General features: G+C 37.3%; 4 protein-coding genes and 1 pseudogene across 4 annotated transcripts; 2 read left to right on the plus strand and 3 right to left on the minus strand.

Annotated features, from left to right (window-relative positions):
* Window positions 1-3,712: 3,712 nt before the first annotated feature.
* Window positions 3,713-33,132, plus strand: LIPM (lipase family member M). The gene is made up of 9 exons (XM_049764567.1): window positions 3,713-3,856; window positions 14,553-14,670; window positions 22,842-23,040; window positions 24,077-24,186; window positions 26,855-26,991; window positions 27,128-27,274; window positions 28,957-29,028; window positions 30,613-30,684; window positions 32,863-33,132. Exons 1-9 carry the CDS (start codon window positions 3,713-3,715, stop codon window positions 33,130-33,132), a joined length of 1,269 nt encoding a protein of 422 aa, XP_049620524.1.
* A 3,769-nt stretch (window positions 33,133-36,901) lies between these two features.
* Window positions 36,902-142,805, minus strand: ANKRD22 (ankyrin repeat domain 22). The gene is made up of 7 exons (XM_049764568.1): window positions 142,796-142,805; window positions 117,493-118,130; window positions 46,151-46,342; window positions 41,949-42,056; window positions 38,471-38,548; window positions 37,416-37,514; window positions 36,902-37,022 (listed from the first exon to the last, which is right to left on the minus strand). The coding sequence occupies exons 1-7, from the start codon at window positions 142,803-142,805 to the stop codon at window positions 36,945-36,947; spliced, it is 1,203 nt and encodes a 400-aa protein (XP_049620525.1). The 3' UTR covers window positions 36,902-36,944.
* Window positions 117,861-177,276, plus strand: STAMBPL1 (STAM binding protein like 1). Its single transcript, XM_049764634.1, is given in 12 exon segments — window positions 117,861-118,040; window positions 149,839-149,921; window positions 155,531-155,748; window positions 158,135-158,210; window positions 159,447-159,542; window positions 161,872-162,229; window positions 163,848-163,972; window positions 166,762-166,899; window positions 174,595-174,633; window positions 174,636-174,709; window positions 176,220-176,319; window positions 176,956-177,276. Coding segments are annotated over 11 exon segments (1,311 nt in total). The 5' UTR covers window positions 117,861-118,040; window positions 149,839-149,891; the 3' UTR covers window positions 177,013-177,276.
* LOC125995191 (uncharacterized) lies at window positions 146,531-146,621 on the minus strand (annotated as a pseudogene).
* A 15,472-nt stretch (window positions 177,277-192,748) lies between the features above and the next one.
* Window positions 192,749-207,341, minus strand: ACTA2 (actin alpha 2, smooth muscle). Its single transcript, XM_049764674.1, is given in 12 exon segments — window positions 192,749-192,911; window positions 192,914-192,974; window positions 193,658-193,839; window positions 194,530-194,599; window positions 194,601-194,645; window positions 194,647-194,723; window positions 196,185-196,346; window positions 197,021-197,105; window positions 198,829-198,941; window positions 200,590-200,716; window positions 202,477-202,631; window positions 207,316-207,341. Coding segments are annotated over 11 exon segments (1,131 nt in total). The 5' UTR covers window positions 202,606-202,631; window positions 207,316-207,341; the 3' UTR covers window positions 192,749-192,831.
* Between the last annotated feature and the right edge of the window lie 81,017 nt (window positions 207,342-288,358).

Consider the following 288,358-nt stretch of genomic DNA (forward strand, 5'->3'; position numbering starts at 1 on the left):
TTTTTAAGTATTCATGAAGAGATCACTGCATTGGCCAGTTCCATAGACTCACTCTACTCCCAAAGAGATGTAAATAAAAAATCATGAGTATACCACCTTACAGTTGAAAACAGCTAATTCTGGGAGAAGAAGTGAGTCATGTACCTGCCCTGCTACACCTACCACTACCACCAAACCTCAGAGCTGTACCCATCACCCACAAATGCTTTCTTTGCCAATGGCTCAACCTCACTGCTTAACCACTGATTTCGGCGGAGACTCCTAACTGAACCAAACTCTAGGTATTTAGATCGACATCACCAGCATTTTGTTGGAGTGAGTCTGAGAATGCTCTGCTCCCTCACCCCAAATTTCTCATACTTCCAGAAGGTCTGACACTTAAACCAGGCCCCACAAATACCACAATATTAATTCCTTATTAATATTAATAATATTATTCCTTATTAACCACAGAGTTTGGAATTCCTGGACCTTGTGGTTTCATATGCTTGATAATTCCAAATTTTTCAAAACTGTCTTTCTAGTAGGAACACACCAATTTAGAGGTGAATATAGAATATAAGCCACTTTCATAGGCCCGGAGCAGTGTCTCAGTGATAGGGTGTTAGTTAGCCTTGCATGCTGCTGACCTAGAATTGACCATGGTTCAATCCCCTGGCATCCCATATGGTCTCCAAGCCAGTAAAGCCAGTAGAGATTTCTGAGAGCAGAGCCAAAGGTAATCCCTGACCATCACCGGGTGTGGCCCTAAGACAAAAAAAAAAAAAAGAATCTAAACCATCTTCATATTCAGAAACAAACAAAAATTAACAGAAAGATAGTTACAAATATAGTTTAGTACACTTTGATTTTAATGACCTCATTTTGAGAAACAATAATATTCAAAATTTTTCTTTTTGCTGTTCTTTAAAAAATAATTTCGTTACTACTTACCTCTAAACAATAAAAATACCATTTTGTGCTGCCAAGGAGGAGGCTTAGGAATGGGTGGTATTCAGGAACAATAGTGGAGAGAATTTTACTTTGGTGGTGGGACTGGTATTGGGACATGGAGTGGCAGAAACATTGTATTCTGGGAAACTATGTAAATAATGATCTTTAAATAATTTCAAGTAGATTTAAAATTACAAACTTATAAAATAATTTATAAATAAATAAGTATTGCAATACATTCAACAAAATAATTCATGGAGGAAGTTCAAGATAAAAACAAAAGAACTATAAAATCTAAATTAAATCGCAACAATTTCTTATCTATCAATAATTACTCTAAATATAAGTTTCTTTTTTTTTCTTTTTTTTTTTTTTTTTTTTTGGTTTTTGGGCCACACCCGGCGGTGCTCAGGGTCACTCCTGGCTGTCTGCTCAGAAATAGCTCCTGGCAGGCACGGGGGACCATATGGGACACCGGGATTCGAACCAACCACCTTTGGTCCTGGATCGGCTGCTTGCAAGGCAAACGTCACTGTGCTATCTCTCCGGGCCCAAATATAAGTTTCTTAAGCAAATACATAGTTTTTTATTTCAATCTAAAATCTAAAATCAAAATATATAGAGTTGCTGTATTAAATAGAAAGTTCCAGTCATAGAGCCAGAGAGGTATACAATGTTAATGTATTTTCTTTGTAGCAGTCTGTATAATAGCTAGGTCCTCTGAGTACTACAAAAATGATCAACTGAGCAGCACCAGCTGTGGTCCAAAACTCCCATAGAAGTTTTCAGTATAGGGGCTGGAAAGAGAGCACAGAAGTAGGGCGTTTTCCTTGCACACAGCTGATTCGAACAGATGGTGATTAGAATTTTGGTATTCCATATGGTCCTCATACCTGCCAGGAGTGACTTCTGAGTGCAGAGCAGGTATGACCCAAAAAAGAAAAACAAAAAAAAAAAGTTCCCAGTATATAAAAAGTTCCAAGGGCCAAAGAAATAGTACAGTAGACAGGGCATTTGCTATACACATGATCAACTGGGGTTCAATACCTGGCATCCCTTATGGTTGCCCAGTCCCACCAGGAGTAATTTCTGAGTGCAAAGCCAAGAATAACCCTTGAGCACCACCAGGTATGTAACCCTCCCCGCCAAAAAATAATTCCAGTCATATATGGTCTACAATAAGATCAGCTTTCAAAGTACAAATTGTGGTACCAAAGGGATGAGAGCTAGAACAAGGCATTTGCTTTGCACACAGTATGAGTGTATAAGCTTATAGTACTGACAAAGTTCCTATACATTCATCACCACCACATTTTCTAAGTTCCTCCACCACTGTGTTTATGTCACCTCTACTCCCATCTCTTTACTCCCTTCACTATTCTCCCACTGTGAATTTTGATTACAAAAAAAAAAAAATCTGAGTTTTATAATCCAGGGCCAAAGTGGTTGTGTGTGTGTGTGTGTGTGTGTTTGATACTGTGCCTTGATTTTTTAAAAACACTTTTAGAAGCCCACATTTTGCAAAACTTCAGTGATCTCAGTGGGTATTTAGGACATAGGTCTCTGTATGTTAAATAAATGCATCCCTAATCTTCTAAATAGGTCAATTTATTTCTCTTTAGCATGTACCACATCTACACTAGTAGGAATGCTGAGATGACTACAGATAAGAGCTTTTATACTCTTACATCATTATATTCCTGGAACTAGTCCAGAATAGGTGAGGCAGAGATTGTGACAGACACTCTTAGACTCATCATTCTTGTTTCAGCTTCTGCTGCTCCACGAACAACATTCCAAAAGTCATTAAGTTGGTGTGGCTGCTTTTAGTTCTTCACTGAGAGCTTATAAAAAAGTATAGATCCATTTCTCTTTAAATGAGAGCTTTTTCTTAAATTTGAACATATCCTTCACCTAAAATGAAAAGTCTACCCTCCTGGCCTTCTTATATATAAGTAAGCTAAGGAATTACTCATGGTATCATTCGGTGGATTAAACTGGGACATTTAATTCATGTAAAGAACTAGGCTGCAACTCAACTTATTGTTGCCAATGACTTAATTACCAGGTATCATCTGATTAATCTTTTGGCAATTAAATTGTAATTACAACTCAAAATAAATTTCTTGTAAATATCTCTTCTGTTGGAGTAGTCAGGTATGGCTTAAATATAAGAGATGGCCTTTACTTCAAGTGGAAATTCTCACCTATTCCTAAAAGTAGAAGCTGTTCTAGATTTCTTGGCATTTAAATAAAATTTCATATCACTAAGTAGAATTTATAAGGAGACGAATTATTGAATTCCTGCAGGAGATGATAGGAACATGTATTATGTTCTATAGACTATATATAATACATATCAAAGTAATATAGATAATATATCTATCAAAGTAATTTTAAAATCTGATGGGTACAGGGAGAAGAGATTCCTTATGGTCCTTCTTACTCATGATGAACAGTAGGATGTTTTATGGGCTGTATCTTATGTACATAACTCCAGGTTGCATCAAAGAAAGTTCATAAGTAGAAGTTCAATGATTGGTGGCTACAAGTTGTATGAGGGAGGAATAGGAGTGGCCAGGATTGGGACATCCTAGGCTATGGTTTAGCACCCCTTTTGTGTTCTTCCACTCCTGTTAACTTAGCTCGTTGTGTCAGAATTTGAGGATGAATTGAAGCAAAAAAATAATAGATGAAAGCATTCCTAAGTATACAGATCCTTCGGACACAAAATTAGTTGTTATGTTGTCAGGGAAACTATAAATGCAGATGGTGGACCATGCCAAAGATCTCAAGAGAATGGATTGTTTCACACAGAATGGTGATATGGCTTCTGATTCTGGTGGCGTATTTGTTCCAAAGAAATGTGAATTCAGGACACATGCCAACTAAAGATGTGGATCCAGAAGCCTTCATGAATGTTGTAAGTTGGACTTTTTCCATAATGCTTTGGGGTAAAATTAATTTTTAATATATTAACTTTTACATATGGGTATTCTCTACTTTGTGTATTATATTTGCATATTATGACAATTTTCAGTAGAACATAACCACACATTGGGTTCTCCTTAATTGAGTAAAACTTAGAAAATGACATAAACAAACATCATTTAAATTTTGCACAAGTGTGCAAAGAAATCATTGCGCAATCGTTTAGATCAAGCCTATGCTGTATTTGTCTGATTTAATTTTTTAAATTTTATCTCATATTGAATAAGTGTTAGCACTCCCTTCTTACTGTCAGGATGCCACTTCTAACTATCCTATTTGACTCTGTAGTCTGTTCTGGACTAGAAATTCTCTTGAATGACAATTTGCAAAGTGCCATGGGGTTGGAACAATAGTACAGTGGGAAGGATACTTGCATTTCATGCAGACCTGGCAGACTGGGGTTCAATCCTCAACATTCCATCTAGTTTCCTGATTCTTCCAGGAATGCTTGAGTGCAGAGTCAGGAGTAAAACTTGATTACCACTGAATGAGTCCTCTTAGAAAGCCCCCAATGAATTCTAGAAAGGGATTCATGTAATGTGCATCAATATTATGACATTTCTTTAGCTATTCTGATAATTTATTTACTAATTTAAAATTTAGTGGACTTTTACTCATGTTCAATATTCATTACAGAAAAATTGGAATGACAGCTGCAAAGATACAACTTTATTTAATCTTCATTATGTACTCTGTTGATATGGTCATACCAAATTTTCACATAAAGAAATTCAGAAGAAAGAGGTTAAGCAACTCAAATTAGGCCACACCACTGGTAAATGATAGAGCTACAATTAGAACCAGGCTTGCCTGAACACAAAACTCATAATTATAACCTCTAAGCAATAATACCTCCCAGGTAAGGAGAGGCTTCCAAATGAGGAGCATAGTTGTGTATAATGTTTATTCTCATTCTCCATACATTTATCATGGATTTAATGTGGTTTGATACAAATTTAGCATTCTTTACATAGAAGCATCTTAAATGAATTCTAAAACTTATAAGCCAAATAAATATTCTGAATCTACATGATAGGAAGTATCTAGTTTCTTTTGACCATTCTTTTTTTTATTAAATATATTTTTTATTTAAGTAACATGATCATATTTGAGTTACAGTCATAATCAGAACACCCCCCTTCACCAGTGCAACATTACCCCCTCCCCCCTTCCCATCCCCTGCCTGTATTCGAGACAGGCATTCTACTACAGTAATTTGTTTTTAAGTTCAGTAAGTTGTATTTTTTTCCTTAAAGGATAAGAGTAAAAAAAAATATAGTAAAGGTGTGATAGTGGAAATTGCCAATGTTTGCATAGGTCCAGAAAAATGGAGAAAATGGAAAAAAAATCCTTGACCTGATTACAAAAAGGCCTCACCCCAGAAGTTTATTGTAATAAGATAGACTCTGGGTTCCAGGCATGCCAGTCTATCCAACTCCAGTCATTCTCAAGGTCCCGGTGAAACTTTTTCACACTTTAGCTATAGTTGGTATCAGACTTTTATATTTAAAGACTCTGGATTCTGTGCATTTCTTTTGTCGATGTCAGGCTGATGTGGAGCATCCTCTAGTGTCAGCATATCATTAAATGCAGAGCGATCTGCCCTGCATGCAGACTGTTGCTGAGTCGCCTGGGTGTTGGGAGTACTTTTTGGAGTAAGTCAATACCAAAGCAGTGGTAGGTCTTCTCTGGTAGAGGCTTGGATCCTGGGAATGTTAAAGACAATTTTGGTTGTTTCCATAGTTCAGGTGTATGTGGGCGATGCCCATTCTTCTGAGGCCTGAGCCAAATCATTATGCCAATGTTCAGGGTAAAAGGCCTAATTACATTACCAAATTTGTGTTCCCATCTCTATTAGATAAGAACTTATTTGCATATGTATTTTTTCCCATTTTAATGTGCCTATGCAAAAGAGAAGCAACGCCACAAGATATTGTTGGTGCATCTGCGGGCCAATGAATAAAGTCCAACATTTCCCGTAGCTTGGTATAAACGTAAAATCTATACAGAGTTACTCTTCTACCAGTATTGCTTATAAAACAGATCACACGGGGAAAATAAAGCAATCAAATAACTAATCTAGTGGGCAAAATTGTCCCTATATGAGGATATTTGAAAAGAGTCATAGATGTTAAAGGAATACATCTGAGATATACAAAAGAGATACATGTGACCCTTTTATGTTTTAAAAAGAAAAAATAGAAAGAAAACAAGGGTATTTGAAGACAACAGGTGATATGTTTAGTTTTGTATGTAGAGTCCAGATGGGTAGAACTCTGGTGTATTCACCTGAGGAAGCATCTCTCACACTGACAATATACGACACAAATTTTTCTGAGGTGTGAGGCCCAGGAAGTCCTTTCGCTTTATGAAGAGCCCATATTCTACCCTCAGACATATTAGCTGTACCTACCACCTAAAATTTATTTGGACTTAAATTTCCTAATATTAGCAGTCAATTCAACTGGGCTTTTCCATTGAGCAGTATTGGATGGAGAAGCATGGGAAAATTGGACATTTCTTGTATCAGTTAAATAGAATAAAATTAAAGTTTTTCAGAGTCTGTATTGGTTTGATTTTGTCTACTGATCTGTATGGATTATAAGGTTTATATCTAGGAATCACTCATCTTCCCACATGCATTACTTGAGTACTTAATAGGCCTCTGATACTATGCTATGCACTGAGAATAAAGAGACATCTAATAATAAAAAATGTCATGAGTTTATGGAAATAGTGAAATAAAAGAAGAAAATATAAAAAGGAGGATCTGAGGGAATATACATATTTACACATACATAATATTACATATACATATATATACATACATAAAGTATACTTATGTATATACTTTTAAACTATATACAATGAGTTTAAAAGATGAAAATGAATAATATGCATACAGATACATTGATAGGCCACTCTATATAAGCTGCCATCTTTATAAGAAATGCCTTTTGAAGACACAGTGATATATCACCTAATGACATCTCAGAATTGTGGTCCCTATATAGAATATGGCTTCGAGAACATCTACCATATTGCCTGAGTCTGTAGAAGTGGAATTTGCACTCTATAAAATTCACACAATGACAACATTATTGAACTCATTTTCCAGAACGTGTCCCAGTCATTGACATACAAACATAGAATATACATTTCTATGTTTAAAAATTTATGTTTTGCTATTACCTTAAAAATACCTCCCAAGAATAATTCATTGATTATTTGTCCCTTCTATTCAATGCTCATTGTGTGTTTTGGTTTTTTTCTTCTGGGATGCCTCTGTCCCTATCCCTTCTTCCTTGATTCTTTTGAGTATCTCCAATTCAAGACTAAAGGGCCTGAAGATTTACTCCTTGAGACCTGATTTGCTTAGTTAAATTCTCTCTGCTCCAAACTCCTTTGCTACTTTATTTCCTTACATCCTATATTCCTTATTTGGCACAGAACTTACCATATAATATAAAGAAATACTTGTCAGATGTTTTCAATTCTTGTGTTTTATATTACCTCCACAAAATTATCTCTAATTGTAGTTCTGAATAGACCTTAAACTAATAGCATCATTACCTATTTGAAATGTCAGCTCTTCATCAATACCTCAAACAAACTGAATCAAAGGTTGAAACTGTATCTTGTGATTTGTACTTATTTTTCAAATTTTTATTTATTACTATAATTTAATAATATTTTGAGCACCATGGTTACAAACTTGTTCATAGTTGGGTTTTAGTCATAAAATGTACACTACCCCTTCACCAGTGCAACCTTCCCTCCATTAATGCCCCCATGTCCTTCCTTCCTGACACCTATCTTCAAGTTACTATCATTGTCATCATAGTTATTAGGGTGGTTATTTCTCTCACTGCACTCACCACTCTTTGTGGTAAGCTTCATAATATGGTCCTGTCCTTTCAGCCCTCATCTCTATGGTCTCTGAGTCTATCATTTTTCTTGAATCCAGAGATGTGTGAGACTTTTCTTTCTCTTCTCTCTCTCTCTCTCTCTCTCTCTCTCTCTCTCTCTCTCTCTCTCTTATTTCACTCAGCATAATAGTCTTCACATCCATGCATCTATAGGCAAAATCCATGACTTCATCTTTCCTAACAGCTGCGTAGTATTGCATTGTATATGTATCACAGTTTCTTTCTTTGTAAGCATTAATGTGAATGTTATTATTAGTATTATGGTTAGAATTAGGCTAAGGGTTAGGTTTAGGGTTATAATTAGACTTTTTTTGTGTTAGTGGTAGCATTAAGTTACCACTAGGTAGTGATTAGGTTAAGTAAGGGTTAGGATTAGATTTAGCATTAGGTTAGGTTTAGGGTTAGTGAGCACTTTAGGCTTAGGAGTTAGGTTAGGTTGTTATAAGGGTATGGTTAGGGATAGGGTTTGGTTGTTAGAGTTATGGCTAAAGTTAGGATAATTTTGAGTTAGGTTTATAGTTAGGGTGACAGGGTCAGTGTGAGTGTTAGGGTTATGGTTGAGGTGTTACAGTAAGTTTTAGGGTTATGGCTAGTGTTAGGGTTACAATTTTAGGGTTAGGTGCTAGGGTTAGTGTTTTTTAATCTTTTATTTAATCACCATGTTTACAAAAATTTTCCTACTGGAGTTTCAGCCATAGAATGCACACCACTACGATCTTCCCACCACCAATGTTCTCCCATTTCCTTCCCCAACCCCAATGCTCTGCCTGCCTCTCTCCATCACTATCACAGTTATGGTAGTTGTCATTGTGGTTAGTGGTCTAGCTACTCTCACTGATTTTTGTGGCAAGCTTCATGTAATGAGCTGGTCCTCATGGTGCTGGGCTCTATTGCCTCTAGATATTAGTGCATGCTCTCTTTTATTTTTCTCATATCCTGCAGATGAATGAGACTACTCTATGTCTATCTCTCTCCCTCTGGCTCATTTCACTCAGCATTATAGTCTCCAGGTCCAACCATGTATAGGCAAATTTTATGACTTCATTTTTCCAAATAGCTGCATGGTATTACATTGTGTAGATGTACTACAGTTTCTTTAGCCACTCATCTGTTGTCAGGATCCTGGGTTGTTTCCAGATTCTGGCTATTGTAAATAGTGCTGTGATAAACAGGGGGGTGCAGAGTGCAATTGTGTATTGTATTTTTGTGTTTCTAGGGTATATCCCTAGAAGTGCTATTGATGGATAATATGGGAGCTCAAATTCCAAATTTTTGAGGAATATCCATATTGTTTTCCAGAAAGTTTGGACTAGATGTCATTCCCACCAGCAGTGAATGAGATTTCCTTTCTCCTCACACCCCCACCAACACTAGTTGTTTTTTGTTCTTTGTGACATGTGCCAGTCTCAGTGGCATGCGATGATCATCCATTTTAGTTTTGATTTTCATCTCCCTGGTGATTAGTGATGAGTATTTTTCATGTGCCTTTCGGTCATCTGCATTTATTCTTTGAGGAAATGTCTGTTCATTTCTTCTCTCCATTTTTTGATGGGAATAGATGATTTTTTTTTCTGTTAGGACCTTGTATATCTTGGTTATTAGCTCCTTTTCGGATAGGTTTAGGGTGAACAGTTTCTACCATTCTATCCATGGGCGGTCTTTGTATCCTAGTCACTGTTCCCTTTGAGGTGCTTAAGCTTCTCAAGTAAATGTAGCCCCATTGATTTATCTCTGTTTACACTGATTTGAACAGTTGTATTTCCTCCTTAAAAATGCCGTAGTCTCAATGTCATGGAGTGAGTGTGTTGCCTATATTTACTTCTACATATTTTATAGTTTCAGGTCTGATATCAAGGTCTTTAATCCATTTGGATTTGACCTTTCTGAATGGTTTTAGATCAGGGGTCTCAAACTCAATTTACCTGGGGGCCGCAGGAGGCAAAGACGGGGTGAGGCAGGGCCTAATAGGGATTTCTCTTACCAAATATTCACAATAAAAAATCGCATTAGTAAGAAAAAAATCGCAAAAAATTGCATTAAACATTTGCATACCCCGAAATGAACTGCTTGGGGTATGCGAATGTTTAATGCGATTTTTTTCTTACTAATGTGATTTTTATTGCGATTATTCGGTAAGCGAATAAACACGAATACTGCAATATTTGAAGACCGGCTGCGGGCCACAAAATGTTGTACGTGAGACCCCTGTTTTAGATAGAGATTTGAGTTCACTTTTTTGCTTTTTTTTTTTTTAGGGGGTCACACCTGGCAGAACTCAGGGGTTACTCCTGGCTTTACGCTCAGAAATAGCTCCTGGCAGGCTAGGAGGACCTTATGAGATGCTGGGATTCAAACCACCATCCTTCTGCATGCAAGGCAAATGCCTTACCTTCATGCTATCTCTCTGGACCCCTGAGTTCAATTTTTTGCACGTCATTGAACAGTTGTCCCAACACTACTTGTTGAAGAGGCTTTTCTTGCTCCATTTTGTAATATTTTCCCCTTTATCAATGATTAATTTATTGTATATCTGGGGTTTATTTTCCAAATATTCAAGTCTATTCCATTGATCTGAGGGTCTGCTTTTTTTCTAATACCATGCTGTTTTGATAACTATTGATTTGTAATACAATTAAAATTGGGAAACGTGATGCCTCCCTTCTTTTTTTCTTAAGAGTTGCTTGAGCAATTCATGGGAATTTGTTCTTCCAAATGAATTTCAGAGTGTTTGATCTGCTTCTTTGAAGAATGTCATGGGTATCCTTAGAGGGATTGCATTAAACCTGTACAATGCTTTGGAGAGAATTACTATTTTAATAATTTTGATCTTCAGTGGTAGGGGCATTTGCTTTGCAAGTGGCCAATCCAGGGCAGACCCTGATTCGATTTCTGTCATCCCCTATAGTCCCCCAAGCCTGCCAGGGGTGATTTCCAAAGGCATATCCAGGAATAACCCCTGAGCACTGCTGAGTGTGACCCAACCCCCCCCCCCAAGTAATTCCTTGGGCCCAGAGCAATAGCACAGCAGTAGGGCTTTTGCTTTCCACGTGGCTGTCCCAGGAAGGACCGGGGTTCGATCCCAGGCATCTCATATGGTCCCCCAAACCAGGAGCGATATGTGAGTGCATAGCCTGGAGTAATTCCTGAGCGTTACAGGGTGTGGTCCTAAAAGCAAACAAACAAACAAACAGAAAAAATTTTTGATTCTGCCAATCCATGAACAGTGGTGTATTTGCTTCCATTTTCATGTGTCCTCTTTTATTTCTTGAAGCAGTGCTTCGCAGTTTACTTTGTATAGTTCTGTCACATCTTTAGTTAAATTGACACCAAGGTACTTGAGTTTCTGTAGTAATATTGTGAGTGGGATTGTTTTTTGTAATGCCTATTTATTCTCATGATTATTTGCACATAAAAAGTCCATTGATTTTTGTGTGTTCATTTTATGGGATGCCACTTTTCTATACAAATATATTGTTTCTAGAAGGTTTTTTGATAGAGTATTCAGAATTCTCTAAATATAGTATCATGCCATTTGCAAACAGTGAAAGCTTGACTTCTTCCTTTCTTATCTGCATTTTCTTGATATATTTTTATTTATTTATTGCTATTGCAAGTACTTCCAGTACTATGTTAAACAGGAGTGGAGAAAGGGGCAGCCTTATCTTGTGCCAGATTTTAGAGGAAAGGCTTTCAGTTTATCTTCATTGAGCATATTTTCCAAGGGCTTGTGGAAAATGGCCTTGAATATACTGAGAAAAGTTCCTTTGATTCCCATTTTGTTGAGTACATATTATGAATGTAATTTCTCTACCTCTATTGATATGATCATTAGTTTTTTTTCTTTTGTTGATATGGTATATTATGACTTGCGTATGTTCAACCACCATTGCATCTCTGGAATGAAACCTACTTGATCATGGTATATGACCTTCTTGATGAGGCACCGGATCCTACTTGATAGGATTCTGTTGAGGATCTTTGCATTTATGTTCATCAGGGATATTAGTCTGTAGTTCTCTCTCTCTCTCTCTCTCTCTCTCTCTCTCTCTCTCTCTCTCTCTCTCTCTCTCTCTCTCTTTCTCTCTCTCTCTCATTTGTCTGCTTTTGATGCCAGAATGATTTTAGTTTCACAGATACTATTTGGGAGTGTTTCTGTTTTGTTTTTTGGGTTTTTTTTTCAATTTCCCAGAAGAGCCTGACAAAGGATTATCAGTAGGTCATCCTGAACAGTTTGAAACGATTCATTGGTGAATACATCTGGTCCAGGGATTTTGATTTTGGGAAGACTTTTTAATCAACATTTTAATTTTGTCAATAGTTATAGATCTGTTCAGAAATGCTAGATCATATTGGTTCAACCTTGGGAGGTTGTAAGAGTCCAAGAATGTATCATTTTCTTCCAGGTATTCTTGTTTTGTGGTATAGAGTTTCTCAAAGTAGTCTCTTGTTACCCTTTGCATTTTTGTAGTATCTGCAGTGATCTTCCCATTTTCATTTCTAATCTGATTTGTTCAGTTTCTTTCTCTTCCTTTGTGAGTTTTGCTAATGGTTTGTCGATCTTATTTATTTTTCAAAGAACTAGCTCTTACTTTCATTGATCTTTCAAGTTGTTATTTGGATTTCCTATTTATTAATTTATGTTCTTATCTTTATTATTTCCTTTTGTTTGTCTATTTTTGATTCATTTTATTGATTACTTTCTAATTTTTATAAATCATGCTATTATGTTATTTTTATATAGGTTTCTTACTTTCTTCCAATTCTTTTAGAGCTAGTAATTTATTGTTAAGTTTAAGCCTGATTGACCTATCAATGGATAACAAGGCAGTGCAGCTATAGAGTGGATCTGCTCCTCTGGCTTCACCCTTTCGGTGCAAGGAAAGCTCACCTCCTTTGATGTACATTCTGTGGACTTCCCTCTTCAGTGCTATGTGGGTATTGGTGCTTCAGGAAGATGTATTCCTGGGCACTTCTGGTGGGTAGAGATCTAGTGCTTTGTATGTAGAGAAGTTTCCTATTACTCCTCATATATTCTAAATTTGGGAGAGCAAAGGTTCTTAAGATAAAAAATGTCCATAAGACTTTGTTAAGTGATTTTTAAACATAAAAAGCAGTATTCATGGAATATTTATTTTATTTTATTTTTGGCTTTTGGGTCATACCCGGCAGCGCTCAGGGGTTACTCCTGGCTCTAAACTCAGAAATCGCTCCTGGTAGGTTCGGGGGAACATATGGGATGCCGGGATTCAAACCACTGACCTTCTGCATGCAAGGCAAACACTTTACCTCCATGCTATCTCTCTGGTCCCGGAATATTTATTTTTAAGTATAGAAAATAGTCAATAATCATATTACACTTACAGATACCAAAGAATAAACTTAGTGCATTCTTTCTGTATTCCTTTCAATAATCATATGAAATATGAACCCTTTATAGATATATCTAACTTATAAAAGATGAAGTAAAAAATAGGGACAAAAATAGGTAACAAAGTGGAAAATTATATTTCTTATGATCATAAGACTAGTTGCCATATGATTAGTGGATCCAGTAGTGAACCTCAAACAGTGGGAAACCCCCTAGACTCTTATTTATTTTACAATTTTACCACATACAATGAAGTTGATATTTACATGTTCCCCTTTTATATCTTCGAATGAAGGTAGGTTAAATATTTTCAACTTTCTCTGGGTAATAACAGTGAGGACGAATAGTGGGGAATCCTTAAGAAAAATTTACAGTTTAATATTTTAAGGCGTTTTAATATGTAACTAATTATACAGAATAGGAATTCCTAATTGGAGGCTTCTATGTAGATAACAGGGAATATAAAATGTGTGAAATATATAAATATATATAAATATATATTAAATGTGTGAAATATATAAAATAATAAAATGTGTGCCTTAATTTATACACCTATATTTAAATAGTGATAAATTTCACTTAAAAATTATTGATCTAAAATATTAAGTATCATTATTCTCTAGTCTATAGTTTATTAGTTGAAAAAATCTTTAGGAAATGCAATGCCTGGGGGTATACTCCTTACCACATGTAGCTCAGTGGATGCAATAGTATTTCCTAACTTTTAATCAGAAGTAAGCACATACATATATGTTTTTTTAAATGAGTCAATGATTCTGATACACCCAAGTTTTGTAATTAGCTTACTGGTGCACTGATTTTCCAATAGAGTATGTTATGATTCTCAAATGGGCCTTGTCTGATGAAACACAAATTTCTAGGTACCATCCTTATATCTCTGAAATTAAACATGTTTAAATAGAAATTGATCATCTGTATTTCTAATACATGCTCAAAGTGCTGATGCTTTGGCTTCAAGACCCATACTTTAAGTCACTGTTCTAGTCAAGGATAAAGACTCCATGTCAAGGATAAAGATAAAGGAAGCTAGAGAAAGTTGAGAACTATTTATAAGATAACATAATTAGCTAGAGAAAAGCAAGTAGAGTTTCTTTTTCATATTTTCTTTCTTTCTTTGGTTTTGGGGACACAACAGTGTGTTCCTGCATGTGAAGTATGTACACCAGTGCTCCGAGAGTTTACTCTGGCCTAGAAACTTCTTATTTATTCATTTAAGGATTCAGGAGTCCACTTTTATATTTTGTGACATTGAGTTTTTCACACCTACATATAATTAAACTGAAATGAGAATGTGCTTTTTTTTACCCTAGAGTGAAATCATAAGACATAAAGGTTATCTCTGTGAAGAATATGAAGTTGCAACAGAAGATGGTTACATCCTTTCTGTGAACAGAATTCCTCAAGGCTTAACGCAGCTTAAGAATACAGGTATGATTCACTCCTTGTAACTCCAAGACTGTGATCCTTTACAGTAATGATTTCTAGTGATTTGAGAATGTAAAAAAAATGTGTATTCTTGGTGCAAACTAGCTTCAATTTCTCAGGTCAAAGAATACTTCAATTTCCCCTCCATCAACAATTCTCTGAAAATTTGTTTTCCAAAAAGACTGTCTTTTCCAAATTGACATTCAAGAATGTTTATTTTGTGATCCATTCTAGCACCCACTTATTAAAACCCCTTTTTTATATTTTAGCATGTCTACTAAATTATCTTTTTTGTTTGGGGGCCACATCCAGTGGTGTTCAGGACTTACTTCCGACTCTACGCTTAAGAATCATGCCTGTCAGGCTTGAGGAATCATATTAGGTGTCTTACTTTCTCTATCTCTTTGATTCCATGATGAGGATCTCTTGAGTGCCAATAATTCTGGTTGCATTATGGCCCTGTGCCCAATCTGAATACTCTTTGTTCCCATATAAATAACACTTTAAGTATTAAGATCTTGCCCTTGGGGCTGGCGAGGTGGCGCTATAGGTAAAGTGTCTGCCTTGCAAGCGCTAGCCAAGGAAGGACCACGGTTGGATCCCCTGGCGTGCCATATGGTCCCCCTAAGCCACGGGCAATTTCTGAGCATTTAGCTAGGAGTAACCCCTGAGCATCAAATGGGTGTGACCCGAAAAAAAAAAACCCTCAAGATCTTGCCCAGATTTTCTCTTTTTTAATTTTTTTTATTTAAACCATTGTGATTTACAAAGTTATTCGTAGTTGAGTTTTAGAAATACAGTGTTTCAGAACCAGTCCCACCATCAGTATCAACTTCCCTTTACCTATGTTCCCAAAGTCCATCCCATGTCATCTCTTCCCCACCCCAGTCTACTATCATAACAGGATCCTTTGGTTAATCAAGTTTGGGCCTCATGATTTCATTGTTGTTGATTCTGGCTTGGATATTTAGTTCTCTTCTTTCTTAACACCAACAATGCATCTGACCCCTAAGCCCTGGTCTCCTGTCGTTTTTTTTTTTTTTAATGTGTCTTTCTCCTCTCCCATTAAATTTCTTTTTTTTTTTCTCTTCACTATAGTTCTGAGGCCTTGGGTGTTCTCAATAACCCCCATTTAATGCATTGCATTTCTTCATGCAGTTATTTTAAATACCACATATAAGTGATAGCATATTGTATTCATACTTCTTCTGGCTTACTTCATTTAACATTTAGTGAGATCTTTGGTTTAATATTTTTTGGGGGGAGCTGTACCCATTTGACGCTCAGGTATTACTCCTGGCTATGTGCTCAGAAATCGCTCCTGGCTTGGGGGAACCATATGGGATATCAGGGATCCTCGGCTAGTGCTTACAAGGCAGATGCCTTACCTCTAGTGCCACCACTCCGGCCCCTAGTGAGATCTTTTAAAGAAAAGGTTCCATGACTAGGGATGTAACTCAAAGGAGTGGAGCACATGGCTGGCATATGCAAGGCTCGAACTTTAATCTATGATACCACATGATCCCTGAGCAGGCTCTAGGGTCCCACAGCACTACCAGGATGACCAGAAAGCTCCCAGCAGGAACATGGAACTATGAGGCCTGCTCAATGAATTAGATTTTCCATAAGTGGGCTCTGGGAGTCTCTGAGCACCAACAATGTGGGCACATGCAAGTGATTAATCAGGTACTATCTGTAAATTTAAATCTTACCTTATCTACTGTAAGTTTATATAATCTCATTTTTATTATTAGTTGATTTGAGATGAAGTAGGCCACACTCAACTCTGTGTAAGGCTTATTTCTGAGCTCTAGGATAATTTTTGGTGAGACCCAGGGACCATATATACTACCAGGAACAAACCTGGGTTGGCCTTACAGAGGGCAAGGAATTTACCAACACAATTTCATTTTTATATGTGTGAGTTTCCTCTATTACTTGCTTTGAAAAATTTTATCTTTAATTGAAGTGTACCCATCCTCCATCTCTATTCCTTTAATATAGAGCTCTGTGTTTATAGCAGCAATCATGCTATCTGTCATCATAAGTATTCATAATATAATTTTATACTATGTTTTTATTCGAGTTTCTTAATAACCCCCAGAAATTACCTGTTACTTACAGAGGTTAAGTCATTTTTCCAGAAAATCTGTTATTTCTTGTTTGAACATTGCATACCTGTACCCAAAGCAATATCTGTCATTTATAGACCATGTACTTACAAAAGGCCAGAAAATGGTGGGTGAATGCTACTCAGTGTTCATGTAAAGAAGTTCCTAGTTTCTATTTTATTCCAATTTGTATCTGTGCAAGTTTTTGAGCCAACTGGCTTGCATTGACACAGTGCTTTTGAGCTCACACTTCTCCATCCAAACTCACCAGAAATCTTCAGTTTTCCCATTCTATATCCCCATCTTTCATCCCTGTTGTGTCTTCTTTTTCCCATGTCATCTCAGTCTTTCCCTTAGCCACCCTACTCAAAACAACAGCCTCTTGACCCCTATTTATTATTTTTATCTAATCCATCATCCTGGCTTAATTTAATTTATAGTGCACAAGCCCCTTAATATAATAATAGTTACTTCATTCTGTTTCCCCTTAATCAGAATAAAAGCACAATGGAGGGGCAGGAGAGATAGCATGGAGGTAAGGTGTTTGGTGGTTCAAATCCTGGCATTCCATATGGTCCCCCGAGCCTGCAAGGAACGAATTCTGAGCGTAGAGTCAGGAGTAACCCCTGAGGACTTCCGGGTGTGACCCCCAAAAACAAAACAAAACAAACCCCACAAAGGCAACAGGAATTATATTTTGTTTAAAAATATATCCATTTCCTAAACGAGGGTAAAATTATTTTTTATTTCATCCATTTTATTATTTGCCTAGAAAATTTTAACATATTTATGTGTAGGTTTTATGTAAGGTTTGAAAATAACTGTTTCTTCATCAGTAGATTTTTTTTATCTTTGTTTATACATTTTGATTACAAACATGATTGTAGTTGGGTTTTAGTCATATAAAGAACAACCCCCTTCACCATCATTTTTTTATAAGAAGGTAAAATTCTTGCAGGTGTCAGCAAATATATATATATATATATATATATATATATATATATATATATGGAATAGATTAACAACATCATTTTTTGGTTTGGGTTTTTTTTTTTTTTTTTGGCTTTTGGGCCACACCTGGCTGTGCTCAGGGGTACTCCTGGCTCTTGCTCAGAAATTATTTCTTGGTTGGCCAGTTGGTTTAAAATTACTCCTTGGCGGCCAGAGTGATAGATAGCACAGCAGTAGGGCATTTATTTGCCTTGCACACAGCCAGCCCGTGACAGACCCAGGTTCGATTCTTGGCATCCCAGATGGTACCCGAGCCTGACAGGAGCGATTTCTAAGGCAGGCGCAGAGCCAGGAGTAACCCTTGAAAGAAGCAGGGTGTGGCACCAAAACAAAACAAAACAAAACAAAACAAAAGAAATTGTTCCTGGCATGCTCAGGATGAACTCTTTTTATATAAATAAATAAATGAATGGCCTGGAGAATACTATTTACTAAATCCCCAAAATTTCTGGGGTGTGAGAAGCCAATGGGAACTAGAGGAGATCCTAACTCGGGGATCACCTGTAGTCCCTAAACATGGGTGAAATTTGTGTCTTAAACTGTGCTTCACTCATTGACCAAGAGTTGGAGGAGAGGTGGAAGACGAAAGAGGTCGAGGTATTAGCAGTAGGCTTCTCCCTCTAGTGGCTGATGTTGTTCCTACAATTTCCATTCACCTTTAAGGAGAAAATTTGCCAGGAGCCTTCAAGGAATGAATACTTTCCCTTCAAAAAGACAGCCAATGAAATATATACAAGAATAATTAACAAAAATGTATATAAGTTTGCAATAAAATATTTGATTATACTTAATCAAATAATAATTGTTCCCTCAAATATTTACATCACGAAAGAAAATAATTTTCAGGTAAGGCAGCTTCTTGAGGACTATGAGAACAAGCTCAATGAAAAGTTAAAGAAAAACGTAAAATAACTCTTGAGTTGTTACTCCTATTCCTAGATAGCAGTTCTCATGGTCTCTTCCCAGAGACTTAAGATGATGCAAATGGAATTTATGAAGACAGTCCAGATGCTGAAAATATTTGAAATACAAAAGCTTTTGTTCTCTAGGTAGACTCAGTCTGAAAAGCAGCAAAGGGCCATTTGATCCGAGCTCAGAGTGCTGAGGGTTTAATGAGTGATATCTCCAATTATCCCTCAAACCTGGTGAGGTAGACATTTGCTTCTGCTTTGAAAAAAGAAAATTGAGGCTCACAAAGAATCTTTGCCTTAGAAAGTCATCACAATCTCAGCTAGAGTAACAATGAAATTGCATTTTATGATTTTCATGGTCAATCTCTAAGGTTTACAAGTTCTACCAAGAGAATTTTTTTTTCTTCTGAAGTTGCAGGTTTGGGACTGACCCAAAGGGCTCTAGAAACTGCTTTACTAATAGAAGGTCAGAGTTTGATCCCTGATACCTTCATAGTCTCCAGAGAACTTTTGAGAGTGAACCCCAAACAATGAGCCAGGAATAGTTCCTGAGCACTTCTGGATGTGACCCAAGTCACAAAATTAATTAATTACAGTGTTTGTTTGATCCTACAATGTATATATTATTATTAATTATTATTAAAAGACAAATAACTGAGGGACCAGGGAGTTAGCTCAAAGGACTGGAGCATATATTTTACATGTGGAAATCCCATGTCTAAATGTGGCTGAGAGTGGTCCCCAGTCACTGGTCAATGTGGTCCAACATGCCTCCCCAAATTTGCTAAGTAAATTTGAAAGTTCTTATTGAATTTATTGAATAATTTATTCATTTGGCAAAGACCAATCTAAGAAACAGAAAGGAACTTGGAGGGGTGTATAGTATAAAAGATTTTTATAGGCACAGGGAGTGGGGAAAAGGAAATCAGGCTCTGTCATGGTAAACTTGGTTTTGCAGAAGTAGAGAAACATGTTTTTGTCAAGGGCCATTTGGGTATTTATAAAATCTCCATGGTCCGTACAATACAAGTTAATTGTAGAGAGCCTCTGAGAAGTATGTGTTTGTTTCGTCATGTACTAGGAGCTGACCACATGCTTTCCTGAGCCATAAATGGTCCACAGGTGATAGTCCAGGCCCTGCCTTAGAATATGATGAATTTTACCAGGGAGATGACTTAACTAGTGATAATCAGGTGATTCTGATGAACTGTTTAGGATTCCATTCCCAGGACAAACAACACTGTAATTAAATTATCTTCAGTGTCATGGGGCTTAGCATAAGCCATACAATGTGGTGCTTCTTCCTTTTTTTTTTTTAATAGGTACAGGCTAATAACATGTTCTCAAATAGCAAGTAGTGTCCTTGTGTTATATATTTGAGTAAAACTAAAAGCATCTAGACCTACATTTTACCCATTGGCAGTTTTCCAGAATCAGTCCATGATGTTGTGTGAGGACTACTTATCATGCTGTTTTGATAGTGCTTTGCTTAATTGTGCTGTAGTACATCTCCAGAGACTGTACCTTTGGAAATAAGTTTTGTGGCAAGTCTGAACCACTCTAACCTAGTATGATAGCATTTTAGTAATAAAATATACTTTTATGGGGCCAGAAAGATAGCACAACAGTAGGGTGTTTGCCTTGCACTTGGCTGACCCACCAAAGGTCCCCTGAGCCTTCCAGGAGTGATTCCTGAGCACAGAGCCAGGAATAACCTCTAAGGCCCAAAACCAAAAAAAAAACAAAAAACATTTTATTAAGGTATGTTAATTGATTTTTAAACAAAATGCTATTGTACACGTATTAGACTAGAATATATGTAGGCCTCTCCTCCAGGCCCATGGGGGTCCTAGAGAATCAAGCAGTGGGTTTATGGATTCTGCCTTGTCTTTACCACTTGTGAAGAAACTGGAGTTCTTTTGTGGAGTCAGGGTTTCAGCAGTCAAAAGAGCCCAAGGTGGAAACCAGCCTTGAGGGAGAAGTGAAGCACTCTTCTCTGGAGTATGTACATTTGGACAGCTGCTCCTTTGCACTCCAGCACATGCGTTTTTCCCTGTTCTCCCAGGGCTCAGGGGCAGCCTCTGGCTTTTAGGATTTACCAAGTCTCTCAGGGAATTGTGACAGAAATATCCTTATTTAACAGCACTGCTCTTCCCAGGTTCACTTAGCTTATCTCAATGGACATCTGCTCCTTGTAACCTCTTTCTGTAGCAAGGCTTAGCATTATTTCACTATTCTGCCTCTGGCAGCTCTGCTGCTCTGCTCTCTCTGATTTTACCTTGTAGTCTTTCTCAATCTCTAGCTTTACTCTCTCCTTCTCTCTCTCTTTCTCTCTCTCATTTTCTCTCCTCCCTTATTCCCCAGGGCAGTGTTTTAAAGAAGAAAACAAAGCCAGCACAAAACCAACTCCTTTTGAAAAATCTTCTACTTAAATGCTATCATGAATATGAATGATGAGAGAAAGTGTTTCTTATTTATTGCTGGTGGGAATGTAAACTAGTTCAGCCTTTTTGGAAAACAATATAGTCATTCTTCAAAAAAAAAAAAAAAAGGAAATTGAGTTCCTATATGATCCAGGAATACTAGTCCTAGGAAAAATACAAAAAAAAAAAAAAACCCTCTTCACTCATATTATTCATTGCAGCTCTCTTTAAAATAGCTAGAATCTGGAAACAACCCAAGTAACCCAAAACTGAGTGGCTAAAGAAACTGGTGCATCTACACAATAGAATATTATGCAACTGTTAGGAACAATAAGGTTATGAAATTTGTTTATGCAATTTTATGGATGGATATAGAAAGATTATCCTGTGTGAAATGAGTCAGAGGAAAAAGAATAGGCATAGAATAATCTCATTTATTTGTGGTTTATAAAAAATAAAACATAGTGCAGTAATAATATCCAGAGACAATAGTGATGTGGATCAGAAGGACCAGTTCACGGTAAGAAACTTTCCACAGAATGTTGAGTACAGTTAGGGTAGAGAAGAGAAAACTATGCCAATGATAGTTAGAACTAATCACTCTGGACAAGAACTGGATGCTGAAAGGGGATAAAGTGATATGCATGGTACCCCTTCGTTAACAATAGTGCAAACCAGAGTGTCTAAAAAGGAAAAAAGAAAGAGAGAGATCAAGAGAGAGAAGACTAAAATGCTGCCCAGGAACAGGTGGGAATGGAGGGGGGAGAGAAACTGAGGATATTGTTGAGGGAAATATACATAAGTATGAGTGAAGGATAATTTACATTCTTAGCTTGAACCTCAATCATGAACAACTTTGTAATCATGGTGTTTAAATAAAAAACAATAATAATATATCTAGACACTAATACAAGCAAGAGTCCAAAGTCTCAACTCCAACATCCTGCCATTTTTCTAAAATCAAGGACCTGTATTTTTCACCTAGGCAGAAATCTTGCTTTTATTTTTGTCCTGGGTCCATGAAAATATATGTGAGCATCACATATTTGCAAGGATTTATTCCCATTCTTGGTCCCTAAGTGTGCCATTAGGCCCAAAGCTATTCCGAACTGCTTTTGTGTGGGAAAGATAGCTGAGAAATTTAGGATAAAGATAAATTTTACATGCACTGGAAAACAAACTAACAAACAAATTAAATAAAGATTTGACTTTCAGGCCAAAGAAATAATACTGGGGTCTGGGGTTAAGGTAATTTCTTTGCATGCGGTAGATCCCATTTCTATACCTGGCATTGCACTTGTCCCCAGAGCATCACTGGAGCAAACAGAGTTAGGAGTAAAAACCTTATAATATACAATATATTGATATGTTACATATTGCATATAATCACATACATTCTGATTTTATGTAGTGATTTTGATTATTGAATGTGATCATTCTATATGATTCATAAAAGTTCCTAGCATGCTGGGACATGTCTAGTAGTATCTGAGTTACTCAGATAAGACTAATTATGATAAGCAACCACATAAAAACAGTGATGGGCACGGAACTTTATTGATTCTCTGCATCGGACATTTTGTCATCTACTTCTTAAGCCCTACCAACTTTCCTGATGAGAAAATGAAGACATGGAGAGTTTGGATAACTGGCCAAGCCAGTAACTGAATCAGCATTTGAATAGAAGTGAACTCACCCACTGAAATTCTTTTCTTTAGGTCCCAGGCCAGTGGTATTACTGCAGCATGGCCTGGTTGGAGATGCCAGCAACTGGATTTCCAACCTGCCCAACAACAGCCTGGGCTTCATTCTGGCAGATGCTGGTTTTGACGTGTGGATGTCCAACAGCCGGGGAAATACTTGGTCTCGGAAGCACAAGAGTCTCTCCATAGAACAAGATGAGTTCTGGGCTTTCAGGTAGATGAAAATCTGGAGAGCAGAGGTAGTCCTAGAGGTCTTTGGCAAAAACTGATAAAGACTGATAGCTTCTAGGATTTGGGTAATTTTCCTTGTTTGGGTCATGCATGTCCAATTCTTAGTCCCCACTTGCTAGGTAGCTAGTCATTATTTGGGGAAAGCAGTGAGAAAAATTGGATTCTCCAAGTAGCAAGCCTGACTAAGGGTAATAGGGTGAGAAGAGTGCTTCTGATCAACCTGATTAAGACTGGAATGAGAGGGTCTAGAGTGAGAGTGATAGTACAGTGGGGAGTGGGCTTGCCTTGCATAATGCTGACTTGGTTGGAACCCTAAAATCACATATGAACACCCCAGCACCACCAGAAGAAATTCCTGACCACAAAGTCAGAAGTAATCTCTAGTATTGCCAGATGTATCCAAACCCCACAAAAAAGTCAGAATGAGAGAACTGAGTCTATTTCTTAGTATGTGGATACCGGATGCCTAAGTCTTTCATGACTGATAACAAGGATGGGTGCAACTTGGAGATGAACAACACTAAATACACAAATATAGACACACACAAAAATCATTAACCCTTAGGAATAAACTATGAGATTAGTGTATCGCTTATATTGTGACAAAAGATTTTTTTTACTGTTTTTTATTTTATTTACCTATTGACACCCAATGTACTCTTCAAACATTCCATCAGAGAAAGGCCTACAGCATCTTTTCTACCTTTCATACAAATGACTCTGTAAAGAACCTGTTCTACCAAGAGCACAATAGGAGATCTCCAACAGGTCTGGGGTTGTGCCTTGTGCCTGATGAATATTCATTGAGCAGATAATAACTGAGGCTAGTCTGGCAAACAACAGTTGACCAGAGGCACTTCAACACTGAGTCATGCATTTTCTGTGTAGTGAAGGGCAGAATAATAAGCTATTGGAGGGGAAGGGGGTCATTGACTCAAGGGCTTATTTGTAAAGCTGGGGGCTCCTATTATTTGTTTCTGATTATAATTTTTATGTGACTTTGTCTTTTCTTTTTGTAGTTATGATGAGATGGCTAGGTTTGACCTTCCTGCAGTCATAAACTTTATTTTGCAGAAAACGGGAGAGGAAAAGATCTATTATGTTGGCTATTCACAGGGCACGACCATGGGTAGGTTCAAAGGGAAGCAGGTTCGTATGCTGGAAAAAAAATGTGAGCAAGTGGTGGCACAACTCTTCCTGAGATCAATTGTGCTTCATTTCTTTCAAGTCTTCTTTATCTACTTATCATGCATTCTTTTGTTAATGCAAGGGCTACTACCATTTTTCAAAAGAAAAGAATTCCATTTTGTTCCCAAACAAAATATACCTTCATTAAATATATATAATATATTATATATAATGTATATTATATATTTATGTATATATAATATACCTTTCTTCACCCTATACTACTACAGCCTCTCCACCATGGTTCCTTTGGGTGTTGAGGGTTTTGGTAGTAGTTTGGGCCACTTTGGGAAACTGCTGGAATAGACTGACTGCTTACTTTATCCTGAAGAATCTCATATTTAGGCTCTATTCTTAATTGTACATATACTAAAATATTTGCTCTCAGAAATTTGAAGGGAGAAAGAAGCAATCAGTGGAGGATAAAGTTCAATGTTTGTATAAGTATGATAGGAAATTCTCAGAGATCAAATCACAGGCCTCCATCTTCCCATCTTCACTAAAGAGAGAGTCTAAGAGTCTCAGCAAATCTAAGAGGCAAATATCAAAAGAATGTTGCCTGACCTATGTCCACCAATTTTATTTAGAAAATAGTACAGGTTGATTACCACAAGGGATTAGCATGACTCCAGACAAGATAAACATAGCAAAGTCATGGGCTGTATTTGTTTCATCTTTTCTTGCTTAATTTGTGTACCATGCATGTCACAGAAAGAATTTATGTTCTTAAATCTGTTTCTACTCTACTCTACTCTACTCTACTCTACTCTACTCTACTCTACTCTACTCTACTCTACTCTACTCTACTCTACTCTACTCTACTCTACCCTACCCTACCCCACCCTCCCCTACCCTACCCTACCCTACCTACTTGGTTCTTTCTTTTCTTTCTCTTTCTTTTTCCTTTCTTTCTTTCTTTTTTCTTTTTCTACTTTCTTTCTTTCTTACTTCCTTCTTTCTTTTCTCTTTCTTTTTCTTTCTCTTTTTCTTTCTTTTCTTTTCTTTTTCTTCTTTCTTCCCTTCTTCATTCCTTTCTTTCTTTTTCTTCATTTCCTTTCCTTTTCTTTTCTTCTCTCTATATCAAATTATCCAATATGATATGAAGACAAAGACACTATGCTGAAAAGCTAATTACTATTTTTAGAAAAGGAGTATGTGAGATTTGTGGCAGTCAACCATGCAGCTGTTAACTAATACAGAGAACTTGTGGTTGCTTGGTACAGTGGGAAGTAATTGCAGAAATCATCTGGATTTTCTCAGGCTTTTTTTTTTTTTTTGACTTCTCAGGTTTTAATATTGTGGTAGAGATTTTCATATGGTAAATATTAATCTGGAACATATTCTTTAATATTTTCATAAATTTCCCTCTCAGCCCTACTGATGATTCACTAGGAATATATAACAGTGAGTCACTTTTAGGGCCCCCTCTTAGTAGAATTGAAAACTAATCCCATAGAGAAAAATGCAGGTAAAGCATGAAGAGCCATCATTTTCTTAATATACATCATCTTGAGATTGGATATATATTATATGATTCCAATTGTAACTTTTTCTATCCCTGAAAATAATAGCCTAGAGAGAGAGAGAGTGCATGAGAGAGACACACACACACACACACACACACACACACACACACACACACAGAAAGTATGCAGGCCCTTTTGATATAAGCACATGTTATTTTAATTAGACTAGTTATGTGACCATGTCCTGACTCTATAAGTCAACCTTTTTCTCTAGAAATATTCATAAATATTGTCCTTATAGAGAGTTAATTCAGTGAATTTATCTATTATAAATACAAAAATTGAGACCACTTGCCTTGTATGAGGCTAATGCTGGCTTGAAACCTAAAAGTATATATAGTTTTCCAAACACACTAGGGGAGGACATTTCTAGAACAGAGCTGGGAGTATTCTCCAAACACCACCAGGTGTGACTCACTAACCCCCACAAATAAACTTAAGATACAGACTGACTTACTTTCATCCCAGACTTTTTCCTATAATATAAGTATATTGGAATTCATTTTACTAAACAACTTGTCTATTTGCTTATTATAACATAGGTCTCAGAGAAGTTAAACTCTATGAAAACAGGAAAAAAAATGATGCTCTCTCAATACCCATGATGTTAGATCCCATATTTGTTACCAATAAGCAGGTGGTTTTTCTACTCTTTGATTTATTTCACTATAAATATTTATTAAAAATACCACATATACATCTGAGCATTAATTGAGGCAAGACCCATGAAATCAAATGAGCAAAGTGTGGGAAATGTCTGTCAATTATAAGACCTTGAGGTCTCTATTCTTAGGATTAATTCAATGAAAACCTATTATTAGAAATGAAATTCATTAGGCATCTTAGAAAATACCAAGAAATTTTTCTGCTGCTAATTTTCTCTTCTAGCTTATCATATCACAAGAGAGTTAAGATACTGAAATGTTTTGATAATAATAAGATTTAATAATAATTTAAATAATAATTTAATTTAATTTAATAATAATTTAAATAATTTAATAATAATTTTGATAATAATAAGCTTAGCATTCCATGTGGTCTAGGGTATTCCATATTCACCTTAAAATAATGTTTCTCTTGTAGGATTTATTGCCTTTTCCACCATGCCAGAGCTGGCTGAGAAAATCAAAATGTATTTTGCTCTGGCACCCATTGCCACTCTTAGATATGCAAAAAGCCCTGGGGCCAAATTTCTGCTGCTGCCTGATATGATGATCAAGGTACATGTCATCTATAATAATTCTTTATCCATGGTGAAGAGTCTTCCAGCTCAAATATCTAAGACATGCTTTTACCGGAGGACCACTTCTTTCTGACTTTTTGCTAATCACTTAATTCCACTTCCTATTTTTACAGGGATTGTTTGGCAGAAAAGAATTTCTGTATCAGACCCGTTTTCTCAAAAACGTTGCGATTTACCTCTGTGGCCAGGTGATTCTTGATCAGATTTGTAGCAATCTCCTGTTACTTATGGGAGGATTTAACATAAACAACATGAACATGGTAAGTGGGAGCCTTTGCCATTTTCCATTTCCCAAAGCCAAGCTAGGAGTTATAGTCTTTCTCATGGAGACTAAACTTATTCCTGTGAATATTTTGAAAAATGGTAAATGCTAGTAATTTACTTTATTTCAAATTATAGTAATATGCAGAAAATTTCTCAATGTGGACTGAGATGATCTTATCATAAGGAATTTTAAAAATTATAAAAGGAAGTAGCTTTTTAGTTTAGGGAAAGAGGAGGTTGGTCCATAGCCTGTTGTATTGAGGAGAGTTTTTGTTCTGAGTGCAGGAGAAGCCCTTGGTAGTGCTCTGAGTATCATATGTGGTACTGGGGTTGAAGCTAGACTGAGCAGTCTGAAAGGCAAGTATCTAGGACCCTATACTATCTTTCTGACCCAGTAGATGAAAGAAATGTGAAAGAAGCTTAGCTACAGTGAATTCAAAGATTTTTATAAAGTGATTAAACTGAATAGTCAAAAGAGAATAGCTGTGCATTATTCACCTCCTCCTTCTACTTGGGTTCTTTGGATTTATAGCTTAAGACTTCTGAGGTTCTCATAGTTAATAGCTGGTGAGTGTTGTCATGTAGGTTCCCCAAGAAACCTCAAATGGAGTTGAGTATGTAGAATGATTTGGGGTTATGCTCTTGAATTAACAGCTGGAGATGAAAATGTTAAAAAATATTATATATTTTATAATTCTTTAAAAACTTAGTAGAAGTCTTAGCTGATGCCACAGAAAGTTGTGAAGTTGTGCAATCCTTTGTAACTGTCCAAATAAGGGACATTTAGTCAACTTGTCGTTTGCTGTAGACCACACCATTAATGGGAGAAGCCTTGAGCATGGCAGAAATGTGTACCTGGGACAGTCCTCAAGGAAACATAATAGAGGAAGTTATGCCAGTAGTAATTCTAGTCACCTGTGGAAAATGTCCTTAATTTCTGAAGACATGTTCTTTTAAAAAAATTAATAATGGAATAGAGAACTACCACTGATAAATATTTATTATGTATCAGGATAAGATAAATCCCTTTGCATTAAGCTGAGTTATTCCTTTTAGTTTTCTTCCCCTACCTGCTTTTATTGTTGTTGTTGTTGTTGTTATCGTTGTTGTTGTTGTCCTTGTGCTTGTTACAATGTACTTGGTCACCTACTTGGTTGTTCTGCACCAGAGATCACACTTAAGCCCCAGATTTCACAACAGCAGTTCTTTCAGCAAGGTGGATCAATGCCATCAATCTCATAGTCTCATGATCTCATACACACAAGGCTCTGCCACTGAGTCACTAAGACACATTCCTAGACTCCTAACTTATTCTCGGTGAGACAACCTTTAGCTATATCCCCCACACTATAGAATAGTAATCTGAGATTTAGTGACTCGAAATAACCCTTTCTAATTATTCCCCAACAGATTGGGTGATAGAGTTAGGATTGAATACAGTCTGGTTCTAGAGTTCATATCCTTAATTTAAAAATAATTGTAAAAGAGACCAGATGTATATAATGGAAAGCTCTATTCAGATGGAAAATGCAGCTGCCCAAGAACTCACTAGCATTATAGTAATGTGTATATGTATTATAAATATGCTGTTTTGTGGCCAACTGCTGTTAATATAATCAATCCCATTACTTGACATAAAACAATGAAAATTTGTCTAAGTCTAGATGATTTGTTACAGAGCCGAGCAAATGTCTACGTTGCACACTCACAGGCTGGCACATCTGTGCAAAATATCCTCCACTGGGGACAGGTAAGAACGTGCAAGTACATGATCTTTCCCAAGTGGTTTTATTAATTGTTTCTCTGGAATAATCCAGGGTATTCTTCGTAGAGCAAATGCAATGTGATCCTATATTTCAAGTGTTTCAACTATAGGTTGAAATATTAAAACCTTTCAGGAGTGACTTGCTCTTCAAGACTATGCTTTCCCTTAAACATGCATGTCACCTTTTTAGCCTCCATGTTTCTGTGTTTGCTTGTTTTCACTATTGAGCTGCCAGTATTCTCGCTCAGACCTGTATTTTGTACTTCTCTCTTTCTCTCCTTTTCACATCTTCCTAAATAAGTTTGAATAAAAACTTTATTTCTTCCCCAACATAAGTGAAGAAAAATAAAACTCTTTGGGTGATGGGAGAAAAGTATTTGTCTGAAGTGTGATTTCAGATGGTACCAGTGAAGACTTTTCTCTCTCTAGCCACCTCAGAAGTGAGGTGGGAGATATTTTTGCACATTCATCAGAAGGATAGTTAAACAGCAATGAAAATGCTAGGATAGGACCTAAATACCCAAAGAGTTCTTCGTAAGAGTTCTTTGTACCACAACCTCAGCTTTCAGTTCCAGGAGTCTACCAGCCACCTAAGCTGTCTGTCTGTAAGGGCAGTGCAGTGGATCTGAGGAAAAACGTTCAGAGCTGTGTTTCAAGGGCAATGTGAGTGCTAATTGTTGTTTTACCTTTAGGAAGCACAGAACCTAACACTGCTCATTGTAGGTGAATTTAATCACTCATCAGTGGAAATAAGGATGGAGAGAAAGACAAAAAACAAGTGTGTAACTAACTTAAGAGTCTCATCTACTAAAATAATATTTAAAAAAAAATAAATGGAGCTCTTAATTTAAAGAAAATATTTTTTTTGTTTTTTTTGTGTTTGTTTTGGGGCCACACCCAGCGGTGCTCAGGGATTACTCTTGGTTATCTGCTCAGAAATAGCTCCTGGCAGGCATGGGGAACCATATGGGACACCAGGATTCGAACCAACCACCTTTGGTCCTGGATCGGCTGCTTGCAAGGCAAACACCGCTGTGCTATCTCTCCGACCCCAAAAGAAAATATTTTAACAGATCTGATACCATCTATAAATTTTGAATCTTGATCTCACCTATTTTTATAACAAATGAGAACCTAATCTAATTATTCTTCAAGGTCACTGTTACTTTTGGGAATGGTGTGGGGAGAATTATGGGAAGTATTTGAAAGAGAAAGGACTTCATTTTTATCATATTCTCTCAGAATCACCACCTGTGTCAACTCCACCTGTGTGAACTTTTCCATTACAGAACAGAAAGTTGCACAAAGTATGAACATCCTCCGTCTACCACATGGATACACATTCTAGAGTTATAGAACACAGTGAACAAATATTTCCACAGTACATACATTTTTCTCCTTGAAGGGCTTTATTCAGGCTTTTGTCCTCTTGGAAAGAAAATATTAAGACTGATGGAGAAGCAATCTGAGAACTTAAGCCCTCACTTCCTGCTCCAGTGTTTATGCGGTAATGCTTCCCTCTACCCAGGGAATCATTTGAAATTTCTATACATTTTTGTTTCCTTTTAGGTAGTTAATTCTGGAGAGCTTCGGGCTTTTGACTGGGGGAGTGAGACCAAAAACCTGGAGAAAAGTAATCAGGTAAGGGAATCAGAAACCATCTTGGAAAATATATCACTTGAAATGCATAAGGAAGTAATAAGTGTTTATTCTAGAGATGTGAATAAAATAAAAGAATTCAAGTAGAAGGTAATCATTTCAGGCTTGATTAATAAAAAATATGGGAAACCTCAAATCCTATTCAAGAGCATATGAAATTAAAAACAAGTAAACAAAAATATTTTATAATGGAGTAGAACTTTTTGAATGAGGCATCTTTGTCACCAAGATGAGGTAGATTTAGTAAATAAAATTAAGAATCTGTGGAGGCTTTCAGTGATCCAGAAAGAGCCTTCGGAGACAAAACCACCCACAAATAAAGTTAACTATAGGAATGTTTCGTATTGTAGCAGAAAAAACAAAAGTTAATGGTAATTGAGATTTATTATGTTCATCTTGAAACAACTTGTTGGATCATAATTGGCTAATTTTGACACTTCAGACCTCCATTTCTAATGCTTAAAATAAAAATTGTTGAACTATCAAAATTCTTCAGAGTGCTCCCAGACCATTTTTAAATGGATCTTTGACTTGGTTGTAAAAATAGAGAAAAAGTCGAATACATTACCTAAGAAAAATATGTAGTCAATCTTTGAATTACATTTTAAAATAAATGACATCAATCAGTTGAGCTATTATACTATTCTAAGTAAAATCCTCACTAAAGTTTATTGATTAGCTTTTGTATAGACATAAACAAATATGGACAAAACATAAGGTCATAAGAGTGAAGTAAACAGAGATGCATATCACACTTAATAGTCACATCTGTACATCAACAGAAAAGACAAGGAAATTAATAGACATTGGCATCTTGATTAGCAAATTCTAAATTATAGGGCTTTAAAATATTTGTATCAGTATATATTTAAAACTACCTTTAAAGAATGTATTCCAAATATCAGTGTAATTTATCAATACTTGATAAGGTGCTTTAAAAAAATGGAGGTCTGGAGCGAGACTAGAAAATGTTTATGAAACAAAGAAAACACACATATTGAGCTATTTTAGTATAATTACAGAAATTTAAGAGCTAAAACCTAACAATCAATTCTTTTTGCTGACAAGATTAAAAAAAAACATATGTAACTGACTTCATTAATTATTCCAATCTTTCATAGCTAAGTTGTTATAACTCTAAATTCTTAGAGGAATTCCTCACACAGAGGAATAAAAACTGCTAGATTGGACATTCAGCTTCAGTTTTTATTATCTAAGTGAGAAGTGGACATTCACATTTCTATTAAAATCCCTGTTTTAATTAACCTAACATCCTAGTAAGCAAGTCCATTCTACTAGTTTGTGCTAAAAATAAGAATATATCTCAGCCATCAGGAATCTTATATACCCTTTATTTTGGGAGGGGGATGAGAATTGGAGCAAAAATATCTTTCTTACCTCTCATTGATTCAATTTCCTGAGTTCCAGTGCCCTTAATGTTTCTTCCATGCTGGTTTTACCAGGGGCTTTGAACCTTAAGGAGAAACTACAGGGCTCCCTGATAGATTCTATGATTTTTTTGCTTTTGTCTCTTTAATAGCTTTAACCCTGACCTCATTAAATGTTTGTTAAATTATCTTTTAAAGGGACCAGAATATTATCTTTCATAGACTAAAAGTTAAAGTACTAAATGTTAAAGTACCAGGCAATTTACATGTTTTCTCACTTAATCTAAGTATGTTATTAGAGGTAGTAATAACCTCTAATCTGTGAATTTCACAGATTAAAAAGCAAGGGAGTCACTAAATTCATATAGTTTTATGTAACTTCATGAAAGAGCTGAAACAGATATTTTTTCTTTAAAAATATTTTTATTTAAGCACCCTGGTTACAAGCATGTTTGTAGTTGGGTTTCTGTCATAAAAAGAACACTCTCCTTCACCAGAGCAGCCTTCCCACCACCAATGTCCCCATCTCCCTCCTTCCCCTGCCTGTATTTGAGACAGGCCATTCAACTTCTCTCACTCATTACCATTGTCATGATAGTTGTTATTGTAGTTATTTCTCCAACTACACTCTTAATGCACTTTCATAAGGCTCAAGGGTCCAGTTGTATTTCATAGCAACAAGAGGTCTTGTTTATCTTGTTTATTCAAAATGTGATGCAGGAACCTGGAAGTCAAAATGCCACGTAAAGATTAAACTATTTCTTTTCTCTAGCCAACTCCTATAAGGTACAGAGTCAGCGATATGATGGTCCCTACAGCTATGTGGACGGGAGGTCAGGACTGGCTCTCCAGCCCACAAGATGTGAAAACACTCCTCTCCGAAGTGGGGAACCTCATTTACCATAAGAACATTCCAGAATGGGCTCATGTGGATTTCATATGGGGCTTGGATGCTCCTCAGCGTGTGTACAACGAAATCATACATCTGATGAAGCAGGAGACCAACCAGACTGAAGGGACATGCAGGATCACATTGTTCTGAAACATCGAAAACTGACGAGCTGTAGAAAAAGTTTTGTGGATAATGTGTCTGAAGTCCAAGAACGGAAAATTTCAAGAAATAATTCCAAGAACCGAAATTTTTAAGAAATAATTCTAGAAATGGGAAATTTGAAATATCAGTAGAAGGACTGTGGAGGAAGTCAAAGATATGTTATAATCCTTCAACTTTCTATTTTGGACATTAAAATGAACCTTTATTCTAGTTAACTAAGCTACTTGATGGGTGAATATAGATATGAATTTTATGTGTTCTATATTTTATTATATTAAAGAATAGATCTTATTTGACAAAAATTATTTCTATTTCTCTATATCATTCAGGTAAATCTCTTAAAAACCTTAATTTGTCATGTCATATCTTGGAGCAATAAGGGAAGTTAACATATTTGAACAGAGGTCTTGAATCTGTGAATTATTGTTGGTGTTGCCAAAAGAAACTAGAAAATATCAACATGTTGCCATGGTAACATTTACCTCAGGAATTCTAGTTGTTTCATAATAGCAAAAAAAAATCAATGATTAGTATGGTTGAAATATAATCTTTACACCTTCAGGCATAAGCTTAAGTGTTATATAGTTTGGTGTCAGAGTAAAAAATTTTTAGATTATGTATGAGCTTTCTAATAAATGTCTATGCATTGCATAAAGCGTGGTTGTTCATTTTTCATGACTAGATTCAAGTTTTAGTTTGCTTAATATTTAAAGTCTGTTGCTAGGAGACCTAATTGCTCGAAACCTCTGGCATGGATTTTCTACTTTAAAAATTAAAAGTCAAAAAGAAAAACATTGTAATGTCATGAGTATAATGAAAGAAATATATAATACATTTAATGAAATGTATACATATGAAATACATGGTGAAACAAAAAACGACAGTCACATCAATTCATTAGTGAATCTGGATTTATTTTTTTATAAAATATTCTATATTTACATAGTTTTAAAGATAGAAATTGTAAATTATATGAATAATAATACTGTTAGTTACAAAAGTCCAAACTCTGAAACCAAATTAAACCTATCCTGATGTGTAAATTCATTTGTTTTTTTTTTACCCTCCATAGTCACTTCATAATTTGTCTTAATATCACTTTACAAAGAAGAAATGCAAATGGCCAAAAGACACATGAAAAAATGTGCCACATCACTAATCATCAGGGAGATGCAAATCAAAACAACTATGAGGTACCACCTCACACCACAGAGATTGGCACATATCACAAAAAATGGGAACAAGCAGTGTTGGTGGGGATGTGGAGAGAAAGGAACTCTTATCCACTGCTGATGGGAATGTTATCTAGTTCAACCTTTATGGAAAGTGATATGGAGATTCCTCCAAAAACTGGAGATTGAGCTCCCATATGATCCAGCTATACCACTCCTAGGAATATACCTTAGGAACACAAAAATACAATACAAAAATCCCTTCCTTACACCTATATTCATTGCAGCACTATTTACCATAGCAGGACTTAAGAAACAATGAAGATACCCTTCAACAGATGAATGGCTAAAGAAACTGTGGTATATATACACAATGGAATATTATGCAGCTGTCAGGAGAGATGAAGTCATGAAATTTTCCTATACATGGGTGTACATGAAATCTATTATGCTGAGTGAAATAAGTCAGAGAGAAAGAGAGAGAAAGATGCAGAATGGTCTCACTCATCTATGGATTTTAAGAAAAATGAAAGACATTCTTGCAATAATAATTTTCAGACACAAAAGGGAGGAGGGCTGGAAGTTACAGCTCACCTCATGAAGCTCACCGCAAATAGAGATGAGTTTAGTTAGAGAAATAACTACATTTTGAACTATCCTAATAATGAGAACATATGAGGGAAATAGAAAGCCTGTCTAGAATACAGGCAGGGGTTAGGTGGGGAGGAGGGAGATTTGGAACATTGTTAGATGGGAATGTTGCACTGGTGATGGGTGGTGTTCTTTACATGACTAAAACCCAAACACAATCATGTATGTAATCAAGGTGTTTAAATGAAATATATAAAAAAGAAACAAAAAATAATTTGTCTTAATAAAAAGACAAAAACAAAATTATTTATTAAGAAACATTTAAGGCTCTTAAGGTCTATATTTACACGCTGTTACTTGCCTCCCCACTACTTATGCCTTAAGAACCTGTACCTAGTTCTATAAATAATTTAAGGTTTTATTACAGTTGAGGATGGTAAATAACTCTTATATAACTTGGTTATTAACACAAAATAAAGCTTAATCCATTACTTATAATCACTGTTCTTTGCTAAGTTCAATAATTCTGTGTAAAAATACATAAGTATTTTTACTCTGGCTTACTGACAGTGTGATAGTCACAGTTTCTATAGATATATAATCCATATGCCATCTCAATGCTTTGCTTTGCTTTGCTTTGTTTTTGTTTTTGTTTTGGGCCACACCCAAGGATTCTCAGAATTTACTTCCGGTTCTGTGTTCAGGGAACTTTCCTTGTGGGGCTGAGGGACTCTGATTTTCAAACCTGGGTCAACCACATGCAAGGTAAGTTCCCTACCCACTGTACTACTACACTGGCCTAAGTTATATTTCTTATAAAGAAATTTTTTACCCAGGGGCCAGATAGATAGCACAGTGGTAGGGCGCTTGCCTTGCACACTGCTGACCCATGACCCATGACCTCAGTTCGATCCCCAGAGTCCCATAGCGTTCCCAAGCCAGGAGCAATTTCTGAGCGCATAGCCAGAATCACATCACAGTTTGTGGCCCCAAAACAAAAACAACAACAACAATAACAAAAAGAAATTCTTTATCCAAATAACTTAGAATAATATTTTATTTTATCAATAAAACAAACAAGGAGCCTCAGAGATGGTGCAAGCAGTAGGGCATTTGCCTTGCATGCGGCTGACCCAGGATGGGCCGAAGTTCAATCCCCGGTGTCCCATATGGTCCCCTAAGTCAGGAGAGATTTCTGAGTGCATAGCCATGAGTAACCCCTGAGTGTCACCAAGTGTGGCCCAAAACATCAATAAAATAAAATAAAATAAACCTAAATTAACAAGTTCAATAGCTGCCTTTTAAGAGAATTATAAAAATATATTTGAACAAGTTAATAGTTTCATAATCTAGTTCTAAATCAAGAGATCTTTTATTTGTAAACTGACCAAAACATTTAGAGGTATACTGCTAAACTGACTCCTGAAAAGAACAACAACCAAAACAAACCCATTATGCTGATTTGCAGATTTTATCCATTTATATGGTGGAAACACTTCCACCGCCAAAAACTGCTTTTTTTTTTTGAAGTTTCTTCACCAAAAAAAATGTTATATACAAAATCTTTAATATCATCATCCCTCTCTCATATCCACCCCCCCAAGCACAACATACCCTTCTAGACAAATATAATATGCCACACTTTAATTCTTTGTCTACACAACATCTAAGAAGAACACTTTTGTCTCCCGGGACAGATATAAACAGGACAATCTCTTCATTAGAGGGGCACCCTGAGCAGAAAAAGTATTATTTCAGATAACTGTCCTTCTTCCTCCTGGGTTAGAAATGTTATACTATTTGGACTAAAGTGGAAAAACCAGTGGCATTAGTGTTTTCCTTAAGTTTATGAGTCTGGTGAACTTTGTTCCAGCAAAAAATATTCTTGAATGCAAAATTTTTCAAAAACATTGTCCACAGTAAATATATCCATTAAATTGTGGCACCTATTTTGAGTGGCCAGTCGACCTATGGTCCAATGTAGAGATAAAATCCTGTCATAGAGCTTTTTCTACATCTCTGGAGGAGTCACAAGAATCATGATGCTTTCCTTAACATTAGTTCAATCTGAGAAAATTTTAATCTTCGTGCAATATCCAGGGAACTCTCACCATCCTGAGGAGAAAAGGGAATTGAGGTTATTTATATCCAATAGAGGCAAAGGGCTATGCAAAAGATACAGAAACTTTTTAGATTGATTGTCAAATTTAGACTGTAAAACTTGAGTTTGAAATGTCATTTAATTCTTGTACCAGAACCAAATTTAATTCAGTTTCATGAACTCTGAACCATGGTCCTGTTCATGGGAGTTCACCCCCATCATAAATGAATGATACACCTTAAAAATGACATTATTTAGTTCTCAAAGTAATAAGACAACTTAATTTCTCATAAATATGACAAATTTTGCTGTGAACAATACCAGTCACAGCCAATGTAATTTAATACAATATCAAAGTTAGGATATTATGTTCCTGGGTATGTTAGACCATAAACCATTCATCTTACCATATTCTTTATCATGGGATCTGCATGGGCCTCCAAAAGTATAGGGATAAGAGTCTGATTTTTCATTTCGCACGCATAATGTAAGGCAGTGCATCCATACTGAAATACAAAGTACAATATTGCAATTTGTCAATTCCTTCACACACTGTAGTATGCAGTTTCTCCAGCAAATATTTCCACATTTTATAGTGTAAAATTAAGAAAAAATTCAGCAAACTATCGGTGTACAGGTGTATTTCTTATATTTAGAAAGGAGTACAGCAGGAGACACACTTACATTGCATAAAGTTAACCCAAGTTCAATCTCCACCCCCACATAGTCCCTTAGCACCAGTAGGAGTAATCCCTGAGAAAATAACCTGGAATAAGCCCTAAACATTTCTGGTGTGGCCCAAGAACCAACCAAACTAACTGTGCGTTACTTATTTTTTCTATAAAACTACAGTTGCCTTCCTTTTGAATATGTTTTGTATTGAGGAGCCAGAGAAATAACACAGCAGTAGGGCATTTGCCTTGCATGAGGCCGACCTAAGATGGACCTGGATTCAATACCCAGCATCTCGTATGGTCCCCTGAGCCTGCAGGAGCAATTACTGAGTGCAGATCCAGGAGTAACCCCTGAGCACCACCGCGTGTGAACCCCCAAAACAGTTTTATATTGAAATGCAACTAATAAAAAGTTACTCTCTTTACATTTGTGGCTTTATTTGGGGGTTCTCTATTTCATTGATCTGCGTGTCTATTTTTTGTTGTTGTTGTTGTTAGGGATCTTACCTTGCTATACTCAAGGCTTATTCCTGGCTCTGTGTAAAAGTAGATTCACCAATTTCTTCATCTTAACTACTGAAACTGTGTTTTTCCTAGTGGCCTATAACCAATCAGGATATTATTGCCATGAGCTTAGAGGCAAACTATAAATTCAAAATTTCCTAGCTGCCAGTAAACAAAAGAAAACTAAAGGTGTTCAGAAAATCAAGCAACTTGAGGGAGGACGAGGCGAGTCTAACAATGCCCTTTTATGTACCATTTTTAAATTGTCAAAGAATTAAACTTACACAGTCTGCAGCATTAACTTCAACACCAGCTTCAAGTAACATCCGTGTAAGCGTCTCATTCTGCTTCGTCTTTGATACCTGTCAGAGCCAGCAATTACCAAATAGGCTATTGACAGATCCTTTCTGTATTTGATGCCTGGACTCTTTTTAGTCAGTAGGCTTCATCTTTTATTGTTTCTTTGTTTTGTTTTTGGGCCATACCAACTGGTATGGTAGCAACTGGGCGTTGCTCAGTTGTTACTCCTGGCTGTCTGCTCAGAAATAGCTCCTGGCAGGCACGGGGGACCATATGGGACACCGGGATTCGAACCAACCACCTTTGGTCCAGGATTGGCTGCTTGCAAGGCAAACGCCGCTGAGCTATCTCTCCGGGCCCAGTAGGCTTCATCTTGATCCCCAAAACTAACCTGCAAATTCCTTAAAATTCTCCTCTTTCACCTACTTCAATATAAAGTTGTTCTCAGAATTCTGCCCAGTAATAAAAGCATCAGTCCCTAAAAACTTGTTAGGAATGAAAATTGTAGAATCTAGGTACCTCCCCGATCTTGCTGAGAATAAGGGTCTTGTGGCCTGTCTTTTCCAAATAAAGATATCATGTGTATATATATATATATACACAATATATATACAATATCTTTATTTTATTGTATATATATATGCATTCATTAATAAAATCTTTAATGCATGCATTAAAAACCTACCTATTTTCTGCAGACAAAAAAATCTCTCTTCAACTTTGCCTACAAAGCCATTCGTGGCCCCTGTATTCTTGCTTCATACCCCTTGTCTCACCTGTTCTACAATAACAAATGTTTATTCACTATTCATTCTAACCAGACTCTCCTATGCAGATTATGCACTCAGCTCTCTGAATAAGATTTACATCCAAAATCTAAAAAACTAAGAAGATTTTGAGAATTCTATATAAAGAATTGACTCCTTCAGTGTACAAAATCTCTTCTTGATACAGGAAGATGTTTGAGTAAGATAACTGCTCAGACATTTATTTCTGCCTGGAATCCTTCCTTCCTTTCTTGCTTGGTAAAGGCACCATCCTCAGGCTTTTCTCTAGGAGTCATTCCTCATCCACATGGCATGCTTATATTCCTCTCCTGTGAGATTTCATAAGAGCTACTGGTTCCTTGCATCACCTGCCTATTCATCATGTCACAAATGTTTTTGTTATTTGCTGTATTATTCTTTATCCACCATCTATAGCAATTAGGAGGACCAGAACTATAGTCATCTGTGGCATCATGGGAGCCTGGCTCTACATTCAGAATGGTGGCAAATAATAGATCTACACTAAATATGTATTTCTTTTTTGAGCAAATTACATAAACTAGACTTTTGGAAAATGACTGTTTTCTGCTCAGCCACCCAATAATTTGGACAATTTTCCTGTTGGAGTGTATTTCCAATCTCCATTGTTCAGGGAACACTGAACTTTCTGTTCCCTAGAGTCACATCTGAACTTAGCCTCTTTATCATTAAGAACAATTGGCATCTCTCCTGTGACTTACTCCTATGCCAAAGTCTATGTGGCCTCTCTCTTCCTACCCTTTCAGGATCTCTTTTCCTATAGTTTCCTTTCATGTGTGTCAACTTTTATGTAAGCAAATATAGGCCAATGATAAGAAAATATATAGGTCCTGTTAATAATAGGATGTTTGTGCATTCAGAATTGGGATATTTAGGCATCCAAATTCCAAACAAATTTAAGTCATAGAAAGCAAGGTTTTGTGGCCCCAAATTCTGATTAAACCCTGTTAATCACAGTTATGGTTATTTATTCACAATCTCTTACATAAAGACTTCTCAATAAATTCATCTTCTGCCCAGTCTCAAACTACCAATACTCTTATGGTTGGTAGTATGCAAACAATCTTTCAAGATCCTTTCAAATTTCTAAGCTAGGTCATATCTTTATCAATGAATTCTAGTTATATCTCTCTCTCTGATACAATGATCAGAATCAATGTTTTTGTACTCAATTATATTCCATAAATTCTACCACATTTCCATGTCCAAAAGATAGAGACAATGACAGACTTGGTTCTAGAGTTTATAAAAACAGTAGTCGCTAACACTCATGGTTTATTAACATATCTTTGTGAGAGGGAAGTATGCTCATTTAACTGGAATAAATGGTGTATTTGTTAAATCATCTCTCCAGCTTGACTTGTCATAAGAGATCCAGGTGATTCAAAACTCCTTGAGTCAGTGCATACCTATCATTCAATTAAAAATTATATTTCAAGCTTGGTTATCTCTTCATAACATGGTTATACTTCAACATCTTCCTGCATCAAAATGAGTTTTGTAAAATGAAGAGTCAATATTTTATACAGAATTCTCTATAAAGATCTTCTGAATTTTTCAGATTTTGGATGTAAATCTTATGCAGAGCATGTAGTCAGTTCAGAGGGCTGAGTGCACGCTATGCATAGGGAAGGCACAGGTCAATCAATCCCTGAAACGTATGATCAGTTCCCGGAGAACCATCAGGGAACTAGCTCCCAACACAGAGCCAGGAGCAGCCCCCAGCACCCCTAGGTGTGACCCCAAAACAATAACAAATCTCTAATTTGCTTAATTCACAAACAAGTAGGATTCTTAAAATTTGGAAAGATAATGCACAAAGATATCAGCAAAAAAGGAGGGCAAGGGGAACACAATTTTTTAATATTTAGGATTTTTTTTAATTTTTATTTTGATCATAGTGGCTTACATATTGTTGACAATAATATTTTAGGTACATATTTACATAAAATCAGGGGGGATTCCCATCACCAAATTGTCCTCCCTACACCTCCATTTCTGTCCTACCTCCCATTTCCTTTTCCCTCACCCCAGGGCGGCTAGAATATGTGGACCCCTCTGTATCCAACCCACTACTTAGTAGTCTTGCACCTGTTTGGTCTTGATGCCTCCCTTATTTACCCCTCTAACTGGAGGCAGGACTAGCTAGTTCAAGTTGCGTGGTTTTGTTTGAAAAAGAGAAAAGTGATAAACTGGGGTAAGACTCTAATACCCCGAAAATGGGCGGAGTCCTTCTAAAGGCTCTTATCATCAATTTGGGAGATGGAGAAAAAGAAGGTGAAACACTCCACTAGTACCAAAAGAAATATCAAATATCCAGTGAGGGCTCCAGCTATATCGATAAGCACCTCAAAAAAAAAAAAAAAGGATTTTTGTGCTTCTTTCCCATCTTAATCAAATTTAATGACTTGTTTTTCTAAATAAATGCTGCACAGACTGTTTTACCTTTACTAATTTATTTTACTATGACTGACTTGTTTTGTTACCTTCTATGTGTACTTCAATCTTAGCATTACATGTATTTTTGAAAATGTCACCTAAGCCTTCCTAAAGTTAATTTTTTTCATTATTTATTTGTAACTTACTCATCTAACAAGTTGAGCTTTTCTATTGATTCCTACTCATTGTTTATGATGCTCAGAAGTATGGAACTCACCATGAGGAAATACCCAATAAGCAGAACAGGCATTAAAAGGATAATAAGTAGATAATCAAAGAAGTTAAATCTTTTCTTGACTGCATAATGCAAACAGGTTCTTCCTTTCTGAAAATTAAGACAAGAATTCTTTATTAATAAAATATTTGTTTTCAATGTTATGATTTCAGATTACCATATCAAAAAGTTTACACTTTTAATAAAATTAAATATTTATGTACCCATAATACTTCTCCCTGTGGAGTAGTTCAGAATTAATAGGCCTAGGTTCCCAGTGATCAAAATATTTAATATAGTTCAATATAAGGAAAAGTCTAGGGTAGGGGGTAAGGGAAGAGGTACTGGATAGAAGACTTTAGGGAATAGTTGCATGCTTGCCTTGCATGTGGCCAAACCTGGTTTAATTTGACGTACTGTGAAGTCCCCTGAATACCACCAGGAGTAATCTATAGAGCTGAGAGTAGCTCTCCAGGAAAAAGACAAAAGAAAGAACACAGAGGTAAAAGATACAGTTTAAAAGTCATCAAAAGGTGAATCCTCAGTCATTTAGTGTTTAAAAATAATGCATTGATATATGAACATAAGACTTTGAATATGAAAAGCTACAGTCACCCCTCAATCATTTCTGATGTACTATTATTCATTCTGTGGTTGGTTTATAGAAAAGCTTAACCAGTTTGCAATTATTTTTAAGTTCCTACATGAACAGTGCTAGGTGAATGGAAAGACCTCTATTGAATTCTCTAAATATGTAAATGTTTATCATGCGTATGGTTAAACTCTGAAATATAGTGAAAGTGTGGAAACTCAGGACCTGATGATAAGGTAAAGGTTGACAAAACATTCATACAGTTGAGGCTATTGAAGTACTAACCTAATCCATGAGAGAAGAAGTCAAAGAGAAGTGACAGAAAAAAGAAATTTTCACTGTGGAAAAGCACCATTCTTAAATCAGCATACTTTTGGACTTTTAAATACTAAAATAGATACATCTTTAAATAAAGTTAAAAATTAGACAAGCATATAATGATAGAATTTCATTTAATATCATCCATTAGCAAAGAGACTAGATTTTTTTCCCACTGCCTTTGAACCACACATTCATCCTCACACATTCTTTTAAGAGCCTAGATTTTGTTTCTGATATGTAGGCTGTGTTATTTTTAGTCTCATTTTATTTTAGAAATATTGCAGTATAAGTTTTCTGAACACGTTTGTAGTATTTTAAAATATAGGATCTTAATTATTTGAAGTAACATCTTGCGTTTTTCAATTAACATTTAAAATTTGTGTGTGTTCCATGGTATTTAATATATCTTACTGCAAATATTGTATGATTTTCTTTTTTATGGTGAGCATAACACACATTTATATTATATTATATTATATTATCAGTTATATAAGATATAATACTATATAAAACATTTATTTATATATAAATATTTATGTGTTTAAATATAAATTATATATTATATGTCATATATAATATTCAGAATATTATTTATGATCACTACTACCATTATAGAATTACATATATACAAGTGTTTATAATTTGTAAAAAAATTGTGCTCATTGTAATAATCGTACAAACATATTGAAGAGCAATATGACAGACTACAAGCAAATGACTGAATTAATTGTTATGCCAGTTTTGGAGAATTTATCATGAACAGATTACCCTGAGGAAATTATTTCCTTGGGATTCTAAAATAAAAGAACAGGCAGAAAAAATCAGCTAACACGTAAAATATAAACAAATCAACAAACGTCCAAGCAAATAAGAAAGTCTGTTACATCTTCAATTTAGTTAATTAAACCCAGCTCATTGACTGTTCAGACATTTTTCCTGTTCATTTCATAAATCACACTTACCGAATATTCTCTTTCATAAACCTCCATCAACATTTCTAAATTTGTCCTTGTCATAAATTCTAAAAGTATAAGTTTGGTGTTAGGGGTCCTCATATTTTCATGTTGTTCTAACAAATATATCCCAATAAGATGAGTTTAACTTCCTCCCTGTCCACATTTAGTTTTCCTTTTCTAATACTTCTTCACTTAACAATTAGAAATAAAATATCTTTGTGTTTTAATCTCATTTGCTTTTCATAACATTACTCTTCTCCTTAGGTGTTTGAATCACCAAGAGACCATTTTGATTGGTTGATTTTTAAGGTGCTTGTTTGGTACCTCTGAAAATAACTCATAGACATAAATGAGAAAGCATGACTTAAATGATTCATGTATAAAAACTAGAACAGAAAAAAGGAGAAAAGAATAAGTGCTTTACTAACAATAACCTTTTTTTTTTTATAGAAAATGCAAACCAAACACTTATTTACAGAACATTTCTCTAAAATTAAAATATCTACTAATGCTCTTTCCCTTATTCTCATGATACTGAAGAATAATCCAGCAGGCTGAGTCAAGCATTTTTGCAAAATAGTTACAAGGGTGTCAACTCAGTTCTTTCCCTGTGCTCAAGCACCCCCTTCTCTCCACATCCTATGAGTACATATCTTGAAAGCAGACAAGACCCAGAGACACTTGTCTTCACACTTGTCTTCAGGTCCTCTGTGCCTTCAAGGGAGCATGTGATGTCCTGCTAAACTGTGGGACTCAGCAAAGAATTGCTTTGTGACTTAATCCAAAAGAAAGAAAATAATCGGGACAAGCAAGAAAGTCTAGTAGTGCCACATTTTTCTAATAGTACACTACTACCCCCAAATGTTCACTGTTCTTTAATTTATCAGGGGGCAAGTAGCACTGCTTCTCTCATAGAATGTACATGAGTAAAGGTCACTCAAATAATGACAGTGTTCAGTGGATTGTAAATATTTCCTTTCTAATGAGGCAGAACTGGTTTTCCAAGGGGATTCTGAAATCATGTTCATGACAGTTTCCATATATTCTACTGCTCTTGCTTGATTCTGTGTCAGCTAACATGGCATCTTTAAATGTATTCTTTGTGCCTTTCTTTGTGTCTGTTGCCTAAAGTTGCCTCTGGTTCATGCATTTGCTTGTCTTCAGCAAGAGTCTCAGCAGCAATTCAACCTTCTATTCTAGAATATTCTAGAGATCAGAAAATTATAACAATGGCAATGAGTGAGGGAAATAGAAAGCCTGTCTTGAATACACGTGCGGGGGGCATTGGTGATGGGAATGTTGCACTGGTGAAGGGGGTATTCTTTTATGACTGATATCCAACTACAATCATGTTTGTAATCATGGTGTTTAAATAAAGAGATTGTTTTAAAAGAATTCTAGCACTGAAAAAAGAAAATTAGCATAAAGGATAAAAATGTAGCTTATAGAAGCTGGAGAGATAGCACGGAAGTAGGGCATTTGCATTGCATGCAGAAGGAATGATGGTTCGAATCCCGGCATTAAATGGTTCCCCCAGCCTTCCAGGAGTGATTTCTGAGCATAGAGCCAGGAGTAACCCCTAAGCGTTGCTGGGTGTGACCCCCCCCCAAATATAGCTTATAAATAGCACCACAAAGTCAATATTTTTCCCAAGAAATATTCTCTGTTTAAATCTAAGGACAAAAGTAAATGTCAGAGAGAGAGAGAGAGAGAGAAGAAGAAGAAGAAGAAGAAGAAGAAGAAGAAGAAGAAGAAGAAGAAGAAGAAGAAGAAGAAGAAGAAGAAGAAGAAGAAGGAGGAGGAGGAGGAGGAGGAGGAGGAGGAGGAGGAGGAGGAGGAGGAGGAGGAGGAGGAGGAAGAGGAGGAGGAGGAGGGAAGAAAGGAAGGAAGGAAGAGGAAGAGAAAGAAAGAAAGAAAGAAAGAAAGAAAGAAAGAAAGAAAGAAAGAAAGAAAGAAAGAAAGAAAGAAAGAAAGAAAGAAAGAAAGAAAGAAAGAGAAAGAAAGAAAGAAAGAAAGAAAGAAAGAAAGAAAGAAAGAAAGAAAGAAAGAAAGAAAGAAAGAAAGAAAGAAAGAAAGAAAGAAAGAAAGAAAGAAGAAAGAAAGATCCCTGTTGGTTGAGTTGTTGATTTTTTTCTCTGTCTCATAAAAATTTTTTTCTATAGTCTCAATGTATGTCAGTCTCTCAAAACAAAACAAACAAACAAAAAAACTAATACTGCCAATATTAGCAGAAATAAGAAAATTCCATCTGCTGCTTCCATCAACAGAAGGAGAAAGAAATGATGATCATGGTTAACTCTCTCTCCACTTATGTATCAAGGTTGTCAGGGTCTTACCTGGTTTGTGAGGTTTACATCCACATTATTTCTTAAAAGGAAGGAGACAATTCTCAGGTGCCCTTTCCTGCAGGCACAAATCAAGGGAGTATCTCCATTGAAGTTGTCTTGAACATTGAGATATTTAATGTCTTTCCTCACCCACTGCCATACTTGACCCAAGTCATTCTGATAGGCTGCCTGGCAGATGGGCTGCATGGAGAGAGACAAAAAGCAGATTTTTTTAATACATGCAATAGTAAACCACAAAAGGAGAAAAAAAAATTCCATCACCTAGCAACTTAAAGTTCAAGTATTTCCACATTGTAATATGCTGCTTTATACAATAGAATAAAATTTTGGTCTCAATTATGCCCAATATTAAGTCTAGAACAAGCATTTTTCCCTGCTGCTTTATACAATAGAATAAATGTTTGGTCTCAATTATGCCTAATCTTAAATCTAGAACAAGTTTTTTTTTGTTTTTTGTTTTTTGTTTTTTTCTGAGACAAAGCATATGCATCTTTCAATTGCCTGGCACAGAGAAAGGAACAAAAAAATGGGTCTGTGGATCATGCGGTGAGGACATGGTGAGCATTGTCAGGACATCATATGTGTTCATGGATAGTTGGGCCATATAAAAACAAGATGGAAGTGAAGATAATAGACCTAACTGGAGCCAGAGCAATAGTCCAGCGGCTAGTGCATTTGCCTTGCACAAGGTTGACCCAGGTTCCATCCCATATGGTTCCTCAAGCCCACCAGAAGTAATTTCTGAATGTAGAGGCAGGAGTAACCCCTGAGCACCACTAGGTATCCCTCCCCATAAAAATAGAATTGCCTAAGGAGTTTAGAGCAGTAGTAGGTGGTACTTTTTTGTCCCCTGCCTCAAAGAAATTCAGCACAATAGAAAAGATCTGTCTTAGATAATATACAAATAAAAAATTGTCATCAATTGAAAATTAAATGCTTTTCATTTTAGAAAATAATATAAGCAGGTCAGTGTAATAGTATAGTGCTTAGGGCATTGCTTTACAAGAAGCTGACCTAGATTCTGTCTCTGGCACTGCAAATAGTTCCCCAAGGCCACTCGACTGATAATTTAGCACAGAATTAGGAATAAGCCCTGAAAACTACCAGGCATGGCCCAACTCTCTCTCTCTTCCTAAAAAGTCTTTATAAATAAAACAGAGAGAACAATGTTTCTCAACCTCTTTCCAGCTTTAGCTCCCTTGCCATTTCTATGTGCCCCTTCTTCTTCCAGTTGGTCCCTTGGTCTTGTGCTATCATCATCATTTATGCTATTTTTAACTGTGCCCCTCTTGGAATATTTTGAGGGGACCCTCAAGAGGGTCATATTGCTCTTGATTGATAGATGCTGGTTTAGAGCACTTGCCTTGCAAACATATGGTTGCAAATGTGATTCTGGCAGCTCAGTTGCTGGAGCCCAGCAGATCTGCTATCTGAAATCCCCAAGTGAGTCCTAGTTTCATCATAACCAGTTGTGTGTAGACACAACAGAAAAGGTCATGACACCTTGGCAAGCAACACCCAGAAAAAGAAAAAATACTAAGACTGGGATGTGACCTCAGGAAGCACTTCAGGGAGCCCCACAGTGACCTGAAGTAGGAGCAGGCCCTGTGATGAACACATATGCAAACCTGGCAAGTAAAGGCCTGCAACCCCTTGTGAGTGTCACAGTCTTAAATGAAAGGGCACTGCAGTCGGGCACATGTACAACACCTCATCATGTTAACATCTACAAAGGGAAGGGGCAGGAGCAGAAGGGGACAGAGAAATAAGTAAGATTATTTGTAATTCTTTAAAAAAATAAATTAGGGCTGGAGAGATAGCATGGAGGCAAGGCATTTGCCTTGCATGCAGAAGGACGGTGGTTCAAATCCCGACATCCCATATGGTTCCCCGAGCCTTCCAGGAACGATCTCTGAGCATAGAGCCAGGAGTAACCCCTGAGTGCTGCCAAGTGTCACCCAAAAATAAAAATAATAATAATAATAATAATAAAATAAAATAAAAGAAATCATTATAAGAACTTTTAAAGAACTTTGGGATTTCAAGCAAGACTATGCAGGCCTCATTTCCCCATGTCTCTGTTCTCCTCGCTTCTTTTTCAGTTTTATGTTTACTTCATTCCAGTTGGCCTTCAGTGCTCCCTCTGAACAAACAAACCACTTTCCCTTCATCTTTTTCTTCATGTTTTGCCTGCTAACTCATTGTTGGTGTCATAACTCAATTTTCATGCCATTCAAGTTAGTCCTGATTTCCAACACTCCATCGGTGCAGGTATCAGGAACTCTTTTCTGAGTAATGTGTAATCACATGTCTCGGGCTCCTTGGCTCAGGTGAGCTGAGAATGATCTCAGAGATGATGCTAACATAGAAACTCCATTGGACTAGAACCCATATGATTTAGTTCACCACTGTCTGCCCACAATTGAATGCGGCATTGGGAACATAGGTAGGAAAGGCAAACACTATTTGTGGAAGGATTTAAATGAGATAATTAAAATAATAAGATAAATGGCTGGAGGGAAAGTACAAATAGGTAAGGCTCTTGCTTTGCACATAGACTATTTGGGTTTGATTCCTTGCACGGCACATGGTCCCCTGAGCCCTGCCAAAATGATTTGTGAGCACAGAGTCAGTGGTTAAATCCTGAGCACAGTCAGGTGTGGCCTAAGATGTCAAAAATCAAATGAATAAAAGCAGTGAGACTAATGTTTACTATGTGGTTTATATTGATTTATGGAAGTTATTACTATTAATTGCTAAATCATATATATTTATATATTTTGGTTTTGGGGCCACACCCAGCAGGACTCAAGGGTTACTCCTGGCTCTGTACACAGAAATCACTCCTGGTAGGCTTAAGGAGCCATATGGGATGTTGTGTTTTGAACCGCAGTCAGCATGTGCAAGGCAAACACCCTAACTGCTGTGCTATCACTCTGGCCCCTTAAATTATATTTTAATTTGGTAAAAAAAAAAAAGTTTGCAGTTGCTGGAGGCTAGTGTGATGGGTTAAAGTATAAACTAGATTGCATTATAATCATGTAAAATATAAATATGCATATATACAAATGCGACTCTGAATATGTATATACATATATTCTTGTGCATATACCTATGTACATAAAAACAAAGAAATATACATAATTTATACTGAACATACATGTGCGTAGTCATACATGAAGACTAAAAAAAAAACAACTTCAAAGGTTTAGAGACTTGGGTATATCAGTTCTTCCAGCAGTGAGAAAGATGTGTGAAAAAGCTGAGGGACACATTTGCTAAACAGCTCCCAAATCTAACATAGTCATATAACACATTCCATGAGCTGCTAAAAGCAATATCTCTGAGTGAGATCCTAAAAGAAAGCCAGTTCCCTAGTGGGTTAAAAGAAAATTTCTGCACTCCAAAATGAAATGAGCATGATCAAAGGTTTCAGTCTGCAACAATTTCACAAAATACCTGCCTCTGGTTTCTCAGAAACTTTGCTGAGAGAAACTAAAACAAAAAAGCCAAAATGGGATCATTTTCTAACAAGAGTCACTTGGTGTTGGGAAGGGATTTCTCAGCACTGCTTCTGTGATATTAATACAAATATTAACATGACCTCAGTTTTTGATATTCCCTGCTTTATCTTAAATTCTAGGACATAGTTCTAATTTTTCCAAAGTGCTTTCCTGACCAAGTCAGACTAAAAACAGGTTTCCTTTATCAGTTCTTCACCTATCTTTATGTTTATCTATGAATGATAGCACATCTCTTCTTTTTTTAAGTTAATGACATATTTTTCATAGTTTATGACAAAATTTTGTTTATTTTCTTTGATTAATATCTTTATTTAATCACCAGCATTATAAACTGTTTGTAGTTGGGTTTCAGTTATTAAAAAAAAATAAAAAGAACTCCCACCTTCACCAGTGCAATCTTTCCATCTCTAATGCCCCCCAATTTTCTTCTTTACCACCCCCTGCCTGTATTCCATACAGGTACTCTATTTACCTCATTTACTACCGTTGTCATGTCTCTCTTCTCAATCTTTCACTGAGACAGAGAATGTAGTCATCAATTTGACTCAGCTCAATCAAGATTTAGCCTATTGGGATGGAGTTGGTCTGAGATCCAGAACTAAACCTGTGATTATGTTGCCAAGGAATAAATCTATTGTGTAGATACCCTACAGTGTTTTCCTCAATAATCTTTATATGTTTTGCTAATCTTCAAGGCAAAAAAAAAAATTATAGCTTAAAAAAATAGAAAAATAAAACCACTGAGCCACTGGAGCCTTATGTTGTTATTAACTCCTACTTTCCGCTAGAGGGCATCACTGTGCCATAAAAACTCTAAACTGGTCAGACCATTCCAAAAAGGAACAGTTGCTACTTAGAAACAACAAAGGGAAAGGATGCAGTCGTTTGGGGTGAAGTGGGAAATTATGAATTCTGATGTAAGTTTCTATAAGTTTCATGAACTTGGAGACTCTTTGGGTATATGGGAAACAAGTGGAAAACTTGATCATGATCATTTCTTCCTTTGTTGCTGTTGTTGTTGTTGTTGTTATTGTTGTTTTGGGGCCACACCTGGTGGCACTTAGGGTTTACTCTTGGCTATGAGTTAAGAAATTGCTCCTGGCAGGCTTGGAGGACTATATGGGATGCCGAGAAGCCAACCCAGGTTCATCTTGGGTATGCCGCATGCAAGGCAAATGCCCTACCACTGTGCTATCACTCCGGTCCCTTGATCTTAGACTCAGATCCCTACGTTACCTCCTCTGACAAAGTACTAGTTCAGATTTTCATCATTCTCCTCAAATTTACTGCAATCGACTTAGCTAGCCTTAATTATTTCCTCATTTAGCCATTCTTAAAAACATCCTCTAAAAATGGCAACAGCCTCATGCCACTTTCCTGCCCCAAACTTTCTATGGTGGTACTTGGATCAGGGTATTGTTTTCCTATAACCATACATGATTTTTCACATCTGGAAAGTTCTGTCTTTATGACATCATCTCCTGCAGAAATCTGGGTAAAATTAACAAACATCTGCCATCCTGGCTAAAAGCTTTGGCAGGCATTGTGTTGGCCATGTAGAACATTGTATCCTAGTATCCAGTATTTCCCTGACACAATGGGAATATACAAAATATATGATGATTGAGAAATTGAAGGAGCAACTAATATGAACTATTGAAAACTTCAGTTGTTTTATTTAACCACCACAATAATATTTCTCATAGTATTATTTCTATGCATTTAATACAGGTGAAAAGGAGAGTGCGTGTGTCTTTTGTTAGAAGTCATACAACACAAAAGGAACAGTACCAGGAATCAAAGCAAGCGGAATAATTGTATAATGCTATACTGTGTTACTTAACACTTTGGAAAGTTTAGGAAGCAGACTTCAAAATGTGTTCTGGTAATAGAATTATGCACCTGAGACCTTGGAAATTGCATTTGTACCCACATTAAGCTATAATTTACAGTCTCAAGATATCTGTCAGTTTTATTCACCTCATAGATTCATACTCCTCTTCTAAACTGACCTTGAATTGCAAATTAGTGTTTAGAAGGGCTGCAGGAAAAACCAGAAAAAAGAAATTTAAGGAGGAAAGGCTTCAAAGATGAGGGGATAAGAAAAATAGCACAGGATTAAAGCATTTGCCTTGAAAGGGACAGACCCATTCCTGACATAACATATGGTCCCCTGAACACCATCAGAAGAGATTCCTAAACACAAAGCCAAGATTAAGCCCTGAGAAAAAGGAAGAGGGAGGGACAGTAGGAGGGAGGGAGGGAAGGAAGGAAGGAAGGAAGGAAGAAGGAAGGAAGGAAGGAAGGAAGGAAGGAAGGAAGGAAGGAAGGAAGGAAGGAAGGAAGAAGGAAGGAAGGAAGGAAGGAAGGAAGGGAGGGAGGGAGGGAGGGAGGAAGGGAGGAAGGAAGGGAGGGAGGAGAGGGAGGGAGGAGAGGGAGGGAGGGGAGGGAGGGAAGGGAGGGAAGGGAGGGAAGGGAGGGAAGGAGGGAGGGAGGAGAGGGAGGGAGGGGAGGGAGGGAAGGGAGGGAAGGGAGGGAAGGGAGGGAAGGGAGGGAGGGAGGGAGGAGAGGGAGGGAGGGAGGGAGGAAGGAGAGGGAGGGAGGGAGGCAGGGGAGGAGGAGAGGGAGGGAGGGGAGGGAGGAGAGGGAGGGAAGGAGGGAGGGAGGGAAGGAGGGAGGGAGGAGAGGGAGGGAGGAGAGGGAGGAAGGGGAGGGAGGAGAGGGAGGGAAGGAGGGAGGGAGGAGAGGGAGGGAAGGAGGGAGGGAGGAGAGGGAGGGAGGAGAGAGAGGAGAGGGAGGGAGGGAGGGAGGGAGGAGAGGGAGGGAGGGAGGAGAGGGAGGGAAGAGAGGGAGGGAGGGAGGAGAGGGAGGGAAGAGAGGGAGGGAGGGAGGAGAGGGAGGGAGGGGAGGGAGGGAGAGAGGGAGGAGAGGGAGGGAGAGAGGGAGGAGAGGGAGGGAGAGAGGGAGGAGAGGGAGGGACGGAGGGAGGGAGGAGAGGGAGGGAGAGAGGGAGGAGAGGGAGGGACGGAGGGAGGGAGGAGAGGGAGGGAGGGAGGGAGGGAGGAGAGGGAGGAAGGAGGGGAGGGAGGAAGGAAGGGAGGGAGGGAGGGAAGAGGAAGGGAGGGAGGGAAGGAGAAAGAAAGAAAAGAAGAGAAAGAAAGGAAGAAAGAGAAACAAAAACAGAAAGAAAAAGAAATGAAAAAGAAGAACTGAAGAAAGGAAGAAAGAAAAAGAAAAATCAAAGAGAAAGAAAGAAGAGAGAAAGAAAGAAAGAAAGAAAGAAAGAAAGAAAGAAAGAAAGAAAGAAAGAAAGAAAGAAAGAGCAAGAAATAAATTAAAGAAAAAAGGAGGAAGGAAGAAAGACTTGGATTTAGTCATTATAGACCATCTAGAGAAATATTTTCATATCGTGGTAGTCCAAATACAGTTTATGAAGAATTAGAGTATGTGAAGGAAGAAGACATTAGTAGTAAATTTAGCAGTTAAAACTAAGGAATCTAATGGGCACTTTGAGGGAACACACAGAGTCCAGTCAACTGCTGCTATCTTTTTTATAGTTTACCCCCAACATATCGGTAGGCAGTGGTGTCATCAAGTGCTTATACATAAATATTCTGGAAGCAAAGGTTCTGGGTCTCAATTTCAGCTTTAGTATATAACAGTTGTGTATTTAGACAATTAGCTTAAACTCTTTGTGCTCAATTTCCTTCCCAATTTAATTATTAGAGCATTTTTATGAGGTCACAGAAAGTATTAAATATGACTAAATAGTGTTGAAGCACTAAGCTCAGAGCTTACTCATAATAAAAACTCAAATTAATGTTAGTCATGTGTATAATTATTAAAATACAGGAACCGGTGATGATAGGCTAAGGCACTTAGGAGATTCAAACATTGCTCAAAGGGAGTGAAGAGATGATAAGATAGAAAACAAAAATGGTAGCACACATCTCATTAAATAAAGTGAATGACAGTTTTCTTTCTTAAGCCAAAACAAGAAAGTAAAGATGTATGTGGGATAGAAAGGGCTTCCACTGACTGAAATTTCTGTCAAAATGTCTGAACCTTAACTTTCATGTTTTATACTAATATCTATTTAATAATTGTATGGATAATTCAAGATTTTAATGAATAGGTTATCTTACTGCAAACAATAGTAAGACAGGATAAAAAATATCCTTTTTTAGATGGGGAAAATTGAAAACAGCCATAATGAAAAGCATCTATACACTTAATAAAAGTGTAGAAAAGTTCTTGTAGCATCTTGTTGTAGAAACATACAAACCAGAGTGAGTTGAGCTTTCCATAAAGATTTATTATTTGGTTTAACAAATTTATTTTCATAAAAGACTGACAAGAACAAGGAGGGCAAAGATTAAAAAACAAGTCTGTCTATCACAGAGTAAGGATGACACATTCTTCATCATGGAATTCAAACCAAAAGAACATTGAGGAGAACCTAAAAACCTTGATTCGAAGAACTAAAAAGAGCAAAACACTGAAGCAGAGTCAGCACCTGTGACCTAGGGAAATCAATAAGTTCAAAGGTTCAAAGGACAGAGGAATCAAGTTCTGAAGACTATACATGGGACTTTGTCCAGGATCAGTTGCTACCAAATTGGGCAGTGTTTGAAACTGAGACAGAAGCCAACTAAGAATTGTGCCTACTGAGGTCTGTCCCTGTATTTCAGTAATCAAAGAAGGTGAAAATAAATCCTGAAGTATGACAGACAAAAATGAGAATAAAGGATATTCTTTATTCTTCAGCAGGCAGGGCACTTTTTTTGAACACACCCAACCCAAATTAGAGTTCCATTGCCAGCACTATATATGGTCCCCTAAGCATGATCAGGAGTGATTTTTTGTGAACAGCCAGGAGTAAGTCAAGAAAGTCACTGGGTGTGGTCCCAAAACAAAAGTGAGAAGAATGTAAAAGAGGAGGGTTTCAATAGATAACACAGAATAAGGAATTTGCCTTGCATAAGGTTAAACCCAATTTGACCCCTGCTACCACCATCCAGTGGTTCCCTGAACACTAGCAGGAGTGATCCTTGAGTGCAGTACCAGAAATTGGCCCTGAGCAGCCCTGATGTCCCACCCCTCACACCCCTATAAAAGTGGATATAAGTGCTCAAGTAAGAGATTAAACAGACTTAATGTGGTGGTCATTTAACACAAGGTTACATAAGGAGTAGAGACAGAAGCAGCGAGACCCCACAAGCTTTCAATAAAGACACTGAAGAAAAAGGATGAGATAGGGGAGAAGCAGAATAAGAGATAAAAAATAATAAATGTTTCCCTGCCTTGAACTCAACTTCACAGCTTTTATTTCTCATAAACCAACTCCAGCTGAGAGCTCCTGCATTGTTATGTAACTGCTTGAGCTGGTCTAAGTAGTCTAAAAAACTACCCAGTGTCTGTCTTGTTTCACTAAAAGAAGGTGTTTGCTGAGCAACTGAAAAAAATAAATTACAGGTCTTGAAGAAATGAGTCATTAGGAAGGCGTGGATTAATTGCACACATCAAATGAAACCTAATAGGTGTTCCTTATTACTCCCTAAATTTTTTTAATTTGAAGAGGTAGAAAATGATCTTTCTTTCTCTGAGAATACCTCTGTTAAAAGTACACAGAGTTCTTTTCCATAATCATTTTTCTTTGAAAACCAACAATCCTTCTCTCAAATGGTTATGGACTATTTTCAATAGGTGGAAGGAACACGAGCATAAAGATGGCTAAGTAATTTATCAAGTCCTCAGAGCCTGAAGCCAATTTTCACATAATCTTGCACTAAGACTTAGGAGGAATGCTCTATTACACTTTAGGGAAATAATAATAAAAATTTGGGACAAAGCTGTGCTTTTGAGAGACATTTATAATAGGACAAGCCAAGCAGCACAGACATTTTTATATGATCAAAATAATGTCAGATAGGTTTATTTTGCCTTCTTATCTATTAGACTTGGAACAGTCCAAAACATGATTATATTACATAATATGTATATAGTATCTTAATCATCAACATGCTATATGTTGATGTATTCTATGCTTTTCAGAGATAGGGCCAAGGAAAGTGAGGTTAAAGACGGGACATGACTACACCTTAAACACCAAGATCTTCATTATTTATAAGGCCAGTCCACATGGAATGAGAAAAGTGCACAGAGGTGGTTATTAATTTACCAGTCACCAGAGTTTTGACTGTCCTTAATATGAGTGTAAGAGTTGCAAATCTTCATTATGGCTTTGCTTTCTATGGGGGACTTGTTTCTTTGACCTCTGTAGTTGGTTTCCACCTTCACTGTGCTGCGAACAACTGAGAAAACTTTAACTAGCACTGATGTTCCCATATTACTCCATTGTTGAATCAAATAATTAACGATGGTGTTGGATGGCAATGGATGCCATCCCAGGCCACGTGGCTCTGCAACCCCCATCCAGCCGGCAGGTCCCAGGCCCAGGTGAACGGCGGAATCACTCATCCAGAGACAGGCATTAGGAAGCATCAACTTTATTCATGCCCTATTCACCACATGTGTGTGTGGCCTATCTCATAACCTTTTAAGTATTCAGCCATTCTTAGCTACTCTGCATCTTAATTCTTTTCAGCCATCTTCCTTTCACCTCCATCCTGGTCAAAGACCAAAAGAGGCAAACACCCAAAAGCCAGAGAGCGCAGCAGGGCCGCCCCCTAATCCCCTGGCTCCAGGGTTTATCTACCTATTCCAAGACCCCTCCCAGGAATGGGCGGGGTCTTTCAGGTAAGGTCACACCTAATATTCAGTTCCCAAGACCCCTCCCAGGAATGGGCGGGTCTCAGATAGGTACACCTAAATCCAGGGTGGAGTTACACTCCATAGATTCTATCCAACTGACAAGCCATTGAACTTAGATCTTCATTTTTTTAATGTGTCCTACTGTTTATTCAGGGTTGAAAAATCATGAAACTGATATATTAATCTGGTTCTCACATGATATATTTTTTTTCTAAACCACAATCCCTTCCCTAACCTCATTCCCCAAGCAAGGTCATAGTTGTATCCATGTATGACAGGTGTATTTTCACTCCTCTAGTCAGGCCATGGATCTTTCATAGTGTGACAAGTTATTTCTGTCTCTGTTCTCAGTGCTCAGCTCTAGGAAAGTCCAGAAACAGGGGCTATAGTTAATCCACTGAGATACTGTTAGTTTTCTCTTTTTGCACTAGAAATCATGGGGATTTCTTGAGCCAGAGAGACATAGGAGTGGATAAAGCATTTGCCTTGAATGCAACTGACCTGGGTTCTATCCTCAGCACTCCATATGGTCCCATAACCTAGCCAGGAGTGATCTACGAGTGAAGAAGCAGGAAGTAAGCCCTAAGCATAAGCAGTTGTGACACCCACATAAAACAAACAAATCAAGGAGGTATCTTGGACATCAACCATGGGCTGGGGCCTGAAAAAATATTACAAATAAGGCATTTGTGGGTTATAGGGGGTCAGTGAAAACTACCACTGGAAGTGATAGGAAGAAGGGAGCATAAGTGCTAGGAGTAAGCCAGAACATCCAGATGTCAAGCTCATGTTCCAGTCCTTGGGGCCATTTTTCTGGCCTACATAATCCAATTTGAAAGGCAAAGGGGTAGCAAACAGCTCTGACCTTGTTGAGATTCCAGAAATAGGATGGCAAGAGAAGACCAATAATATGCAGAACAGTAATTATGCCAGAAAGAGGAATGAATCTTTAAAATAATATGCAAAAATTGTGGGTACCCCCACTCTGTAGAACAAGGACAACATTCAGCCTTATCTCTATCATTACAACCACAACCCCTAACATATTACAGCCTAGTAACAATGTAAGTGTGTCTAGGTAAGGGGACAGTAAGTTTAGGCTTCGTGGTCAGGAAAGGAAACTTGGGGGATGTGCTGTGTGGACTGAAACATGATTTTGGTTTATAAAGAAACTATCCCTGTACTCACAAAAAAAGTGCAAATACCCCATTACTGTGATGCCTGATTAAAGATTGGAGAAGGTAATACTGAAAAGAAACTGGTTGATCAAGGCTCTACTAGTCCTGTGTCTATATTTTCTATCCTCTTTTCAAGGTCTTCATGAGAATATGGTGATGTCTTTACTTTAGGAAAACCCTGAAACCTTTTGTATGCTTGAGAGCTCTAAGCCCAGAAGTCACAATCCACATTTTAATTTTTTAATATTTTTTCATTTTCTTCTTTATTTAAACATCTTTTCATTAATATAATTTTTATTTTGATCATAGTGGCTTACATATTGTTGACAATATTATTTTAGGTACATATTTACATAAAATCAGGGGGGATTCCCATCACCAAACTGTCCTCCCTACACCTCCATTTTTGTCCTCCCTCCCATTTCCTCTTCTCTCACCCCCAGGGCGGCTAGAATATGTGGTCCCTTCTGTATCTGACCTACTACTTAGTAGTCTTGCACCTGTTTGGTCTTGATGTCTCCCTTATTTCCCCCTCTAACTGGAGGCAGGACTAGCTAGTTCAAGATGCATGGTTTTGTTTGAAAAAGAGAAAAGTAATAAACTGGGGTAAGAGTCTAATACGCCGAAAATGGGCGGAATCCTTCTAGGGGCTCTCATCAACGATTTGAGAGATGAAGGAGAAAAAGAAGGTGAAACACTCCACCAGTACCAAAAGAAGTGTCAGATATCCAGTGAGGACTCCAGCTATATCGATAAGCACCACAAAACAAACAAACAAACAAACAAACAAACAAAAAAAAAACAAAAAAAAACCCACCATGATCAATATATAAAAAATAACCAAGGTTTTGTGCTTTTTGTATTTTTGTTTTTTCCCTCCTGCCCTGGCACAGTAAATATTGGGGTCATTCGAAACGGAATTCACTTGGCCTAACAAATATGGGGTTTCTCCATCCTTGGAGTATATTGTCATGGGATTAACTATAGACTCTGTTCAGGATCATTTACTCTCCCGCTGGTGCTTTTGTGGTGTGTGGAAGACTTCTGCTCTGTCCTGGGTGATACAATCAGACCTCTGTGTCTGGAGGTCTCGGTATCTGCACAGATCCTGAGGTGGGACTTATGATGAAGTCAGTCTTTGTGGTTCTAGAGGTTCTGTTCCGACAGAGTCATTTTAATCCATCTTCTGTGGTTGGTGATCTTGGTCTTTGCACTGAACCTAGGATGGCACCTAGGATAGCATCTTTCTTTGTGCTTCCAGAAGCCCCATTCCGTAACAATTGTCTCTGCCAGACCTTTGGAACTATAGTTCAAACCCTAAACTGGGGCTTTTTTATTGGACCCAAGATGTATACAGTCTGGTCATAGTTCTAGCAGCCAGTCGTCTGTAAATCGCGATCTTGGGTGACAAGTCTTCTGGTTTTGTCTTGTCGTTAGCTGGTAAGGTAGGCTAATCTGCTCTAAGGTCAAGTTGTTCACATTTTCCTCGTTGTCAGGATATCATGTTAGAGCTGGCCCTTGTTGGTGACCCCGCAGTATTAAGGCTGCCCCGGATGGGATTTGTTTCCTGCAGCTGTTGTGAAGAACTGTGCCGTTTCTATGTTTGGGATCCAGGGTTCAAGGCTGGATGAATGATATCTAATCACCTGAGGTCTAAGTTGATTCCACATGACATATTTTCAAGGTAGGAGATATCCCTGTATTGTAAACAATTATGAGTTCCTATCTCTAGTAGATAAGAGCTCTTTTTTATATGTAAGATTTCCCCTTTTTTTAGTGTGCCTTTGCAGGGAGAAATGGTGCTACCCTATATTGTCGGTGCATTTGGGGGTGGACAGAGGGGATAAGAGAAACAGGTCACATACCCAAGAACGATAAAAAGAAAAAAAAAAAGAAACCTAAAAAAAGGGAATAAAAATGTATGTGCTCACATGTGTATATGTAGGACAGACATTTAAAAAAAATAAAAATAAAAAAAAGAGGGGCCGGGAAGGTGGCGCTACAGGTTAGGTGTCTGCCTTGCAAGCGTATGGACCGCGGTTCGATCCCCCGGTGTCCCATATGGTCCTCCCAAGCCAGGGGTGATTTCTGAGCACATAGCCAGGAGTAACCCCTGAGCGTCAAACGGGTGTGGCCCAAAAACCAAAAAAAAAAAATAAAAAATAAAAATAAAAATAAAAAAAAGAAAGAAAGAAAATGAGTTAGTGAAGTTTTTAAAGGACCAAAGTGATGCAAAAGACTACCTTACATTTGGGGGAAAGCAGGTAAAGAGGTGGTGTATTACAGGTCTTATGCTTATGTTGGAAGTACAGGTTTTCCCATTGTCTTTTGGGTTTTTCTTGTGGTGTGCGGGTTCCCAGGCATCTTTCTATCACACCCCCTGACCTTCTTCATATTGGTAAAAATTTGCGGCAGGGTGGTCTTTGAAGAGTTCTTGCATTGGGGATACTTTTGGACCTAGGTCCGGTTTCAAGAAACAGTCCACATTAGGGAGAGTTGGTAGGGAGGGCCGCGCAGCATGAGTCCGCAGGGGAGTTGGCTGTCTTTCCTTGCAGGAGACAAGGTGTGGGTTTGACTGGGTGTCCCCTCGCCTGGATGCTGGGTACTGGGTTCGTTGGGTAGGAGGTCGATCTTGATGCCTAATAGATTAAGGACTGAGTGTGAAGAGTTTTAATATGGTGGGAGATCTGGATGGGATTGAGGGGTGAAGGGATAGCTAAACATTTTGATTACATAGATGATTGTGATTAGGTTTCAGTCATGTAAAGAACACTCTCTTCACCAGTGCAGCATTCCCAACACCAATGTCCCAAATCTCCCTCCATCCCAACCCACCCCCACCTGTACTCCAGACAGGCTTTCCAGTTCCCTCATTCATTCACATGATTATGGTGGTTCTCTGTGTAGTTATTTCTATAACTGCACTCACCACTCTTTGTGCTGAGCTTCATGAAGTGAGCTGGAAGTTCCAGCCCTCCTCTCATTGTCTCTGAGGATTGTTGCAAAAATGACTTTTATTTTTCTTAAAACCCAAACATGAATGAGACTATTCTGCATCTCTCTCTCTCTCCCTCTGACTTATTTCACTCAGTATGATAGATTCCATGTACATCCATGTATAGGAAAATTTCATGACTTCATCTCTCCTGACGGCTGCATAATATTCCATTGTGTATATGCACCACAGTTTCTTTAGCCATTCATCTGTTGAAGGGCATCTTGGTTGTTTCCAGAGCCTGGCTATTGTGAATAGTGCTGCAATAAATATAGGTGTGAGGAAGGGGTTTTTGTATTGTGTTCTTGTGTTCTTAGGGTATATCCCTAGGAGTGGAATAGCTGGGTCGAATGGGAGCTCAATTTCCAGATTTTGGAGGAATCTCCATATCACTTTCCATAGAGGTTGGACTACAATCCACATTTTCTGACAGTGAAATAAAGTGTGGAAGGAAGGTGAATTCCAGCAACTAAAATCTAGAAATCAAAAGTCCAGATATCCACCTACTATGCCAGAACCAGCAAAATCAGAAGCACTATGAGACTCAAAATGGTCAAGGTGCAATTCTCCAAAACAAAGGCAACATCTGACTCTTCAGAAGGAAGAAAGAAAAATCTTCCTTGTAAGAGTGGTGAGTGTAGTTAGAGAAATATTTGCACTAACAACTACCATGACAATGATAGAGAAATACAATGCCTGTCCTTAACACAGCTAGGGATGGGGTAGGAGGAATTGGGGGACATTGGTGGTGGGAAAATTACACACGTGAAGGGTGGTGTATATCTGATAACTGAAACTCAACTATGAACGTTTTTGTAGCCACAATGCTTAAAGAAATTATTAGTAAAAAAAAAAAAAAGAGAAAAATCTTTCTTGTAGAAGTAAGTTTCAGTAGCACAAATGGCCCCATCTGGCTAATTTCAAACTGCCTCAGAATGGTTACTCATATGAATATGGCAATGTAAATTCTCGCAACTAAGCTATACACATTGGCTCTAGCCAGCTACAACCAACACACCACCATAAGGAAGTGATATGCACGGTATGACAAGGCTTCTCTAATCTCAACCTACACAAGGGATGTGGGCTAACAGATGGCCCAGGACTTGAATAGTCAGTAGCCCATGCCTAAGAAAGATTCAATTAATTAAAAGATACTTTTGTACTAAATAGCTATCTAAGTCTATTTTGCTGACAAATGATAACTGTTAAAGATAAGTCCCAATAACTATGATAGTAAAATTTTCTCCTATGCATAGCTAGCATTTTACTAATATTTTATTTATTTATTTATCTATTTATTTTTGTTTTTTTTGGACCATACCTGGTGATGCTCAGGGGTTACTCCTGGCTATGCACTCAGAAATCGTTCCTGCCTTGGGGGGGCTTATATGGGATGCCAGGAGATCAAACTGTGATCCATCCTAGGTCAGTGGCGTGCAAGGCAAAAGTCCTACCGCTGTGTCACTGCTCCAGCCCCTCAACATTTTATTTAATACTTACAGCAATCTTAGATTGAGGAGAATATTTCCCATCTAGAACAGAGGAAACTGAGGCTTTGAATTCATATTGAATATCAAGAAGTGAATTAGAATTTATATTGTTTTACTTGATTCAAGAACCAGTATTTTATATCTCTAGTCTATAGTCCTCCCTTTCTATAACCAATATGTCATAAAGGTTCTTTGACTTGTTGCACAATGTCTCAGAAGGTTGTGCAATTTGTGATTATTTTTCTCAATTCATATTAGGAGACCCTGAACCCCCACTATTCACCAGTATCTGTATGAGACTTTAGGGATACAGAGATGACTAAAGTCAAGTAGATACTCACAAGGATACATTATCACTTCACAGTATTATGGAGTAATGTCTCTCATATACAGAGCACTGTCTCCCAGCATTCAGCAAAGCTAATAAAACTGTGAGGAAACCAAGATATGAGTGAATATATGAAACCACCATAAACATTTTATAGGCATGAACATTTTATAGACAAGAAATTAATAAAATGTCAGTGATATTGTATGCACATATGGAAGTAATCTATGATTAGTACTATAAATTTTTATTGAAATGTTCTTGCCTCCTGCGTGTTACCTGATTGATGCTTTAAATTATATGCTAACTAACATATGTTTGGTCAAATACATACTGAGAAAAAATATTTGGGGGTGTGGGATGGGAGCGAGAGAGATAAGGAGGTGGAGATCAAGCATTGCTTATGCAAAACATAGAATTGGACTCCAAGAACCATCTGGAAACCTTAGGTTTGGGCCTCATATACATAGCATCACACTACTACATCAAGTACTGAACCTCTGACCACATCACAGGTTCCAGACTATCACTATTGGGTATTTATAAAAACATCTCTTCCTGGTTTTTTATTCACACGTATGTTGACTTTCTTTTATTTTAATTTTATTTTATTGAAATCACTGTGATCCTCAGAGTCCTTCATAGTTGAATTTTAGATATAGAGTGAGTCAAGGCCATTCCCACCACCAGTGTCAACATCTCTCTATCAACGTTCTCAGAGAGCATCTAATATCACCACCTTTTGTCCCCTGGCCTGCCGGTATAACAGCTCCCATTTAAGTTCAGTTTGTTAAAGTTTAGGTCTCTTGATTTTATTGTCTTTGTTTCTGGCTTGAAAATTTAGTTCTGTCCTTATTTTTTCTCCATCAATGCACCTGAGACTACTTGGCCCCTGCCCCCCCCAGCCTTTCTTCTTAATTTTATAGAAAAATGTAGAAATATGTGGTAAAACAAATTAATCCATGTCCCAAGTTTCTATGAAAAAGGCAGGAGCCCTATTTAAAAGAGAAGAAACTAAAAAAAAGAAAACAAAATTAAAAAAGGATGTATGTGGCAGGTTTTATTCTTTTCTCTTAGGTGCAACAAAAGTTGGGGAAAATAGAAAGGAAAAGTCTTTGTTCTAAGAACGGGGAGACCCTACCCATAAAGCATCCTGCCATATGACCAACTAAAGGCTCTGGGCAGACTAAGTTCTCTAAACCCAAAGTCTTTCTTTGTGGTCCCAGTAAAAGTTCTTTTCAATCACAGTTGTAGCAGTCAGGTTTCTAAAGTTAGAGATTCTGGTTTTTGCACAGAACCTATCTCAAAATCACGGTGTTACGGAGAGTCTTCTGGTTTCATCTCACCATTAGGTGGCAATGCAGGGAACCCTACCCCGAAAGCAAGTTGTTGCTGTTTCCAAGTCATCATGATGTCATGTGAACTCACTCTGGAGGAAGTCAGCCATATGATGACTTTCTGAGTTTTGCTTCATATCAGCCATTCATTCCATTAGAATGTGGCTCTGAAACCAGCTTTCTGGTCTTAATTTTATCTACCTCTCCTAAGAAACTTTTTTCTATTAATCTTATCCTACCATCTACTTTATCTTTTCTTGAGATCATCTTTTACTGATTTTCTATGATCAGTCTCAGTTTATTGTGATTAAGCACTCTAATCAGTAAATAACTTGTACTCATAGATATGACAATGAAAAAATATGGGGTTTCTAGGCAGCAGACCTCCATTCCCTTATTTTGGATTTTACTGAAATTTTGGATGCATGTCAAAGGTCAACTGTTGAAATCACAAAATCATTTAAAACAGCACCAAAAGCCTGTGTTGAGTCCTCATCACTCTCAATCATCTTGGAAAGGAACATTGCTCTTGTAGGATTCTATTCTTACTCCTATAGACTAATGTGGTCTGATTATGCATTCATAGAGGGCAAATTTTTTCTATCTTTCATGCTCTTTATTTCAGTGTTATCAATGTAGTAGAAAGGGATATAGATATTGATTCTGGGTATTATTTTTATGCCAAATAAGTTTTGATAATTACTATGAAATATATTTAAAATAAAGTAAACTTTATAGGAAGAAATGTTAAGCTGCTATTAATTAGAAGTAACTTTGTAATCAATAAATTTCCATAAAGTTACTAGAAGCAGAGAAATCTACTTGTGGCTTTATGACCCAGCTAAGATCTTTGAAGAAAAACACATATTTTTTACACATTCTTAAAATACCTGTATAACCTAATATATTATCTTCACTCAGAAATCACTCCTTGTGGGTTCAGGGAACAATATGGAGTAATGAGGACAACCTGTGTTGGCCACGTGCAAGGTAAACTCCCTACCTACTGTACTATCTTTCCAGTCCCCCAAGACCTGGCCTTCTTGTATTAACCTGGGTCCGTCCTTCCTATCTTTTGCATATTTTCCAATTTCACTAATCACTTTCCATGATTTTAAATACCTTCTCTATGCAAACAACTCCCAAAGTGTTAGCCCTGCCTCACTCAATGCATTCCTATATGTATCTCCCCATGTGCATCTATTCTCCTCATCCAAATGTTTCCCAAGCTTCTCTTATAAAAATCTAAGTTTGATTAATCCTCTAACCTTCTATGAGTATTTCCATCCCCTTTACATTGACACCTACAAGCTTGTGAAAGGCAGAATCCTGGGTATAAACTTTAAATTATTGACTTCCTTCACCCCAACCCACAACAATGGCATTTTTTGGTTAAATGTCATTCTCAAGTTTTAACACGACTTTTATTATTACTGCACAAGACTATGAAAGCTTTACTCAAGCTCCCAATTTCCTCTGTTGCTTCTCTCCCACAGCCAATGTAGTCACTGGAGAATAGATAGATAGATAGATAGATAGATAGATAGATAGATAGATAGATAGATAGATAGATAGATAGATAGATAGATAGATAGATCTAGTCATTATAGTCGGGACTAGGAATTCCATGATGTGTGACTTAGGCATGTGTGACTTACTTTGAGCTGTGGTCAATCAAAATGCTGTAAAGTGCAGAGGGAGCTGTTATCTCTCTCTTAACTACCAAGAAGAATGAAAATTGAGGGGCTTACTCAGAATAAGGGATTTTACAAGGAATAACATTTCTATCAGATAGATACACCAGGAAAACATTTTATGACAGAGAAATTGGCCTTTCATTTCTTGAATTATGGACCCAAGCCCCTTACTCTTTCTTTAGCTAGGAGAATTGCATCCTCAAGTTGCCAGATTGTCAGCTGGGTCTAATCTAGGTTAACTCCCTGACATTAGTTTATTCTTTTATCCTAATAAACAGTCTGATGTTGATCTGTTTGCTCAGTCAGTCCAATAAAAATCAGAAAAACAGCTGAAGAGAACTATAGTAAAGTCACTTGCCTAGCATGTGGCAGATGTTGGCTTAATCGCTGGCACCTCGTGTGCTCCCCTGACCACTACCAGAAGTGATTCCTGATCAAAAAACCAAGAGGAAGTTCTAAGCACTGAGGAGGTGATCCCAATATTCCTTTAGCCCCCCAGAATCCACAGGGATAGGAATAAATTTTACTTGCCATTTCTTAGAGATATTTGGAAATATTTATCAAGTCATAAATATTCTTAAAAGTTTGGAATATAAGCATGGCATTCTCTTCTGTTTGGAATAAAAATCTGTTTCTCATCTTGGCTGACAAAACCTGCACAATGTACCCATATCAACCTCTCTAAGGTCAATTCTTGTCACTCTTATTGTCCCCTGGGCACCTGGACTGACAAACAGCTCTGATGAGCAAAGACTCAACAACAGAAAAGACTATATCAAACTGACAGTTGAGCTGACATTATTTAAATGATTAAAACTGCCACAAGCTAGCTGAGTCTGGTAGCACTGAGAGGGGGCCTCAAGGTTACTCAGAGGAGGATGATAGCTTAGAATTTGGCAGAGTAGGTACTCAGAAACCAGGCACACTCAAGGGCAGTTGGAAGTAGAAAATTAGCAACAGCAGGCACTTATGGTACGTTAACATTGTGTAGATTATAGCCACAGAGTTAAAAGTTGTGAATAAACACTGGTACAAAATGCCACCTGTACGTTCTGACCATTTCTGAACATTTCAGTATTCTCCATAAATTCTTCGTTCTATAATTATTAGCTTCACTATCCTAAATAGAAACTTTTGAAATCACTCTTTCCTGTTAATCATATCTTCACTAGAACCCCATTAAGATTTACTATTAATCAACAGAACTAAAAGGATATTTTGATATTTAATTCCATTGATTAGTGGCTGAGTGTTATGTGAATACTTTCAGCATGGGACAGATGAGATGTAATTCAGTGTTTTTTAATTATAGGAGGGAAGGACAAAAAGTGTTTCATGGAAAAGGTTTACTTCTTGAAAAACTAAATGTTCTTGTAATGTACATATTACGAGACAAAAATATTGTAAATTCTTCCAGGCCAAATAATATTATTACAAATTCTTCCAATCTTGGGAAAGGCATTTTAGGATATGTAACGTTTGTTTTAGCAGTAGTTGTCTAACTGGAAGGGCATAGGCACACGGTTTTTTCATCCATGCTACTCAGTATAGTTAAATCTCATTAAATATTAATTTTATTTTGAGTAAGCTCATTGTTGCTATCTTGCCAAATGCTTACCTAGGGCACAACTGACATTTTCTCAGTCATGTCTGCCAGGACTGCCTTGCCTTTTCGTGGGGAGGCTAAACCTGCACCACAGCAGTGTCTGCAAGTATTCAGCCATCATGCCTCAGGCTGAAGGGCTGTGGAATAGAACATTTGTGGCATAGAACATTGTGAAAATGGAAAAAAATGAACTTTTAGTCAGTTTTAAAAGTATCTACACACTGAGGCCTAGCGATAGTTCTGTGTAGATGCTCCCTTGTGAATGTGAGGCTGCAAAGTCAACACTCTGGTCCACCAAAAAAGCTGAGTGTCAGGTAGACATCACAGCAGGAAGTGTTCCCACCACCACCACCACCACCACAACTAAAACATACAATTCCAGGTGATATTCACAAGCTAGTGTGGGGAACTCTCAGTCATCAGGATAGCAAAGGAAGGGGAAGGAAGAAAAAATAACTAAATAAATCAAATCAATCTTAGAAATATAAATTCTATATAAACAGTCAAACTAGCCATTGCCTACACTCAGAAGAGCTACTTTCATCACCAAGCTTTTGATACTGCATTCAATCTCAGTGATTCCAACCAAGCCAACTTTTCATTAATATCTGTTCTCTCTTAGGGATGTGCTTTCTGTAAACTCTCCAAGATTGGATTCTTATTCTTTTTTTTTTTTTTTGGATTCTTATTCTTTAGTGCTCTGATCAAATGTCACTTCTAATAGGTGTTTTTAAGAGGTTAATTTTAATAATTTATGTGTACCTATTTCATTCACTTAGATGCTCTTTATCTAATTGCTTCCTTAATTATTTCATTATTTTTTATTCTTTTTTTTATTTAAACACCTTGATTACATACATGATTGTGTTTGGGTTTCAGTCATGTAAAGAACACCACCCATCACCAGTGCAACATTCCCATCACCAATGTTCCAAGTCTCCCTCCTCCCCACCCGATTTATTTAATGTATACTTTAATTTTTTGGTTTATTAGAAGGTTAGTCTACTTAGTAGTAAACTTAGTGGCTTAGTGGATTTTCAGCACAAGTCTAGGAGTTCGAGTTCCAGTGCTGCTGAGACAATTCTGATAGCTTTGCTGTTCAAGAAACTCTCAGCAACAAAAGGCCCAGAAGATGGTTTAGTGGTTTAGCAAGTATCAAGGGCAAGATTGTGACTATGAGTTAGGGCCTGACATATGCGCACAGCTGGAGTCTCTTGTAAGTGAAGAAAGATGTCTCTAAAAATTAAAAATAGTGGAGCCAGAGTGATAGTACAGCTGATAGGCTGTTTGCTATGCCTTGTATCAACCCAAATTCAATCACTAACACCCTAAATTTCCCTCTAAGCCTGCCAGAAGTTACCCATAAATGCAGATTCAGGAGTCAATCCTGATTACTAGCCCCCCACAAATTAAAATTAAAAGGAAGACTACCCATATGAACCAGCAATTATATTGCATGGCATCTAACCCCAAACTTTAAAACCTCATTTTAAAAAGATATATGAACACCTATGTTCATTGCATTATAATAGCCAAGTTATAAAAGCAACCCAAATGTGGATTAATTACAAGAAAAGATAAAATCTACTTTAGCTCTAGAATGAATAGAAGTGAAGAGTGACATTTCAAGTACAGGCAGGGGTCGGGTGGGGAGGAGGGAGATTTGGGACATTGGTGATGGGAATGTTGCACTGGTGATGGGTTGTGTTCTTTACATGACTGAAACCCAAACACAATTATGTATGTAATCAAGGTGTTTAAATAAAATATAAAAAAGACAAATATTGTATGTTCTAACTCAGATGCAGACCATAAAGACATAATGCAAAGGAATAGACAATAATAAGGGATGGGGATGGATGGGGCAGATGAGAAGAGACCTAGGGACAATGGTGGAGGGGTCTTTGCACTTGGGTAGAGGTTGTGATATAGAAAACACTATACAAGTATAAACATTGGGGGCTGGAACAGTAGCACAATAGGTAGGGGACTCGCCTTGCATATAGCTGACTCAGGTTCAATTCCTACCATACCATATGGTCTTCTGAGCCCTCCAGGAGTGAGTTCTGAGCTCAGAACCATGAATCCCTGAGCACTATTGGGTATGGAGCAAAAATGAGCAAACAAACAAAATAAACATTAATGTAAAAATTTAATATAGAAATAAAAAATAAATAAAGCAAACTTAACCCAAACTAAAAATATCAGTATCTATATTTATTTATCATTCTTATTTATTTTATTCCAGGAATATAAATGTTAATATTGTGATTAGTAAATATGTGGATTAAATTAATGGATAGGCTAGTGATTGTTTACAAATGTTAAATTCTGGTTTATATAAAAATTAGTTATTTTTTTGACAATCATCACTGGGCAAAATTTATCCGGGGACCAAAAAGAAAGACCCTAGCTGAGGCTTTGGCCTAGGATTTGTACAATAATCAAAATCTCTAAGAGGTCTGACTTTGACAATTGTGACAGAGCAGATGTTCCGGAATCATGAGAAAGACTACCCTAGGCTTTGTCCTAGGACCTGTGCAAAAATCAAGACCACCAGTTACAGAAGACCAATTACAACAACAGTAATGGAAAAGAACTGCTAGAACCATAAAGAAAGATGCTAACTTAGGTTTCACCCTAAGACTTGTGCAAATACCAAGATCTCAAGATCTTGAAGAGGACTGAATCTATCATCCACAACTGAGTGGAAAATTTCATGGTGCCATAAAAAAACCCTTGGGGTGTGAAAAGGAGAGTGTATGGAGCCTGTAGTTATTCCCATGAAAGTATATTTCAAGGGTGGAGTAACCCTGTATCTTTTAGGCCAAGGTTATTCCCTTTCCAATTTCCCCAATTTACTGTGCCTATGCAAAACAAAACAAAACAGCCCTCCTTCCTTTTTTTATTTTCATTTCCTTTCTTTTTTTTTCTTCTTTCATTCTAATGGTCATTGTTTGGCTATTGTATTTGTTGCTGTGGTGCTTTTTAGTAATTGCAAGTTTTGTTTTTTTGTGTGTGTGATTTTTGTTTCTTGTTTTCATTTTGTCTGTTTTGTTTTATTTTTTGTAGGTTTTTCTTTTTTGTATTTTTTCATTTTGTTTTGTTTTGGTTATGTTTTTCTTCTATTTTCTCTTTCTTCTTTTTAAATTGATATCTGTAACCTCTAGATGGACTCCCCCTAGTTTTTGTTTGTTTGTTTGTTGTTCTCTTTTCTTTCAAACAGAAACACATAACTTGAATCATCTTGTTCTGCCTCATAAATTGAGGGAAAAGAAAAATCGATGGTATCAAAACCAAACAGTTGTATGAACAATGAGTAGAAATAAAAAAAGATCAAACTTAAAAACCAAACCCAAAGTCAACAACAACAGAATTGATAGCCAAACTTCAACAAGCTATACACAGAGGGGATCCTAGCAGTCTAGGAGAGCAAGGAAGAGGAATGCTGGGAACTGGGGTGGAGGGAGAACAATACTGGTGGTGAGATACCCCTGATTCAATGCCACTATGTACCACAAATATTACTGTGAAATAATTATAATTCACGTTGGTCACAATAAAAATATTTACAAAAAATTAAGAAATAAATAAATAAATAAAATTCTTGAGCAGTGACTTAGCACTACACTGTGATTATAGAATCATGACAACATTAATAATAACAGCAGCAATAACGTATAAGGAAAGAGTTAAGAAAACAATGAGAATAGAAGCTTCTCTATATGTTTTTAGGGGAAATATTTTAGGTGTTCAATATGCAATATTTATATTCTAATAAACTGTGAGGGAGGTATTTTATTAAATTATCTGTGACTTTTCTTTATCTATATCACAGAATGGCACAATGTTAAATGCTTAACTGGAATCACCCAGTGGCAGATAGAAAAACCTCAACACAGAAAGGTTAATGATTTCTCAGGTGTCAAAGTTTGTTGCACAACCATGAATGAACTGTACGTTATCTTAACTTTCAGTCCAAAAGTCTCTTACTCAAAACTATTCCTGTTTCCCTTAGTTCTCCTCCTTAATTGTTATCAGAACTCCCAGAAAGCACTGCTGTGCCAAAATTATACTGTCTGAACTCTATATTTTAAAATTATCTCTTTTTTAAGACCTTACATTATCACTCTATAATAACATAGGCCACTCTAAAAAAGATTAATATTTATTGAGACACTCAGTACAATAGCTAAGAAATGGAATCAACCTAGATATCCAACAACAGATGAGTGGATCATGAAGACGTAGTACATAAATACAATGGAATACTACATAACTGTAAGCAATGACTCCATCATGCAATTTGCAGCAACATGGATGGAACTAGAAGATATTGAGTTAAATGAAGTAATCCAGAAAAAGAAGGATACATACAGAATGATATCACTTATATGTGGTATTTAGTAATAACGACATGAGGGAATGCAATGGTGTAAATGAGGGTTGTCTAGATACTCTTGGCCCCAGAGTATATAGTGAAGGGAAGAAAGGAAATAGAGTGGAGTCAGAGAAAGACAGATGTGAAATAATGGGTGACTGTGCATATTTATGTATACCTCAATGCTCATAGATAATCTTACTATTAGAATTTCACAATATTTCTGAAAGACACAATAATGGGATTTTCACATAATAAATTTCTTTGAGGACATGATTTTAGAGTCATTAGGTTAAGATTCATTGGAGGAGTCTATTGTTCTCCAAGGCTTTTTTGAGCTATTTGAGTTAAGTTTTACATGCCTTTCCTTTCTTTCCATTTTTATAATACTTTTCAGAGCAAGATTTCTCTGCAGAGAGTGACTAGAATGCTCTTCATTGGGACCTAGATTTCATTTACCTCTTTCTATTCACTAAAGCAAAGGTGAAATAGCAGGGAAGAGTGTGGCAGAATCAGAGTGGTTAAGACCGACTTTTCTTTTCTTTTCTTTTCTTTTTTTTTTTTTTTGGTTTTTTGGATCACACCCGTTTGATGCTCAGGGGTTACTCCTGGCTAAGCGCTTTGAAATTGCCCCTGGCTTGGGGGACCATATGGGATGCCGGGGGATCGAACTGCAGTCCTTCCTTGGCTAGCGCTTGCAAGGCAGACACCTTACCTCTAGTGCCACCTTGCCGGCCCCAAGACTGACTTTTCTATGGAGTTAGATTTCACTGGTGAAATCGTAAACAAAACAAAACAAAAAAAGCCTCAGTAGGTTTTTCATATATGTCAGAATTGTCCTGAATGTTTGAACATAAGTCTATATCTTTAAATACAACTGGTGAGAAAGCTTTAAAGTCTCTGTTCTCCAATCAATAACTAACTTTAACCGTACAATTTTGAGCAAGTTAGAAGAAATACAAATAGCCAAAAGGCACATGAAAAAAATTCTCCATGTCACTAATCATCGGGGAGAGGCAAATAAAACAACAATGAGGTAGCATCTCACACCGCAGAGACTGGCACACATCACAAAGAAAAAGAACAATCTGTGTTGGCAGGAATGTGGGGAGAAAGGAACTCTCATTCACTGCTGGTGGGAATGCCATCTAGTCCAGCCTTTATGGAAAACAATATTGAGAATTCTCAAAAAACTAGAAATTGAGCTCCCATATGATCCAGTGATACCATTCATAGGGATATACCTTAGGAACAAAAAACACAATACAAAAATGCCTTTTGCGGGCCCGGAGAGATAGCACAGCGGCGTTTGCCTTGCAAGCAGCCGATCCAGGACCAAAGGTGGTTGGTTTGAATCCCGGTGTCCCATATGGTCCCCCGTGCCTGCCAGGAGCTATTTCTGAGCAGACAGCCAGGAGTAACCCCTGAGCACTGCCGGGTGTGACCCAAAAACCAAAAAAAAAAATGCCTTTTGCATTTCATATATTCATTGCAGAGCTATTTACAATAATCAGAAGCTGGAAACCACCAAGATGCTCTTCAAAAGATGAATGGCTAGGGCCACGCCTGGTTAATAGGGCTCTGGGGGGAGGGGGTGAGAAATTCCTCCCTAGGCATCCAAAAACTACAGAACCGCGCGGGGCATAAGCCCCCGCGCGTACTTCATTTATTCAGAATATTCCTTATTCTTATGTTATGTTTTGCGAATACAGAATGTTCGTTTTGTATTCTGCCCTTTCCCACACCCCTACAAAGCTCTTTTTTACTCCTTAACTCTCTAAACCCCTCTCAAACATCACTAACCTACATTACTCTTTTTAACTTCAGTAATGTACAATCCTAATCACAGTCCAAAGCTGTGCATTGTCTGTGACAACCCCAAACTGTTTCAAGATACATAAAATGGACACGTATTTCTTTAGAATATTTTGTGTTTTTTCTCTGACATCTATAATTCTTACTAAATGTTGTCTTATACAGTGATGATTCTAACCACTTTTTATCTTCTCTTTTTGAGCTGTTTAACAAGGAATTTTGGTGGAAGAGTCCCCCAGTTTAATGCTTATGATTGAACCATGTCCTGGGAATCATTGGAATTGTTCTTATGGCCCCCATATGCACCAATAACACCACGTGGCATTGCTTCTTATTTGCATAGGCACATTAAAATGGGAAAATACTATACTTACAAATAAGATCCTATCTGACAGCAATTGGAACACACAAATCTTGTAGTGCAAAGGGACCTTACACCCTGAACATTGACATAACGACCTGGCACAGACCTCAGAAGAAAGGGCATAATCCATTCTCCCCTGAACCAGGGAAGCCATCCACGAAACATCCAGGCTGGTCTATAACATCACCTGGAAGCAATCCTCTACCACAGAAGACCTACACTGCCCAGACTTCGACCTGCTCAAAAGAGACTTCCCTTAACACTGAGAAGACTTAACAATAACAACGACCTGCTTACAGGACAGGGCTCCCTGCGTTGCCCTTTGATTGTGAGGAAAAAGGAGAGGATGCTCCACATCCTGACTTCAATGTAAGATATGCAGATTCCAGGATCTTTAATACAGAAACATGATACGAACAAGAGACTGTGTGAAAAATAAAAGTGTGTTGGCACTACAGACAATGTATTGGATTGGACGATCTAACTTGCCTGGAGCCTAGACTTGGTCTTGTGCCAGGAAACTTCAGGGGTCTGGTTTCTTTGTACTTAGGCCAAGGTTATTTCTTTCCATGTCCCTCATATTTTGGTGGGCCTATGCAAACAACAATTGCCACTCTAACACCACTTTTATTGTGCTCCTTTGACTCTAATCCTTAAAAAGAACTCACTTAAAATTTGAGGTTGACTTAAGCTAATATGCATGTATATAGAAATGTAAGAAAATACTATGCCTGTAATGTTTAAGGAGTTACGTAAGTTTTATGGCTTTAGATTGCCTTGTGTACTGTTAAGAAATATTATAATGTGTTACAATCTGGGTACTTGAGGGACAAAGTATTTGTACATGGATTCTGTCTTATTTATCTTAATGTTCTTTGGCTGAAATTTCAAAGTTAAGATATCAGCAAGGGGACTTCTGAGAATTATGTTATGGGTGATTGTCCTTCCACTGTAACTTTACCTTGTCCTCTTTCTTTGCACCCTTGTTCTCATAATAAATAAATAAAAAAATTAAAAAAAAAGAAACTGGTATATATACACAATGGAATATTATGCAGCCATCAGGAAAGATGAAGTCATGAAATTTTCCTATACATGGATGGACATAGAAATTATATTTTCTCAAGTGTTGTTCTTTCGTAGAATACAGATGATAATAATAATGATTCTCTTACATAGTTGTTACATTAAATGATTTAATGTACGTAAAATGTTTAGGATAGGTCCAAGTTTGATAACAGTTTGTTATCATTGTAAACATTATAAATAAATGTGTCTGATAAGGGTTTCAATGAATTAAATTGTAGAAATGTCTAGCTGGTGTTGACAATTCTAAAGTTAGGTTATCACTCAGCAGCATATCCTTAATTGAGGAATTAGAGTTAACTGTAGGTGCTTCCTCATTTTTCCTTTCTTCAAAATGAAATTGCATAAGTATTAGCAAAGCAGAACTGTGAGTGGCACAAAATATGTGCCTCCAAATTATTTTGTGGCGCTAATGATTATTTTGAATTAAAAGCAAATAAGAAATAGCAAACACATCATCAGTTCTCCCCTGTGGTAAATGCAGAATAGGACATAAATTTAATGCTCTCATCTCTATCAATAAGGACAACAGTTACAGAAATCAATCCAAGATGGTACCAGGTGGGGATAATGCCAAGGGGATTTTTATAACAAAATTGACTAACATAGAGCCAGAGAAGTTTACGATACAGAAGTTTAGATACTTTCCTTGGTACTGTTAGCTTTTGTTCAGTTCTTGGTACTGCATATATACTCCCAAGTAGATCCAGGTGTGAACTCAGAGGATCCTTAACTCGGACCCCAACACCCTTAATCTCCAAATTCACTAATATGTCCTCATTGCCATCAGTTTCCTATTTGTTTCTCACTCATGAAATATGTCACCATGGAAATTCAAAGTGCTTTTCCCTTGTATGACCATTTCCCTAAATATTTATTGTGTATTGTTAAAATGTTTTATGAACCTAATTTCTAACCCCCAGTATGAGATCTCTAGTTATTCCCATGTCTATGCACAATGTATATGTTTATATATTTGTTTGTTCTCTTGTTAATTTTCTGATATCAATCCAATTTGCTTTTAGTCAAACAATGAACCTAAGATTAGAGAGAACACAATTTTTTTCTCTCTACAGCTCTAGGAAAAGTTAATAAGGCTATATATGTAATAGTGTTGAACTTTCTATATGCAAATTGGGAAGTTGAACTTTATTGAAAAATTTTTTAATTTTTTAATAAAATTTAATGCTTCCAATTTTAGGACCAGGAAATGAGTAAAGAATAGCTTACTCTCTCACTTTTCATTGGTTCATACTCTTTACACCCAGGCGACACAGACAACTGATATAGACTAGCACATGACAAATGACTAGATTATAGTTACATGTTTGAGCAATTACATCAGAGCTTTGACTTCTTTAGCATGACACCTGAGAGAGCCACATAAAAGGTCCACTGCAGCTTTTCTGCATAATACTAGAGAGTGAAATTAGGCTGAAATTTCTCCCTAATTTTCATGTCAATCTTAATACAACCAAATGGCCACCAAAGTTGGCTGGGAAGGGGAGATGTTCAATCCACAAGTAAACATTTCACTACAATTTTTAGACCAATGCTTAATTCAAATTATTCTAATCTTGAGCACTTAGTAGTGCTAGTCTAGTATAAAGAATCTGAGGGAGATTTGCAAATTGTAAAAATTACTTAGTATAGGTATTTGAGCTTCATACTAGAGTAAGTTGAAGCACTGGATGGGCTAGACTATTTTTATTTGCAATAGTGAGTTGTAGGGCAATAACATCTATTTCAACATTATCTTCAGTTCTATATTAGTTATGAGCTTTGAATTATTGCCTCTAATTATCTCTAGGCAAACTGAGTTTCTTTATATGTGTGTATATTTATGTTAATGATTTTAAATATTATAGTAAGTTTCAAGTTATTTTATCTTTAATATATTTGACAAGTAGAACATATATTTTACTTCTAGACATATTCTCATTGATAGAAGCAATTCAATGTGTTTTACTGCTTGCTTTAACTAAACTAACCATTTGCCAAAACCAACACCCAGACAATAAATAATTTTATTTCTGTTCATACAGTGCCTTAAAAAGAAATTTTATTGGTCTAAGGTCCAGACTAGAGCTGACCAATTTGTCCTGAAAAAGAAGTATAAGGATGAGGTAGCTTAAATCAGTGGCTTCACCGAATCTATAGAATAATAATATGCAATTGAATAAGAGTTTAGGTAAGATGCGTCCATATTACCTTTGAAAAGCACAAATCTATAGAAGAGTTTCTTCCAAGAGTGATACATCAGAATCACATAACCTACATCAGAAACACCTGAAATATTCCTCGAAGTCATGTTTAGAGGGAATGGAACAGAATAGGGTAGGAACTTTTGAAATTGCATTTCAGAGTTAGTACACACTGGAGGCAAGACCTTAGCCTTGCCTGTGGCTGCATTGGCTCTGACCCTTGTTTGAATCACTGGCACCGCAGGTGTGCCCTGAGCACTTCCAAGGATTACTTCTGAGCCAGGCAGGAATAGTCCCTGAGCATCACTGGGTATGATTTTTTAAAACCCAATATATTCCTCACCCACCCAAAAGAAGCTCAATTTCCAATAACTTTCTCTCCCTGAAACAAACAACTTGGGAGACTTGAACAAGTTTTGGAATCATCTGAGCAGCCTTTTAAACATTAGGCATGTTGTCAATTCTCTACATATAGAACTATAAACTAACATAGGACACAGTCTATAAAGAAACACACACAGCATGGAGCCAGAGAAACAAAACAAAAGGTAGGGCATTGCCTTGATACAACCAACTCAGGTTCAACCCACAGTATCCCACATATGGTCCCATGAGCAACATCTGGAGTACTTTCTGAGTGCAGATGCAGGATTAACCTATGAGCTCCACCAAAAAACACACACAACAACTGATATTAAAAAAGAACTTAAGGGTCAGAGAGATAATAAGGGGCTTGAAGTGTTCACTTTTCTTGGATTGAACCTGGGTTCCATATCCAGCACTGAATATGGTCTCCTGAGAAACTCCATAAAAGAACCCATAGCACAAGACCAAGAATAAGCCCTGAACACAGCGAGCTGTGACCCAAAACCAGACAAATAAATGAGAAGGAGAAACTCCCTTTAATATCATAGAAAGCACCAAAAGAGACTCTGTTGTGCATGAGTGATGAAAGGCAGATTAACCTGTTAAAAGTGTTGGAAAGGAGAAGGTGTAAGCAGGGAAAAGAAGAACAGGAAATTATAAATTGTAAGTTAGCTCTCAGAACATTACTTTCTTGGGATTCTTAGAAGCATTATTAGCAATCTATTTGGTTCTAATAGAAAGTAGAGGAAAGCAGAGTTGTATAGTTCAGATGTGAAAAGGAAAATTCAAAGTATCACAAATACATTGTCTTGAATCCTACACAGGGTAACCTTTATTATTAATTGCTAGAAATGGACTTTTTTTTTTCAAATGCCAGCTAAAATATCATATTTTGTATGTGAAATTTCATCAACCCTCCTCCCAAAATAGTACAGCGTCTATATTTATTCAAAGCATCCAATAATAATAGTACACTTTTTATATTTAGTCAGAGCATCTAATTGTATACATTTTCTACTTTGCCTCTAGATATTTGACATCGGACCTAAAACCTATTTTGCAAGGTCCAAATTGTGCCTGTGAACATTTGGTCATCATGGAATGCATATTCTATCATACTCTGTTTATATCTAATTGACGTTAGAAATACAAAATAATCCATCTTAAAAAAAAATCAAGAAAATGACCACATAGGACTTTATTTGTCCGGAAAACGCTGACCTAGAGAGTTCAATAGAAGAGGAGACATCTTAACAGGTATCTTAACAGATTCTTTAAAATTACATTTAAAGAACATACAAAATGTTCAGTAGTTTTAGAATCTTGCTTTCTGAAAATTACATACCTCAGAGTACAGGATCCCCATGCTGAACCTTCACAGTGTACTTCCCCACTGCAATTTCTTGGACCTTCCAGTGGTGTTTCTGAAACATCCAAATTCTTCCTGATTGAGAGAAAGGTCCCTCGAAACCCAGGTCCAGAGCAAGCCTTTTCTTTCCACACCTCTCAGAGGTTTTCCAGTACTGCAAGTAACAACACCTTTCAGAGCACCCAGCCCTATAAACAAAGGCAATTCTATATCTTGTAATGATCCCAGCATGCATCATCTAAGGTTACAGGCCAGAGGAACCGGTTTCTGACTCATGTTTGTTCTGCCAGTAGTAGCGTGTGGAAGGAAGCAGAGTCAGGGGAAAAGAAAGTCTTCACATTACCAGGAAGGACCCAAGGTTCAAAGCCAGCTCCTGTGTTTAGGATATTTCCTAACTGAAGTTAGCTTTTCAGCTATTGAGAAAGGCTATAGAATGACAAACCTATTGGTTAGAACCATACATGTCTGGCACAGAAAGTGACCTTCCTTCCAGTAAAACAACCTTTTAAGTTGCCACTACGGACTATTTGCTGCCTTTAAACCCAGAAATTATTTTGATTAGCATAAACTCATTAAATAATAAAAGTTAACAAATTAAAGTGATTCATAAACTATATTTTATGTATATATAGAGAGATGTATATTTAATCACTTTCAAGGATACCTTTAAGTAGTTTGAGTAGCTCAGATTGAGTAAATTTGAAAAATTAGCACCATTTACATTTTAATTAACTAAATTCTATTTTTAAATGTTTAAACTGCACTTAAAGCATGACTATATTTACCTTTTTAAGAACTTCAGTTTCTTTCTGAACAAGAAATACCTTCCCAGTTGCTTACATTAATATAATAAGCTGTTTTAAATATTCTAATACTGCTTATAAATTTAGTCAAGTTATTTCATAATCTCCAACCTCAAATCAGTCATCTAAAATCACAACTACTTAATTAGTAAATATATTGAGGTGATAGTTGTGAGGGACATCCTAAAGGCTGCCAGGTCAGCCCCAAATATGCGGAGCTAGGGAAGGGGTCAGTAGTCATATCCAGAGTTATAATAAGCAGAGCTTGATGCAGGCACTCCCACCCTCTGAACATCGCAAGCCTCAGTTACACATGTCTTTTTATTTTCTATTTTCCTCCCCTATTTTTCTTTATTATTGTTGTTGATGAGGAGGAGTCACATGCAATCCTGATGAGGTACACCCACACTTTTAGCAGGGCTGCACATCAGATTGGGGTGATTGAAATCAGCCACAGTGCTCACCGTGCTTTGAACTTCTCCTATTGCAAATTTTATAGTATGTGGGCCACTTGATCGAAACACTCAAATTATGACTGTGCCTCTCAGTAGGGTCACACTGGAGTTTATTCACAAGTTTACCAAGGTGTACTCTTTCGTGGCTGTAGTATTGGCTTATCTTTTTTGTTTTAATGAATACCCCCCTTTCTGGTGCTTACACATATCTGACTATGATGCAGTCAGAAATAACTTTGCTTGGAATATGCACTTAGAATATGCCAAGCTCAAAGAACAGAAATACCATGGTCACATTGGGTGCATGTGGGACATCAAGGGTTAGAACTCATCACTATATGTTTGCAAAACATATGATTCAAGGCTATATGCTATACCTCCAGGCCTGCTTATTCCTCTGTAGTGTCCCTTTCAAGAGCTCAGAGCCCAATATGCATTCCAAATTGAGATACAGGGACTAGAGCAATGGCACAGTGGTAGGGCATTTGCCTGGAAGGTGGCTGACCCAGGACAAACCTGGTTCAATCCCCAGCGTCCCATATGATGCCCCTAGCCAAAAAACAAAAACAAAAAAAAATTGAAATAGTCAAATCCCCAAAGAATAAGCCTTTTACCTCTGCACACTTCATTTTTATAAGGTTTCCTAAGCATCTTTCAAGTTTTTGCTAGTATATTGTCTAGGAGAAGAGCTTGAAACGGATGGTCATCTTGATAATCTTATCACAGTGGGTTTTTTTGCTGGAACCTTTCTACACAGCGCCTCCATCCGTATTCTCTGATCCTGGCATTTTTTGCATCTCAAAGGATCTCCAGTCTTCTCAAAGGCTAACCCCCATCACTATGGCCTCACCTGTCTGATGCCTGCAGTCTGAATAAATCTGAAAATACTTGATCAGAACTAGTGAAGTAATCTGCACAATTGGACCACCTTGATCTTCCGATAAACTTGTTCAAAATTTTTCTTGACTTTTGCTGACAGGTTTGATCCACACCTTTCTGACTGTACAAACCTAGGATTGTGCATGGCCCTCTCACAGAGTTTCCCTATCTAGTAGATTGTACGTTGCCAGAATCATGAATTCCTTAATAAAAGCAATTAGATCTTTAAATTTATTCAGATAAAGTGTTTTTGTCTAATAAACACAAAATACATCTTTTTCAACTGTATATCAAAATTACACTATACTGGTTTTGTGGTTGACCTCCCAAGACCTCAAGAATTTGCTAACTCTTTTATGGGAGGAGTCGAAAGTTTGCAATGTACCCCACAAAGATTGCAACTGACTTACTTCCATTTTGGATTGCTTAGTTCTTATATTTCTTCACTTTCTTTAGATTTGAGTATCAGGTTTTTTTTTCTGACTAGAACTATCTTCTTTTGTTAGTTTGGAGGGTGGGAATTGAGTTACATGAGACTTTGTTCAGGACTTAAACCTGGCTCTTGGATTAGGCATTGAATTAGGAATTGAACCCAGGTTGGCTGAGTGCAAGGAAATGCTCTATCCGTTTACTATCTCTCCAGTCCATTTTATTAGTTTTTTTATACATATCATTTGCAATAACCTTTTCTGGTGGGGGGCAATAACCACCACCACATCACCACCTGCTAATTTGAGTTCACGTATGTAAAGAGAACTCTACTCTCTGGCTAGTTCAGCTTACTTTTAGACTTCTCCAAGCCCTTTCCTCCAAGGCTGTATTCAAAGATTTTCTTAATTTACTGTAAAGACCATCATTTACCTAGCTGGATTTTGCTTCTTCTCTTGAGGGGTAACAGAATATGCCACTTGAAAATGCGCCTCTTTTGCCTAAAAATTATTTTGAGTTGGTTATTTCTGAGAACTGCAGAAATCTCTGAAGACTTTTTTTTTTTTTTTTTGGATTTTGGGCCACAGCCGTTTGACGCTCAGAGATTACTCCTGGCTATGCGCTCAGAAATCGCCCCTGGCTTGGGGGGACAATATGGGACGCCGGGGGATCGAACCGCGGTCCGTCCTACTCTAGCACTTGCAAGGCTTACCTTACCTTTAGCGCCACCTTCCCAGCCCCACTGAAGACTTTCTTAAAGGAGAGTATAGAGGAAATTTCGACTGGAATTAGAATCCATCTATAAAAGGTCTTCCTCTTATTTCAGAAAGAGCAAGGTGGCTAAATCTCTACAACTTTGATCAATGTAGAAGATAGAGGCTTAAGTCTTATAATAACTTATAACTTACTGGCCATGCCCCCCCCCATTTACCTAGTAAGTTCCCATATCTTCCCCCACTCCAACTTTCTCGTATGTTCTCAGCTGAAGGTCATATTTAAAATGGTGTCTTGAGCAATTTCTTATGCTGATTCTGCAGTCCTATTATCTCTGTAAGTATTCTTTGCCATTTTAATTGTCCCTTGAATTTGGAGAGCAGCATAGGGGACTAAGTAAAGGATTAAACATATTTTCAATTTTTACAATAAAGCCGTTACTCAGATCATCATATTGATGAAGAATTTCTGGCAGGAAAGAAAGAAAATGGCAAGACCAGTTGAAAAATAATGGTACATAGGCAGAAGAACAGCAGTTAGGATGGAAAGAAGATTCTGGGCTCCATGTTTCAGGGAAAGGAAAAAGGGGAGAGAGTACAGGGCAGGGTGTTGGGCATAGACTCAGCTATAGGAAACAGAAAGTGGTGACATTTATTTCAATCAAGACTACAGTTGAAGTCTGTGTGCACACAATAGGAACCCAGAGAGTTCTGGTACCTGTTTTTGATTTCCGTTTACTTTCTGGAGACCCCTTCCACATTGAAGTCTGCACAGAATGATGCTTTGCCTGGGTAGGTGGATAGATGGATATGTACCTAGGAATAATGAAGCTATGCACAAGCATACACCCCCAGTTTTCCCCTAGTAGGCTTACAATGGAAGCAAAAAGAGGAGGGGGAAGGATGTAAGAAAAGTAGTAAATAAATTTTCCAATTTTAAATATTGGCAATATGACAAGCATCCAGTTAGATAGACAATAGAAATGTCAAAGGGGTAGAAATAGTAGCACTTAAAAAGGGAACACAAGGCAGGAAACTTCCCCTTCTGAATGCCACAGAGGAATGGCAAACTCTCCTTGACCTTTCACAGAGTCCTGGAAGATGCTAGGAAAAGTAGCATTGAAAACAAAGAAAAGCCCAACGGGCTATTAACAGCAAGGACCAGGAGGTGCAGAGCATAAAGCATCAGTGACAAAGCAGCAGGCTGCTGGATCTGTAGACACCATGAGACAATCCGGCTGAGGACACAGTTTCTTGGACTTTGAGAAATAAAAGAAGCAAGAGACCAGGATGAACCAAGAATAACATATATGGAAACAAGGATCAGGCCTGAACCCTAGGATGTAGGGGACCAAAACTACCTTTGTGAAGGTATTAAGTGAATAACTGTAACTTCATAAACACCTGAAGTTTTATCTGCTAATTTTACATGCAATAACTCAAGAACACACATAGAAATTGCACCAGTCTGGTAGCTCTTAGTCTAGCATGTCCACACATATGCATGGTCACAGCACCCCCTTGCTGAACAAAGCAACTTGAGACTGTCAGACCAGGTTGCTTTGACTTGTCTCAAGGGTCTTTCCAATTGAGAATTGTCTTTTCACCTATAACCACCTAATACCTTTTTCTTTTGCTCTTGTTTTTTATTAAGTATTTTCCTCTTTCCTCATTCTCCCTTTCACCCCCCCCAAAGCTCTCATCACACTAACTGCCTATAGCATCTTGTATTTAAGCAGCAGAAATAACAAGTTTTATTAGCTGCATTATTAGTTGATGATAAAATTAATTTCTATGACCATTGCTCTTGCCAAGGTGAGTCATAGTACGGAAATATGTTTATTTCTTTGATTTTTGCGGGGACCATAACCGGGAATACTCAGGGGTTACTTAGTTAATTCTGGCTCTGCATTCATAAGGTACTCCTGGCATTGCTCAGGGTACTTTATGAGATCCTGAGGATCCAACCCAGATTGGCTACATGCAAGTCAAATGTCCTTCCCACTGTACTATCGCTCCAGCCCTCAACCGCACAGAAACTTAAAGAACTTCTATGTCCTTGAAAGTATTTTGTGTGACCAGAAACAATATAGACAGACAGCAAAAACCTCACTGGCAATGTTCTCTAAAAATTTTTCTTGTTCTAAATAAAGGCTTGACATGTAATCTCAGCAAATAAACATAAACCAAATGTGCTTTTCCTTATTTTCAGATTGACCTGCAGGAAATAAGGAAATATCTGAATCCTACTCCATTATGCCTTGTTCTGTTTCTAATAATTATCAGATGTAAATCATTGCCCCAAACTACCCCCAAATTGGATTTGCCTGCAAAATTCACTCAATACTAAATTGTTTTTTATTCTTTATTGGGGTAGCTGTCATCTAGGAGCAGAAGCACTTCTCTTATTTTTCTTCTGTGATGTAAACATGACCATGCTGTGAACATTTTCCCCTATTAGCCTCCTGCTAGTTTCTCACTTAAGAGGAGGAAAATATGAATCTTTTGAATAAAACCAGTTTATCTACAGAGCTGAGACTGAATGGAAGTTTCCCTTTAGTGAGATAAAAACAGATAATATTTAAAAAAGAAATCTCCAGAGTGACTCTTGATGGTTTTCAGCCGGCCATGTGCAGTGCTGGGGGATCAAAATAGGGTTGGCCATGTTTTTTTTTGTTTTTATTTTTTGTTTGTTTGTTTGTTTGTGTTTTTTTTTGTTTGTTTTTGGGCCACACCCGGCGGTGCTCAGGGGTTACTCCTGGCTGTCTGCTCAGAAATAGCTCCTGGCAGGCACGGGGGACCATATGTGACACTGGGATTCGAACCAATCAACTTTGGTCCTAGATCGGCTGCTTGCAAGGCAAACACCGCTGTGCTATCTCTCCGGGCCCAGGGTTGACCATGTGTAAGCACTTTACCCCCTTTGTTATCTCTCTGATGTCTGAAATATTTTAGTGCTATAGTCAGGTAGTCTCAGCTTTTATCTTGAGAAATAAAACCAGTAAGAGACCAGCAATTGAGTCAGTTTTCAATAAATTTGAAATGGAATCTGATACATTAGAACAGAAAAATAATGAGCACATTTTTCTTATAATTTGGCAAGTCAAAGACTGAAAAAACCTATAGTTTTTCTGTGAACAAACAAAACCGCATTTTTCTCTCCCAGCCATCACAGTCAGCCCATAAGATTACCACACAGTTAAAACTTTGAATAGAAATCAAAAGTCAAGAAGCCAAAGAAGAGCAGATGGCTTGTACTTTGGTCACAAGCACCAAGGTTATATAACCAGAGACATCTCTATCCCGAGCCATTTTTTTATGCAATAAATTGGAAAACACAACAGCTGATGGCATTACAAGGTGAGGAAGCCAGGAAGAGCTTCAAGGAAGAGTTTCAAGAAAAGAATCTAGGAAGCTAGAGCAATATGCACAGTGGTTAGAGCATTTGACTTGGCCAAACTTGGCCAACCCAGCATTCCTTATGGAACCCTGAGCACAGCCAGCAGTAATTTATTTGAGGGTGGAGGGGATTTTCAACCATACTCAGTGGTGCTCAGGGGTTACTCCTGGCTCTGCATTCAGAAATTACTCTTGAAAAATTTGAGGGACCATATGGGATGCTGGGGATTGAACCTGGTTGGCCGTGTGAAAGCTAAACACCCTCCCAAATATGCTATCACTCCAGCCCCACCAGGAATAATTTCTGAGGGCAGGGCCAAAAGTAACCCCTGAACACTGCCAGTTGTGCCCCTTTCCCCCAAAAAAGTCTAGTAACCTTGAAGACACTACCTGAGTATCCATTCTTAATGACAGGGGATGTTGAGCCTCAGGCAGTAAACCAAAAGGCATAAAATCCTCTCATTGGGTCACCACATTGTTGCTGAATGTCTCTCACTGCATCATGTACACAGAAAAACCAGCACTGTACCACCAGTTTTCACAGGAAGGTTAACCAATTTATTACAAGACTAGTCAACAAGAGAAAGAGCTGAAAACTGCGGGTCAGGTTTATAGATGGAGGTTTGGGGATGGTTAAGGAGTGAACTACAAAGTGAAAAAAAGGAAGCAGCTCTTGGTACATTTGAACATTTTCCTTCCATGTTTATTCATGACTACATGTATTATTTGGGGATAGCATGTAGTTCACAGGTAACTTAGATCACAAGGTCATTGCTCTGACTTTTGGTATTATGATTTCAGTAATGTGATTAAATTGGTCACTCTGGAGATTTATTTTTTTTAAATATTATCTGCTTTATCTCACTAAAGGGAAACGTTTACTCAGCCTCAGATCTCATAGATGAACTGGTTTTATGCAAAAGATTTATATTTTCCTCATCTTAAGTGAGAAACTAGCAGGAGGCTAGTAGGGGAAAATGGAAAATGTTCACAACATGGTCATGTCAACTTTACAGAAGAAAAATAAGAGAAATGCTTATACAGGTAGATGAGAGCTGCCGAAAATAAGAATGAAACAATTTAGCACTGAGTAGATTTCCTTAATTCTAGGCAAACTTAATTTGGGGGTAGTTTGGAGTAATGGTTAATATCTGAATCAGTGTTAGTAGTTTGGGCCTCTATATCTATAATATCTATTATATCTATAAGGATAGGACAAAGATACTTTGGTTGGAGGTTATGTCCACTATATTCAGGCTTTTTCCTGGCTCTGTACTCAGGGTTTACTCCTAACAGGCTCAAGGGGCCTGATAGATCTGGGGTCAGCTACTTACTACTATCTCCTTGTACCAACTATTTCTGCATTTTTTAATGATCCTATTGTCACAATCTTAGAAAGAATACTTATCCTTGAAGCAACAATTTATCCAGCATTCCTCCACAGCTATTCTCTTTATTGATATTAAATTCTTCTATTAAAATAGAAGATAATAGTTAGAGATAATAGATAATATATAGAGATAATAGAAAGAGAATGATTGTCCTTACTGAGCTCTAACTAGTGGAGTAGAGGCAAAATGTTTGAAAGTTAGAGAATGTCAGATTAAGGATGTCATGCCTGCTTTAGTCTTGGTAAATTTGGTAGATTTTGATATACTTACCCTGCTTAAATAATCTAGACTTCAGCAAATGAGTGATAGCTTTATTTATGAGTAAAAACAGTCTTACTTGGGGTTTGAGAAAATATAATCCAGGAAATCAGGATTTGAAAGATACACATAGTATTTTACTCTGACAGGGATGAAAGGATTGGGAATACAACAAGGCTTCTATATACAGTTGTCTCTATAAGTTAACTAATATCTCCTATTGATACACATACAAAAGGAAGGGGCCAGAGTGATAGCACAGCAGGGAGAGTATTTGCCTTGCACGTAGTCGCCCCGGGTTCAATCCCTGGCATCCAATATGGTCTCCTGGGGCTGCCAGGAGTAATTTCTGAGTGCAGAGACAGAAGACAGAAAACAGAGACAGCCTTGAGTGCTGCTGGATGTGGACAAAAATAATAATATGTAAGAAACGAATAGAGGCCAGCAGTAATTGGAATTTCCTCTTAGAAGGTAAAGATGATGTTTATCTCTGTGAAAACCAGCCTGATCTCTCCAAACTCCAAAATTTCAGGTGACAGGGTGCTAATTTAATAGTGTGATATTGGCAGTTGTAAATATAGATAGAGATTACAAACAGTCAAGAAATAATAAACATGCTTAAGTTCTAGTCCTCCTAATACATCCTGGTTTCATTTCAGATATTCCTTTTATCAATCCTAATGCCATGTTACTTTAGTCTTCCCCACATGCTATAATATAAAGCACTAGAAGAAAAATAGATTTAGGGAAAAGATGGGAGAAATAGCTCTTCAGTTTTGTACAGGCTGCATTTAAGAGGCCTATCTTAAGCACAAAAGTGAAGATCTCTAACAGTTTGTAATAAGGTTCCATAATTTAAGAGTGAGAGTTTTGCAAAGATGAAAATTTAAAGTGGTTTGGTTATAGTTTTAGCATAATCAATGAAAGATTATAGGTACTTTTATTTTGGCCATTTTCTCTCTCTACAAGCTGTATAAAGTCCTTGGTTATATAGTTATTTCTTCTTTAAGAACAAGGACTTTTTCTCTTATTTTATTACCTTCCAAGTTGACAACTACTATTTAAGTATTTTTGTTAATCAGAATATTTGTGTTTCTGAGTTTTATACTTTGGAGCTCTGTCATGCCCTTGGATAATTCTCTTGCATGTGATTGCTTCTTATATTATTTCTTTGCTCTAGTTAAGTTGTATGCAGATATCAGCTTGTTATAACAAGTATTATTTTATGCTTACATAGGCTTTATTCCCAATACTTAAAACTCTTGTGAAATCTTGGAGGCTGCAGCAATAGTACAGAAAGTAGGACACTTGCCTTCACATAGTCAACCAGAATTTGCTCCCCATTATCTCATATGGTCCTCCAAGAACCATCAGGAGTAATTTCTGCATGTAGAGTAAGGAGTGACCTGAACGTATCCAAGTATGACCCAAGCCCCCCCCCAATTAAAAATTAATTTTTTATTAAATCTTGCCAAATTTGGAAGCAACTTAAAGTTTTCCAGTAAATAATAAACTTATGGTAATGAATAAGAAAATGGAGGTCATCACTCCTTAAATATAACTTTAAAAATCTTGCTAAATATATATCTAAAATAGTTTTAGTTTTTTATCATTTATGCAATGCTTAATTCCATAGTGTGTTCTATTTTTATGTAAAAATCCATCTATCATGTTCTTTTAAAATTAGTTATCAGCTATGCAAAAAAGAAAAAAATTAGCACAAATTAATTTTTTGTTGTTATTGTTGTTGCTTTTTTGTTGTTTTGTTTTGGGTTTTTTGGGGGGTTCTTTTTGTGCTCTGTTTTGTTTTTATTTTGGGACTGTGTTTATTGTTTGGTTGTTGTCTTTATTGCTGTGATGCTTTTCAGGTTTTTTTTCCTTTGTATTGTTGTTATGGTTTTTTTCCTTGTTCCCTTTCTTTTCTTAACTTGATATTTATAGCCTCCCGGACTCCTCTCATTGTTTGCTTGTTTGACTTTTGCCCCTCCCCCTCTTTTTTCTTTTCTCTTTCCTTCAAAGAAAACCAATATAACTAGAACCATTTTGTTCTGCCTCACAAATTGAGGTGGAAATACTGAAGGGTAACAAAACCAATTGTATGAACATTGAGTGGAAATAAAAAATTATCATACTTAAATACCAAATCCAAAGTCAATGACTACAGAATTGAGACCCAATCTATATATAACAAGCTAGACACAGAGGGAACAACTTAACTAGCAGACTGGGGAGTAAAGGAGGGAGATATGAGATGCATGGTGGGAACAGGGGTGGCGGGAGGCCAACATTGGTGGTGGGAATGGCCCTGATTCAATGTCACTATGTACCTAGAGTATTATTGTGAAAGATTTGTAATCAACTTTGGTCAAAATAATAATTATTATAAAAAAGATAACACTACATATCACTGTAATGGCTAAATTGAGTAAAAACTGAAAATGTCTTAAAAATTAGTTATTAGCATTTTTTTTAGTAGGATTACAAAGACTATCAAGCCCCTGGTCCCATTACTATTAAAGTACTAAAACTTACACTCTTTTTAACTTTTGAAAAACATCAATATCTAAATCAGGAGAGTTTACCATATATCTTGGAATAAACAGGAAAAAGAAAACTTAGGAAGTAACTATAACTGACCATTTTTGTTACACTGGACATCTATTTCAAAATACAGGAACCTATGTCTGCAAAATGTCCACTTTCTACCCAGCCTCTCAGGAATCTGCAGATTCTCATAATGCAATTTTCACTTGCATTATGAGTCTTCTTGGGTTTTGCAGTGAAACTGATTTCACAGTAAAAGATAAGCTCTTTAGGAAATATGTAAACTATACTGACCCAGGATGGAAAATTCTGCCTCTTTATACTTAGATATAATTTTTTCACTACTTTCTTTGCCTGTTATCCTTTAAAACAAATAAATTGCAGCTATTCCCTTCTTCAATTTACTTTCAGGTCTCTGAAATACAGTCTCGAGGTTTTATGAGATTTTACTTGTTTATTTTGTTCCATTTTATAACAAAGAAAAAATTGGAAAATATGAGTTGTTTTTCTTCCAATTAGTTGTTAAAGTCACAGCTCTGGTGAGACTCTGGTCTTTTCTCTTTAGAAATTGACCTTCTTGTCCAATTCCCAAACCCCTTCAACAAAACAAGGTCAGGGTCTCCAACCTATTATGTTACATATCACATTATCAAATATTTTCTTTTCTCCATAAATTATGAATCATTTATTTTAAAACAAATAAATTAAGATAGTCACTGACCTGAAATAAAACATTTGTCATGTTGCTATTTTAAAATTACTTTAAGTATCTAGAAAAATCAGCATTCAGTGACAGGACACCATAAGTAAGTATTTCATTCACAACCATTCTAGAAGGCACTTAGCAAACCACATCAATTTTCTTATGTTCTTAACCTTCTTTCCTTTACCCATTTCCTGTTTCTCATCTCAACAATTATTCTGTGAGAAAAAATGCTCAAAAAGACTAATAAGGGTTTGAGATATAACCAATGGGCTGAATACATGTTTTGCAAGTAGGAAGCCCTTGGTTCCCAGAGCCCCTCCAGTTGTGATCCCCAAGAACAGAATCATTATGTCTGAGATCAGATGGATGGGGCTCACAAGCAAACTAACTAAAAGAAGAAAAAAAAACATAAACCTCCCTCACTAGCTTCAGAAGTGATATAAAAGATATAAAACCGGGGCCCGGGCGGTGGCGCTAAAGGTAAGGTGCCTGCCTTGCCTGCGCTAGCCTTGGACGGACCTCGGTTCGATCCCCCGGTGTCCCATATGGTCCCCCAAGCCAGGAGCAACTTCTGAGCACATAGCCAGGAGTAACCCCTGAGCATTACCGGGTGTGGCCCAAAAACCAAAAAAAAAAAAAAAAAGATATAAAACCCTAGGCAAGGGTTAGGGAAACTATTTCAATGAATGACTCCAGAGGTCAGGGAGCTAGTACAGAGGCAGTTGCTTTTTTCTTATGCATTTGATTCGGGTTCAATACCCTGAACCCCCAGAAGATCCCTTGAGCCTTGTCAGGAGCAATTTCTAAACTCAGCCAAGATTAAATGCTAAGTACCACTGAGTGTGATCTAAACACCAACCTCACCCCTTGAAAAAATAGTCCTCAGATTCATTCATTCATTCATTCATTCACATATTCATGTGGATATACTACTGAGAAAGGGTATTTGTCAGTCTTGCCCATGTAGAGCCTGAAGAGGAAGTAGCACAGTTTAGCATCTTATCAAGTTTCCAATGGAATTCTACCCTTGAAATTTAAGTGGGTTTATGTTTGAGATTCTAACATTTAACATATTGGACATTGGATTAATTACATTCATTAATAATTTCCATTTTATCCATAGCAAACTTATTTATCGTTAACTGTTTTTAACATCAATGTTGCCTGCTCATTTATATTTTAGGCTAGAAAATCTTTAACCAGTAATAACTCATGAAATAGAAACAATTTTGGTACTAAGATTTTGCCCTAGTATATATTGTAGGTACTAGGCTCTTCTTTTTGTCTTGGCCATCAAATAGTGATCTCTTCCCCCCCCCCCCTCTCTCTCTCTCTCTCTCTCTCTCTCTCTCTCTCTCTCTTTCTCTCTCTCTCTCTTTCTCTCATGCACACAGACATTTACATCTTTTTTTATTACTTTATTGATTGATTGGTTTGGGGGCCACATCCAGCAGGACTCAGGGGTCACTCCTGGCTCTGCACTCAGAAATTGCCCCTGGCAGGCTGGGAGACCATATGGGATACCAGGAATCGAACTGGATTTCTCCAGGATCAGCTGAAAGCAAGACAAAAGCCCCACAGCTGTGCTATCTCTCTGGCCCTGACATTTATTCTTGCTGGAAAAAAATCTTGAGTTTTATAAATATAGCATAGTTATATTGCATAAGTGGATGCTTGTGCAATCTATATGTGGTACTAAAATTATAAGAGGAAAAACTAAGGAAGAAATATCTAAAAAATTTTATTTTGGAGTGCTAAAATTCTTGAGACGCACAGCTTCACCAAATTTTCACTTTGATTCTTTAGTATTTCTTTTAATTTTTTTTTTCATTTTAGTAGATGCCTTACCTGCATTCTATTTCCTAAGGGCCTTATTTTTTTAAATTTTCATTTATTTTTTTAGATTTTGGGCCACACCTGACTATATCAAAGCTTTCTTACTACTGGTTCTGCATCCAGATAGCATCCTAGAAGGATGTGGGAAACTATAGGTGGTACCCAGGATTAAACTTCCTTTGGCCTCCTACCCTTGTAAGGACCCTGTGCCATACTATCTCTCTGGCCCCTATTTATTTTGGTTTTGAAGTCACACCTGGTTGTATCAGGTCTTATTCATGGTTCTGTGCTTAAGGGTAATTCTAGGCTGCGTTGTTCAGATATCACTCCTGGTGATCCTTGGAGTACCATATGCTGTTCCAAGAATACAACTGGGGTTGGATGCATACGAGGCACATGCCTTAATCTCTCTACTATTTATATAACCTCTGACCTGTTAGTTTTTAAACTAAACAGCTTTAAATTTGGAAGCTAGAAAAGAAACAAATTTTGAAGAATCAAGTCACAGACCTTAATACACATAATCACAGTATTGTCAGACATATTTAATAGTGCTTACTGTGTTTCAGCCCTTCACTTAATTTTAATTCCTTTAATATGGCGAACAATCCTATAAATCCTATAATGATTGTATTAGTTATAATATATAATAATCCTATATAATCCAACATCTTGTCAGAGATGAGAAAGCCAAAGAACATGAGGCCAAAACGATAACACAGCGGTAGGGTGTTTGCCTTGCACCCAGTCAATCCAGGATGGACTGTGGCTCAAATCCCAGCATCCCATATAGTCCTCCATGCCAGGAGTGATTTCTGAGTGCAGAGCCAGGAGTAACCCCTAAATGCTGCTAGGGTGACCCAAAAACCAACAACAACAACAACAACAACAAAAAGCCAAAGAACACAGGCACTAAGTAGGTTTATTTTAATTTTAACCATCACAGTGTGGGATAATGGCCATCTTATCTAGAGTTGGCACAAATAAGTTACCATATATAATGACCTTAAAATGATTGGATCGTATTAAGGGACTTTCTACAGAGCTAGTTTGTGGCCTTGGGGTCACACAAAGATGCCCTCACCAGATGTCACATAGTGGTGCTTGTCTCTAAAGTCCTTGGGGTCTGTGTAGAAACTTGGCCCTTACATGGAAACATAGTCTTGTTAGCCTTAACTGGAAACTTAACATTGGGTCAACAACAAAATGAAGTCCCTTCTGCTCCAAGCTTCACAAGTTTTCACTATTACTGAACTGGTTCAAAGTCCTCATTAAGCATTCTTTTATAATATCCCTAAGATGATGGTCGCAATTACTTGAGTTGTCTGGGGCACACTACATAGTGCTCAGGGGCTACTGCTCACTCTGTGCTTGGGAGTTGCTTCTGGCATTTATCAAGGGCCTGTAGTGCCATAACTCAAACTGGCTGTGCCATGGCACTTAATCTGTCTACAATCGCTCTGGCCTGATGCTGTTATTAGTCCTAATTTGCTGAGAAAAACTAAGATTCTGAAAAAATGACATGCTTAAGGTTAGCAGACAGCAAGCAAAAAAAGCGTAAATTAAAAAAACCTTCTTCTGCAGTGTAAAAATCTCACACTACCTCTAAGAGACAGAAGATATTCTGGACTTAATATGCTTTTGCTCTCAGAAGCAAATGACTTTTGCTCCCCTGAAAAAAATTATTTTCAGACAATGGCTCACTTTGGCTCCTCAGAAACTACGAGACCCATCTTGTTTACTGTGCCTTAGGATTATAAAAGTAAGGGGAGGAAATTTTCTCCCTTCTGCCCACTCTGGATTTGTCTCAGACAATCAATTTCATGTCAGCATATTAGTTTCAGGGCAGAACACAAGTAATTGCCCACATATGGAAAATCTACAAGAATATAGATTCTAAAATGGGGTGACATGAAGACATGTATCTTGAGCTGGAGTGAGAAGGAATCTGGTTCTTCAGGGTCTGAGGAGGGAAACTCACATAATAGATGTCCAGATGCTCTATAATTTGTTGTTTGCCCTGATTATAAACAGGTTTCTCTGAGATAAAAAAATTATTTGAGGTATTAAAATAAATCCTAATTCCAGATAATAACCTTAATTTTCATTCTTGTAACTATTTAAGGGATTGATGAAGCATATGAGGTTACTGGGCCTCAATTGACCTCAGCTCAAAATTTAAAGTGCCATATAATTGTCATGTTTTCACCCTTTATTATTTATTTAAGCACTGTGGTTACAAATTGTTTATGATTGAGTTTCAGTCATATATTGTACACCACCCTTCACCAGTGCACGGTTCCTGCCACCAATGTCCCCAGTTTCCCTCTTCCTTCTCCCTGGTTAATCCCTACCAATGGCATATGAGATGCCTCTTAGCAGGCATTTTACTTCTCTCTCTGTCTCTCTCTTTCTCCCTCTATGTTTTCTATTTTTGGCAAGTGGTTTGCCAAAATAATAAATAATAATAAATAAATAATAAATAATAAAAATATAATAATAAAAAAATAAATAAATAATAAAAAATAAATAAATAATAAAGGGTTATGTACCATGCTTATCATTATCTTCTTTTAGTACCTAATTCATGTGCAGAGTACCCCCTCTGCCCTAACTGAACAACTCCACCATTTGTGGCAAGCTTTCTACAATGGAATGGTCCTCCTGATCCTCCAGTTTATTGTGGAAAAGGGCTGACCCAGTCTGATTCTTACCATCAGTGAGAAGAGTCCTTTTCTTCCTGAATCTAAGCTAGCCCTGGTTTTTCTTATTTTTTATGATGTCTGATAGTCTCTGTGGTGTGAGAAGGTACCTCAACGTTGTTTTCATTTGCATCTCCCTGATGATTAGTGATAATCTATATGGTTTGTGTGCCTTTTGATCCTCTGTATTTATTTTTTGAGGAAATTTCAGTTCATTTCTTCTCCCCATTTTTGAATTCTATCAGTGCCTTGTATATCTTAGACATTAACCTTCTTATCTGTTGGGTATTTGGTAAATAGTTTCTCCCATTCTTTAGGTAGTATTGGTATCCTCATCACTGTTTCCTCTGAAGTGCAGAAGCTTCTTGGTTTAATGTTCAAATAATTTTTTATAAACAGTAAATACAAATTGGTGCTTGCAAAAACTGTCCTACTACATACAAAAAAATAAAATCAGACCTTTATTTAATGCTATGCACAAAGGTCAAATCAAAATTAATTAAAGACCATGATATCAGACCTGAAACCATAAAATACTTAGAGGAAAAAAAGGGGGGCAGAACACTCTCTGATATCGAAGCTAAAAGCATCTTCAAAGATGAAACACCACTGGCCAAGAAAATGCAAGCTGAGATAAACAAATGGGACTGAAGTGAAAACCTCATGCCTCAATCCTGAGGGATTTGGGAGCATGAATCTCAAAGCAAATGCTGACACCAGAAATAATCCATACAAGGTTGAAGAAAATAAAAAAAGTTTAGGAAAATTCCACCACAAACTTTATGTTCATTAGCAAAAGATACCAGCAGAAACATAGGTAGAGTAATTGTGGAAAATGAAATCTCGAGTAGCTTCTCCCTGAAACCGTAGATCTTTATTGGGAAGAGAAAGACCACTCCCTTGGGTGGAGAACAAGTAGGGGTAAGGGACAAATCTAGAGTTAGTTCCAGTAAATGAGTGACAATCATGAGCCAAGAAGAATTATCTTGAATAGAGTCAAACTGTTTACTCTAACAAGTGACTACATCTTTGTCACTTTAAATTGGTAACAGATGCAAACACCCAGCACTGTACTTTCACTCTGGCCCTCAAGAGAGGGCTGTTGTTTGTTTTTGTTTTTGTTTTTTTTGTGCGTGTGCTATTTCATTTTTTGTAAATAAATTCTTTAATTGAATCACTATGAGATACACAGTTACAAAGTTTTTCATGACTGAGTTTCACTCATACAATGTAATGTCCAACACCCTTTACTGTGTACATGTCCCACCACCAGTGTTCCCATTTTCCCTCCAGCCCTCCCCACTGCCCTCCCCCCTGCCTCTGTAATAGTCATTTTTATACAAGAGTGGTTGTATTCCCGGATTTATTCCTAAAAGACAAAGACTTGACACAATTCACTTGCAGTTTTCTCAGTACTGGATTTTCATCTGAAAAGTGAAAAGCCACCCAAATTAAAGGAGTTGATGACTATAAATTCCTAGTAAAAATGAAAGTGGGAAATTGTCCATGAAGTCAGTTACCAATTATTTCTCCTATCTGTATAGGAGAAATCCTCCCTGTCAATATGGAGAAATCTTCCCATTTGCTTCGATTTATGGACTTTGAGGTCAACTACACCAACCCTATAAGGTACACGTGGCTTTTAAGAGACCTGTAATTGGGGGCCTAAGAGAAAATAAAGGGGAAAACAGAGTGAGGTGAGAAGGGAGAGAACTTTGTGGCAGAAAGTGAACAATGGTGAAGAGATGGATGCTGGAATATTTTTAACTGAAACTTAACCATCATCATGTTTTTAATTTTAGTTGGTTTATTTAAACATCATGGGTATTACAGGGTTGTTTGTTTTATTTTTTCCTTAATATCTTTATTTAAGAACCATGATTATAAACATGTTTATAGTTGGGTTTCAGTTATAGAAAAGAATACCCTACTTCACCACTGCAACATTCCCACCATCAATGGCCCCCATCTCCCTCCTCCTTCAGCCCCTGCCTATATTTGAAACAGACATTCTACTTCTTTCACTCATTAACATTCTCATGATAGTTATAAGTATAGTTATTTCTCTAACGGCATTCACCACACTTTGAGGTAAGCTTCACATTTAATATATCTCATTGTAATTCGATAACACTTTTTAAAAGAAATTCGTGAATATTTCTTTTATTTGGGGATCAGATTCATGCTTCCACATTCAAAGAATAGACTCGAGCCTTTCAGCTGCTTCCCTGGTAGTTTTGTTTGTTGTTTGTTTCTTTTTTTCTTTTCAAATGGAAGGAATCAAATGCAGAGCCTCATATAAGGTGAATCCTTACTACTATAGTACAGCCTCAGTACCAAAACCCTATCAGAGACACTACTTTTACAGATAACACACACACACACACACACACACACACACGTCAATTATTAATAAGAGAAATAGATGTAAGTCTTCCAACAAATATAATTTTCTTGATCTCTCTACCGTTAGTGTGTCTTTTCATCTCTTGTCAATACACCATCCTCTTACAGACTCCCCATTTTCTCAGGGTCTTTCATCTTGATATTCCAAATGGCAGTGATGGGTTCACCTCTGTTTATGTCAGAACTGGGACACAGTGAGCCCACACCTCAGCAATCTTGAAATACCCAAGGACCCAAAGGAAACTTTTTTTTTTTTTTTTTTGGTTTTTGGACCACACGCTACGACGCTCAGGGGTTCGTCCTGGCTCATGCGCTCAGAAATCGCTCCTGGCTTGTGGGACCAAATGAGACGCTGGGGGATCGAACCGCAGTTCATCCTAGGCTAGCACGGGCAAGGCAGACAGACGCCTTACCACTTGCGCCACCGATCTGGCCCTCCCAGGAAACCTTTTTATTTGAGGAATAAGATACGGCATCTGGCCATATCCCTTTTCTTTTATGAAGGTATTCTGATTCTGAATTTTATTTCAGGGCTTCAGAAAATAAAAATCAAAACTAACCCAGTGCAATAAGAAGAAAACAGAAGTATGTTTACTACTTAAAGTATCATCTAGTGTACAAACATCCTTGCTCAGTGATGGAACCAAAAACTTTTTCCTGAGGTATGTTATAAACTCTTTTCCCTTGAATCTAACTTTGGCTGGGCCCTAAAAGTTTTTTTTTTACTAAGTACCACTTTGAAAAAACATGGATAAATATTAATTTTATCTGTTTATTGCCTATATTATTAACTAAGCTATTTTATGCTGTTTTTTTCTGCTAAGGAAACTATTTAGGAAACAAATAATGGATTTTATTGATTCTTTTTTTAAGACATGGGCACATGAGTTAGGATTCACCAATTAGACACAGTTGTTCCCTTGGCTTAACATAAACAACAGAAAAGTCTAAGACTGCTATTTCCATGAAACTCCTCCTACCAGTCCCTAAAGAAAAAAAAGGAAACAATATAGTTACAAGGGACAAAAAATGTGAGCATCTATCAGGGGTCCTCAGACTTTTTAAACTGGGGGCCAGTTCACTGTCCTTCAGACTGTTGTAGGGCCAGATTATAGTAAAAACAAAAATTATGAACAAATTTCTATGCACACTGCATATATCTTATTTAAAAAGGAAGAAAGAAAATGGGAATAAATACAATATGTGGCCCGCGGGCCATAGTTTGAAGACCCCTGGATGATACCTTACTTTCAGGCTAACTAATTCACCAGTGCCACTTTCATAGATGCTGGTGGAAGGGCTGAATCACTCAGGGGATATCAAACTGCATCAACATTGGCCGTGGCCATCTTCTCATGGGAATAATGCAGATGGATCCGGAGAAATGCCCATATATACTGTATCTGTGTAATAGTTAAGGAACCTGGTTTTTTCTAATGGACAATAAACATGCCTACATCTTCCTTTGGAAGAAAAGAGTATCGCTATTTTTCCAGACCTCTATTCCATAATCAATATAGAAAGGTAATTTGGTACAAAGGCAAATAGTAGGGTGCAAGACATGCAGAAATGAAAGAAGTGTTCCCTGAGACAGATTCAATCAATATTATGGACAAAATGAAAAGTGTTGGGGCCGGAGCACTGGCACAAGCGCTTGAGTGTTTGCCTTGCATACATAAGCTAATCTAGGATGGACCGCTGTTTGATTCCCTTGGTTCCCATATGGTCCCCAAACCAGGAGCAATTTCTGAGCGCATAGCCAGGAGTTAATCCCTGAGTGTCACCGTGTGTGCCCCCCCAAAAAAAAATAGAAAAGAAGAAAGTGTTAAATGCAGTGACTCAATTCAACTATGGTGCTGGTGGTATCTATGCCAGACCAGTTCTTCGACATTATTTCCACCTTGATTCTGTCTTCACTTTTCTCCTAATCTGACTCCATTCCATTCTAATCTGGTTCCCAATCTGAGATTTGACCAATACTTTCAGTTCATTATTTATCACTCACATCGACAGGTACACTAAATAGGTACCTTTTCACTGTGGGAAATAAAGGTCTATAAAAATTTATATCTGGTTGGTTCATTAAGTCTCTTAGATATTTGGTAAATAATTTGCCTTATCATCCACCAAAGGTAGGTAGAAAATCTTCCCTGGGTTCATTATTAAAGAAAAAGGAAATAGAATCTGAATCACCTAAAAATCCTGAATCTAAGATAAATCTCCCAAATCATATAGTTTCTGAATTAATTAGATCCCTGGCCTGCAGATGACTAAAACTTGTATATTTTGTTTGATTTAATCTTTTTGTTAGGTTGGTTGATTTTATTTTTTGTTTTGCTCTTCCTTTTAAGAATGCTCACAAAGGTGCTCAGAGGCTATTCCTGGCTTGATGCTCAGAATATCACTCGTGGTGGAGATGGGAAATTATTTGTAGTACTTGGAATAAAATTAGGGTTGATCACATGCAAGGCAAGTGCCTTACCTATACAACCTCTCTGGCCCCTTGTTTAATATCAGATAACAAAATTTAGCATGATGAAAAATCAGTTAAAGGGGTTAAACTATACAGTGAAGGATAAACTTTTAGCACGGATTTTAATGTATAGAATTTATATGTAGGTTGCTCTTTATTATTCATAGTGTTTTTCCTTGTTCTGATGTTAATATTTTATAATAATTTTCAAAGATGGATTATATATATTTGATCGTCTTCTAAAACCATCTTTCTGAGCATATTTTAACTCTCCATTTCAGGTTAATTAAATATCAAATTGAACTTAAAGTAACTCATAGATTGTCAGCATAGGGTAAGGCTGTAGAGACCAATTTCTTATTTTATTGTTTATTTTTCGAAGAAGAAGTCTTGCATGATATCAATCCTAATAACCATTTTGTATTTTTTGAAACTTTACAGACCATACTTCAAATGACATTTTTTAGATTTTTTAAAAAGCATAAAAAGTAAACTTCCTTACTTTGTTTTTAATTTTATCTTATTAAGGCATCATGATTTACAGTTATTTGTAGTTGAGTTTTAGTCATACAATGTTCCACAACCAATCATACCATCTGTATCAACTTTCCTCCATCAGTTTCTAGGTTCCCTCTCTTACCCCTTACCCCACCCAACCTGCCATCTTGATTGGCACCTTTTAAAGTTTGGTTGTTAAAGTTCGGGTTTCATAACTTTAGTGTAGTTGACTCTGTGGTTTGGACGTTCAGCTGTATCATTCCTTAACATCACTCATGTACCTAAATCCTCTTGACTTAAATCCTCATGTTGCTTTTCATATCCCCACCCCTTCTTTACTTGATTTCCTTCTTTCTTTTCCTTGTATCTAAGGTCAAAGGGGATCTAGGCAACCCCCCTCTAAACCATTGTGTTTCCTCATCGTTATTCTAAATACCACATATAAGTGGTATCATTCTATGTTAATCCTTCTTATTTGGCTTACTTTATTTAAAATAAAATCTTCCAGTTCCATCTATCTTTCAGTGAATAGCAGTTTCATTATTCCTGCAGCTGTATCGTATATATTATACATTGTGTAGGTATGTGTATATATACACCGTGTCTTCTTCATAATCCACTTATCTGTTATTGGCCATCTAGATTGATTCCAAATCTCAGCTACTATATTAAGTGCTGCAATAAATAATGGTGTACATATGTTCTTTTGAGAACTTTTCTATTTTTTAAAATAGAAAAATAAACATGTTTCTTTTTAAATTTAACCAGAAAAAAATCATCAAAATCTATTAGCATTTTCCTCAGACATCTTATTTCATATAGTACTTTGGATGAAAATGCCCATTTTATTTTCTAATTAGTGTTATATCTTTTACAAGGGGACATTACACTCAGTAGTACTCAGAAACTACTTCTGGTTCTGTGTTCGAAGATCACACCTGACAAAGCTCAATATAGTATGTCCATTTCTGGAAATGGAGCCAGGGGTGACTGGATACAGCATATTTTTATTGTTAAAATACCAGTGGTTTGCAATAGTAGATAAGGTTCTTTCCAGATCTACATGTAACTGATCCAGGTTAAATCACCAGCACCCCAGATTGTCCCCCAAGAACCAACAAGAATGATTCCTGTGTACAGAACAGGGAATAACCTCTGAACATTACCAAATGTGACACCTCCCCAAATAAACCAAAAGATAAAAAATTCAATAAAGTTCCAATGCTTCTAAATATTTCTTTTTTCTCCCCAAATCATAAGAAAAACTTATAGTTTCATGAAGCAGTGTTAATATATCAAGTTGTTTTCAAGATTATATTTTGGTTTTTATCTACATAATCTGTTGTAATGCTATCTCTTTTGTTTGTTTATTTTTTGGGTCACACTCGGTGGTGCTTAGGGGTTACTCCTGTCTCTGCACTCAGAAATCATTCCTAGCATGGGGGGCCATATGGGATACCTGGGTTCGAACCACCGTCCATCCTGAATCGGCAAGGCAAATGCCCTACCACTGTGTTATTTCTATGGCACCTAAAGATATATCTTTCTGAAAGTAATTATTGGATAGATTTTTTGGGTTTTAAAAAAGATAAAGTTTGCTTTTATGTGTCTTAATTAGTATGAGTGAAGACTGAACAGGTTTTTTTCTAGGTTGTCCTGGTCATTCATAATGTCCTGCAACTACATGATTCCAAGGAAAGAGTATCAGAACTTGTAGATAAATAAAAAAAAATAGTGCAGGGTCAGAATGACAGATATTAATAAAATCGTTATGAAGATAAGCTTAGTACAGTCATAAATAATGATAACAATGATATTATACTGGCTTTATTATGTGCCAGGAAATATAGCTTAATTGCATTTTCTTATTTCATTTTCACAAAAATATTATAATTATTGCTAGTTTAGAGATCTGGAAATTGAGGTTTAGAAGGTTCAGTAACTTACCTAGGGATTAAGACATCGGAAGTACAGAGTCAAAACAAAAAGTAAAGAGAAAGAAAGAGAGAGGAAAAGAAGGGAGGAGAGAAATTGAGAGAGAAGTTAAATGCCTTCCCCAGATCCAAGCAGGCGAGGGTGGGTGGGAGGGAAACTGGAGATATTGGTGGCGGGAAATAGACACTGGTGAAGGGTGGTGTACATTCTATGACTGAAACTCAACCATGAACAATTTTGTAACTATAGTGCTTGAATAAAGAATTTACATATATGTATATTTACATACATACATATATATATATACATATATATAGACTTGAAAAGTTGCTGCAGTCCATCAACTTATGACTCCAGCTCCAGCTGGTGATGAAAAGCAGTAAGTGCATGCTGGGCTACAAGCAGATAATGAAGATGACTCAGCAAGGCAAGACAAAGCTGGTCATCCTTGCCAGCAACTGCCCCATGTTCAAGAAATCCTAAATAGAGTACCAAGCCATGTTGGCCAAGGCTGATGTCCATGATAACAGTGACAATAACACTGAGTTGGTCACAATACTAGTGATTCTGGTGTCATTAGAAGCATGCCAAAACAGACTAGTAAAAAGAAAATCATGCAAGTTTTCTGTAATAAAAATCAAAAGTTACTTTAAAAACAACAAAAAATAAAATGCACAGAAAAAAAATTCTCTTCCCCAATAAAAGAAAACAAAGACAATGGAAGTAACAGAACTGATACTCTTGCAACATCTCAGAACTAGGTCTTTAAAAGTCACTTAGTATTATATGGGTAGTTGACCTAGAAAGATGATAAACTATATTGTTGGATATATGGGGGTTTTGTACATTTGCCCTGTATACAGCGGGTTATGTTTTTGTTCTTGTTTTTTTTTGGTTTGGGGGCCACACTCAGTAGTGCTAAGGAGTTACTCCTGGCTCCGTGCTCAGAAATTGCTCCTGGCAGACTTGGAGGACCATATGGGTTTCTGGGGATTGAACTCAGACCCATCTCAGGTCATCAGCATGCAAGGCAAATGCCCAACAACTGTGCTATCACTCTGGCCCCTACAGCAGGTATTTTAAATCCCAGAACATCATATTATCCCTAGTACCACCACGAGGTATCCCTGAGTTTACTGTCCAGTGCATTGCTGGAGGACTGAGATCCCCAGACCCCATATATGAATAAAAATCTCAAAATATGAAAGTAGAAGCTCAGTTTATTTATTTTTTATTTTTGGGTTTAGGGCCAAAGCCAGAGTGCTCAGGGATTACTCCTGATTCTGTGCTCAGGGATCTCTCCTGAAAAGATTCAGAGGAGCATATGTAGTGGTAGATATAGAATCCAGATGAACTGCCTGTAAGGCAAGCATTATAATATATATCTGGTCTGAAAGGTTCCTTTAAAATAAGTAGAAATTAGTAATATATTTAAAGAGATAAGTAGTAATATATTTAAAGATATAAATAGTCCAATAAATATAAAAGTAGAGAAAGCCATTCAGTTTTCTGAAAGTTATAAAATGTTGACATTTAAACACGAAAAAAAGAATAATATAAATTAAGAAATTGGTAAACTCATCCTTCATAGTCTAGTAACCTTTTAATAAGAAAAATGTAGCTCTTTAAATTGATTAGTTGAAATATAAAATTAATTATGAAATATAAGATTTATAGCAAGAAGAATGGCTATCCACCTGAAAATAGTTTAAAGCAATGCATCACATTAAAAAAGCACTGAACATTATCTATGCAAATATTGGCATTCTTCTTCACCAGCCCAAAGCCAGCACTCTTTATTATCTAACCATACCTACCAGGGTGGGGAAAGGCCCTATAATCCAGGTGGACTTCAACATACCAAAAGAAGAGACTAGGGAAGCAGGAAATTGGGGGGAAGGGTTACACTTTTTAAACCTAGGTAACTGGTTTAAAAGAGTAAATGTTTATATAACTTAGGGGTACAATGGCGCCACACCATATCCATCACCAAAAGTCAGTATTCCTTCACCACTGTCCACAGCACCCTTTCCATCTACTCCTCCTTACCTGCACAACCCTTGGAATCTCATTTCTGTCCTCAGAATGTTAAATACCTTGTTTATTCCTTTGTTTTTATATCTTTCAAAGTGTTTTAATATATTTTAGTTGGAAGCAGGGGAGTAGTCTACAACCAGCAGTGTTCCAAGCTATGCTTGAAGGACCAAGTTGGATATTAAACAAAGGTCAGCAACATTCAAGACAAGAGTCTTAGTCTCTGTTGCCTTCTCTCTGGTCCTTGTTTTGTCTCTTCATATAATACATACAAGTTAAATTATCCAGTACTTTTCTTTCTCCTAATTTATTTTTTAGCATAATATCCACTGATTCCATTTATGTTGTAGCAAAAGACAAGATGTTGTCATTTTTTGAAGCTGACTATATATACCAGAGTACCTTTATACAGCAAATTGTCAAAGATATTTTAGGTTGATTCTGTGTCTCTATTTTGGCTATTGTGAAAAATAATGATATGAACATAGAGGAACAAATTTATTTTTGAATTAGTATTTTCACATCCTTATCATAAATGCATAGGAGTGGTATCACTGAATCATATGGTTTCTTCATTTTTACTTTTTAATAAAATTCATATTGTCTTCCACAGAGGTTGCATCAATTTGCTTTCAACTTAGATGTGTTCTTGGTTTAATGCCCAGTGATAGACCCTGAGTACCACCAGGGATCACTTATTGTGCCAGAAAGAGTCTGAGCAACATCAAGTATTATTCAAACCCATTTTCAGTATCACCATCAGAAAAAGAAGAATATGTCATCATTTATTTTATTTTATTTTATTTTATTTTATGGAAACCATTGTGATCTAGAATATTCTTCATAGTTGAATTTCAAATGTACAGTGAATCAGGGCCATTTCCACCACCAATGCTGACCTCCCTTCATCAATTCCCAGAGTGCATCCAATATCAACACCCTTTGCCTCTTGGCCTGCCAGTATAACAGGCCCAATTAAGTTTAGATTATTAAAGTTTAGGTCCCTTGATTCCATTTTTATTGACTTTGACTTGAATATTTAGTTCTGCCTTTTTTTCTCCACTAATGCACCTGAGATCACTTGGCCCCTGGCCCCCATCCTTTCTTCTTTCCTTTGATTTTATAGAAAAATGCATAAATATGAGGTAAAACAAAGTAATTCATGTCCCAAGGTTCTAGGAAAAAGGCAAGAGTCACTAGTTAAAAGATTTAAAAAGAGAAAGAAAGAAGAGCAAAAAAGGGGGTGGCTGTTGTTTTTTTTTTGGGAGGGGGATAGAAAGAAAAACCTTTGGCCTATAAACAGGGAGACCTTATCCATGAAGCATCCTGCCATATGACCAACTACAGCTTCACACATACAATTGTCCAACTCCAAAGTCTTTCTTCATGATCACAGTAAAAGTTCTCCTCAATTATGGTTGTTACAGTCAGGTAGCTGTAATTTGAGATCTTGGTGTTTTTTGACAGACCCTATGTTGAATCAGGGTGTCACAAAGTATCTTCTTGTTTGATCTTACATTTAGGTGGTGTTTCAGAGAGATCTGTCCTGAAAGCAAGTTGTTTCTGTTTCCAAGTTTTCTGGTGTCATTTGAACCCACTCTGGAGCAAGTCAGTGCCAGGGCAGATTTAGGGCCTTCCCCAGTAGAAGTTTGATTCCTGGTGTTAGTGTAGAAAACTGTGCCAGTTTCGAAGATGGGATCCAAGATTTGGGGTTAACATCAATGTTAAAAGACTGAAACCTGTCAAGTCACTATAATAAATGTTCAGGGTGAAAGCCCCTCCTGCAATATAAAATTTATGAGTTCCTATCCCCGTTAGAGAACTTCTTTCTATAGTAAGATTTCCCCCATTGTAATGTGCCTACGCAAAAAGGAATAATGCCACAAGATACAACTCGTGCATGTGTGGGTAAAAATAATAAGCTAAACAATCCCTATAACCAGGTTCAAACATGAATTCAGAACCCAAGAGAAATTTATTTACTAGAAAAATTTCTTATAAAACAAATCCACAAAAGGAATGGAGAAAAATATATCTACATAAGGAAATATACAAAATATAATAATAATTATATCACTTCAAGAAAACATCTAAAACTATACAAAGTCTTTTAAATTAGTATTTTAAGTCTTATGAAATTGACATATAATATATAATATAATAATATGATATAATATATAAAGTAATATATTTAAGAGATAAATGGAGTATTTATCTGGGAGGAGGATAAAATCTGGAACACAGCTTCAGCCTGCACTGTGGTCTTATGGAGTCTGAAAATGACTCCAAGTACTCAGTGGTCAGGAAATAGCCTTGAGCTGAGGGTCTCTCAAAAATTGAATCTGGTAGTGAGCAACTGTTCACAGAGAAGGGAGGTGGGAGAAAAGGGTCACTGAAGGCAGATCAGCAGCAGTGGTGGCAGCAGCTTCTTTCTGCGTGGAAGCAAGGAGACTGGAAAGCTGTTTTTGCTTTGGGTACTGTTTGGCAGCTGATTGGGGTGGGAAGAATATTCCAGTCCCCAAGTTAAGAACTAAGGGTAAAAAGGTTAACTAGGGAGAAATAAAAAATCAGGTGTGAAAGAGTAAAAAATGATTTGTAAAGTGATAAGCAGGGGATGGGGAAAAACAGGGTTTTATATAACAGGAGTTATGATTATATACAACATAGACAGACATTTATACTTACAGATGGACATTAGACAGACATAGAGGTGGCCAACAAATATAACACAGTGAAGACTGATCCATAGGTTGCAGTTGAAAAGCTGACTTAAGTGGAACAGCTTAGAAAGCTTAATATACATAAAGCCAACAAGTCAGATAGAAAGGTTTTTCATTTCCTAGGCAAATCATCATTGGTGAGGGTAAACATTACTGAAGAAAGGCTTCCTGGGTTAGATTGTGCATAAAGCATTCTTAAGACAATCTTAATGATTAAGTCTAGAAAACTAAGCAATATAGTATTGAGCACTGTAAAGGAGTCTGCACCATGAAGTATCATCTAATCATGCAGGGGTCTCAAATTCAATTTACCTGGGGGCTGCAGGAGGCAAAGTCGGGGTAATCCTTGAGTGCAAAGTCAGTAGTAAGCCTTAGACATTGGGGGGTGTGATCCAAACAACTAAAACAAAACAAAACAAAACAAAAAAAGATTCCTCTAGGACAGGGCCACAAAATGTACGGAGGGCCTTTTGTGGCCCGCGGGCCGCGAGTATGAGACCCCTAAATGGATCTCGAGCATCCAGGTTTCTTTCCTAAAAGCAAACTGAAATCATGGGCATTATGACATAATAGTAAACTAGCTTGAATTGAAAATAAATTGCAATAATATACTCAATGAATGAGCACTGTAGCAAGAGTCTATAGCATGCAGTTTCCTATTCCAATGTTATCTGTAGACATAAACATCAGATCATATTAGCAGGCATAAACAAATGGAAATGAATATATTAAAATACTTGTCAAGAAATTACCTTAATTAGCAATGTTTTTTGAGTTTAATATAATATAGCACTGCAATGTAAACTAGGGCGACCAACCTATATCTCCAAGAACCACTGTGATCAAAAGATCAAAGAGTTATTATAGACATATTAAATTAAGACACTAAAATTATATTGAGCACTGAAGTGGTAGTCCATGCCTTCCAAACACATCCTGCACTTGTTTCTGTGGAGAAAGCATTAGAACATTATTATTGACATTTATAAAGAGCAATTGATTAAGTACTGCTTAATCTAAACAATTTTATCTGTTGCTGCAGGTTTCTTTGAAGTATAGAAAAGAATATAAGCTTTTGTGTTTCTGCTCTTCCATTCAGTTTTTTTCCCCTTCTCCTCACTATACTCTGAGGCCAGTGGTGTTTGAGACTACTACCATTTAGACCATTGTGTTTCTTCAGGCAGTTATTCTAAATACCACATATAAGTGATATCATTCTGTATTTATTCTTCTTATTCTGGCTTACTCTATTTAGCATAACATCTGCTGGTTCCATTCATTTTTGCTGCAAATTGCATGATTGCAACATTCCTTACAGCTATGTAGTATTCCATGAAATATATGTAGCATATCTTCATGAACCACTTGTCTGTTGTTGAACACTAGGTTCATTCCAAGTTTTAGCTATTGTACTGAGTACTGCAATGAATAGCGGTGTGTATCCATTCTTTTGCATAAATGAATAATAAAAAAAATTAAACCTATTTTCTTAAACTGTGGGTCACAGCCCCCATAAGGGGAAGTGGTAGTGGAAATTGTAAATAACTTGGCAACATTCAAAGGTTTATGAACATGCAACAACCAAAAATGAATTCAAAATCAAGCCTGTAATGAAACGTAGATGTTTCTGGCTGCACTCACTCATGTTGCATCTCATGAGTGCAAACTTTGAAGAAACCTGCAGTACAATATTTTGTGTGACAGTTTCCAGCACTCAAAGCCCAAGTCAAAGATGACCAAGAGGATCTTTCTCTTCACAAGGCTCCATCGAACTAACTTGTTTTCTTTCTTTTTCTCTTTTTTCAATCTTTCTTTATTTATTTTTCATATTTTCTTTTCTTTTTCTTCTTTCTTCTTTTTCTTTTCTTCTTTTCTTTCTTTCTTCTTTTTCTACTTCTTTCTTTCTCCCTTCCTTCTTTCTTCGTTCCCTCCTTCCTTTCTTTTCTCTTTTTTCTTTTGTCATTTCTTTTTTTCTCTTTCATTCATTCATTCTTTTCCTTCTTTCTCTTTTCGCCCCTACTTCTCCTTCATCTTTCCCTTCTTTTTCTCAGTTCTCTGCTTTTCTTCTTTCTTTCCTTCTCTTGTCTCTCATCTTCACACCAATACATACTATTCAGTCAGTTTCCTATATTTGATGAAATCTCAGGATTCAATAACTCACTTTATTCTGGAGTTTTTGAATCCTGCTCCAGAGCTGTGCGAAGTGCATTTCCACTGCTAAAGCTAATACAGTCTGTGGGATTGTATTATAGCAGCCTCAACAGGCTCTAAGGAATGTTATCTATGATATGAACCTAAAGATTTTAGTAATATGGGCTTAAAAACATATTTCAGGTTTTGCAATTTTTGCTATTACAAATGGTCATTAAGGTTAAATGAGGTCCTAAGTGTGGATTTATTATTCATAGGTAAAATGAAGAGCTGTATTTTAATGTAGGGTATTTACTATAGTCAAAACCACAGTGGACACATTTTTGAAAATAAACCAAAGATAGATTCATTTTCTGATGACCCAAGACATTTTAAATTTAAACTTGAATCATCAGTAGAATGTCATCATGTGAATTGTACATTTTGTCTTTTAAAGGAAGCTCTTCAAATCTATTGAAGTTATTAAACAAAAATGTCCTCTGAAAGGTTTTATGTTGCTTTGAAGCAGCCTCAGGGGAGATGCCAGTGTTAGTGGAAATACTTTGACAGAGTCAGATGTGGTTATATCACCTCACTCTTGCTCTACTGCATATACACTTTATATGAAAATCAAAATTGATAATAAATGTGCATTAAAAATCTATTGCCTCATTTCCATTAGTATTTGTTTCATATTTCCAAATACTTACAACCCTAAATCCCAGAGATCAAGTACTGTCATTTTCATCAAATATCTGTCTGTATATTGAAGTGTTTAGTAGTAGGATTTCTTCTGTCTGGAAGCATACTATAGTTTTCAAAAGGCTTTCATATTTTTATTGTTTTATTATTTTATTATTATTTTATTTTATTTTTATTGTGCTATAATTTTATTTCATATTTTTATTTATTTTCATATTTTTATTTGTTTTAAAACTACTTTAAGTGAGACTGGAAAGATAACACATTATGTAAGAAGTCTGCTTTGCACATGGCCACTTGAGTTCAATTACCAGCATTCCATATAGTCTTCTGAGACCCATATAGTGATCCCTGAGTGCAAGGCCCTGAGCACTGTAGGGTGTGTCCTCCTCTAAAAAAATATAATAACTTTAACAGCTATTGAGCACCAGCATTTTCTTACTCGCAATAGGAAATTAGGCTAAGATGAATCCATTGCAGATTGTGAATGGTAGGAGAGAACAAGATTCCAGGAATTCTAAACCCTCACTGAGCATACTAGATACGGGAACATAATAGTTATTAAATTTTCAGCGTCTAGAGTGCAAACAGGAAGTGCAAACTCCAAAATTTATCTCAGGACTGGAAAGAAAGCATAGAAGATCTTTGCATTTGCAAAGCAGCTCCTGCATGTTGGTAGTGGCAACTAATTGCCATAGTTGGGCTATAAATCTTCAAATGATAAATATGTTATTCAGGCTAAAAATTGAAGATGGGGGCTAGAGATATAGTCCAATGTTAAGCCCTTGCCTCACATACAGTCAACCTGTGTTTGTTTTGAGACACTCTATGTGATTCCCCAAGCCTTACTAGGAGTGATCCCTGAAAAGAGATACAGGAATAATTCCATAACACTAAGACATACGTTATAACTCTGTGCTCAGGAAACACTCGTGATGGGGCTTGGAAAAAGACGTGGGATGTCAGAGATCAAACCCAGATCAGCAGCGTGCAAAGTATATGTCCTATGCACTGTACTATTCCTCTTGCCCCCAAGTAAATATTTTTTCCAATAGAATGAGTTGAGTATTTTATTTATTTTGTTTTGTTTTGTTTTGGGGGGAGGGCACACCTGGTGGTGCTCAGGGATTATTACTTCTGGCTCTGTGCTCAGAAATAGCTCCTGATTCGGGGGACCATATGGAATGCTGGTAATTAAATCCCAGTCCATCCTGGGTCAGCTGCATGCAAGAAAACACCCTACCACTGTGCTACCACTCAGGTCCTATGTTGAGTATTTTAGTTCTTGTCTTTCTCTAGAGACTGACTTTAAGGATATTCTTAAGAACAAAAACTATAATATGATTTAGCAAAGATCAAGGGAGTTCACTAATTAATACACATGTTTCAATTACAGTGGTACATAAAGGTAATTTTGGTTTCCTAAGGAATGTAAGTTCAACTTTGAATATTTTTCCATTTTTGTTTGATTTGGGATTACACCCTGGGTGCTCAGAAATTCAAAGTCACTCCCAGTGGTATTAGGTGACTGTGTAGTGCCAAAGAAAAAAAGGAAACAAGTCTCCTGTATGCAAAGTTTGTGTTCCCTTCTTTTAAGGCACCTTACTGACCCAGTACTTTCTCTTTGTTCTAGCAAATTGAATAAATAGAATTCAGTTAGGATTGCAACAGGTAGGCTGATTAAAGACTACTTCAAACTCATACTTTTGGATGCTTTAAAAAGAAAATAGCAGAATGCCTCTTTATCATGGTATTGGGAGGAGAGTTGCACATCACTCAGGTTAGTTGAGTAACTTAATATTAAACTGATTTATGGGAGAAAACTAATTATGAGCATGTGGGAAATCTATAATAGATATTGATTATAAAGTGTGGGATGAAGAAATAAGCTATGCACCCTCATTGAAGAAATTAGCTAAGAATTCAGGCTTCAAGGAGAGAAAAACGAAACTAATATAGTGAAGAGGAAGTGACTCAGAGGATAAAGGTCATCTACTTTGTAGTTAACATCTCCTTTGCCATATAAACCGGTTTCCCTTAGAGCAGCGTCTTTCTTTCTTTTCTTTCTTTTTTTCTTCCTTCCTTCCTTTCTTCCTACCTTCCTCCCTCCCTCCCTCCCTTCCTTCCTTCCTTTTCTCTTTCTTTCTTTTCTTCCTTCTTCCTTCCTTCCTTCCTTCCTTCCTTCCTTCCTTCCTTCCTTCCTTCCTTCCTTCCTTCCTTCCTTCCTTCCTTCCTTCCTTCCTTCCTTCCTTCCTTCCTTCCTTCCTTCTTTCTTTCTTTCTTTCTTTCTTTCTTTCTTTCTTTCTTTCTTTCTTTCTTTCTTTCTTTCTTTCTTTCTTTCTTTCTTTCTTTCTTTCTTTCTTTTCTTTCTTCCTTCCTTCCTTCCTTCCTTCCTTCCTTCCTTCCTTCCTTCCTTCCTTCCTTCCTTCCTTCCTTCCTTCCTTCCTTCCTTCCTTCCTTCCTTCCTTCCTGAGATATCCTCTGGTGTGCCATGGAAAAAATTCCAATTTCATCTAAAACATGCGGCTTTATCTCACAAATAGACCAATCATTAGATTATTTCATAATAAAGTGATTATAAAATCATTTCTGGGTGTTTATTGATTCCTATTCAAGAGAATGACTTTATATATAGTCAATATAGGCACAGAGTTAAATTTTTTAACATTTTCTAATGTCTCATAATATTTTTTAATAAAAAAAAGTGTGCCTTTGCACATAAAAGTTGAAACCTTCTTAGAGAAAGGTCTTTTTTTTTTTTTTTTTTTTTTTACAAAAAATATAATTTGGAATGACACCACTCATTTTTATTCTTTTTTTTTTGGTTTTGGTTTGGTATTTTATTTTTGGGGTGCCCACTCATTGACACTCAGGGGTTACTCCTGGTTATGAGCACAGAAATCACTCCTGTCTTGGGGGGACCATATGGGATGCCAGGGGATCTAAGCACAGGCCTGTCTTAGGTTAGCGCTTGCAAGGCAGATGCCTTACCTCTAGCGCCACTCTCTGGCCCCTAATTTTCATTCTTGGGAGTAATTGAGAGGTAAAAATTCCTTTCTGGGCTCCTAACCCTTGATTGACCTCTTTTCAAGATGATGTATATGTGGTACATCTTGTTCTGAACCCTTAGGATTGGCCTATTCTTCAGTTGCCAATCAGAGGCCAGAAGAACCCTCCTCATTTTGAAAATCAACATTCTGGTCCTTCAGCTTCACAGATAAATCTCTGATATTGTGGGGCAGGAAAAAATTTTAATGCTGGTTCAACATTACTCATCAAGTCAATAACGTATTACTAATTGCCACTTGTCAACATTTAGGAATACTCAAATGCAACATTACTTAATTAAAATAATTATTACTTAAGCAATTTAGAAGGTAGTATCTTATCTCTGTGTGCACCATCAAAGCAAAGTGCAGTCACAATCGCTTAACCTTAACCCACATTCAGGTTCACCTTAACTTTAATCCCTTAACCTGTCACTCTTCTTTGTGAAATACTGGGACAACCTTTACTTCTGTTCTTTACTCCTACATTCATTGTTTCTTTACATTTTTATTACATTGCAATTATGAATGAGTTTTAGGGATGAGGTCACTCAGTCTTCTGGCTACCAATTCTGCTCATAGTTAAATGTTCATTTTCCATAAAGAAAACCATTCCCATTAAGGAAAAATTAAACTGATAGTAAAGTATAATAAATAATTATTATTGTTCACAACAAATCACTTTTTATTTTATTTTATTTTATTTTTTACTTTACTTTACTTTACCTTTTTTGGTTTGGGGGCCATACCCAATGGCACTCAGGTGTTATTTCTGGCTCTGTGCTCAGAAATCACTCCTGGCAAGCTCGGAGGACCATATGGAATGCCAGAGGTCGAATATGGGTTGACCATATGCAGGGTAAATGCCCTACCTGCTGTACTATCACTCCAGCCCATTATTCTAAATTATCCTATACTTTTTTCACTTTCTTGAAACTATATGTGTCCATAATTTTATTTTCTTATTAGTTTATAACTGTATTTGAGTAACTTCAATGTCAGTAAACATTCATTATAAACAGAGTTTTTTAATATCTTTATTTAAACACCTTGATTACAAACATGATTGTGGTTGGATTTTAGTCATGTAAAGAATACCCCCCCTTCCTCAGTGCAACATTCCCACCACCAATGTCCCAAATCCCCGTCCTCCCCAGCCCACCCCGCCTGTGCTCTAGACAGGCTTTCTACTTCCCTCATTCATTCACATTGGTAGGATAGTTCTCAATGTAGTTATTTCTCTAACTGCACTCACCACTCTGTGGTGAGAAACAAAGTTTTAATGCCCAACGTTGGTGCCAAAAGTTTGGCAAAAGTTGAATGTCAAAGTTTTTCCATGGAAAAACTTAGTCTTCTTTTAATATATAAAGCATTTTTTGAAGTAGAACTTTGAGGGGGGAGGTTATTTAGCAGCTTTGGTTCATACAGCTAAAAATCCCTTCCCCAAAATGCATCAAAATTACACTGCCAGATGAGCAGGATTCTTTTCATTATTCTATCACGGTATTGAGGAATATGTTTATTTTAAGCAAACTTTGCTAATAAGGACAAAATAAAATATCTATCTTAAAAATTCATTTGGGATTAACATTGAATTGAATTTGTTAATGTAAGTAAATTTACAGAACACTTCAAAATTCTTAAAGAAAACAAGCTGTATAAATAGATCTGTGCCCACTATTCGTGACTTCAATTCTGAATCTGAATTCAATTCAACTTTCAGATTACTCTAAAGTTTACTGGAAGCATTTTGGTTACGTTGATCAAAAGAGGGCTATCTGAGAGCCATCAAGTAGTAAGCTAAAGGTAGCAAGAAACAGCCACCTCCAATAGGCAAGTAGCATGGTATCTGGAATCAGAACAAACACCCAAACAACCTACTTAAGACTGAAGTATCACCAGCATTGCCCCTGGACATTCCTCCTCTCCTACTTCTTACTTACTGGCACTGTTGTCTATGGGTAGGAAAGCTACTTCACAGATAAAGGAGTTCTGTTGAAAATATCTCCTCATCTTTGAAACACAGACGTTAAGTTCTAGCACCTTGATAGATTTGTTTGATTAAATTTAGGTCAAGGTGGTGTTTAAGTTCCTAGGGCACTGAAATGGGGAACATTTGTTTTTGTTTTTTGTTTTTTTTTTTTTAAACTGGAAGTTAATTACCTATTTATTTAATATGAAGGAAAACACTAAAGAGTAGGTGGTAGCAAAATACTAACAAGAATAACAACTCTATCTAAATTCAGCAAATGATATGGAGTTAGTGACCACACAGATATAAATATAATAGAGACTTACTATAATTCTTTTTAATAATATTTTATTTAAACACCTTAAATAAAATATTATGGGAACATGTGTTTTTTTTTTATAAAATCATTAACCAATGGCCGCTATAAAGATATATGAGAACTCTTGTTTAATAGCTCCTTTGGGGAATCTGGTTAAACTCAACACAGACTGTGTTTTATATAGTATATTGAATCATAACAAGAGTTTAGAACTGCCAAATTAACTGTCTACCATATTGTCAAAAGTCAGTGAGGCTAGGTATGGTGGAGGCTGCAGGAAGCTGAAAAGCAACAACCGACAGAGATACTTTATACTTGGTGCTGACAAAAGGCTGTGAGAACCCATCACAAATCAATGCAGGCTATATATGTTTCATGTTTCAGAATACATTAAATGTCTGAGTTTTTATAAAATGTCCTGATTTTCAAAATGGGACTCAAATTCTCAATTAGGAAAAAAAATAGGATACATTGCTTATTAAAACTCAAGGCTATAGGCTGCTTCCTTAGCCAAACCCTTGCTTTAAAAACCCAGGCTGGGGCTGAAATAATGGCTCACCTGGACACCAGCCCCATCTCTAAAAGCCCCATAGCCCCCTGAGCACCAGTGAGAGCCACTCAAAAAAAAATTTAACCAACCAAAGAAGCAAGCTGTACTATTCTCAAAGAAGCACTGTAAATTCCCTGACACTGTACCACCAGGCTCAGGGAATAATCTCCATGTGCTGCTGGCGTTGGTCCCTTCCAAAAATACAAAAAATAAATTTAAAACAAATTAAAGAAAAGAAACCAGAGAAGTGGGTCAGGATATGTCTCACATGGCAGAGCACATGCATAATGCATGAAAGGTCCTCAATACAATCTCTCTCTCTCTCTTTTTTTTTTTTCTTTTTGGACCATACCCTGTGACCCTCAGGTGTTACTCCTGGCTCTGTGCTCAGAAATTGCTCCTGGTTGGGGGAGAACCGCCGTCATCCTGAATCAGCCATGCGGAAGGCAAACATCCTATCGCTGTGCTATAGCTCCGGCCCCCTGAGTACAATCTTCTAAGGGCACTGCCCAACATCTTGTCTCTGCTCTCCCCCCTGGCTAACATACCACTTGACCATGTCACTGAGCATTTCTGAGAGTAGCCATAATAAGTGCCCTGAAATGTCAGGAAAAACACCCTCATTCCACATCCAACATTTCAGACTAAATACATGGAAGCCCTTGAAATAAATTACAAGAAAACGATGGCAAAATGGAAACTAAAAATCAGGACAGGAGATGTCACCCCTTCCAGCCAAATTCCCGAAACTAAATAGACTGTGATTTGAGCCAGGGCTGCAAAGTTGTTCTCCCAGTGTAAAGGCCAGTGTCCCACTAGGACTAGGCAACCCTTTATCTCTGCTAAACCCCGCCAAGCTCAGGGAAAATGCTCCTTTCTGTCAGCAGGAGAGACTCGAAAACTCTGCTCAGGAAGCAGTCGTAACTTTTGGATTGAGACCAGAATTGAAACCTACTGCTTTCTAGGTTGACAAAGTAGTTCCTTATGATTCAGAAGGGAAAGAAGTAAGAGTTCATTTAGGAGAAACTTCAGCAATGAAGAAATGAGATTTCTGGTTAGAGTCTGGCCCAGTGCCAAGATCAGACTGAAAAAAAGACAAAAAACTGTCCATAGTCAGTCTAACAAAACACAGACAATATAGTAAGAATTTACAATGCCCAATAAACAGAAAAAAAAAAAAAAAAAAAAAAAGACGGGTGGGAGTAGGCACTCAGAGCAGTTTCCAGTACCAGTTCTAAGTTAGATTTTCCCCAAAAACCTATTCTTTGTTTAAAATCTCTCTCTCTATATATATATAAGTCTGAACCAGGGTCACACAAGAAACAATCCAGGTGAAACACGTGTAGTCTGGCAGTCTGCTACCTAGTAAGGAGCTCTGCTGCCTGCCAGAACTATCATTTTTTTTTTTTAGTACAGAGATACCCCTGGGTGGGACAGTAAATCCACCCAGGTTTACAAGTAAGACAATCTTTTGTTTTGAGTGAAACCAAGTTGTAAACAAACAAATACAAAGAAACCCAGGGATAAACTTTGTTTTAGGTAAAATAAGGTGTAGCCCTATATATATATATATATATATATATATATATATATATATATATATATATATATATATATACATATATATACATATATATACATACATACACGTATATACACACACATATATATATATATATATATATTTGAATGACAAGTCTTTCAAAGTTATATTTAAGTCACACAACGACAGTGCATCAGGGCCATTTCCCACCACCAGTGTTGACCTCTTCAACCACCCAATCCTGCTGCATCATTGCCTTGTGGTCACTTGCCATTTTAACAGGCACCTTCTCTGGTCCATTTCAGAGAAAGATGATCATAGAGCTAAGGGTCCCATGGGGGTTTCACATGGTGGAGAGAAAAAGAACACCCCAAATAAATCTCTCCACTTTCCTCTCCGCAGACATCCGGGCCTGCTTCCTTCCTTCCACCTGCGAGCTGAGCTGAGAGCTTTGCAGCAGACAGAATGCGGGAAGCCACGGCCACGGTCGAGGGGGCGGAGGCAGAGGCGGAGGCGGCACCCGGGGCCTGGGCAGGGGAGGCAGGGACCATCATCGCAGTGACAATTTCTTTTTCCAGCCACCAGCCGGGTGCTGCAGGCTGTGGGGTGATCGGGCCCCATAGCCAAAGGAGGAGCGAGTGGAGGAGGAAAAGGTGGAGGAGGAGGAGGAATTGCAACGTACTCAATTGCACCGAGTGTGTGCAACCAGCAGAGTCCAGCAGAGGAAACTTGGGGGGAAGGATTCCGGGCCCGGGCACACCCAGGGTGTCGTGGGGGGCCACCTGGGCCCTCAGTAGCAGCGTCTTCTTGCAAAAGAGCCACCGCACCCCGGGCTGCAGCGGAGTAAGTGGATGTAGGAGCCCGACAGCAAACTGCAGTGGCCGACCCGGGCGGGTTTCGAACCTCTGGCCTTGCTGGTGAGTCGTGCGCGTGCAACTGGGTGCCGGCTGGGGCGCGCGTGGGTACGATTCCGCGCGGCCATGGCTGTGCGCGCACGCCCCGAGGCTCTAATGCACCCCAGAAGGGTCCCCAGGCTCACTGAACCTTGCTTCCTTCCAGTGGTGTTTGCCCCAGGAAGCTTATTGGGGCCCCCTAACCCAGTCCTCCAACCCCAAACCCTTCTGGGCTGGGTTTCACCTTGACTTGGAAAGGAAGGCAGGAAGCAGAGAGGTTGCTGGAGTCGGGGCGGGACTCTGGCTCTCTGACTTGTTAGACACACACACACACACACACACACACACACACACACACACACACACACACACACACACGTGCAAGTATGGGCTCCTGGCTCAGGACTGGGTGGGATGCAGCCTTGCAGGTAGGTGGGCATCCAGAGGGCTGCCTACTGTCATTTGGGGTGCTGATGTGGGGAAGGGAGGTATAAAGGGGTGTGTGTGTGTGTGTGTGTGTGTGTGTGTGTGTGTGTGTGTGTGTGTGTGTGTGTGTTGAGGAGGACAGATCTTGGATGGCACTGGGACTTTTGGCGTGCCCTTCTAAGATGATGTTGGTTTTTATGAGTTTTATGAGCCACAATTTCCTTCCCTTGAATAATTTAAGCCTTTCCTGAAAGCTTTGGATGAAGTACACCACCACCACCACCCCCCCAAAGTGGAATGTCATGGAAATTTAATTTTCCAACAACTCTGCTACTGCTGAGGGTAAAGAGTCTAATTGCTGGGGCTTGATTATTACTAAACACACACACACACACACACACACACACACACACACACACACACACACTATTTAAACTGATCTGAACAAGTGGGAGAGATTGGGAAATCTGAAATGTTTGGGTGGCGTATTGACTTACTGGCAACCAGCCTTTGGTGATGGGTAAAACAGACACCTTCCTAAGCCAGTAAGTACAACGATTTCCAGACACCCTTCTACTCACTGAGAATAAAACGAAGTCCCAGTTTCTAAAGTGTTTCTGGCATTCTGATGAATATCACTAAGATGACAATTTATGATCTCATGATAAATCGCTATCATCATCACTCTAACAGATTTGTTTTTCCACATCAAATACCTGAGTTTTTAATTTGTTGTTTATTTGTTTGTTTTTGAGGGGGTGGTTTCTTTGGTTGTTTTATAGAGATGAAGTCAAGATCTTGTTTATTTTTTTGTTTTGTGATTCAATCAAACCTCTATAAAAATCTACCCTACAAGCATAACATAACAGGCTTTGTTTTTGATGCTTCATGACTCTATTGTAAAGAACTATGCTTATTTTTAACATAATATATTTGAGGAAGGCAGGCTCCTTTTGCTTATAAGTTTCTTCATTACAGCTCCTTATTCAAAGATGTGAAATGGTATGAAAATTCACCTGGAAAATGAGCTAACTGATGGTTTTCTGGTTAAAGGAAAATACAGCAAGAAGTTTGCTGTTTGGGCATCTACAGTTGAACTTACTTAAGCTGTGAGTTATTAGCTGGTTCTGAGGGATTTTTAAGAAATTGCTTTTGTTATACTCTTCTGTAAAGAGCATAAGCAGCATCACTCACACACACACACACACACACACACACACACACACACACAAAAAAAAAAAAAAACAAACATTGAAAATACATAAATGACCAGGCAGAGACTAGCCTCCTTTATCTCTTTTGAGATAAATCTTGCAGAGCAAGATTCATGCCCACTGTTCTCAAGTATGATGTGCTGAGCAGTGTGAAGTCCCTAAATCTGGCTTTTAGACTTTGTCCTCTACAGAGTATTTTCTTTGAGGCTGGATCCTGAGAAGGACTGACAAAAGTACAGGATCATAAACTACAACTTACTTCTCTTTTACTTTCAACACAGTGAATTAAATACAGCTTGTTTTTATTCCTCCTTCAGGGACTCTTCCCAAACTGACTTTCAGCTGTAGTCCAGGGATTAAAGTTGCACTTTACAAGGAAAGGCCGAGCAATTCTTGCTTAGACTATGAGAATCAGAAAAAATATGAGCTGAAACATGTAGATGTTATTGTCTACAGAAATCTGGGTTCCATCTGAGGAGATGCTGTATCAATTAGAAACATTTTTACATTCATTGGATTGCTGATTCTCTAATGCTAGCATGTTTTCTTGACCCTGTTAAAATTTTATGTTACTTCAGTTGAAACTATGATAAATGAGTCATTTTTAGAGTCAGCTTTCTGTCCCTTGGGTCTGGTGAATCATAGCTTCTCAATACATATTCATTAAATGAATAACAATGTCTCTATCTTCCTAACCTAACTGTATTACCTCTTCTTGGATTGATTATTTTTGGTCATAATTTTAAATGATTCACCAAATATTTCATGAAATTGAAGCCCAGTTGATATATTCTGCTAAAACCAACTTCTTCAACTGACTCAACAGCCCTCCCATCAGAACACACCTAGAATAAAAGACGTGGCATTTGTTTGGACCTGTTGGCAAGGGGCTGTTGCTACTCTCTGAACATGTGCTTGGTCCCCTTGGAGTCATTCAACATCCAGAAATCCTAAATTAACATCAATGTTCGTTCAACTCAGGAATAATCTGAATCCTGGTTCCATGTAGATAAGGCTTTTGTCAGAAATTTTTGCATTTGTAAGCCAACCCCATGAATTGTTGGCACAATCTTGCATTTCTTCAATCTAAGTGGAAAAGCCAATTTAACATTTGGCAAGTTGGTAAGTCTTCAAAAGCACTTGTCACTTGATTTTCTTTATAAATTTTAGATTAAATGTATGTTATATTTGTTCATATATGAAGGATATCTCAGAGACTGATAGTTCATACAAACACTGGCTCTTTTTTAAAAGCAGCTCCTTGATACTAAGTATTAATAATTCCTATTCATAGGTTTGGATGCGCTCTAGCTAACATTTCAAGATACTCTTGGACACATATATCATATGTTCCTGACTATTAAAGAGTTAGAATTTAGTTTTCAAGTTCTGACTTTCATTTCTAATCTCTAGATATTTACTCTGTGATTTATGGTCTAATTTCAAAATGAAGAATTGGAAACCCTTCTGCAATTTATCTGATTCTTTTTTTAAAATAATTTTTATTAAGATCAATGTAAATTACAAGTCTTTTACAGTTATAATTAAGGTACATAGTGACAGTGAATTAGGGCAATTCAACCACTAGTGTTGACCTCCCCCTCCACCACTATTCCCAGCATGCATCTCATACCTCCACTCTTAGCCCCCTGGACTGCTAGTGTAACGTGTCCCTTTTGTGTATAGCTTGTTGTATCTTGGGTCTCTTGATGCTATTGTCATTGACTTTGGGTTGGGTATTTAGATCTGATTATTTTTAAATTTCCACTCAATGCTCATGAGACTGTTTTGCTTTGCCCCTGGTACCATCCACTGTATTTTTTCTCAATTTGTAGGATGGTATAGAAATATGAGGCAGAACATGACAATTCATGTTCTATGGATTTGTTTAAAAAAAAAAGAAGAAGAAAAAAGCAGGCAGGAGCCCCTGATTAGAAGCTATAAATATAAATTTAAAAGAAGGATAAATAAATAAATAAATAAATAAATAAATAAATAAATAAATAAATAAATAAAAAATCTAAAAAAGGGGACTGGTGTGGCAATGTATTTTGGGGGCGTGTGTGTGTGTGTGTGTGTGTGTGTGTCTTTGCATAGGAAAAGTAAGTATTGGGGAAATTAGAAAGGAAATTCCCTTCGCTTAAGAGATACAGGATGTCTCCACCTTTGAAGCATACTGTCATGAGACCAACTACAGGCTTCGGACATGTTCACTGTAGAAACCCAAGGTCTTTCTTTATGGTGCCAGGAAATGTTCTGCTCAGTTGTCAAAGTCAGTCCTCTATAATTAGAGATCTTGGTTTTAGCACAGATCCTAGGACAAAGTCTAGAATAGTCTTTCTTTATGGTTCCAGATGCTCTGCTCAGTCACGGTTGTTGTAGTCAGTTTTCTGTATTTAGTGATCTTGGTTTTTGCACAGATCAAAGGGTGGAGTCTCTTCTGATTTCATCTCACCATTAGGTGATGAGGTAGGGCACCTGCCCTTAGATCAAGTTGTTGCCCTTTCCTCATCAACAGGATGTCCTATGAACCTGTCCTGGGCAAGTTGGTACCAGAGCCCTATAAGGGACTCCCCAGAGGGAGTTTACTTCCTGTTGCTGCTGCAGGGAACTGTGCCAGTTCAAAGGTTGGGATCTGGGGTTTGGGGTTAGACGGTCGAATTAGATCACATGAGGTCTAAGTCGAATCCCCATGACATATGTTCAGGGTGGAAGGTGCCCCTCTATTATAAAATTTTTATCCTTAGTAGATAAGAACTTATTTCTATACATAAGATTTTCTTATTTTATTGTGCCTGTGCAAAAAGGAACAATGTCATATTAGATTATTGGTATGTTTTGGAGTAAAAATGACAAGCTATGCAATCTCCATGACCTGGTTTTGACCTGAGCTTTTATCCCAAGTTAGATTTTTCTATTAGAAATTTAGAACCAATGGGCTCGGAGAGATAGCACAGCGGCGTTTGCCTTGCAAGCAGCCGATTCAGGACCTAAGGTGGTTGGTTCGAATCCCGGTGTCCCATATGGTCCCCCGTGCCTGCCAGGAGCTATTTCTGAGCAGACAGCCAGGAGTAACCCCTGAGCACCGCCAGGGGTGGCCCAAAAACCAAAAAAAAAAAAAAAAACCCCAAAAAAGAAATTTAGAACCAAAACAAGCAATGTATGCCCCTATTGTATATAGCCCCTATTATATATTATTCCTCCTCCCCCTTATTTACCTGACTATTATAGTACATTTTCTAAATGCAAATGTTCCCTTGATAATCTGTCTTCCTTTGTATCCTTCTCTGATTACTATTTTTTGATTCAGCATAAAAATAGAATGAAATCTTAAGACATTTAAATTTTTTCACTTGTATTATGTGGAAAATAAAGAGCCAAAATAAAGGGTCAAAATAAAGAGCTAAATTAAAAACTTCCTATCACTGTTCTAAGTAACACAAGCCCTGTGGCTGTTCTTTTAAGTATAAAACACCTTCATTCTTATCAAGTGTTTATCTAATAAGTAGTTCAATCCACCACCACCACCTCCGTCCCAATTTCTGAGCACTTAGCCAGAAGTAACCCCTGAGCAACAAACGGGTGTGCCCCAAAAAAACAAAACAAAACAAAAAAAGAGTTAAGAGCATGGCTGCTCCATGTCTTATTTAGGCCATGAAAGCCAAAGGGTGAGATTTTAATTGGATGTGGGTATCAGTTCAAGACAGGCTCTTTCAAAAGTGAATAACTAAAGAAATTATATTTTTTGGAGTACTTCAGCAATTTGTGGGGTATGCAATAGTAGAAGGAGGGAGTGGAGATGACAGAGTAGTGTCAGCGAACTACTATCTTACAGAAGATTCTAGTGACTCTGAGATAAAAGAGGAAACACTGGAGTCAATCAAACATCAGGAATTTTGTATTAGATGGAGGAGGGATCATAAATTTGCAATACAAATGTCATGATGTAACTGCAAAGGTTCTGAAGTTTCTGCTCTACTGCTGCTTGAGGGACTAATTCATCAAAGTGACAGGTAGAGAGAGTTTCATTAGCCACAAACTTTGTTCAGAAGCTGGCGGTTGTGCCTTTCCTCAAATTAACCATCTTGTTTGCACAGTATCAAGATGCTTTTATTTATTTATTCATTTATTTATTATAAGACAGAAACAAACAAGGAAGCATATTTTCAGAAAGTGTGCTATGCAGGCTGGTAGGTGCCAGAAAAAGCAAATTCCTTTGGAGGCTCTGAGGCATGCTCCATTATAATATCTGAAAATATAAACTAAGATTGATGATTAAGAATTCAACCTGAGAAATAGGATAGTATACAGAGAAATAGTATAACATGTCAGGCAAGGTGTTTGCCTTGCACTCGGATCCTGGCACACTCAGATGGTTCATGGAGCAGCATCAAGAATGACCCCATTTGGGGCCTGAGAGATAGCATGGAGATAGGACGTTTGCCTTGCATGCTGAAGGACGGTGGTTCGAATCCGGGCATCTCAGATGGTCCCCCAAGCCTGCCAGGAGCTATTTCTGAGCACAGAGCCAGGAGTAACCCCTGAGCACTGCCAGGTGTGACCCAAAAAACAAACAAAGAAAAAAGGAATGACCCTTGAGTACAGAGCTAGAAGTAAATCCTGAGCATTGCTGGGTATGTCCCTAAACAAGAACAAAACAGAAGGAATAAAAGTTCACCATTCTTTCAATTAGGCTTTAGAGAACAGAGCAATAGCACAGCACAGGGCGTTTGCCTTGCACAAGGCTGACCTAGGACAGACTTGGGTTCCATCCAATAGCGTCCCATATGGTCCCCCGAGCCAGGAGCGATTTCTAACCACAGAGCCAGGAGTATCCCCTAAGCGTCACCGGGTGTGGCCCCAAAACAAAGCAAAACAAAACAGAATTAGGCTTTAGTGAAAGACAAAATATGGGAAACATTATAAACATTTTCAGACATCCTGCATAGAAAAGTTTGCTGGTTTTTAATTTGGGGATAGGGATATGCCCAGTGGTGTTGAGGAATTACTTCTTGCTTTATGCTTCAGCAGGGGTCATTTCTAGTGATGTATACCATAAACAGTGACAATATAAAATTGGATTTGGCCACGTATAAAGTGAGAGCTTTAACCCCTATATTATCTCTCCAGACAAATAGTTTTTAATTTTTCGTTCAGCTCTTACTCTTTGGAGGGTTATTTTCAAACACTCATTGCACAATTATGAGAGACAATTCAGTTAGACAAACCCAGCATTTTTTCCTGATGTGACCAAGTGTACTCTCAGGTTTTGCAAATGTTTGAAAACAATTAAAATGAGTTCCTAAATACATGTTCCATGAGAATGACAGATATTATACTACATCTTAACAAAAGGCATGAAGTTGTTGAGAACATGATCCCTTTTAGCCATATTTCTTTTTTTTGTTTGTTTGTTTTGGGTTTTGGGCCACGCCTGCATCACTCAGGGGTTTCTCCTGGCTATGTGCTCAGAAATTGCACCTGGCTTGGGGGACCATATGAGATGCTGGGGGATCAAACTGCAGTCCGTCCTAGGTTAGTGCATGCAAGGCAAACACCCTACCGCCTGCACCACTGCTCCTGCCCCACCCATATTTCTTAGTTGTGTTTTCTTTGACAAGTTACTGAGTTTTCTGAGCCTCTGATTCCTCATCTTTCAACTGGGAGATGAGGACATCAAATGAATAAATAGGTATAAATGAAAGTGCTGGAAGTAATTGAAACCAAGTTAAGTGCTATATTTGGGGTTATATATTATCATTATTAATTTATAAAATAATCTGCAATAAATACCATTTTGCTTGTGAAAACTTTGAAGTATAAAGAGTCTCTAGGATAAATTGTGCAGGCTGTTAAGTGTCAGAGACAAGGATAAATCTAAGTTAGAAAAAAATAGCATTGGAGTCACATTGTCTGGGGTTAACTCCTGGCTAGTACTGATGTTGGTGAGATGCATAAGAATCCTGGAAGGTGTTAACCTAGAAGAAGATGGTGCTATAGTCCTTTTGTTTGATCACCTTGATCTTCCATGTAAGTGCCTAACTGGTTAGGGGGCCAAAGGTTAGGGTTTTGTAAAGGTGTGTCAGGTTTACTTATGCTAATAGTATGGACACTAGCACCCCACTAGACCTCCAAAACCAGTGATCAATCTATATTTGAGGTTCTATTTGGTCTATATGATAAAAGAACTGGTCCCCTAGCACCTGAGTTTTCTAGTTGCTGTGGTTTCAAGCAACAGCGACAGGTCCTGACTTCTGCCCAGGATTCCTGGTTGCCTTCCAAAATAAATAAGAATTTTAGGAGGAGATGTTTAGTGAAGTAAAGTGGATTTATTAGAAAATATGGAAAAGATGGGGTCGGTGAGGTGGCGCTAGAGGTAAGGTGTCTGCCTTGCAAGCGCTAGCCAAGGAAGGACTGCGGTTCGATCCCCCCGGCGTCCCATATGGTCCCCCCAAGTCAGGGGCAATTTCTGAACGCTTAGCAGGAGTAACCCCTGAGCATCAACTGATGTGCCCCCCCAAAAAAAAACAAAACAAAAACAAAACAAAAAAATTAGAACAACAACAGAAAAAGAAAATATGGAAAAGAAAGGGCACCCATAAAGTAAAAAAAAAAAAAAAAGGATTGTATATATCTACTTGGTATGTAACATGTGCTTTTGTTGCATTTGAAAAGCTGGTTTTGCAGGGTTTTTCATCATCTGTCTCAGTTTAGATCATTCTATGTAGATAAGACTCCATTGCTGAAGTGTTGTCCTGGGAAAAGGACTTTAGCCTTTTAAAGGTCTTTTTTTCCTCATTATTTTCACCTTATTACCTTTTGTTAAGAAACATTGCTAGAGTTTCTACTCTCCTCAGGAGATTCAACTGTCTGAAGAGCTGGTGCCATTGGTGTCTTACCAGCTCACATTTCCTGGCTCTCCAACCTTCATGCTTTTGGAGCTATTTTTGGACTGGTGACAGAGTGACATTTTTTTTAGATCATAACTTGGTTTGAGTTCTTTGAGACTTCCAAGGAACTCATTGAAAGGGTCCCCTACATTCCTGCCAGGTGCGAGGAACTGATTGGAGCAAGAAAAATAGGAGTCATCTTTATGGAGGTTTAGGACTCTAATCATGTCCACTGTAATAACTATCACTCCAATTTAGCATTTAACATGTATACAGAATGTTGTCGTGTACCTCAAACTCTGAGGTCTGTTTTTCTTTATTAATATCTGCTTGGCTGCTCTGTATTTCACACATAAGTGAGATCATTCCATATTTATATTTCTCCTCTGACTTAATTTGATTTAGCATGACCCCTCCAGTGATAGCCACATTGGCACCACAAAAAGCATGATTTCACTTCTCTTGGGCTTTAAGTCATATTTCCTTGTGTATACGGACGACATTTTCTTTTTATTCATTTATCCATGTATCTGTCATTGAGCTCTTATCTTGAAAATTGCAATTAGCATTATGATGGGTAACAACATGCTAATATCTTCTCAAATGATTAGGATAATCATTTTTGGGTAGATACTATGGGGTGGAATTACTGGATCATATGGTAAATCCTTATTAATACCCTGAGAAATATTTCTGCTGCATGACTATTTTTATTCAGAATATTTTGTAAAGTCATGGCAGAGTCCATTTTAACTTGTCAATTTTTTCCCTTTGGCTTGCTGAAATAATTACGTTCAATTATATAAGATGTCAGGTTTTAATTATAAGTAGGAAGGCTGCTGTAGCAACAACAAATTTCAAAAATGTAGTTTCTCCAGAGCTTCTTTAGGATGGAATATAACCACCTTTTATTTCTACATATACACATTTTATTTGGGGGGTGGTTGTGCCTGGTAATTCTCAGAGACTACCTGGGGGTTGCCTCTGGAGATGCTCAAAGAACCATGCCTTAGAGGGGTTTAAATTTTAGCAAATGCATGCAAAGTTTGTGCTCCAGCCCCTTGAATTATCTCTCTATTCTTGTGATTTTTTAACACTACATTAATCCTCATAACTTCTTGTTTCTTTGCTTATTTTATTTGTATCATTTTTTGGTTTTGAAGCCGCAACTGTGATCTTGAGTTTGGATGAATACGGTGTTGGATTGTTTATGGTGTTGGGGGGCTGGGGGTGCCCATCTTAAGTGTCACACAGACAAGTTCTCTACTGCCCAGTTTCATCTGCATCCTGGAGGTTTCTTTATAAAATGTTTGCTGCACTTTATATTTCAGTGGTATCACAGCAAGTAACTTCATCAAAGGTTCAGGAGGGGTTCTTATAAGATAACTGTTAGGAGGGGGCATCAGAAAGTATTCATTTGGTTGTTTGACTTTATGACTCTGGGTTAATTTAGAAACAAGAGGCCAGTTATAGATAACTTATTTTTAAACCTTTCCTGGCCCCAAGTAAATGCCTGCATGTGTCAACTTTTCCTGCGCTCAGAGAGACACTTTTCTGTGGGCCCTATTTGAAAAGGGTTTCATTTCAAACTCGACAGACTGAGCCAATAATTAACTATGCACCTTTCAATTAAAGGCAGAAAGAAGACTGTTATCAGAAATGATGATCATGGTGAAATTCAACTCACACGCAAGGATGTGATTTTATTTATCTTGTTGCTGAGCCCTATCTTTTAGAGCTAGAAACAGACATATCAACCAGTGAGATGTAATGCAGACATTATAAGGCTTCAGTCTTCTGGGCAATCAACACTGGTTCTTTTTCCCATTCATTTTGTACTTGAAATATTGGTTTATAAACTGTTCTACATGAGAAGTTTTCTTTAGTAGCAAGAAAAAATGAGCATTAGTGGATAGAAAAAGATTTGAAAGAAGAGGTTTAAAATAAGCTTGTCATATATTAATTTTTTGTTCAATGAGGTAGAGAAATTGCTCATTGAATTTAACATAGACTTGCAAGCCAAAAATAAATTCATAAAGCAAATTTAAATAAATTGAAATTACTTGGTTTTATTACTAAATGTGGAACTTTGTTTTTTCCAGTTAATGAAAACAAGAAAGTAAAATATAGGCTGAGGGAGGGAGCTAGAGAGATCGAACAGAGGGTAAATTACTTGCATTGATTAAGGTCAACACAGGCTCAATTCCTGACACCTCCTTATGGTTCCCCAAACCCCACCATAAGTGAGCCAGAAATGACCTGTGAGCAAAGAGTCAGAAGTAAATCTTGAGCACCATTGGGTACGATCGTAAAACAAACAGCAGCCACCAAACTCTCTCTCTATAAAGATAGATAGATAGATAGATAGATAGATAGATAGATAGATAGATAGATAGATAGATAGATAGATAGATAGATAGATAGATTGATAGATTGATAGAGTGATTTATTGATAGATAGATAAGTTTATATAAGTATATATAAGTATGTATATAAGTATAAGTATATAAGTATATATAGATAAGTTTATATATATATAAAGAAATGTAAATGACCTACTCAAATTAGTCTTAAAAACCCGCTGCACCCCCCATAGATTATTGTTCAGTAGAGTTGGGTGAGGCCTGCCTAGAACCTTCATGTGAATAATCCTCTGGGGGCTTTTGATGCAGATGGTCATATGAACCACATATGAAGATAAACTAAGAGATGAGTTGAATTTATATTCTGATCTATGCTATTTCAAAGCACTTATTTCTCTTGATATCTGTTAATATTTTCATGAAATAATACATCTTTTTTCTTGTGGTACACTATATACATATACATGTACATATACATATACATTTATAATGCTTTATATTCTTATGACACCTAATTTTTGATGGATGAATCAAAAAAGTACAGGAAGTTGGGCACACAAACAGAACTTGTTCACAACCTACTAAAAAGCAGATATCAAGAAAGATTTCATGAAAGCAAAGCAGGGGAATACTTACATTGGAAACACTGGAATCTTTTGATCACAGGCTCCATAGCTGTTTTTCTTCCATTATTTTACTTCTGTTTATTATCCCACATGCCAATTTTTACAAAACACTTTATCTTCTTACTGTTCTGCAAGTGGTTTCTGTAAATAAGAGATAATAAGTATTGCAATTACAGTGACATACACTTTCCTTTTTTTTTTTTTTTTTTGTTCATTCACTTAGGGAAGAAAATTTTTGTTTTGGGCCCACAGACCGGTGGTACTCAGGGCTTACTCATGGCTCTGCACTTAGAATCTCTGCTGATAGGACTCCAGGGGACCATTTGAGATGGTGGAATCAAACCACATGCAAGGCAAGCACCTTGTCTTCTGTATTATCTTTCCAGTCCTGTAGGAAAGAATTTAAGGTTATTTAGACATTATAATATTTTATTTAAAACTTATTCTCAACTTAGAAAACATTATAAGGGCTGGAGAGATACTACAATTATTTAGGCATTTGCTGTATAGTCAAAACCTTTATTCTGGGTCAAATTTCTGGCACACATATGGTCTTTCAAATACTACTGGGAGTGATTCTTGAGTACAGAGCCAGGAGTAAAACTTAACTTTATGTAGTGTTGTGTTTTTGAGGTCTTTATCCACTCTCGCCAAACAGTAATCTAAGTCAGGAAATTAACATCTTTCTAGCACTATTGTCAAACAAGTCTTTTAAGCCTTTTATACCTATAGAGAGCAACCATCCTTGGATCTAAAGAAAACTGTTTTCCAACAGCAATAACTTTTTCTCGATAGACAACTAAGTTCTGTGACTATTGGTTGAAAATCACTGATAATCCACAGATATCTTATTCACATGCTGTCAGTATCCTTCTATCCTTCTTCTGGCTCAGGAGTCCATCCACAGTTTCTCATTACATTTAGTTGCCATATCTTCCTTAGTATATCTGAATTTGAAACATACTCTTAATTCTTGAACAACCTTGACACTTTTTTTCTCTTTTTTTCTTTCTTTTTTTTTTAATAAGGAAGTATTACCATTCTAAACTCAAACACATTCAATGCTTAGTATAGTACATCAAAGGTCATTCTTGTTCTTTACAGTAAGTTCTCTGAAAACATTATAACATAATTACAGGATACACACAAAGTTAAATATATCAGCATGATGCAACTATTCAGTACTGCATACAGTGCATTATTTATAAGACACCACAAGGACACAATTCTTATAAATTAACATGGATTATTGTTCTCAGGTTTGTGCTATTTATACCTGTTAGTGATAGTGACCATCAACTTTTTTTAAGGTTTGGAGTCAAAGGAGCACTGTAAAAACAATGTTAGTGTGGCAATTATCGTTAGCATGGGCACACCAAAGTATGGGGATCATGGAAAGGAAAAACTTTGGCCTAAGTACAAGGAGACCCTACCCCTGAAGTTTCCTGACAGAAGACCTTTCTAGGCTCCCAGCAAACCAGTTTGTCCAATCCCGGTCATTGTCTGCAGTGCCCATACAGTTATATCTTTCACAGTCTCTGTTGTTGATCTCACACCTCTGCATTAAAGGTCCTGGAATCTGTACATCCCACATTGAAGTCAGGATGGTGCGGAGCAGCGTCTAATTTCATCTCACAATTAATGAGCAATGCAGAAAGCCCTGTCCAGTACGCAAGTCGTTGTTGTTGTTTAAATCTTCTCAGTGTTAAGGGAAGACTCTTTTGAGTAAATCGATGTCAGAGCAGCAGTAGGGTCTTCCCAACCTTGACACTTTTAAGAACACTAGCCAGTCATTCAGAGACAGTCCCTCAATTTGAGTTTATCGAATGTTTCTATATTAGTATATGATTAAGACTATAACCTAGTCTGAAGGTGCTCAAAAATATCTTTCTATTTTTTTAATAACTTTGCCTTCGAGGTTAACTTCAATTAATATGCATGTGCATGGAACTGTAAAAAATTTGTCCTTCCTGAAATAATGTATTATGATCAATTGTGTCAACAATACTATGCCTTCAATGTTAAAGGAGTTACATAAATTTTGTGGCTTTAGATTGCTTTATGTACTGCTAAGAAATGTTATAATCTACTTGAGGAGACTTGAGGGACAAAGTAATTGTGCATGTGTTTTGTTTTATTTTTCTTAATTATTTTTGGCTGAAAGTTCAAAATTAAGGTATCAACAAGGGGATTTCTTTTGAGAATTCTGTTTATGAGTGATTGTCTTCCCACTGTAACTTCACCTTGTCCTCTTTCTTTGCGTCTTTGTCTTCATAAAATAAAATTAAAAAAAAAGTCTTTCCTGAGGCAGAAATGCTTAAAATAGCACTCTAGGCCAGAGACATAGCTAAAATGACTGAAGCACATGCTTTGCATATGGGGAGCCAGATATGAATTCTAGCACTGCCTAATTCCATGGTCAGTTGCAACTGCTGAGCAATTTACTGTGTATAGACCCTGAAAAACCATTATATATTCCTCCTCCCCCCAAAAAATGTAAATGAGAGAGAGAGGGTACTTTTGCTTAGGTTTCCACAGTGCATTTCAGCCATTGAACATATCTGTGTGGAGGAAGAGGTTGGCCAAGAATTCTGGTAAGTTGCTGCTAGGTTAGATTTGGCTTCTCAGAACCTATTAAGGACAAATAACATTAACAATAATAGAAAGCTGTTGAGAAGGGTTAAGCTAAGGAGTAACTCTTTGAAGGACTTGCTTTGTATAAGTGGAATTAGTAAAAGAGGAGCATGATGAAACAACTGGACTTATCAGAAGTTTAAACTAGAAGTTACAACCAGAAATAGGGTGGCATAAGTGAATGGACAAAGGAAAGCTGCTATAAAAATACAGATTTGAGTGTTGTTTTGGAAGCTGAATCTACATATTAAGTTGGAATATTTGATGGAGGTAGATAAATGGGCAGATTGTGGATTCCTGTATTGGTCTGTGCAGGTTTGGGGTACTTGATATGATGTCAGTACCATTCCTTGAGAAAAAGTGTTTCGTTTTGCAGTCAGACATATCACCATGACCAATTCTTTTATATACTGCCACTAATGAAATGTATGCCTACATATACTCCAGTATACTAATATGTTTTGTAAACATTTCATGTTCCATATTTTTATCTGAATAGACCTCAAAAACTGTGCATTCTTTCCCACTCCTTTTATTGTTCTAATCTGGAAACTGTGGTACTTTATTCTAGATGCATATGCACCTCCTTTAATGGTTGCTTGTTCCTCTTCTCTCTGTAACTTTATTCAGCAGTGCCAGAGTCTTCTTCTTCAGCTTTATTAAAGTATAGTTGACAAAGATTATTTCAGTTTAATAAATATGCACCAAGTGTCTAACAGAAGATCATAGCAGGCACAGTTGAGAATTAAATAGAAGTTGAAAATAATTGAGAAGGCTCAGAGATCAATTTTTAATTAGATTTTGAGGCAGGAGCAAAGAAGGCCATTTTTTTTTCTGATGATCAAAAGAAGTGTTATCACAAAAGAAAGAAAATGCTGTCTCTAAGTTACTTCTTAGATTAACAGTATTATAAAATATTATAGATTATAAAATATGTATTAGAAAATAAACTATATTCCCTGAAGATCAAGGGTATTTATCCAAAAAATAAGTGGCTATTAAAATGAAGGGAAGAAAAGAGAGATGGACATATTTTAAAATTTTATTATCCTTTGTGAGTTTGATTATCTTTTAAAGAATGAAACACTTGAACACATGTAATTACTTAAAGTTTTAAAATTTGTACTCAGAAAATCCAATTATATTTATAAATGTAGAAGAAATGACAAAGTGAAAGCTCAACATTTCAAGCATAAGTAATAATTGTTTCAGGTGGGAACCATTTATTTGTTTATTTCTGATATTTTATCGTGGAGATGCCACACTTAAAAAAACGAAATTATATAATTCAGTTCTTTGATTGAAATATATACCTTCCCAGGTAGTCAAGGATACACCTGTGTTGTTGAAACAGAACTAACAATGTGGACCCAATGGTTCAATGCTATGGCAGGCAATTCAGTGCACCTTGGTACCTTGCTAGGTGGTGCTGAGGAGTAAAGGGTTATTTGGTGCCAGGGATCAAACATGGAGTTGCCAGTATGCGAAGTATGTGCTCCACTCCTTGGAACCCTTTTCCTGGTCCCCAAGAATTATGTATGGATGCTTTAATGAATGGATAAGAGAATATCTCCAAATTCTCAAAGTAACTTCCTGTAAGATACTTTATAATTATAAGAAAAGAAATAGTTTATTGGAGAGAAATCTGACAAAATTTAAACAAATGATCAAAGCTGAATTGCTGATAATGACGTAAGTCTATATTTTGGTGCACCAAGGACACACTATCATTTTAGAAGTATTTTTGCTGGAAAATGAATAAGTCACTATTTCCTGTGTTTTGTCTTTGAAATAGTTGTTTCCATCCCCAACCTGGCCCCATCTCCTGCCCCTGGCAGAATATATTTCAAAATCTGTCTCTTTGCTCATCACAAAGCAAAGTAGAGGCTTAGTAATGTTGAATGAACTGGTAAATAAAATAGATTTATTTAGACCTAGTGGGATCTGTGGTAAAGCTGTTTTGACCTTAAAAAATATTGTGTGAGAAATCACAGCTGAATGTCCTGGTGAAAAGGATGGAGGCCATTTGAAGGCATTGTTAAAGTTGAAGCTTTAGTTGAAGCTATGGAAAAAAACATTGTATCCTATTGATTAAATGAATGCTAATAGAAAAGAGAAATAAATACTACTGGGTGTGGCCCAGAAAGCATGAAAGAAAACAAACAATAATAATCAAAAAAACAAACAAGCAAAAAAACATAAAAAACAATGAAAAAAAAAAAGAAAAGATATGAAAAGGAGAAAAAGAACAATTGAGATGTTGGAATAAGGAATAAGGGAGTAAGTCTTGACTTCCTTGAGGTCTTGCCTTGAGATTGTCCTCCCCCTTTTCAAGATCACACAAGCTGTTTTGAGGAAACAGTTATTTCTAATTGTTTTTGAGCAATTTTTGGTTTGTCTCCAATTTGAAGGTCCATCATGATCTCTTGGGTTGCTTGATAATAAAACCAAGTCCTAAGGTACCTTCCCCAAGATCCTTACTCAGTGACATTCTAACAACCACCTTGCTTTTCTATTCAATAATTATGGTCCAGGTGGTTCAGGGGACCCCTCAGGAAACATTAAATCAAAATGTAGGGTTGTCAGCTCCAGGGAAGGAAAATAGGAAGGGAGAGCAATTTCGAGCCAACAAAGGCCACTTCCTATCAACCGTGGCAGTGTAAGAGGATCTTGAAGCATTTTAGAATGATGCCAGACATCCCGTTGGACTCTTGACCACAGCATTGAAGTGATCATTTATTGCAAAATCAAAAACATGACCACAGGGTTCGTCCCTGAGAACTTTTGGGTGAGACCCTCTTCCAACTGGAATCCGTTGAAGATTGAAAATTTCTGTTAGGAGTTGGGAAGCTGGATTTGAAGGAAGGTGCTAAAGAGGTGAAACAAATTTCCACTTATAAGATGCATAAGTACTGCGGGTGTCATTCAGAGCATGCTGAATTGCATTTGAACTATTGTCTTATTGTAAGAGCATGGGTAAGAGTAATTTCTGAGAATTCTGATCCAAAAAAATGATTTTTAATCCTTATACGATATGAGATGACAGATAACTAAACCTATTGGGTTATTCATCTCATTATGCTATGTTCCTTGAAATAATAAAGTGATATATGCCAATTATTTTTCAAGGAAACTGAAAGAAATAAAAACATGTTTCCTTTGGTTAGGAAATATAATAGAAGTGGCAATGATAAGTATTCTGGAATTTACTTGTGAATAGTAATGCTGAACTGTATTCAATATGTTCAAGTACTATCTTTTGGAAATTTATGAAAATTAAATTAGTTTAATAATGCTATAGCACTGACCTCATCGCTGAGCTTCGGGAAACTGGCAGATGATAAAATGTTAATTTTAAATTTTATTTCTGACTCATGCTTCATTAGGTTAGATATATTCTACAGTACTTTCTCAAAAGCCAATTGTAATGAAAAAAGAGAAGGATGTAAAAATGTACATTAAAACTGAATGATTTATCTTTAGAAAGCATCACTTCGAGGAAATTTTAGCAGTGTAACAGAGGAAGAGCAAAATTACCATATCTCTATGCAGTTATAATGCAAAATAACTGTCTACATATATGAATTTCTCCACAAGACTTCAAATTCATTTTCCAACTATTTCACTAATACATTTATAAATAAATGAACTGGTATTTGAAAGCCACTATTTAGACTTGATATTAAAACTCACATGTTTTGAATCACATGATCCTGGTAAAAGAATTATACATTTAAATTTATTTTTCTTCTTTTGTTTTGTTTTTGAATGATAGCGGGTCTAAAACTGAGGTATCACGCACATGCAAAAACAAGTGTTCTTGTATTTCTTGTATTTGAGTTTCTTAACTACAAAAAGTAGTAAAGCTTTCTGTTTACATTTACTATTATGGTTGCTAATTGGCGGCACTAAACAGAATAGATTGCCTTATTATGGTATCTCACCTTCCCCAAACTCAGCACTCTTATCTAAATCCCAGCATCTTAGTGAGGCCATATCACTGGATGTGAAGATCATGAGGATTTGGCAGCAGTAGAAGATTTCTGAATATGTAACAACCAAAGATTAATTCCAAGTCAACCACATCATCTGAGCTATTTCTGGCTTCACTCCCCTCTTTTGCATTTTGCAGGTGTAAAGGCATTGTGAGTAAAAAAAGATTTAAGATATCCTGATAGAATACCATTGGGGGGGGGACTAAAATACTTTGGTAGCTAAATTAGAAATCATATAATCATATAGCACATTCTCTGTAATTGTGTGTAGAATTTATAGGTAAAAATAGTTATTTCTTTCTTTTTTTCTTTTTTTTGGAGGTGAGAGGCGGGGAGGGAGGGGAGCGAGGAGGAGGGGGAGGAGATCAAAAATAGCTATTTCATTGGCGATCCCTTTAGATCATTTCCAGCTTGCACGTGAGTTTTGCAAATAAATTTGAACTATTTTTTCACAGATCTAAAATAGACTAAAAGTAGTGGCAAATCAGAGAGGTTTACTAATGTTTTCTTTTTAATTGATTTCTAAATAGGAGCAAATTAAGAATAATATGTGTGATTTTTATAAAAATTTTCCTTTGAATATATTTTATTTATTTATTTTAAATAATATCTTTATTTAAGCACCATGATTGCAAACATGTTTTTTTGTTGTTGTTTTTTTTGTTGTTTTTTTTTTGTTTTGGGGCCACACCCTGTGATGCTCAGGGGTTACTCCTGGCTATGCGCTCAGAAGTTGCTCCTGGCTTCTTGGGGGACCATATGGGACGCCGGGGGATCGTCCTAGGCTAGCGCAGGCAAGGCAGGCACCTTACCTCCAGCGCCACCGCCCGGCCCCGCAAACATGTTTTTAGTTGGGTTTCAGTCATAAAAAGAATGACCCCCTTCACCAGTACAACCTTCCTACCACTAATGCCCCATCTACCTCCTCCCCCAACCCCTGTCTGTCTTCGAGACAGGCATTCTATTTCTCTTACTCATTACCATTGTTATGATAATTGTTAGTGTAGTTATTTCTCTAACTGAACTCACCAATCTTTGTGGAATATCACAAAATACATTATTTTTTCATAGCTAAAGATTTCTCATTTGACTGGAAGAAACGTGTATCACAGACTCCTTCACATCATTTAACTAATAGTTCAGAGAAGGGCTTCAGGGTAAATCCATAACTCAGACTCCTGCCACCATCACCTCTGGCCATCCACCAGACCCTCAGCCTCTGAGTGATAAGATAACTGGACTTTTCAATGTTTATATGAAGATACATGTTGAACTGATAATGCATTCTTAGAATTTCTTCAGCACATTCCCTTTTCTGATGGTAGTAGATTTGATCCCTGGCTAACTTAGCCAAGTTCTAATCTTCTAGCAAGAAGATCAGGAAAAAAAAGATCAGAATATCATTAAACCTAAAATGTATGCTGTTGGCAAAGAAAAAGTAAATGTGTGCATGTGTGAGTGGTTGCACACATGTAGATTGGGGTGGTGGTGACTAGAGGTGGAATATGAGTAGACCACTCCAGTGTGTCTAAAATTAGTATTATAATATAGAAATATATTATGTGGGTGCTCTTCCTGCAGGGGCACCAGTTAAGATGTGGTTATTCTTTCTTGGAGGGAGACGCAAACACAAAGACACAAAGACAGACATGACAGACAAAGACAGACACAAGGCAGACAAAAGTGGGAAAGGATTTCAGCCAAGACTGAACCCAATTCCGTTTATTGAAACTCAAGGCCCGACACTAATACTATTTTGTGAGCACAGCTCCACTCGTAAACATGTCAATAAGAAGTAGATATATTGAACAGGATGAATAACAGGATCCATTGGCAGGGGAGATGGAGTGTGCAGATAATGAACTCTGCTCCATCAGATCGGGGATGTACTGATAATGGAACCTATCTCCTGCAGGTGGAATATACAGATAAGGGAATCTTAAATGTTTACATTTACATCTTGAGGCTACCCTCTTTAGGGCTCTCTGTTTGGTGCCTAAGTCCTAAATGGTTAACAATCAATTCTCAAATCTGCCTGTTTTTAGCAAAATTCTATGCCTGCATTTCAACCCAGTATTTTCTGCCAGTTCTTAAAAGGGCTCCCTACAATATTATATTATTATATTAACTATTATTATTAGCAAAAGAGTATGTAAACATTACTCAACTGTGATAGCTGTGGTAGAATTCAAGATTTTAGGACAGAAGCAATTAGTTGGTCTTCTCTAACCATTTGTTGTGAGAAAGGTCTGATGGATTGGAATAGAATTTACCTCCATCACCTCCTTTTTTTCGGGGGGGACACACCCATTTGATGCTCAGGGGTTACTCCTGGCTAAGCGCTCAGAAATCGCCCCTGGCTTGGGGAGACCATATGGACACAGGGGGATAGAACCGTAGTCCGTTCCTTGGCTAGCAGTTGCAAGGCAGACACCTTACCTCTAGCACCACCTCATCGGCCCCGATCACCTCCTTTAAGTTTCAGTTGAAACCTTCTGGAAAGGACCTGTTTCCCCTCATTTAATATATAACAAGTTATATAAAATGCTATATATTTCCCAAATAGTAAGTGAGAAAGACTGACTTCTCCTACAGGAATACATGCCCCAGAGCCTGAGCTATTTGGTACTAAGATACTCTCCCACTGGATTCTTGATGTTTTTGAGAAGTAATTGTTTCATGGCCAAAGGCGTTACATTTCTGATCCTCAAAGAAACCCAAACTTACCTCAAATTAATTAAAAATTATTCAGTGAGAGTGGATATCTGACCATATGCTGATTATTCTGATTTAAGTCATAGTTTTGTATTTAATCTGAAACATCTTTCTAGGGCAAAGAGATAAACACCTGAACCCTAGAAGGTAAATTCACAGGTAGTACTTACAAGAATAGAATGAAAATATTTCTAATATGCTTATCAATTTTCTTTTAAAATTGCAGTAACATTGGTTTATAACATTCAGATTTCATGTGTACAACATTATAAGCCAGCAGTCTGTGTGTACTACATTATATTTACCACCAAATGCCCAATTTCCATTCATCATCATATAGTTGTCCATTTTTACCCAACATATTTACCTCCTCCACTCTTCTGGTTAACCCTATTTTGTTCATGTAGTCTAAGGGTTATTTTAATTTATGTTTTATTTATATATAAAACATCAATGAAATCATACTATTTTTCTTCTTCATCTAATGACTTCATTTAGAATTATCCTGTAGGGTTCATATATATGTTGCAAATAGTAGAATTTCACCTTTTTTTATTCCATAGTGAGCACACTCCACAACAAATATGAGCCATATCTTCTTCTGTACTCCTCCATCAGTAGAATTAGGTTGTATTCAGGTCTTGGCTATTGTGAATTATGCTGCTATAAACACAAAGATAAAACTATCTATCTTTAGTTTAGTAATTTTTATTGTTGTTGTTAAATATATATGTTTATACGTATATATACACCTGAATCTTAGGGTATTTCTACTCAATTTTCAAGGACTCCTTATATCAAGTCCTATTTTTATCTGATCAGTATTTTAGCTCATATCATCTTGGTTACAACATATTTCTGATGGTCAGGTATCACAGATGTGTAGAGCAATCAAAATAATCTCAGTTTTATATCATATTTTTTAAATCGTTCCAAATAATCAACAAAAGTAAGTCTGGGTCATTATATTTTTCTTTTCTAATGTAGGTTCCGGACTGTAAAGGTCTAACCAAGGAGTTCTTCTTTTAAGCCTGTGTCATTAAAGGCATGGGAATCGCACCTCACACCTCTTTGTCTAATAGATTAAATTATCGCTACCCACGGTGTGGGTAATGATGATTTTCTTTTCTTTTCTTTTCTTTTTCTTTTTCTTTTTTCTTTTTTTTTTGCTAAGTACATTGGCTGTGTTCTACCTGGAAATGTGAACTTTAACCCAATGGGAAAAGGAAAGATTGCTACTTTTTTTGACCAATAAGACAATAAGAAAGAACACTTCAGGAGATGATGTAATAATGTTCCTCCTTTTAACTGCTTCTAGTTTACACCTGCCCTTCCAGTTTGTTGCAGCAATCTTTGGAAGAAAGACGGGGGAAATAGCATGACTGAATGGCAGTCTCACTGGCTGCCCTCTGAACTCCTCACTTCTAAATCTCCACATTTTTTTGTTTGTTTGTTTGTTTGGGGGCCACACCCGGTGACACTCAGGAGTTACTACTGGCAATGCGCTCAGAATTCACCCCTGGCTTGGGGGAGCATATGGGATGCTGGGAGATCGAACCGTGGTCTGCCCTAGGTTAGCGCGTGCAAGGCAAACTTCCTACCACCTGTGCCACCGCTCCGGCCCTCCACTTTTTATCTGGATAAAATTGTTTTGGGTGTGTGAAAAAGTCTTCTTTTTTGCTGAATCATAAGGTAAATATATATATATATAAATGTAAATATTATATATAGTGTAAAGCAAAGGCTGAAAAGTTCACAAAATAAGCTTTGTGCTATGTTAAGTATTTTTCTCTGTTTATTCTTGGCATTATTTGGTTTTGCTTTAATTTTAATTTTAGGGTTTGAGGGCCACCCTTGGAAGTATTTGGGGGCTACTCCCAATTCTATAAATAGGTTCAGAGTTCACCCCTGATAATGCTCTGTGGACCTTATGTGGCTGCAGGAAAAAAATCTGGAATTAGTAGCATGCTAGGCTAGTGTCTTACATCCTGTACTATCTCTCTGACCCTGTTGCTGGTTTAGAAAATCAGAGTTATGGGCTGGGGCTGGGGTTCAAACCACTATCATAATTAATAAATTAAATAAATGCATGAATAAATAAAATTAAAACTATACATTGGCTTCCACACATATTTGGAAGAAATTAAAACTTGGGGGAATGGTCTGGGGAGATAGCACATGGCAGGGCATTTGCCTTGCATGCAGCTGACCTAGGATGATAGTGGTTCAAATCCTGGGGCATCCCAGGTGATCCCCCAAGCCTGCCAGGAGCGATTTCTGAGCGCAGAGCCAGGAGTAACTCTTGAGTGTCACCGGGTGTGACAAAAACTAAAAAAAAAAAAGTGTTTGTAAAACTTGGGGGAATAAGATTGGATCCCCAAACCAAAGAATTTTGTTCTGAGGATGTAAAATTGAGAGGCACCGAAGATTAGATATATAAACTCAAAACTGTCAAGTGTCACTTTGGAAAAATTCCTTCCTTTTCCAGGACACATAGAGAGGAGACTCCGTTATTTTGTTTACCAGTTATCAGCCCGTTTTCCCCAATCCCCTCACTTCCGGTGCAGATAGAAATTTTCAGGTAGTTTTAGGGATTACTGGTAAGGAGTGGCATTTTGTGCTCATTGTGAAATACATGGTTTTGACACCTCTTCTATGCCAATTCCTCAAACTCCATATGCCAGGATCAAAAGACAAAATTAGGCTCAGTTAGGGTACCGTGGTTATGGACAGAGAATAATGATAACTTCTACTTAATCTAATTCATAGGTAATTTATTGATCAGAGATAATGTTATGATTAGGTTGCATGCCTAGCATGCTCCTGACCTGAGTTCAATCCTTAGTGATACATGACTTTTCAAGCATCACTCCTTAGCATTTCAAGTACTACTGGATTGGACCTGATGTTCCCTTTTACCGCATGGCATGAACAGCATTGCATCTCCAGACTATAGTGTTGAATTGTTGGCCTGATTGAGATTTTTCAGAACACTCTGGGGCACCCCTCCCCCCAAATAATAAAAGACAATCTAAAGAGGAAAATTGATTTGTTTTTGAAATTACAACAGTGAGAAAAGAGAGTCAGAAATAAAAGCAAGGTAATAGGAGTTCTAAAGCAAAAGGAATTCTCCAGAGGTATATAACAGGCTAAATGTACTAGCTGATTGGAACACTAATGCTATCAAACCTTAGGAATGTAAATCCTACCACGGATGGGTAGGATTAAACCAGGCATTTCTGAGGAATGTTTTCATTTATAGGCTGTAGAGTGAAGGCCCAAAGGTACAAGTGGGAAAGGGAGCTCTCAGGGTAAAGTATGATTGACTTCATGTAAGTAATGGAGCCAGAAATTTCCCAGAGGATGCCAAAAGGCAGTCTGCACTGTTCATCCGAAGCTCGGTGAGCCTCTATTTTCCAAAGGGAATTTGTTTTATTCACATACGATGTTGAGTACTAACATCTGCTTATCCTCCAACTTGAAATGTTTATCTTATCTTTAGCATTGGAAGTCATTTCAACCATGAGAGCTGCTAATAAGTGATGAACTAAACAACATGGCCCTGCCAGCACTGTGACAGTTGTTCTGTCCTATTAATGGACTTGGATTACTTTTTTTCCCTAAAGTACCACTTGGTTATAATCTCTTTTAATTGTTATTAATTTAATTTTTACTTTTACCAAAGTGATTTTTCACAGTAATTTTTTAGTGGCATAGTGACATTGAATCAGGGGCATTCCCACCACCAATGTTGTCCTCCCTCCACCACCTGGTTATAATCTTGTCACTGACATTGTTGGCCTTTCTTCTTGTTGATAAGAAAGAATTTATGTGAAAATAGCCTCACCCCAAGCAGAGCCCAAACATTTTATTTACTCCATCCACCAGGGTTACTGAATAGCATCTAAGACATTACCTTCACCCATCCTCTCCCACCTTCTCTCCTACTCACATACTCTGTTTTCAGCAGCAAATTCAAAGATCTCTTTGAAATGATGAGGCTATTTATAGCATTACTTGATCAACAGCCTAAATCTTTTCCCATTTTATTTCAGCTATGGTACCCATTGGTGACAGATCCTTTGGTTCTTTTTATGATAGGCAGAAATATAAATTTTTATATTTCCTTTTTTTTTTATGTGGGCCATATCTGGTAGTGCTTAAGGATTACTCCTGACTCTGATCTCAGAATTCACTCCTGATGAGATGAGGATACCAGGGATTTGAACCCAGAATCAACCCTGGATTGGCCACTTGCAAGGCAAGCCACCCACCTGCTATATTATCACTCTGCCTTCATATTTACATTTTTCAAACGTTAACTACCTTAACATTTTTATTTGGTTTTGGGTCACACCTGGCAGTGCCCCAGGGCTACTCCTGGCTCTGTGCTCAGGATTTGCTCCTGGTGGTGCTCAGGGATGTTGAAGATTGCCTCGTGCAAGCCAAATTAAATGATTTAATAATTAATAATTTAATAAAAATTATTATTAAATTAAACTATTCTCTGTGATATCCCTCTAGCCCTACTTAAACAATTTTAAATGACCATAACAACCAAATTAAACATTTGTGATACCAAATAACCTCTCTGTTGCTTATAATATCTACTTGTTTGAAGACTTGTGTAGGATTAATTCTGAAGATGTTCTGAGAGTTTTGCTTAGATAAATGAGACCTTAAAGGCTAGGCAGAATTTTGGTAAACTGTGGGAAGGGAAGGAGGAAGGATTATTAATACAACATCCTGAATGTGGGAAAAGGTGTCGGAACAGGTAGAGCACGAAGGCTGGGAGGTACCTGAGACAGTGATGGAAGAGATGTATCCCTTAAAACTTCTGACATATAATCTCTCCCAGCTATATCTAATTATCCTTTCTGTGTTAAATTCATTAGGTTCAACTACTTAAACAAATACAAGTGTATGAGAAAATATAGGAATTTTTCCATCATTATGGTCTCTTTTTGCTTGCCATGGCTCATCCTCATGACCCATAGTGACTCACCTGCATATTAACATTGCAGCTGGCAGAAATTCAGGGGTGGGTGGAAAAGTCATGCTTCTTTATTTAAAGGGCAGAATCTAGGCATTGATCACTATATTTTCCTTCATACCCTAGTGGCCAAATTTGATTTCATGGCTACATATAACTCTAAGAAATGCTGAAAAATATAGATTTTCCCTGGGTAGGTGGCTTTATCAGGTACCTCGTCCCGGGCAAGAAAAGACAGCCAACTCCCCTGCGGACTCATGCTGCGAGGCCCTCCCTACCAACTCCCCCTAACATGGACTGTTTCTTGAAACCGGACCTAGGTCCAAAAGTATCCCCAGTGCAAGAACTCCTCCAAGACCTCCCTGCCGCAAATTTTTACCAACCTGAAGAAGGTCAGGGGGTGTGATAGGAAGATGCCTGGGAACCCACACATCACAAGAAAAACCCAAAAGACAATGGGAAAAACTGTACTTCCAACATAGGCATAAGACCTGTAATACACCACTTCGTTATCTGCTCTCCCCCAAATGTAAGGTAGTCTTTTGCACCACTTTGGTCCTTTAAAAACTTCGCTAACTCATTATCGTTCTTTTTTTTTTTTTCTCTTAAATTTATTTATTTATTTATTTATTTTTAAATGTTGGTCCTATATATACATTTGTGAGCACATACGTTTTTAATTATTTTATTTTATTTTTTTATTATTATTATTATTATATTTTTTTTATCATTTTTGGGTATGTGACCTGTGTCTGTTATCCCCTCTGTCCACCCCCAACCACACCGACAATACAATGTGGCTCCACCTCCCCCTGCAAAGACACACTAAATAATGGGGAAACCTTACATATAAAAAAAAGAGCTCTTATCTACTAGAGATAGGAACTCATAGTTGTTTACAATACAGGGGTATCTCCTACCTTGAAAATATGTCATGTGGAATCACTTAGACCTCAGATGATTAGATGCCATTCATCCAGCCTTGAACCCTGGATCCCAGACATAGAATCGGCACAGCTCTTCACAACAGCTACAGGAAACAAACTCCATCCGGAACAGCCTTAATACTGCGGGGTCAACAACAAGGACCAGCTCTAACATGATATCCTGACAAAGAGGAAAATGTGAACAACTTGACCTTAGAGCAGATTAGCCTACCTTACCAGCTAAGGACAAGACAAAACCAGAAGACTCGGCACCCTTTGGTAGGTCCAAAAGCCAAGATCGTGACTTACAGATGACTGGCTACTAGAACCACGACCAGACAGTATACATCTTGGGACCAATAAAAAAGCCCTAGTTTAGGGTTTGAACTATGACTTGCACAATAAGCATGATCCCCAGTCCCAAAGGTCTGACAGAGACAACTGCAACAGAATGGGCCTTCTGGAAGCACAAAGAAAGACGCTAACCTAGGTGCCATCCTAGGTTCAGTGCAAAGACCAAGGTCACCAACCACAGAAGATGGACTAAAACGACACTGAGGTAACAGAACCTCTAGAACCACAAAGACTGACTTCACCATAAGTCCTACCTCAGGATCTGTGCAGATACTGAGACCTCTAAACACAGAGCTCTGAGTGTATCACCCTGGACAGAACAGAAGTCTTCCACACACCAAAAAACACCACCAGGAGAATAAATGATCCTGAGCAAAGTCTGGAGCTGATCCCATGACAGTATACTCCAAGGACGGAGAAACCCCATATTTCTTAGGCCATGTGAATTCCTTTTCGAATGACCCCAATATTTACTGTGCCAGGGCAGGAGGGGAAAAAACAAAAATACAAAAAGCACAAAAACTTGGTATTTTATATATATGTATATATATGTGTGTGTGTGTATATATATATATACATATATATCTTTTACCTTCATTTATTATTGTTATTATTATTTTTATTTACCTATCTATTTTGGTCGATTTCTCTGTTTGGGTGTGATTATTGAAATCGTCGTCCCCAATTATACTTATTTTTTTCTATTCTTTTCTTTTCCCTCGTTATGTGCTATGCCATGTTTCTTATTTCAAGACCATGGCGTGTTTTTGGTTTGTTTGTTTGTTTTTGTTCTGTTTTTTGTTTGTTTGTTTGTCTGTCTGTTTTGCTTTGTTTTTCGGCTGTTTTTTTTTTTTTTTTTGTGGTGCTTATCGATATAGCTGGAGTCCTCACTGGATAATTGACACTTTTTTTGGTACTGGTGGAGTGTTTCACCTTCTTTCTCTCCTTCATCTCCCAAATCGATGATGAGAGCCTCTAGAAGGATTCCACCCATTTTGGGAGTATTAGACTCTTACCCCAGTTTATTTATCTTCTCCTTCTCAGGCAAAACCACGCAACTTGAACTAGCTAGTCCTGCCTACAGTTAGAGGGGGAGATAAGGGAGGCATCAAGACCAAACAGGTGCAAGACTACTAAGTAGTGGGTTGGATACAGAGGGGACCACATATTCTAGCCGCCCTGGGGGGTGAGGGAAGAGGAAATGGGAGGTAGGACAACAACGGAGGGGTAGGGAGGACAATTTGGGGATGGGAATCCCCCCTGATTTTATGTAAATATGTACCTAAAATGTTATTGTCAACAATATGTAAGACACTATGATCAAAATAAAAATTATATTAAAAAAATTTATTTTTGTATACTAGAAAAGGACTAATTTGAAGAGTCATGATACCTTTATATTTATTGAAGAATTATTATACTGATAAGAACAGATACACTTGATCTTAGCCAAAAGGCCAAGAAGCGATGAAGGATCATTTATAATAATCAAGAATTGAAAAGAAATTAAGTGCATATTCAGATGAAAGGATAAAGAAGATGGGGTATATATTTGCAATAGATACTGCTCAGTTATTTTAATAAATATGGAATCATGTTATTTGTAACAACATTAAAAGTATCCTGTAAGGCATTCTGATAAGTGAAATAAACAAGATATAGAAAGAAAAACGTGGTATTGTTTCATTCATCTGTGATAAATGAAGAAACCAAACAAATGAATGAACTAAATGAAACAAAGGTAAATGCTTAGATTATGAGGCCAATTAATGGTTACTGAAGGGAAAGACAAATTGAGTCCACGGTATGCTAAGGCATGGAAAAGGAATCAGTTTTGTAGTTGTATGGTGGGCTAGAACTATATCTTGAGATTTGTGTTGTTATACAACTATTGGTTATTGTAATGTTGTATACCTGAAATCTACACATTGTTATAATATAATGAAACTATAATTTAAAAAGAGGAAAAAAAGACTTCTGCAGAATATGGAAGTAGTCTGAATCTGTTCTGTGGGTGTCTCTGTGAGGTAGGGTACCTTTTTACTGGACATTCAACTTTCTCATTATTTTAGCAGGACTCTAGAAGCACAAGTAGAAAGTGATAAAAGAAGCTAATTTGTTTTATTCTTTTAGGTTCGAAGTGATGCACAGCAGGTAGGACTTTTGCCTTGCATGTGGCTGACCTGATTTTGATCCTTGGCATCCCATATGGACTCCCAAGGTTGCCAGTAATTATTTCTGAGTGCAGAGCCAGAAGTAAATTCTGAGCACTGCAGGTATGGTCCAAAAACCAGGAACAACAAAAAAGAAAATGCATCAGATATATAATAGATTTGTTTCCAGACAAATGAGAACAAAGTTATTTAAAAAAATAACAAAAAGAAAAAGAGAAGATAAATTTAAAAGCAGAAATATAAAAAAAGTACAGTAGCAAGCGCATTTGTGAAAATTATTGTACCTCTAGGGCAGGAGAGATAGCACAGCAGTTGGGCTTTTGCCTTGTATACAGCCCACCCGGGATGGAAACAGGTTTGATTCTCAGCATCCCTTTTGGTTCCCCAAGCCTGCTAGGAATCCCTGAGCACTGCCAGATGTGGCCCTAAAACAAACAAAAAAAAATGATTGTATCTCTAATGAAGTCATTAATGCATTGGCAGAAGGTTTAGTAAGCTCTTGTTAGCTGTCCAGTCTGTTAAATTGGTGTGTTCCTATAAGGATAACAGGATAAAACAAATGGAATTTTCCAGAAATTCAAAGCACTGTTATGATACTGTGGCTTTTAAGGGAGTGTTCTCAGCTACCAGGTTTCCCAGAAGAAGAAAGATACAGGATGAGAGTGTCCACACTTGCTCAAAAAAGCTCTGGTTATATGAGCCCAAATACAGCATACCTGATGTTTGGTTAGTTTGGTATCCCTAAAGAGCATCAGTGATGAGGCAGGGCAATAGGGAAAATGCTGATTCTAAATGATGGAGGCAGCAAGCATGGCTTTGGCAGGACAGAGGCTTGTCCCAACTCCTCTTCTAAGATGGCCAGCTTTCTGCTTTGTGGCCAGTGTACCCATGATTTTTTCTGGCTTGGTTTACATCTCATTTGAAAAATAGCTTATGTAATTTTTATCCATTATAAGTAAATACCATGATTGAAGTAGCACATTGAGTTTTTGTTTTGCTTTTGTTTGCATAGTATATAAAAAAGCAGTCATTTTTTTTTAAAAAAGTTTTTGATCTGGGATTTTCTGGGAACTCTTGAAAATTAATAATCTTTGTCTATATGCATTAGAGTAATTTATGTTTACTACATTAAAAATTAAAACAAAAACCTATAAGAACTTGAAATTGAGTATTCTATCAATTTGTAGCCTCTGGAAATATCTACTATACATATACATGTACAGTTGTATAAAAATTTTATTAGAGACAATACTACTAATATGTTAGTAATAATATGGACATAATATTGTTCTCTCAGACCTTACAAATCTCAGGGAACCTTGGATAGCTACTGATACAGAGAATATAGCTTGTTTGTGCTGACTTTGGTACAGTGGTAGTTCAATGGTTTATTGCTAGAAATTGAGATTAACGAAGAAAGGACCAATATCAGAGTATTAATATTTCAAAAAAACTTGTTAACCTATTAAACCATAAAATCCTTAAATTTAAGAGCTGTTGATTTCTATGTCCGAATTATGAGTTTGATTGCGGTAATATATAGTGATTGTTTTTCATCTTTAACAATTTAACAAATTCTGTTGTCTTAATTCAGAGAATTAAGCATTACTTCCACTTAGAAGTTCATAGCATGTTTGCTGAGTTGTTGTTTTTTTTATATACACCTACCATGGGTTTTGGCTTCCTGGCCCTAAATCTGTCAGATCTTACTAAATTCGAAACACTCTTTCCTATGCAAGAGAATAGTGTTACATATCATCACATGTTTAGCCACTTCTAACCGGCTACAGGTTTTATCATCACTCACAAAGGAAGGAATTACGCAAACCCACTAATGCCAAGAAACAGGAATCACAGAGGCTTCTTAGAACTTTGCCTTTTTAGCTGTAAGGCTTTTGTTTAAGTGCAGAATGACTAACTCCAGGGTAAGTGTTCATGACCTTTGGGGCTGGGAGAGATAGAACCACAGGTAAGGGAGTTGCTTGGCACCTAGCCAGTCTAAGTTCAATCCTTGGCACTCCATGTTCTGGAGTGATCTTTGAGCACAGAGGCAGGAGTAAGCCCTAGGAATAGCTGGGCATGTTCCCCAAACCGAAAACAAGATGTATGTGTGTGTGTGGGGGGGGAGTTACTCTCACCTCAGACTCCACACTTTCTCGAACTTCTTTTTCACTTTGAAAAAAAAGAAAACCTACTTTTTAACATAAATAAGAGTTCCAAGTAATGAAATACCCAGGAGACTCATACCAAGTGCTAAGCAATTATTAATTTCCTTCACACTTTCACTTTTAAAGATCTGCTAAAATTAAATAAAAAAAGATGGGGGGGGTGATCTGCTCTTAGAAACCAGTCAGTTTTACTAGCTGTAGTTTTGCGTCCCCAGGAAATCTTCCCACATTTACTAAAATTTCTGATTATGTAAATTATTTCGATTTGTTCCTATTTTCTTAAGTGCTTTGACTCTTGAATCCTCAAAAAGTAATCTGGGCTCTTCTCTTTGTCTCTGAAACAGATGAAGTGATTGAGAAGACGCCGTGAACTCCTCTACTCTGTAGTCGGGACAACATGGATCAGCCATTTACTGTCAGTTCTCTGGTAGGTAGCACCAACTGATTTTTGACATATGGTTGTAAAGCCCCCAAAGAAGAACAGAAACATACCAACCTCTGAGATGAGTCACAATTGCTTCAAGAAGTTTAGCACTTGTCATTTCTCTTCCATCTGCGCTGTCTTCTCCTTTGAGGAAGTGACTAATAAAGCTCTCTTTTCTGGAATTAAAAATAGTTTTTTCCACAAAAGTGTAAAATTTTATTTTTCTGGATAGATGCCAAGATGGCTGCCCTTTAGCAGAACACTGGAAGGAAGAGTTTTATGGCATCTATTTTAACCTCTTTGTGATGCCTTAGCTTTTTTCCTTTTTGTGACAAGGACCATTAACAGTAGTTTGGATTTTGTTTGTCTTCAGGTGACACCTAGCAGTACACAGGGCTGACTTCGGGCTCTGTGCTTACGGATCACTCCTGATATGGGCTCAGGACACCCTTTGGGATGCCATGGATCAAATGCAAGTCAACCATGTGCAAGGCAAATAAATGCCCTATTCCCCATACTAACTCTCCAACTTCACATTTTGGATTTTATGCTTAGATGTTGTTTGAAGAGCTTTGTGAAGCTCTTCAAATACTTGTTTTTCCTATTTATTTCTGCAAGGCTCACACTTTTTCTAACCATTACTCACAGCTACATTTTAGTATAAAATAGCAGGGGTCTTTAGAATCTCTGCTATTTAGGTTTATTCTGTCTGTGCCCCAGATCAACCTCTTCATGTGAATATTGGCACACTAGCATTCCTATGGGTATTTTTGTGCATTATGATGACTAGAATCAGGATACATATTTTTTTTTATTTCCAGACAACATGTGGGCTTGCTATATGACAAGTATTAATCATCACCATTACCTTGCTCCAGAAGACCCTTCCAATCCATTCACTGGAACCCTGAGTAGCCTAAGATAATGAAGGAAAAGGGTTCAGTGTTTGCTCTGAACTAGGTTATGACCCAATGGACTAACCTATTAAAGAAAAATAGTCTCAGTTCATTTGAGAGATAGATAAGTTTAGAATACATTGCCACTTTATAATGTCACGTTACTATCTACTGCTAGATAATAGAAGCTGCTTGGAGCTTCATAAATAACTTCAGGGATTAAGGCCTTGAATGCAGTAGATTAAGGTTCTATTCCTGGTATCACCATATAGTCCCCAGATCATTGCTAGGAGTGATCCCATACCAAAGAGCCAGGAATAAGTCCTGAACAGGGCCAGGTATGGCCCTAAACCCAAAATAAACAAAGATCCCTGTCTTCACTTCTACAGAGGAAAGAGACATCTTTTGAATAGGCAGGCTTTGGATACTTTTCTGCAAATATTAAGCAATAATCATAAAATTCCTAGTTGTCATGTCAATATACAAACGAATAAGTGAAGCACTTTCTGGAAAATCTTGGCTATGTTCTTTGATTGAAGAAGCTCATAAACACATGAGCCATTATAAATGGGTGAAGATCTTACACTATTTCATACTTTATCTGTAAAATCTGTTTTTTCTTTGGGAAGAATAGTGCTATCCCAATAGAAAAAACATAAATCTTGTCTTTATGAGCACTTAAAGGGTAATCTAATCAAAATCATCTTGCTCCCTTTTATGCTTCCCTTTTATTTGGTACATTTATTATATGTCTTTTAGGCAGTATGCTATATTCTAAGGCACAGAGATGAATGGGAGATGATTCATTTCACTCAAGGAGTTCAGAAGTTCAAAAACACTTTTCCACAAGAGCACAATCCAGTATGGACTATATAGTAATAAAATATAGTAAAATTTTTTATTCCTTAGGAGTCTGCACATATCCAGGCTTTGGGCTCAGAGTTCATTGGCTCCAATTCTAGTAGCTTTTCTGACATGAATGAGTCAAAGAATTAGAAAAATAACATACATCGGTGGGATAGAAGGAAGTATGACTAATATAAGGGTCTGAATGTTAGTATTCACGTTGTATCTATGATCTCAGAATTCTGAACCAAATGGGATTAGATTTCGGATTTAAATTGGTGAGGATCAAAAATAAGTTTTGCTACAAAACCACATAACTTGAACTATCTAGTCCCGCCTCCCAATTAAAGCGGGAAATAAGGCAGGTACCAAAACCAAACTGGGGTAGGACCACTAAGTAGTAAGCTAGGCACTGAGGGGACCACTTATTCTGGCAGCCCCGGGGTTGAGGGAGGAGGATATGGGAGGTAGGACAGGAACAGAGATGGAGGGAGGGCAATTCAGTGATGAGAATTACTCTGATTTTATGTTAATATGTACCAAAAATATTTTTGTCAATGATATGTAAGCCACTATAAAAGTATATTTATTAAAAAATCATTTTTCTCTTTTCCCCTTGTAACTTAGACTAAGAACATAAGAGAATACTAAGTCATCTTGTCTTGTCTGTTCTAAATTAAGCTGACTTAGCCCATCTTTGTCTAGAGAGATAAATCCAAAGGGAGGAAACCCAGTCTATGAGCACTTACATGGAGAGAAAGAAAACAGGAGGGATTTGCCCTCATTCCTTTGGGCCAAATCAGTAGTTACGGAAGCTGCACATGTTAAATTTTTTAAATTTTATTTTATTGAAACCATTGTGATTTACAAAATTCTTCATATTGAGTTTCAGACATGCAATGAATGAGGGCCAGTCCCACCATCAGTATGGATCTCCTCCACCATGTTTCCAGTGTATCCCATACCACCAAACTTTGCCCCCTAGCCTGCAAGTATAACAGGGCCATTTAGAGTTTAGATTGTTAGAGTTTGAATCTCTGGGTTCCATTGTTCTTGACTTTTGCTTGGATATTTAGTTCTGTCCCTTTTTTCTCCACCAATGCACCTTACATCTTTAGAAGCAAGCATCATCTGTCCAGGTCCTGAGTCTGCCATACTAACCAAAGTAGTCCAGATGCCCTTAAAAATCTATATAATCTAATTTACTGTCTCCTTCCTTGCCTTAATGATTGACCCTGAAGTAATTCATTGCTGAGCTAAAATTATGTCTTCTTTAATTTATTAATTTATATATAATATATTTTATTAATGATTTTTATTTTGACCAAAGTGGATTACAAATCATTCACAGTAGTATTTCAGGTATATAGTGACATTGAATCAGGGGCATTCCCACCACCTAATTTTTATTTATTTATTTTTTTTACAGATTATTGGTTTGTTTGTTTGTTTGTGGCCATATCAGGCAGTACTCCTGACTTTGCATTTAGGAAATGGGGGGTTTGAGGGACCATATGGAATACCAGAGATTGAACCCTTGTTGATTTCATCCAAAACAAGTGTCCTTACCCACTGTACACTAACTCTCTGCTTCCTGTTTTCTACAGATCTTTAACAAAATTTCAGCCACACTATAGTCAGATTTTCACCCTATCTAAATTGGTTAGAAGATACCTGAGAAGCTACCATTGTTCTGGGTTAACTTCATTGTTTAACATCTCAAGATGGTAGACTGGGATAACAGTATTTCTTAAACTGAATCTGCATAAAGATTAGATGAGTCTTAGTTTTTTAGCCTTCTCTAAAGAATTTGGGCCTGGAGGTTTGAGAAGCCTGTGAAGCATTTGCTTTTTGGATTTGGGCTACCCCTGCTTATTTATTCTCAAGGATCATTCCTGGAAGTACTCAAGGACCATATGAGGGACCAGGGATTGATTATTTATCCAAGATCTGAGGCATGCAAGGCCTGTGTCTTACCCTCTGTGTAATTTTGCATTTTTAATAGCCTCCCATTTAGTGCTGAAGCTGATGGTTCAGGGATTATACTTCGAGAGAAGTCAGCAAACTACCATCCAAAGGCCAAATTAAGACCAGTTTCTTTTTGAAAACAAGACAATTTTGTTTCCTAGGGAGGGTCCTTTGCTTATATATTATTTGTGGCTGCTTTTCACCAAGTAATTACAATTAGAATTGTCCTGGCATACAAAGTCTGAAATATGTGCTATATGGATTTTATTACTGTGAGAGGTAAGAGGGTACCCATCAACATTCTATGTCAATTGGACCAGCAATTCAGTGCAGTGGTTTATGAGCCCTGAAGGGTCTCCAAGGCTTCTCAGAGAATTATGTGGTGCCAGTAATTGAACCCAGGTTGGATGCAACCAAGATATGTACCCTGATCCTTCTGCTAACTCTGCTATCTGACTTTTAGCAGAAAAACAATTGGTAGACAAATTTTGACTTTCTGAAATATTGACTTTTTATTTAATAATTGACGAATTCTCATGAATATATATGCCCTAAATATATGTTCTAAATATAATACAAAAATTTTAATGAGTAACTTTTGATAGCACTTCAATAAAAATAATTCATAGCAACATTTTCTCAGTCAGGTATTAGCAGAGTAATTACTATCATGTGGAGGGCTAAGAGTCTTGATGTTTGAAAAAAGGGGGAAGTATATATATAAATGTATATATGTCATATACATATATACTTGAAAAGGCCTATCTAGGACTTGGTGGTAGGAAATCTCAGCTAGCTACTTATTGATTAGATAGGTTTGAGTCAAATTTAATTGTTTAGTAACTTTTATTTATTTTCATATGTTTGGTTTTTGGACCACACATAGTGGTGCTCAGGGTTTACTTCTTACTCTGCACTCAGAAATTGCTCCTGGTAGGCTTGGGGGACCATAGGGAATGCCAGAGATCGAACCCAGGTTTGTCTCGGGTGGGCAGTGTGCAAAGCAAATGCCCTTCGCTGTGCTATCACTCTGGCCTCATGAATCTGTTTAGTTACTTTAAATTCAAGCTATACTATAGAGACCCTTAGAGTAGAAAGATTCGACACTACCCTAGCAGAAATCCTACTCTCTGCTTTGTGTAGCCTGGATATCATATTTCATTATCTGAAATGCCTATCATAAAATATTAAGGTCAGTGTTATTTTATTTGCACTAACTTGAAACATTTGCACACCTCAGAGCTGCTACGTAATCAGGCCTTGAAACGGAAAAGAAATGGTACTTTGCAGACAGATATTAAAAATGTATGTTTCCCCTGGAAGTGTAGATTTTTGTGGTGGGTGAACACAGAGTTAAAGTCAAGGGCTTCATGTTAACATGTCATGAACTCTTTAAAAAATTATTTAAAGGATTATTATTTACCAAGTTACTAAGTTGAGTTTTAGACACAGACTATTTCAGCATCAGTTTCATATCAGTGTCAACTTCTATCACCAGTATTCCACAATTCCCCTGCTCCTTACCACTTACTGGAGTTGACAGGCGTATTAAAAGTCTGGTGATTACATGGGCTGGAGAGATAGCAAAGCAGTAGGGTGTTTGCCTTGCACTCAGTCGACTTCCGGGTCTATCCCCGACATCCCATATGGTCCTCTAATCCTGCCAGGAGCGATTTCTGAGTACAGAGCCAGGAGTAACTCCTGAGCACTGCAGGGTTTGACCCCAAAACAAAAAATAACACAAAACTAAAAAAGCCTGGTGATTACAGCTTAGATCTCATGTTTTCAGTTGTTGGGTTGTTCTTACATATCTGTATTACAGAGATGCCATTTACATTCATTTCTGAATGTAATCAGAATTGTAATCAGAACGCAATCAGAAATTCAAATTTTGCTTTGCAGAGAAAGTTGGCTGCCATGCCAGACCACACAGATGTTTCCCTCAGCCCGGAAGAGCGAGTCCGAGCACTGAGCAAACTGGGCTGTAACATCACCATCAGCGAAGACATCACTCCCCGCCGCTACTTCAGATCTGGAGTGGAAATGGAAAGGATGGCATCTGTGTATTTAGAAGAAGGAAACTTGGAAAATGCCTTTGTTCTTTATAATAAGTTCATAACGTAAGTATATTGTTTTGAAGGCCTTTGAAGTTGGAATGCTGGAAAAAAATAGAATATTTTGATGTGGCAGCATTAATACCAAGAGGTGGTTTATATCCAGGCCAACTTTACAAAAACAGAAAATAATGTCCAGGTTTATAATTGCCACCTCGTGTGTCCAGAGATAGGGTCACAATCTCTCTGAGGTTCAGGGATGGGGAGAAGATCAAGGAAGGCTCGAATTCCAGGGTCAGTAAGCCAAAATGTATTTGCAGATCCCCATTTTTATTTTAATTTTTTTTTTTTTTTTTGGTTTTTGGTTTGGGGGCCTTCCCTGGCTGGGCTCAGAGCTTATTCCTGTCATACTTAGGGATTAGTTCTGATTGTGCTCAGAGGCCACTGCTGGTGGGCTTGGAGAGCACTATGTGGTGCCAGAGATTAAACTTGAATGGCCCACATACAGGCAAATGCCTTTTTCAGCTCCAGGCCAGACCTTCATATTTTTTTTAAAAAAATTGAAGTAATATTGCTTCATTATATGAAATAATACTGCCTTATGTTTCATGTGATTATTATAAATGAAATCATATATATTAAACATTAAATATAGTATATGTTTATATACTAATATTTAATTATCTTTTGGTAGTTAATTATTATTTTGATAATTATCATTATCACATATATAATGTGTGAGTTATTATAAATCTACATCTAAATTTATCACAGTAATTTTACCTTTAAAGTCCAATTCTATCTTTTACTGGAGAGTTGACCTCTTTTACATGATTTATCAGCATTCATCCACCCTTACCTTTTCCCTCCATTCTAGTAATCAACCACCCCGTTTGGAGCCTAAAGTTTAAGAAGCCACTTTTTAACCCTTTTCATAAATAAAATGTCTTATTTTCTGTCATTTCCTCTCACCAGACTGTTAATTTCGTGAGAGCAGGAGTTATATCCAGCACCTAGAATATGTGATGTGTTGAAACAGCTATGAGAAGAGTTGGTGAGCATAGAAAGAAATTAATTCAGAGATAGAATATATTAGTCAGTTTCACATTATAGTCATGTTTTTACATTAATTTTTCTAACACAGTAAACTAATACAGTGTACTAATACAGTAAACATTAAGAAAAAGGGTATCAAAACAATTATGTGAAAATATACGTTACCTAAACTATAATAACAGAAATGAGATTTAGATTTTCCTTACCAATTTGCCTAATTAATGAGTAGGAGTATAACCTATTATCATTAATGATGTAAGCTAAGACACGTGTTCTTATTTTAATTGAAAGTAATAATGTTAATTACTCATCAAGGGACTGGAGTTGAGAACATTAAGAAAATAAAAGAGAAACTGTCAGAAAAATTATGTTCCATGATTCTACCATGTGAGAAATTAAAACCAGTTTATCTGGTCTATACAATGATCTCAGCATTTCATTCAAATCAGGTTACTTCTTAGAGAGCAAAAGATTATCTGGCAGCATTCGTCCTATCTTGGAAAAGCACTTTTTCTAGATAGTTAAGTAACAGATAAGGAATTGGAGATAGTCTATTATCATCTATTAGTACATTTTATAGTACATTTTGCCATTTTAGTTTTTGAACTATTAGTTCCCAATTGATAAAAATTCTTTTTCAACTTCTACTTGAGTTTTGCATAACCTGCCATGGAGTTAGTTGTAAGAGTGGTAATAGGAAAATTTTAATTCTCTTTTGTCACTAATGATGTAATAATTCATTGATCTTTTTTGAACCTGGCTGCTCTCTACAATGAAAGTCTTTAAAGCAAAAAAACTCTGAAGTCTTTTCAACTCTAAATATGTACATTTATTACAAAACCTTAATTACCAACAACTTAAGTACTCTCTTTAAGCCTTAGTTTTCTGATCTGAGAAATGCCATGCAATGTGATTTATAATGCCGTGTGATAGATAAACAATAGGACAATAATTAAATAATATCATGGAACAGGTATAAAAATGGCATTTTACAGCCAGTTAATCATAGTCGATTAGGATGAACAATTAATTTATTTAACAAATGCTTACATTTGTTAAATGTTAACTATTAAATGTTAAAGGTTGTATACTGGTGGAGGTATGAACCCAGAACCCAAAAGACACAGAAGTGACTATAGCCACCAATGACTACTTCTGAACCAACTTCTGAACCAATTTCTGAACCAATTTAGCTCATGTTACTTAGTTTTCTGAGCTGTACTACTCTGATATGTCAAAACTAACAATTGTGCCAACCCCTTATGGAGAGTCAGATGCAAGAATATAGGTTAAATGATAGATCATAAACCCCATATTTTTTGATAATGTGGTTCACTCTTGTATTAGAGTTTTTTTCAGTCATATAATAGTAAGGGCATGTTTTCTCTTTCTCTAGTTTGTTTGTGGAAAAGCTTCCCAGTCATCGAGATTACCAGCAATGTGCAGTACCGGAAAAACAGGATATTATAAAGGTATAGAAGGGTTGGATCTCCCTTTCGGATAAAAAGCTACACACAAGTATCCATTATTGATTCTCTGTCCTCCTTTGCTCCTCAGTCTCATTCTCTTGAGAATTTAAGCCAGAAAATTCATTCCATTAGCTATGATGGCTTGATCTTTTTTTAATGATCATTCCTAAGCCAGTATGGGATGTCAAATGGAAACGGAAGACAAACCAAAACAAAAGCATATCAAAACAAAAGAATATCAAGAATGTGTCAATTACTTTATAGTACATAGAATTATTTTATCATTCTTCTCAGAAACTCTGCGAATGATTGTTTTTCTCATATTTATTACAGTAGTTATTTAGTGGTTTTTATTATTCATATAGTCTTGAGCATTTTAATTACATTTTAAAATATTGACACTTTTTTTTAAAAAAAATTTGTTATATAAAGGAAGACACACACACACACATATATAAATGAAGACTCTTATCTGTAATTAGGGATTGTATTTTTATTAGGGAAATATTCTCTGAAAGCATATACACTTTCTTTGGTTGTACCTGGTGGACAAATGGATAGTAGATGGATACATGCATGTATGTATGTGAGCATATATGAAGAGGAAAGATTAATGAACAAATATATTAGTGGAAGAGTCTGGATTAATAGATCACTTTAGGCTTTTTGTTTCCTCATCTTTCAAATAAGTGACAATCCTTGGGTTATATCAGATTTTCCAGATATTAAGATAACTGTTAAAACCCTTTGGAGACCCAAGATCCCTTTACAAAACATGCTGATTCAATACAGAAGAGGTCTGGGAATCTATGTTTTTATAAAAGTTCCTCAATTTCCCTTTAGTCTCTCAAGCCTAGGACTACCTCTAAACTATATCTTCCAGTGTCTGGAGGACTGACTCAAAATATTAGCTAACTCTGATGCCATATAATTTGTATGCTGTGGAACGTACAGTTTAGAAACCCAAGGCTGAAAAATGGGATATCTACCTCAACAATGTTCTGTAAGTCAGTGGCTCCAATAATGGTCTTACAAAAGGGACTTATTTTCCTCTTCCCTAATGAAAAGTTACATTTTGGAGTCCGAGAAAAGAGAGATTTATTTTCCCACCATCACCTTTGGTTATTTGTATCTTGGTTTCTAAAAATATGCCAGCTGTTTTTCATTCTCGGCTGATGGTTTGAAAGATTGTACTGAAAACCCTCACTAATCAATATGCATAATATGTATTTTTAAAAGAAACTGAAGGAGATTGCATTCCCAAGGACAGATGAATTGAAAAAGGACCTTTTAAAGAAATATAACATAGAATACCAAGAGTACTTGCAAAGCAAAGTAAGTTTCATCAGCACATTTATTGTATAACTGTCGTTTATGCAAATAATTTTGAATGTAATTTTCATATGGTGAGCTTTTCAAATGTCATGTGCATTAAATTAAAAATTAATGATATAGTAATGTAGAACAAATTAAAAATTCATGTTGATGTTTATGTTAAGCACTTGCACCAAAGATGTGGTATTTTTATTTTCAACAACATCTAATAAAGTGATGTATAAGGAAGTAGATTTCCTACAGTGATTTAAGTAGAGCTTTTTAACTAATTCTTGCCAATATAACCCAAAATAACCTTGAAACAGATGGCTGCTCTCTGCCAGTATATCAAGGACTGTATCAAGAGAGCAGTGTATGATTTCAAATGTATTTACTTATGTAGTCACTAGAAATGTGAATCATATTATCAAGTTATTATAATGCAACTGTTATCAAGGATGGTCATTCTGGGTTATTAGTAAATTAATGATGAAAATAATAATGATGTCCAAGAGATCAGATGCTATGAAAGAAGAAAATGACCTTTCATTCTATAGGATTTTCAAGGTAAAAAAAATGAGTTCTTAATACTTAGGACATTATTATAATGCTCATTTTGCTTCGTGTTTGTGTACTTATTATGTGTGTAGGATGCTGTCACCTTTCTGACTCTTTAGTTCAACCTCAGTAATTCTGAACAAGTTAAAAATTTTACAAATATCCACGGACCAAACAAGAAATCATGTTTGAGGGATTTAAGTGGCAGAGGGAATGTTGATGTAAGAATTTTTCTTTAAGTGTGGATGATGATTGAAATATACTCTACAGGATTTAGCAATCTATCTCTGGCACCACACAGCCTTCTGAGCATTGTTTGGTGTGACCCTGGGACCCCCAGGCACCAACCAGGTTGTTTCTGGCAATGTAGGGCCTGAGTAGCACAGCTTCCTTGAACCTGAGCATGGAACCGCCAGCATGTTTGGTCATAAGTTGCCAAAAGTGACTGCTGGGCCCTATGACCACTACTTGAGAGGAACAAACTAACAAGCAGACAAAACTGTCTTGGGCACTGGAGCAGCCATGATGTTTAGAGAAGATGCACAAACACAACTGTCATTATTAGCTCCAGGCAGCACTGACCCCCTAGAAACAGCTCTCTAGCCCCACCTACAGGTTCTCACTCTAAGAGCCTGGTGGCCTGGTATACCTGTCAAAAGTGCTGCTCTATCTCATTCCTCATTTAACTTGAACAGTCTAGATTTTATTAGAAATAACTCTCAGAGACAAAAGAGAGGAGGGCTGGAAGGTCCAGCTCACAATATGAAGCTCAACACAAAAAGTGGTGAGTGCAGTTAGAGAAATAATTGCACTGAGAACTATCATAACAATGTGAATGAATGAGGGAAGTGGAAAGCCTGTCTAGAGTACAAGTGGAAGTGGGGTGGGGAGGAGGGAGATTTGGGTCATTGGTGGTGGGAATATTGTACCTGTGAAGGGGGGTGTTCTTTACATAACTGAAACCCAACTACAATTATATTTGTAATTAAGGTGTTTAAATAAAGATATTAATATAAAAAAAAGAAATCATTTAGGGAGCTTACTAAAAATTTTCTAGATATGTTTTTAAAACAGGCAGGCTTGGAAATATTTTATTTGGATGGGGGAAGGAGGGTGATCTTTCTTTATAACAACTTTAATATTGCATTGTCATATCCACATGTTATGACATTTCTTGGGGATGTTCTCTTCCGCCTTCCCCATAAAGCTTCAGGTTTATGAGTTATAGAGGTTGCAAAAATTTCCCAGTAAATACCATTCAATAAAATCTTGTGTGGTGATGAAGATGCTCCAGTTGGCACTTCCTGAGATGGGCCATCGGTTAAGATGTTGCCTGACTGATGAATTGAATTTCTAATTTCATTTTATTTTAATGGATTTCAACTAAATAACCACATGTGAGTAGTAACTGTCGACCAATGCCATATTGGGTGGCATCTCTGTGGCTGGCCACTTGGTTGGTCAGTTTGAACAGACCATCATGACCTAGATTTTCTAATATTTGAAGGTGCAGGATAATAGAGGGAACTTGATTATAGTGGCCTGTCTCTGGTTAAATGTTACTGTTTTAAAACTGCTGCCTTCATTCAATTAAGGTCTTTTGCTCTGTCCTGTGTTTGCTTCTGTGGCCCAGGCATTAGACACACACACACACACACACACACACACACACACACACGACTATTGCATTATCCGACTATCTCTTTGTCTTATTGAAGATTGAAATCATGTATGCCAGCTTGCTGTTGGAAATTAATCTTTGCTTCTAACAACCACATGTATACTTTTTTAGAACAAATACAAAGCCGAAATTCTCAAGAAGCTGGAGCATCAACGACTGATAGAGGCGGAAAGGAAACGAATTGCTCAGATGCGCCAGCAGCAGCTGGAAACGGAGCAATTTCTGTTTTTTGAAGATCAACTCAAGAAGCAAGAGTTAGCTCGAGGCCAGAATCCAAGCCAGGAAAGCTCCTCCTTGTCTGAGCAGATCAGTGGGAGTGCTTTGTCCTGCTTCTCTGCACACCAGAACAACACTTTGCTGAATGTCCTTGCAGATCAGCCCAATAAAAGTGATGCAAGCAATTTTGCCACTCACTCTCCTCCAGTGAACAGGGCCTTAAAGCCAGCTGCAACTCTAAGTGCTGTTCAGAGTAAGTGATGGAGTGCAGGCCTGTAAGTCATTAAAACTCTTTAATAATTCTGTTGCATCTAGCGGCATTTTCTATAGCATCTGGAAAGGTTCCACTTCTTTTCAATTTTAATAGAACCCCTGACATGGGTATGTATCCTGACATGATGGGGTATGAAAAACATGTGTGTCTTTTACTATCAGCTGCTTTTTACTGTCTGTAACCTTGAAGTCAGAAAGTATGACTTGTCTTTGATGGATCAGATATGGTTTATAACTACAAGGATTTTTGTTACTGTACCAAGAATGCCAAGTATTTTTTTTCTTTCCATATATTTATTAACAAGAAGCATTTAATGTTAAATGTAAATATACTGAGGAAGAGAGAGGAGATGGTAAGAAAAGTGTTTGTCTAGATAGAAATTTGCTCAAAATTTACATTTGAATGTTGAGATTGCTCTCACGCCAGAGAACCTTAGTCAAACAGGTAGTTCAGTTCTAAATGTGGTATGTGTTTTGGCCAATAATTAGTGCTGCTTGGTATCATAAAGTCAGTGATTTCCAAAATCATACGGGGACTTGGACTTAGCACTACTTTTCCCAATAATTTTAGAGTTACAATAAAACCATTTTATAGTTGTCCTGCTTCTAGTTGACACTGGAAACATGGTGTTTTCACCATGATCTATTTTCTAAAATATCTTAATCTTGAGGCTGGAGCACATGCTCTGCATGCAGTAGGCCCAGGTTCGATTCCTACATAATCCCCTAACACTGCTGGAAGTAATCCCTAAGCAGTAATTACTCAAGCAGAGAGTAAGCCCTTGAGGACTACCAAGTGTGACCCCAGAACCAAAAAGTAAATTATTAAATGCCTTGTAGAATATGATATAAATTCAATATAATCTATGCACATAATAGAATATTTGCTTTTTACCAAAGGAAACAAACACACAAAATTTATCCAGGGCATAGGAGATAAAGGTTCTTGCAACTTTCCACCTATTTATAACATGATCGGGGGCTGGAGTGGTAAGGCGTCTACATTGCTGGAGCTAGCCTAGGTCAGACTGCAGTTTGATCCCCGGGTTTCCCATATGGTCCCCCAAGCTATGAGTGATTCTGAACGCATAGCCAAGAGGAACCCCTGAGCATCATTGGGTGTGGCCCAAAACAACAACAACAACAACAACAACAACAACAAATCTATATGAAAGAGTACTTTTTACTCTCTTTCAAAGTAATGTTTACTTTGTAAATCACAATGGTTTCAATAAAATAAAATAAAATAAAACAAACAAAAATAGTACAGTGGTAGGTTGTTTGCCTTGCATGCAGCCAACCGGGACAAACCCAGGTTCAATCCTTGGCATCCCATATGGTCCCTCAAGCTTACCAGGACTGATTTCTGAGCCCAGAGCCAGGAATAAGCCCTGAGCACTGCCGAGTGTGGCTCAAAAACAAACAAGCAAACAAAAAACAAAAACAAAAAATAACCAAATATTTTGTTTTAAGTTTAAAGTTAAAAGCCCTGATACTTTTATTTATGATGTTTGTGTTAATCAGAATTTGCCATAATAAGACTAAAGAATAGAATTTGATATTTTTTGCCTTTTTTTTTTCTTTTTTCTGTCTCTTAGATTTAGTAGTTGAAGGACTACGGTGTGTAGTTTTATCAAGAGATCTTTGCCACAGATTTCTGCTGCTGGCAGAATCTAACACAGTGAGAGGAATAGAAACCTGTGGAATACTTTGTGGAAAACTGGTATGGATTTTGCTTCATATCTCTTTGTATGATTTGTAGAGAATAGGCTTTGATCATCAGAGCAGAATAAAAATATTTTAATAGTTGGGGCTGGAGAGACAGCACAGTGGCATTTGCCTTGCTAGCAGCCATCCCAGGATCAAAGGTGGTTGGAATCCCAGCATCTCATATGGTCCCCGTGCCTGCCAGGAGCTATTCCTGAGCAGATAGCCAGGAGTAACCCCTGAGCACCACCGGGTGTGGCCCAAAAACCAAAAAAAAAAAAAAATTAATAGTTAAAATATTATTAAAATATTTTTGCATGGTTAATTTCATAAAGCTACTATTATTGTAAGTGAAACTATTTTTTTAGAAAGTAGATAATAAAATTTGAAGGATACTATAAAATCTTATAATTATATCTTCTTTTGGTTTCTTTTTAGGCCACATCTGTGGACTCAGGGATTTCTCCTGGCTCTGTGCTCAGGAATTATTTCTAGTTGGCTTGAGGGAATATCTGCAGTGTCGGGGACTAACCCTAGGTCAGCCTCATTAATGGCCCTTCCTACTGTACTCTATAATTTCAGCCCAAATCTTATAAATATTAAGTTCAAGTTCTGTTCAGAAATATAGTAGAATTGTAGGTCTGTAGGTTACCAAAAATATCTTGGTTTTTGAGTCAAATTTCCATAACAATTGTTAATTTCACATATATTCAGCTTATTAAACCTGCTTCTATCATCTGTGACAAGTTTCATTCTTTTACAGATACATGTAGAACAAAAACATAATTTTGCTGATTTCTTTAGTTTAAAGGAATATATTAATAAGTCAAAAACTTACAGACCAGGTTCATAATCAATTATCAAAGTTTTTTTTCAGAACTATGTGATGAAAGATGATATAAAAATAGAAAGAAACAAAGATGAAAATATGCATTTTTAGAACAAATTGAATAATGTTATTCAGGAAGTATTATTAAAATATATTTTTATAGTAAAGATACTTTTTTAAGCCTAAAGGTCTAGTTTGGGTCCTGTTGTTTAATTAAATAATTTGTTTTATCAATACACATTCTCCTGCTGTATCCCAGGCTTATAGCTTCACATTTCCTCCAGGAGACAAGCACAGAAAAATGAACTGCATCTCTTCCCATGACCATTTTTAGCTGCCTTCAACGAGGCAGTATGCTATGAATGCTTTACTCTAAGCCTATGTTTGACCTTGATTGATTGGGTCGATTGATTTTTTTTAAATATTATTTCATCTGATAAACATTTGCTGATGCCTGGCACTGTGCTACGTGTTGATACTCAGTCTCTTACATAGCCACGCTCCCTGTCACATGACCCTTAAAATGATGCATATGACAAACCAAATGAATTAGTTGCAAATGATACCAGGTAGAATCAGTCGAGGCGTAAGGCATCATGGCAATGTGGAATGGAAAACTCAGCTTGTCTGGAAAGGTCAAAATCAGCTTCTCTAAGAAGCATTTGCTCTCAGCCTGAAAAATATATAAAGTTAGCTATGAAAGAAGAGTGTGAGTTGGTGGGAAAAGTTGTAATCAAAGTGTAAGGCTGAGCACTCAGTTTACAAAAGCCCCTTCTAGAGAGAAGATAGTTCAGTGGAGGGTGGGGAGACTCTTTACAGCCCAAACTTTTCTTTTTCTTCTTATACTTTTGTTTGTTTGGGGGTCATACCCAGTACCATTCAGGGGTTACTCATGCCTCTGGACTCTTAAATTACTCCTAGCAGGCTTGGGGAACCATATGGGATCCCAGACTTTAAACTTGGGTCAGCTATGTGCAAGGCAAAAGCCCTCCCCCACTGTGCTATCACTCTGGCCCCAGCACAAGCTTTTCTTTCCTGAGGATTCAGCAGCCTCTTCCTCAGACCTTTTACTTCAAGCCCTTATCTTTTACTCTTTTACCATTTGCCTCTCTTGTCTCTTTAGTTAATTGTAAATTCCAAATAGTCCTTTAATTTTGCAAAATCTGAAGGTGAACCATAATGGTAAAGATAGTCATATCTTGAAGTGACATAAAATATAATCAATAAAATGATAATAATAGTAGAATATAAATCTTGAAGTGAAATCAAAATAGTAAAATTAAGACAAAATGTCACGTAGGGCTGGGAGATGACTGAAAGGACTGGGGTGCAAGTTTGGCATGCAGAAACCCTAGATTCAGTCCCAAACAGTGCCTGGATCCCTAAGTACCACCTGGAGTAGATCTCAAAGCACAGATCTAGGAGTAAATGAGCCAGGAATAGGCCCTAAGCACCATCAAGTATGGTTACAATGCAAACTGAAACAAACAGCTATCAACCTCACAAACTTTAAAAATCCATTCGGCAACACCCCAGAATTACCTAACTGGTGTCTTCTCTTACAAATAAACCTTCTTTTGTTTTGAGCTTTATTTTGAATTTTGACTGTAGCAGTTATAATTTACTAGATATTATTTATTAAATCAATTTGCATAGACCAGACCAGCCTGGGATTATTAATATATTACATATATGCATGTACACAGAGAGAGAGAGATTTCAAGTGTACATATGGATTTCAAGTTTCAAACAACTAAAACTTTGAGAATCTATTATATTTTCACATTTGGGGTTTGGGTTTAGGTTTGAATGTGAATATGGTGGAAGGTGTGATGAGAGGTGACCACGCCTTCCTCTTACCGAAACATCTTACTTCCTGTACTTCCTGTTTGGTTTTCTTTTTCATGTCACATGCTTCTTCTTCTTCTTTCTTTTTTTTCTTTCTTTTTTTTTTTTTTTTTTTTGCTATTTTTTAGACACATAATGAATTTGCTATCACCCACGTAATAGTGCCAAAGCAGTCTTCGGGACCAGACTACTGTGACATGGAGAACGTAGAAGAATTATTTAATGTCCAGGATCAACATGACCTCCTCACTCTGGGCTGGATTCATGTATGTTTGACCTTTTGGGTTTTACTTTGTGTGTGTGTGTGTGTGTGTGTGTGTGTGTGTGTGTGCAGTGTGTTTGCATGCACGCAACTTTCTTCTCTGAGCTGAAGACGTGTCAAGGAAAATAAAAGTAACCAAGATAAAACATTTTTTGAGTGATACGCTATGTCTAAATAGTCAAATCTAGATTTTTAAAGGAACTTTTATATGTTGTTTTCTACCATTCAAAGTGAAAAGAGAGAAATATTTGGATATTAGGTGAATTGTTTCAATGATTTTGACATAGTCTGAAGAACTTGAGTGGTATTTTTAGATTATTTGTCTAGATTAATTATTAAAGCTTATTTTCCTTTTGCTGTGAATCTAAGTAATATTGTGTGTGTGTGTTTGTGTGTGGATCTTGTTTTGTTTTTGATTGTATCCACTAGTGCTCAGGGACTATTCTTGTATTGCAGAGTTGCTCCTTGAGGAAAGAAGGCAGTCAGCCAAATAATTCTGGGGGCCTCTGTAATATACATATGTTTGTATCTAACAGTTAGGAACAAAATACTTCACTGTACCTCCTTACAGATGAGGGGATGAAGAAACATGAGTAGGGTAAAAGAAATGTGGAAAAAAACATTAACTTCCAATAGCCACCAGACCATCAGAAGAGCAAGAAAAGGAAGAGGAATCAAAAGAACTTAGATCTCTTTTAAATACTCTGTTAGAATATGCTGTTATTTGAGTTTCAGCATTATCATTCACAAAAGAGCTCATGATCATTGGTTCTAAGTGATGGTGAATGAGAAAAAGCTATGAATTTCTATGATATCTTTGAACTTCACACATTGTTCTAGGCTCTCAGAAAATGGTAACTCTTACTATTTTTGATAGGACTAGACTTTCTGGACTCTGCTAAGAAATACCTGGTGAATTATTTTTTCATTTAGTCTTATACACCTGGGCATAGGGTAGGGACAAGCCATCCAATGGTTATGAAATGTTGCTCAGGATTCCCAGGCACAACTTAGACCCCTCCAAAAGTTTCTAAATAATGATATGTGGCCATTTTAAGTTTAATTTGCAGTATAGACAAGCACTGGGTGAGTCTCATGTGTGTATACTTGCATGTGAATATGTGTGAACAAACCTCTACCATCATCAACACCAACACCAATACCATCATCACCAAGCAATCGTCACATAATTTAGGAGAATGGCAGACTTTTATTTCAGCTTTCCCTGTAAATTACTTGTACTTTTTTTTTTTTTTTTTTTTTTTTTGCTGTCTGCTCAGAAATAGCTCCTGGCAGGCACGGGGGACTTGTACTTTTGGTCAAGACTCCTAACCTCATTTCTGTTTTCTCGTTAACAACATGGGGATTTTTTTCTATCTCCTGCATTAGATTTGTGTAAGCCATAAACAAAGCCCCTTGAAAAGTATAAACCACTGACTTATTTCACTTAACATAATAGATTTCATGTAAATCCATGTATAGGAATATAGACTCAGAATAGACTCACTCATTTATGGGTTTTAAAAAAAATTAATGACATTATTGTAATAAGACCCAGAGACAATAGAGTTAAGGGCTGGAAGGACCGGCTCACAATTTGAAGCTCACCACAAAGAGTGGTGAACTCTGTTAGGGAAATAACTACACTAACAACTAAACATGACAATGTTAAAGAATGAAAGAAATAGAATGCCTGTCAAGAATACAGGCAGGGGTGGGGGAGGGGAGGGGGGGCACTGGTGGTGGAAAGGTTGCACTGGTGGTGGGGGATATTCTGTCTATAACTGAAACCCAACTACAAACATGCTTGTAATCATAGTGCTTAAATAAAGATTTATATTAAAAAAAACAAATCAACAAGCAAACAAAAAACAACAAAAAAGAAAAGTATAAACCACTTATAAATAACTCAAGAAAATGTTTATAATGAAGTTTGTAAAACTTTTTATTATTTCTCTTTGTTCTATTTGATAAGAATTGAGTATTATTATTTGTTTAGAAATTGCTGAATTTACGAACCAGGAATGTGGCTTAATAAGTGGTAAAGTGCATGCCTTATTGTATGACACCCTTGATTTAATTCATCATTGTATGAGCAAACACACACACATACACAACATACACACATCATCTTGCTGAATTATTATTTAAACTTGATTTTGCATTAAGAATGAATGAATCTTAGAAATGAAATTGTAACATAAACTAAGAAAAAAATTACACTTAGGTTAAAAAGTCAAGGTTAATTTGTCTCTCAAAATATATTTTAGGGGCCAGAGCAATATTTTAGTGAGTGGGGTGTTTGCCTTGGAAGCAGCCAACCCAAGACCAAACCAGGTTCAATCTTCAGCATCCCAGATCTCTTGGCCTGCCAGGAGCTATTTCTGAGAGTAGAGCCAGGAGAAGTCCCTGAGCACTGCCAGGTGTGACCCCAAAATCAAAACAAACAAATGAAAAACTGTATTTTCCATATTAAAAACAAATGTTTTTTTCCTTATGACCCATATAAATAATGGATTTGAGTCATTTAAAGAAAGAATTTGGAATAATCCTAGAATTTTAGGAATACATTTGTTTTGTTTTGTTTTGTTTTTTATTGTTCACACATGAGGGGAATGCAGGGGGATTGAACCTGCGTTGGCCTCACACAAGGAAATCACTGTATTATCATTATGGCACTCAGAAACTCACATTTTAAAATGTATTTAACCCTATAACATTTATTATTTTTTCTTTTTTATAGATTGCTTTTATTTAAGCACCATGGCTACAAAATTGTGCATTGTTGGGTTTCAGTCATACAATGTACACCATTCTTCACCAGTACACCCTTCCCATCACTGATGTCACATGTTTCCCTCCCACCTCTCACCCCTCACTTCCCTGCCTTGCTTTAGGACATGCAAATTGCTTCTCCTCCCTCTTTCCTTTTTGACATTGTTGTTTGCACTTTCAGTGCCAAGTTCTTGTCCAGAGTGATCAGTTTCTAGCTATCATTGTCTTAAAAAGACCTTTCTCTACTCTAGCTACACTCACACTCTTTGTGGTGAGCTTTCTACCCCGGGCTGTACCTCCTGACCTTTGTCTTTATTGTCTCTGTGTATTATTACCATACTATCTCTTATTCACAAATGAATGAAACTTTTAATATCTATCCTTTTCCCTCTGGCTCATTTTACTCAGCATAATAGTCTTCATGTCCATTTATGTATAAGCAAATTTCATTACTTCATTTTTTCCCTAATGGCTGCACAATGAATTCTACTTACCATAGTTTCCTTAGCCACTCAATTGGTGTTAGGCACCTAGGTTGTTTCCAGATTCTGGCTATTGTAATTTGTGCTATATTGAGCATAGGAAAATTTTGTATTTATTTTTTGTGTTCCTTGGGTATATCCCTTGGAGTGGTATTGCGGGGTTATGTAGAAGCTCAATTTATAGCTTTTTGAGAAATGTCCATACTGTTTTCCATAAAGGCTAAACCAGTTAACATTCCCACAAAAAGTTGATGAGAATTTCTTTCTTTCTGCATTAACACCAGCACTGGTATGATATTTGCTAGTCTCTGTGGCTTGAGATGATATCTCATTGTTGTTTTGATTTGCATCTCCCTGATGATTAGTAATGAATATTTTTGTATGTGCCTTATGTATTTCTTCTTTAAGGAAATGTCTATTCATTCCTTCATATGATGAGATTAGATTATTTTTCGTGTAAAGTTTATTAAGAGCCATGTATAGCTTAGATATAAATTCCTTTTCAGATAGATAGATAGATAGATAGATAGATAGATAGATAGATAGATAGATAGATAGATAGATAGATAGATGAATTAGGGGGATAGTTTCTCCCATTTCCCTTGAGTAGTCTTTGTATTTTAGTCACTATTTCTTTTTGAGGTGCAGAAATTCTGGGAGTTTAATGTAGTCCTATTCTTTTATCTTTGCATCCCTCTTGCTTGACCCAGTGGTGTTTCATTCTTGAAGATGCCCTTTATCTTCTAGGTCATAGAGTGTTCTGCCTAAGTTTCCTTTATGTACCTATGGTTTCAGGTCTGATATAAATGGCTATCAGAACCCATTTTCCCATTTTGGTTTGACCTTTTACCATGGTGTTACGAGAAGGTCTGAGTTCCTTCCTTTCTTCTTTCTTTCTTTCTTTCTTTCTTTTCTTTCTTTCTTTCTTTCTTTCTTTACTTCCTTCTTTCTTTTCTTTCTTCTCTTTCTTTCTTTCCTTTCTTTCTTTCTTTTTTCTTCTTTCTTTCTTTCTTTTCTCCTTTCTCTTCTTTCCTTTCTTTCTTTCTCTCTTGTTTCTTTCTTCTTTCTTTCCTCTTTTGATTCTTCTTTCTTTCTTTCTTTCTTTCTTTCTTTCTTCTTCTTTCTTTCTTTCTTTTCTTTCTTTCTTTCTTTCTTTCTTTCTTTCTTTCTTTCTTTCTTTCTTCTTCTTTCTTTCTTTCTCTTTCTTTCTTTCTTTCTCTTTCTTTCTTTCTTTCTTTCTTTCTTCTTTCTTTTTTTGGTTTTTTGGGCCACACCCTGTGACGCTCAGGGGTTACTCCTGGCTATGCGCTCAGAAGTTGCTCCTGGCTTCTTAGGGGACCATATGGGACGCCGGGGGATCGAACCGCGGTCCATCCTAGGCTTGCGCAGGCAAGGCAGGCACCTTACCTCCAGCGCCACCTTCTTTCTTTCTTTCTTTCTTTCTTTCTTTCTTTCTTTCTTCTCTTTTTCTTTCTTTCTTTCTTTCTTTCTTTCTTTCTTTCTTTCTTTCTTTCTTTCTTTCTTTTTTTCTTCTTTCTTTTTTTCTTCTTTCTTCCTTTTCTTTCTTTCTTTTTCCTTCCTTCCTTCCTCCTCCTTCCTTTCCTTTCTTTTTCTTTTCTTTCTTTTTCTCTTCTTTCTTTCTTTCTTTTTCTTTCACTTTCTTTCTTTCTTTCTTTTCTCTTTCTTTTCTTTTCTTTTCTTCTTTCTTTCTTTCTTTCTTTCTTTCTCTCTCTCCTTCCTTCCTTTCCTTCTTTTGTTCGTTCTTTCTTCTTCTTCTTTCTTTCTTTCTTTCTTTCCTTTCTTTCCTTTCTTCTTCCTTTCCTCCTTCTTTCTTTCTTTCTTTCATTCTTTTTTTTCTTTCTTCTTTTCTTTCTCTTTTTTTTGCATATAGTTGACTATTCTTTCCAGCATCAACTGCTTTGTAGTACAGGTTTAAAGTTGGAGGAGGATTCCTCCCATCTTTTGTTAATGGCCAAGGATTGCTTTAGCTATTTATGGACATTTATTTCTCCATGTGAATTTCAGGAAGTATCTGATCCCACTTCTTTGAAAAAATCTTATAGAAGATCGCATTAAATCTGCACAATGCTTTAAGAAGTATTGATGTTTTAATGATATTTAATCCTCCCCAATCTTTTAACAGGGGCATCTGTCTCCTTTCATTGTTTCCCTCTTTTTCTTCTTTAGTTAAGTTGATTTCAAGGTACTTGATTTTCTGGGCACAATTGTGCATTGATTAATTTAATAAATATTTTTTCTTCTCTTTCATTATGTTGTTTACATCAGCATTTTTGTTTATTAACTTGGTATCCTGGCACTTTTACTATACACGTATACAAGTACTATTGTTTTCTAGAAGCTTTATTCTAGAGTCTTTAGGATTTTCATCTGTAAACAAGGAGAGCTTCATGTCTTTCTTTCCTATTTCACTGAAATATTCAACCATTCATATTGTTGTATTTTAGTGAAAAGGAAAGTTCTTAATCTTACTTGTTTTATTATTTGGTAATCATTTTCTATTGAGCTAATAAAATATTTAGTTAACTTTTTTCAGATATAAATGAGCTTTGAAAATAACTGTTGAATCAGAACTAAATTTAGATTTAGGCTAGATTAAAAACCTTCTAGACTAGTTCTATTACTTTACGTACATTATTTCTCTCCTGATTAGCTCAGCTTCCTCATTTGTATAATGGAAAACTTTAATGACACTTATATCTTCTTCTTATAAGAATTGAATGAGTAAGATTGGGAAGATGTTTCAAAGATCTGGAACACATGATCTTGAATTTGGAAATTTTCAGTTCTACATTCTGAACCTATATCTCCACCAAGCTTTGTTAAGAAGCTACCCCTAAGTATCAAGGACAGGGAAAATTCCCAGAACATCCAGATATGATCCCCAAACAAAACCGAAAGTTATCATTAAATGAGATAATTTTGTAAAAAATTAATTAGTAAATTGTATTATATCAACTCCAACTGTCATCACCACAATCACCATCATCAGCTTTATTTCCATGGTGGATAGATAGGAACCTGTCTTCAGTTGGAGTATAAATGATTCCTCTTGACAAAAATAAAGGACTCATAGTACCATTTGATATGCACTTTATTCTGGAAATACAGTAATAGGCAGAGTGGCTCCTTGTTAACCTATGTGCTGTCTCCCCAACACCAATGTTTCTGTAAACATGTTTTGCTTTCTCATTACAGATTAAAAGGTTCTATGTGCTAATGGAAGACTTTCACTAACCCAGATAATTGACAGTCAGACATTCCTCCTCATCCATTTACCTAAACTTAGGGCTTTAAAAATTGACATGGTTTTCATTGCTCACTTGATCTACATCATTGAAATTCAGAACTTATTCTTTCCTCGAAGATATCTGTAAATAAATGTCAATAACTTTTCCTTCATTCTAGTAAAGTAGAAAGAAGTTTTTAAAACTTTCGTTTCTGTAACAGATCATAATTTTATATAAAGGTTTGAAGTTATTTCTATGGGGAAAGCCCTTTCATTAATACATTTAAATGAAAACATTAAAAATACACATGGTAAAGTCATCTAATGATTCATCCATTTTGCTTCATACTGTATAAAATTTTTTATGTTAATGTCATTATTTTTTATGACCATCCCAGGAATAAAATGAATATTAGTCCTATTTATAGTTGTTTAAATGGCTTGAGGAAGTGGAAGTTTATTAACTTGCTTGATGTCAGGCAACTAGTTTAGTGATAAAATAAAGTCTTAAATACATACCAAAGACCATAATTTCTCGATTACAATATTATAATCTTCTCTCAAGGGTCATCTTGGTATAGGTAATACACATATTTCATATTCAAAATAAACTTCCGGTTTGTCTCTCAAAAGCAAAAGTTTATGTGTTTGCCAAAGTGTTGAAAGATTTCTTTCCCAATGTCCCCTTTCGTCTCATCCTGTATGTGTTGAAGTGTTATGTGAAATGAGCTCCAACCACTGTTATCAACTTGGAGAATTTTGTAGGGCATGGGGGTGCACAGAAGGAAACACGGTAATATGAATTATAGCTAGTAGAAATGTATTCATCATTTTGCATGTTAAGTACAGATCTGGGTTTCCATTCACAGTTCTGCTCCTTATCAACATTGTGACCATGGGCAAGTAACAAACTCCCCAAAGTTTATTGCAAAATCATTCTTTGTATGTAAAATCAATATAATTAATATCTTGATTTTGTCGATTGATTGAGTAATCACAAGCTACTATGCCAGTACTATGGAATCTCCTCTCGATTGTAATTATTCCCAAAGTTGCAAGAACGGAAGGGATGTGTTTGACGATGTTTTAAAACCTTATTAGTTTAGCGATGTAAAGAAGAAAATCAAATAAATATTTTCGTTTAGAATGTTTGTGGCCTTGACATTAGATACAAAAATCTCTCTTCTCTGTGCAGACACATCCAACCCAAACAGCATTCCTGTCCAAGTGTCGATCTATCATACTCATTGTTCTTATCAGCTTATGTTGCCAGAGGCGATCGCCATTGTTTGTTCACCAAAGCATAAAGAGTAAGTGTACTTGTGAGGAATAGTAACTGTTGAGTGGCTTCAACTACCACTTTGTGAGGAGCCTTACTTCTGCATTCAAGGCATGTGCAGCACATCGGTTTTTCCTGGAGAAAGAGACATTGGTGCCAGCAACTCCCATCTAGCTGTAATCTTGCAGTCTTGTTGTTGTTTTTGTTGTTGTTGTTTTGGTTTAGGATGGGGGCTATAAGAAAAGGGGAGAAAGGTATTTGAAGCCAAACCCAGTGGTGTGCAAAAAAAATAAAATTGACCTGATTTCTGTGCACAGGGCACATATATGTGCTGGCTGGGATCTATTGAGGTCTATTGTATGTAAAACAAACACATTAACCCCTCTCTACTCTCTGTCTCTCTGTTCCCAGGAGGTCTTTTACTTTTTTGACAAGTTATGTGGTAGAATTATGCTTCACTTCACCACTGAGTGTGACACTGAGAGACTGGGGAGATAGAAAAGAGATTACAGCACCTATCTGGCATATGACTAAACTCAATTTGTATCCCAATACTGTTTAGATGGTCCCTCAAATAATGCAAAAATGTTCCACAAGCATAGAGCCAGAAGTAGCCCTGGAAAAAGGCTAATTTGTGTTCCTAAAACAAGATAAACAACAAAATCCATGAGCCTGAAGTGGGAGAAACTGGAATATTATTTCAATTTGCCTTTCCAGACCTTAGATCTATAATATTTTTTTCTTGTTGTAGAAAAATGTTCAACCTTAGCTTCATTAATCTCAAAATCTTTCTCAGTTTAGAGGACAATTATTGTGGAGTGATTATGAACAGACACTTAGATAAACTTATATCCTGCTCACTCCCTCCCCCTTCAGTGGCTTGTCTGGCAAGACAATTTTGGCCACTGGAACATCTCTTCATCCTGCATTCTTTCCCTTCATGCCTTGAGGTGGAGGATCAACTAGACAATAAACTATGTAAAGGGTTTAGCTTATAATGCCAGACCGCTATGGCTCATCACTCAAAAAGCTCAAAGGGTCGTCAGCAATGGTTTGGAAAATTAGAAGTGACTCTCACCTAAAATTTCCTTCAGCAGTATCTTATCTTTTCATCAGTGTCACATAATGACTTATCTGTCCCCTTCCTTGGACAGTTTTGCAGGGGTTCTTTGGGAAATAGATTTGGCCCCTTCTAGGCTTTCATTCCTTTAGACTGATCTAGCCAAGATGGTTTAAAATATTAATGTGGTGGGACTATAAATGATAGTACAGTGAATAGGACATTTGCCCTGCTTGTGGCTGACCCATGGTTCAATCCCTAGCATCTCATATCTCATATGAATCTCCTGTGCCTGCCAGAGGTAATCTCCGAGTGCAGAGCCAGTAAGTAAACACAAGAAGATCTGTTGGATGTGGCCTAAAAAACAAAATCTATAAATAATGTATATATATATATCTGTATATACATATATACATATAAAGCATCTGAAAGGCTCAACTAATATACTTAATTTTTCTACCCTTTTCACCCTGAAATGCAGCACTGGCATCTTCAGACTCACCAATGCAGGCATGCTTGAGGTTTCAGCTTGTAAAAAGAAGGGCTTTCACCCACATACCAAGGAACCTAGGCTATTTAGTGTAAGTATATATTCTGAACAGTTTTGGTGGATATTTTAATTTTAATATTTAAGAGAGAGTATAGTGTAAGATAAAACACTTGACCACTTAGTTTGCAGTTTTCTTATCTCAGGGAGATTTTTAATCTTTGTACCTCTGATTGTTATTGTTATTTTACTTGAAAGGAAATCTCAGTATTGCTGTAACAGGTGATTATGAATAAAGTTACCTCTTTATTATACTTAATTTTCTTCAGTGTTCAAGTACCAGTTTTTAAAGAGAAATTATATTAAATGAGAGGTAAATTATTTCTACTTATTATGACCAAAATGGTTATTTTATAATAGTTTAAGGAAAACTTTAATCATATGTTTTGTTTAGCTTTGCTAACCTACAAAGGCAATATTATTTGACTTCTTTTCCTTGCTAAGGGATTGGTCGGTGATTCTCTGCCTATGACATGAGAGAGATTTTATTTAGAAGTAATTTAAAATTTAAGTTACTTGGAAAACTGTAAATATATGCTCATTGTTGAAAGTGACTAAGCATTATTGAAATATTTCTGGTTATAAATATTTCAAATATTTTATTTAGATACACTTTACAACTAGGACTTGTATAAATTGCTCCCTAAAAGGAATCTATTTCTTTTTCTAGATATGCAAACATGTATTGATAAAAGATATAAAAATAATTGTGCTGGATCTGAGGTGATGTGTCCTGAAGATAAGCCAAGTCGACTCTGAACACCTACTCATGGAAATGTGACTGCTGGGTTTTCTTAAGATGTTTCCAGAAATGACTGATATTTTATATTTATACATTTTAGAACAGAAAGTTTGATATTTATTGAGCCTATACATTTTGAAGTTTTCTTTTTGGATTGTTCTGTCTTGAGAAAGGTCATAATGTTGTTGATTTAAAACCTATTAATGTACCCAAATACTATGACCAGATAATAAATTGTGTTGTCAACAACTTTTTTATTCTTTAGAGAAATTGCTGCGCTTATTTTTAGAGCTTGAGATATTTCACTTAATTTTTTTCTTGTTTCTACAGAATGTCATCCTTTTTTTTATATATATATATTTTTTTTTATTTTGATCATAGTGGCTTACATATTTTTGACAATGATATTTTAGGTACATATTTACATAAAATCAGGGGGGATTCCCATCACCAAATTGTCCTCCCTACACCTCCATTTTTGTCCTACCACCCATATCCTCTTCCCTCACCCCCAGGGTAGCTAGGATATGTGGTCTCCTCTGTATCTAGCCTACTGCATAGTAGTCTTGCGCCTGTTTGGTCCTGGTGTCTCCCTTGTTTCCCCCTCTACAAGAAATCAGGTCTCTGGGTAGTCCTCCAAGCCCAGAGAAGGAAGAGACAAAGGGAGGGTGAAAGGGAAGCATCTTGTTCAGTAGCTTTCCCTGTGGTAGAAGTGAGCTTAGAAGAGAAGAAATATGGCAGAAACAGTATCGTCCATCTAATGTTTGCATGTTGCAAAATCCCTGGTCAGAGATATATGAGTGAATCTTAATGTAATAGGATCTCAGATCAGGAAAGACCTCAGGATGAGGTGGCTGAGGCCTTGGGATAATAGATGATTTATTGGGTTCCAGAGAGATAGCACAGCAGGGCGTTTGCCTTGCATACGGCCAACCCATGATGGATGGTGGCTTGAATCCCAGCATCCCATGTGGTCCTCTGTGCCTGCCAAGAGTGATGTCTGAGCCCAGAGCCAGCAGTAATCCCTGAGTGTCACCAGGTGTGGCCCAAAGAAACAAAAACAAAACAAAACAAAAAATAGGTGATTCATTGACTCAGTTTGGAGGACTCAAAACAGACACATTTGAGAAATTGGGAGAAGGCTAAAAAGTAGACTGATTATAGAAGTTGGGCTTGGACACGCCTCTTGGATACCCCCACTAGGCAGTTGAATTTAAACATGCAACCTTGGGTACCTCTACTTGGCAGTTGGGCTTAGATAAGCCCCTTCGGTAACCCCACTGTAATGACTGTTGAACCTAGACACACTCCTGATCATGCCCCTGGACATACCGCTTTGTCTTGCCAGTATAAAAAGAGAAACTTGGACTGTTTTGGTGGGGGGACAGAATAGTAACCAGAGCAGTGTCTGCTGGCTCTTTTGGTGGTGGGGGGCAGAGATAAAGCATCAGAGAAATTCTGCCTGCTTTGTATCTATTCTATTTTCTTTTTTCTTTGAACCCAGGTCTCCCTCAACCACTTCTGGCTCTTCAATTTCTATATAAGTAACTTTCTCTTCCTCTTTCTGGAACCCCTGGGTGGCAGCTGCAGGCCTCAGATTCTAGGAGGAATAAAAAGTGTACTTCCTTTCTCTTTCTCTCCTTTCTTCTATCTCTGTCCCTGGCAGGCAGTTGCTACACAGATCAAAGTAGAAATCCTGTCTCTGTAGAGTCAACATAGGTGACATGGAGAATAAGTGAAGCATAGGAGATATTCTGGTCCCTAAAGAATAAAATAATTTAGAAAGGGCACCTCTGATTAAAATGGATCTGTCTCTATCTAAATTAATACGTAGAAATAGAATAGAAATACATTTAACTTGAGTAGTCAAGAAATGACAATATTATGGTGGTTCTGAGACTTGGGACAGGACTGATGACTGGTTCTAAGATCAATAAAATCTCTGTATACCTGAATTAAAAAGATAAGATGAAGTAAAAGGAATGGTAAAAGTCTAGATATGCTGGAAATTTGAATTGGTAAGGATAAATCTGACCATGGAAATGTGAATATTAACTGCAGAATTCAGGGGGGGAATGGAAATGATATTATTTAAAAGTGAAATCATATTTGCAGATGGAAAGAGGGAATAAGTCAAGCCTTCTTTCAGGGTGGCTACCCAAGACAGACTGTGAAGCAACCTGAAACAGCACTGAGTGTGTCATTAGATTGTCCTTCTGCTGAACATCATCAAATTTGGCTAAAAGCAAAATATGATTCACTGAACTTGCCTAATTGTTTTATCTCTACCTGAAGAGTCTAAGTTAACTATAAGGTAACACAAATGTTGGGTTGACAGACATGGAGGAAAGTAATTTAGAGATGTGGATAAGAGAGACACAAGATGTATTGAAATATCTCACATTTTCAGTTACCATTAGGTAGTAACTTTCAGAGGACCAATAATTAAGAATGTAGTGAAGGTCCTCAAGAAATTAAGTGTCTATAGCACCAGAGTTATTTTTAGATGAACACAAGAAGGCAATAGAGAAATTAGTTAGCAGCTCAGCAAGCTCACCCGCCCTGCCCAGGTTTCCAAGATGACTATATGATTTCTGTGAAGCTGGCATGAGCCCCAAAACAACTCTGAAAGAGATGAATAAAAAATGGCAACTGGTATCCAGAAAGATAGATAGTACAAAATATAGAGTACTTGTCTTGCATATACCAGACTCCGTTCAATTTCCCACCCCCATATGGCCTCCTAGACTCCCCAGGAGTGATCCCTGAGTGCAGAGCCAGGAGTAAGCTCTGGGCACAGCTGGGTATGGCCCAAAACAAACAAAAACTAGGCAATTAGTAGTTTATATTTCCATATTATAGTACAATTACCACTTCAGTAACCAATATTTTTTGTTAGTGGCTGAAAAAATAACAAAGGATTGACTAGGATTTAGTTTTGTTTCTCTGAGATAAATCTTATGTACATGTCTGCTTGATTAATAGATAGGCCAACTGCATAATAACACAGGAGGGTGGTATTGACAGGAATACACAGAGGTTCGTCCTAGGCTAGCGCTTGCAAGGCAGACACCTTACCTCTAGAGCCACTGCCCCTTGAATTCATTTTTATTTTGGAGCATTTTTGGCCCTATCATGGCAGTGCTTAGGGATTTCTACTGGATCTATGTTCAGGAGATGATGTGTTGAGAGGAACAGATTTGGTGGAGATTAAACTGGGATTAACCATATTTAAGGCAAATGCTTTAGCACAAGTACAATCTCTGGTCACTGGGTCCTAGACTTTGGAAATAAAGCTTGACTCATTTTATGTAAGAAGACGAGTTCACTGTCGCTACATCAGACTCCACAGACAACCACTTTTTTCCCCCAGGAGTGATGCTTTATTCAATGTCCCTGCAATTTAGGGCATCATATATTCCAGCACTTTCAATTGGGGGAGAAGATTGCATCATTTTTTAAGTTAAAATAACTGTTGGGATGAGGGAAGTTGAAAAAAAATAATAACTCTGAAGTAGAAATGAAAGAAACAGCTGGAGACCAAGAGAAAAAAATGAGAGGATTCTGATTTAAAAAACAGAAACAGAAACATGCCAATTGAATACGTTAAAATGGAAAAATTAAAAAACATTTAACAGAGTTGCAGAGAGAATAGAAAGAACAGTTATGAGTATACAAAGCCAGTTATAGCTCTTTGGAATCAAAAATTATAGACAGCCCATTTTCACTAAAAAGTTATTTTATATTCCCCAAAGAAGAGAAAGAGTCTTTGCATTTTCATGTCAAGAAGCAAAATATTAGGCCTGAGTTGAAATTTGAGAAGCTGTTTTAGAAGGGGATGTGGTTTTCTTATTTTGCCAAGTATAAATATTATCAACCGACTTCTCTAACCTAGCCAGTGTTGAACTTTCAGAAGCAGAAAACCAGTGGCCTGCCTGATTTTCTTTCTCTGCTCTCTCTGTCTCTCTCTCCTCTCTGTTTTCTCTCTCTCTCCTCCTTACACACACACACACACACACACACACACACACACACACACACACACACACATTTTTCTTACACTATTTGAATAAGTAGACAGGCTGACCTTGAGTCTGAAAGATCCATGAGGAGTATAGCCACACCCTGAGGGATGTGGAGCTCATGTGATGGCACATGTGATTGCATGGATTGAGTGATCATCGTGTTCCTAGGAGAACTTCCCTTGGAAATTATCTTTCACAGTAAGCAGTACTTCTCTCCCTTTTGAAGAAAAAATCCATTCAAGCGCCTCCTATTACACTTCCTGACCTGCTACAGTAAAGAGTCCTGTGTTTTTGTTTTGTTTTGGGGCCACACCTGGTGGCATGCAAGGGTTACTCCTGGCTCTCCACTCAAGGGTTATGTCTGGCTCAGGGGACCATATAAGATACTGGAGAATGAATCCAGGTCATTTATATGGAAGGCAAATGTCCTCCCCTCTGTGCTATTGTTCTATCCCCCAGTCCTGTAATTTCTATCTATACTATTTCTTTTTTTAATTTTATTTTATTGTAACCATTGTGATTTATAAGTCCTTCATATTTGGGTTTCATACATACAATGAATTAGGGCCAATCCCACTACCAGTGTCCACTTTTCTCCACCAATTTTCCCCAAGTGCATCTATCCCATACCAGCCCTCTTGTCCCCCCTCCAGCCTGCCTGTATAACAGGCCCATTTTAAATTTAGATTTTTAAAGTTTGAGTCTCCTGATTTCTTTGGCTTGGATATTTACTTCTGTCCTTTGTTTACACTACCAATGCATCTGAGACCACTTGACTCCCGGCCCCAATCGTTTTATATTTGTGTTTATCCTCTTTCACTCAGCTTCTTTCCTTCTCTTTAATATATTCTGTAGCCAAGGGTGTTCGAGCAACACCCACTTAGACCATTGCATTTCTCCATGCAGCTATTCTAAATACCACATATAAATGATATCATTCTGTATTTATCCTTCTTCTGGATTACTTCATATATTCCAGTTTCATCCATGTAGTTGCAAATTGCATCATTCCTTATAGCTATGTAATATTCCATTGTCTATATGTACCATATCATCATGATCCATTCATCTGTTGTTGGACATCTAGGTTGATTATAAAGTTTGGCTATTGTACTAAGTGCTGCAATCTATAACAATGTGATTTACATCCTTTTGGAATCTTGGGAATAGAGACTCAAAAGAGCGATTTTTTGGGTTGTATGGAAGGTCACTTTTGAGAATATTTGAGATATTGAGAACTCTCCACTATTTCTGTAGCAAATGATTCACTTGAGCCTTACTTTCTTGAGAAATGTTCTCTTAGATTTTTTATACTAGTCTGTTTTCATAGAGTCAAGCATATTTTATGTACTCTTTGTAGACAGAATTGGGCCTCTCCAAAATTATGTTGATGTCCTCATTCCTCATTATTTCATAATATCACTATATTGTTGCGGATGCTATACACAGTGGTTCTTTGAGACCACCAAGGCTAGTCTCAATGATGCTCCTGAGGTAGTGAGATACTAGGGATAGAACCAAGGGCCTTGCACAATGCAAACATGTACTTTAACCTTTGAGCGTGTTCTCTGGCAATTAGGTTATGACTGTATTTGAAGATAGACCCTTATGAGTAAGGTTAAAAACACTAGAGTGAGCCCTAAATAAAGGTAAACTGTATCCTCATAAGAAGAGTCTAGTCTCAATGATGCTCCTGAGGTAGTAAGATACTAGGGATAGAACCAAGGGCCTTGCACAATGCAAACATGTACTCTAACCTTTGAGCGTGTTCTCTGGCAATTAGGTTATGACTGTATTTGAAGATAGACCCTTATGAGTAAGGTTAAAAACACTAGAGTGAGCCCTAAATAAAGGTAAACTGTATCCTCATAAGAAGTCAACACATGTGTCAGTACAGAGGGAAAAAGCCATGTGGAGGCATAGCAATACAAGGGTATAGTTAAGGAGAGATGCTGCAAGAAACCAAACCTACCAATACTGATATCTCTACTTTCTAACTACCAGAACTAGAAGAAAAACTATTTTGATTGTCTTAGTTGTTTAGTCTCTTAAGACTTGATTTTGGCAACCATAACAAACTGATATAACGCTCAGTAAGCATCCACCAAAGGTGTCTGTTTTCTTTTCTTTTCTTTTCTTTTCTTTTCTTTTTCTTTTCTTTTCTTTTCTTTTCTTTTCTCTTCACAAACTGAACAGAAACCAGTTGTTTGTCATGTAGAAATTTACATCTTCTCCATAGTTTTCAGTAGATTGTACAATTTTAGGATAATTTTCTCTGGAAAATTAACTTTGTATGTGTGATATATTGTTATTAAGATTATTGTCTAGAGCTGATTTCAGTATTTTTTTTTTCCAAATTCAGTCCATGTGTCAGCCACATTAGTCGTGAGTTATTAAGATTTTGTCCTTGAGGTTTCTGTTGCAAAATCAGCTGCCAGCAGTCCTAAGTATGGAAAGCAGAAGTTTCTCTTCTTGAATGTTTTACATAATTGTCTAGCAAGAGAATGTATTCCATGAGAAAGATGCATGAGAACTATGTTTAGCAATGAGAGAGAAGAAAGGTAAACTCTCAGTATCAAAATTTTATTTATTTATTGTGAAGAGAGCAAAGAGGCAAAAATCCTATGCCTGTACCTTTAAAAAACACTTGTTTCATTTCCCAGTTTCTTGGCCCTCCATGAGGCAAAAATATTTTCTCTGGAGACAGCTAACAAAAATATTTGGTGACTCTTAGAGATTCATCATTCTGGCATTGAAGACTTATAAAGTTTTTGTTTTGAGGCCACAACCAGCAGTGCTCAGGGCTTATTCCTGGCTTTTTGTTCAGGGCTCACTCTTGGCAGTGCTCTGGGGATCATATGCGATATTGGAGAAGAAATCTAAATCAGCCTCTTGCCAGGGAAGTGCCATACTACGGTACTAATATTCCAAACCCCAGAGAAGACTTACAAAATATAATAGTACATGAAAACCAGAGTTGACAGTGAAAAGTTAAAATTGTTTATTCAGGGCCCGGAGAGAGAGCACAGTGGCGTTTGCCTTGCAAGCAGCTGATTCAGGACCAAAGGTGGTTGGTTCGAATCCTGGTGTCCCATATGGTCCCCCATGCCTGCCAGGAGCTATTTCTGAACAGACAGCCAGGAGTAACCTCTGAGCATCGCCGGGTGTGGCCCAAAAACCAAAAAAAAAAAAAAATGTTTTATTCAAATTATTGTCTGGTTGAGTCCTGGATGTACTTGCCAATAAAATATTTCTTGTCCTATTGAAAAAAAAATATATATATATTCTGGGGGGCCTCCTGAGCACCATTAAATGGCTCCCAGCAATCTTTAGTCACCTTCATGAGAGGTTCAATGCTTGTACCTGAGCCTTGCTGCTCATGTACACACATGTGCTGTCAGTACCACACATACCCAGTGAAACTCCCTGTCATCCAGGGCCACATCTGGCAATGCTTGAGGGCCTTTGGGGTTACACCTGGCATGTTTTAGGACACAATGTGTACTAGAGAAAGAACCCCCATATGACATAGGCAAGTTGTGTGCCCTGACCCCTATAATAACTCCTTATCCTAATGAATCTGTGTCCTTGAATGTGTAGGACTTTTTATTAGAAAGAAAATATTTAAATTTTTTGAAAGACTCCATTACTTTTCTTCCTATCATAAGTGCTGCTTAACAAAAAAAAAAGCAGTAACTAGAATATGGAGATGTGTTCTATTTCACTGAGGTACGTTGGTTCAGCAAGGGAAATGTCCTGAAAAGATTTTCTGAGTTGAGAGAAGAAGTAAAAGCCTTCATGGAGAAGGATAGGAATGTTGTTTCTGAGTTGAGTGATCACAAATGGCTCATGGACTTAGCTTTTCTTGTTGACATCACACATAAGCTGAATGTACTATACAAGATGTTACAAGACCTGGGGCAGCCTATCAATGCTGCTGATGACAACGTGAGAGCATTCTCCACAAAACTTGTATTGTGATTTCCAGCTCTCTCAGACAAACCTTTGCCATTTCCCAGCATGTAAGGAACTTGTGGATGCAGGCATACCATTCAGTGGTGAGAAATATGTTATGCTATTTTTAAGCTAGAGAAGGAATTTGATCATAGATTTGCAGACTTCAAAAAGCACAGAGCCACTTTCCAAATTTTTGTGGACCCCTTTTCCTTTGATGTGCAAGATGCCCCTCCTGTGTTTCAAATGGAGCTCATTGACCTGCAGTGCAACTCTGATCTCAAAGCCAAGTTCAGGGAGATTAGTGGAAAAGCAGACATGCATGGGCAATTTTTGAGAGAATTCCCCCCCCCCCACTTCCCTGAGCTTTCCCGAATGTTCAAGCGCACCATGTGCCTTTTTGGGAGCACATATTTGTGTGAAAAGTTATTCTCCACATTGAACTTCAATAAGTCAAAGTACAGGTCTAGACTTAATGATGATCATATTCAAGCCATACTGAGGGTTCCAACTGCTTCCTCTCTAAAGCCAAATGTGGTTCAGATTTGTGAGAAGAAGCGCTGTCAAGTCTCTGGCAGCAAGGAATAGGCAAAAGATGCCATGTTCAGAAGAACTGTTCATATAGAATAGAACTCAATGTTCTATTCATGTTCAGAAGAAATAATTAAAACCGTTAATAATGACGTTTGAGAACTTTTTTATTGTGAAATCCGTTATGTGGCCCTACCTCACCCAGACTTTGCCTCCTGCGGCCCCCAGGTAAACTGAGTTTGAGACCCCTGAACTACAGGCTCTGAGCATACTAACTTGTCTAACCCCAAAATCTTTCTTCATGGTCCCAGTAAAAGTTTCCCTCAATCATGATTGTCATAGTCAGGCTACTGTAATTAGAGATCTTGGTTTTTACACAGAAACCAGGGTGTTATAGAGCATCTTCTGGTTTCATCTCACTGTTAGGTGACAAGGCAGGGAAATCTATCCTGAAAGCAAGTTTTTGTTGTTTTCAAGTCATCAGGTGTCATGGGAACCCACACTGTAGCAAGTCAGTGCCAAGGCAGCATTAGGGCCTCCCCTAGTAGAAGTTCCATTCCTGGTGCTAGTGCAGAAAAGCATGCCAGTTCCAAGGATGGAATCCAAGGTTCTGGGGTGAATGGTTAATGTCCAACTAACTGAAGCCTACCTAAGTCAAGTCACTATGATAAATGTTCATGGTGAAATGTTCCCCTGCAATATAAAATTTATGAGTTCCTATCCACATTAGATAAGAACTTCTTTCTATACATAAGATTTCCCCATTTACTGTGTTTATGAAATAAAGAACAATGTCATGTGTGTATGGGGGTAAAAATAACAAGCTAAAGAATCCCTATAATCTGGTTCTAACCTGAATTCAGAACCCAAGAGAAACTTATCTACTAGAATTTCCTAAGCAAATTTAAAAAAATGGATGGGGAAAACTACATATACACAAGGAAATACACAATAAGCATTATACCTGTTGGGGCCAGAGAGATGTCATGGAGGTAGGGCATTTGCCTCTCATGCAGAAGGTCAGTGGTTTATATCCTGGCATCCCATATGGTCCCCTGAGCCTGCCAAGAGCGATTTCTGAGCATGGAGCCAGGAGTAATCCCTGAGCACTACTGGGTGTGACCCAAAAAACAAAAAAAAAGAAAAGAAAAGAAAAAGAATTATAACCTGTTAAGGAAATACATCTAAAGAAATATACAAAGATGAAGCTAGAGCCATAGCACAGTGGTAGGGTGTTTGCCTTCTGCGCAGCCCCAGGATGAACCTTGGCTTGATCCCCAGCATCCTATATGGTCCCCAAAAGGCAGTATACATATACATACATATATAGATATAGATATAGATATACACACACTCACAAAATGAAATATACATATCCTCTTTAAGTCTTTTGAAATAGTCTGGGTGGGGGGATAAGTTCCGGAGCACAGCTTCAGCCTGCAACGTGGTCTTGTGGAGTCTGAAGAACAGCTCACAGTCAGGGATCAGGAAATGTCCTCCAGCTGAGAGTCTCGCAAAAGCAAAAACTGAATTCGGTAATGAGCAACAGTCCACAGGGAAGGGAGGTGGGAGAAAAGAAGCTTCAGAGGCAAAGCAGCAGCAGAGGTGGCAGCAGCTTCTCAGCAGGCCTGGCCCAGAGGACAATACCTTTCAATCTAAGAACAGGAAATCTGCTTAACAATACCTTAGCTTTAGGTGCCTTAAAAACTCATTAATTAAGGGCCAGAGAGATAGCATGGAGGTAAGGCATTTGCCTTTTATGGAGAAGGTCGTTGGTTCAAATCGGGGCATTCCATTGGTCTCCAGAGCCTGCCAGGAGCGATTTCTAAGCATAGAGCCAGGAGTAACACCCCCCGCCCCCCCCAAAAAAAAACCTCATTAATTAACCACATGAGTTGCTATATTATCCTAGAATTTTCTTAGAGTTAGCACAAGTTACAAACACAATTAGGTAAATCATCACTCATTATATAACTTTCTGTCTTTGGGAGGTATGAAGCTCCTACAAGACAGATTCAGGAGACACCGATCATAGCCATCAAGGACACATTAAAATAAAAAGTGGCAGAGCCTGGGTATTTGTTTCCTGGAGACATTTCTAACTATAGGGTAAGGAATTTAATTGACCTCCAAGAAGAAATGCTCAGGAATGAAAAATAAACCAGAAATACTAATTCCTCACTCAAGATTGCAATGATTATGGCAGCTGATGTCTGGTTTCAGACACATATTGCACCAAGAATGTTGTGTCTTTTGCACTCCACATCAGGGTTGTGTAGTCAAGTTATAGTTGTACAATTGTTGCCTTAGTCCTTGGAAGATCCACTGTATACCCTCCTTCCTCTTTATCTACTTCACTCTGCAGCCTTCACCCCCTTTTCCTAGTTAACTCTTTGATACTCTCCTTCAAGAGTCTTCTCCTTGAGTTCCTGACTATTAAGATTCTGTACCCCAAATAACTTCAGTTTCATAATTCTCATAGTACATCCTTAACTTCTAATCTGCCCTGCTTTTCTGTCCTCACTTTCTTTTCTCTTTCTCTTTCTTTCCTTCTCATTCTTTCTCTTTCATTCATTTTTTTCTTCTTTCTTTTTTTGTTTCTCCTTTTTCTTCTATCTTCCCAGGGTAAATTTATATTTTAATTTCCGTTTTAATGATTGATTTAGTTTTAGTTTTTTTTATGTAGATAATGTGATTTACAAAGCTATTAATAACTGAGTTTTAGGAATACCATATTTCAATTTCAATTCCATCACCAAGTGTCAGCGTCCCTGCACCAGTGCCCCAGGGTTCCCTCCCATCTTCCAGTTTGCCTCTATTAGAGAGTTTTAGGTTTAACTTTTGGAGTAGTGTTGTCTATAGCTGCTTAGGCATGTACAGGCTCTTGTCTTTTCATAACCAGTGTCCAAGGCCACTGACCTTCCTTTTCCTGTGTTTCCTCAGATGTCTCTTTTTACTCTCCCCTTTCAGTTAATTGCCACAATAACATGTGCTGCAACTTGTGTGCTGTTCCCAAAACCTCCTCTCTTACTCCATGACAATTCTTTTCTAAACTGTGCTATGTTGGAGATAGAACAAAACCTTGAGACTTAAGCATGGCTTTGTCTTCAAGCCCGTGTTCTCCCTTGAACACTTGTCTTGCTAGATCTCTTTTAGCTCTTGGTCTGTCTTGAATACATATTGTTTTTCTTCTACACCACCACAGCTGTTAAATTTAGTTCAAAAAATTATGTTGTTTCACAGAGAGAAATAGACTTTAGCTCAACCACTGGGCATAACACTGGAGACTTCAAGTACCTCCATGTCTTTGGGCCCTCCGGTTGAACCATCCACTTCTAGCCCCCAAACACAATTAAGCTCAATCTGAATAGTTAAGTCTCATTTAGAAATGCTCGTAGACATCCTGAACATCATTTGTGAACAAACTACTCCCTAAAAAGGAGAGTCAAGCTCAGCATAGATGATTATGCTACACTAATAGCAGAACCTCATTTGAATTATTTGTATATTTATTTTTTCAAATAATAATATTTCACCATGATTTATATAGTTATTCAGAGTGGAGATTTAGGTGTACAATGTTCAAGAACCAATTCCTCAATTGCCCTCCTTCATTGTGTCAGGCTCTTTCCCATTTCTCGTGCCCCACCCACCACCTGCCTCCTTGACAGACACATTTTTAAATTTTGGGGTTATAGTTTGGATCTCCTGCTTGCAATGTGGTAGTCTCTAGTTTAGGCATGCAAACCTACTACACCTCTGCATCATCAATATCCCAACCCCCTGTTACCTTCCCAGTTTATTCGCTTCTTACCCTCTTCTTGGTTTCTTTCCTTCCCTGTTCTTCTCCTTCTATAAGCGTAAAGTCAAGGGGTAATTTGGGTTAGTTGAGTTATTTTCTTCAGTTTCTCCCATCGTTCTTCACGAGAAATGTCTGTGTAGGAGCAGAGAAGGACATTTCCCTGTACTTACCTAAGCTCCTCACCTATGCTGTGTAAAGCAGTCAGATTACTGATAATACATCTTATATAAAAGATCATATGTAAGTGATACTATATATATGGCCGATGAGACCATATGGATTTATATTCGAAGTAAATGAAGCCAGAGCAAGTATATTTATCCTGAGCTAAAGAGTGGGGAGGGGAGCTCCTTAAACTAACTTTTAGACTCAATGAAAATTATGGTGGTTATTGATGAAAAAGGGAGGAAGGTGCCAACTCTGACATAAAGGAATGAGAAAAATTTCTTTTATGAGTTTGTGGTGCCCTTGTTGATCTCAAGTAGAAATAACCCATCTGCCAAAGTGTTACAGATGGGAAAAGCCTATTTTGGATGTTTTTAAGTACCTTTCATCCTGCTGCATAATATAAATTTATATTATTAAAAACCTGTGTTGCCTTGAAGGGTTGCATAACCATTCTGGGAAACTAGTGATAATGAAAGAGTATTTTGAATTTGATTTGTGAGCTCAGGAGGAATGAAAGCTCCTCATTGCTGTCTTTACCTCTGCTCATTCACAGAAGGCATGTCAACAAAACTATCCCCTACCAGTCCTTCAAATCACTGAGTCTATCTTTGGGGAGAAATTAAGAGGAAGTAATTCATCTAAACTTGGGAAAGTTGCTTAGGCTCTGCAGTCGGATACTCATAAGTATCATTCAGTCAGTGATTCTCTTTTTCCTGATTTCTTATTTATTTATTTATTTATTTATTTTGCTTCAGCCATGCATGTGCAGATCCTTCCAGTGAAGTTTCTTTACAAGAGAGCTAGCATCCTCTAGTGGTAAATATGAGGCATAAAATGCAACACACATTTTCCTTTGAGTTTTTTATTTTAGGGTTATTATCATAGGGGTGGGGCCTATTACTCAGGGGTTACTCTTGGCTTTCCCTTCAGGAATCACTCTTGGCAGGTTCTGGAAACCAAATGGGATGTCTGGAATTGAATTCAGATCTGTTGCATACAAGGCAATGCAACAACTGTCCCATGTTTTACCTTTAAATTAATCTATCAGTGAAAATGGAAATAGTTAATAATGTTTGTTTGTTTGCCTGCTTATTTGTTTTGGCTTCACCTAGTGATGTTCAAAAATTATGTCTGGCTTGGTACACAGAGATCTCTTCCAGCATTCTCATGTACCATGGAGTACTGGGCATTGAGCCTGGGCTTCTCATATGCAAAATATGTGCTCTAGTCCTTTAACTTTCTCTTCCTGGTTGGTGATTTTTTGCCTAAATAACGAAAGCCATCTCATTGCAGCTCTTTGCATAAAAGATAGGCTTCCCTTAAACTAATCTTTTTTAATTTTCTTTGGGGGGCCACACCAGGAAGCGGCCAGGGTTTACTCCAGGTTCTGTGCTTAGAAATCGATCCTAGCTAGGGGGACTCTATAGGATCGAACACACATCTGTCCTGGGTCAGCTGCGTGCAAGGTAAATGCCCTATCACTGTACTACCACTCGAGCCCTTTACACTGATTCTTATACTCAAAGAAAGTTTATGGTTCAGGATGAAAGAGGAAAAAAGAAAGTTAAGGGTCATGGATAATGAGTGGCTCTGAAATTTTGGTGATGGGTTGGTGACAATTATACACACATATCATTATGATGCAAAATCCCTGAAATCTCTATTATCAATCAATGAATAAAAGAGCCAGAGAACAGGTTGGTCTGTGGAGCCTGTTCTTTAATAAATTATGGTCTAATTGTTAAGGAGATGAGTTTGGAACCAAGTTCAAGTTCTAATTCTGCCATCATAAGGCCCTGGATGCATTTCTTAATCATTCATTGGCTCAGATTCTCCATCTGTGAAAAGGCAACATGTTCTTAAGGCTATTGTAGAATTAATTTAAATCCTAATATAAAATTGCTTAGTTTATAGGTTTTTGCCATTACAGGCATGATCCAACTGGTATCTTTTATAGTGTTAATCCCAATCAATTAGCAAGCTTCAGGCTTAGAGAAACGCAGGGGCCTACTTAAATTTTCTCAACCAAGAAAGCATTACATCTTGGGCCCTGCAGGGAATTGCTGTGATAGACAGACTTCCTTGTTTCCAAAGCAACCAGAGGCTGTTCACTTCACTGAGGCGTTTCAACCCTGGAGGATCAGCTGTACCTAGGGACCCAGAAAGATGCTTAACAACCTGAACCTGCAAAGTAAAATGGTTTCAGAGAAAGATTGAATCTTAAGGGCAGAGAAGTCATCTAGGTGAGTGTCAGAAAGCTTTAAAAGCTGAGTGTTCCCTTATGTAGTTATGTTTAGAAAATCACTTCTGTTTCTTAGTGTATAAAAATGAAACATGATAACAATAGTCTCTGCACCCCCCCCAGTTCTGAGGAACAAATGAGCCAATAATATATATAAATACTGCCACACCTTTTTAAATTTGAATATGCTTGTAAAATTCTTTTTAAAACAAACATGAATCAGAGAAAAGGGGGAAATGTTATAGGTAAAGCAAGTATCTCTGATTTTTTAAAATATGTTTTCTTGGGGCTGGAGAGGTGGCGCTAGAGGTAAGGTGTCTGCCTTGCAAAGCGCTAGCCAAGGAAGGACCGCGGTTCAATTCCCCGGCATCCCATATGGTTCCCCCAAGCCAGGGGCGATTTCTGAGCGCTTAGGCCAGGAGTAACCCCTGAGCATCAATGGGTGTGGCCCCCCCAAAAAAAAACAAAAAAAATGTTTTCTTGATATACTGAATAGTCATATTTTATTTTAATAATAGCCACTAACCCATAATTTGTTTTCATCTATCAGGCTATGCATCTGGGATAGTAAGAGAGCAAAGTTATGTATAATTACAAGTTGTGCAGTCAATGAAGAATCATACCAATGACATATTTTAATCTATGGTTTATACTTATCTCCTATTTATTTTCAAAGTCTCTGCGCTTAGAGTTTTTAGGGTGGCATTTCCCTTGTTCCTGTGATTTGACAAGTTTTTGCTGGAAAGCACGCACTTGCTAGTTATGGCATGTTCTGGGAGATGGCCACTGGGAGGGAGCAAACATGTAAGGAGCCCCTTGAAACCATGGGAAAATCAGCAGCTGGGTGCTGACTAGATACCAACACTAGAGGCTTACTGTAACATAGTTCAGATTTATTTAAAAAAAAAAAAAAAGATAAACCACCTACCTCCACTCCCCACCCACCCACCCCCCAAATAAAAATCTAATAAACATATAGGCAAAGAGAGACACGAGTTTCAGCTAGGAATGATTTGGAAATAGGATGAAAGATAGAGTTCTACAAAACATTCACATTTGTGCACTGAGGAGGAGGAGTGTTTTTAGAAGCATTTGCGGTGCACAATGGAAGGTCCCGCTTCATCATATTCCTGTTTGCTGATCCACATCTGCTGGAAGGTGACAAAGATGCCAGGATGGAGCCGCCAATCCACACTGAGTATTTGCGCTCTGGTGGGGCAATGATCTGTCCATCAGAATTAGAAAAAAAAGACTGTTAGATTGCTGGAGTACAGGTGAGGACCAGCCTCAGGCCACTGATGCAGGCATGGGCTTGGCCTTTGATGCCAAAGAAGAGGAATTAGCCTGAATTTAGAGGTCTGCATTGAGACCTTTTGTTTTGCTAGCTCCTTTTTCACAATTAATTGCAAAAGCATGTGAAGCATTTCTTCCTGCATTTGCTAAGCTCTTTATAAAGACGAACTGAAACTTGGTGCCAGATCCTGCCTCTATTCAAGTCCTATCCAACTCTCAGATTTCCTTCAACTATGGTTTTAGAAATCAGAGTTGCATATTTAATCAAAACACCAGCACTTGTCTTCAAAGAAGTTTTGGCTGTGCCCAGAAGTTACTATACAGTATTGTACCTGACCAAGTCCACTGGTTAAGGTAGAGGATCTTGTGTGCCCTCTTGACTTCGTTTTGCAGCTGTTTGCAGAGCAGCTGACAGGTTAAGGGATGAGTATAGGTTAAGTCTTAGATATGATAATTCAGCTTCTCTATGAACTGCATTATGCAGTCTTAAAGTGGCATTTTTAGTACTACATATCCCTGATACACAGATGCACATTGTGACCCATGAAGTGGGCTCTGCAGAGTCTATCATCCAGGACAATCCCATGACATTTCATGGCATCCCCTTCTTCGTACCTTGATCTTCATGGTGCTGGGGGCAAGAGCTGTGATCTCCTTCTGCATACGATCAGCAATGCCCGGGTACATAGTGGTGCCCCCAGAGAGGACATTGTTAGCATAGAGGTCCTTCCTGATGTCGATGTCGCATTTCATGATGCTGTTGTACGTGGTTTCATGGATGCCTGCAGATTCCATCCCTGGAAAAGAGATACAGGGCTTGAGCCGTGGCTGGTGAATAAAATCCAGAAGATATGCGGGAGACCAAATGGGATCAAGTGGAAAATCTGACACTGGACTGATGCTGGGGCAGGCTTAGTCTAGGCTTAATCTACGAAGTTACCATCTGAGACAATAAAAGGTCCTTGTCACTCCATGTGCGCCCACCTCTTGTCTAGTAAAAAATGTCCCTGCTGCAGCCTATTCATGAGAATTGAAGCTACTGGTAGACATTCCATGATTTTTAACCAACTATGCACAGTTCAAATACAGCAAAGCCTTTAAACTCTTCCAAATTTCTCTTTGTGGCCTGTTCTTCCTGCTCAAAGATGAATGAGGCAGAAAAGAGGGTCATCTCTCCTTTGAACAAAATCCTTGAATGATTGATTGACCTGTGGGTCATTTCTGCTATGGGGTCTTTTGAAAAGAACCTTTAGGTTGCTTAGTTGCTTCCCTTTTGACAGTTCTGTGGAGTGTAATAATGCTGTACTGATGGCTGATTATTCATGTCTAAATATCAATAAACAGGGCTGGCTTGGCCTGGGCATGGGTTCAGTGCTGTACACACACTGGTACCTATTACATGCATCCCATGTGCTGGTAAGTAAGACTTGGCTGAGTAAGAGAGTGCTCAAGTGATCTCTTCATCCCAGAGAAGGGACTCTGCCTACCAATGAAGGATGGCTGGAACCAGGTCTCGGGGCAGCGGAAACGTTCATTCCCTATGGTGATGACCTGCCCCATCAGGCAGCTCATAGCTCTTCTCAAGAGAAGAGGATGATGCAGTCGGTGGCCATCTCATTTTCAAAGTCCAGAGCAACATAGCACAGTTTCTCCTTGATGTCCCGGACAATCTCACGCTCAGCTGTTAAGGAAATGCACACATCAGTCAAGTCTCCACCTGCCTTGCTTTCAGTCTTTCTTGAGGTACACGATCCCTTAGAGAAGTGTCAAAATTCAGAATCTGGCACCCTAAATCCTGACGGTCATTATATTAGAGATCCACTAGTGAAAACTAGTTTCTGTTATTGACAGGGTATATCATACACTGCAAGTTAAAGAATCCTTAGTATGGTCTGAATATGGTCTGATAGGGATAAAATTATAGAGAGAAAGACACAGAACAGAAAGTCCTATACATATTTTTGTAGGGTTAACTGATTTCTCTGTTAAATTTATAAAAGCGTTTTCTATCTTGGATTGAATGGAATAAAATTAGAAAGAGATAAACATAAAACAGAAAGTCCTATACATATTTTCTGTAGGGTTAATGGATTGCTCTGTTATAATTATATTTATAAAAGCAGTTTGCTCTTTTGGATCTTTCAGTCAATCAGAGATTCTTTTTCTTTTTAAGAGATTCTTATATTGAAATTATCCCTTTAGAGATTCCGAGATCCATGATGTCTGGCCCATGTTGATTCTAGATCAAGGAATTTCAAGAAATATGAATGTCTATAAATGTATAATTATTCTGAGCAATGGCTCAGATTCAATCTTAAAGGCACTAGGGCTGCACTCTGAGGAGGCATGCAAGAAGCAGGCAGACAACTTTCAGATTAGTTCTGAGTCCCTGGAGGTCTTTGGGGGAGTTTTGGTTCTTCGTGGGAAACCAAGAAACAACTGAATTAGTTTAATATCCTAACCCAAAGGTGACTTTAACATCTCAAGGCTCAAACTTGGAGTCTAGAAGAAACTCCCAAAATTGTCCAGAAACTTAAACAGTCCAATAATTCCAAATTGGTTAGAATAGGGCCAGGCAGCTTGGGCCATTGTCACTAGGGACTTTCCTCAGGACCTAAGAACTTTTAACTGTGCTTCTTGAGAATAGAGGTGGGCACCAGTCTATAGAGACTGAAAACACACTTCTCACTAACTCTTGGTTGGCATTCGTGCTAACCAACAATTATTATGGAAAACAACAATTGCATGAGATAATACCTATGATACCCCACTTTACAGATAAAAACACTGTGGCTTAGTGGAGGCTGACATTGTATCTAAGATCACACAGCTAGAAAGTGACAGAATTAAGATCTGAGTCTTTTTTAGATGCTTTCAGAGATTGTCAAATGCCATGTCACATTCACTTTGGCTCTGTCCTTATGCTCTAGTTAGGAATAGAAGGAATCAAAAAAATATTCAAATGTAAATAGTAGAAAAAATAATAGTAGAAGGTGATTGTTTTTCTTGAGGAGACAATATAATTATTGCACAGTTTCACATGATAAAGGCAGCCAGTTCTTGCCATCAGTGAAGATCCTGTCCCCCCTTCTTAGAGTCACTATGAAGAACACACTCTGCTATTGTCCTCCACAGGCCTCACCTGTGGTCACGAAGGAATAGCCCCGCTCAGTCAGGATCTTCATGAGGTAGTCAGTGAGATCTCGGCCTGCCAGATCCAGGCGCATGATGGCATGGGGCAAGGCATAACCCTCATAGATGGGCACATTGTGGGTGACACCATCACCAGAGTCCAGCACAATGCCTTGGGGACAAGAGGGTATAAAAAGTTACAATGGCAGTGATATGTGGTCACTTGCTGAACTAGTAGAAGGGGAATTTCGGAGTCTCTTGAAAGGGAGAAAAGATATCTGAGGGACAGGGGATGGTTCCAGGGATTGGAGCATATGCTCTGTGTGTGGGAGACCTGGGTTCAATATTTGGCACTACATGGCCCTCTGAGAACCACTGGGAGCAACTCCCATGCATACAGTCACACAGTGGGCCTCTTTACCTTCCCAAAATACAGTTGATGGCATAGGGAATACACACAGGGCTTAGGACAGACTAAAAATGGAAGAGTCAGTAAGGGTTTTGTTGTGTTAATTTGGTTTTAGACTCTCAATGGTGCTCTAGAACTACTCTTGACTCATTTTTTGGGTTTGCTCCCAGTAGTTTTGGTGAAGTCATATAGTGCCAGGATTGAATCTGGGCCTCCTGTTTATAAGGCCTTCTCTCTAACCCCCTGGAACTTTCTCTCCCACACAAAGTCTTGATTTTTAAGATGTGAAGATGTTTCAAGTTACTAATTTTTTGATTTAGCTCTGTGGCTTCTAACTCACCCCTAATCCTTTGCACACATGTGTATTTATATGAAATCCAAGAACTGATGGTGTTTTCAGTCAAGTCTATTTAATAGTCCTCATTCCTAACACCTACCAGTTGTACGTCCAGAGGCATAGAGGGACAACACTGCCTGGATGGCCACATACATGGCTGGAACATTGAAAGTCTCAAACATGATCTGAAAAACAACCATAATGCCGAGTTAGTGTCTCTCTATGAGTTAGTGTCTTACCAAAAATGCTCAAGAGAGCACACTGTGACACAGGCAGATGGGCCTGCAAGTGAGGGAGAGTCAAGCAGCCATAGTCATTGCAGAAGGAGAAGTAAAAGTGTGTTTGGGGGAACATCTGGGGACCTAATGGCATGGGAGTGAATGAGCATGTTCCAATATCACCCCAGCAATCATGAGAATTTGGCTTTGGTTAGCACTTGAGCTTGGCATGGCAATGACCTGGAAGAATTTACTTAATGGTTGAGTAATGTAGATTTTATTGTAGGTCTGGAAGCTGTTAGAGAAGGAGGAGTTTTGACTGATGAACTCCCAGACTACTCTATTATAAATAGGCAAGAATTTTGGAACTTGTAACAACACCAAAAAATAACAGAAATGCCCACAGTCACGTTTTGGTTTCTGTTATATAAAGGAAGAGACCTTGAAAACTGAAGCCTAGATTGGTAGGGATGAATTCTAGTTCTGTGACTGTCATTGCTAGATCAGTGTCATTTCATGGGACCCTGACTCCTGAAAATGGAGAGCTGCATACCAATGTCCTTGCTCACACTACCCATGGGAAATATGAGCAGCAAAGTTATTCTTCACGTGTGGGGAGTGTGCACATTTTGTATTGCCCATGGACCTCCAATTCTCCATCTGAGCCACTCTCCTTGATCTGTTCACCAGAATGCCTGACACTTGCTGGAGTCTTCTTCATTCCTAACTGTTTTCTGCCTTCAGTTATGATAACAGCCATCAGAAAGGAAATTTCTTACCACCTAGGTCAAGTTAAGTCCCAGGCACAGTGTTTTTTCCCTGTAGAGAATAAAGCCTCATGTGTTGGTTAAAGCACCAGAAGAGTTTCCAAAGAGAAGACCCTGCAGTATTTACATTTATTATTCTCTAAATCAAAAGATCACAGGTTCTGTCACTCTTAGCTGGGAAAATCTTAAAAAAAAATTATTGAACATTTCCAAGCTTCTACTTTCTTTGCTGATGTAATTAAAGTAACTAATAGCTCCCGATTTTTATTGCTAAATTTTAAACCATATAAAATGGTTTTTCCAGTGCTTAGCCATAGTAAGCATGAAATTGACATTTTATATCTTCACATAATTGTTTATCCCAAGTGGAAACCTCTTCTGACTGGTAGAATAAATAGTTTTACTGTCAGATCTTTGAGCAAGTAGCAATGGTTACAATAAATTGCTGAATGATATCAGTTTCCATGATACACATTGTCTTCAAATTAATATGAAGATATATTAATCCCTGGAGGAGTACTAACACCATTCCCAACATTTAGGAGATAAAATCCATTATTTATAATAATGATATTTATATATTAGTAGCTATGTATAAACAAAGAAATGGAGAAATTGGGAAAGTAAGCTTTTTAAGATCACAAAGCCAACAAAATCACTTTTGAAATCTAAAACCCATTATATTTTGAAATGACTTTTTCTTCTGTTTGAAACCTGAACATGGTGTCTCTTCCATTAAGACTTGTCATTTTCTGATGTTCTTGAAAGTCAGAGAGGTAGATACTTCAATAACAATGTGAAACCACCAAAAGGGTCCTTCCTGTCCTTTGGAACCCTGGAGTTTCAGGGAACTTAGAAGACTGTTGGTGGATTTCTGGGGAGTCCACCCACCCTAAAATGCTAGATTAGGTGTAAACATTAACCTGTGTCATTTTCTCTCTGTTGGCCTTGGGGTTCAGGGGTGCTTCAGTGAGCAGGGTTGGATGTTCTTCAGGAGCAACTCGAAGTTCATTGTAGAAAGAGTGGTGCCAGATCTAGAGAAGAAACACAGGGGTGGCACTATTAGCACTGAAGATCCCTCTCCCAATCTCAATATAGACCAAGTTTACAGAAAACAGGAATAAATCAAACACTACAAATGCTCATTCTTGAGTTGATGTGATACAACAGTGGTTAAGGCACTTGCCTTGTATGTGGCCCACCAAGATTCAGTCCCCAGCATCCTGAACACAGAGTCAGAAGTAATAACCCATGATAATGATCATATGGGGCCCCCAAAACAAAACAAAACCAAGTCCAAATGCTCATTTTGTATCCACATTTTTTACAGCAACAGGGACTGAAGCTCAAAGAAGATAAATAATTCAACTTGACTAAATCACATTTAATTCAGCAAGTGGAGAAGACAAATCTCTGGATGAACAAAGCTAGCTATCACTGTTAAAACTCTGGGGGGAAATGGGCTGGATCGATAGGACAGACAAGTAGGGCCACTTGCCTTGAAAGAAGCTGACTCGATTTGATCCTTCTCTCCCTTGATTCCTAGCATGCCATATGATCCTTTGAGCACTACTAGGAGTAATTCCTAAGTGCTAATTCCTAGGGTAACTCCTGAGGCACCACTGGGTGTGGCCCCCAAACCAAGCAATAGAAACAAAAACTCTAGGGAAGGGGAAAGTCTCTTTGCAATGTGTTAAAGAGCACAGCTACCACTGCCTCTTGCCTCCAACTGTTCTTTGCTCTTCCTGTCTGGGGGCAGTCTAGTCTGTCTTGATCAGTAGTTATTTTTGTAACCTGCAAAGTAGTGTAAAGAGAAGAAATTTTCTGGATAGCTAAGGGTGAAATATAATCCTTATTTACAATAGGTATATTTAATAATTTATAAGTTAATATCTATAATAGGCACCATGTCATGACTCAGGAGGACCATGATTTAGGAACAATGAGTTGTTAGCAAATTATCAATGATCCATGGAACTGTCATTGAAAACCCACTGATCTAGATCATCTACTGATGCACAGACATTAAGCCATTTGATGTTTCCCCCCAACAAACCAGAGCTTACTTAGACTATGTTTGAGAGAATATACTTTGGGCATAAACATGTTTGCTTCATGATTGAGCTCACTATTTTTGTCTTTTGGTCACACATTACTCAAGGCTTACTCCTGACACAGGGCTCAGAGAACACTCCTGGTGGTGCCTTGCTGGGGACGGCACTTGAGTCAGCAACTTGCAAAGTGACTGACTTAAAATTTCCTATGCCATTTCTTTGGCCAAGCACACTCTGGTTGCCAAAAACAACAAACAATCGTGAAAAAAATATAAAGCTAAATTTAAATCAAATATCTGTAAAAAGTGAGAGAATTAACTACTTAGCAGCAGGAATATAAATTTTATCCAGAATAAAACAAAACAGAACAGAAACAAAGACTTGTCAAAGGTTTATAAATTAATAAAAGCTGTATTGATTTTGAAAACTATCTTGTTCTGCCTTTATTGTTTATTTGAAGGTTTCAAAGTTTGGTTTCTAGTTAGAAAATGAAATTCCAGAAATATTATTCTACACAGCAGACTGTGCAAAAATCTTCCAAATCATCTTATATACTGCCAGCTTCCCCCCTCTCCAATCCATAGTAAGATACTTGAAATCAGGGTCCACAAGGGTTGTGTATCCTACCTTTTTCCATGTCGTCCCAGTTGGTGATGATGCCATGTTCTATCGGGTACTTCAAAGTCAGGATTCCTCTTTTGCTTTGTGCTTCATCACCTACGTAACTGTCTTTTTGTCCCATTCCTACCATTACCCCCTAAAAAAAGGGATCAATAAGTTATGAGTCAGCTTCTATAGAATTTGCAATCAATGCAAGCACTAAGAGTTAAATTATTGCAATAGACACCCCACTTTGGGTATCATTGACAGCTTGCTGAGTCATATAGTTGCTGTGATGTTAAGAAATACATCACCAGCAATGAGAAACAGGCCTGAATCTGCTGTCAAACTGCAAAGGGCCCTGTGGGCGAGGCAGCTTTATGTCATACTTTGTTTATCTTCCATGTTGCATAATAAGCTCTGTTAAGGCAGTTGTGTTTGTTTTGTTTGCCACTGTGAAAAACTCTCTGGCACATTGTTGGCATTCAATAACTGTTGACTTAACATATAAAATGTTTCATATTAGTGAAATGGCATTTTGTCTCACATAAATCCGGAAAGCTGGATAATAAGTTGTCACCTATCATAGAGCAGATGAGTGCTATGTTCTGATCATTGTAAGTAAAGACATCATATCTTCTAGGCTTAATTTAGAATGGTTAAATCTATACCAATCAATGCAAAAGCATCTGCCTAAATTAGACAGCTGTACTTTTTAAACTTGTTGCATCGCCATAGCTTATTTAAGAAGAAAGAGAAAATCTTTTTTATATAAAATCTTTCTCTTTTTTTAAATATTTATTTTTTATTTTTTGCTTGTTTTGGTTCTGCTAAGTACAAAATTCTAGTGGAAAAGTCTTGCCTGGGTTAAAAGCCCAGGTCAACACAAGGGCACAGAGACTGAATAGCTTCTCATTGCCATTTCCAAATGCACCAGAATATAATATGCTATCATTCCCTTTTTTAAATAGTAAGTTTTTATTGTGACCAAAAGAGTGAATAATAAATCTTTCTCTTATAAAACCTTATAAGATTTTAGATTGCATTGCATGGCTACTATTGAACCATAAACTAATGACTAGTGCAGAGATAGCACCATTGCATACAACAAAGGGACAGAATTTAATCATTGTGAGAAGTTTCTATTATTTGTTCTTCTGACTATATGCCATACCAAGAACTATTGCTTAGTCTCAATGAACAAAAATGTATTCCCCATGTGGAGAAAAGTTTTGAGATGAAATTCTCATTTTTTTAGGATGTAGCTACCATCAATATTCTGCTTATACAGAATATTATGCAAAATTGCCCATGTATTTGCTTAGGTCTATTTTATTAATGGTGACATTATGTAAATTACATTTGATAGAAATACTTACTGTTGTTTAACATTAAGCTCTATAAAAATAAGTGAGCTAGGGTTCTGTTTTCATTTTTTTCCAAATAGTAATTGGGACATACATTAGATAGATTGAGATTATTTATGAGGGGAGATGGGAGGGGACAAGTAGGGTGTTAGGACACACCTAGTGGTGTATAGGGACTGCTCCAAATTCTGTGCTTGATGCTCACCTCTGGTGGTTCTCAGGTGACCATGTATCACAGGGTGTCAAGCCTGGATCTCCTGTTTGCAATTATTAGCTCAACTGTTGAGCTCTACCTTACCCATAAGTATTTTGATTATGATTCTCTGTGGAGCAAAGGGGATTATAAAAAGGGTCATGTTTTATATCTGACCATATTATTCTGCCCACATTATATATAAAATTGAAACATATTCTAGACATTAATTACCAGATACATTCTTAGTGAGGTTATACAATGTCTGAGCTGAAAGACACATTGTGTGGAAACCTAGGGTCTTGAAGATATAAAGGAACTAATATATAAGGCCTATTCCCTTTCACATGTGCTCACCTGATGTCTGGGACGTCCTACAATAGATGGGAAAACAGCCCTGGGAGCATCATCCCCGGCAAAGCCGGCCTTACAGAGCCCAGAGCCATTGTCGCACACCAGAGCAGTGCTGTCCTCTTCTTCACACATCTTGGCTGTTGCAGTGGCTCACAGTCCTGCATGGAACAAAGAAGAAGCACCCCGAATCTATAAGGAAGTTTTTATATAGTTTACCTGAACATTTCCACCTTTAGTCTGGGTTAAGGACAATATCCTCTATATTTCTTCCATGCTCACCCTGACCCTTCTCAAATACTGCATATCTAATGCTATACATTAGATCAGTATTTTTCAACTGGGGGCCTTATGCACCTGGGACCTCAATAATATTCTCACAAGACCATAGGTAAAAATGACAGGAAGTAGGGAGCCATGGCCAAGCTAGTAAGTCAAACAGAGCAGTTACATGAAAGACATAAATAAGGTTGGAAGGGACCATGGCAGAGAAATGGTTGAGACATTGCATTAGACTAAGATTTTCATAAATCAAAGCTTCTGACTTTGTGTTAACACAAACAGCCTTAGCACAATTATTGGCACAGCACATATGCTGATAATACATTAAAATGTTTCAAATGAGAAAGTGAATAAATATCTGTATCATGAAGATAGAAAATCAGCCTATGAAATAGAATGATGACAAGGTCAAAGGACTTACCTTTGTTAAAGTCTATATTTAGCTTTTGTTTCTGAAACCCATTAAGTTGCAATTCAGACACATACAATTTTAATAAAGGTTTTTTTTGTTTGATTTTTTTTGGGCCACACCCGGGGTGCTCAGGGGTTACTCCTGGCTGTCTGCTCAGAAATAGCTCCTGGCAGGCACAGGGGACCATATGGGACACCGGGATTCGAACCAACCACCTTTGGTCCTGGATCTGCTGCTTGCAAGGCAAATGCCACTGTGCTATCTCTCCGGGCCCTTTAATAAAGTTTTTAAGGTAGACTTTGAAGGGACAGATAGCATGTGAAAATTTAGATGCTAAAATAATCAACATAAAATGATTCAGACTTCTCTTTTCCTCTTGGAAAAATTGTTCACAAATCAAAGCTTCTGACTTCGTGTTAACAAACAACCAATGCTTTCTAAAGATTGCTTAAAATATAGAAATTGCAACTCTTTACCTCTAAGAAATAACTATGAGCTAAGATAACAACTATGTGGGGAGAGTCTAGTGAACTACATATCTTACAGTATAATATTTTGCTGCCATTAAGAAAAGATAGGTTAAAGTTCTATCCATAATGTAAGAATAATAGGGCTAGGTAATATAATATTTTGTGGTCTATTAAAAAGTATTTTTAAGGTCCCGGTTATGAACTCAACGTTTATACACATACTTTGCATGTGAGGCTCTAACTGAGGAGTGGTACAGAAAAAAATGTACCTTTATGCATTATAAAAATTATTATTCATATTTACAAGTATTTATGGAGATACTTTGAAGTGGTTTTTTTTCTGTTGTTGTTATAGGGCCACACCCAGCAGTGCTCAAACATTACTCCTGGCTCTTTGCTCAGATATTACTCCTGGTGGTGCTCAGAAGACCATATGGGATGGCCAGGAATAGAACCCAGGTTGGGCTGTGTGCAAGGCAAATGCTCTACCTGCTACACTATCATTCCAGCATCAGATTTGTAGTTTTTTTTTTTTAAAATGATCTTTCCTGATTCTTTAAATTCTTAAACTTTCTAAATAGAGCATATATTTTCTATTTTCTTATGGTTAGACTATACCCAGAAGTGCTCCGGAAATATTTCTGGCTTGGTATTTGGGGTTACTCTTGGTAAGTGCTTAGGGGACCATGAAATGCTGGAAACTGAATACAGGCTTTTCACATACAATGCATGCATTCCATTCTTTAAGTTGCCTCTCCTGGTCACAAAACATTTCTATATATGTACATATATATATATCTATATATATATCTATATATATATAGATATATATATATATATGTTCCTTTTTGTAATAAATGCCACACTCAAGTTGGATTCTACAAAAAAAATTAAAAGGTACAAAAGAAATAACATAGATTTGGGGAAATAGAAACATTTTCATCTGATGACCTTATTTATGTTAAATGAGAAAATTCAAGCAAAGTGATTTTCTCATAAGCACTTAGAAACCTAGGGAGAGCTCCAGAAGTAAAAGATATTTCTAGTACATACAAGGTCTCAGGTTCTAAACTATGGCACTCCCATGATCTACCTAGAATGCTAAAGGGTAAAACTCTGATGGCACTTGGCACTGCCAGATGTGACGCTTATTAAAATAAGTCTATAGGCACACAAAGCTAGAGGCAGTTAGCAAAGAAAGACAACATAATAGTAGGAGATATGCCAGCCAATGTCCATAAAATCAATACTTCATCTTTTCAGAAAGACTCACAGTAGTACAAATATTGCAAACTTTCGTTAAAATAACATGTTTTTTAATCCAATGTGTATACTATTGTCTCCACCTTAGAAACATGGGTCAAAGAGCTCAAATTATTTGAGGACAAATTCCAACTCTGCAGAGAAAGATTACAGATCACTGTGATTATGAGTTTGAAATCTGGAGTCAGGGCGATTTTAGTTTTAGGATTCATTACTTGAAAGCTATATCACTAAGTAAATGATTCAACACCCCAAAATTGTAGTTCCCTTATTTAAAACCAGCAATAATACAGGCACCTTAATCATAGGGTTCTAATGGTAATTAATATTAGTATTATAATGAGTACATGATGAGTTCTCAATAAATGCTTGTTAACATTAGTGTTATTTGTATTTATTTTGAATTTTAAATATCATTATATGATTGTTTTTTTAATTAATATTATTATTTTTATTCAGTTTGTTCTTATTTTCTAGTCTTTGCTTTTTATTTCCACACTGTGTTTAAGGTTAAAATGGAAATTCTCATCTCATTAAAATGAAAATTCTCATTTCTGATAAGAAATTAAAATGAGGGGCTGGAGAGATAGTACAGAGGGTGAGGCACCTGCCTTGCTCACAGCTGATCCAGGTTTGATTCCGGGTGTCCCATATAAACCCCAAGCTCTATCAGGAGTAATTCCTGAGTGAAGAATCAAGAGCAGCTCTTGAGCATTTCTGGGTGTGACCCCAAAACTAAAGACAACAAAAATCAAGAAATGAAAGTGAATCTAATGAATAGGTCGCCTCATCTTTATTCATTGTCCTCTTTCCTTGCCAGATTGAGTTATGGTTGGCACAGGTATGTTTCTGCTTCCTACTCAATGATTAGGAAACTAGAAGAAAGGTTAAGAAATATAAAAGAGACAGCACAGAAGAAGCAGTAAAAGGTTACAGCCTTTGTTAGAGGTGCCAGCTGAAAGATCCCCAGGCTCTCTGGATATGCTAAGCAGACTTTCAAGCCCAAAAATAAGAACTGAAAACAGAATAAAAAATTGGGAATTAGTTTTCACTGTTGGTTACCAAATGTGAAGACAAATAAATGTCCTTCTATACCTCTTTTACTGCAGGTGTGGAGCAGACACAGAGAGTAGAAAAGGTTTGGAAAAAATAGGTTGGAATTCAGTCTCCATAAGCTTGCAGAAAAAATAAAAAAAAAAGACTTATTAATTCGATGCAATTAATTAATTTAATACTTAATTTAAATACATTTAGTTGACAAGACATGCCCAGGAGGAGGAATTTGAAAGTTTTACACTGAGCACTGTCACTGAAAAAGTCTTTTGTCTCCCTGCAAAAGGGGCTGACGCAGTGGTTTACAACTCTTATCTAACCTGAGGTGAGTAGCTTGGTTTGGAGCAAAGCATTTCCTAATTAGGTAAAACAAATTCGAAGGTCTGCATTTGGAACTGCCGGTCAAGGGGTTTGCTCCAACTGACTAGAATGCATCTCCTGCCAAAAATGAGTAGTTAGTGGGAGGGAGGAGGGAGGAGAAGAATGACACTCTTCCCAGATCATTGGTTTTGAAACGCAAACCATATTTAGTCATGAATCACTCAATAGAAGGAAAATCTTAGCGTGGAAGCTTTGGTCTTGGCTGAAGCTGCCAAGCCCTGATTTCCAGAGTAGTTCAGCCTGGGGTTGGCTGACTGATGACAATCCTGCCTGTCTCACCAGGCTCAGAGAAAGGCAAACCAGACACTAGGCTCTGAAACACAACACAGCTGCCAGATGCTTGTTCTGTTCACTACTTATTTGCTGAGGTTTTTTTTGGTTTCCTGTTCCACTTTGTTGTAAATAGCTCTAAGACATATCCTGCAGGCTACTCACACACATGCTCCAGAGCAAAACATACAGATGACAGCTCTCCTCCAGCAGAAGGATAATAGGAGAGTCTAAACCAAGCCTAGACAACCAACCTCCGTTCACGTTTAAAATCCTCTTCCAGTAGTAACATTAGCTACACCCAAAATACAGTTATTTTCCAAATCTCTCCCCTCACAAAGACATAGTGGAGTTTTTAGTGCCTAAAAGAGAAAATCCAATACATGTGCAATGTCCCAGAAACAATTAAACCGCCACCCCCTCCCCAAATGCCTGGCTAGATCCAGACTGTAAGTTTAATTGCGGCATATTTCACAGGTGTCTTGCATAGATTTTATTCCATCTCTTTCCTCCCCCACACCAAGCTGCAGAGTAACCCTGTCATTAAAGTTAGAGAGGAAAGCTACAATCATTTCAGTAGTACTGACTTCATTCAAAAACTTCAGAGTATGTGAGCCCAGCCAAATTCCTATAGACAGCATCTGTTTTTAGTGGGTAATAGCAGAGCCTCTGGGATCTATCTGTAAGGCACATTTCTGGGTTCATGCCACTTACCCTGACAGTGGTCAGCTGGGCTTCTCTGCTCTGGGGGTTGTTCAGAAAAGCTGAACACTGAAGGATTATATAGTCCCTTGGCCTGGTACCCTCCCACTTGTTTCCCAAACAAGGAACAAAGATAGACTTGAGCATGTCTTCAGTCTAACACAGCCATATAGGGACCTCAGTGCAAAATTCTCTCCTCTGGGTGGCCAGAGGCCTGGGTCTCTTCCACTGCATTCCACTGATCCTCTCATCAAACAGCTGAGCTGCTTGTGGGAGGGAGATAAACAGCCCAAGGCTTCAGAACAACTGCTGAAATGCCCAGAGATTCTGAGCTAGAGCAATGGGTAGATTCCCATAACATCCACAAGCTCCATGTGTTATCCCTTATGCCCGTGTGTTATCCCTTCTTAACCAAGCATGTGAAAAAGGAGTAGCCACTGAGGAGAAAGGACTGCCTAAAACTCGCCTCCCAAAAGGCCTTTCTATGAAAATACTATTTCAAAGGTGCCCACATACAGAGAGGGAGTGATAGAGGGAGTGACGATTTTATGGACTGGCTCTGTTTAGAAATAGAGTTCATGAGTTGCACTCAAGAAAATCAGAATTGGAAACAGAGTTGACAGGCCTAGAGCACACAGAAAGTCAGCTTCACATAAGCTCTGTGATCCTTTCAGAAGTTGTCATTTGGCAAGTGACTACTTTGTCACTTAACAGTTTTACAGCCTGATGAATGCTTTTGCCGGAGTCTGCACAGCACCCCTGTTATATAAGTTCAGGGGGGGGGAAGGAATATTCCAGGGAGGTCTCTCACCCTCTTTCATTCTTCTGTAACCCACTCAACAGAAGACTGGGAGAAGATCTGATGTAAAAGCATTTGTCAAAAACAGGTAAAAATGAGCCCAAATTTGTCTTGAGCCCATTCCTAATGTCAGTGGAGAGTTTGAATGGTTTGGCATTTGTCTTTTCCCCTCCTCCAAGCCAAGGTTCTATCTTCATGATAGAAATAATTGTGATGTGTACCGCCAGTATTTCTTTTTTTTTTTTTTTTTTGGTTTTTCGGGCCACACCCGTTAGATGCTCAGGGGTTACTCCTGGCTACGCACTCAGAAATTGCCCCTGGCTTGGGGGGACCATATGGGACCCCGGGGGATCGAACCATGGTCCTTTCCTTGGCTAGCGCTTGCAAGGCAGACACCTTACCTCTAGCGCCACCTCGCCGGCCCCTCCCGCCAGTATTTCAAGATAGCTAGCATAATAAAAATCCCTGAATGAATGACTCTATTTTACAGAGTTGGTCATCTCACCATCAGTGTGTTGCATCTGTTTGATGATGGACACATTCATTATACAATTCTTAGGAAATTGCATATTGGTGTTGGAGCAATAACACAGTGGGCAGGGCATTTGTCTGCACTTGATTGACCTGGGTTCGATCCCCGAGATCCCAAATGGCCCTCCAAGCTTGCCAGGAGTAATTTCTGAGCACAGAGTTAGGAGTAATCCAAGTGTCGCCTGGTGTGTCCCTTCCAAATTGCACATACTTAAAGAAGAGTAAATGCTAACATATTTATCTATGTTTTTATGGAGTTTTCAACAGTTATAAGTTTACACCAACCATCTATAATGTTCTACTAAAAAAAAATCACACAGAACAACACAAAGTTGATCATTTCAGAAAAAACCAGTACTTTTTAATTGCAAGAATTATGTGAAAAATTATTTCATATTATATTGATTAGAAGGGCATTTTGAGTATAGAGAAAATTCAACCACCCCATGTTCTGATTAAAGAAGTGGTTTGTCTTGGCTGGAGAGATTGTATGGAGGTAGGTCATTTGCCTTGCATGCAGAAGGACGGTGTTATAATCCCAGCATCTCATAAAATCCCCCGAGTCTGCCAGGGGTGATTTCTGAGCTGTAGAGCCAGGATTAACCCCTGAAGTGCTGCAGGGTGTGACAAAAAAGAGAAAGAAAGAAAAGAAAGAAAGAAGAAAGAAAGAAAGAAAGAAGAAAGAAAGAAAGAAAGAAAGAAAGAAAGAAAAAAGAAAGAAAGAAAGAAAGAAAGAAAGAAAGAAAGAGAGAGAGAGAGAGAGAGAGAGAAAGAGAAGAAAGAAAGAAAGAAAGAAAGAAAGAAGAAAGAAAGAGGAAAGAAAGAAAGAAAGAAAGAAGGAAAGAAAGAAAGAAAGAAAAGAAAGAAAGAAAGAGAAAGAAAGAAAGAAAGAAAGAAAGAAAAAGAAAGAAAGAAAGAAAAGAAAGAAAAGAAGTGGCTGTCTAATCCTTGGAAATTTCATAAAGTGTTCCTTTAAATACAAAAGAGTGTTTCATATATCATTTTATTTCTTAATTTCAGCCTCTCAAGGTATACAAAGCAACTCAAATATTAGGTTTTATTATAAGTTTTTCCTTCCTCCCTTTGTTCCTTTGTTCCTTCATTCCTTTCTTTGTTCTTAACTTTATTCATTTCTTTCTTCCATTATCATGGAAGACCTGTAACTGGAAATAAGCATCTGAGCAAATAATTTTATAATCTGGTTAGAGATTTATATTTTCATAATCCTTTCAAGTCTTTACTGTGAAAGACCACTGAATGGTCTGTGAATACAAAGAAATCTTTAGTTGAGTGACCAGATAGCTTATGGAGCTCTCAGCTTGGTATCCAAGGAGCTATGGTACAATTAGAAAAGGTAAGTTTGCCTGATAGCATGATTGCAGTTCAGTAAACTATAAAATGAGTCAGAACAAAGTTAAGAATTATATCTAGATGTACTATGCTATAGACATCATATCAACTTCATACCAATATCAATTGTTATACTATCTTCATGCCATTATCTATTATACCACATCATGGTAATAATGTCTTCTTAGTTTCTTGACATCTAGTATAATTGTAATTTTCTTTGGGGTCTAGTTGAAAGCTGAATAAGTACTGAGTGCTCAATAATTGCTCAATACTATGTAGATTATTTATTTTTAGTACATTGTATACAAAAACCATATTTGCTTGCTATATTAAAACTGGCAAATATTTATTGAATTTGGATGTCTGGAAAGAGAATTGATTTTCAGTTGCTACTGAAAACTCAGGCTATAGAATTGTCTCTCAAGAATATTACAGTCATTCAATACATTAATCAGCTCATTATGGTGAGAACAAGATATCCATTTCATTTGCCATTCTTGAAATTCTCTCAGTTCTGGAGTTCTCAGAATCAAAGCTGACAATTCACGTAAAAACCTAAGGTTCATCTATCCCACATCACATAGTTATTGCTCTTGAACATTTGCAGAGATTTGCCATGTCTTGTTCTTTTCTCCCTTCAAGCATAACTGGGATTCTTTATGGCAAATTAAATTTGACAGTTCCTGCAAGTAGGGGGAAGGCGGAGTGTAATGATTGGTATTTCAGGCATATGCTAATACCTGGTAGGTGGTGTTTATTTATAGTGTATTCATTTATTTCCAACTCTGACTAACTCAAAAGACTATTCCATTTAAGAAAGTAACATAGTAAATCTGACAGAGACAGCATTAACCCAAGGGAGGTTTTTGTAGAAGTAATCAGACCTTGTCATTTTTTTGAAGGCAAAATGATTTGAAGCAATATGATAGTTATTATGAGTCAGAATTCAAGTTCTAAATCTACTGCAGAATGTTTTTGAGTCTTCTGTTTGCCTTGACAGTCCTCTTCAGTTCTTACGTTTTCCCTTCCCTTTCTTTAAACCTCTTAAAATCTCTTAAAACCTTCCTTCCCTTTCTTCTTTCTTCTTCCTTTGATGTCTGGGGAATCTCACACATGCCAGGCTGTGTTGTTCACCAAGGGTTACAATCCTACCAGGCTCTAGTGCTTGCATATTTGGCTGAAGTGCAGGCCAGTGGTTACACTTTATTCATGTGTGTTTGCATACATGCTTGTTAGGGGTTCATTCTAGATACTCATGTACAGTCAGTCCGGTGTCATCGTTCACCAGGAGTTTCACTTGTTGCCTGTACTTTTTATTTCTTTTCTCTTTTTAGAGGGAGCACTCCCAGTAGAGCTCAGGGGTTACTCCTGGGTCTGCGCTTAGAAATCATCCCTAGCAGTACTCAAGGGACCAAATGGGATGCCAGGGATCGAACCCCGGTGGGCCGCTTGCAAGGCAAATGCCCTCCCTGCTGTGCTATTATTCCAATCCAGTGTTTGTACTTTTACCTTAGCTTTGGTGCTCTCTGGGGTGATATATTATCTGTGGTGTTCATACATCTTGCTGGTAGTACCAATGGAAAGCACAGTTCCAGAGAATACAGAGAACAAAGCTACGAGGTTCAACCACCAGCTGCCAGAATCATGCTATGTGCATGTATCAGCACTAGGAATTGAACTTCTGATCTATGGTTGCACATCAGAGGTTCCAAGTCACTGAATGACTCCCCTGCACTCCCCTCTTAGAATTCTTTTTATGAAAAATAGGGTTAGTAAGTACACCTCATCACAAGGTAGTAATAAGATGTGAGTATTATAGAGGAAGTGTTCAAAACATTGCCAAGACTGTGGAGAGAAATGGGGGGCGGGGGAGGATGTTAGAATTAAAAATGAGTGAAATACATTTTCAGACCAAGAAAGTGCAGAGGTAAATTCTTACCTTGAATAATGTAACACAATTGCTGCTGCCTCAAGGAATTTAATAAGCCTTGGTTTTGAAAGAAATGAATTATATTTGTTACCATAATGTCTTTAATTTTTCTTAAAACCCATATATGAGTGAGGCTATTCTGTGTCTATCTCCCTCTGACTTATTTCACTCAGCATAATAGATTTCATGTACATCCATGTTTAGGAAAATTTCATGACTTCATCTCTCCTGATGGCTGCATAATATTCCATTGTGTAAATGTACCACAGTTTCTTTAGCCATTCATCTATTGAAGGGTATCTTTGGACCGGTTCACAATATGAAGTTTATCACAAAGATCGGTGAGTGCAGTGAGGGAAATAACTATACTAACAACTATCATGACATTGGTTTTTTTTTTAATATAAATCTTTATTTAAACACCATGATTACAAGAGTGTTTGTAGTTGGATTTCAGTTATAAACTGAACACCCCTATCACCAGATTCATATAGCAAAGTGGCAGACTACAAAATTAACACTCAAAAGTCAATGGCCTTCTTATACACTAATAATGATAGAGAAGAAATGGACATTAAGAAAACAATTCCATTCACATTAGCATGACATTGTTAATGAGTGAGAGAAGTAGAATGCCTGTCTCGAATACAGGCAGGGGTGGGGAGAGGAATGGGGGACATTATTGGTGGGAATGTTGCACTGGTGAAGGGTGGGTGTTCTCTTTATGACTGAAACCCAACTATATTCATGCTTGTAATGATGGTGCTGACATAAAGATTTTATATTAAAATAAAGAAAAATAGAAAAAAAAACCTAAATAATAAAATGGAAGAGAAGAAAAAAGAAAGAAGAGAAAGTTTAGTAGCAAGTATATCTGTGGAAATTGTTATATCTCCAATAAAATTATTAATACAATAAAATTTTATTATATTTGAATTTAGAAGTTCAAATAGTTTAGTCTAGCCACTGGACTAACAACAGAATGATTGACTACCTTTCTTTGGAAGTTTTGAGAATGTTTCTTTGCCTTTTCTAGTTACTAGAGATTACTTGCATTTCCTAACTTATGTCCTCTTTCTTAATCTTTAAAATAAGCAGCATTGTCTTGCTGGATAATCAGAATTATCTTCTTATTTTAAGAATTTTCACTTAATAAAATTTACTTTGTCCTTTGTTTTCATTTAGGATGATACATTGATATCTTGGAGTATATCTTAGATTATGTTGGCGAGTTTATTATTTTGCTTAACACATATTCCATTCTATCATACAAACAAATGAATTTCCTATTTCATATTAGGGAATTTGTCAATTTCTCAGTTAAACGTGCTTCCATTAATGAACCTGACATTAGATATTCTAATATTTAATAGGTACTTCAGTCAAGTATTCAAGTCCTTTTTAAGTAAAGGAAAAGAGTAAAGCTATCATTACATGATGCCATAAAGGTCACTTAGGAAAGCAGAAAAGACTGTGTTCATGCCTTTAAATCTTCAAGAGAGTCTAAAGTATATTATGCATTTCTACACTAAAAAGATACTCCTTACTTTTGGAGGGAGTTGTTTAAAAGAACAAAATGCATGTTACAGTGTAGAATGGCATTCTGTTAGATTCTGAAGGCAAAACAACATTTACAAAATTCTTATTTTAGAGGCACCATGGTTTACAAAACTATTACTGGTAGGCTTTCATACATAAAACATTCCAGAACAACCATCTCCCCCAGAGTGCCTACTTCCCTCTATTATTCTCCCAGTTCGGCTTCCCATGCCCACCCAGAAAGAGCTTCCTACTGAAGACCAGTTTATAGGTTCTGGTGGGAGCAGAACAATTTTTATCATTCTCTTTGTCACAGAAAATAACTTGTGAAATAGGTTTTATCTTGAAGAGCAGAACCTTTACTATCTGAGCTAAATTCCTGAGGAGAGAGACTAACTTTTTCCTTGAGTTAACATCACTTCCATTTTGTCTCCTTATTTTGCCTCATTTACCCACACTCATTAATAATATGCAGATATAGCAACATTTTCCTGAGAATTTTGAACAATGTATAAAATTCAACATCTAAAATCAACTCCGTAAAAAAAAAATGGGGAGCATGAAAAAATAAAATCTCTTCCAAGGTAGGTACACAGATGGACAACATATAGAAATAGAAAAAAAGGTAGATCACAGATGGAAAAAATACTCCACTTCACTTCTGCAAGAGAAATGCGAATCAAAACTAGAAAAATATCTCCCACACCTACAAGATTGGCTTATATCAAAAAGAACAGAAACAACAAGAATTAGGAGGGATGTAGAGAAAAAATAGTATCTCATTGCTGCTGGTAATGTAAATTGACTTATAAGGAATTTTTAAAAATTAAAAATGGAACCTTCATATTTTCTGCTTGATATCTATAAAAATACAAAAACTAATTTGAAGAGATATGTGCAGACTTAAATTTATTCTAGTGTTTTGTGCAACACACATGATCTGGAAACAATCCAAGTGTCTCAAAAAATGAATAAAGCAGATGTGTATATATACACAATGAAAATATTACTCAGCTGTAAGAAAAGATGATATTGTGATTTTACTCCAACATGAAATGAGCCAGCAGAGTTATGCTAAAATAAATCATATCAGAAAAATAAAGACAAATACTGAATGATCTCATTCATATGTGGTATATAAAGAAGCAAAGTCAGGGTAGAGATGATGGCCAAGGGAAATGAACTTTTAATATCTGACTACAGAAGGGACTAGGGCCCAAAGAGCCCAGGGAACTGTAAATTATTCTGAAGTGATATTGACACTTTGGTGATATTTATAGTGTAATAACATGTTAATCTAAAACTTATAAGCATCGATTTTAATACCATTGTAAGTTGACTGGATATGAAAAAATAGCAACAATAAAGTTTATTTGGGATATAAACAAAAATAAAAATAGCTAAAATTTAAAAATCACCTAAGGAACTTAAAATAATCCCAATATGCAGGGCACATTTTCAACGCATTAATCCTAGTAAACAAAGTGCTGTAGTAAAGAGTAAAGAGAACAAAGAGAACCTCAGAAAATACCAGAATTTTAAGAGAACTAACTAGAGTGTGTTAATAGTATACAAACCTGAAACCTTCCCATCCAAACCCAAACACATACCCAAAGTAAAAAAAAAAACTTCTGGAGAAGAGCCTAGAATAATTTTTAAATAAACATTTTTATTTTAAAATAGATTGTTTTATATATAAAAGATATATAAAATCTGTTTCATAAAAGATTTTGTTATATAAAGAAAATAGCAAATGTTTCCATTTACCCCACAGCCTCCTATCATTAACTTGATTCATCATAATAAAATGAACTAAATAACAAGTTCATACTGAATTCACATTGCCTTAAATTCCCCCTAGAATCCCTTTTTGGTTTTAGGATTTTACATATTTCATTTCAATCTATTTAGCTGGCATGTATCTTTTAGTTATTCTTGGTTGTCATTTCTTAAATCATTTCTTAAACTGTTCTTTTTTTTTTTTTTTTTTTAGGAGCTAGAGAGATAGTAAAGGGTTTAAGGCACTTACTTTGAAGCTGCAAATCCCCTCTTTTTTTTTTTTTATAATTTTTGTATTTAAGCACCATGGTTACAAACAAGTTTGTAATTGGGTTTAAGCTATAAAATGCACGCAACCGTTCAGTGCAAATTTCCCACCATGTCCCCCCATTTTCCTCCTCACCACCCCCTGACTGTCTTTGAGTCAGGGGATCTTGGCATTGTATTTCTCTCTATCATTGTGATGGTAGTTGTTGGTGTATAGTTATTTCTCTAACTGCAATCACCAATCTTTGTGAATCATATCATGGGTTGGTCCTTCCAGCCCTCATCTCTATTGTCTCTTGGCATTATTTCTGTACTGTCTTTTATTTTTCTTAATTACCACAGATGAGTGACACTATTCTGTGTTTATCTCTCTCCCTCTGACTTATTTCACTCAACATAATAGTCCCCATATCCTTGATTCAGCAGCCAGCATGTTTATGGTTCCCTGAGTACAGACAAGAGTCCCCGAGCACCTCCAGATGTATCCTAAAAGTCCAAATCTTCCATTGCCAATCCCACAAAATGTCTTTATTTTTAATGACCTTAAAAATGGTGTACTGGTGCTGTCATGATTTATGTTGATTTATTTATGTTGATCTTATCACCTAGCTGAAGCTTGTCAGATTCTTTCCATTTCTCTTCTCCCAGTCCCCTCCACACCCTGCTTTTAAAGAGAAATGCACCATGCATAAACCATAGATAAAGAACTGGGAATTGGGTCTGGAAAAATGGTTCAGCAAGTAGGGTCTATGTGAGATCCTTCACAGGCGCTGCATAAGATTCCCTGGACACTACCAGAAGCGATTCCTGAGCACAGAGCCAGGAGTGAGTTCTAAGCACCACCAGGTGTGGCGCCAAAACAAACAAGATAAACAGGAAATTACACTCCACCACCCACTAGGGGCAAATAATCTACATAAGACTTGCAGACTGGAATCTGGTTTTGATTCGGTCTTCAATGATTCCTATTTATGCAAAATTTGGGAATCCCTGGGCCACAGAGGCAAGATCACATGATGTCTTGATGTTTCTTCCAACTCGATGACTCCTGAGTGTGGGTGACATGGTGAATGGGTAGATTTGTTAGGCTCCAAATCTCAGATACTCTAGACACAAAGAAGAGAATAAATATAGTTGTTGATATTATCACCATGTAGTGTTTTGGTGTTAAAACCCAGCATGTAAAGAAGGAAAAAGTTATACCAGTATATATATTATACATGTATACATATATACTTATGTATAATATACATATACATATGTGTATACATAGTATGTATATATAGAATACATATATCAATGTATACTATGCTATACATAGTGCTTTTACCAGAGTCATAGACCATTGAAGAATCAGATTAAGAAGAGAATGTGTTAACTACTTCAGCCAGAAAAAATGATTTTTTTGTGCAGGAGAAAAGGGTCCTACATAATATAGGCTCTGTGAAGAGGTCAAATGAGCATTAAAAGACTGAAATACCTTAGCAACAAAAAGGTATTGGCATAGCAAGCCAGGAATAGCTGGGTGGGGCTGAAAGCAAGCAAATAAACAATATAAATATTTATTACACTGTCTTTTTTTTTTAATTAGGAATCAATTTAACTACTCATGTACCAGTCTTTAATTTAAGATAGTTAGGATTAAAAAATTTAAACAACTTACTCAAGGTTATACCATTATCAAATGACAGATTTAAGATTTTTAAATGCATATATTTAAACCTTGGACTTCAGGTTATAACAAAAAAAAAATAGACCAGGTGCATTATTAGAAGAAAAAGTCTTCCCCAAAGGATTATTGCACATACAATAGGAAATAAACAGGAACATATAGGAAAAAGAAAATATCTTCATGACAGTCACATACACAAAAGAAATAATGTAGTAAAGGTAAGTTGAAGATAAAGCCATCACCAAAAGGTTTGGCTTAATGTAGAAACTCATTTCTCACTAATTTGTCTTTAAATTTCAGCAAAATTGTCTCCACAGGGGTCTGTCTTATTGTTGTTTCTAAGGCATGGAAAATCCCCAAACCCCTATACCCTACTGACTTCAGCAAAGTTGTAGTCAGAAAGTTGTTCTACCAATTTCTGAAGGCATTGGTTAGTAATTTTAGAAGTACATTTTAATAATTCAGAAAATGGCCATGATTAAACACTTGAAGAGGCTAGAATCCTGGAATGGTTCTGAGTAAATGAGAAGGATGTTAGGGTGTGGTGCATTTGTCTTGCATGGCGCCAACCCAAGTTTGATCCCTGGCACCCCATATGGTCTCCTCAAGCACTGCCAGGAGTGATTTCAGAGTGCAGAGCCAGGAGAAACCACTGAGCACCTCTGAGTGTTGCCCAAATTAAAAAAAAACAATTGGAGTAATTCCTTGTTAATTCAGCAGAAGCAAGATGATTTTTAGATTCTCAGTAAGAACTCCTGAACCAGTTGAGATACATAAAGGGACATTAAAGGACATTTCCTAAACTCTCCAACTTTGTGATTATTGGGCCTACTATTCGGGTCCAAAAGTGGATGCAATATATATATTTCTATATATCTTATGTATAGTCACCATGTACATACATATATAGCTAAGCATTCTTGTGGGTTTCCTTAAAGGCCTTTCCTTTCTGGATGTCCATACTTAACTACAACTCTGTATTCTCTACTATCTAGCCAGAGACGAACTACCTTCTAGCTAAAAGGTAGTTTTTATTTTCCTTCCCTCTTCTTTCTGATTCTCATTTTTTCTAACAGCACTTACAAAAGTCTTTACCCTGTATGTTTCATATAGTAACTATGTATTTTGTACTGGTTGGAATTTTTCTTTTTCTACAGCTCCAAAATTAAACTATCAGGAGAGTAAAATCCATCCAATAATGTTACTTTCACCTCTCCCATCTGGTCCTCTTGGTAATTTTCACCAAGCTTCACACACTATTTTTGTTCAAGATTTCTTTAGTAGAGTCCCAGTCCATCCACCCATTGGTGTTCAAGGGGCACCAGACCACTTCTAGTAATGTTTGGGGGACTCAATAGAGTAGAAGATGGAACATAGAGCCTCAGCAATGCTAAGCATATGCTCCTGGATTCAACAAACCGAAGTTTAAGATCTTAAGTTTCTTTAAGAAACTTAAACATACAAACCCAAGATCTTAAGTTTCTTTAAGAAACTTAAACATACAAACCCACAAAGTTCAACAATCCCCTGTGCAAAACATTACCAAAATCACTGTCTATGAAACCATGTCCCTGCCTTCTTTCAGAAGCCTGCTCAAAGAAATCTTAGGCTAATCTTTCAATGTGTCTCTTTTACACCAATGATCCCCACCGCTCACATACACACACCCTTCCTTTGTGACTTCTTACATCTTCTCATATTTGCCCCCTCTTTCCTCTGGGCTGCAAACGAATGAAGGCAGCCAGAGTACCCTGGCAGCACACACTCCTTCCAAGAAAGGAGAGATCTGGAATGCAGATAAGCAGCTTCCTGTTTCTCTCCAATCTTGAAGAGCTGCAGCTACCAGCTCAGACTATTCTTTCCAGAAAGCTTGCCTAATTTAAGTAAAGAACAGATTAGACGCATCAAATAAGGAAGTTCTCTTGGTTTCTTGATTTTCTTGAGTTTCTTTCAAGGTTATTACAGGAGGACTGTTTCCTTACTGTGTAGCTTTCTAGTATCACACCCGTATGAAGTCAGGCACTGTCTATGCCTGATGTGCATTCTTACAGATCAACTGTGAGTCAAGACACAAAACAGAGTTCTCAGTGGAGTCAGAGGCCAGGTCACTGGACAAAGTAAACAATAGTCAGCTTCAAGATTCTCTTGGTATCAACAAAAAGATTAGATTTTCTTAAGGAATGCTGAAGCAAAGGAGCAGAAGGCTTAGCGCTGAGCCTTTGGATTCATCTGTACCTTCCAATTAATGATCACCTAGACTGGAAACTAGGACAGCTTTACAAAAAGAAAATTGTTTCCTAAATATAGTTAGCTAATGCTTTATCCACTCAAATAATGACTTGGGGCGGAGTTTCTAAAAGCACATTAACTACGCATTCCTATGGACATGGAATCATTTGAACACCTTATCAAAATGGTCATTTCTGGAAGCCAAAGAACTTTCTCAAGGGCTGAACACACACCTTGATATGGCTGACCCAGTTTTATTCCCCCACTCTACATGGTACCCTTGAGCACTGCCAGGAGCAATCATTGAGCTCTGAGGTAAGATTTCTCTCTCCAAGGGGTTAAAAAAAAAACTCTCTCTATATATACATTTCTGGGATTTATCTGAACTTGATTCTCTAGCATGGACCTGAAGATAGGCATTTTAACAAAAACCTTGAAGTGGAGCAGAAGGCAGGTAATAAGGTGATGCGCCATTTCCCAAAATGTACAGAGCATCAATTTATCACTATTATCTTTTGCTAGTCAATAAGTCCCAGGTATCTCATCAAAGAGCAAAGTGGATACCAGGTATACAGTCAGGAACAAGACCTGAGCTCGACTGTAGGGCTTGCCATTAACTGTTGTTTTGAATAGTTTACCAGCGTTGCTCGCTTGAACTTGCCCCCCATAACTTTAAGAATTGGGAGCTACATAATTTAAAGTCCTTTTTGCCTCTTCTAATCTCCAAGTCATTAAGTTTAGAGAGAGAACTTTCTCCATGGTATCTGTGAATTAAGGAAGAAGCATTATTACAGTTTTCTTAATAGAAAAGTGGGGGTTATAGGAACTGGGATTCTGTCCTAGGAGCAGAACTGTCACCAACTGACAGTGTGTCTGCTCAACCACTTTGTGGGTTTCCTGGGTTCATAGAATAGAAAGCATAAATGGCTTTAGAGTATTGAAAACTATAGAGTGCTAAACAGTGAAGTTTATTGTCAATAGTCACCTAAATTTGGATTACTTTAGGAGAACATGCTTGAGAATAGTGTTCAAGATGACGTAGAAAAACAAAGAATTAGAAGATCCTGGATTTTGAGTAAAAACTTCCCTTAAAGAGCAAAGTGGCCAGAGTGGTGCTGGGGAATGGCAGGCCATGTGCCAAGATCAGCCTGGGAGTTTACACAACACTCATTTTAGCTTCAGACATACTTTAGTCCCTAGAAAAGAAAATGAGTAGGAAGAGCCTGTAAGATATCTTTGGATGCTTCAAGAATTCACAAAGCTGCAAGATGGAATTCCAAGCATTCATTTCCCTTTGCAACAAAATTAATACCCTATAGGGTAATTTCATACTGATGAGCTCCCATTCCTTTAAAAAAAAAAAAACTGGTTCAGTTGCTGGTAAGACACTGCTTTCATGCAACCAACCTGAATTCAATTCCAGCACCACATAATTCACCTAGCCTGCCATGGGCGACCCCTGAGTTCAGAGACAGGAATAAATTCTGAGCTCAGCTGCGTATAGGACAAATCCTGAAAAAAAAATTTTTTTTAATAATATCTTTTTTTGGTTGTTTGTTTTTTGGGTCACACACATGCTCAGGGGTTTCTCCTGACTATGAGCTCAGAAATCACTCCTGGCTTGGGGAACCATATGGGAAGCCAAGGGATAGAACCACAGTCCGTCCTAGGTTAGCCCGTGCAAGGCAAATGCCCTACCACTTGTGCCACCACAAGTGGCACAAGATATTATTTTAATAATATCTTTATTTAAGTACTATGATTATAAAAATGTTTGTAGTTGGATTTCAGTTATAAAAAAATAAAGAACACCCCCTTTCACCAGTGCAACCTTCCCGCCATCAATGACCCCCCATAAATTTTTCTTATTAATAAATATTTGTGGTTTGTGGGTCACACCCAGCAATGTTCAGGGCAGACTCCTGGCTCTGCACTCAGGAGTGATCCTAGTGGTGTACAGGAGACCATATGGAAGACAGGGATTAAACCCAAGTTAAAAATTTTAAAACTTTTAAACTGGCTGGAATTTAAGATTTATAGTGACCTAGAATCCTAATGATAAAAGGCATCATAAATTATAAGTAAGCCTAAGGACTTTAGAACCTGATAGACTTCAATCATCGATTTTCTTTTCCTTTTTCTTTTTTTTTTTAGGGGACTAGGGTTGGCGCTCAGGGTGTCTCGCGGACTGGCTGAGAGAAGGCACGCACACGCGGGGATGCCTCAATCATCTATTTTCTAACAACTTATTTTGGGGTCTTTTGAGAAAATCATCCACCATCTCTACTCCTCAATTTTTTTTAGCCCTGAAAGGGGCACAGTATAGCATCTACTTTATAAGGACAGTGTGAATAGCATCAAATATTCAAGTTGAATACCAGTTCCTTTAGTAATATGCACCTCAGCATTTATCCAGTCTCCCAAATACTTCTATCACAATCCACATTGCCTGAACCCAAATTACTAAATAGAGCATGTCCTAGCAACCTAGCAACCTTCAGGCACAAACAAAAACAAGTATAAGAGCCCTAGTATTTTTAACTTCCAAAAATGAGAATTGAACATATTAAAGATAAAAGTTTTTTTTTTTTCACAATTTTCTCACTATTGGTCTAGTCTAGCAAACCATACCCCTTCCCACCACACACACACACACAAGGTTGAATCTTCTGTGAGTTGCTTTAGCCCATAGTGAGGTGGTATAATTTCATACACTTAAATTTATTTATTACTAAATTCAAAAAAAGAAGACTATTTTCAAAGTTTTATACTTCTCCATCTTGGGTTCCTGAATATAAATTTGACTCTCAATATCCATTTGAAATTATTTTTTAATTTTTTATTTTTAATTATGAGAACAAAGATGCAAAGAAAGAGGACAAGGTAAAGTTACAGTGGAAGGACAATCACCTATAACATAATTCTCAGAAGAAGTCCCCTTGCTGATATCTTAACTTTGAACTTTCAGCCAAAGAGCATAAGATAAATAAAACAGAATCCATGTACAATTACTTTGTCCCTCAAGTCCCCAGTTTGTAACACATTATAATATTTCTTAACAGCACACAAGGCAATCTAAAGCCATAAAACTTACATAACTCCTTAAACATTAGAGGCATAGTATATTTTACATTTCAATGTACATGCATATTAGCTTAAGTTAACCTCAAATTTTAAGTGGGTTTTTTTTTTAAGGATTAGAGTCAAAGGAGCACAGTAAAAACGGTGTTAGAGTGGCAATTGTTGTTTGCATAGGCCCACCAAAATATGAGGGGCATGGAAAGAAATAACCTTGGCCTAAATACAAAGAGACCCTACCCCTGAAGTTTCCTGGCTTAAGACCAACTCTAGGCTCCAGGCAAGCTAGATTGTCCAATCCAAGACATTGTCTGTAGTGCCAACACACTTTTATTTTTCACACAGTCTCTGTTGTTGATATCATGTTTCTGAAAATTTTAGTGTAGCATCTCAAAATGTTGTCGGTGCGATTATTATTAATAATTCTTGTTTACTTTAGAGCTATACCTGGTTGTGCTCAGAGTTTAGTCCTGGCTCTCTGCTCAGAGATCACTCCAGGTGTTACCTAAGAGACCATATGCAGTGCCTGGGATTGAACCCAGTCAGGCACATGTGAGACAAGAACTTTACTCTCTATACTCTCTCTCCAGTTCCATGGTCAGTTGATTATTACACAGCAAGCTCGCTTATATTTTATCCAGAATTTATATAACATATACTAATAGGGATTTTTGCAACTATAAACTTAAGGTATATCTGAATCCTGACATTTCTGTAGGTGTAAAGAATTCACTTCAGCAGTTTTTTATATATAGTTATATGCAGCAAGTTTCCTGTTAACTTTGTATTTGAGTCTTAGAAAACTGTCAAATCAAATAAGCTTTATGTAGAAAATCTAATGTACCCAAAATATCTGACAATCTACAATATCTATTTATGCATCTGTGTGGTCATATCTGTGCATTGAATGACTTTTATTTTGCAATAAATGCATTTTATGCAGATGGCTCCTTTCAGGGAATCTGGCAAGTCTATAGGCAGAATATTGGGCCACCTTGGGATAAAATTCATTATAGAATGACTGAAAACGTTTGTTTTTCCTGAATCTGTGACAACATGAACTTCATCCAAGATGGAGCCAGGGCAGCTGCTAACACAACCACTCCACAGACTTGAAGAATGCAGGCTGGGCCTGCATTTTGTACACATATTTTTCCATAGAGTACTTTTTTGGTAGAAAGGAATAGAAAAGTCTGGCTTCTTTAGAAAACAGAGAGTGCAGGCAAGTTGTCCTCCAAAGTCATCAAAATACCATGCTGGAGAACCTTGACTTTATAAGGGAAGGCAGCTTGTGAGTCACAGAAAATCTTTTCCTGCTGAATTCTCACTGCCTGGCCTGGAATGAAGTTCTGCTAAAAATGTTTCAGGCCGCTGTTGGTTTAGGAATTTCTCTTCTCCTCTAATCACAAACTGTGCACAAGTCATGAAAATGCCACAGGAGCCTCTACTCATTCACTTCTTTAAAGCCTCTGTGGAAAGGGAATAAAAAAATAAGAAGTTCCCCAATTTTGAGAAACAGACTTTGTCTTTAGAACATTGTATGTATTTAGAATTCTCAGTGAAAAATTATTCCTATTCATTTTATTATTTCTCCTCCATCTTCAGACATAGAGAAATGGCATCCACATAGAGTGTCCTTCTCAACAAGGAGAAACAGTCCAGAAAACAGTGTTATGAATTTGGAAAGCTACTCCGTGCTATATTAGGATATATTTGCATTTTTTTGTTTCCTTCCACACTAATTGTGTGAGAGAAATTAAGACAATTTCACAAGTAGGGTTTTGATGATCTAAGATGTACACTCACTAAGGATAAGAGTGGAGAAAATAGAAATAAATTATTTCCAGGAGATAAAGAAATATTTTATGTTAACAATAATTTTTCTAATGTATTGCCACTTCTCTCATTCCCCACTCCCAAATAGTCATTATTATTAGTTTTTTTTCTCTTGAAAATAGCTTTTTTGTTTTGTTTTCTGGGTCACACTCAGTGATGCTCAGGGGTTACTCTTGGCTATGTGCTCAAAAATTGTCCCTGGCTTTAAGGGCTCATATGGGATGCCAGGGGATCAAAACGAGGTCTGTCCTAGGTCAGCAGTGTGCAAGGCAAAAGCCCTACTGCTGTGCTATGCTCTAGCCCCAAAATAGCATCTTTTAAAAGAAGTGGCTATTCTTGTCTTCTGGTATGTCTTGGGGCATCTGCCTTTTTATTAATTTAATTTTACAATTAGCTTGGTCTTAACAAAATTGTTTAGTTAAACAATGATAGGATAATCAGGGCCCTGGACTCAATCATATCCTGGAATATTATATAGAGAGTGAATATTATAAAGAAAGTGAAGTGATATATGGTTGTTGTTATATTTTTTAAATCTTTATTTAAGCACCATGATTACAAGTATGATTGTAGTTGGGTTTTCAAGAGGGAGGATGGCATTGGGGCATCTGCTTTGCCTGAAGAATACTGGAAACTGAGCAGTCAATCTGTTTCAGTGTGTTTCAATGTCTCTATGTTAAAGGATGAAACATGCCCAGAAAGGCATACGGTCTTTTTCAGAGCTTTCGGTTTCATCTGTCATGCCACATTTAAGCTGCTTTACTCCTAGTCAAGTTGTTCAGCTCTTTGGGATAATCTGTTTCTGCTAAAAATCTTTGCATCCAGGCCTCTAAATTCTGCTACATACTTCAATAGGATTTCCCTTTCTGCTCTGGTAATTGTCACAGCTTGTACTGGTATGCTTATGTCATATTTGCATTAATATTTGCCTTCAACAATAAGCAGGGAAGGATTTCTAATTTCCTGTTGTATTGTTAGTGTCTATTGCAGCAGCTAGGCATAATAGGAATTTAGGAATCATTTTCACATAGATGTCACTAATTATAAACTCCATCCAGGATTTTCTGATGAATAAAATTATCTAACCTTCAAGAGATGATCCTTTTTAGAAAAATTTACCAAAGTGAGACTTCCTAATATGAAATGTAAATTTTGATGATAGTTGAGAGACAGAACAGTGGCCCAAATAATCAGGCAATCCACAATCTTTTCTACTCAGTGTTATGTAAGAACAAAGTTTTACTTCCATGTGCCTGAAAAAAAAATTTATCCTACTACCTCTTTCTTAATTCACATGCAAAGTTACTACTCAATTAAGTAGATCTGTTCTTACAAGAAGTGACCTCCCAACCTCGACCTTTTATTTCATTTTTCCATAAATATTCTCAGAGCCCAGTAAAGTCACATTGATTTGGCTGTGCTCTGCTATAGTCACTCTCCATGCAACAGTTGCTGAAATTTCTTCTACTGGCATCTCTACTTTTCAATTACCCTGACTTCCTGGAATGAAAGCTCTTGCTTGTCAGCTCGAATTCAGAAACTACCTGAATAGATCTGGCCAAGCATAGCTCACAAGAGCAGGGAGAGCTGGGTGGAAATAAGGATATATATACATGATATAAATATTCAGCTGGGTAGCTCAGAAATACATTAGATAGCTCTATAATTTCTCATTTAATGCTTATGAATATAAACTCTGACAAAAAAGATATATCTGACTGTGGAACTCTACACAGTGGAAAAAAATGAAAAGGTAAACTTGGCCTTATGACTGTCCATGAAAAGCACACATATTAGATATCTTCCAAAGTAATGGAGTCTAATGTTCAAACACTGTATGCAGTTGTGGTCTTGGTCAAGAAATAGTTTTGCCCAGAACCTACATGGGAGAAGGTAGACATTTTTCTTACCATCATTTTTTTTAGTTGTTTAAATGGGTATTTCACTCGAGAATGGAAAATAATTGACATATTATTTTTAACTAGATAAAAAAATTTTAACTAGATTTTTTAACTATTTTTACTAGATGAAAATTTTTTTTGTTTTTGTTTATGGGTCACACCCGGCAGTGCTCAGGGGTTACTCCTAGCTGTCTGCTCAGAAATAGCTCCTGGCAGGCACGGGGGACTATATGGGACACCGGGATTCGAACCAACCACCTTTGGTCCTAGATCGGCTGCTTGCAGGGCAAACGCCGCTGTGCTCTCTCTCAAAATTTTAACTAGATAAAAATCAGAACAACTGGGGTCAGAGTGGTGGCACTAGAGATAAGGCATCTGCCTTGCAAGCACTGGCCTAGGATGGACTGTGGTTCGATCCCTCAGAGTCTCATGTGGTCCCCCAAGCCAGGAGCGATTTCTGAGTGCATAGCCAGGAGTAACCCCGAGTGTCAACAAGTGTGGCCCAAAAACAAAAACAAAAAATTCAGAACAAATAAGGACAAATGTAACAGGAACAAATCCTATATAGCAGTGGTCCTCAAACTATGGCCCTCGGGCCACATATTGTATTTGTATCTGTTTTGTTTCTTCATTGCAAAATATAAGCAGTGTGCATAAGAATTCGTTCATAAGTTTTGTTTTTACTATAGTTAGACCCTCCAATGGTCTGAGGGACAGTGAACTGGCCCCCTGTTTAAAAAGTTTGAGGACCCCTGCTATATAGGAGGTTTTGTAATTTGCTATCAATAAGATGGAGTCAACAGAAAGCATTCAAATTCAAATTAGGAACCAAAAATCTGGGTAAACAGAAGAAGCTAAAAATGAGTGGGAAGCTCATTACTAATTCATTTCCAATGAAATGAAACAAAATCATACATTACAGACAGTTAAGAGAATTATAGACATTACAGACAGTTAAGAGAAGAGCAGTTTAAATCCAATCATTGGTTGACCATCAAGAAGTAGGAAATAAACCACAGAGGGTAAGGCATGATTGCATATAACTGACTAAAGTTAGATTCCCAGCACCACCTAAGTTAAGTCACAGTAACATATCGGGGAGTAATCCATGAGCAAAGAGCCAGGAATAAGTCCTGATCATAGCCAGATGTGGTCCAGAAATTGAAAAAAGAAAAATAAAAAGAACACAGAAGGTGGTGCTAAAAGATAATTTACCCTTACTTAAATCATGACATTAAAACAATTTGGTAAACAGAATTTAGGAAAGTTATGGATGCTCATTTATTTTTCTCATCTATTAATGTTTAATAAAAATTTAATATGGTTCAATTACTTCTATTATTTTGTGATTTGTTTCCTTTTTCTTTAATCCTTTCTCTTGATTTTTTATTTTTCAAATATTTTTTAAATATCATTGTGATTTTTCTATTCTATTTCTAACTATATCATCTTTAATTATTTTTAAGGATCTGTAGGAATATAATAGATATTCTTTTTTATAAATATAATTTTTATTTTAATCATAGTGGCTTACATATCATTGACAATGATATTTTAGGTATTTATGAACATAAAATCAGGGGAATTCTCATCACCGAATTGTCCTCCCTCCACCTCCGTTCCCGTACTACCTCCATATCCTCCTCCCTCACCCCGGGGCTGCCAGAATAAGTGGTCCCCTCTGTGCCTAGCTTACTACTTAGTGGTCGTACCCCTGTTTGGTCTTGGTACCTGCCTTATTTCCCGCTCTAATTCGGAGGCGGGATTAGATATTCAAGTTATGTGGTTTTGTTTGAAGAAAAGTAATAGACTGGGGAAAAAATCAAATATGCCAAAAAATGGGCGGAGTCCTTCTGGATGCTCTTATCCTAGGTTTGAGAGACGAAGGGGTAAAAGAAGGTGAAACACCACAACAGTAGACAAAGAGGTGTCAAATAAAATATCCAGTGAGCACTCCAACAATAAAGATAAGCACACATAAAAGTCATGGTCTTGAGATAAAAAACATGGCAGAGCACATAAAGGAAGAAAAGAAAAGAAGAAAAAAATAAATAAATATAAGTGGCGACAACAACTTCAATATCCACACCAAAACAAAGAAATCGACAAAGACTAGATAAATAAGAAAAATTGTTTTGTGCTTTTTGCCTTTTTTCCCCCTTTTTTTCTTTCCTCTTGCACAGGCAAAGTAAATATTGGGGTCATTCGAAAATGAATTCCCTTGGCCTAAGAGATACAGGGTTTCTCCACCCTTGAAGTATATTGCCATGGGATTAACTATAGACTCCTTTCAGGTTAATTTATTCTTTCCTTAGTGCTTTTGTGGTGTATGGAAGACTTCTGCTGTGTGTGTGATAAAATCAGACCTCTGTATCTAGAGATCTCGGTATCTGCACAGGTCAGGGAGTGGAACTTATGATGAAGTCATTCTTTGTGGTTCTAGAAGTTCTGTTCCCTCAGTGTCATTTTAATCCATCTTCTGTGGTTGGTGGTCTTGGTCTTTGTGCTGATCCTAGGATGGGGCCTGGGATAGCATCTTTCCTTATGTTTCCAGGAGACCCATTCCGTTGCAATTGTCTCAGACAGACCTCTGGAACTAGATATCATGATTGTTGTGCAGGTCGTAACTCAAACCTTAGACTAGGGCTTTTTTAATTGGTCCCAGGAAAAATACAGTCCGGTCATGGTTCTATCAGCCAGTCATCTGTAAATCGCAATCTTGGCATTTGGACAGACCAAAGGGTGACAAGTCTTCTGATTTTGTCTTATCGTTAGCTGGTGAGGTAGGATAGATAATAGATATTCTTAATGCTCCACAGTCTGCTTAGATTTATCATTGTACCACTTTATGAAAAATGTTGAAAATATTACAAGTGAATTAATAGCCTTACCCCCTTATTCTGGAAACATACAAATATTTAAAATTTTAGACATTTTTTACTTTAGTTTATTTTAAGCTATATTTAATTTGGTTTTTTATATAATATCTATTTGAATTGAGATCCCTAAAGCATTCTAATAGTCTTTATTGCATTCTGTGTCTTTCAAATGATAAAAAAATAAAGATTGTGTTTACTCCTACTTACACATGAAGGCTAAATTACTAGCAAACTACTGTAGAATAGTAGTAGACTATTCTAAAGTAAACTAAACTAGTATAAACTTTGAGTTGTTTTTATTTAAAAAATAATTGTGTGTCTTTTGTTGTCCATTTTTATTTTCTGTTTTATTTTATTTTTTTGGTTTTTGGGTTACACTCTGTGATGCTCAGGGGTTACTTCTGGCTATGCTCAGAAATCACTTCTGGCTTGGGGGACCATGTTGGATGCTAGGGATTGAACCAAGATTCGTCCTAGATCAGCCGTGTGCAAGGCAAACACCCTACAACTATGCTATCGCTCAGGCCCCTTGTTGTATGTTTTTAATTGGGACCACCCCAAATTGGCAGTGCTGAGAATCAGACCTGTGTTTCACATCTATTAGACAAGTGCTAAACCCCTAAGTCACATATTTGGCCTAACAGTAATACTAAACTTGGCATTGTGTTTATTAAAAGCTATATTAAAATCGTCACTTTACGCAATAAATTTTAAAATAAGGCAAAAGTAAATACAATACAGCGTTATTAATAAAATGTTGCTTGTCATTTCCCTGAACACTTTTCTCCAGGAGCCAAGAGATAAGATTCTTAATAAAAATGTTTTCATGCATTCCACCTGACCATTGACTTTGGCATGGCTTTCTTAAGACTTTGTTTGGTAAAATAAATCTTTTTCCTTTCAATTAGAAAGCATTTAGGGGGGACTTGACTAATTCTGTAGTTTGTACAACTATATGGTCAACAAATATGTGGAATGTTTCCCCACTTTAAAATAGTATCTATTATGTTGAGTGAAATAAGCCAGAAGGAAAGATAGATAGATGCAGAATAGTCTCACTCATCTATGGCTTTTAAGAAAAATAAAAGATATTTTTGCAATAATTCTCAAAGACAAAAGAGAGGAGGGCTGGAAGGTCCAGCTCACGACATGAAGCTAACCACAAAGAGTGATGAGTGCAGTTAGAGAAATAACTACATTGAGAACTATCCTAACAATGTGAATGAATGAGGTAAGTAGAAAGCCTGCCTAGAGTACAGGTAGGGGTAAGGTGAAGAGTAGGGAGATTTGGGACATTGGTGAAGGGGGGGGAATGTTTTTTTCATGACCAAAACCCAACTACAATCATATTTGTAATTGAGGTGTTTAAATCAGGATATTAATAAAAAATAATATTTTTGATAAAATAGGAAGAAGATAAAATTTAGAAGGAGCAGGTAGCTCTAAGACAAATAGCAGAGATTAGTAATGGTCTGGAGCAGAAGTTCTCAAACTTACCTGACCTACCAACCCTTTTCAGGAATAATCATTACTCCTCCTGCCAAGTTACTCAGTGTCATCTCACTTTAAGTAAACAAACAGAAAGTGGCCCTCGATTTCCCCAGAAGCTATAGAACTCCACTGGATTGGCCCCATAGAGAATGGCATCTTTCATTTTGACAATTAGAGTTTGGTCCTTGAAGTTAGTTGAGTAGGGTTCATAAAACAGATCAGACTTGCTGGTGATCCTGAGAAAAACACTTCTCTTTTCAAAATTGTTACTTCATTTATTTATTTTGGCTCACGGTTGTTTGGGTCACTCCTAGAGGGCCAGTCATGGTTGGATGGTGGAAACCATCTATAGTACTGGGAATTTAACTGGGATTTTGTGGGGGGGGGCACACCCGGTGATGCTCAGGGGTTACTCCTGGCTCTGTGCTCAGAAATCAATCCTGCCTTGGGGGACCATATGGGATGCTGGGAATTGAACCAAGGTCCCTCCTGGATCAGCCGCATGCAAGGCAAACACCCTACTGCTGTGCTACTGCTCCGGCCTCAATATATATTTTTTAATATCTTTATTTAAGCACCATAATTACAAACATGTTTTAGTTAGGTTTCAGTTATGAAAAGAACACCTTACTTCACCAGTGCAACATTCCCACCATCAATGTCCCCCCCTCCCTCTTCCGCCACCACCTACTTGTCTTCGAGACAGGCATTCTATTTCTCTCATTTACTACCATTGTCAGTGTAGTTATTTCTCTAACTGAACTCAACATTCAAGACAAGAGCCTTAAATCCTATTCTATCTCTCTGACCCTTCAAATTTGTATCTTTAAATTTAAGTGGAGGAAATACAATAAGCTTATTGTGGCAATTAATATTAAATAATGACAACTGGGGCCGGCGAGGTGGCGCTTGAAGTAAGGTGTCTGCCTTGCAAGCGCTAGCCAAGGAAAGGACCATGGTTCGATCCCCCGGCGTCCCATATGGTCCCCCCAAGCCAGGAACAATTTCTGAGCGTGTAGCCAGGAATAACCCCTGAGCATCAAATGGGTATGGCCCGAAAAATAAAAAAAAATAATAATAATGACAACTATATATTCAATATATTTATATTAATTTATGTTCAGTTCACTTAACTACTATTACAAATTGTATTAGTAAAAGTGAATACAACATTTATTTTTAGTCAGAGGGAGAGAGATGCAGAATAGTCTCACTCACATATGGGTTTTAAGAAAAATGAAAGACATTCTTGCAGTAACTCTCAGAGGCAAAAGAGATGAAGGCTGGAAGGTGCAGCTCATGACCTGAAGCTCACCACAGAGTGATGAGAGCTATTAGAGAAATAGCTACACTGAGAACTATCATAACAATGTGAATGAATAAGGGAAGTAGAAAGCCTGTCTCGGGTACAGGTGTGGTTGGGGTGGGGAGGAGGAAATTTGGGACATTGGTGGTGGGAATGCTGTATGGGTGAAGGGGGGTGTTCTTTACATGACTGAAATCATACAACTACAATCATATTTGTAATCAGGGTGTTTAAATAAAGATAATTTTAAAAAAGTATTTATTTTTAGTCCTTTACAGATTAGACCCCTATTTAGATCTAATAATAGCAAAAATATTTCTATCATTCATAGTTTCTCAGCTTTGACGAGGAGAATCATAGGAAAGAGAGAAGAAAACAAGTAAAAAGCAGATCTGTGACCTCAAGGTTCTCTTACCTCTGGCCTGCCCTACTTTGTTCCTGGAGTGTAAACTCTATAAAAATAAAGGATTTATCTTTTTTTTTTCTTAATACCTGCATCTCTAGGGTGTAAAGCAGTATCTGAAAAAAAAGTGGCTCTTGATGAACATTCTAGAATTAAAAATAAGGATCCAAGCTGGGGGATAGTAAAGTGTCACCGTGGTAAGAAACCAATTTTCTTTTATTTGAAGAGGTTAGTGCAGTAGTAGTGGTTAATACAAAGATTATTGCGCTGCTTTGATAGCACAACACCACAGTGCTATAAAGCTTTAACTGGGTGTAATTAAGGTTTGGTAATTGTGAAAGGGGACTCATCTGCCTCCCCTCCATTAGACTCTCAAATTACATATCAAAGGAGCTGGAACCAAATGGCCAAACATCCAAATGACCTTGCCACTGAATCTTAGTCTGTCTTAAACAAAGACTTGAGCACTGATTATATGTGACTATTATAATAGATTAATAAGACATTATATTAACATGCTATAACTCATAGACAATAAATGTGCCAATGAATAACATTATTATTACAAATACCAGAGTAAATAGGGGAACAATTTATTCTCAAAAGGGCTGATATTATTGAGGATAATAAATCAGTTCATTCTGAGAGCTTGCTAAATGGAGAGTGGTTATAGATCAATCGCATTTAAATATTCTTTCCCTTGTTCTCATTTAATTCAAGCTTTTTTGGCTTCAAATTTTTAATTCTACACTTCCACTTCAGTGATTTGTAAATGAGTCACATCTGTAATGAATCCAGCAATTCAGTGATATTTCATTGTTTTTTTTTTAAAAATAGGCTGAAACTTATTTAGTTGTAATTTTAGATTATAGAAATTCTCAAAATGCATATCCACAATTGAGAAGCTAAGCTAGAAAGAGCTGAACAAAAATTTCATAAAAGTTTTGTATCGAACACATAAAAATATAAAACTCTGAGCCCCACAGTAGAAGACTAAACAATAAAGAATTCCTTTATTAAGCAGTATTAATCCTTTTTGTGATTTAAACCATTGTTTATTGATGATGGTCACATTGTTTAAGATGTTTCACTTTGATTTAGGGGATTTTTATCTATTCCTCAGATTCCATTGGATACACAGAAAATGTTAATCCCAAAGGATAGAAGTAATTTGTATGTCTTTGGAAATCAATGAATCATACTTTTGTGGACTTAATTATTCAAAAAACAATGTATTATGCATTTTGAATGAATAGGGGAAGCAGAGAATATATAGCTTGAAATGCATTAGTTGGAATTTTCCAATTCTGCATGAACCTGTTTGGGGGAGCCTGAGAGGGAGAACTCTCATACCTACTTTCACCCATCAGCAAACTGTAGGAGAGAGAAAGGCTTCTGTTCTATTGACCTTGGAAACACAATGCCACGCTAGAAGAAATGGTGATGGGTCAGAATCTAGTTTAAAAACACCATACTTGGTCCATTTGCGCTTGATTACCAGCTCACTCTTATGCCAGGGAACATGGGAAGTCTAGGGTGTCCAGAGGTCTCACTGAGAGGTGATACTTATAACTAAGTCTCCACTCCTGCTAAGACATGTAAAATTGTTCCATTGTTTTTTTTCTTTTTTGCTCCAGAAAGTCTTCTATGATACCTGAAGAGAGAAGATACACTTTATACTCTTGGATCTTAGCAGTTTTTCTTCTAAAAATTAATGACACTTGTAGAAATAAATGGTCATCAAGACCTTACTTTGCAGAACCAGAGAGCTTTATTCAGCAGGTAGGATGATTGCCTTGCACATGGCCTCCTCAGGTTCAAGCCCTAGCATCCCATGTGATCCCTGAGCCCTTTGAGTACAGAATAAGGAGAAAGTCTTAACCACAGCTGAACATGACCCATAAAATCAAAAATAAAATACTGTTTTATGTATTTACATAAATTACATAAATTACAGGTAATTTACAAGCAACATGCTTTGCAGGAATTACCTCTTCCCTCATAATAAGTATATGGAGTGCATTCTGCTATCATTTTACATATCAAACCCACAGCTTAAAAAATGCCAGAAGCAACTGTCTAGTTTCAAAGTCCAGATATTTTACTAAAACCTTAAGTATTTGAGACCTCGATAATTGTACTTCCCTGATGGATATAAGTCTAATATCGCAGACTGTTTTATTGGCATTGATAAAGTCATATTTATAAAGCCCTTAGAACTGCACCGAATTTGTGTTCAGAGCTCTTAAGGCATTTATCTTGTTATTAAGTGGTGATCAAAACCTACATGTGTATGAAGTTCAAAGTTTTTAATAGAAAAGTCATTGGGTTCGGAGGAAAATCCCACTGCTATAGCTTTTTTATCTTTTATTTTTTTTTTGAGGGAAGGAAAGACATAAAAGGCAGAATATGTGGCACAAGCTGTAAGATACATGTCCCCACAACAAAAATAAAGAAAGGCAGAGATTCACTGAAGGGGCAATTCATGGACATTTATGGTCACATTACTCTCATTGGCTGAAGGAATCAGCAGGCTTCTAGCCAGTTTTCTTTCTGTTCACAAAAATAAAAGCTCTGTATATTTGACAACGAGCTGTTTTTCTTTCTTTTCTTGATAGGAGGAATTTATTTATATAGTCAAGGCAGACTTATTTTTGCTCAGTGAAAATTTGGCTTAAATAGTATCATATTGAATTCAATGGGAATAGAATTAAAGTACATTTATTATGTGTTTAATTTTTGACATTTCTATATTTTGAAACTAATACCTTAAAAGAGATATGTCAATAAAATACAACTGGCTTAAATAGACTCTGCTTGTTTTTAATATGTCTAAGATTAAATAACTAGATTGATGGCAGGTTACCGCACACTGATTAAATCATTGCCAATTCAACTGTCCTTTCCAGATTGTGAGAGCTTAAGAAAAATAATCTCAAGATTTTCTTCAGACCAGCTGAAACAGAATAGGAGATTTATTTTTGTTGTTTGTTGTAGGGCCACAGCTGGTGTGCTAAGAGTTTACTCCTGGCTCTGAGCTTAAGAAACACTCCTGGCAGGCTTGAGGACATTATGGGATACTGGAGCTCAACCCTAGGTCAGCGGTGTGCAAGGCAACCACCCTACCATAGTGCAGAAGATTCAATTTGCAATAAAATCCCACTAGACAACTAATTCCTACTGACCCATTACTGACATGGCTCTTGCCTTTAATCGAAAGAACCCCTAAAAAGAACTCTCATTCCTTTCTCATTTAAGGCAGTTTTTCTCTGTCCAGTCTCTCTCAACCAGCTGATTCAAACTGAAAGTAACAGAAGAATCTTTTAATGGACTATTATTTATAAACTATAATGTGTATGTGAGAGGAAGAAAGGAAGGAACACTTTGAAAATTATCTTATTATGGGACCGGAATGGTGGTGCACCAGTAGGACATTTGCCTTGCATGCGGCTAATCAAGGACAGACCTCAGTTCGATCCCCCTGCATCCCATATGGTCCCCCAAAGCCAGGGGCTATTTCTGAGTACAGAACCAGGAGTAATTCCTGAGCATCACTGGGTGTGGGAAAGAAAGAAAAAGGAAGGAAGGAAGGAAGGAAGGAAGGAAGGAAGGAAGGAAGGAAGGAAGGAAGGAAGGAAGGAAGGAAGGAAGGAAGGAAGGAAGGAAGGGAGGGAGGGAGGGAGGGAGGGAGGGAGGGAGGAAGGGAGGAAGGGAGGAAGGGAAGGAGGGAGGAAGGGAAGGAGGGAGGAAGGGAAGGAGGGAGGAAGGGAAGGAGGGAGGAAGGAAGGTGGAAGGAAGAGAGAAAGAAAGAGAGAAAGAAAGAAAGAAAGAAAGAAAGAAAGAAAGAAAGAAAGAAAGAAAGAAAGAAAGAAAGAAAGAAAGAAAGAAAGAAAGAAAGAAAGAAAGAAAGAAAGAAAGAAAGAAAGAAAGAAAGAAAGAAAGAAAGAAAGAAAGAAAGAAAGAAAGAAAGAAAGAAAGAAAGAAAGAAAGAAGAAAGAAAAAAGAAAGAAGGGAGGGAGGGAGAAAAAGAAGAAAGGAAGAAAGAGAGAGAGAGAGAGAGAGAGAGAGAGAGAATATTATCTTTGAATGCTTGACCTATACCAGGCAGTGTTCAGGGAAAATTCCTGGGTTTGGGCTCAGGGATTATTACTTCTGGTGGTCCTCATATGCATGCAGCATTTGGGACTGAACTCAGATCAACCACACGCAAAGCAAACACCTTAGTCCCTCTGCTATCTCACTGGCCCCATGGTGTAGAAGTATAAAAAACCATCTATTTATACTACTTTATCTTTTGGAGGTCATTTCCCTTTGAACTACTTTTGAAGGTCATCTCAAGTTTAATCTCATGACAATCATTTAAGCACATTACAAAACAGTCATAATAAAGATCTTTGTTCTTTTCATTACTAATTCCCATTTTTTTTAAATTGAACTGGTAAATAAACCATACACATAACACGCACTGAGCATCTAGTTGTTGGTAAAGCCTTGGAGCCTGTCTAAATAGATATATGGATGAGAGAGAAAAGTGAGAGAGAGAAAGCCATCTGACACTTCTAAAAGGAGAAGATAGATATGTACTTGGGATAACTATTTGCAAATTGCAAAAATAAAATGAAACAAAAACACTCAAGGCCAACTATCAGGTAAATTATTGCTATGCTTATCAAGGTGAAACAACTGAGTTTAGGAGAGGTCAAACATTACACAAAGCTATTCACAACTAGTAAAGTAATTGATGTAAGATTAACATCCATCATGTTCCTCTGTGTGAGTTGATTATGGTCATTTTCCTCAGGAAACTATGGGCAATGCCCTTCTATTCAAATGCACCGTGTTATACATTAGCTTCCAGAATCTTTATCTTCTTTCTTCCACACCCACTGCACATTTCTTTCTCTGTAGGGCTCCCCATAACCCTATTACTCTTTCTCTCTTTCCCACTTATCATCTCCCTCATATGTTACTCAGCCTAATCTAAGAGGGAAGGTAGTTAGTCTTCTTGTCTAGAGTCATCCTCATTCCACTCTTTTTTTCTGGCAGAAATAGGGCTAAGGAGACTATGGTTTGCCTTCATCTAGGCTGCTCTGACATCTCTTGCTTTTTCTTTATTTTCCCAACACCTCCCTTTAGTCTCGTGGGGAAGACCTGTTGGTATTTTTTCTGAGGGTTATCTGAAGCCAGGTAGAAAGGCTAATGTAGTTCTGTGTGACACTCTGGCCACTGGTGGCTAGGGAAACAATTTTTAGTTTAGTGGTATGAAGGTAAATATTTGGTTTGAATGGTTGTATGCTTATTTTTATGGATACGGTCTATGTTTGGCAAGGAATGCTAAGTTTCCATTTTGGGATACATAATGCAATATTTTATTTTAAAATTATAAATAACAAAGTGATTTGATTTAAAAATATATATTTAAAAATATATATTAAAATTACCTAACAAAGTAATTTGATTTAAAAATATATATATTTGCCAAAAGTTATACATGGCAAAAGATAGACTGAAGATTAAGAAATATTTATTTGGGTAAGCCTTAAATATCATCTGTTCCAGATTAATACTCAAAAATAGTCCCTGGGAATGATCAATAGTACAGTAGATAAGGCATTTGCCTTGCATGTGGCTGACCAGAGTTTGGTTCCCCGCATCCCATATGATACACCGAGAGTCTCTAGGATTGATCCCTGAGTATAGAGCCAGGAATAAGCCCTGTGAGTCTCCTATGCCTTTCCAATGAAGTTCTTTACTCTTCATTCAGGAGTCCTGAACCCCTGGAAAACAAAATATCTATGTTTTTAGGGCACCCTAATAGACAGAAACGGCAAGGAAAAAGTGGCAGATTGCATTTAGGAACCAAGGTTTATGAAGGATCTATTTTCACAACACTTGTTTTCTAGAAAGTTCTCTGCTTCCCAGTTGCACAGTGTCAACTCTTTAATCCACTGTCTGTGGGTTCTTGCTCAAGGGGTGGATATGCTGACTTGCTTGCACAGTGGGAGAAGCTGGGTTGTTGAACTTATCTCACACCAAGGTGGCCCAAGTTTCTAGCCCCCAAGATCTGGGCTCCAAACACTTTTCCTGGGCTCCTCTTCAACCAGGCACCACATTCATTAAAAAGGTAGAAGCAGTATAGCAAACTTATTTACATTATTCTTCTTACCACCTGTGACCCCAAAGTACCTCATTAAGGGAGAGCAATGTAAAAGTAGAAAGCAGTGTTTATTGTATATTGGGTGCTTAATCCCCCCATATTCTGTATTTTTCTTGGTTCAGGGGCCAATACCTGAAGGTGGTGATCTGGAGTCTGGTGCCAGAGATCAAACAGAGGTTGGTCACATGCAAAGCCTTTAACCCCTTATTGTTATTCCAGTCCTTGTTCCTCATTGCTTAAGCCTTCGTGAAATTAAATATATTCTTTTTTTTTTTTTTTTTGGTTTTTGGTTTTTGGGTCACACCCGGCGTTGCTCAGGGGTTACTCCTGGCTGTCTGCTCAGAAATAGCTCCTGGCAGGCACGGGGGACCATATGGGACACCGGGATTCGAACCAACCACCTTTGGTCCTGGATCGGCTGCTTGCAAGGCAACCGCTGCTGTGCTATCTTTCCGGGCCCAATTAAATATATTCTTAAGCAGGTCGAAGTATCTATGTGGTCACTCTCAAATATTGTCTAAAAGTATTTTCATTTCTCTGTCCTGGGAACCTGAACACAGTCCTTTTTCTTAGTGAAAATAACATTCAGTTTTCACTCTAATTGGAATGATGTGGTATTTGGTGCTCTCTAGTGATAGAAAAAATATTTGAAAGAAGTCTTACACTACTCTTGCCTTTTACCAGATTGATTAGGTTTGATATGCGCCCAGCAGCACATCTGGTCTCCCCTTGAACTCCACCAGGAGTGACCCCAGAGCACAAAGTCAAAAGTACACACTGAGCACAGCTGAGTATGACCCAAAACCAAAGTTTTAAAAATGTCCCTAGATTGCTAGTCATCTCCACCAGCTTCTTTCAGTGACTATCCATCTGCCAGCCTGACTGAGAACTCTAAAGAATATTAAAGAAGTTCCTAAAGCAAGCAAGGAAGAATACTCCAAAGAAAGAAAATGAGGTCTGACACTTAAAGGTGGAGATCGAAGAACTACTGCATACTTCTGGGGTGCCCCAATTCCAGGATCTTAAGAGTCACTCTTTGTAATGATGTAAGTTTTACAAACTTTGTTGGAAACCTACTTAAACTGCTATACACTTTTTAGAATAGTGAGGAACAGGGGAGGGAGCTAATCAGCTCTGCAAGAATTGCATTTGGTCAAAGAAAATAGACCACGGTGATGAACTGGTCATCACTCTATTTAGGGTAATTCTTTTTTTAATTAAATTTTTTATTTTGGGCCACACCCAGTGACACTCAGGGGTTATTCCTGGATATGTGCTCAGAAATTGCTCCTGGCTTGAGGGACCATATGGGAAGCTGGGGGATCAAACCAGGGTCCTCCTGGGTCAGCTGCGTGCAAGATAAAAGCCCTATTGCTGCACCATCGCTCAGGCCCAAAGTTAGGGTAATTCTTTTTTGTTTGATTGGTTTTGGTTTTTGATGCTCAGGGAATACTCCTGGCTATGCGCTCAGAAATCGCTTCTGGCTTGGGGGACCATATGGGATGCTGGGGATTGAACTGCAGTTAGTCCAAGGCAAGCGCGTGCGAGGCAGACAGATGCCTTACCACTTGTGCCACTGCTTCGTCCCAGGGTAAATCTTTTTTATGATACTTGACATTCATTGAATGGAAGCACCTTTGGACTAAATCATCTTTTGGACTGATTCCTTACCCCACCTGTTCTCCACCTCAGGGTGTGGTTTTTGAGTTTCCAATAAAACCACCAAGTTTCAAGGAGAAACTGAGGTTTCCGTTTTCCAAGACTGAGCTATCTGCTCTTGAGGAGGGAAAGGCTTGCTATGAAAGTTCCAGAACCTGTTAAGATTAAGATCTCCTTAATCTTCTGTGGATTATTTCCTGTGTTGGCATTTGCTTTCAGACCTAAGTTTCCTCAGGCCCCTGGTATTGGGACATGAGGCTTCTGCTTCAAGAGTGGGAAAGGTTATGATGATAAATGAATAACAAAGATGAAGAGCTAACTAAATAGCTTTATTCAGTTAGAGCTCTGTGATATTTAATAGTAGAAAGGGTTTTTGTTGTTGTTGTATTGTTTTGTTTTGTTTTAAGGGGAGGGACCAATGATTTTTAGGATACATCTGATGATGCTCTGGACTTACTTTTGGCTCTACACTCAAGAATTACTACTGGGCATGTTCAATAGCCCAGGGGATACAAGTGCACTACCTTAGTTGCTCTCTCTCCAGCTTGGAAACTTTTGATATTTTGAAAAAATCAACGCCAAAGGGCATTGCTCCATATGCTCCATATGCTTCTCAAAACATTTTGTGGGAGAATTGTAACTTAGGGTCAGGAGGTCACTTCTGTGCCTAATAATGGCCCCGGTAATAAGATTGCTGTGTTCTACAAGTCATTTGTTGGGTTTGAGACAAGAGTTGTCTAAAATATATAAATTGCCTGAGTAAGGAAATTTTGATGATTGGGAACAATCCTAGGGAGACATCTTCTCCGCAGTCTCAGGGACCTCCTTAGCACAGGGCTGGCAAAACCCCCAAAGGAATGGGGAATGCGCCTTTGTGACAGAACAGTGAGTGCACCCTATACCTGGGTGCTGAATCCCAGCCAAGCTTCCTAACTGGGCTCCTGGGCCAAAGTACTTTTCCTCCTCGTGTGGAAGTAGGGATGGTGGGGAGAGGGGAAGAACTACTTAGTACAGAACTAAGTTAAATATGCATCCTTTTCTGGAGTTTTTATAAGAAAACATGGTTTGTTTGTTTGTTTGTTTGTTTACTAGTCAAGCGACAAGAATGTTACCGAGAATGCAGGCAGTTAAAGGATGGTCTTTTGGATGTTTGGGGTTTTCTATTTGACTATTTGCCTTAAGTATTTATTGCCCAATATCTCTCAGTCTATGGTTTTGGGAAATTGCTGGCTTGTCTTCCTCAGGAAGATCTCGTGCTTTTGCAGAAATGTTTGTTTTTGTTTTATTTTGATTTTGATTTTGGGTCACACCCGGCGGCACTCAGAAGTTACTCCTGGCTCTGTGCTCAGAATTCACATGGCTAGAAGTTCCAGCTCACTACATGAAACTCACCACAAAGAGTGATGAGTACAGTTAGAGAAATAACTACCCTGAGAACTATCATAACAATGTGAATGAATGAGGGAAAGTAGAAAGCCTGTCTAGAGTATAGACAGGGGTGGGGTGAGAAGGAGGGAGATTTGGGACATTGGTGATGGGAATGTTGCACTGGTGAAGAGGGGTGTTCTTTACATGACTGAAACCCAATTACAATCATATTTGGAATCAAGGTGTTTAAACAAAGATATTAATTAAAAACAGAACAAAAAGAAAATTCGCTCCTGGCATGCTCAGGGGACCATATGGGATGCCCGTGATTGAATCAGGGCCTGTCCAGGGTTGGCCAAGTGCAAGGCAAGCGCCCTATTGCTGTGCTATCATTCTGACCCCCTTTTGCAGAAATGTTTAAGTGTGGAATGGAAACAACTGAAATGAAGCTGATCTCGGCAGCAGCAGGCAAGGGGAAACTGAGGCTTCCTTTGACACTCCCTGTGTATTAAAGCATCTTGAATCTATAAAGTTGCATACTCAGAGGGTGTGTGTGTGTGTGTGTGTGTGTGTGTGTGTGTGTGTGTGTGTGTGAGAGAGAGAGAGAGAGAGAGAGAGAGAGAGAGAGAGTGAGTGAGTGAGAGAGACAGAAAGATTGGGAGAGAGAGACAGAAAGATTGGGAGAGAGAGAGAGAGAGAGAGAGAGAGAGAGAGAGATCACTAACAAGGCTGAGCTGCTGATGCTCTTTGGTGACTGCTGTGGGCGAAGCAGAGAGAACTTGGAGGGGAGTCCAGCCACATGAGAGGTTTCAGAGTCCTTGAAGGATGGGGATGGGGAATCTTAGAAGCAGATGCCAATAAGTCACACTCAGAATCCGCTACAAATTTATGAGGGTCGGGGCTACCCCAAAGACTAAAGAAGAGACCAGACCATCTTTAGAACTGATAGTGCGATTTCTTGATAGTTCACGAAGGAAATAAATCAGCTCTGAGTCAATGATAAACCCAAGTCTCCAGAGCATAAAGTTTCTTTCTTCAGTTTGTTCTGTGACTGAAGATTTCTCTGTCATCTCAGTTTACTTTCGGTGGCAATTCAGAAAAAATATGTGTGTGTGTTATTTTTTTTTCTTTTGCTTCCCTTCTTGGAATTCCTCTTAGTCACTAGCTCATTTTTTTTTTTTTTTGCATTTTATTTCCTTGTCATCTATTTTCTAATTGCATACATTTTCCGTGCTACTTTCTAGGTCCAAGACAGGCTGGAGAGCCAACCTGGTTACCTAAGAAGCAGATGCCCTTTGGGAGTCTGCAATCATGCTGCAATGCCCACAAAGAAACTAGGCAGCCTCCTTGGAATTCTCAGGACTCTGAAAGTCAGCGGAATTTTACTAGGCTATGGGCAAGCTCCTAGCACTGTGATCAGTGTGTTTACAACATACTTTTCAGCGCGTTTCTAGTGGGGCTGTGCAAGGGAAGGCAGCTTACTCAAGGACACCAGTAACAGATGGGGTTCAGAAAGCTTAAAGCAACGGAAATCTCACAGCTGGCTTGGAAATGACAAAGCTGGGGTTTAATTGACATGAGATCCAAATCTTCTGCTGTGTTGATTGTGGATGATTTCCAAATTACGCCCCAAACCAAAAGCTTTGGAACAGCTGGAACATCTTATGGTGGTGGTGCTGTGGGGGAGGAGGATACGGGAAAAGAGGGGAGCCTCCATAAGAAACATACTATGTTTCAAAAATATTACAGGAATTAAGATGAAATATTAAGAGCCTAGCCTGGAGAGATTGTACAGTGGGTGGCTTATCTTGCACTTGGCTGACAGTTAGATCCCAGCAGGGAATTATGATCCTTCTTCCCACCCAAGGGTGATCCTTTAGCAGAATCTGTAAGCCCTGAGCACTCGAGTGTGGCCCCAGAACATAGCCAAGTAAACAATACAAAAAAATGAGAAGATGTTAATACAACCTCAGAAACATTCGGTGCATTATTATGAACCAACGCATAATTTCACAGTAGTTTGCTTTGAAATTATTTCCTATAACTTGGGTTTATTTGTTTGGGGCCTCACTTGTTGGTAATCAGAGCTTAGTCCTGGCTCTACATTGCTGTGCCATTTTTGTGCCTTCCTTATGAAGCATTCTCAAAGCTCGGTGACCAGAGAGATAGTACAACAGGGAGGGCATTTGCTATAAACATGACTGATCCAGGTTTGATCCCCAGCATCCCATATGGTCCCCTCAAATCCATCAGGAATGATCTCTGTTAAGACGGCCAGGAATAAAGGGACCAACTTTTAGCTTTTTAGTTTTCTTGTTACTGGATTTGAGGGACATGAAGAATGAGGCAAGGATCTGCTGTTGACCTCTCTTTCTAAATTCTTCCTTAACTATAACTAAGAAACTAATCAGTCTTCATGCACAGCTTATTATATCTACCATGAGATGGTATATATAAATGATCTTGGTGAAAGACTAGGAAAATATTATGGAGACTGGGTAAATGATGCTCTAAGGATGGATCCTTTGACTTCAACATTTTTCATAAATGACTCAGAAGGAAAGAAGCAAATTTTGCAGAAAATGTGAAAACCCTATAGATAAGGAGAGGTCCACAGAGATACATAATGAAATTATACATCATGAATTATATTTATCATGAGCAATTGTGTTCAAATTCCCTCTCATATGAATATGGATCACAAGGATTAGAGCAGGTTCAATGACCTCATCTTAATTGCCTCTTTTCAGTAGCCTCTCTGTAATGTGGGGGTTAGTGGGCATTAAGGTTCAACAGAGAAATTCTGAGTTGGTTGGTAATGTGTCATGGATGATCACTGTAAAAGCATAAAGCACAGTTTCTTCTGCTTGAGGACCTGGCTGGATCCTCAAATCTGGTCTGTTCTAAAATTGGGGTTAGAGCCCAATTCTTCCCTAGAACCAAACTCTATAGTCCCAGGGATCCTCAAACTTTTTAAACAGGGGGCCAGTTCACTGTCCCTCAGACCATTGGAGGGTCTGATTATAGTAAAAGCAAAACTTATGAACGAATTCTTTTTTTTTTTTGGTTTTTGGGTCACACCCGACAGTGCTCAGGGTTATTCCTGGCTCCAGGCTCAGAAATTGCTCCTGGCAGGCACGGGGGACCATATGGGGCGCCGGGATTCGAACCGATGACCTCCTGCATGAAAGGCAAACACCTCACCTCCATGCTATCTCTCCGGCCCCATGAACGAATTCTTAAGCACACTGCATATATCTTATTTTGCAATGAAGAAACAAAACAGATACAAATACAATATGTGGCCCGGGGGCCATAGTTTGAGGACCACTGGTTCCTAATTGGTTGAAAAGTCAGTTGATGAAATGTCTACTTTAGGGTTGAGATTCTAACTTTTAAATCATTCTATTGATGTCAATGAGTGTTTAGTGTTTTTTACTTTATTCTTGTATATTAAAATAGGTATAATTTTTATCATAGGTACAATTTAAAAATGAAATGAATATGCTTTTTAAGATAGTCTTTCTAGAACTTGTACATACAAATTAATTTCTTCCCACAAAAATCTCCAGGAATGTCAACAATTAATACTACATTATTATGACATTATTACTACATTATTAATACTACATTATTCAATGCAATTTACACATCATGGCCCTACTTTTATTTTAATTTGGAGGCCACACCTGGAAGTTATCAGAGTTTATTCTTAGTTCTGTGCTCAGAGATCACCCCTGGCCTTGGTGGAGAGCCATATGTGCTACTGGGGGTAAAACCAAGATTGGCCACATGCATGACAAAAATTGCCTATCCACTATTACTTCTTGACAAGGGGCTACCATTTTCCCTATTTCATGTCCCAAACTCTCTAGTCTCCATTAAAAAAATTGGGTTTTTTTTTTTTTTTGCTTTGCTTTGAACTTCACTGAGAAAAGACAAAAATAATTTTTAAAGAAAAACGTTGAATTGAGGGGCCTGATAGATAGCATGAAGGTAGGGCATTTGCTTTGCATGCAGAAGGACAGTGGTTCAAATCTCGGCATCCCATATGGTCCCCCAAACCTGCCAGGAGCGATTTGAGCATAAAGCCAAGAGCAATCGCTGAGTGCTGCTGGGTGTGATCCAAAAACAAACAAAAAAAAGAAAAAAGAAAATGGAAGTATACAGACATGTTGGCCAGTCTGTAAAGACCAAGAATTTGTATTTTTTGCAGTCTTCAGCTCTTTGAAAATGCCTAGTACACTAGGTAGCTCATGAGTGATATAAAACATCTTTCTGGGAGAAGAAATTGCTATAAAAATACTTTCTAAAAGCAACTGAGGTGCAGATTATAATTTTAAAATATATTAAAGCAAATGCAAGCATTAAAATGGTCTATATTAAGATAATATCTCTAAAAATACACCTTTTTCAATGTTGTAAATTCAGTTATGCCTGTCTACCAATGTGGATGCTGAGCACCTTCAGGGTAAAGGAATGGAAAGAAGTGAGAGAAGAAAAGGAAAAGTGAGGCTCACTAGGCAGATCCCAGCAGATCTAATAGCCTGCAAGAGAAGTACTGCCAGCTCCACCACACGCATGAAGAAATTCAGACTTAGAACAATTAAGTACCTTGTTAAGTATTTCTTCTGGCTACTAATGATTTTATCATAGTACTTAGAATTTCAGGTGTTCTTTTCCATAGCTGAACTATCTCATGAAAATTTTGGACTTCAAAATGTCCTCAAATGAGAAAACAGGCAAGGGTGAAGTTGTTGGATATCTCCCTAAGTAATTTGTTTGCCTAGTTGGGTCTGCAGCCGTTTCAGTCATGATTTTGTACTAGCACCCACCCTCCCTTCCTGCCTCACAAATTGGTCAAGACAGTATATTTGATTCATTTGGCCTCCTCTTTGTTGTTGTTATTATTGTTGTTGTTGTTGGTGGTGGTGGTGGTGGTGGTGGTGGGTTTGGTTTGGGGGCCACATCCTGTGGTACTCAGGGGTTACTCCTGGCTCTGTAGACAGAAATCACTCCTGGCAGTCTTGGGGGGACCGTATGGGATGCCTTGGATAGAACTCTGGCCTGTCCTGAGTCAGCAGCATGCAAGGCAAACACCCTATTACTGTAGTATCATTCCAACTCCTGGCCTCTTCCTTTTTATATAAGATCCTATTGTCAATCATTCAGATCTATGGAGATTCCTTCGCTCATCTTAATATTTGTCGTGGGAGATATTTTATTGATCAAATTTTTACAACATGTCTTTTACCTTTGGTTAACCAAATCTCTTTTTTCTATGTCATCCCTACTGTCTGGCATGTTATTGCCTAGCCGCCTAGTATTCAATCCCATACTCCAAGAGGAGTACACTAGCATGGAACATCATTCTCATCAATGCCAAAGATACAATATTTTTGATGAAGAACCCAGTAAATGTCTTTTAAAAGAAATAAAAAGGAACCAAACATGGTATTTCATGTAAAATAGTTTGCAATACAATTTGAAAGTAGGGCCTACTGTAGTGCTATCTTGGCATACAAGAATGAACAGGATGGAGCCTGTCAAGGAGTGAACTAACCACTAGCATAAACTCTTATTATCAAATCTAAGCAATTTCCCCAGATGTAAAAGAATGACAATATGATCACTGCATTCTATGGGAAACTACATTCAGCGCCTCGCAGCAACAGGACTTTAATTTGCAGCTTTATGCTCAAAGCCATTGAGATATCTCTAGCCATTCATTATAATACTTTGAGACAGGGTAGTACTATATTTCTTTGCTATTTAAAGCAAACCATTGGTGGTTGCATGATTTTTTCAAGTCCAACAATGAATTAGGTAATGGGACAATCTACCTTATAATCAGAATATCATCATTTCATCATTTTAAGAAAACTCTTTTGGAGGATGAGTGGGAAATTGTTGACATTGGTGGCAGTAAATATGCACTGGCAGAGGTTGTGGTACATTATTTGACTGTAACTTTAATATTAATAGCCTTGTAATTATGGTGTTTAACTTTAAAAAAGAATTTTGTTGGCCACACCCAGCGGTGCTCCCAGGGTTGCTCCTGGCTCTATGCTCAGAAATTGCTCCTGGCTCAGGGACCATATGGGATGCTAGGAATCGAACCCAGGTCTGTCCTTGGTCTGCCACATGCAAGACAAGCAATCTACCACTGTGCTATCTCTCCAGCCCCTACTGTCTGGCCATTTCATGGGATCTTTCTGAAAGGACTTTTTGCACTTCATGATTATATCCTAACATCTTTGAGGTTTTAAAAGTAGTCACTCTAAATTTTAAGTTTATTTTTAGTTCATTAATTTTTTTATTTGTCCATACCTCATCATTTTCCTCCAACTCTTGGTCATTTAAAACAGTCATTCCTTAGGGTAGTATTCATTCAAGTACTTAAATTACATTATGAATTGGTAATCAGTGTTAGACGCTAATCTAGAAATATTTGAGATACAATATTTGCCAGAGATTCAAAGATGAAAAACGTTATGGCATGTCATTGAAAATGAACAAGGAATCAGTTCAAAAGGCTTTTCTATTTTTTCTGTATATTTTTATAGATGTATGTACTCATTGAGAATTGTACACCAAACACTATATGCAAGAAAGATTATTGTTTCCTTTTTATTATATTATATTGTAATATATTACATATATTATATTATATCTTTTTATATATTTATTTATATTATTATATCTCCCAATTCTCATAATCAAACATAAAGAAAATTCAGTTAATTTTAATTTTTGATAATATTTTGTTTAGTTTTAAAGATTGTTTATTTTGGGGGGGTTGGGTCACACCTGGCAGCACTCAGGGCTTACTTCTGGCTCTATGCTCAGAAATTGTTCCTGGCAGGCTTGAGGGACCGTATGGAATGCCCGTATTCAAACCACTATCCTCCTGCATGCAAGGCAAACACCCTAACTCAATGTTATCTCTCCAGCCCCAAGGTTGTTTGTTTTTATATAAAATGCCCAGTACAAACTCCAAGTCCTCCTAATTGTGATTCCAATAGCTTTATGACTACACTTCTATAAATTATTAAATTTTTTTAATTTGGAAAGAAGTTATTCATAAGAACTTTTATCTGTAAAAAATCTACTGGCTAATAGCTCTCTTAGGTGATAAACTCCTGCCAACAAATGCACCTCTGAAAAGAGCAGTTGACACTATTTCTCAGCTTCTGGCTCTAATATAACAATCTGAGTGGCTACTAACCCGGAGAATTCACTTACTTCCTATGAGCAGGTTTTATTCCTCTAGGCAGTGACTAAATTAGTTACAAAGCAGAAGTGGCAAAGAATGCTCAGTAAGTTATTTTCTTTCTGTGCCTCTCCTCCTTTGTTAAAATGCAATGGCTTTGTGTTATTTTTGTCGTTTTAGTTAAAAAAATCATGGTAATAACATTTCTGGAAAAATTACTTCGTAAATTCAGCGGGCAATCCCTCATAATTACTGCAAGTTCAATAATGTACACGTTACTTTTAGTGACCAGAAGATGGCAGTGTTTCTCCTAGAATTATCCTTGCCCCCGTTAGTAAGACTATCGCTGTGGAAATGTCCCAAGAAATTCTTTTTGGCTGTTTGTTTTCCATCAGAGCATTGGGGTAAGCCAATATTTATATCTGAAATCAGGCTACATTTTTGGCACTATATGAGCTTAAATTTATGGTCTCTGAGTTTCTGTTTCTTCGTCTATAAGCTGAAGACATCTCACTTGCTCTTATAACGATGAGACACAATAAGAAAATATTCATGATATTATAATGAGTTGAAATATACTACTAGTTCTAAAGCATAAATGTAGATATGTAACTTGAGGACATTTTTTAAAATAAATTCTTTAACTGAATCTCCTTGAGACACACAGTTGCAAAGTTGCATGATTGAGTTGTCATACAATGTCCAATCCATCCCTTCACTCTCGCACATTTTCCAACATCAATGTTCCCCAGTTTCTCTCTTGCCCTTCCCACTGCCAAAATCTGTAGCAGACATTTTTCTTCTTTCTCACCCCTCCATCTGTCTCTTCCATTTTTCCCTTTTGGGGGGGGGGTTGCAATATTGTTACTGGAGGGATATCATGCATATCACTTCACCTCCTTTCAGTATCCAGTTGTTGTCCAGAGTGATCATTTCCAGCTCTTGTTGTCCTAGTGGTACCTTATCTGACGTCTGCACTGCCCTACTCTTTGCAACAAACTTCTTACCATGGATTGGGAGGCCACTTTTTTTTGGTTTTTGGGTCACACCCGGCGGTGCTCGGGGGTTACTCCTGGCTGTCTGCTCAGAAATAGCTCCTGGCAGGCCCAGGAAACCATATGGGACACCGGGATTCCAACCAACCACTTTAGGTTCTGGATCGGCTGCTTGCAAGGCTAACACCGCTGTGCTATCTCTCCGGGCTCGGAAGGCCACTTTTTAATGCTTGTTTTTAGACCTCAAAAGCTGTTTCTGGAACCCCATGGATGTGCCTAGGAATCTGTATATTACCAATACTCCTAACATACCCCTGCAGTGCTGAAGATCCCCTGCACATGTCCTTAAACAGAGAAGAGATTGAGCATAAACATTATTTTTTTAGCTGTCCTTCTAATAGCATTTCCGTTTTGACTAAGAAGGATTGCACAATCTCCAGCACTCATAAACTGACTAATAGAAATCTGTATTTTATATTCCTCGTGAGTGCTTGGAATTATTTATTGGCTGATCATCAGCCTTTGAGAACTGTAGAGCATCCCTAGAAGTTTCACCCCATTTATGGACATATTTGATAAGAATTTGGCAGACTGAATAAAAACTCTCTTGAGCTTTGCCATTTTAGTCTCATGGGTTCATTTTGTCTAGAAAAGTGTCCTAAGTGCCTTCTGAATCATGAACTTCACTCCACTGACACAGACATCTATGCGGGAAGTTTAGCAATGAAGTTCCCCGAACCAACTCGTGTTCTCCTTCACAATGGCAGTCATAAAGCCCCCAGGTTTATTTTTTTTTTTTTACCAGCATAGGCAGGATTTTCTCAGAGACCCAGTCTCCCCTACTTCTCAGAAGTAGAGAAGAGCAGAGAAGGTTTGATTCACAGGTGAAGCACGAGGACAACGTAAAATGGTCCTGGAATTGAATGATTTCGCATAACTCATGTGAGTGGAATAAGAGAATGTGATTCCTTCAGTGCCTTTTTGCATTAAGTGCTAAATTTTCATTTTCATTCAGTGCCAATTTTTCACGTCTATTAGCACTAAAAACCTTTAAGTGAAACTGCAGATTTTCATCACCACAGATTTTTCAGCACATCAAAAAAAAAAAAAAAAAAAAAGAACCAGCTATCAAAGAACAGAAGTAAAAGATTTTTCTAATATTTTTTCTAATACAGAAGATGACATAAGACAATTAATAAAATTTACTGCTGGATAGACTTGTATTTTTTATATTTTGGAAGTTTTGGCAGTGCTTCAGTGGTTACTCCTGGCTTTACACTCAGAAACCACTCCTGGCAGGCTCAGGGGAACATATGGAATACCAGAGATTGAACTTGGATGGCCACATGTAAGGCAAACTCCCTACTTGCTTTTCTATCACACTGGCTCCAGACTTGTATTTTTTTGGAGGTCAAACTTTGCTTGGATAAAGATGCAGAGAATGGTTCACATGTTACACTCACCATATACACCATCCTATAACTTTTTCTTGGCTTTGGCTTTAGCCATTAGTAAGAGTTAGTGCCTGAAGAGCAAAAGTTCACTGTGGTGTTTTCCTAACGAAAGTAGAGATGATAGGTGTTTGAGACAACTCCCATTTAAGCCATTTCATTTCTTCATACAGCTGTTCTAAATACCACAAATAAGTAAATACCATTCCTTCTCTATTTATCCTTCTTCTGATCTATTCCATTTAACATAATATCTTCTAGTTCCATCCTTGTTGCTGCAAATTGTTTGATTTCATCATTCCTTATAGCTATGTCATATTCCTTTGTAGATCTTCATGATCTATCTATTTACTTGTTCTTGGACGTCTAGGTTGATTCCAAGTTTAACTATTGTACTGAGTGTTGCAATTAATAATTGTGTATACGTTTTTGTATGAATGTTTTTCTGTCCTGGGAATAGCTACTCAAAAGAGGGATTGCTAGGTCATATGGCAGCCCAGTTTTGAGTTTACTGAGAACCCTTCATACTATTTTCCATAGTGATTAGTTCAGACAGCATTCCCACCAGAAGTGGGTGAGATTTCATTTCTCACCACATCCCTGCCAACAAAGATTGTTCCCAGTATTTTTGATACATGCCATCCTCACTGGTGTAAGATGATATCTCATTGTCTTGATTTATATCCCTAATGATATGATCCCCCCAAGCCAGGGGCAATTTCTGAGCACATAGCCAGGAGTAACCCCTGAGCGTCAAACAGGTTTGCCTCCCCCCACAAAAGAAAAAAAAATAGAAAATACTTGTGAAAATTACTTCATCTCATAATGAGGTCATTAAGTCATTTTACTCAGAGGTTTACTAACTTCTTATTGCTAGTTGATATTTCTATTACTTCTTTAGTTTCTGAACATTAAATGGCTTAAATATATGTTGGCATCTAAATCAGTGTGTTCCTATGGGATGACAGTATTAAAAGATTAAGAATTGTTGTGGAGATTACGGTTGATGTCTCCAACATTATTTTATTTTATTTTGTCTTGTCTTTCTTTTTCTTTTTGCATTCAAGCATGAGTTGATTTCAGAACCGAGACTATTGTGTGGTGCCTATCTTTATTGCTGTAGTGCTCACCGGTTATTTAATTCGATATTTTTTTCTGTATTGTTGTGGTATTTCAATTACCTTTTTCACATCCTCTCTCAAACTGAGGTTGGAAGCCTCTAGAGAGACTCAGCCCATTTTCAGCGTATTTGACTCTTGACTTTTTTTTTCTTTTTTCCTCTTATTTTGTACCCCATTCTATTGCTTTTCTTGCCTTCAAACAAAACCACATACCTCAATTTTTCTAGCTCTGCCTCTAAAATAGCTGCAGTTTTGGTCAGATTGGTATCTCTGTAGAGAGCTATAGATGAATGGTTTAAGCTGGGCCATTGCTGAAGTCGTAATTATGGGTGATGGGAACAACAGGCCCGGTATCAGCAAGGTGAGAATTAAGCTCACCCTCTCCTCCAGAGATTGCCAGTTTTCATCTGCATGTCTTTTTTAAATTTTTGTTTGTATGTTTTGGGGCACACCTAGAGGTGCTCAGGGGTTACTCCTGGCTCTGCCTTCAAGAATTACTCCTAGCAGGCTCGAAGGACACACATGAGCTACTGGGGATCTAGCCCGGAATGGCCACTTGCAAGGCAAATACCCTCTGGGCTATCGCTCTGGTACCAGTGTGTCTTTTTTTTTTTTTAAATAAATTCTTAAATTGAATCACCATGAGATTCTGTTTCCAAGTTGTTTATGATTGAGTTTCAATCATATAATGTACAACACTCTTCACCAGTGCATATTTATGGCCACCAATGTTCCCAGTGTCCCTCCTGCCCTCTTCCCTGCCTGCCTCTGTGGCAGACATTTTTCTTCTCTCTCCTCTCTCCTCTCTCTTCTCTCTCCTCTGTTTCTCCCCTCTCTCTCCTCTCACTTACTTCTCTCTCCTCTTTCTCCTCTCTTCCCCCATTTCTCTTTTCTTGTTTTCTTAATCCTCACAGCATGCCTGCTTCAAGCCTGTTCACACAGTTTAAGAAAGAGCTCCACAAAAGCATTAATCATCAGGGAGATGCAAATCATAACAACTATGAGATACCATCTCACACCACAGAGATTGACACACATCACAAAGAATGAGAACAATCAGTGCTAGCGAGGATGTAGAGAGAAAAGGAACTCTTTTCCACTGTTGGTGGGAATGCTGTCAAGTCTAATCTTTATGGAAAGTGATATGGAGATTTTTCCAAAAACTGGAAATTGAGCTCCCATTTGATCCAGCTATACCACTCCTAGGGATAACCCTAGGAACACAAGAATACAATACAAAAATCCCTTCCTCACACCTATTTTCATTGCAACACTATTTACAATAGCCAGACTCTGGAAACAACCAAGATACCCTTCAACAGATGAATGGCCAAAGAAACTGTGGTACATATACACAATAGAATATTATGCAGCCGTCAGGAGAGATGAAGTCATGAAATTTTACTATATATGGATGTACATAGAATCTATTATGCTGAGTGAAATAAGTCAGAGGGAGAGAGAAAGATGTAGAATAGTCTCACTCATCTATGGATTTTAAGAAAAATAAAGGACATTTTTGCAACAATTCTCAGAGAAAAAGAGAGGAGGCTGGAACTTCCAGCTCACTTCATGAAGCTCACCACAGAGAGTGGTGAGTGCTGTTATAGAAATAACTACACTGAGAACTATCATAACAATGTGAATGAATTAGGGAAGTGGAAAGCCTGTCTAGAGTACAGATAGGGGTAGAGAGGGGTGGAGGGGGATTTGAGACATTGGTGGCAGGATGTTGCACTGGTGAAGGGGGGTGTTCTTTACATGACTGAAACCTAACCACAATCATGTTTGTAATCAAGGTGTTTAAATAAATATATTATTAAAAAAAAAGATACCAGAGAGTTTAGAACAAAATGACCTTTCAGATTAAATTTATTGATTATCAGTAATGAAATAAAATAAAGTAGAAAAAATAAAAAGAGCCTAACTGCCACTTCACCCAGCAGCAGCAGGCTGGGTGAACAGAAGCTGAGCCCTTGGAATTTGAGGAATGAGCCCACCCTCAGTCCCACTCCCCAGGCATAGAAGCCTTTTCCTGATATATATCAGGAGCCCATAAAAGTGATCTCAGTGATCAAAACTGGAACAACTGGAACAACAAAATTATGTAGTGTTGAATTATAAGTCAAAGCATAAAATAAACATCCAAGGACCAGGAATGTGGCCAACTTGTAGAGTAAGTTCCTCACTTGTGTGAGGCCCTGGGTTTAATCCTGGCAAACAAACAAAAAAAGAAGTGAGACACGGGCCAAAGCAATGGCACAGTGGTAGGCATTTGCCTTGCATGTGGCTGACCCAGGATGGACCTGCGTTTGATCCTTGGCGTTCAATATGTTCCCCCCTGCCAGGAGCGATTTCTGAGTGCATAACCAGGAGTAACCCCTGAGCTTCACCAGGTGTGGCCCAAAACCAAAAAAAAACAAACATAAAAATAAAAACCACAGGTAAAACAAAGAAAAACTGATCAAATTGTGTACTTCAGCAAGCAGTAATATAGATATATTTTCTTAATGAATTATAGCAAATATACTCTACTTAAATATGTTGTAAATTAGGGTATATTGGATGTGGGGAAGCTGAAAATTCTCTGCAAATTTATTTTCTATAAAATTTCTCCCCCCAAAATAACATACTGAAGAAATTTTATTGCTTTCCAGATATCAAACTTCCAAAACTATAAACACTTTACTCAATATTATGAAAACTTAAGTCCAGCTGCTCTAAGAGACGGGAGAGCCTTCAGCTGTTATGATTGGGAGGAATTATCTAGAAACTAGGTCCTCTAATTTATACAAGGCAATTGCTTCACTTTCTTCATTCTTCAGGCTGTGCTTGGGAATCAAATAATTCCGTGGGAAATTTCTTTTGTTATTGTTTTGTCTTTTGGGACTACACCTATGGTGGTCATCTTGTTCAGGAGTTCTTCCTAGCTCTGCACTCAAGAATTACTCCCAGCTAGTTTAGGGAAACAGGACATGCTGGAGATTGAACTGGTAAGCACTGTGCTATACACTATCACTCTGGCTGAGATTTTTATTATAGGTATTTGGAAGTTTTAGAGGCAAGGTAAGAAAATTTAAAAAGAAAAATCATAAGCCATGCAATTTCTTCTTCTCTAGATGGTGCATTTGAACTCTTCAACAATTTGATGTTCCTAAATTGCTTTCATTTTTATATTAAAATAGTTTGTAAATATCAAATTGACCTTTGTCACCTTCCCCTTTACTGAGTTGGCATTGAGATGCTTCTATTTTTATCTCTTTTGGAGCTGGATTTTGGCTGACAGTTGTGAGTGTTTTCAATTTGAAAAATTTGAGAGCACTACAACTGGGCAAACATTTTTTTCTCTCAAGATAATTTAAATGTCACACAATACTCTATATATTTTATACATCATGGTATATGTGTTATCATTTACAATATAAAATTATAGCATTATGCAATGTCTTTATATAAATAATAAGCATTTATGGTATCGCTACCGAAATAGATAAGCAGTTTTTGTATCTTTTAAATGTATGATTCAATTTAAAAATCTATGCCTATTTTAAAAAAGCATTGAAAATTCACAAACATTCCATTCTGAAAATTATTAATGAAAGTTGCGATCAAAGTTCTGATAAATAGGAGACCAATATAAATGTTTACTGCTAACTAGAAGAGAAATATAGCACACATTGACTCTTCCATCACTGGAAAAACATTCACTTACAAAACACAAAACTTAAGAAACAATCTTGGGTCATGGATCCTGTAAAGCACAATTGCATAATTCTGCCCCTGTTCCCACTCACAAAGAGGCATACTAGTTAATTTTCTTGAAAACATACAAATATGAGAGGTCAAATGTACTTGTTTCTGCTCTCTTTTGGTCTTATTAACAATCACCTTATTATCCATTTTAGTATTTCTTGATTTAGGTCATTAACCTATCTCCTACATTATGTATTGGTGGTGATAGATCATATCATTGATTACTTTATTATTTTAGACCTAATATTACCCACAGAGTTGAACATTTTTTATTAGAAGACAAGGTGTTCTAATTTTGTACCCTGAAGTTCAGTGATTTAAGAAGTGTGCATGCTGTAGATCTACAATGAATACGTAGTGCTTGATTAAGTGAACTGATATATATTTTTTTTTAGTTTTTGGGTCACACCCCGCGGTACTCAGGGGTTACTCCTGGCTGTCTGCTCAGAAATAGCTCCTGGCAGGCACGGGGGACCATATGGGACACCGGGATTCGAACCAACCACCTTTGGTCCTGGATTGGCTGCTTGCAAGACAAACGCCACTGTACCATCTCTCCAGGCCCAATGAACTGATATTTTTAATGTATATAATTCATGGTGTAAAAATTTTACTTCCTATACTGGAGTAGTTAACGGCCTCTATTCCTAAGACCATCACACACTTCTTAGTATTCTGTCTAACTCAAGTCCATCTGTCTGTTTGAAACCTTTCCAGACCCCCAAATATATACAATGACATTTTTAATATATACAATAGAGTTGGAAATTTACCAGGTACTTTTGGTGAATAATACTTCTATTTTCATTTTAGAGTGCATCATAAGCAGTATGTTTACATTGTGAAACCATACAGAAGTGATTGGACACTCATTCCATGCCCAGTGAATGCTTCATAAAAGTTTGTGCACAAGTGAATTTGAACACGTTAGTGTGCTGTTTTATTAGTTTTTTTTTTTTTTACCTATTAAGCACCTAAGCTAGATAGAGATTATGAAAACCAAAAGACCCAATCCATACAAAATAATTATAAAATGTTAATTTTTGGCCATATTGTAAGCATCTATGTCTTTTCATTTTCTTCATCTTTAGGATAGCCAGTAGTCTTTCTCTTTGTCTGTGAAGGAAAAGAAACTGCATGCACTTTTTGTTCCTTCTGTTACTATACCTCATTTTATTCCACCTTGCCAATCACTCTGATATGTGACTATCACTTAATTGTTTGTATTTTTCTGTCTATGATAAATTCAAATATGCCATGTATGATTCATCTCTTTCATCTATATGTACTTTGCACTGAATCTGACAAGCAATTTGGACTTTTTTCTAAGGTTTAACACTAAGTTTTGTTGTATTAACTATTAATCATAAAGTCCTAGCGGTGTGGATGGTGAGGCCTTTCTTCACTCGGCCGGTAACTGCAGCCCCTTTGGCCACGGGTCTGTAAGTACAGGGTGGCAGCGAAGAAATAATCCAAATGGAAGTCAGTTGAAGTTTCAGGAGACATCCAGCTTTATTACAAAGCCCTATGGCCATGTGCTTTGTTCACATGGCCTCTAAGCTAAACAGCCTCTTTCCTGCTGCTCTGCATCCATTCTGTGTCTGACCTCCCTTCCTCTCCCCCAGGCAACCCCTTAATAATCAATCGAAGAGCCCTTGCAGCTGTGTGTGTGTGTGGGTCTCACTTTCCAGGTGAGAGAGGAAGGAAGTTGGGGGACGGGTAACAAGTTTAACCTAAAATAGGTTAATAGAGTTTATACTACTTCCTCACTTGCAAGTCACTCCTAAGATAACAGGAAAATCTTCCCAACCCATTCATAATGGTAAGATAAGACAATGAGTTATCCTGTATCCAATGGGTACAGCCAGGAAGGGGTGGGAAATTTCTATCTTGACTGGGCAGTACATTGGCTTCATAGGGAGGTATATTAATTTATTCAGAAGAAAAAATTTTCATTTCTTAAGAACTTTTTGTAGGAGTTTTCTATTAATTACATATAGGAATATAGATGCATAAAATCACCAAAGGAATTTATTGAAGCTGTCAATTTTGCATATTCCACCTGTTGGGAGACATATTGGTGAGTTAGTGCCCAGGAATCTGCAGTTAATAGTCACAATTCTTCCCATCCCCATTATGCTAAAGCAGATAAATCTCTGGTCCTAGTTCAGAAAGATTGAAAGACTACCAATAATTCTTTTATCTAAAATGCTCATCAGCTTCCCTAACTCATATAAGGGTCCTGCTTTATTGGTTGCTTTTGGCAAAATTGATTCCAATAGAAAGAAAAGCAATCAATACACTTCATCATTTAGATCGAGAGCAATTCAGTCCAAACTCAAGACTTCAAAATTTATCTGGTTGTTTATGGCAGACTATTCTAGGATATGTCCAGAAAAATAATAAAATAGAAGAGGATTTGTCTTTAAAATGATCACAATAACAACAGGTTTTTAGCAAAACTAAATTTAAGCAATAATCAAAACTTGATCAACCCTTTGAAGCTGAGAGCAATATTTTACTCTAGTGATTCTAAACGGTTCTTGTATTATTTACTTTGTTACTGGGGCTTGCTCATTGTCTTCAATCTCTCTCCAAGATGTCATTCTTCTTCTATACCCTACTTAATATGCCTATTAGTATTTAATTACTAATTAAGTAATTAATTTAATACTTAATTACTCAATACCCTACTTAATACTCCTAATAAATTGATACAAATATGGCTTCCACATATCATCACTCCCAAAATACCTTGAATAACTTTTTGGAATTCAATATAAATAAGATCTCAGAAGATTAGCCAGAAACCAATGATAAATCTAGTCATAGGGTCCTAATAAAATGTACAAATAGACAAATTACTTCTGGGCTCAAACTCCCACACAGAAGAACACTAAGTTGTGTACAAAGTACAAACACACTGACCCTAGCAGCCTTGAATCTATTTTTTTCACTTTCTTTGTCCTTTCTAATACAGATCAAAGCTGCAGAGAGGAGAGGGAGATGGTGTGTGGTTATTCTTAATAACATAAGAAACTCACTAGCAGGGATGGAGAGATAGTACAGCATGTAGGGCACTTGGCTTGCACTCAGCCAACCAGGGTTTGATCCCTGGAACCCCATCTGGTTCCCCCTAACCACTCCAGGAGTAATCCTTGAACACAGAGTCATGAGTTAGCCCTATATGCTAGGTCTGACCCAAAACAAAACTCACTAGAAAGCTCACTGGGCAGCAGATTCTCTTAAATGTTCTCTGTGATGCAGTATATACCACGTCCAATAAGGACTTTGAAAATGTACTACATATCTCTGAGGAAGACTGCCAAACATGGTTCACCACCTTTTAATATAAGTAAGCATAAGAGAAATGGGGGGTGGGGACAATTTTCTTTCCAGATGGCCTTGATGGCCTTGTACATTATGTACCAACCTTGCCCCAAAAGAGTAGCTCCTGTATCGCTTGGAGGCCACATTGTTCCTGCAACGAAGCATTGTGGGTAATGATCCAGCAACTAAAACACTTAAGGAAATAGTTGGGTTTTCAGGTACCCCTCTTTTCTGAGAATCCTAATAAGGCATCTGATTTTGACATATTTTAAGGTTTTAAAGATGAAGTCACTTACCCCAGGAGGCAACTATGACGGAATCTGGATATGACATAGGCTCAAAAAAATCCATTTATACACAAAATGTTTGTTTACAGCATAGGATCTGGCTAGGAAAAATTAGGGGGGAAATCAGAATAGGAAAACGTCTGAAAATAATTCCAAATTACAATAATATTAGCTGTAGGTTTGATGTCAATATATCAGAATAATATATTTATTTTAAAAATCACATTTAAGTGTAAGTTGGTTCAAGTGGAAAATAACTCTATTGATACTGTTAAGATACAGGAGGAATAATAAAATATATAATTTGATTGCCATATTCTAGCATATTTAGATAATAGTTGCACCAAAATATTCATGGTGATTATACTAAATGTTTGAGACCATGAATACTGGTCTCTCCTCTTTTATTAAATGGGGCAGAAAGGACAGTCAGTTACTGCTGTAGAGTGGAAAAGGAGAATAGTCTTAGTAAATGGTTCTTGGTCAACTGGATATGAAAAAAAATTGAAATAGGGCCCAGAGAGATAGCACAGCGGCGTTTGCCTTGCAAGCAGCCAATCCAGGACCAAAGGTGGTTGGTTTGAATCCCGGTGTCCCATATGGTCCCCCGTGCCTGCCAGGAGCTATTTCTGAGCAGACAGCCAGGAGTAACCCCTGAGCACTGCCGGGTGTGGCCCAAAAACCAAAAAAAGAAAGAAAAAAATGAAATAGAATTTTTATGCCTACTTATAAGGAATGCAATTTATTCTACCTAGACGGGTAGTATAATAGATTAAAAAATAAATAAAACTAGATTATAGTGTAGAAAAATATCTTAATGATAGGTATAATTATTTATTTATTTAATATGTATTTATTAAAAAGTACTATGCAGAAAAAAAGATACCTTCAAATTATAATTAAGAATGACAATTCATTCAAAAACATTGTATGTGTAATAAAACACACTAAAGATGATAGAAATATTTTCCAAACAAATATCAAAAAGTTTCTATGCAATGTAGTAAGTGATTTATAGTAAAGCATAGATTTGTTAAAAAAAGAATAATGGGTAAATTAAGTAATGCAATAAAAATACAATGAGAAAATGTTACAAAAAAGAGATATTCAATTAACTAATTAATTTAGAAAATGGTATCAAATTTGCAAATTATTAGGAAGTGCCAATAAAATACTTAAATATCAATTCACAATTACATAAATGACTAAATTAAAAAAGTTGAGTAATTTCAAGTGTTGATATCAGAGCTCATATATACTCATGGTTTAGGTGGATGTTTGACTTGACAGTATTCAACCAAACTAAACATAAGCATTCTTTATGATCCAGAAATTTCTTTTCTTAGAAATATACATCTTAATATATATTTATATATAGGATAAATATATGTAGAAATATGTCTTCATATATATACCCAGGAGAAATGCATACTAATAGTAACCATGAAACATGGATAAGACTGCTTGGCAGAACCATGTGTTATTGTCCAAAACTAACTTAATGTATTTATTCTAAAGTAAAATGAATATATAAATTATGATGTCTTAATATAACAAAATGAAATACTCTATTGTTGAATGAAGCAACAGCTTTCTCATTGAACAAAAGAAGTCAGTATAGATGATATCTTCCATTTATATAAACATTTTAAGTTAATCTATCAGGACATTGCCTATGCATGGAAAACCAATGCCAACTAAGGAGCCCAACAGGATTGGTAATACTTTGGTTTTATATTTTGGTGCAGTTACATAATCATGTTTACTTGTAAAGATAAGTTTATGAAGCTGAAGACTTTAATAAAATGTTTACAATTTTTTGTTTGTATTACATCACCGAGTAGATGGATGAGTTGGAACATGATTTTTTTTTTAAATCAAATGTAAAATACAACTATTTGCCAAAACCCACATAGCCTCCAGCTTTTATGTGCATTGAAGTCTTGAGATTAGGCCAGACACAAGTCTCAAACATGTTTACTTTTTTAAGTTTCCTGAGCTTGGGCCTGGCTCTTCCAGTAAATTCTTAACTTGACCCCTCTTGCTAGCTATCTGATCTTGGTAATCTGGTTCTAACTTCCTTTCTGTCTATGATTTGGCTCAGCCCCCTATGGCATTCCAGGTCTTCATTTCATGCTCTGACTTCACAGTGCATGTATGACTTCAATTCACTATTTCATCAGCAGTCTATGAAAGGTTGCAATTTGAATTAATGAAATTATTATCCAGATAAGCCCTGCTAAGAAAATAGACATAGGAAAGATCATTTACTTTGCAGATCACAGCAGTTCTTTCTCTCCATTCTGGCTTTTATAAAACTAGCAGAAACAAGAACATAGAATCTCCATCAAATTAAAAAGATAATTCAGTTGAGGGGAAAAGACAATCTAGCTAGAGTGGTAACAGAAATGCCAAACAAATGCAGAGAGTAGCCTTCCCCACACTCCATGTTCTTTCTTACTAGGAGATGTGGGGACTTTTTTTATTTGTGAATATTTCTACTTTTTCTTTACACATATTAATCTTTAATAAATATTTTTGTCTTCACAAACATTAATTTTATTTTAATTGACAGCAATTACCCTTTTATGTAACACCGAGTTTTCTAAACAACTGAGGGGCTTCCCATAGAAAACATTGAAGCTGCCAATTCAATGCATACTAAGGGCAGAGCCAAAGTGAATCCTTTCCAGGAAAAAAAAAAAAAAGTGCCACTTTCTGAACTGTGTTTACAGAATTAAAATTCTTCTCTTGGTTTCAAGAGAACCTAAATTAAGAAAAAGTGAAAACATTCTTTAGAAACTCTAAGGTCAAGATCATAGAACAAAAGGGCCCTATAGTTTGTTCCTATTCATCAACCTTTTGTGTACATGAAAGAAATTGCTCCATTTTCCTGTAATATGGTAGTCTACATTGTGCCTAATTAAAAAATAAATCTTGGACTAAACTTGGACTAAACTAAACTAAACTTGCAATGTATCCCTTAATAGAAAGGATACAAATAGTTGGCAAGCTCATCTTATCTGACCGTAAAAATCGCAATCCATTTTATCTTTCTACCCATTTGTTCTGTCCTTAATCTACCAGGTTATAGCATAGGGTGGTGCCTTTGTAAGAACAGCATAAGGCTTTCTGTTGCTAAAGTTTTCTCTGACATTCCCTTGAGGAAATCTCCAATGGCCATTTTTGTCTGAAAAGTTCTATATTTGAAGTCAAAATGCTAGCTGACCAAAACTATCTCAGTAGCTTCAATTTCCTGAGCTGTATCATAAATATTTAATCACTAATTGCAATAAAACCCAGATTAAATAAGAAAAATATTTATAGAAAGTAACTTGTACTAAGAAAAGTTCCTGATAGCGACTGTTGAATTTGAACCTGTAAAAGAAAGAGTTTTAAGAACATGGAAAAGTTGTGAAATAGTCTCACAAATTCAAGAATCGGGCAACTTGAATTACCAATCCATGTCTCTTTTATTGGTATGAAAGAGACTGAATGTTTTACATTTTTACTGAACTGATTGCATGTCATTTTTCCCAAAAAAATATACAGGCTGCAAGTTGCATTGCTGGGAACAGCATCACATGAGAGTCGAATTTATCCTCAAAGCACCCAACCCAAAGGAACACATTGAAGATCTAAATCCATCTCTACAGAACACTCAAAACAGGACATTTTCTAGCTAAAAATTAAAAAAAAAATTTTTTTTTTGGGTTTTTGGGCCACACCCAGCATTGCTCAGGGGTTACTCCTGGCTGTCTGCTCAGAAATAGCTCCTGGCAGGCACGGGGGGCCATATGGGACACCGGGATTCGAACCAACCACCTTTGGTCCTGGATCGGCTGCTTGCGAGGCAAACGCCGCTGTGCTATCTCTCCGGGCCCAAAATTAAATTTTTTAAATGAAAACATTTTGAGATTAAAAATTGGGTTTACTATACTTTGAAAATCATTCCGGGTATGTTTGGGGTTTGGGGGCACTCTCTGTGGTGCTCAGGAACTATCTCTGGTTCGTGCTCAGGAATAAATCGTAGCAGTGTTTTGTGGTGCAGAGAATTCAAACAAGAGTTGAGCACATGCAAAACAAGTACCTTACCTCATGTTAACTAACTCATCAACTTCTCATTTTGCTGAATTTGATTCTCTTCGATAAAAAGATTATCGGATCTGACTAGACTTTTCCCTAGAGTTAAGGTCATTTTCTGAGAACAATCAAACCTCTCACTATCTTGACTGATAAGCTTCACTGAGATTATGAAGGTTAACTTGCAAGTCTATTTTTATTTCTACGAAAGAAAATAAGTACCGTATAACTGTACTAAAGTATATACATCCTGAGAGTACTGCTCAAATAAGGTTTATACACTTTTTGCATTCATCCACCAGAACCCAAATAAAAAGCAGAACAAAACTGGCATCTCAGAAATCCCCTGGTATCCAAGCCTCAGAATTGCTCCCTGGAGTGTAATCTGATAGTATAAAGAAGCTTTGCCAGTTTTTACATGTTACAGAAAATGATTTATATAGAAGTTACTCTCCTTTGGCCTGGCCTCCAGGTGAAACATTATACCTGTGAGTATTATAAAATTTGATCTGCACGCACCTTTTCTTATGTGAATATATTGCAACTTTACTGATTATGCAGATGGATTTTTGAGAGCCTTTTTCCAACCAGGTTTTGAGTTTTGCAATAGTGTTGCATTGAGCACTTATCATTTTGTGAGCATATATGTACATATCAGTTGATACTTTACCCAGAAGTAGTTGTAAATTAAAAAATAAGCATACTTGTAGCTTTAGTAGATAATGGCTTACAAGATGACACCTAGCTATCAACACCAAAGGTATTCCTCCAACTTTCTCTTTCCTTAAACCTCTTCCTTTGATATGTAAAAGCACACTGAATAGTTCTCTGTCTCTGTCTCTGTCTCTCTGTCTCTGTCTCTGTGTCTCTGTCTCTGTCTCTCTGTCTCTGTCTCTGTGTCTCTGTCTCTGTCTCTGTCTCTCTGTCTCTCTGTCTTTGTCTCTGTCTCTGTCTCTGTCTCTCTCTCTCTCTCTCTCTCTCTCTCATAACTTCCTTGCTCCTGGAATAGAAATTGGTTTTTAATAAAAATAAAAAATAAAAAAAGAGGAGTTCTGGCTTGTTGGGCTCAGGCAGAGACCATGAGGCAAAAGGTCATGGATGCCATGACCATTATTTCCTGACTGGCTTGGTTGATTGGTTGATTATTTCATCACCACTACCCTGCTTCTTCAGACCCGAATACATGGAGTTTAGAAATATGGTATCAGAGGTGATCTCACAACTTGTGTATTTTTGTCATACCTTGAGCTTTAGTAGATAATGGCTAACAAATATGCCGAGATGTACTTCAACTTTCATTTATATGACACCTCTGATTGATCTGCCTTTTCATTGGCACTTGACAGTCATATTTTTTCATAGTGAACATTTTTAAACATTCTTTAAGAGTGTAGGAGTTTTAAAAGGCAAACACATGTGAACTTTAAAAAGGGTTTTATATAAAAAATGATATATCATCTTAATCTCAAGGAAGTATAATTAGAGATTATTTTTAGGACCAAGAGTCAAACTCTCACCGAGTTGAATTGTTTACATATTCTCCCAAAAACAAAGACATGTTTAACGATAGCATACCCATGAGATATTGGTCACAGCTTAGACCATTTGAGAACAATACTCAGATGCACAGATGCCACAAATAAGATGGTGAACTTTCCAAGAAACAATAATCTTCCTGTCCACATATGCCAAGCCCAATGTTTGCTAGCAACCTAATTTATTTCAGTCATTTCTGAGGGCTATAAAGTCTAGCAGGTAGATCTATTGATTACCACAAAACTATCAGAGATAATAGAAAAAAAATCAAATTTGTGAACTCTCTTTTAGTCTTCACAGGAGCCTAAAAAAATCCACCCATTCACCATATCACTCACACTCATGAATTCATCAAGTCGGAAGGGAGCTCAGGACATCGTGTGATCATTACTCTGTGGCCCAAGGATGCCCACTTTTTGCATAAAAGGAATCATTGAAGATCCAATCAAAAATAGATTCCAATCTACATGTTTTATGTAGATTAGTTGCCTCTAGTGGGTGGAGTGTAATTTCCTGTTCTTCTTGTTTGTTTTGGGGTCACACCTGGTGGTGCTTAGAACTCACTCTAGCTCTGTGCTCAGAAATCATTCCTGGTGATTCTCATGTAACCACATGCAGTGCCTAAGAAGGAACCCATGTCGACCCTGCCCTCTGAACCATCTTTACAGCCCCAATTCTCTCTTCTTTATCTATGGTTTGTGCATGGTGCATTGCTCCCTATAACAGGGTGTGGAAGGGACTGGGAGAAGAGAAAAGGAGAAATCTGACAAGCTTCAGCTAGGTGATTAAGATCAACATAAATCAGGCAGCATGTATGCTTAATATGAAGTGATAATGGCCCATTGCCAAAATAGCTATAAAATTATCCATTGTTTTCTTGATACGAGTATTGTTTTTTTTACTATATTAGTGTGCTTATTAAGCATAATCTGGAATCTGAGTCCTAGGATCTAGATCCTGGTCCATCACCTAGTTACTCTATGACCTTGCCCAAGTTTCTTAGATTTTGTATCTCAAGTTGTAGATATGTAAAATGTGGTAACAACTATCTGTACCCAAAAGGCTTCACTGAAGAGTAAATATGAGTTGAATGATTTACATGAAGTGCTTAGAATAATGCCCACTACAACTACATGTTATTATGTATGGACTTGTCTTTATTTCACAATATTATGCCAGGAAACTATGCTCCATCACCTTAAACAATTTTCTAATTATACTTAGTGTCTGGCACTGTAAGTGAAGATATGTCTCTGGGAAAAAGAGGAAACTTAATTCTCTTAGACCAAGTCAGAAATCAAGAATTACTACGTTAGTCATTATGACTTCTGAGATCTAAAGAATATGAGATTTTCTAATCTTGAGGTCAGGAATAGAGTCTAAGAAAAAGACTTGTGGCTTTGAGTCTGTGCTTAATAGCTTTTAAATGTAGAAACTTGTTGCCTATTTACAAACTAAAGGGAGCACTCACTAGATAAATATCTTCAAGAGATATATTTTTATTAGATGTAGAAGAATAATATAAATGTTAAGCCTTGATTAAGCTCTATAAAATAAAATAGTTGTACCTGTTAGGAGCTGCATTCATTAAGAGTTTCCTCTGTATCTTTTAAGAAAAACAACACAACTCAAAATTGTCCAGTGATAAGACAAATCAATGAAATTTATTTTGAGAATAAGTTAAATTGGTACACTTAAAAAGCTTAAAAATGATCATTTGTCTTGGCATGTGACTCAAAATAGCATGCATGCCTTGTGTGAACTCAGTCCCCAGCACTGACCAAAAATATTAAGTTATTTAGCAAGTTAATTTATTGTAACAATGAAAAGATTAGCTGAGATGCCATCAAATACATTGTATAAACACCTACTGAAATTCTATATGTTATCTGTGTTTAGCTACAGAGATTAAATTTTAATATTTTAACGAAGTTTCCATGAGGAATATTAAAACTGCAAATGCGTTTTTTCTGCTGAGCCAGCCTACAGACACCAAGGACTGTAATCTCTCCAGGACCCACACCTGGTAAGATGTCCCTGCCCAACGAAGGTGGGGCCAATTCCTGCCGTGTGATTGGGAACCCAGAGACCTATAAAGAACAGTGGCCATGCTCTCTGCCTCTTTTCTGCTGAGCCAGCCTACAGACACCAAGGACTGTAATCTCTCCAGGACCCACACCCGAAAAGCGCAGCCGCAGAGCTCTGCTCCACAGCTGCGTTATCTTGTAGCCCCTGAATTCCATTTCTGCACATTGTAAGAAGCAATCCACAGCCTTACCAATGGAGTAATTTTGCAGTGCACCCCATATTTACAGTAATCAAGATGGCTCCTCTAATTATCTAAAAATTAGGAAACAACTAGCTCTTGCCAGGTATAGGGTTTGGGGAGGCCCCATACCCTAGCCTTTCTCCCTAGCCTGGGGAGTGCTGGGAGGCTTGGCAGGCCCCCAGCCGTCCTTGTCTTTTTCCCCTGACTCCAGGCCTTCCCTGGGTGCCAGCTCAGATGGCCAGAAGTGGGTTCAGGTGGACTCTTAGTGGTCCACAGGCTTCCCCCCTCCTCTGTACTCCAGGGGGAGGTGCATGGGGAGGAGGGTGGGCAGACATCTGGCTTCCGGTTTCCTCCTTGATTCTGGAGACCAGCTCTTGCCAAGTATAAGGTTTTTCTCCCCTGGACTTCAGTCCTTTTCTGGACGCCGGTCTAGGCGGACTCTATAGGGGTCAACAGGCTTTCTCCCTATCTCTCCCTACACTAATGGGAATGCGCTCTGGAGGAGGGCAGGCCGTTCTAGCACTGGTTTATGTTGGGACAGTCAGTGGACATTTTTTCTCCTTGTTTTCATATTGAAAGTATTGTATGCATATATTTTATATATCCATAATATCCATCTTGTATTATGACCTTGATACTGCCCTACAAAGCTCATTTCTAATATTTTACTGCCTCAGTCCCAACCCTTACTTCCCCCCATCTTCCCATGTAGGTGCAGCTAATGACATGAAGCTCACCACATAGAGTGATAAGTACAGTTAGAGAAATAACTACGCTGAAAACTATCATAACAATGTGAATGAATGAAGGAAAAAGAAAGCCTGTCTCGAGTACAGGTGTGGGTGTGGTGGGGTGGGGAGTAGGTACATCTGGGAAATTGGTGATGGGAATCCTGCACTGGTGAAGGGGGTTGTTCTTTACATGACTGTAATCATACAACTACAATTATATTTGTAATCACGGTGTTTAAATAAAGATAATTAAAAAATTTTAAAAAAACTGCAAATGCAACTTGGTATTTAGCTTTATTTGAAGAGGATCTGTGTTTGATTTAAAGCACTTATTTGTTGTCTTTTAATATAGTTCAAATTTAGCTCTTTGCTTCTTCCTACCTTCTCTTTTCCTGTCTTTCTCAATTTCTCTCCTAATATTTTTTATAGTTTCCTCATTATCAATATATGAGGTTGATGCCTATTGAAATGGATTTTCAAATAAGTGGAAATAAAATTTACATATTAAACACACAAGTTATCAATTCTCTCCTCTAAAAGATTATATATGGAAAAAAGATTATGGCTAAAATAAGTTTTCATTGGGGCCAGAGAGATAGCATGGAGGTAAGGTGTTTGCCTTGCACACAGAAGGTCGGTGGTTCAAATTCCAGCATCCCTTACAGTTCCCTGAGCCTGAAATGAGTAGTTTCTGAGCATAGAACCATGAGTAACCCCTGAGTGCAGCTGGGTGTGTTCCAAAAACCAAATAAATAAATAAATAGTTTTCATTAGTATGCTATTTTTAACAAGTAGGATGCAAACTAGAGCTCTGACATAAATGTAACCTTTCTTAAGAACAAGAAGTTTGTTCTTATCATTTATTTGGATGCCTGAAATCTCCCCTGTACTCTAAATACAACTTCATTATGAATTTTATTGCCTGCAGAAAATATCTTTACATTTATTAATATTAGTAATTCATTCAAGAACGTTGTGTGTCAGGCAATATATATTGCATTTATAATATGGTAAGTAGAACCCATTTATGAATGGAAAAAAATAGCTCAAACAATATAAAAATGGGTGTGAACAAACAGAAGCTGAGCTTGAAGAACTAGTGTGGGCATTGAAAAATTGATATACATTTCCTGTGAGTCATATATTTAGATAAAGTTTAAACACTTTCTTCATAGTGTCACAATACCACAGTCAGATACTAGCTAGGAATGAATGGCTTTATCTGAAACTCTGTAGCCCACATTTATATATTGGGTAAACATCTGGGCAAATATTGGGTAAATATTTTAACCTTTATAAAGGAGATTACGAAATAGTCTTAAAATGCTGATGCAAATGTGAACCAAATCACCAGAGATGAACATAATATAGTACAGGCAGCTTTAAGCTGAACCAGTTAGCAGAGGTTTTGAAGTGGGTGGAGAGTGATAGTTTAAGAACCAGTAAAGACAGAAGATGTAACGAGGAAGTAGGAAACGAAGGAGCAAGAAACCCATTATCCTCTATGGCATATAACGCTTCTTAAGAATGACTTGGTCTTACCTTTATGATTTCAGGATTCTTAGACTTTCTAATCCAAGTGATCCCCTTCTAATCCCCCTTAAGTTTTTCTTCTGCCATACTATCTGTATTACTTAATATTTCCTTTTCTGAGATTTCTCACTGGGCTGGAAGATCTGTGAGGGCAATAGTATTGTTGATCTTCCTTACTGCAGTTTTCAGATTGATAATTAGAACATTACTATTGACTGGCTGATTGATTGAATGAAAAACTAAAAGAACAAATTTGCCTTACAGGAGAGGCAATATAGGAACGTGAACTCAAAGATAGCTAGGAAGGCTGTCTTCCAGTGAGAACTGTGACTCTACCATGGGCAGTCAGAGACTTCTCTGACCTTCCCTGTCACATTTCTTTTTTTTTTTTTTTAACATAATTTTTATTTTAATTGTAGTGGCTTACATATCGTTCACAGTAATATTCCAGGTACATATTTACATTGAATCAGGGGAATTCCCACAACCAAATTGTCCTCCCACAACCGCTCCCATCCTTCCTCCCATATCCTCCACTCTTCCCCCCAGGGGCTGCTAGAATGCATGGTCCCCTCTGTGTATAGTTAACTACTTAGTGGGCTTATAACTATTTGGTCTTGGTGCCTCCATTATTGCCCCCTCTAGTTGGGAGGCGGGACTAGAAAGATCAAGTTATGTGGATTCGTTTGAGGAAGAGAAAGGTAATATAATGGGGTAAAAATCGACTACGCCGACTATGAGCGGAGTCATTCTAGAGGCTCTCATCCTTGGTTTGAGAGACAATGGGGAAAAGAAGAAGGTAAAACACCACAGCAGTTCAAAAAGAGGAATCAAATAAGATATTCAGTGAGCACTGCAGCCATAAAAATATGCACCACATAGTTACCATGGTCTTGAGATAGGAAATATGATAAGGCGCAAGGAGGAAGTAGAGAAAAGAAGAAAGAAAAAGTAAATATATAATTAAAAAATGGACAACTACTTCAATATTTGCCCCAAAACAAAAAATTCGATCAAAACTAGATAAAAAAAATAAAAAAAAAAGGATTATTTAGTGTTTTTGTCTCTCCCCCTGCCCCTGCATAGGCACAGTAAATGTTGGGGTCATCTGAAATGGGAATCCCCTTGGCCTAAAGAGATACAGGGTTTCCCTACCCTTGGAATATATTGTCATGGGATTATCTATAGACTCCTTTCACATTCATTTACTCTCCCCTTGGTGTTTTGGTGCCATATGGAAGACTTCTGCTCCAATCTGGATGATAAAGACACACCTCTAAATCTAGGGGTCTCAGTCTGTGCACAGGTCAAGGAATGGAACTTATGGTGATGACTTTCTTTGTGAGTTTAGAAGTTCTGTTTCCTTGATGTCATTTTAATCTGTCTTCTGTGGTTAATGGTCTTGGCCCTTGCACTGAAGCTCGGATGGAGTCTGGGATATCGTCTTTCGTTATGATTCTGCAATTGCCTCAGTCAGGACTCTGGCGTTGGAGTTCATGTTTGACGTAGACCAGACCCTTTCTTGTTGGTCCCAGAATACATACTGCCCGGTCATGGTTCTATCAGCCAGTCATCTGTAGATCATGTTCTTGGCTTTTGCACAGCCCATAGTGTAGTAAGTCTTCCAATTTGGTTTATCATTAGTTGGTAAGGTAGGATAACCTGTTCTTACGTCCATTTGTTCCCAAGTTCCTCGTTGTCAGGATCTCATATTAGAACTGGCACATGTCGGAGATCGAGTAGTATTCAGGATGTCTCAGGTGGCTTTCATTCCTGTAGCTGTTGTGAAGAACTGTGTCGATTCTATGTCTAAGGGTCAGGATTGAAGTCTGGATGGTCGGTGTATAATCTTCTGGCGTCTAAGATGGATCCACATGACATATTTTCAAGGTGGGAGATTCCCCTGTATTGTAAATAAGTATGAGTTCTTATTTCTAGTAGATAAGAGCTTGTTTATATATGTGGGATTTCCCCTTTTTAGTGTGCCTTTGCAGGAATAAATGGTGCTTCATTATATTGCCAGTGCATTTGGGGGTGAAAAGAACAGAGAAACAAGTCCCACACCCAAAAAACATAAAAATAGAAATAAAAAATATATATTTGCTCACATATGTATAGTGAAAAATGATTGTAAGTAAAATGAAATAAAAAATAAAGAGCTAGTGTTATACAGGTTTTATACTTATGATGGAAGTAAATGTTTCCCCATTGCCTTTTGAGATTTTCTTGTGGGGTGTGGGTTCCCAGGCACCTTTTCATCGCACACCCTGCCCTTCCTGAGATTGGTAAAAGATTTGGGGGGGGGTCTTGTGTAAAGTTCTTGCAATGGGACTCCTTTTAGGGCTAAGTCTGGTATCCAGCAAGAGTCCACGAAAGGATAAGTTGGTAGGAAGAGTCACACAGCATGAGTCAGTTAGGGGTGTTGGTTGTCTTTTCCTGCCGGGGACGAGGTATGGGTTTGAGTGGATGTCCCTTCGCTCGGGTGCTGTGTACTGGTTCATTGGGGTAGGAGATCAGTCTTGATGCCTAATAGATTAAGAACTGAGGGTGAAGAGGTTTAATAAATTGGAAAATCTGAATGGGATTGAGGGGTGAAGGGGTAGTCAGATTCCTGGAGGGGGTATAGGGGAGAGTATTTGGCAGGGGCAGAAAGGAAGAAAGAAAAATAAGATTAGATAGAAAATTTTAAAAAAAAAGGAAGAGGGAGTAGTGAGAAGAAAGGTGAAAAGAGTGGGGGCATGTCATTTTGCTTTAATATGTATGATGAGTGAGCCCCGTAGTATAAGTCTGCAGGTCACCATTGCTGCTTCAGTGATCTGGCTGGTCACATGCTTCAGGTCCTAAAAGAAGGTATGCCCTCGAAATAAAGGGTGAGTTAAAAAGTTTTGTCTGAACAATTTTGTAGCACAACCTGGGTATGGTATCTCATGTGGCTTAGCTCTGAGATGCCATCTTAGATTTTCCATCCTTTGTATCCAAGAACACCTGTGGACAGAAAAGCTGAGAGGTTATTTTGAATATATTAAGCTTAAGGCATTAACACCTATTATTTTGAAATACTTCGGTTGTAGTCATTGATTTCCCATGGTATTCGTTACCTGTAGCCTCGTATAAGATCCCTAAGAGATTATTATGAGCCTTTGCTGTATCAGGCTGAGTACATACTTGTTCACTCTATGCTGCTGTTTCTGCAGATGTTGTTTTCTTTATGGTTTAATGTGTGGTCGAGATTTTATGATGTTTCTCTTTCATATGTTCTGGGCATTTCTGCCCAGTATATGTGTGGTATTTCACTGTTCAGAGTTTCTACCCTGTTTTATCCTGTTATTTGATCTTTGAATATTAGTTGTATATATGGTGTAGTTTCTAGGTGATTCAGAATAGTGCTATCATTCTGTGTTTGTCTTTCATCTTCTGACTTACTTCGTTTAACATAATATGTTCAAGGTCCATCCATGTTACTGCAAAGTCTGTGATTGAATCATTTCTTACTGCCATGTAGTATTTCATTGTATATAGATACCACATCTTAATGATCCACTCATCTCTTGTTGGGCATCGAGGTTGGTTCCAAGACTTGGATATTATACTGAGTGTTGCGATAAATAGTGGGGTGCACACATATTTGGGGATGAATATCCTTCCGGTTTGGGGGCAGATACCCAGGAGAGCAATTGCTGGGTCAAATGGCCGCTCAATTCTGAGTTCCTTGAGCACACTCCAGACTGTTCTCCATAGGGGTTGGACTAAGAGGCATTCCCACCAGCAGTGGATGAGAGTGCCTTTCATACCACACCCCTGCCAACAGAGATTGTTTCCATTATTTTTTATGTGAGCCATCCTCACTGGTGTAAGGTGGTACCTCATTGTTGTCTTGATTTGGATTTCCCTAATGATGAGTGAAGGTGAACATGTTTTCATGTGTTTGTTGGCCATCTTTCTATCTTCTTCGGTGAAGTGTCTTTCCAGTTCATCTCCCCATTTTTTCTATGGCTTTATCTGGTTTTGTGGAGCTCATCTTTCTGAGTGCTTTGTATATTCTGAATATCAGCCCTTTATCGGACATGTTGAGTGCAAAGAATTTTTCCCATTCAGTTGCCTGTCTTCTTGTGTTGAGTATGGTTTCTTTTGCCATGCAGAAGCTTTTTAGTTTGGTGTAATCCCATTTGTTTATGTTTGATGCTACAGTTATTGCCATTGGCAATTTATCATCAAAGACTTTTGATATATAGGTCTTCGAGTGTTCCGCCTATTTTTTTCCTCAATAAACTTTATGATTCCGGGTCTGATTTTAAGGTCTTTGATCCACTTTGAGTTGACTTTTGTATATGGGGTGAGGTATGGGTCAATTTTCAATTTCTTACAGGTGGTTTTCCAGTTGTACCAACACCATTTGTTGAAAAGACTTTCTTTGTCCCATTTCAAGTTCTTGGCTCTTTTGTCAAATATTAGCTGACTATATGTCTGGGGGCTTATGTCTGGAAATTCTGTTCTAACCCACTGGTCTGAGGCTCTGTTTTTGTACCAGTACCATGCCGTTTTGATCAGTATGGCTTTATATTATAGCTTCAGGTTAGGTAGCGAGATGCCACCCAGCTTCTTGTTTTTTAGTATGTGTTTGGCTATCCTGGGTCTTTTGTGGTTCCAGATGAATTTTATGATTGATTGTTCTAAGTCTTTAAAGAATGATGTCTGAATTTGGATGGGGATTGCATTAAATCTATATAGGAGTTTGGGTAGGATGGTCATTTTGACTATATTGATTCTACCTACCCATTAGCATGGGATGTTCTTCTATTTCCTTAGATCCTCTTCAATTTCTTTCTGAAGTGTTTTGAAGTTTCCCTGGTATAAGTCCTTCACTTCCCTTGTAAGGTTGATCCCTAGGTATTTAATGTTTTTTGTTACTATTTTAAGTGGAATTGAATTCTTAATCTCTCTCTCTTCTACTTCATTGTTTGTGTAGAGAAATGCTACTGTCTTTTGTGTATTCACTTTGTAGCCAGCCACTTTGCTGTATTGGTTAATTATTTCTAGGAGTTTTACTGTGGACTCTTTAGGATTTTCTATGTATATCATCATATCATCTGCAAAGAGGGATAATTTGAGTTCCTCTTTCCTAATTTGGATTCCTTTGATACCCTTCTCTTTTCGGATTGCGATTGCTAAGACTTCTAAGATTATATTGAATAAGAGTGAAGAGCGTGGACAGCCTTGCCTAGTTCCTGACCTTAGTGGAAATATTTTCAGTTTTTTGCCATTGAGGATAATGTTGGCTGTGGGCTTTTCATAGATAGCTGTAACTATCTTGAGGAAGGTTCCTTCTAAGCCTATTTTGCTGAGTGCTTTCAACATGAATGGGTGCTGAATTTTGTCAAATGCCTTCTCTGCACCGATTAATATGATCATGTGGTTTTTGTTTTTCTTGTTGTTGATGTGTTGTATAATGTTGATTGATTTACATATGTTGAACCAACCTTGCATCCCTGGGATGAAACCCACTTGGTCATGGTGTATAATCTTTTTGATGTAGTGTTGGATTCGGTTTGCTAAAATTTTGTTGAGGATTTTTGCATCTATGTTCATTAGGGAGATTGGTCTGTAGTTTTCTTTCTTGGTGCTGTCCTTGCCGTCTTTGGGGATGAGAGTGATATTAGACTCATAAAAGGAGTTGGGGAGGGTTCCTGTCTTTTCTATGGTTTGGAAGAGCCTATGGAAAAGTGGTAGTAGGTCTTCTTGGAATGTTTGATAGAATTCACCTGTAAAACCATCTGGACCTGGACTTTTGTTCTTAGGAAGTTTCTTAATTACATCTTCTATTTCCTCTGAAGTGATTGGCCTGTTTAGATTTTCTAGATCTTCAGATTCCAGTCTTGGTAGCTGGTATTTTTCCAAGAATCTGTCGATTTCTGCTGGGTTCTCTAGTATAACTGAGTATAGTTGTTCATATGACCTCATGATATGTTGTATTTCTTGGGGTTCTGTTGTAATCTCTCCCCTTTCATTTGTGATCCTATTAATTTGGGTGATTCCCCCCCCCTTTTTTTTGGTGAGTCTTGCCAGTGGTTTGTCTATCTTGTTTATTTTTTCAAAAAACCAACTCCTAGACTCATTGATTTTTTGTATTGTTTTCTTGGTTTCTATGTTGTTTATTTCTGCTCTGGTTTTTATTATTTCTTGACTTCTCGTTGTGGTTGGATTTCTTTGCTGCAGTTGTTACAGTTCCTTAAGGTGATCCTTTAAATTGTTGATTTTGTTATTTTCCTCTTTTCTGACATAAGCCTGTATTGCTATGAGTTTCCCCCTAATTACTGCTTTCGCTGTGTCCCACAAGTTTTGACAAGTTGTCTCTTCATTATGGTTTGTCTCAAGGAATCTTTATATTTCTTCCTTGAGTTGCTCTTTAATCCAACTATTGTTGACTAGCATGTTGTTTAATCTCCAGGTGTTTGGTTTTCTCCATTGTTTCTTCTTCCAATCAATTTTGACCTCTGTTGCATAGTGATCTGATAGGGTGCTTCTGATAATCCTTACACTTGTGGTTTTATATAAGTTAGATTTATATCCTAAGGCATGGTCTATTCTGGAAAAGGTTCCATGTGGGCTTGAAAAGAATGTGTATTCTGCTTTTGGGGGGTGGAGGATCCTATGTAAGTCTACTAGCCCTAGATCTTCTAATTTTTCATTTAGGGCTCTTATTACTTTGCTATTTTTCTGCCTGCTGGATCTATCCAGTGGTGATAATGGAGTATTGAGATCCCCTACTAGTATCACATTTTCCTTCATGTGTTTCTCTAGGTTTGTGAGTAATTGCCTCACATATTTTGCTGAGTCTACATTAAGTGCATAAATATTGACCAGGGTTAGTACTTCTTGATCTATTGTTCCCCTGATCAGTATGTAGTGGCCTTCCTTGTCTCTGATCACTTTCTTGAGGTTGAATGCAATTTGGTCTGATATTAGGATGGCTGTCCCTGCTCTTTTTTGTTTTCCATTGGCCTGAATAGTTGATTTCCATCCTTTTATTCTAAGTCTGTGCCTGTCCTGCATTAGTAGATGTGTTTCTTATAAGCAGCAGAAGTCCGGTTTATGTTTTTTAATCCAGTTCTCTAGTATATGTCTTTTAATGGGAGAGTTTAGACCATTAACATTTAGGGAGGTTATTGAAAGAGAGGGCTGTTGTGTAGTTGTGTTGTGTAGGGATGTTATTGCTGTTACAATCGGGGATTTGGATTGTGTAATTCGTCTCTGAGTAGGTCATTTAAGATTGGTTTAGTTTGCACAAATATTGCTAGATCATTTTTATTTGAGAATGTTTTTAGTCTTCCTTCCCATATGAATGAGAGCTTTGCTGGGTATTGGACCCTAGGTTGGAAATTTCTTTTATTCAGTCGTTTAAATATGTTATTCCACTGTCTTCTTGCTTGAATTGTTTCAAATGGGAGATCTGGTTTGATTCTTATGTCCCATCCTTTGTATTTGAGGGTTTTTTTCTCCCTTATGGCTTTTAAGAGTTCATCTTTCTCTTTGTTTTTTGCCATTTGGGTTACCATATGTCTTGGTGTTGGCTTATTAGAGTCTATTTTATTAGGGATTCTTTTTACTTCCTGGAGTTGCATTGAGGTCTCTTTTCAGAGGGTTGGAAACTTTTCTGCTATTATTTCCCTAACCACTTGTTCTTCCCCTTTCCCTGTTTCCTCCCCTTCTGTTATACCTACAATGCTTAGATTATTTCTTTTGTCTTTGTTTATTAAGTACTGGACTTTCTCTTCCAGTGCTTTGCCTTTAATTTCCTTGTTGGTTTCCTGGACTGTTTTTGATTGCAGTTTTTCTTCGAGTTGTTCTATATGCCTTTCCAGCTGTGAAATTCTACTCGTATGGCTTTTTACATTATTTATTGTTTCCTTAAATTCCATTTGTATGGAATTTCTCATATTCTGTAGCAGTTCTTCTCTTAGTTGGTTGATTTTTTTCATCCATGATTTTCTTGTACTTGCTGGCTAGTGCTTCTTTCATTAAATTTACCATGATTTGCATTTCTTTTTTCATGGCTGTTTTCAGATCTTCATCCCTTGGATCTGTTCGTTTTGGTGGACTTGGAAACTTGTTTATGTTTCCTTCCATATCTCCAGATGTTAAGGTCTTTCTTGGTTTACCCATATTTCTTTGCAATTCTTGGTTTGCCTGGTTTGCAGGGCCTTTCGATTAGAGTGTGCTTTTTCCACCTGCATTGTTTGATTTAGGTATTTCTGGTTTGTTTGGTATTTTGTTTCCAATTTTACGGGCTCTGAGACAAACAGGAAAAACCCGGCGGGGAGAAGCTAGGGCCGTTCACGTGTTCGGCATGGTGGGGCGGGCCCCTGTCACATTTCTAAAGTGGGGATAATTCACATCCACTTGGTTGTGAAGATCAGGGAGATACTTTATGTGAAAATATTAGCATAGTATTTATATAGTTCTATATTTTCTATAACAAATTGTTCCTTGCTCTACCATCAGGTGACGAGGATCATTTGCTATTTCACAAGTTCTATGGGTCAAGAAAAAGGGAGCGATTATGATGTTTTTTTTCACAAAGTTGCATTTAAGATATCAGCCAGAAAGAAGTCATCTCCAGGCTTCTCCGAGGAAGCTAGTTTCCATACTTCATCATGTGGTTGCTGACAGACCTCAGAAGATTCACTTTCAACCTTTCTGAGAGTTGTTCAGTAATGTAGCAGCTGGTTTCCTCCATATGGAGTAGTTTAAGAGACAGCAGAGAACAATCTGAGATCCATCTAAATTTTTTAGTAAGCTTTTTTTTTTTTTTTTTTAGTAAGCTAAAATTTTTTTAGTAAGCTATTGTCAGAAATGATCTGTTCATGAGAAATGAACTTAAGGACCAGGGAGTGACTTAATGATAAAGCACATGCCTAACATGTGTGAGGTCCTGGGATTAATACCAAGCATCAGGCATACACAAACGCACACATGTGAACAATTGTATTTTCATAATACACGAAATTAGAATATCTTCTGAAATAAATATGAAGAATCAGGAAACAATGGGACGATCTCAGAGACTTCTCATCACAGTCCCCAGAAACTTGTAACAATCCAATAACACTAATAATGTATTTCACCACCTGCCAGGAAAGATATTGAGGCTGGAGCAATAGTACAGTAGGCAGTTGCCTTGTATATGGCCAACTTGGGTTTGATCCTCGGCACTTCATATGACTTATGATCCTGCTGAAAATGATCCTTAAGTGTAGAGCCAAGCAAAAACCCTAAACAGTGCCAGGAAGGAAGGAAGGAAGGAAGGAAGGAAGGAAGGAAGGAAGGAAGGAAGGAAGGAAGGAAGGAAGGAAGGAAGGAAGGAAGGAAGGAAGGAAGGAAGGAAGGAAGGAAGGAAGGAAGGAAGGAAGGAAGGAAGGAGGGAGGGAGGGAGGGAGGGAGGAAGTATAGGGAGGAAGGGAGGGAAGAAGGAAAAAAGAAAAAAGGAAGGAAATAAAGAAGGGAAGGAGGGAGTAAACTTTATGCTTAGTGCTTGATATCTTTAGGTTACAAAATAGTATTCTCTAACTCCAACGATCAGGATCTTAGCTTCCATGATAAACACAAGAAAATGCTCAACACGTGCCTAATTTTGTCATTAAATACAAAGATATTACCAAGAACATTCTAAAAACAGGGGAAAGAACCTAGAATTAAAGTAGGTGTACTCAAGAAACATGAGCTGAAATCTCAGTGCCAGAAAAAGCACCTTAACTTCCTGTAGACTGAATCTCTGAATTTGGATAATTAGGAGATCATCTTTGATTCTGAAAGTCATGGGTCTAATTCAGAAAGAAAAGAGTTTCACTTTAGACAACATCATAGCCAGACCACAAAAGACAGCACAGATGTCCGGAAATGATTTTTAGACTCGAACATTTATGTCAATATTATGATTTTTTTTCTAGCTTAGGGATTTTCAGAGTAAAACTTTTGCCTTTCAACTTTTTGATGCATTAATTGGGTTTGGATAGAGAAAAAATGTACTTAACTGAAACGACATTTGTCCTTTATCTGCTTCGTGATGTTTGAAAATATACTTGTGTAATTTATAATTCAAGCCAAACCTGTATCACACCTGGAAAGGAATTAATGGCTGTGTCTGTGACACCTAGATCACCACTCAAATTCTTGGAAACACTAAGATTATTCTACCAAAAGTGAGATTGAATATGTGAACTGATGCTGCTCTCTTAGACGTTAAGCACATAGAACATTTAATATAATAAAGCTAATCTTTTTATTGAGTAGAGGATATCCGAAAATATAGAGAGAGAACCTGAGAAATTTTTAGAAAGCTAACTCACTGCTGCTTTTATTCACCAGCTTCTTATATGATTTCTTTCTATGAATAAATAGAGCTTCATGTAAAAAAAAAAAGAGGAACATTTGGTCAGAGAACAGGAAACAGCAGATAAAGGCAATTTCATATGGACGCGTGTTCTCTATTTACAGACAGAAAAGAAAGTTTCCAGTAAACTACAGCTTCTGTTCAGACAATCAGCTAGAAAAGTTGTAACGGAAAATGACAATATTGAATCTCTTGAGTATAGAAGAAATTTTTTTCTTCATATTCTCTAACTGAGCTGAATACAGACCAGAAACATAGGAATGATTTGTTTCTTGACAAAGACTGACTGACCTTTTTATAAAGCAGTATTTTTAAAAATCAAAAATGGAGTTTTAGATGATTTCCTCATCTCAGAAGTATACTTCTGTTGAAATGTCATAACTGATGTGCTTCAAAAGTTATGCTGAGATTTGGGGCTGGAATGGTAGCACAGCGGGAAGGCATTTGCCTAGCATGCAGTTGACCCTGGATGGACGTGGGTTCGATCTCTGGTATTCCATATGGTCCTCCAAACCAGGAGCAATTTCTGAACACTGAACCAGGAGTAACACCTGAGTGCCGCTGGGTGTGGTCCAAAAAAACAAACAAAAAAATAAATGGTATGCTGAGAATCATGACATTGCAATTTTCTTGAACTGAAGGAACATTGGAAGTCACCAAAAATTTGTTCAGTGCCAATTTCGAGAGGAGAAATCAGAGAAAGTGGTCATAATACTATTAGAAAATTAAATTATACCTAATTGTGTTTTTGATCGGCCAGGAATGGCATTGGGAGAAAAATTAGGTTGACTGAATTCTGGGATTTTCTCTAATAATTGTGGTTTGAAATAAATGAGTACAAAATAAATCTCTAAGGAGTCTTCACATTATATTTATTGCTTTCCCTTCCCACAAGCAGTTTCAATAAAGCTCTAAAGAGTATTTAAGATTTAGTTTTTAGAATAATAGCATTTCAGAATTATTGAAGACTATGTTTTTTTCTTTAAGAACTACATATTAGTAATTAATAAACTTTTGAAGACAGAGTTAATTTAGTTTATGTTGTCTTTGTATTCCCAGTTCTATTTGTAGTGCTTAATAATTGGCCATAAATGCATAATGATAACTGATAACACTTCATATATGTCAGCTTTCATGTGTCAGAGGGGCATGTCAAGTAGTGTGATACTGAAACCTCTTACTAATTATATCAAAACCTAAGGTTTGGAGCATTAAAGTAAGGCTTCTTAAATCATATCCAAACTCATGGATCAGGAAAATACAAGAGTTCTTTGGGAGCTCTAGATTATTCATCTATCTGTCTGTCCTGTCTGTTCATCTATCTATATATGTTAGATGCTGTAGATGTCAAACAAATCGACAACCTAGAAGAATTATTACTTATGTGAAGAGTCTAATATTTGTGACTATATTATAGCACACAAAGAAATGAATTCTATGACCAAATGAAACAATAAATACTGATACATTTTAAAAATTACTCAATGACTTGAATTGGAATTCCAAGTCAATTTTCTCCCTTTTAAGACACATACATTTGGACATATCATTGGTAAAACAATACATGTAAATCATCTCACATTATTGTCATCTCAATGTTTAGCCTAGAGTGTAAGGTGAAACTAATAGCCATAAACAAAGGTTTTTCCTCAACTTCTTTTTTTCCCTAAATCTCTTCTTTTGGTATGTAAAAAGCTCACCTAGATTACAGATCTTCACCCCATCCTGGTAGCTTGGTTCTGGAGAATAAAGAGAAAGCAGTCCTGGTTTAGCAGGGCACATAGGCAGCACATGGCAGAAAGAGGCCACTAGGCAAAAAAAGTAGATTGACACCAATGAAACTTTAACTCACTGGCTTGGAATTATTTCTCCTCCACTATCCTGCTTCATCAGACCTGGTTGTGTAGGGTTTAGAAATATGGCATACCAACTTGTGGATATTTTTATTTTACACTAGAGTAACAAATAACAAATATTTCTGGAAGCAATTATTGCTTATTTCCCCAGTTATAAAATGTCTTGAATTTTAATTTCATAGGATATAAAATTTTCTGACAGATCATTCTTTGGAATAATGCTTGCAAATAACAATTTCATTTCATCCTTTAAAACATACTTTTAGAACTATATTATTACCCTTTTTAAAGTATATTTCACCCACTGTAATTATTAAGTGAAAATTCTTAACTGATTTTTGTCTTTTATTTTATGTTCCTGAATATAATTTGAAATAGTGGTAGAAAGACAGAATAATAAATAATCATGATTTTTATGGCATAAAAATCAATGATATAACTTATTCAAATACATAAACAATAAGTAATGCATAGTATCAGTAGTATTTTGTCTCATGTCAAGAAATATTTGGTACATTTTATTTTGCATTCATATGTGGAATCATATAAGAATATTTGAAAATAATGTAAGAATCATTTAAGAATATTGCGCTCTTTTTGAAGAAATGAAAAATCACTGGATAAATGAAGATTCTCAATATTTATTTAAACTCTTAAAACTATACATTTATATCAAATGTCCAAATGATCAAAAGTAATACTTCTCCAAATAATGTTTCCCTAAAGGTTCTTAACATTCCATGCACTTAAAATCACTTACGATAAAGATTGACAGTTTTTAACTAAATCAGATATCTTCATTCTGACAACGATCTAAATAAATCAACCAACATATGCATAAAAAGAGAAGATAAAACTAATTGGGTGACTCACCAAATCAATATAAGGCCTCTAGCTTTATACTTCAGTATACCTGTGAGGGGCAAAGCTTTACTTACTACGTAACATCCCTTGAACAAGGATATTTAAATGAAAATACCAACTTTGTATGAGTTTCCTGACTCAGGATTCTTAGGTTCTCTAGTGCTATTTATTTTGTTCAAAAGAATTCATAGGTCAAAGACAGCCTTAGAACGAGGTCTTAAAGCAAAACCACAGAAGTATCTCTTAAAGGTTTGAGAAATAAAGGAACTATTTTCTACTTCCTCTAATATACCCAAGACCAATAAAATATTAATTAGATTGTGAAAGAAGAAAGAGATTCTGGAAAAATGAGGAAGAAATAAATAGGAGACTATTTACTTTCAGCAAATTAAGTATCATTTGTTGCCAGCAAAATCTTTCTGGGGTTGAGTTCAGCCAGTGTTATGGTGATTTCTTTTTAGCTCATAGATCACATAAAGTCTTTTACTTTCTAACTATCTGGGTTTTAGTTTACACAGACATAGTGTCACACACACACACACACACACACACACTCTTGAACCCAGGGACTTATGAAGTACTACTTTATAAGGTAGTTCTACCATTGAGCTAAATTCCAGCTCCAATGTACTTTTAATTAATTTATGTGTTGTACTTATATCAAAAATGGTTCCCTGAGTGCTGCCAGGAGTCTCTCTGAGCACAGAGCCAGTAGTAATCCCGGAGCACTATCTGTTGTATACTGCATTAAATTTATCCCTAAGAGCTTATTTTATCCTTCACCATACAACTGACACTCTTTTACTAGGCATGGAATGTCCCAATAAGGCAGTTTCTTTAGTTCTTCATTACTTATCATCTATAGGCAGCAAAGGACAACAAATTACCTGCTTAAAGAAACTGACTTATTGAAGCAGACTCCATCTTGACCATGACCCTCTATGGTGATGCAATCCATGGAAAGTGGAGTTGCATCTGAGAGTCTGACAAATCTTCATTCTATGAATGAGGCAAGATAACCATGTAAACTAAGGATTTGAGTAGAGCAGCTGGAGAACTTTGAGAACATAGAGTGACTCATGACAGATAATCATAACAGGTTACTGGGCTCTCACCATCCACCCACAGTGTGATTGGCAAAAGTTCTCAAAATGTACACAATGATGAGAAACATCCCCAAGGCAGCATTGTTTGCCATATTCTCTCTCCCAAAGTGTTTCTGGAGATATGGGAAAAACATGTTTGGCTTTCAGAAGAACATTCCAACACTATCAACTACTTTGGTTGGGGTTTGGGACAGCTTTGGGAGAGAGTCTGTTTTCAGAAATAATCTCATTTTCTCCAGTTATAGAATTCAAAACAGCGTAAAATAGTAAGTTTTACATCAAAGATAGGAGACATTTTCCAGGTGCTTGTCTCCCACCAATTTCACAGGTAGTCCTTGAGGTGAAAGCAGAAGATTCCAATATTTTTAAATCAGTTATTAGTAACCACATGCTCTTAAAGACAGTCTCAATTCGAATCACTGTGCACCCTGAAAAGATCCAGGAAGGAAAGATAATAGAGGACTGTATTTGAAAGATTTGTGTGGTGATAACATATAAATCCTAGAGCCATGGCTATCTGATAGCAAATCCTGGCTCTGCTACTGATAGCTTTGACACCCTAAGAATGAACTTCACTGAACCTCAATTCTTGGTATTAGAAAATGGACACAATATCCATTTTTTCAGAGCCAATGGCAGAATCAATAGTAAATTGATAGTAGTAGATGATGAGATAACAAGTTCAGTAGTGCCCCCCTCATTACTTTTAGACATGTTTATTTGTTTATGTAACAGTCAAGACCTGCAGCCCCTAGCATTTAACTTATATTCTGTGTTATATTGTTCATATTAGTGCTGGAGAGATAATACATGGAGTTAGGTACTTGACTTGCACATGACTGACTTTAGTGGGATTCTTAGCCCACATATGGTTCTCCAAACCCTGTATCAAAAATGATCCTTGAGCAAAGAACCAGGAGTAATTCCTGGTCACCACCAGGTGTGAGCCAAAAACCAAAAGGAAAAAAAAAAGAACTAAATGATTAGGCTTTTAATAAATTCATTATTTTTCTCCTGTGATTTGAATTTTAAGTTATTTTAACAGTTATTTTTTTTAATTAAATTAAGTTAAAATTAGGTTAAAATCTACCTTTGTGCATCACTCCTGGCAGGCTGGGGGGACTATATGGGATGCCGGGATTCGAACCACCGACCTTCTGCATGCAAGGCAAATGCCTTACCTCCATGCTATCTCTCTGGCCCACTGAATTCCTTCTTACACCAGATGGTTTGCAGCTTGAAAAAACAAAGTTGGATTCAAAATTCTAGATATTATGTCATTGAGGGCAGGGTCACTCTTATAGATTCTTAAACTTTCACTCTCTTGTAATTAACTTTCACACATAAATAAATATCGCAGTGCAGTACAATCAGATATTTAATACTCAATATTCATTAGGCACCAACTGAATACCTGGGTATATGTTAAAGCACTAGGAATTAAGTGATAAGTAAATATTTAGTTTTTGTTGTTCTTATAAGTCAGTGACTCATATTTTATTTGTCTAAGTATAACCTAACGAATTAGTAAAAGTGCAGGTTTGGAAATAATTGTTTAGAGATACCAGAGATTCTGACTAAAAACTCCTGACATGGGAAACAGGAATGCATATTTTAGTAATTTCCTTTTCTCTATCAACAGGTATTTTGATGCCACCAATTTCATGTGACTCAAGATTGCATTTCGAATACCTCTTATCGAACTACCACACTGTAAAAATTTCCTAGTAATTGTGACCATTGTGATTGTGTGTTGTGACAGGGAATCCCTCGGGGAATACTAGAGCAGGAATCATCTGCACTGTCCTGAGTAAAGAGTCCGAATTTCTCAGACAGTCATGATGAAAGAGAGAAAGCATCTCTAGCAGATTCTCAGTAAGGAGGTATTTAAAAGATAAAACATTCATAGCATTGCGATCGATTTGGCACAAGGGTTTGAAGTATACACCAAAATAGGGATTTTCCTCAACACCACAAAGTGTCTTGGCTGCTTGTTCTTAGGAAAGAAGGGACAAGTTGAATTTATCAGATCTGATAAGCAATGAAGAACATAAAAATCTTATTAGAGAGTCCTACACATGGTAATTACAGGTTGTCTCTAAAAGTAGCTACAGGTTTGTTTCTAAAAGTCCAGTAGAGTCCAACTCTATACCCCCAGTTAGATTTAGGTTTGTATATAAGTACAGTTAGCTTAATATTTAGTTTCCTGAATATAGGACCTTTCGTTTTTATTTCTGGGAAAACTGGGCTAGGAAAAGCAGAACAAAACACTCACATAGTACTGACTTCCTCTGTACCAAGAATATTTTGCCTTTGTTTAATCAAGAAAGTTTGACCTTTCATCTTAATCATCAGATAAGAACAAATTATTTTCCAGCTTGATACAGACACTCATACTTTTATAAGAAGTAATTTGGGCTATTTATAAAAAGCAGCAAAACCTATCTGGAGACACCTTGGCCATCAACACACATGTTTAAACTAATCTCTAACTGGAATGTCTAGAAAGAACATTTATAAAAGGAACCAACAACAATATGTAGTTGGGTTTTTTCCTGGTACTTATACTTTTCATTTTCCTTTTTACATGGAACACAGCCAGGTGAATTTTTGAGCTATTCAAGAAGAAAGAACAAGTTTGTCCATTATCAAGAACCTTGAGAATCTACTCATCCTTTTGCTGGTCCATATATTTCAGCTCAGGTAGGCTTAGTGATTTATTAGACATGATACATGCTTGGAGAAAATATTGCCATCTATCAAGTTTGACAGGGACTCCCACTCTAATTGAGTCTGAAAAGAATGACTTAATTTTTAAGTTGTAACTATTCTGCAGCTTCAGAACATTTGAAGGAAATGTTTTCTTAGTGGTGTGGCTTAGAAAAATAATCTTCTAAGCTTCCCTGAATGGATCACCTCCCATCTAATATAGCCACACAAAGGTTGTGACTACCAGTAACTGTTAATAAGGGATGCTTGGATACATGGGAATGGAAAAATTATTGTATCAGTTGTGACCATAGGTCCCTAAACCATCCACAAATAGAATGAAATGTTTCTAGCACCTTTATATGCTCAGAGCCAAAATATTGTCCTGAATCACTTACCATCTAATTTGACAAAACAAACAAACAAAAAACCATCATATAATAGCAAACTTCACCATCTCAGCTCCTCCTTCCAGACATTTCTGCAGAAACCTCTCAACGCCCTGCAGCACTTTCTGATTTTCTTTCCCTATTTTTAGGGACCAAAAAAAAAGGTACTTTCACATGTACCATTGTCACAAGATTCCAGATCTTATGACAACCCAAGAACTGGAACAGTTGGGTAAGAGACTCTACCACACAGAATATTATTTTTCATTTTTTTTTCAACTGTGTTATGTGTCCACACCAAACACATGAGGGTGTACTTTGTACTTAAGACTGTTCTATGAATATTTATCCCCTTATTTTTAGAAGCAAATATAAAGGCAAAAGATCCAAATTAATTTAAGAGATCTTTGATCAAATGTAAGGTCTTTGTTGCCCCTTCCCAGGACTCTGTCTGACAGTGCTGTTAATTGGTCTAACTTGAGTTTAAATACATTTACATAAATGTCAGACATCTCTGAAACTGACTTCCTTCTTTGGTCTTGGTCCCTGTCTTTATTTTATCTCTCTTCCTTCTCTTGAATTATTTTTATCCAGAGTAAGATAAATGGGAAACAGAAAGTGGAGAAGTCATCGAATCCTTTTAAGACACAGTGAGTTCTGATCTCCCAGGTTGCAGATTTTATGGTAAATTCATTTTAGGAAGTTTAGGGGATTGTGTAAAAGCTTTTCTCTTAGGTTTCTTTATATCCCATATATGAGATAAATCTAGTAAGGCGATATGAAAGGGACAAAAACAACAGAACCAGAGAATTGACCTACAGAAATGAGTTTACTGAAAGGAACTCATGTCTTGCAGGTGATTGACCCGGATTCTATCTTTGACAACCCATATGGTCCCCTGAGCAGTGCCAAGAGTAATTCCTGAGTGCAGATCCAGGAGCAACTCCTCGTATCCAAAGTGTGGCTTCCAAAGACTTACAAAACAAAAACAAATGAGTTTATCAAGGGGCGAGAGTGGTTAGGAGGGGTTCGTGGGTAGAGAGAAGCTGACACTCTAGAGGTGAGTATGATGTTAGAATACAATATTCAGGAAGCTCTATTATTGACAGTATTATAATTTGCAGTGCCTCAATGAAAGTTGTAACATAAACACAAATTTAAAACAAGATAAAAATTCTGAGGTCACTGCAAAATTAGTAATAAAAATCCTTTGAGTTATTAAATATGTCTTCTTCCTAAAATGTGTGCTGATAACACACATCTTC

Source organism: Suncus etruscus, chromosome 17 (assembly GCF_024139225.1).
Source record: "Suncus etruscus isolate mSunEtr1 chromosome 17, mSunEtr1.pri.cur, whole genome shotgun sequence".
NCBI lineage: Eukaryota > Metazoa > Chordata > Mammalia > Eulipotyphla > Soricidae > Suncus > Suncus etruscus.

Coding starts and splice junctions, on each gene's coding strand:
- LIPM (XM_049764567.1), top strand. CDS start 3,713: ATGCCAAAGATCTCAAGAGAATGGATTGTTTCACACAGAATGGTGATA. Junction 14,671..22,841: donor AACGCAGCTTAAGAATACAG/GTATGATTCACT, acceptor TCTTTTCTTTAG/GTCCCAGGCCAGTGGTATTA. Junction 30,685..32,862: donor ACCTGGAGAAAAGTAATCAG/GTAAGGGAATCA, acceptor TCTTTTCTCTAG/CCAACTCCTATAAGGTACAG.
- ANKRD22 (XM_049764568.1), bottom strand. Junction 46,343..117,492: donor AGTGGAGAGATTTATTTGGG/GTGTTCTTTTTC, acceptor CTCTCCATGCAG/CCCATCTGCCAGGCAGCCTA. Junction 37,023..37,415: donor ATCCCATGATAAAGAATATG/GTAAGATGAATG, acceptor TTTTCTCCTCAG/GATGGTGAGAGTTCCCTGGA.